General features: G+C 37.0%; 1 protein-coding gene across 3 annotated transcripts; it reads right to left on the reverse strand.

Moving 5' to 3' along the window:
- Positions 1–15,281: 15,281 nt before the first annotated feature.
- Positions 15,282–217,984, reverse strand: CBLB (Cbl proto-oncogene B). 3 transcript variants are annotated; one of them, XM_087439540.1, is made up of 19 exons: positions 217,876–217,984; positions 215,969–216,150; positions 202,992–203,242; positions 131,004–131,150; positions 113,931–114,087; positions 108,506–108,627; positions 104,962–105,099; positions 101,794–101,881; positions 98,809–98,940; positions 87,063–87,266; positions 70,001–70,186; positions 68,045–68,410; positions 59,379–59,473; positions 46,747–46,893; positions 43,596–43,693; positions 43,350–43,481; positions 40,641–40,781; positions 33,096–33,215; positions 15,282–19,026 (listed from the first exon to the last, which is right to left on the reverse strand). In XM_087439540.1, the coding sequence occupies exons 2-19, from the start codon at positions 216,134–216,136 to the stop codon at positions 18,767–18,769; spliced, it is 2,952 nt and encodes a 983-aa protein (XP_087295666.1). In that variant the 5' UTR covers positions 216,137–216,150; positions 217,876–217,984; the 3' UTR covers positions 15,282–18,766. The 3 variants fall into 3 exon arrangements, with proteins under 3 accessions (XP_087295666.1, XP_004436663.2, XP_014647763.2); XM_004436606.3 differs by lacking the exon at positions 217,876–217,984 and adding an exon at positions 217,515–217,606; XM_014792277.2 differs by lacking the exons at positions 43,350–43,481; positions 217,876–217,984 and adding an exon at positions 217,515–217,606.
- Positions 217,985–288,358: the final 70,374 nt, after the last annotated feature.

Genomic DNA, 288,358 nt, shown 5'->3' on the forward strand with positions numbered 1-288,358 from the left:
TCTAAATATGCAGGATTTTCAAAACTCAGCTCTTCAAATTTTCAAGGAGTACTTGTTTTCTATCTAGAGTTTAAGTCAAGACAGGTAAGCTTCCTTTTCAATTCCCTGTGTTTATATGCAGACTTTTATAATCTGCCTTTGCTGAGTTTTTAGCCCTTTGAGATCCTAGCTTTATGTAGGAGTCTCAGTTTTAGCTCTTACTTTACTTGGGCCCCCAGTCCTATCAACTTTCTTTGCACGAGCTTTATAAAACAAGCCCTTCCATGGCTCAGAACAACAGCCCCTTGGGAAGTGACAACATAAACTCACATGTTTATCATCTTAGTTTTCATTTTACTATTTGTTTCTTGCACCTTGAGATTTTCTTTCCTTTCTTGCAAGCTCTGTTATGAATTCAAAATTATTTTTATTTTATCGTGTTTAGCATCTCTACTTACTTTTGGGAGGAAATGTTTCAGTTCCATAAACAATCACGTTGCCTGACTAGAAATTCATATTGTTTTCTAAAGCATCAAAAATGAAAATTGTTTCTTATAAGAATCACATATAAATATGAGAGTCATAATGGTCAAGAAAGATTTCCTAACTCTTCTTCATCTTTAGAGTTATCTATTTAATTTTATTTTGGGAGAAATATATTCACCACACTTTTTGATTAGTAAAATATCTTACAGAAGTTGAACCTGTACATGTTTTCTGTGTACAGTTTTTGAATGTCACGGTGCAAATTAAGGAGTGATAAAATATAATTGCTGGTTTAAAACAGTGGTTTGTAAACCTGGCTCCATGTCAGAAATGTTTTTAGAGCTTGGTGAAAATAATTTGAGGATGTGATTCAGTAAATCTGGGGTGCAGCCATGTATAGATAGACTTAAGTCTTAATCCTACTTCAAATAACATATCCTGAAACCCTCACGGCCTCAAAAATCTTGTGCCCCGCCCAGTCTAAAATATTGCTAACCAGCATCCAACTAGCCCTAGAATTTGATAACAGGAAGAAAGGAAAAACAGAAAACTCTCATTTGAACCATAACATTTTTATTTAGGGCATGCAGACTAGTGTGTTCTGTCCTGCCGCCCTGTGTGGTAAAGTGCAAGTTGGTGCTATTTAGTTTTTAGAAGGTGCAGGAATTTAAAAATTTTATCCTGCTGATAATTGGAACTAACTATCCTGCTTTGTTACTCACTTCAGCCTATTTCAAATGGAGATAGGTTTAAGCTCAGCATGCTGAGTTCTACTTTGCACTTCTTTCAGAAATCTTACTATTGCCATTCTAAACTGCTATATAGAACTTGAATTTTTATTTACAATTTTCCACTTACTCTTTTTTTTCTCAAGAATACTATTAACTTCTTGGGGTCAAATACCCCAAAATATCTAGCATTCAGTTCTACTGCTGTGTCTAGTATAGCACTTAATACACAGGTACTTTTTAAATGTTTAATTGATATCATGGTCTTTATTTGACATGCATTTTCTACATAATTAGCAACTCCCTACTCCTTGCCCACTTCATTTACTCATCCTTTTTCTCACTGTACACTTTCCCAAAATCCTAGCTATGTGATTATCGAGAGGCTATTTCATGCATGTCTCACTATCTCTGGGGTCATATCCATCTATAACATTCCCAGAAGCACCAAGAATTTCTCTGAGGATTGTCATAGTACCAGAAATCCACACTCATTAACACTATTTGACCAAGGCAATCAAGTGAACCTGCTGTTAAACTTCAAATCAAATCTAGGGGGAATCACACTACTATATTAAAATCAGTAGCCCAGAAGTAAGTACCTGTTCTGTTCATGAAGAAGCAGCTGGTATTGGATCAACCTACTGGCCAATAAACAACAAATGAGAAATGAAAGGGGTGTGTGTGTGTGTGTGTGTGTGTGCGCTCACGTGTGTGTGTGTTTGATAATGCTGGAGAGCAACTAAGCAGGAGAATAGAGCACAAACCAAAAGCATTGATTTAAGTGGGTTGAGGATACAGACACTGGGGCTGCCAGAGGGTTAAATCCAGAGAGAATGGAGCCACAGAGGAGAGAGGATGAAAATCCAGGTACAATTTCCCCTTAAGTTATTGACTCCTAAACTGCACAAACATAGAGAAAGATTCCACAAAACCAAGAAGCTAGCAGCAGCTAGAGTCGACGAGCTGAGTAGAGATTTCAGTGCGATGTGGGGGGCATGCAGATGGATGTTCAAATCCTGTCTAATTAGGGGGGGCCTGGTAAATACTGAGGCATTCATTCCCTTGAGGCCCTGAAAGATCATATCCTAAGATTAAGAGCAAAGCCCAAATAGACCAGACCTGTCACAGACTATTCTTCAAAAGAGTAAGTGTTCCACCTGAACTTGAAATACCTTTAAAAAAACATTTTAGGGCCGGCCCCGTGGCTTGGTGGTTAAGTGCGCGCGCTCTGATGCTGGTGGCCTGGGTTCGGATCCCGGGTGCACACCGAGGCACCGCTTCTCTGTCCATCCTGAGGCCGAGTCCCACATGCAGCAACTAGAAGGATGTGCAGCTATGACATACAACTATCTACTGGGGCTTTGGGGGGGAAAATAAATAAAATAAAATCTTTAAAAAAAAAAAAAAAAAAAAACATTTTAATGCTTTTTGGAGAAAGAGAATATCATCAAGAGGCTCTACAATTCCTCATCCACAATGTCTGGTTTCCAATCAGAATTATACTGTAAGCCAAAAAAAAAAATACTAAGTGACTGGATATCAAGAAAAACAACAGATAATAGGAAGAGACATGTAGATGATTCAAATATTTATATTTTCAGGAAAGAATTTTAACATGAATGCAACTAATATGTTCAAGAAAATAGAGAAATATATTTGTAGTTTCAGAAGATACCTGGAATTTATAAAAGCAAGTCAAAGAGAAATTCAGTTTTAAAACAGAAAAACATGAATCTTAAGTATTCAATAGTTGTAAAAGATATGTATTGTAATCTCTAAGTTATTTTTGTTAACTTCCAAGAATATAATGAAAGATTATATCATTAAAAAGCTGATAATGGAAGAAAAAATGGAATAACTTTTAAAAGCTTGACTTATGCAAAGGAAGGCAGGAAAACAAGAACCACATAAACAAAAATATACGAAAACAAATAGCAAGACAGTAGACTGAAACCCAAGTATATGAGTGATTAATTGAAATTCACCTGGACTAAATGCTCCAATTAAAACACAAAGATGATCATTCTAGCTAACATGATAACTATATGTATTTAGATGAAATATTCTTTAAATATGTGGAGAAAGAAAAGTTGAAAGTAAAAGTATTGAAAAATGTACCATAAACACGTTAACTAGAAGAAAGTGAGTGTGGCTTTAATAATATAAGAAATGTTTTTAAGAGAAAGGTTTTAAGAGAAAAGGTTTTAAGAGAAAATATTACTAGAGATAGCAAGAGACATTTCATAATGATAAAACTCAATTCAATAGGAATATGTAGCAGCCCAAATTTACATGCATCTAATACCATAGTTTTCAAAATATATAAATAAGGTTAATAAAACAAAAAAGGAAATAGAAAAAGACATAATTAGCTGGAAACTCTAACAATTAAAAAATGGGTAAATATAAGATATGAAAAAACGTGACTAACCAAATTGACTTAATGGGTACCAATTACATTTATAGAACATTGTACTATGCAATTGCAGAATAGACATTATTTTCAAGGGCACATGGACTGTTATAAAAATAGTCCATACACTGGCATCAAAGCAAATATCAATAAATTGAAAGTATTGAAATTATTTAAAGTTTGTTTTCTAGCTACACTTGGATTAATCTAAAAATAAATAAGAAAAAGATGCCCAGAAAATTTTGTTTGTCAATTAAGCAATACACCTCTAAATAACCAATTCCACTCCAGAGAAATGAATGCATGTGTTCACTAAGAGATATGTATAAGAGTGTTCATAGCAGCTTTATTCATAATACCCCCAAACAGAAAATAACCCAAATGCCCTCCACTGGGTGATGAGCAAACAAATTATGGTGTATTCATACATAGCAATAAAAAAGAAGAAACTGCTACATGGAACCACATGGATGGAGTGTATAGGTATATATATCTATATATAGGTATATATATATATACCTATATTATATTATAGGTATAATACAATACACATTGTATTATTTCATTTATATGAAGTTCAAGGACAGGCAGAATTTGTCAAGATAGAAGTCAAAATAGCGGTTATTTCTGGAAGAGAAGAATCTATTGATTGGGACGGCACATTCTGGAGCATTTGGGGTGAAGGAAACATTTCTACAGCATCTTCTAGAAGGTAGTCACACAAGTGTGAGTCTGTGTTTATGTGTGTATAAATTTACTTTACTGTAAGCATGTTATACCCCCTGCTATGGACTGAATTGTGGCCCTCCCAAAATTCATGTGTTGAAGTCATAAGTTCCTGTACCTCAGAATATGACTGTATTTGGAGATGGGGCCTTTAAAGAGGTAATTATGGTTAAATGAGGTCGTATAGGTGGGCTGTGATCCAATCTGACTGATATCCTTGTCAGAAGAGGAAATTTGGACATACAGACCCCAGGGTCATCCGTGCACAGAAGGAAGACCCTGTGAAGAGGCAGCAAAAGGATGGCCATTTGTAAGCCAAGGAGACAGGCCTGAGGAGAAACCAACCCTGATGCCATCTTGATCTTGGACTTCCAGCCTCCAGAACTGGGAGAAAATAAATTTCTGTTGTTTAAGCCACCCAGTCTGTGGTATTTTGTTATCGCAGCCCTGGAAAACCAGTATAACCCCCCAAACAGAAAATAATAGCTAACATTTTAAGTATTTACTCTATGATCATTTAATCCTTTCAACAATACTATGAAGTAAATACAATTATTATCTTTATTTTACAGATAACACTTTGAGAGGATGAGTAACTCATCAAAGATCAGGAAGGTAGTAAGACACAGTCCAGTGTTTGGACTATATGTTCCTGACTCCAAAGTCCATGTGTTTAATCCCTAGATTATAATTCACAGTTTCTTTTATGCAGTTAGTTGGCAGACAGCAATGGTTCTGCAGAAATTTCTGGGAATATTCTTGGACATGGGCACTGAGAAAGAGAAAATTGCAGGGCATGGGACATTGTCAAAAAGAGTAGGGTTAAAATGACCTCTTCTGAGAGTGCGTGTGAGGTTAGGTACCTGAGAACACCCCCTCTGGGTTAAGTGTCAGCACTAGTGAAGAGGCTGTTCACACTTGTGAGTAGATTTCTGATTCATTCCCTTCCCACTAGTTATGAATGTTTCCCACCAAACCCGCAGACTCCGAACTCCTTGAGGTAAGGACTGTGTCTCATTTCTATTATCTTATATCGTATGGGTCACTGAGTAGACACTCAACAAATGTGTGCTGAAGTAAATGGAAAGGACTGACAGATCTTCCCGAATGACCTTGCCCTATATTACATTTTTTCCTTGAAACTACTCTCATCTCAAATCTCTAATGGTGGAAAATAAATTGCAGGCTCACATCCTACTTCCCGAGTTCTGTTAAGTTTTATTTATTAATGCTAATCAAATATGCTAAATCTGCCAAATGCGGCTGTTGAAAATAAAATGTGATCCAGCAGTGACTTTTTGGTGCCGTATTGTCTCTGTCCTTTTACTATCTTTATTCTCCTCTGGAGCTTTGCTTTATCTCTGTTTCTTGCATTTCCCTGCTCCCTTACTCTCTATGCAGTTGTCTCCTTGTCTGTTTCTTCAATTTCCTCTGATTTACTCCCTTTTTCGGGGACTGTCACTGCTTCTAGAGATGGATAATAATGTCTTGTTCCTGCACTGTAATTGCTTTGTCAAGACGGCAGGCGCAGCAGGCTGCCACAATTTGAACACTGACTAAAGAGCAGATTTGCTGTGTGCTGATTAATTTGAGGGTGGGCAGGGAGTGCCTCAAATGAGGATGCAACTACGTCTCAAAAAATGCCTCCTTTCCTCACTTGAAAGACAGAATCACTAACCATACACTAGCACACTCATTTGCAGTGGTCAACGCAATGTATCTTTTAATATATTATTAATTGCTTTTGAATAATCTTTTCAGAACTTTTCAAGATAATGCTTATTTAATTTTTCCCAAGTTCTTTTAAATGAGAGGCTGTACTACCATTTTTCCTTATAGAAAAGGAAAGTAGGTCATAAATAGTCCAATTATCTTTCTCACTGTCATGTGAAGAATTATTAATGATAACACAGCTAGAATTGCAGGGTATCTTTCCATTAAATTAATCTCAGACTATACATCCCCCCTCAACCCACACACATACACACATAAAGAGTTAATTGATGTAAAAATTAATAGAGATACAGATAATTTATAATGATTTGTCTCTAATAATAATATTAAAGTTTGTCAATAAAGATCCTTAGTGTGGAAAATTTTTTGGCCTAAGGCACACATTCTGTTCCATTAGAGCATCCCTAAAGTAGATATTTTTGGATGAAGCAATTCCCTTTGGGACCTTCAACAGTAGAATTCACATTTGCAAAAATGAAGCGTGGGATTGTAACTAGTACTGTGTTGTACTCATAGCTTGAGCTAAAGTTTGAGCAACGTTCACTGATAATATTTGAATTATAGTCAGCCAGAATATATATTTTAACCTAAGGGAAACTTAATCGTGTCTAAATACACATTAAAAATTTGCACACAACCAGAATGTTAGATAGTCTTGCAGTATGTCAAGAATATGTCTTTGCTTTCAATTTACATGACTGGAAAAATATTCTGAGTGCTTTGAACTCCCCTGTAGAGGTGGAAAGTATGTTATGAAATGACTAAGAACAGCAAACAGCTCTTAGTCAGAAACCCAGGCAGGCTGGAGTCGGGACTGCGCGCCGTATGCATATCTCTTAAGATAACAAGGACGAAGCGATGAGATCGGGAAGCTGAACAGGATGAGCTCTTGATGGCCCTTCCAGGTCTATCCATCTATGAAAACCGCTCATCAGTAATACCCCAAGTAAGTTCACATTTAGCGCGTGGGCTTTACAGGTTTCCTCAAGGCGGTAGGTTTTGTGGTGTGCGCTGCGGGTGTCTTAGGCTGACAGGGGAGAATGCAAAGCCCTCAGCAGCTGCTTATCTCTAGGTTCCCAGAATTTAACGCTTAGGGATTTATAGCAAACCCACTGCCCTCTGGAAGCAGAAGGTCACTCATCTTACTCTGAACTAAACCAGTAAGTGCTTAAAGTTAATGCCCCTAATAACGTACCAGACACAGCAGTGGAGTGAGCTGAAAGCTCGTGAGGGAGTCTCCCAGGAATTCTGCCTTGAATTGTGTCGGCTTCCAAATTCCTGCATTGCAGAAGTTCAACTGAAGGTATATCCTTGTCAAAAAGGCTTCCCACATATTGCTTCTGGAATTTTATTCATGGGTACCAACAATCAGATTTAGGCGTATGCGTCTCACATGTCATTAAGCTAGCTTTTTTTTTTTGTGAGGAAGATCAGCCCTGAGCTAACAACATCCAGTGCCAATCCTCCTCTTTTTGCTCAGGTAGACTGGCCCTGGGCTAACATCCATGCCCATCTTCCTCCACTTTATGTGGGACGCCGCCGCAGCATGGTCTGACAAGCGGTGCATCGGTGCGCACCTGGGATCCGAACCCCGGGCCGCCAGCAGCCCGGGTATAGCAGACTTAACTGCTACACCACGAGGCCCCTCCACCTGTCCCTTAATGGAAAGGAAATACAAGTCTTTAACCTCAAAGAAATGTAAGGTTTGACTGTCTTCACAGTCCTCTCAAAAGGTTAAGCTGTTTATATATGATATTTTTTCCAACGTAGAGTTACTTTTTCCTATCCATTTTTTATGCTTTATTGAGGTATAATCGGCAAATAAAATTATAATGTATTTAAAGGGTACCACACGATTATTTGATATACATAGACATTGTGAAAGAGTTCCCACAATTGAGTTAATTAACACATCCATACCTCACATATTTATCGGTTTTTTTTTTTTTTTTTTTTTTGGTGAGAACACAAGTTCTACTCTGTTAGCAAATTTCAATTATACAATACAGTGTTATCAACCACAGTTACCTTGTCATCCATTAGATCTTCTGACCTTATTCATCTTATAACTGAAAGTTTGTACCCTTTCACTAACCCCTTCACTCCTCAGGGAGAAGCTAGGAGTTGGGGTTCCCTCCAGATTGAACAGTGCTGTGCCGGCGTGGAGTTGATGGCAAGTGTGCGTCTTAGCCTTTCCTACCTGTTTCGATTGGGTATTTTCTCAGTTGCCCGATGTGTGAAAGTCACTTGACGAGTTTCTGGATTAATCTCAGGAAGAATTGATCCATGTGTAGCTCTATATTCAGTACATCTGTGGGAGGAGGGAAGTTCAGGAGCCTCATATGTCCCCGTCTTGGTGATGTCTTCCCCATACTATGAAAGAATCTATAGAAAAGAATCTATAGAAAAGAGTTCGTCCAAACTGGATATGTTGTAGATGAGGAAATAGGCATACATAGATGACATGACTTGCTTATGTGGTTCAAAAACAAAAATGGCAGTCAATGATCTGGTTTCAGTGAGTGCATAACACTTCTCCTGTGTCTGTATTGACGAGAAAGTTAATAATAGAATGAGATCATGGACTAATGACTTCTGAAGTTATGCGTGAGCACTCTTAGAGCCCAGAACTCTTTCTGGGGGCTTTCCAGATTTCCAATTTTCTAGAGTCTCCTTCTAAGAACTTAGGAGGGATGGAAGTATATGTGGATGCAGTGTATCAGGGCAGGTGGGAAACATTAGTCTGTAAACAATCAGTGAAAGAGAGTTCTGGTTCCTGATCTTTGTAAAAAATGTAAGAAATCTAAGAATACATTCTCTAAAAAATGTAGAGGGCATCACCAAAGCCATTTAAAGTCCTTAAACTTGCCTGTGGATTTTCACAATATCTTGTGGCACACTAACTCTTCTTTCCAGGTGAAGAAATTTGAGAAGGAAGTAAAATCTGAGGATGCTGGAGTTTAACGTAGCTAAAGAACACAAAATTCAATAAAGCAGGAGCATTGCTAAGTCTATGCTGTGATTTAGCATTTTATCTGTAATGTTTTATCAAATCCCTCACCATTCTCCTGAGGAAAGTGAAGCTTGACTTGATATCAGAACAGATTTTAATCAACAGTGGAGAGTTTGAATACTTGTGAATTTTCCAGGTGGAATGATCGTGTGTGCTCTCTAAGGGGAAGCAAGCGCTCTTGGTCCCATCCAGAACTCCAAGTGAGTTTAATTTGAGGAGTTAATGTCACAAAGAATTGACAAGTCACGCGCTGAAGTGGTGGTGGTCCTTTGAGAGGAGAGCAAGAACATTGGTCTTCTCAAGGCGCTGAAGTGATGATGAGAGGCATAAGTGTCCTTACATGCCATTAATGTGAAAAGCAAAGTATATTCAAGCTGAATTTGCAGTGTCCTTAATATGACAAGTTTATAGCCTCTCAGAGATTAATAGCGTGGCGGCCAAAAGTGCTCCTGTGTTACACATCGGAGCTTCACAAATGAGACAGATGCTTTTCGATTTAACCTGTGAGAATATTTATTTGTTCCCTTTCCCTATTTACTGGCTTTTCACTGAATCAAGCAATTAGCTGAGAAAAGCCACGCTGTAATGTAATATTTTCTTTTCCTCTTTTTAACATACACAGTAAATTCATAAGAAGATAGGTGTTTACACACATTGAAAATGGCTAGCTGGAATGACCCATAGTGCTAAGCCGCTTTGGAATGCAGACTGATTAACTCCTGCACCTTTTTGAGATGCTAATCACTCTGCAGAATTTGCAGTGTGTAGTTCAGCTTCAGCTGCATGATTCTGTTTACTTTGCGGGATAGTGTTGACCAGTTACCAAACTATTCTTAATAAAATGCAACTGGTCAATAAGTAAACATGTTTATCTTTCTGGCCCATATCTGCTGTAATTTGCAATAATGGTCATAGGTGAAGGTCACTGGCTCATTTTCAATGCCCTTTCTTGCCCACAAAAGGGTTGCTTAGATCTTGCCTGATTGTTTTTACATCTATTTTTAATACCTAATGTGTAGAGTGGGACTAATTGATGAATTATAATTCTAGCTCTTCTTGTGAATTGTTGAGTGACCCAGGGAAGTTATTTTTGTTCTCTGGCTTATAAATTCTCTTTATGTGCAAAGAGAAGATACCAAGTGTAATGTACCTATTTCAAAAGAGATTTGAGAAATATAACTTTGAAAACAAAGTATAAAACTTTCCCAAACCCCAAGAGCTATATAAATGTTTAATTACGTTAACACTGATTAAAAAGCCCGACAGAGATACATTAGTCTTGCTTTGACCATCTATTCTCCCTTATTTTGCAAGAAATTCCAGATAAATAACATTGCGCATCGCTCTTGATTAAACATTTATACAAACAAGTGCCTTGGTACTGCTGTTTTTGATTCATGTCTGAATAGCCTAGGGCCTAGGTACTTGTGGTTAAGTTTAATTTTCTGCAAAGATACTTTGCATCTTACATTGGAACATTTCTTCAGGGAAACGTGTAGTTCCTTTTGAGAGTAATTGCAGCACAGTCACTGATATTCTAGGTAAGTTGCTGCCAGATGTTCTATTTCATGCCCCACGTCTTTACTTCATAAACAAGCTAACAAATGAGGTTTGAATAGTTTACTGGGGGAGAAGGAGTGTGTGCAGCGAGGGGAGAGTTGGGGATGAGCCTGGACCCTGCACTGTGGAAGGCAAAGAGGAGAGGGCCTCTGCTGAAGAGACTTGGGAGGGTTAGCCAGAGTTGGCAGCTTGAGGGCTGGACAGAAATGAGCCTGCCAGGCAGGAAGTTTTTCCAGAGAAACAGAATAGATCAGCCCAGCTCACAGCATCTTCCTAGAGAGGGACCCTCTGGTGACGGCCATCTCACTTTGATTTTTTTTTTTTTTTTGACTAAGATTGGCCCCGAGCTAACATCTATTGCCAATCTTCCTCTTTTTTTTCCTTCTTCCTCCCCAAAGCCCCAGGACCTACTTGTATATCCTGGTTGTAGGTCCTTCTAAGTTCTTCTATGTGGGATGCCACCTCAGCATGGTTTGATGAGTGGTGCATAGGTCCACGCCCAGGATCCGAACCACTGAACCCTGGGTCACCGACATGGAATGCATGAGCTTAACCACTATGCCATCAGGCCAGCCCCCGAATTTTTTTTTTAAGCTCAGAAAACCACCGAAGTCCATTAGAAATGAAGTGATTTTTGTTTTCCTTTATTCTTAGTAACCAATTTATTAAATACTTTGAACCCAATGTATTGTAGCGTGTGATTTTTTTTTTCACTGATCATTCCTTTTGATTACTGAGTCTCTCTTTTCTTGTTTGGTCACCAACATTCTAATCCAGTCTAGCGTGTCCACTGTCTCCCAGCCCTGGCCAGGCTTCAACCTCAGGGGCTAGGAACAGAGAAACAGCAAGAGGTGCTCTGTTCTGCATTCCTCTTCACTCTGATGTTTCTGCTTCTTCAGGATTGGGACAGGGGAGGAAGAATTAAAGAAAGGGAGCAAAATTCTCTTCACATCACAGGTGCTATTGTAGTGCGTCTTGACTTGTAATTTCATCTGTGTGATGAGTCCCTAAACGTGGGCTCTGTCATGGAGTTCAGGTGCAACCTCTTCAGGAGTCACTCACTGACTTATTGTTTGACACACAAGCTCTCCACTGGCTGGACGTCCCCATACCTTGTCTGCTGGCAAACACCTCAAGTCCTTTGCTGCCTGGGTTATTGTGCCTGGCAGGCAGCCTTCTTGGGTCCTGTCAAGATGGTTCAAGCATGACAAGGGTCTGCTTGTCCTGTGGGAATGTGACGTACCTTTGCCCTCCCAATGGTGGGGCTGCTTGTCAGGTGATTCACTGCAGACTCCTCTCAATTGTCTAGTTTTCACTCTGTTCAAATACTTACAGATGGCAGATGAATAGGTTCACTGTGTAAGTAGACCTCCAATAAAATAAAACAACAGTTCCCTAATCTCCATCATTGGCTCTCTTCTGGAGATATAATTACTTGGATTGGAACAGGTGGATTCAGTCCACAACATTCTCACCTATCACTCATTTCTCCCAGGTCAACCCTCAAATCCCTCATCTTCTTCTGCTCATGTACTTTGGGGCTGTGGAAGAGAGTTCTGCCACCACCCTCTTAATGGGTCCTGCAGAGGTTTGCTAGGTGGGTTTTTAGAATACGGAGGCCCTTAGTTAGTGTCTGTTGTTTTCAGCTTTGGGACTTCAGCCTCATTCTAGGAAGAAAGGAAAAGTCCTCTTCAACATCTAGTTACATTTGGTATGAGGAACTAAAGGAACCCACCACGAGTTATATTACTTTTCTCTATACTCCAAAGATAAAAACTTTTTGTGCCTGAACTAGATTTTAAACTAAAAAAAATATCCTTTCATCTATTAATAGAGAGCTTCTGAATATTTTGTCTAGGCGATGGTCAATAAGGAAGAAAGCAGCTCCCGAGGAGCCCAGACTGGCCTTGGCGGTCCAGCCCACCATCTCTAATCTCTACTCTCATTGCGCTGGGCATTGAGTAGCAAGCATAGGAAGAGCGCATGACGGTAGTAAAGGTTTTATGTTGAAAACTCAACACTGAAATTTGTCGGCAGAGTGTGTAGCTCATTACCCTTTAAAGTTTCAAATTTCCTCAGTTTAGCCAGACCAATCTTCTTCCACTATTGTCTACCCTTGCTATGTGAAGTATTAGGACAAATCAGACATGTTTCTCTTTGCTGTCTACTCTGGGGATTCTGGGAGATGAAATGTGGCTGAAGTCCCCTGGGTAGGGTACATGGTAATGAGAGCCGCCCTTTATTGAACTTTCTATGGTACTAGGCACGTCCTAAGGTCTATCTGTATTCATTCATTGACTCTCCCTAGCCATCCTTTACTGTAAATGTGGTTGCTATTCCCATTTTACAGATGAGGCTAATGCACAGAGAGGTTAGGACACTTGCCTTAGGCCACAGAGCTTGGAGTGGCAGAGGTAGGAATTGATCCTAGGCAGTATGGCTCTGGAGCCTGCACTCTTTACACTTTTACATTGCCATGGGAAGTTGAGAGTAGTAATCTCTTGAATAGACATGTTTGTCCTAACTTCTTTAATTAAGAATTCTCTTAGCTTCTCAAGTTACTAAATAAAAAGGTTTGAGCTTTACCAAAATAAATTTTTAAATCTCCTAGCTTTTACTTTGTGAATCTGATTTTTTTGTTATTAAATCATTTTTGCTGCCCATCCAGACAGTGAACAAAAACCAAGGCATCTACTGCAATCACATTAGTGAGTAGACTTATATATCTTCTAGTCCACAGGTGAAGTAAGCAGGATCAACAAAAAGAGATGTCATTCCACACAGGTAGCTAGTGGCAGAGCTGAGACCTGAACTCAGGACTGTTCCCACTATTGGCTACTTAAGGGCACAATTTTTAGTTATTTGAAGCATTTTGTTGTGTACTGTGCTGGGCTCTATATTAGGATCTGGGGACACAGACATGAATTAGACACGCTGCTTCTACTAAAGGAGTTCCGTCTAGTTGGGACCACCTATGGAATGAAGTCATTGCCAAACCACATGGTAAGTATTATAATATTGGTGCCATGTGAGACATAAAATGTGGCACGCTCAGCTCAACCTGTGGGATACCCTAGGAAATGCTTCACAGAGGCCATGCTTGAGCTGGATTTTGAAGACTAAGGGTTGGCCAGGCTGGAAAAAGGGCAAGGACTATTCAGAAGGACTGGCATGTCCATGGAGCATGGAGCACATTTGGGCAATTGCAAGCTGAGGAGTGAAGAGCGGCTGGGGTGGGAGGTAAATATGAAGAGGAACGCAGACAAGGAATCCCCATCATGGAAAGCCAGAAAGGGTTTTACATCAAGAAGTAACATTGGATTTGAATTTCAGAAACTTCATTTTCATCTTGCACTAGAGCCATGGAGGTCAATTAGAGGCTATTTAAAATTCTAGGGGAGTCATAATTCAGACCCAAAAAAGCACAGTAGCAGTGGGGATGAAAAAGAAGCAAAAACAGATAAGAATACTGCCCACGTTTCCTTCGAAAATCAAACCAAAGAGGGACGTGAGAAGAGGCATGAAAATTCAATTTCCCTTAGCCTGTTGCCTGATTGTCATTTGGTGTGGCATTCCCGTTAGGCACACCCTTCCCTCTGGGTGTGTTCGTGGTTCCTGTCATCTCTGACACCAGCCAGTGACTCCTAACCCTGTGGACCTGGGTCTTGGAGTGGCTTGCATCGTCCTCCAGGCACCAGCAGATGCTCCCCAGTCTCTTCTGTTCCTCAGGTCTCGCTACTTCTCGCCTCTGCCTGGATAACAGTGTTTATCATGTGTGCTGATCCTAGTTGAAAAGCTTTACCTCTGGAGTTCTTTCTGAACAACAACAAAAACCTTGCTCCCTTTTAGGCTGACAAAATGCTATTCAGCCTTGTCACTTGTCCACTTTTCCAGAAGGAAAGTATCACACCCAATTTTCCTTCCACAGTCCTAGAAGAGGCATGATGGTTGTTGAAAGGATGAAATGTTTTAATACTACGTTCCTTGCATATAGTAAGGGTCCAATAAAAGTTCTTAAGCACTTACCCTAAGCACATAATTCCAGTACAAGGTGATTACTTATGTACAGCATTTACTGTATTGGAATTACTTGCTTATGTATCTCCCATCTAATTGTATGTGCTTTGAGGGTATAATTATTACTACTATGAATGGGATTTTGGATGTACCAAGTACTCGCACAACATTGTGGTATGGTTCTTGATAAATAAAAGCGATTATTAACATTGTTTTTATCTCCATTGTTCTCTCCCCACTATATACTGGCCAGTAACAAATGATTAGAAAAATCAAGAACTTAGAGAACAGATGTTCCTGGAGATTAGGAATGATCAACTACATGGTATGTCATCTGAGGACCTTCACACTTTCCCGGATCAGGTACTTCTCACTTGGAAACATAATGTAACTTTGACTTTCAGTTCTAAGACAAGAGGAGCAGCTTATCTATGCAGGTATCTTAAAACGATATGGTTTAGGTATGTAATAATGAAATCATCTGCGATGGGATCTTTGTACCACTTTGTCCAGTTAGCTTTTAAATTAGATGTCTTTTGCTTAAAATGAAGAAGAAAAATTACCACATAGAAACACTCTGAAAGAAACGTTTGTGTTCATTTGAAAAACAAAATACCAACTCTGCATTTTAACATTCATTTTATAAAATACCTTAAAAGAACAGATAAAGTACTTGAGTTTACATAATAACCAGAATTGAAAAAGGGTGAATAAAATATAAATTAATTGAACACGTAACTATTTTGCCACATTAGACAAGTTTAAAAAAGGCCTTTAAAAAAATAAAATAGTAATCGGGAAGAAAACCCTTCACTCTATTGCTGTCTTTTTCTGGAAACTTTTCCTAGAAGCACTACAATTCCAGGTCAACAGGCAGTACCTGTATTGTTGAAAACATACTGTAATTTGCTTCCAAATCTGTCAGCTTAAGAGAAGAAATTAAAATTTTAACCAGGTTAGATAATTCAGTGCAAATTAAAGCTTCAAGTTGAAAATCGGTGAGGAAAAGTAACATCCAAACTGTAGGAAATGCTTCTGTAACTGAAAAATAAAAAATTCACATTATGAAGAAATCTTTGCAAGTGTTCTTGTGTGTGAAACATCGAGTTAACAAATGGGCCCTTTGAAGTTGCCATTAGGGCTCTGTTATGAAGACTATTTGCAAAGTGGGTGACAGGAAATGGATAGGGAGGGGACAAAGGTCATCTCTGTGGAGGGAAGTTCAAGTTAACCATAAGCACTGCTCTGATTTTAGAAAATTTGGTCAGGATATTATATCAAGGGGAAAAACGAGATTATGGAGATTAATCTACTGGACTATCATTGAAGATAAGTACTTCTACCCCCAGAACATGTTAGGGGAGGGGGAGAGCAGGTTAATGTTGGCCATGGTAAGTTTTAATTATATGGATTATATGGCATATTGGCTTAAAAAATAATGTATTACCAAGTCTTGAGAAATGGGAGGAATGTCTAACTTTTTGGATCACAGTGAAACCAAGTCTAGTTCATTTCCAACCATTAATAGGTAGTCACTTTTATAATTAAAAAAAGTATTTTGGCTTAATTATTTCCTCAAAAATTTTTTTGAGTTTGATAAGTCACAGGTAATAGATAGCAACAGGTTTTCATGACAGTGTTGGATAGAAAGTTTCCCTCGTTCCATTCCGTTCCGTACAAGTTTTTGATTCATTCTTTTTAATGAGAAAACTAACGGTTGCTATTGAGTACAAGATGTAGAGAGATTTTGGTGGAGGCTAGTAAGTTTTCTTTGCAAAATAGATTTTTAAAAAAATTTCGGGTCTAAATTTACTATATTGTCTCCAGTCTTTTTCTAATTCTCACTGGAAATTTTCAATATTATTTGAAAGTTGTTTGCATGAGAATGCACTGTTTTCTAACATTCATAATTTTATATCATTCCCTATTCTATTAATATTGTAACAACGAAGTGGCAACTTTCAGCTTTTAGACTATACCCATAATCAGCAAGTCATAAAACAGCCAAAATATACAGTGCTATTCCAACGTGACATCAGAAACTGAGAAAACAAGTGAAAAATCATGATGACAGAACACAGATTCATAAAGCAATGGAGAATTAGCCGATCCAATTTTAAAAAGTGTAAACAGCTGCACTCAAATACCTACTCACAGGAGGAAGCAAGGCAAATGGAAAATTCCCCTCTAGGGACGTTAACCAGCTCAGAATCACCTGAAGAAATTAAAACACGAGCACAAACTATCCAAGGCCTATAACTTCTCAAGTCCTCCCATCATGACAGCCAAACTGTCAGGAAAGGACACTGTCATTTGGCAAAGGAACGCATTGGTCCCCTCCCCAGGTCAACCTGGCTGACTAGAGGCTTGAACAACATGAACTTCCACGGGGGCTGCCGGACGTTTGGTCGTGTCCTGTCAATTCCTGAAGAGGCTTGCTGACAGATGCGTCTCTTTGCATCACACTGTGTTTGAAAGCAAGAAAAGAGTGGTGGGAAGGCACCCAAACCCACAATTAGCTCATATTTAGAAAACTGACTGTTGGTTCAAGCATTTTACACAGACCTGGTTTTGTCTCATTCTCCACTAACTTCTCTTTGGAAAGAAAAAAAAAAGCAAATTGCCTGAAAATTCAGAAGCCCTGGTGGAAACCCTTCAGGCTTTATCCATCAGAAAGACTTTTACCATCGAAAATGCAGATAAGGATAACAAAACGTGATACCGGAATCAGCTTGCAACAGTTTGTGCTTTAAAAACACAGAGCCTAATAGCGCCGAGCACATCACAATGCTCAATAAATATTGTAGATTTATTAAAAGTAATAACACGGTTTCTGAAGAACCAACCTCCATTTTGCAAAAAAGGCAAAACTATATTAATTTCTTTCACCTGATTGGATGGAGCAATGTGGAGCAGTGAACGAGAGACTCTACAAGTCAAATATGACCTCTGATTTGATTGCAGAGAGAAGATGACTAAGGACTTTGCAAAAAACATTGCCACAGTAGCATCAGCACTTAACAGTGCATCAAAGAGTTAACATTTCCCCCGAAATAGGAACTGGTTCCTAAGCCTGTTAGGTACCCGAGCGTAATCACTCAAACAGGAAATGAACTCTAGTCCACTTTGGGAAAGGAATGGCCATAATTTTATCTGCAAATTATTAACATATTTCAGGGAGACGGCTCTCTTATTCAGCATGCCTCAAAGTAATGCAGGCATAAATATCACGGGCCTCATTACATAACTTCAATATGGCACTGTCACGGGCAAGCGTATTTCTCCCACATCTGCAGTAGTTGCTTTCTAATATTTCAGGTTTTTCCAGAGTCGTGACACCCCTGGGATGACAGAGATGAGAATATGGAAGATTAAAAATCACAAAACTTACACTAAAAAGGGAAGCTCCTTTATATTATACGAAAACCCCTTATAAAAGGCAGTTGATTGACAAAAAAAAGAATGCTTTATACATTCAGATTTTCTCCATCTCTCGACAGCGACTGTTTCCAAAGAAAAGACTCAGTAGTGAAGGCCACACACTTTTTTTTTTTTGCATTAGTTTGATGCACTGAAAATCAGAACCTTTAAAGCATCTTGTAAATGGGAGAAATGGAACTGGACCTGGTGGGGTGGGGCGTGCTGGGACAGATCAAAATGAACACGTGACTAGCTGCTGACGCGGACAGCGAGGGAGGTGGTGGGAAATGTTACAGCAGACCTGACCACGCTACAAAGGGTCCGTCAAGAACACAGTACAGGTATCAAAAAAAAAAAACCCAAAACAAAACTAAAAACGAGAACAAACTGCAACGTCGCCAACTTGTAAACAAGGAAAAGCATTTCACAGATTCAAAGTTCGAGGGAAGTAAACGTCTTTAAATTATTTTTGTCAGTTCAACCCTGATTTAAAAGTATGGCTAGCAAAAGTAGGGAAGCCGCAGCCGCTGGCATTCTGAGCACGCGGCTGTCTTCTGGGAAGCAGCACTTCCAAACCTCTCTCTTCTCAAGACGCCACGTGAGGAGGAGACATCTCTCTGGAATCCCTTCCGCGCTCCTGGAATATTCATCGACTGCTTTACATTTTGGTGTTGACAGTCCTGGCTGCTATAGATTTAAACGTGGGGAGACTGGAGGGGGGAAGGCAAATTCTCGGAGGATGCTACGGGCCACTTCGACATTATTCTGGGCTATCTCTAAGGCTCTCTTCACTTCTTCAAAGGCATAACCCTCTCCCATGAGTTTTGCAATTTTTGCATCGACATTTTCCATTGCCGCCTCAGGCCCGTGGGGTTTTCTGTGGTGAACTTCTGGTGCAGTCCTGCGGGGTCGTGGTTTAGGAGGTCTGGCTGGCGCTTGTGAACCATCTGTAGATTTTCAAAGAGAGAGACCATTTAAACAATGAGATAAAGTAAAGACATATTAATATTATCTCATTATTTTATATTAAAACACTATTTTTCATTACCTCTACAAATAAACTTTTTCCATTTTTACATCCTATTGTGGGGTAAGTTATATTGTCCCCCTATAGAACATTAGAGAGCTAAGGTAGAATCTGTTGGAAATTCAACTTAGAAATTAACACAAATTTATTCCCAATTTCACATCTTCTTCTTCAAGCCACATGAATTAAAGGGGATACAGAAGGAAAAAAATAAAAACAACTGTCTGAAGAAGAAAGGCTTTCACTTTGGTAATACAGCTCATCCTTCCCTACTATGGCAGAGGAACTTCCCTGGGTAGTTTCTACTAGAGGAAGAAACTATTACGAGCTCCTAGACACTCACGGAGAACATCCCCACCCGGCACTCCATCCCGCCCTCCTCACAACAGAACTGCTCTGAGAAACATGCTTTGTAGTGTCTCTGCCTGTCTGATTTTTCAGGTTCATAATGCTGTAAAGTGATGCCTCACTGATGTTGGGGGTGGAGAGCAATAGAGTAGATGTCTATAGTCCACTGTTAGTCAATAGGTTGAACAGAAGTAACCTAGTACTTCGTCCAAACACTTGACCCAGATTCCGACGTAGGAAGTTTTGCTAGAGAGAAAGCAAAGCCAGCAGCAACATTAGCAGTAGAGAATTTGGTTCCAGATCAGTCCCCTGATGACAACAGTTTCTTCAAGTTAAACCAAACGATATTGGTGCCCATGAATAGAGTAATCTTGTTAAGAGAAAGGAAAATTAATTACAGCCTACCACCCTAGACAGATCACCAGGGCACGGGCTGCTAACTTGAGAGGGTACTTTTTATTATGGATTACAGTATTTCAAGAGCCTCAATTTAAAAAAAGGTTAAAGTAAAAATTGTCAAATTTATGCCATGAAACACATTTATGGATTTAAGACTAGGCAGATATCAACATTTATTTAATATCTTTCTTCTTAGACCATGGACAAGTGATAAATCCAAGGACACAGGTAAGTAAATGAGGAAGTGAGGCTAGAACCCAACTGCCTGGGGACTCTTGCCTCCATCCTGTCTCTCCTGGTCTCTGTTGCCTTGCCAACTTTCTCAAAGGCTTCAGGAGATATTCTAAGCTGATATTTTCAATAATAATCAAATCTAAATCATAAAATATTATCTGATACAGTATTTCATATTTTCCTCATAAGTATGATATTTTTCTATGAGAAAGTAACTTGTAAAAAACATCATCCTATTCACAATTCTAGTAATATCAATATAACATACATAAAATTAAAGCCTCCAGGATGAAAATATTTGGTTTCATACCAAATTGGATGGTAGTCCTATTTTTAATTTTTCCTTTCATATAGGATAATGTCCAGTTTGAAAAATATTATAGCTGTAGATAAAGCTTATTAAATTATGCTCATGTACAAGAACACATTAATTTCTGGTTCCTGCTAAACTCAGTACTGTGTCTTGCATCTGTAACTAAACATTTCAAATTATTATGGTGTGCTAAATTTCATTTCTTACTGTTGTGAGGTTCCATTTATTTTTCTATTAAGTATTTCCATTATGTCATGCAGAGATGGACAATAAATTATATTTTCCTTCTAATCATTTCCAAAACACTATTAGAAATTCTAGAAAGCTTTCCTTTACTCTAATCAATTACCACAGAATTTATACATTGAAATCTTGTCTGTTCTGATTTGCTATTTGGTGAGAAAAATACCTAGACTTAAATACAACTCTAAATTCCTTGCATTCTAAGAGTTTTTCTAATATTGTTATTTTATTTCTGTCCAAAATACTGAGAAGGGCACATGGATGTCAAGCATCTTTGAAAAGACCAGCTATGTACACTGCTTCAGTGGGAAAGATACTATGGCAGCTAGAGGCACATCTAATAGCATAATTGGCAACGAAGTCTTAAGACGCAGAACTTTTAGATTTAATAAACATATGTATTTTTGATCTTGGTAGATGACGCTAAAAAAGATGGCACCTATCACCAGGAAGAAACCCCAAGAAACCTGTCCACTCTGTGAGGCTGCTATAATTAATGCTGGCCAAATGCAACGGAATTTATAGATGATTAATTTTAGTTAAGAGAAAGCTATTCTTTGCTTGGAAGAAATAGTTAGTAAACCTAATTCAGGAAACCTAAGTTAGCAGGGAAAACACACAGATAGACACAAAGATTAAATCAAAACTCTAGTTAAAGTAGTGATCCTGGAACTGGTATATTTGGCACACAAAATATATTTGAAATATCAACTAGAGAAAATGATTCAAACAACCTCTGGAAGGAATCATGACAGATTTTGAAGACATTTTCATTAAAAACAAAAAACTTCTTGAAAAAAAGATTTATCTTTCTGATAGATTTTCCCTTTAAATCCCAAACTCATATATCCCAACTCATTTAATGCTAGTCCTCATTGCCCTAACTCAAAATCTATTTCCCCCAAACAGTGCTGATATCTTTTCAGAATCTTAAAAATGCTCAGAAGTTGAACTGGCTCATGTGTTAGAGCCTACAAACACAAGTAAAATGGAATCAATGTTGCAACTTTTTGCCACCTGTTATATATAAATTTGCATTTATTGCTGAATATTTATTCAATTTGGAATATCTTAATTTTTTGTGCATCTGTTTTAATCAGATAGTATAGCTCTGCACCAGGTGACTGACAGCTACAACAGAGACTTCTCTGGATGAAGATGAGGAACATCACAGAGACTTGAGATTGGTCAGATGCATCTCTGTTTGGCCACTAAGATTTTGAGTGACCTTGAGCCAAGCAATTTACTTTTATAATTCTCACTCTCCAAATCTACTTCTGTATCTCCATTTCAGAGGGATTACTTATCACTCTCGACAGGTGGTGGGCAAATTAATTAACGTAATGTTCAGTATATGTGCTGAGAAGACCATTAAAACAAAGGACAACGGGGGCCAGCCCGGAGGCGTAGCAGTTAAGTTCGCATGCTCCGCTGCAGTGGTCCAGGGTTCACAGGTTCGGATCCCCGACGCACCGCTTATCAAGCCATGCTGTGGTGGCATCCCACATACAAAAGTAGAGGAAGATGGGCACAGATGCTAGCTCAGGGCTGATCTTCCTCACACTCTCTCTCTCACACACACACACACACACACACACACACACAAATATACATATATATATAGAGAGAGTTAAAATGCACTGTATTTGGGAAACATGAAGTCAGAAAACTGGAGCTCATTCTTTTCCCAGCACACTGTCTTCACCTTCATCATCCTCATTCTAATTCAATTTCTTTTTTTTCCCCCAAATCCAATTTCTCTCATTTTTCTTTCTAAATGCTTCTCAAATGCACAAATATTCATTGGAAAATGAACACACAGGCATACAACTTCAAAAGCAGATACAATTCTCAAGTTGTCTGTCTTGTTCCTTTCTATTAGCTAGCTCTGGAAAGGTTTTACCTTGTGATGGCCAAGCAGCTGAATGAGAGAAAAGATTTTCAACTACATATAAAGGTGTGTGCATGTGTACACACACCCACACACACACACGCACACATAAACACAGTGTGGGCTATTTTATCCCATTTTCCTAGAAAGGAGGACATAGAATTTGCTTATCAGAAAAGGAATTTGTCTGAAGAACTACAAAACATTTGTCAAATAGGAAGCAGCTACAGGGTGAAAATATTCCTGATACTGTGATGGGAAGGATTCGTAAGTGTAACAGGCAGATACAATAGCACATACTAGACCCAACAGTTGCAATGAAATTTGTATGAGTAAACCTAATTGTATAAACTTTATACTGTCAAGAAATAAATGAAAGCCTCAAAATCATAGAGGCTCAAAATAAATTATTAGATTCTTTGAGAACACTTCTTTTATCAAAGAGCAGAGTCTATGGTCTCCAAAGGTGCAATATTTGATAAAACATGCCTTTGGAAGCTGACAGCCACTCAATTTGGGCTATTTGTGAGATAAATAATCAAAATAAAATCTCAACCTTTTCTATAAATATTTTCTTTCTGATTCTATTTTCCCAAGTAGGACAACGAATTCACATCTATAATGACAACTGCTATACTCAAATGCTATAGAACAGCAATTACTGTAAATTAATAAAAACATCAGAAAAATGTGGAAAAGGAAAAAAAAACCATGGAATTTGTTGTATCTACTTTTTTTTTTTAATTTTTTGTTTATTGCAGTAACATTGGTTTATGACATGTATCTACTTCTATAGAAAGCTTGCAAGCAAGATATTAGCAAGCAAGATCTATTACAACCTGAACTAACAGTGGAAGCTGTTAAAAAAAAAAAAAAAAGGGCAGATCATTGTCATGCTGATCATTAGAACAAATCATTTAAAACCAATCCCTCTTTCTATACATCTCTTCCCAAAACTCACAGAGAGCCTTCACTTTCCCCACCTGTTCTTTTCCCTGCTTGTTCTAAAAGGAGACACCAGGCCCTTATTCGCTTTAGAAAGTGTAGGTAATGGAAGAGAGCAATGAAACAAAAGATAAAACCCTCTCATAGTTCCCCCAAAGTTATTATATTGTAGTTTTGGCATACAGTGGGCTGAGTCTGAATTTTACCAACTCTACGGGAATTTCTCTACCTGAATAAACATCATCTTTAAAAACAGTTATGGGCAGGACACGTGTTTGTTTAGTCTAGTGCTGATGTCCATGCTCACGGTATCTCTGAACTATAAGCAATGGCGACAGTATCAAAATACGTGCAAGAATACGTGCAGTCATAGGAAATAAATAGTACATCTTCCTGGAACACCAATTTTACTCAAGGATGTGAAACAACTAACATTTCTTAATATTGAAATACATACAGCTATATCAAGGAGTAAAATATAAAATTTGCATAAATTTCTGAGCTAAAACAGACTTTGAAGCCATTCCTGCATGTGGCTGTCCACGTTTACCTAAAGCCCCAGTCCCTGTGTTGTTCAGAGTTAACTGCTGCGTGGAGAGAAAGATTTAGGAAGCATTGGTTAAGGGGTAAATCTTCAGAAGCACTGGTTTAGGGGTAAATCTTCATTCAATTTTCATTTTCTGAGCATATGAAAAAGCAGATACATAGACAAAAGTCCTGGATGGCACGGGAATTAGCCTGATGAAAATATGGTTGGAATAATACCTTAAATGATTACTCAGGTCACATTCTAAATGGGGGCAGTATCACCCCCAAGAGGGCAAAAACTGGTCCTCTAGGGATGAAAAAAGATCTTAACTATGAACAATTGTATACCAACAAACTGGACAACCTAGAAGAAACGGATAAATTTCTAGAAACCTACAGTCTACCAAGACTGAATCACGAAGAAATAGAACACCTGAACAGACCCATTACTAATAAGGAGGTTGAATCGGTAATCAAAAACCTCCCAACAAACAAAAGTCCACAACCAGAGAGTTTCACTGGTGGATTCTACCAAACATTCAAAGAAGAATTAATACTAGTCCTCTTCAAACTCTTTCAATTTCATTTTACAAGGCCAGCATCACCCTGATAGTAAAACCAGACAAGGATGCAACAAGAAAAAAAAATTCAGCCAATATCCCTGATGAACACAGATCTAAAAATCTTCAACAAAATATTAGCAAACCAAATTCAACAGTACATGAAAAGGATCATATACCATGATCAAGTGGAAATTACTCCAGGGATCAAAATCCGTAAATCAGTCAATGTGATACACCACACTAACAAAATGAAGGATAAAAATCATATGATCATCTCAGTAGATGCAGAAAAAGCATTTGACAAAATTCCATATCGATTTATGATAAAACCTCAACAAAGCAGGTACAGGGGGAATGTACCTCAACATAATAAGCCATATAGGACAAGCCCACAGCTCAGTTCCTTTCCTCTAAGATCAGGAACAAGACAAGGATGTCTACTTGTGCTACTTTTATTCAACACAGTATTAGAAGTCCTAGTCAGAGTAATTAGGCAAGAAAAAGAAATAAAAGACATCCAAACTGGAAAAGAAGTAGCAAAACGCCACTATATTATATGTAGAAAACCCAAAAGACTCCATCAAAAAACTGTTAGAACTAACAAATTCAGTAATGTTGCAGGATACAAAATCAATACACAAAAATCTGTTGCATTTCTATACACTAATAATGAACTATCAGAGAAATTAAGAAAATAGTCTTATTTGCAATTGCATCAAATAGAATAAAATATCTAGGAATAAATTTAACCAAGAAGGTGAAAGTATACTGAAAACTATGAGACATTAAGGAAAGAAATTGAAGACGACACAAATAAATGGAAAGACATTCTGTGCTCATGAATTGGAAGAATACTGTTAAAATTTCCATATTACCCAAAGCAATCTACAGATTCAATGCAATCCCTATCAAAATTCCCATGGCATTTTTCACAGACATAGAACAGATAATCCTAAAATTTGTAGGAAACCACACAAGACCCCAAATAGCCAAAGCAATCTTGAGTAAGAATAACAAAGCTTGAGGCATCACGTGTCCTGATTTCAAACTCTATTATAAAGCTATATTAATTAAAACAGTATAGTATTGGCATAACAACAGACACAGAGATCAATGGAACAGAATAGAGAGCCCACAAATAAACCCACACATATATGGTCAATTAATTTACGACAAAGGAGCCAAGAGTATACAGCAGGGAAAGGACAGTCTCTTCAATAAACGATGCTGGGAAAACTGGACAGCCACACGCAAAAGAATGAAACTGGACCCCTATCTTACACTATACACAAAAATTAATTCAAAATGTATTAAAGACTTGAATGTAAGATCTGAAACCATAAAACTCCTAGAAGAGAACACAGGCAGTAAGCTCCCTGACATAGGTCTTGGAGATGAGTTTTTTGAATCTGATACCAAAAGTAAAAGCAACAAAAGCAAAAATAAACAAGTAGGAAGACATCAAACTAAAAAGCACCTGCACAGCAAAGGAAACTATCAACAAAATAAAAAGGCAACCTACTGAATGGGAGAAAATATTTGCAAATCATATATCTGATAAGGGGTTAATATCCAAAATATATAAAGAACTCATGCAACTCAATAGCAAAAAAAAAAAAAATCTGATTGAAAAATGGGCAGAAGATCTGAATAGACATTTTCCCAAAAAAGACATACAGATGGCCAACAGGTACGTGAAAAGATGCTCAATGTCATTAACCATTAGGGAAATGCAAATCAAAACCACAATGAGATATCACTTCACACCTGTTAGGATGGCTATTTTAAAAAGACAAGAAATGACAAATGTTGGCAAGGATTCAGAGAAAAGAGAACCCTCGTTCTCTGTTGGTGGGAATTTAAATTGGTAGAGCAACTATGGAAAACAGTATGGAGGTTCCTCAAAACATTAAAAATAGAACTACCATATGATCGAGCAATTCCACCTCTGGGTATTTATCTGAAGAAAAGGAAAACACTAACTCGAAAAGATATAGGCACCCCCACGTTCACTGCAACATGATTTACGACAAGATGTGCAAACAACCTAAGTGTCCATCAATGGATAAATGGATAAGAATTACGGTATGTATACACAATGGAATGTTAGCCATAAAAAAGAATGAAATCTTGCCATTTGCGACAACATGAATGGACCATGCTAAGGGCATTACGCTAAGTGACATAAGTCAGACAAAGAAAGACAAATACCATATGATATCTCTTATACGTGGAATCTAAAAAAAAAACCAAGCTCACAGAAACAGAGAACAGATTGGTGGTTCCTAGAGGTTGGGGATGGGGGTAGGCGTAAGAGAAATGGGTGAAGAGGGTCAAAATGTAAAAAACAAAAGAAGAAGTTGTTGGTTAGAACTGGAGTGCCATCTAAAGGCATTCAATTCACATTTGAATATATCTATACATGAATTTTGTGCCAACAAAAATAAGAGATCATAGAGTGGATCCTGTGGCACTGGATCTCCCGTTTGCATGCCCCGATCTAGCCTTGTAGGTTGCACTGAAGGTGATCAAATGCTAGCTCAATTCAATCACTGGTTTGTACGATAACAGCAATGCTTATACACTCTCCCTATGGGCCAGGCACTGCTCAAAGTGTTTTCTATTCATTAGCTCATCTAATCCTCACATCTGCTCTATGAGTAAGTGCTCTCTATTTCACGTAAGGAGCATTAAGGCTCAGGGAGGTTAAATAGCTTACCCAAGCTTGCACAGCTCAGAAAGAGTACAGCCAGGCTTTGACCCCAGGCAGCGTGGCTTCAGAGCCCATGCTCCTAACCACTCTTCTACACTGCCCCTTCTAGAGTAAGCAGCACAACCACGACCACCATAACAAAAATCTTAGCTGCTAAACGGGTTCATGGCTCTCCAAAGAGCCACAGTACTTACAGATATAAAGTGCATCTGTGGCATTAAACTTTCATTGTTGCAGGGGGCAGGGGTGACTAGTGAAAAAAAGGTCTAAAAAGGCCCTTAGGCAGACTATGATAAAAAAAAGGTGAACACATGCTGTACATCTCCATCTACAGGAATGAACGGTACTCCCACTTCAGTGGCTACCAATGATTTTACAAGAGGTCCTTGTTACTTCCTTCATCATCTAAACTTTGGTGGGTTTTTTCTTAATCCATGTTTTGAAAGATGTGGCTAATAAGCACATACTATCATATTGATGAATAAATTTTCCCATTTTCTCTTTCTGTTACATTAAGGCTTATTTAACAATAACTAGCACACTGAGTTTCTATATTTCTAGACAAAAAAAAGGGATTTAATGTGTCAGTTTCCTTGCATGTAAGTTAGAGTTCCTGTTAGACTTTTAAAATAGTGTTTGACAGCACATAAAAATGATGGACTATCATACAATAACTTAAAATGACATTTATTTAAAACTTTAATGATGTGATAAGATACTTACGATACTATGCTAAATCGAATTGAGACAGAATTGACATATTATGATCTCAACTATGTGATGATGTACATAGACAAAACATCAGAAGGAAGTACTCTGAAATGGCAATAATGTTCCTTTACTGATGATAGGGTTACAGGGGACTTCTTTTTCTTGTTTTTCCCTGTAATTCTATTTTATTCTCCAATGTACATACACTCCTTTCATAACTAGGAAAAAAAAATAGCCTCAGATCCCCTCGGAGGCTTTTTACAGTCTGAGTTTTACGGCTTTTATAGTTTTACAGGTCTGAGCTGCTCAAGGACCTAAGATGGAGAAACAGAGGTTGATTTTGCTGATATAAAAAGCACAGGGGCTGGCCTGGTAGTGTAGTGGTTAAGTTTGCGCACTCTGCTTTGGCGGCCTGGGGTTCGTGGGTTTGGATCCTGGGCACGGACCTTCGCACTGCTCATCAAGCCATGCAGTGGCAGGCGTCCCACGTATAAAGTAGAGGAAGATGGGCACAGATGTTAGCCCAGGCCCAATCTTCCTCAGCAAAAAGAGGAGGATTGGCAACAGATGTTAGGTCAGGGCTAATCTTCCTCACACATACACACAAAAAGCATAAAAACCATATAGTGAGTGGCTTCCTCAGGTCACGTGAACAATGATCAGAATCCAGGTTCTGAAATTTCTGGCACAACCCAGCTCTCTCTAACACCTCCTCCATCTCTTTGTCATCACCATATTCCTTTGCTACTCTCTCTGTTTGATTTTGCCACTGGGCATCTCCAGACTCAGTTTAGCAATCATTGGTATATACACATGTGACTGTTAAACTTAATTCTGACTTAGCTACTGGTGAGATAACAACATAAACTGTGCTAACAAAAAAACAAATATGTGCATAGCTTACTGATAAAAGATAGAAATAAGTCAAATCCTGACACCCTGATACTCACTAGCTGTGATACCGTGGTAAGTTACTAACCTTTATTGTCTTACTTTCTTCTATACATTGACATGAAATTACCTATCTCTGATTGGACGTGAGGAATAAAATTACATCTATATATTATATAGTAAATTTATATTTATATTTTATAATGTAATATATATTTATACAAAATATTCAATATATTGTCAATCTACAATATAAAATGTATTACATAAAATATACACAAATATATTTCATATGTCTAACTATGTAAATTATGTGTTATATATATTAAATTATCTTTCTCAGGGCTGGCCTGGTGGCATAGCAGTTAAGTTTGCACACTCTGCTTTGGCGGCCTGGGGTTCCTGGGTTCAAATCCTGGGCGTGGAGCTATTCACCGCTCATCAAGCCATGCTGAAGCGGCGTCCCACACAGAGCAACTAGAAGGATATACAGCTATGACATGCAACTATCTACTGGGGCGTTGAGGAGAAAAAAGGAAAAAGAGAGGAAGATTGGCAACAGATGTTAGCTCAGGGCCAATCTTCCTCAAAAAAAAATTATCTTTCGCTACATAATCTATATATCTATATATAAAATACTAGCATAGAATTTGGCCTATACTAAGTGCTTAGTAACAAATTTTAAAAATTATTATGTACAATCTGAGACATAGTCTCTAAAATTATTTAGTAATTCAGTGACTACTTGGGATGGACATCAAGACAGACTACTGATTTTCTCAACTATAACAATATCTGAGAATTAAAAGAAAAAATATATAAATTTAACTGATCAAGGCATAAAGGAAATCTCAAACACATCATCATTATGACTTTGTTAGTCTAGTATAAGTTGAATCAATTAATTCTGGGACCCATTTATGCCATAAACTTGAATTGCTGCTACTATAGATACACTGTCTAATTTTAGAAGGACACGTTTCAATGCACAGTTTTCACTAAACTACAAATGCATAAAAAATCTTCACATATACTGTGGTTGATAATTATAATTGTTAAGGCTAAGGTTATAACATACAATTTTTTGAATACATTCAGAAAATGGTTATAAGAGAACTACATTAGTATTAAATTTGAGGAAAAAAAGACTCTAGGTTCTGTGGTTTTAAAACTGAAGCTACATGTAAGGAAAAATACTTCAAGTTGTTGAATTGTGGTATAACTCTACAACACTGCAATTTCCTTTGAGACACAAAATAAAACAAAATCTTAAAAATACATAATTTATCTTAAAACGTCTTACCACTAATGACAATACACAATTCCAACCCTTGTATGAAGTGCAGCCATGATTTCCAATTGAGACATTCACGGAGATAACTACAGAATATTTGGTTTTAATATAAAGTTGATTCAACATTTGATCACTTTTCCTTTCAGTGAGTAAAGGAGAAGGAGTATTGGAATTAATTCCTTTTATAATGAGACCTCCTTTATTTTGTCGGTGTATTCGGCAATAAGATCTTTTACCTGCTATAAACACATTTAATACGAGTCATGTGATGAAATTCCAGCATTGTTTTCAAGTGTCACCTTGAACTGCCTTCTAAATACTAAGACTATGCAAGACCCTCTCAAGAGCTAATGCTGCCCTTCATCAACACGAGCACAAACACATCGTCATTACGACTTTGTTATTCGATTATAAGTTGGATTCCCTAGGTTTTTAAAGAACAGCATTCAAAGTGTAGTACATTATATCCAGAGAAAAGCAAACTGGAAAACTTGTAAAACTCACACATAGCTAGTATAGACGTGAACTCCATGTGAATAACATACCCATGTGAGGAAATAAGCCGATTATTAGCAAAGAGGTTTGCCCCTTACACAGGTATATGTGAATTTAACACAGTCTGGTAAAATCCACTTATTTCTAATTAACTATGATTAAATATCAATTGTTATATCTAAAAAACTTTAAAAAAATTATAGGATATTTTTGGGGAGAGGAATAAAACATTTGAAAGGCTCTTTGTATATGCAGACATACATATACATGCACACGCCTCTTGTAGATAACAGGATAAAGCAAGATATTTTAAATCAATGAAATTATATTTTTGAATTCTTTAGAAATATTCTATTTACAGAAAGATTATACATAAATAAGTTACTATCAATTATTCAGATTACCAGAAAAGATAACGGAAATTGAATTTCTTAGGTGCAGCAATTATACCAGAATCCTCAATGGTCATCTTAAAAAGGTCTTACTAAAAACACGTTACTGCCCAATAAGGATTATTAGAATCCTAAGGGCTCGAAGCACCCAGTCTCAGGCTTTTGATGGGGAGACCTAGCCTAGCAGGCAAGCCCCACCCCTCTGCTGGGATGAAATGAGCTAGTGGACAGCCTGGTAGCCCTGCGAACTGCACGAGAGCACGTATCTTCTCGGACAAAAGTGTCTTCTTTTCTGTGGTTTGACTGTGTTGGTAAAGAGAGTTCCCGGAGTAGGCTGAAATAGTCGATGTCACAGCCAGCTGAGGCTCTCAGAGTAATCATCAAGACGATTTTATCACTCAGGTAAAAGCCAGTTCAGGCTTCTAGTCAATGCATATTTGGCGCTATTTCAGCAAGGTTTGTGACTCCAAGGTCTTCCTTGAAATTTCCAGTGTAATGCTCATCAGAATTCCTACCACCTGAAACCATATACGTGAATGATGTTCCCTGGGCTCTACAACACCCACGTATTAATGGAGCAAACTGTAAAGAAGCTGTGAAAATAGTGTTTTGGTCACAATTCTTCCCATAACTTGAGTATATGTTTCTTTTAATCCCGAGTTGGTGGTATTGAATATGTTATTTTACATCAGTCGTGGTACTTTCCTCAAAGTTGTATCTTAACATTATTTCCTTAAGGGATTTGCTTCCTTTTCTTATATAGTGGCTGTCAGATATTGTCTCCCCTTCTTGACTTGCACATATTTTCATCAATCTGGAAATCTACCCTTTGGACTGGAACTACAGTGTTTCAATGGCTACACATGGCTATATCTGAAATCTTGAAATGACTATATGTATATAGGTAAGAGAGATGAAAATGTGGATCAAAATTTGAAAAGGTTAATAAAATTTTCTATGCTTTCCTGAGTTATATTCAAATGTCAGAACTCATAAAACTATAAAACCGTATCTCCCATGCATGTCATCATGTACATAAGAACTACCATGCTGATAATTCTCAAAGCAGCTCATTAATTATCTCGATTAAGAAATTACAGAAGGTAGGGCTATCACTATTAACAAATATTCTCTGACTGGGTTTGAGGTTAAAAACAAAAAATAAAAATCTTGAAATAGGACAAAAATCTACATAGGAAAAACTTCTGATATTCACAGTCATGAGACAAAGATATTGTTCATGTTGCTCGAAAAGTATGTGTGTGTTCAGCATAACACAGACATCAGCTACTCTTCCTTCTACCCACCCACCCATGACACATGTGTCAGGCACCCTTCTGGACACGTCAGGGATACAGCAGTGAACCAAACACACTCCTACCTTCAAAGGGTTAATATTCTATCGGAGGAGACAGACAAATAAACAACCGTCAAGCAAACAAAACGAGTGAAATTTCAGGCAGTGACAGGTGCTATGAAGAAAAATAAGGCAGAAGAAGGGGACAGAAAGTGACTGTGTAAGGCGGGGGCTATTTTAGATAAGGTGGTCTGGGAAGACCTCTCGAAGAAGCAGAGAGGCCGCATTTCATTATTAACGGTTATGAGCATGACCTGTATTTACTAAAATGGTATTTCCTTCTACTTAATGGCTGGCAGAGGAGGACTGCACAGGAGCCTTAAATAAGCTATGAAAATTAATAGTTTGGTGCTAATATTAATTCTAAAGAGACTTCTTATATCTAATAAGGCAAAACCCAAGTTAGAGAATGAATAGATTTTAAATCAGAGAATGTGCTTTACTAACTGATCAAAGATGATATTAAGGCCTGATTTTTTCTTTTCCATGAGGCAATTTTGTAGGCATTCCTCTCATAATACAAGCTTTATAAGTAAAATGCAAAGGCAATAAAAATACTTTCTTAGGCTGGCAGTGCTCGTTAAATTACATAATGAAGACGACGGTGCCCTGAAAAGCAAAAGGTACTATGCGAACGTGAGGCTGTACTGTGACCATTATCAGCCGGCTCACCTGAAGACGCCGGGAGCTGATCATAGTCTTGGGACGTTCTGTTGGACTTGACGTTCTCGCCCGGTAATCTCCTAGCAGGAGGCAAAGGAACTTGGCCACTTGCTGGATCAAAAAAGGGATCTTAAAACATAAAGATAATTTTCAAATTAAAACGATGATCTCTGCCAAGTGGCTGAAGAAAACATTCTAGAAATTCTCTACAAAGATCACATTTTTTGAAAATAAATTAGAAAACTGATTCCATGACTGATATGAACCATTCTCCAATCTCCATATTTTCTCATTTATTCATCACTTGCTCGAATACGCTCTTCCCATTTATTCCTAGATAATACAGACTCATGATTTTACATTTTTATTTTTCAGATCTTGTTATTTAATTGTAAAATTGTTGATAGAAACTGCTTCTGATTTTTACTTTCTCTCCCAATCTGTCCTGCACGACGAATAGAAACTGTTCCAAAGTAAAAGAAAAAGAAGAAAGTGTTTTGGATTTTGCGTGTAAGAGTATCATCAAATCACTCAAGCTCCCTCAGCCTTAGGCAGACACCTAAAGTGGACCCGACATTTGGGATTTGTAAGGTTAAAGGAGTGCATGTACGCGTCTCCTCTACATATGAGGTGCTTTTTAAAATACTGCTACATTCAGCATCCTATGCTAAATCACTGTTGCTAACTGGCTCACTGAAAAGTTAATTCACTTGTTAAAAATTGTGCTATTATTAGCATTAAGGTTTGAATATACAATAAAATGTGATTTTTTTTTTTTTTTACCATCTTGGCACTCAGAGAAGGGGCATCTAAAATAGTGAAAAATATGAATCGTAGACAAAAATTATTTTACTACTTCTAGTGATATTTAGTAACTGGAACTAAAGGCAGAAGAACGATTTTTGTCAGTACTATTATATTAAGTCGTTAGGACCGTAAACCTAACTGGTTTAAAATTAGTATAAAAAGTATATGAGTTTAAATCCATAGAACTGATTCCTTTTTTGAGTAGATGAACATTACCTCTGCAATCTTTGGTTCACTGATCATTTATGTAGCCACCCATTCCATCTCAGACTCCTCTGTTCTCCTCTCTCATATTACTATCTTATGTCTGCCAGTATCTCCAGAGGTACCCTACGTTCTTCTGAGGGCAGGGACTCTCTTTCTCATCACATTCAAATTATGTCTCCTAATACAACCCAGTACCAAGCACACTGCTTGGCAAATAACTTGCACTTAATATCTATGTTTTTTGTTATTATTATTACTTTTTTTGGTGAGGAACATTGACCCTGAGCTAACATCTGTGCCAATCTTCCTCTATTTTGTATGTGGGTCGCTGCCACAGCATGGCCAACAAGTAGTGTAGGTTAGTACCCAGGATCCAAATCCGTGAACCCAGGCCACTGAAGCGAAGCTCGCCAAACTCAACCACTAGGCCATGGGGCCAGCCCCCCTTAATATCTACCTTTAAATACCAAAAATAAACCCAGACAGATTCAGATTTTTTCATAAATTCAAAATCAGTGAAATCTGAATTGCTAACATAAAGGAAAAATTGTAAATATTAAAGAAGATCTGATTATATTTCATTGTTTTAACTTCCATTTAGTTTGATCCTAAGAATATATAAGAATTTGGTTACTTAAGAAGGAAATGCATGCCTATACTAATTTTTGACTAGATAGTATAAGGCAAGAGTTGAAGTCATTGATTCTTTTTTGCCCCTATTTGAGTACTAATTATCTTCAGCTTTGCTGGAGACTTTTTGACCTAAGGAAGGCTACTTAACTTGCTTTCATTAATTTCAAGATTAAAATGAGTCTTACATTTTGAGCTTTCAATATTTGAAGAGTCAATGGTTCAGCCTCATTAATTTTGCTGAAACATTTTAGGAAGGAAGGAGAAGATAAATCAAATTCCATGCAACAAATGTTAATCTTTTGATTTGGAAGAGTAACCAAAGGAACCAATTATGGTGATTTCTGCATAAATTTAGAAATTTCCCAAAGCTTTAGATTTAAATATTCAATAAAATTTACTTTCCGTTCTTGTGTATTCTAAAACATCACTGATACAACATTAGGTCAGAGAAAAGATTGTTGTTTATAGTACATACACTTTATTTCCTTAAGGGTAATTTATAGGTTTGTCACATATACTTATGCTATTTCTAATCATCTATTATTTAAGGCCAAACATTAGATTCTGGATACATCACAGAGTCATAAGTAGACTAGAAAATATACAGTTGTATGATATTTCTCCATTAAACAATTTCATTTAAACAGTTACCAATAAAAATATTACCATAAATGCAAAGTTACTAATTTATATTGGAGTTCTGTTCTGAATCACTACCGTGTTCTGTCTTGCTTTATGCTAGGTTTGCTACTGGTCAGATAGAGTGTAAACTGGGCTTCTGTAGCAAGTTGTCAAGTTGGAAGCATTCATGCTTCCATGGGGAAAGATATTATATACAACACAATTACTTCACAGAGTACAGTAATCACCAACTGACTCCTGATAAGGAAAATCTGAGAAGCATTAAAGTTTTTAAAAATAAATTCTTCAGAAACTAATTAAAGTAAAATTTTATATCCACACTAAGGATTAAAACATACAAATTGAAAACATCATAGCCAATGTACCAGTTATATAGTAATAAATATTTGAGAAATGAACGAATAAACGCGATGGGATTAATGTATTCTAAAAAGCAAAGTACTACTGCCTGTGATTTACAGTATGGTAATGCTAAATTGAAATTTTAATACATATTTCAGAGATTATAAAAAACTAAGGAAAGATTGGGAGGAAAAGGTTTGCTAACTATAAAAGAAGTGGGAACATATTCATCAATTAAAATGATGCTGTGTAAGAAGGAAACCTAGTAAATGGTTATCTCTGGAAGGAGGCATTACGGAATTTTTTTTCTTAATTCTTTTTTTTTTTTATTCACTATCTGAAACACTTCCAAATTTTTACTCAAGTGTAGAAAAAGAGGTAAATAAAATTGAACACTTAAAACAGCAGCATATTTCCTCTGGGGCTGTCCAAAAACCATCTAGAAGATTTATCAGTTGTCCTAAAGATTTTTTAAGAATATCAGTACAAGATCTAATTGCTAGAACGGGTTTGAAGAGTCATTTAGGTGAAACAAAATTCCCCCCTCTCCTGCCCTCACTCTTGAACTCACATTCATAAAGTCCCTACTGTGTAGCGATCTGGCCACTGATGAAATCCTCCAGTGTTAGAGAACTCATTCCTCCTCTGAGATACCAGAATTCCTAATAATTTACAAAGCTGCTTCTTATGATGAATGAAATTTCCATTCTTAATTCCTCTCATTGGTCTTACTTCTACCTTCTGAGGAGATGTGGAAGAAATCTAATGCTTCTTTCACAAACCCTGTAACTGAAGACAACTCTAATATATATATGAAGGTCTTCTCTTCTCTTGGTTAAACATCTTCAGTTCCTACAATCTACTGTAGTTTACGTGGTGTGGTTGAACTCCCTTTACCATCCTAGCCGCACTCCTCTAGGAATAACAGCCCAACCCAGCGTCTCTCAAAATTGAGCATGCATCAGAATCACCTGGAAGGCTTGTGAAGACATAGATTGTTGGGTCCTACTCCCAGAGTTTCTGATTTAGTTTAAGTTCAGTGTGGATCCTAAGAATTTGCATTTTAAACAAATCCCCAGGTGATGCTGCTGCTCTGAATTCAGACCACAATTTGAGAGGCGCTGCTCTAGCCCATCAGTCCTTCAATACCCCAACACACGGTGTCCACGCGGGCTGAGCACTGGGAAGGACCTCTCCTCACCCCTTCTCTGATTTGAACTCTGTAAGTGTAACCCTCAGATGGCATGAGCTCCCTTGGGTGCCACATCACGAGAGTTTTCATGAAGGTCGTAGTCAACAAAATCCCCTAACACCCCTCTTCAATAACTGTTGCTAATGATCCACATTTTCTTTGTATTTTACTTATGCAATTGCATTTCTGGATCCAAATGGAAAACTTTCATTTCCTTTTAATAAAGTCAATTTGGCTAGCTTTTAGAGTTGAATTGTGACTTTAAGATTGGATAAGGACTTCAAAAGAGATTCCAGGTTAGAAAAATAGTGAAAGAAAAGTTCAGGAAGGGCTGCCCGCTATGGTGTGTATTTTGTGGCCTACACAAAGGCTTGCAGTTACGCGGATGAGCAGCCTTAACTACCGCTTGGGCTTTGCTCCTAGAGCACTGGCTCTGGCACAAAGTGGAGGGAGGGAGGACTATTTCAAGCTGCCAGCACAAAAGAAGTGCCATTTTGTAATTTGGACAAAAGCACATATATGCTGGCAGTAGCACTGGGTTTGGAGACAGGAAAGTGTAAAGCTTCTTTCGAGGACTCTCCAGGTTTTGTTAAGACACGACTGGCCTGTGCAGAACAGATGGCTCACGCACAGCTGTGGGCATCACTATCTGCCAAAAGAAATCTTGCACAAAGCCCTAAAATAGAAAAGTGATAAAAGCAGCATGAGGGCTGTGCCCCTGCTTTGCTTCCCCCTTGATCCTACAGGAGTCCTAAGGACCCTTTGCAGAAACATGGGACCCTGCAGTTTGAAAATCGCTCCTATAGGAAGTCGTCAGCTGTAAGGCTGGAAAGGTGGACTTACTCAGGTATGCAGGGCTGAGTGCTGGAATCAAGAGGGAGGTTCGATTAGGTATGTGATACAACACCATGATAAAATCCAACCTCTGTTTCTAAGACTTCCATCCTTTGTCTTTCTTTAGGGAGAATGATTTCCTCAAGGAAACCAGATCTCGATTGTGTCAGGAAAGATTCATCATTACACTGGACTAAAATTTTACAGATTGACAAACAGTGAAAACAATAGTGGTAAAATGCTCGCACAGTCTGCTTTAATTGAGCAGTCACTTTTGTTCACCTGCTATGGTTCTGCAACTACTGAGTTAAACTTGCTGTTAGCATTTATGGAGTATTCATGAAGTTTGCGGTTTGCATTTATGGAGTATTCATGAAGTTTGCGGTTTGCATTTACGGAGTATTCATTTCATGAAGTTCAGTTCTCAGGGTGAGGAGCTGCTGTCCTGAATCTTCCATTATACTTCTTCAGTTAGTACAATGTACTAAATACTTTGCAAAATGATACTCAAATGTTTATTTATGAGCCAAAAGAAACCAGCATGTTATACGATATTACATAGTAAGAATTAAAATATTTCTTTTGAAAAGGAGGAGAGCTAATACATGTGGTTTAAAATTGAATAAAAATAGTTGTCTCAATGGATCTCATAAAGGATCTGGCAACGGACTAGAAATTTGTCATATTGATGACACGAAAGTGGAAAAGGAAACAAAAGTTGCCATTTTTTTCTTGGAAGTATTTATTATCAAGGAATATGAACATGATTGGGAATGGACTAGAAGACCTCCATGTATAAAAGGGGGTCAAGACGGGCCGGCCCCGTGCCCTGCTGGTTGAGTTCAGTGAGCCCCGCTTCCACAGCCAGGTTCATAGGCTCAGATCCTGGCGCGGATCTACACCACTCGTCAGCCATGCTGTAGTGGCGACCCACATATAATATAGAGGAAGACTGGCACAGATGTCAACTCAGAGCTAATCTTCCTAAAACAAAAAAAGAGGAAGATTGGCAACAGCTGTTAGCTCAGGGCTAATCTTCCTCTGCAAAAAAAAAAAAAAAAAAAAGAGTTTGAGAGAGTAATAATAGGTTCAAATGACACCGTTCCAGCCCCATGTTGGCCTCACACCATAGATTAAGGATAACTGCTGCTGAGCTTCCTGGCACCCAAGGAAAATCAAAACGAGCAAACTTATCCATCAAATAAAACAGTTTATACAACTTTCGTTTCATCTAGATAAAAGGGGGCATTTTCATTTTGAAGTAGTAATTTTTTTTAGTAATTAATCTTGAGAGGATTTTTTATGAAGATTTCTACATAAAGCACAATGAACAATAAAATTATGATAAAGTAAAGAATTAAAACATTTTATAATTAATTCTGTTGATAAAAACAGGTAAAAGTGTGTATTTGTGTAAAATGTTCTTTTCCAGCTCCTGGAAAGCTTCACTTAATTTTAAAAGAAGGCACTACATTAAGCTTCCGTTTAATGGGGTTTAAATCACATATATAAAAGGTGATAGGTACAGTGTAGGAATCTGACCACAAACTCTCCAGAACTTAACCTTGTCAAAGGTTAGTCAACTACGATTTAGAATGATTCATTTTTTAAAAATGGTAAAGTCCATGATAAGACAAAGACCTGAATAAGCGTAAGTGAAAAAGATAGCAAAATGTTAGCGTTCATATACAGCTATATAAATAAGAGCCTGAAAGTTACGCGCGCTGTCTGCTTGGAATAGAAGGCTTATGACCCTCGACTGATAGCATCCAATGAATTCATGTGCTCCAGGAGGGTAGGGAGGCATCTAACAGTGGGTGACACAGGGACAATTCAATCAATATTTACCGATGAAAAATTAAACTCAAAATTATTTCTTGAAAATAAACTGCTTTTAGAAACTGAAGCTATATATTCCAAGTTATATGTCTATAATTTGTGCATCTTCTCCACAAATCATTTTCCAAGTCATCAAAGCAAATGAAAAAAAATCTGAGAAAAACGAATGCTAAAGGTGAATGACAATGACAACGGTTAAGACGCCCAAGTTTTCGCTGAGGCAGACAGGTCGCCACAGGACAAACTGAGCACTCTGAACACTTCGTGATTTATCTCACACAGAAATGTAAAGAGTGGTTAACAAAGAAAATCTTCACCCTGTGTTTAACCAACCAAATCAAGGAGGCAAACGTTTCAGAGCACAGACCACAGTGTCACCAACAGGACTGACTGGCACAGTTAATATCAGTAATTCAACATAAGTGAATTCTTTCTTCCTGGTAATTCTGACTAACAGAGTGAATGGTTTACTAGTCTCTTTATTTTTATTTCTACTCCTCACTTGAGTTAAAAAAAGGTATGTAGTAATTTTTTCTTAAAGACCAATAATTTTAGTAGTTACCCTGAGACATTAAAAATGCAGATACTTCAAAAAAATTTATCTATTAATGTTAGAACAATGCAATTTACCAAAATATTATGTTGTTGAATAAAATTATGACCCTAAAGCATATCTACTAAAATTTTAAAAACTATTAGAAAACAAATATTGCACTCAGAATCGGGAGACAGTCTAAATTTTGTCCCCATCACTATTTGCTCAATCACAGAGCCCTTCTGGTTCTTGGGACACTTTTTGTAACACAAGGGTGTTATCTGAACTGGATGATCTCTACAGCACCATTTCTAAATTCTCTGATTCCTTACTGCTTTTGCCATTTTTGTGATCCTTTTGGCATTAAACCAACTGACAAACAACCTACCCATGCTGTTTTCCCCACCCAGGGATTTTTCTGCTAGGGAGCTCGAAACCAAGAATTACGAACGCTTATCTGACAGTGTGATCTTAGAGCTATTTTTGCTTTAAGTGAAAAGTTTTCCTTGGTTTTCCCTCCTACCTGAAGGAAGAAGGAAAAGATCTTGTCCTGAGGATGGCCGGCTACTGGAGCCAGAGGGTTTTGAATGTTCCACGAGACTGTGCCTTGCAGGAGGTGGGGGAGGTGGGAGGGACGGGGGGAGGGCATCAAACGCATCTTCACCTGCATTGGAAGAAGGCTCAGGGTCAACAGCAGAACTTCATTAATCAAAACACAGTACCAGCCAAAGTCATGATGAACTTCTCTTGCTGCTAATAAAGAACTTCCCCTGCAGGGTTCATCCAGCAGCTCACCGACTTTGATAACGGGAGCCAATTATTTTGTGGGAATGTTTGGAGAGAAACACAGACACGCAAACACAGACGTGCATGTGCAAACTTTTTCTATCTCCCAGGCCTTTCTATTAAAAAGCAGCATTGTAGGTTATGAAACAGCCTCTTATTCACTTGTAACCTTTATATTGAGACAATGGAAGTTTGAACTAAAAATTATACGTCACACCATCAAAACAGAATTCTTTGTGTAAGAGTTCACAGCCTCTAAATAGAAAATCACACTATGCACAAAAATTTAATGTCACAGAATAGTTCAGATTATCTTTTCAAGTTTATTCCACTGGATTTTAATTCATTTAAATTAACGTTCCATACATTTCATTGTCAAAATATATAGAAAATGCACCTACAGTAGAGGAATTTGCTATTTTTCTACTTATCAAATATCTCTGAAGAGGAACAGTTAAATATAGAACTACCTTTTGTGGTCCCAAAGCTAGTTACTTACATTTGCATATTTCCCAGATTTAGTAACTACAGAATACTGTAGCATGCTTTTATGTCTACTTATTTTTCCCCTGCCACATCTTACTATTCTACTCATATTTTCCCTTGATTCTTTAAAAAACTAAAATAAAACTGCAGCACATGTATTTTTGCAAGCAATGTCAAATACTCAGTGAATGAAACAGGGTATAAATAAACACCTACATATTCCAGTAATCAAAATTTACATGTATTTAAATTTATTGACTTAAACATAAAGGTATATTTTACAAAATTGGTTTTACCATTCATCCAGCTTGCCTTGCAAAAAATATTCAAAATATTTTCTCTAATGATCATAAATATTTTCTAACTTAAAATATTTGAAGGTATAGGAGGAGAGAGAGAGCTTTGTTATCATTCCAGCCTTCAGCTATCTGCTACAATATTTTATCCATTCAAATCCTTTTTCAGCCCCTAAATGTCAGGCACCATGCTAGGCACATGGGTAATATGAAGATCAAAATCCTAAGGCCCTGCCCCAAGGAGCTTAGATTCCACAAGGAGATCCAAGAAAAGTTCACAAATGATTCACAGATGAAAGTCCCACAGAGAGAGCTATGCACTGTATGAGGGGAGAAAAATGGAGAAAGTGGCATTCAGCAAGGTGTTACCAAGAACAAGAAGGTCTGGGATATCAAGGGCTCAAAACATTTTATCATCAAATGCAAGGATGGTGTCTTCCAGGGAGAGTGAATAGTATAAATAAAGCATGAGATGTACACAAAGAGCTAGAGGAAGGTGGAGATAAAACGACAGGTTGGAACATTTATCTGTATTGTCCAATATGGTAGTCACCATCCACATACTAAAATTCAGTTCCACAGTCGCACACGGAAATATACAAATCCTTTACATCACCACACAATGTTCTACTGGACAGTGCTGATCTAGTTCACGAAGCTTGGGTAACAGGTCAAAAAACAGCGTATGGGAAGAAGTGGAAGGAAGAAAAAGACTAGGTAAAGAAGGAAGTTAGGAGGCTCTTGTAATTCGTGTAGGTGAGAATAAAGCACTGAACTACAGAAGGAACAGGAGAAAAAGACGTTGCAGTTATATAGCTGGAAACACTGGTTGATGGTGTTTGTGGAAAAAATCGAAAGGTTCATTTCATACTTCTGGCAGCCTAATAACCAATTCAGATAAGCTTATAAACGGACCCTCATCATATATTATTTTAAGCTATGGTGACTTGTTATTGTGAAGCCTTAAGGTGGGTGGAAGTTCTAACTGTCTTCCTTTAAACATAAGGTGAGAAGCTTCCTATTTAAAATTAATGAAATAAACAGACACCAGCACCAGCCAACTTTAACACACATACACACCTCTGTGTACCTTCACACGTGTAAACACACAAATACACACTACTGTACTTCTTCATATTAAAATTTGAAACAAAGAAATTGAGATTCTTTGGATGTGTTGTAGTCGTAATGATTATAAGACAGAATTTATTCTCAGCTCTCTACAATAAAATATATAATTTTCCATAATGTAATTAGCTAAGTGGAACTGGGTCATTTTATGCTGAAAGAAAAGTAAGTACACATTCATTAAGAATTGTACTTAAAATCTCAGAGGAACACAGATGAATCTACTAGAACACAAGCACCTGGGAGAATGAACAATGCTCCCACAGGTTTTTTTAGCTGCGTTTAGTACATGAAGAATACGACTTGATAAAACCCTGACCAATGGCCAGCTATTTACGCCATTGCTTCAATCGTCCAAATGGAATAATGGGCACATAAACTTGAGAGCCACCATCACCCGGAGAATCCACTCTAATTCAGACAAATTCACAACCTCGTGGGTCTGCATTAAACTGAAATCTGAATTTTGATAATTCAGATATTAACTGAAAGCAGAGGCAGGGTGGCTTGTTTGAAAATTTTGTAAAAGTTTCAACCTAATGGAGGGATGAGAAGATCATAATCAGAGGGCGTCCTGTTGAGTGAAGAACCATGCTTGGGATTGTCCCGAGTTGGAGGCCTGGCAGGTGGCAATGGCACTGGATCAGAGGCTGACTCAAAAACATCTCCTAGAGGATAACACAAAATCTTAATGTAGTTTCAGTACAACACTGGCATGCAATTTTGCCTTTAAATTCTGACCACTAAGAAGTAGAACACAAAGACATGTGTTGTATACCCACCCTTTAAATACATGCCTAACTCAGGGATGTTTGATTTCTTCATCTCTGACGATGTACCATGTGTCCCATTCAATACACAATGACCATTGTCACAAGACCTAAAGCAGAGATCAAAGGAGAACAATCATAATAATGAATTAAATTATTCATTTAAAAGTCACGCGGGGGTGATGGGAACTAGCTACCCTGCTCATACAATAAAGGTTGAAAATAAATATAATTAATTTCCTTTTCTGGAAAAAGTACAAGTCATGTTATCTAGATACTCCTACTCAAATACTTTTACAGAAGTAAATATCCCATGGAAGACAAAGAGACAAAGAGTCTCTTTTTTTTTTTTTTTTAAGTGAAACCAAAAATTCCAAGGGCCACAAAAATTGTTGATATCCTAAACACATCTGTGAAATTCACATATCGTTTTGGAAGAGTTCACTAATAATTTGTCAAGTTTTTGAAGAAAAAAATGAAAGCAAAAAATACATAACAGTCCCAATGACTTTTTATTTGTATTTAACATTACATTTTTATTTCTGTAATTTAAGCTTTCCTTATAATAATCTAGAGCCCATCAAAGAAGGAGAATCATTAAACGTTCAGTAATTTATTAAAATTCTGACGGGCATATTCACAGACCTAGAGTCTAGGTATAATTTCACTGCTGCCATAAACAAAACTCTGGCACTTCTGACAACTGTAGAGAAATGACTTTAGCGAAGGCCTTGGGTACACGACACATATTTTAATCTGGTGTCTGTAAAGAATAATACTCACCAAAAGTATTTTTGTTGTTGGTATTAATCCTTTGGAATCACACTATGAACTACAATGAACAAAACTGGGGCATGGGAAGAGAGCAGCAGGAAGAAAAGATACAGAGCGTATTTTGTCTTCAGAACATAACTGTATAACAATGAACTCTGCTCGCCAAGTTATTCTGCTCACAAAGAGCTATAGAAAGCAGAGTTTATATTTTACTTTTCTCTGATTTACTCTGACTTCTTGGGGCAAAATAAAAGTACAGACATAATGGAGGAGATAGTGGATATTTGAATAGTTATTGCAAGAGTGCTTCATCTGAAATTCATTTCCATTCTCTCTGGTGGCCACATCTCTTTAAGAGGCCAGAGATGGTTCATTTAAAAAGAGTTATCATGTACTGAATTTTCATAATACTGATAGATTTTTACCGAAACTGAATTGAATTATTCATCTACTGTTTAACTTTTCCACATATTGACAATTTACTTCTGATATTCCAAAGGAAAAACAAAACAGCAGGAAAGGAAGTGTTTAACCTTAGAGAGTTCTCTGTAGAAGACATAAGAAGATACTTCATCCATCAGCTTTCAAGAACAAATTAGATAAAAAATTCACTCCAATTAAGTTTAGGGATTATCAACATTTATTACTTCTCTGTAACAGTAGAAAGATGGTAATGGTGGTCATAATTCAAATTTATTTTCAGGATTTGGGAGGCATGCCACCAAAAATCTCATCCAGTATGATATGACAATTAAAATTTAAAGTATTAAAATTATACCTCTCACTTCTCCAGCAATGAAAAAAATGAGATTCCCAAGGAGACCAAAAAAGCCCATCTTATTTCAGTTTTTAAAAATTACTACACATTTATAAGAGCCAAAGGAACTAAAGTTGTAACAATTTATATTTGATGTAATGGAATAACTTTTTTCTCTAATAAGAGTAGTAGGCATTTGGTTCTTCTGATACAACAAACTGCCTCTCAGTTATTTCTTTGTCTTCTCAATGATACCATTTTATCAACAAATGTCTTAAACATCAGCAACTAGCAAGAAATGCTTTGATTCTTGCTTTGACATATGAAGCCCTGGCCTGCAGAGTGTTAATAATCCTGGTTAATAATTCTGCAGAGTGTTGATAATTCTAACCAAGATCACTCATTAAGACAGATCTCTGGTTAAAATGAAGATTTGCTTCTCTTTTCCTAGTATTGCATTTTCTACCTCACTTTGATACTCGAAGAAAGGCATTAAAATATTTTTTAGATTTTTCATCTGAAAAGAACTTTCCACTCATAAAATGCTTTCCGTTGACAGACTTGATCTGAAAAGGAAATGGCACACTAAGTAGAGACGACATAGATGACTGAAATGCTCAATGGCTCTCCTATCCCTCAGTCAATCAAGAGACGCTGGGAGGCAGGAAGGCCAGGCCCCCAGCCGTAGTTGAGCACTATTCTACGTGCCTAGCATAGCTCCAGTGATGGTATTATACAAACGAAACAGGAGCTCAGAAAGTTCTGAAACTGAGATTTGACTTACTGAGTACTTCATATATGTCAGATAAAAAATAAACAGAAAAATATGAGATTATAATTTACTAATTCAATTATATAAATGCAGAATCATCCTTCTACTTAAAGACAAACTAATATTTCAATACACACCACCCACTTTTAATAAGTCTTATATACCTCAATCGGGCTGCCACTTCAAAGACCAAGGATGTGTCCATGATAGTGAGAATAAACAACTGACAGGAAGAAAAGAAAAGAAAACACTATTCCTCACATTCTTATCTGATCCAAGGAAGAGTAAAATAGTACCTGACAAGAAACAGTTAAGAGACACAATTTTTGGTTTTTCTTTTTACTTCTTCAAGATCTGAATAGGAGGAGGTAGCATACCAAGAAGGGAAATGAATATAAATTATACTAGTCTTTACATCATGAAGAAAAATCTAAGGAAGGTTGGCATAATACCTTGGTTTCTAAGGACTAATTTTTTTTCATGGGATATGTGTTTAGAATTGATAAAATGCATTGAAAATAGCTTATTGAAAATTCATGAATCAATCATCAGTCCATGTAACCTAGAGCACACTTTTATTAGTGTATACTTGTTTTTTGGGGGGGAGAAGGGCCACAAAATGTTCCATCAGACTTACTAGTCAACTAATTTAGTCAAATGACTTTCTGATTAATGAAAAATATGCATCTTGTAGTTTTCTCTGAAAGTAATGCAGAAAAGAGTATACAGGCAGAGGAGGCTTTGAGCAAGAAATCAAGGATTTTTAACTAAATAGATGCGATTCAATTGCTAAAAACAACCACCACAAATGATAATGCTTATGCAGATGTGAGGTGATAAAAAGCTGCCCATTTTCTTACCTAAGAGGAGGTTTTACGTTATGACAATGAGATGGTTGTGGGTTCAGAGAAACGGGGTGGGATGAAGGAATCTTGTATTCATCATCTTCTTCTTCTACTGTGTCTCTTGTTTTCTCTGAAAGGGAATTTGCTAATGGACCAGTACACCTACCAGACAAAAAAACAAATCCAGTCTAGTTTAAGCATTATAATTTAAAACAGGCAAGTCTGATGTCACGTAATCCAATCAAAGAAGCTACTTTGTCACTTGTGTTCATTTTTCAATTACAGGCTAACATCAGGAGGGCTGTTCTTAGACTAAATACAAATGAAAAGGATTTTCAATCTTTTGTGAAGACTCTATTGATGGAATAAAAGAATTTCATACTTATAATTTTAAATGGCACAGTAAGAAAAACTAGTAACCTGCTGAAAAAATTAAAAGATCTTGGAGCTGTAAGAGAATGCATAAAATTATTCAAACCAAAGCTATTAAAATAGTAACATTTTGTTCCAATCTAACTTAAATGGGTAAATTAGGATGATAAATATATATACATATATATATATCTGCATGCTAGTTTTATATAACAATGAGGTCTTTATAGAAAGGTGAAACTCTCAGTCTCTTGTGAATATTACCTATAGTTAGAAAAAAAATCCAGTTTAATTAAATGAATCGATCCTTTCTCCTGTGAAGTTACAATTAAACTTGTTAATTTTTTTTCCAACAACAACTAAGAACTAAAAATGACTGGAACAATTAGAAGATAATAAGAGAACTTGAGTCTTTAAGGTAGAGCATATTATTTTTATCGCTTAAATTCCCTGGCTAAAGAAAAAAGAATGAAAAGGAGTAAAACAATCAAGTAATACCGAAAGAAATTTTCAAGCATTTTACTAATCCATGAGAGTAAATAAACAAAATAAGACAAAGACAAACAAACAAGCAAACAAATCCTACTGTTTTCACAGTTGTTACTACTGAGTTGAACCTAACCCTTGCTGAGGCCAGTGAAAAACACCATAGTAGAAATGCAGCAACTTGCCCTGACCAACTTGAGGACAGCCAACCAGCGTGCAAGACCCCGGAGAAACACATGGATCCAAAGCTTTTTTGTTAATCATCATGAACCTCATGATAAATCTGTTTCATTAAAAAATTAAAAAAAAAATCTTTGTGACTGCAATTTTGAAGCACTTTCTGTAGAGGGAGCAAGAGGCCTTTGGTCTATGAGCCATCAAGACTGAAATAACTTTTCATTTTGATTTCTTCTCACTAGTTAGAATGAAAACACATTTAAGAGCTTTTCTTTGTGCCCATTACAAGAAGACCTTTTGAGAAAACTGAAAGGTTTTCAAGTTTCAACTACATATCTTAGTCTCTAGGAAGTTCAGAGATGAAAGAAAAATCTCTCCTAAGATTTATCAAAAGTGTATTTTTACCTGTCTTTGAAGACTTTTTCAATATCAATTGTTGAACTCTTGTTTGTTTGAGCGACCTCGGAATCCAAACGACAGTTTACGGTGAGACGAAAGCAGTGACGTGGTGACAGAAAGTCCACCGTCACTGCCCAGAGCACAAGCTCATAACCTTATCAATAACCTAAGGGTTACACCTACTACGGTGTGGCCTTGGAAGATGTGCATTCCACAGGAAGGCCGTGAGCACGTGGACTGCAAGATGGTGATCTGATGGGGATTAGAGCAAGAATTTCAAACATTACCTTTCCACAGATTCTTATAAATATGGACATCAATTTAGCTAACTCTAGAATGGGTTCTACTAGAAAATGAGAAAAATACGCATACTTTCTATGCCTAACATACTTTCATTCATAATGAATCTTTTTTCCTAGGCAATTCAAGCATGTACTGTATAAAAGAAAAAGACTTACTGAGCAAACATTCAACAACCACGTCAATGTCAGGAATGTTCTACTACCTGCCTGATGCAGGTTACTTCCAAAGACTGGAGAGTTTCCAAAGAAGCGCTGCATTACGAGACAAGTATGGACAGTTTTTGAAACCACATCTGCTGTGGCTGATTCTATATTTTCTCTTCAATGATAAAGAATTTTATCTGGGTAATTTCCCCCTAGTCTTTTGCTTTGCTGCAAATCAAAGGACGGAGTATTTCTGAAGGAAGTGAAAAGCAAAGCCCATCTAATACTTTATGGAATAATAAGGGCTTGCTGCTAAAACTTGTGAGTCATAGATTATTAGCTTAAATGGATTTTAGTGAATTATATCTAGAAATGAAAAAAGTTTTCAAGTGGCATTTGTATTTAAATCTGAAAAAAAAGTTTAGATATCCCATTTATCATCATTTTAATAAACTTCTAAAGAGTCAGATTTTATTTTTCATTATATTTTTTAATGCAAACCTCTTCTATCAGTATAATATTCTACTTAGATTAAAAATAAGCCAACTTATAAGAATATCATTCCAGTGCATTTTATTATTACATAAATTTTTATACAAAAATTGATCTTATCCAGTTCTGAAGGGAAAAATAAAAGTAGTTTCTATCGTAAAAAAATTGGAATATAACCTATGGATTTTGGATAATTATGTGTCAATGTAGATGCATCACTTTTAACAAATGTACCACTATGGTGGAGGATGCTGATTAACGGGGGAGGCTACACATGTGTGGGGACAGAGAGTATATGAGAAATCTCTGTACCTTCTCTTCAGCTTTGCTGTGAATCTAAAACTGCTCTAAAAAAATAAAGTCTTAATAAAAAATAAAAGAAGAGGAGGGTACAAATAAGATTACAAAGTTGTAAATAAATTACCAAAAAAGAAATCTCAATTCATGTAAATATTCCTAAGTACATGGGGGATTTTTTCTCTTCACAAACTCATTGAAAAAGTAGGTTTAATTTTACTTGCAACCTAATAAGTGGTAAAACAATTAGTTTAAGAATTTTCATTAGCTATCATGTATGTTTACTTTTGGCAGTGGAGAAAATACCTAACTTATGGGGCATGGGAAAATTTTCAGGCATTGATTTAGCTTATGGGAAATTTTTAGGATACCAGAGGAATAAAATAGAGCAAACTGTATTTGGCTGGTTCCAAGTTAAAGCTGCCAAGTAAACCATCCTACCATTTACACCCATGACTTCACTCCCTTTCTATTATCATCATCCACGCACAGAGTGCTCTGCACTGTGGCTGTTATTCCTGAGTTAATACACTGGTAATGCACAAGGATATACACCCTCAAAGATGTTCAGCCATCCTCCCCGTGACCTCTACACCTCTTGTTAAATTCACTGTGTGTTAGTTATTTGAGCCTTCAGTGAGAAATACATCCATTTTGTGCACATGCACACTTGAAACAAACCACGAATATATTTCTTTTTTTTTTTTTTTTTAAAGATTTTATTTATTTTATTTTTTCCCCCCAAAGCCCCAGTAGATAGTTGTATGTCATAGCTGCACATCCTTCTAGTTGCTGTATGTGGGACTCGGCCTCAGGATGGACGGAGAAGTGGTGCCTCGATGCGCACCCGGGATCCGAACCCGGGCCACCAGCATTGCAGCGCGCGCACTTAACCACCAAGCCACAGGGCCGGCCCCACGAATATATTTCTAATGCTGTTCTTAATTAGTGGTTTTTAAATTTCGAAACTGAAGGCTCACTGAGCCATTCCTCTACAGTATACACCCCTATTCCTGGTGCGAGAGGCATACAATCAGAGGGGTCACCTTCTGCACATCCCACTGGCTTTACCTATATAACTTATACCTCAAACATCACTCTTGCCGAGTCCTTTTCTTTCCTTCATTTGAGCAATTCCTGATACCTCAATTAGTCCATCAACTTTTCCAGAAAAAAAAGCAGAGATATCCATCTTTATTGTTTATATATGAACCTCCTGTGACACTGCCCCACAAAACAGTAATTTTCTTTCAACTTTAATCTTTTCTACTATGTACATTTAGTGTATGTTCATTCACTGACATCGTGTATAGAAAACACGATGAGTTGCAAAATGCTTAAGGGGAGACCCGGAGTCAACACAGGCCTGGCACGGTGTGTGTCCAAGGGAGCACTCACAAGCTTTCAGACAAAAATAATGAGTGGTTATTAGAGAAATACATGATCAAGCTGTTAAGGAAAAGAGACAAATCATTTTTAGGATCCTTTCATAATCTAGAAAAGCATTTTAAATGTGATATATTATTTTGCTTTCTACATGCAAAAATTTTTCTTTAATAATATGTGAAGGCAAGGTTTTAAAAAATATCTTTTATTAAAACCAAATTTTCAGAGCCTGCCATAGATATTAGTCTATATTTCTTGTATTAACTATCCCAATCCTAACCTAATACCTAAAATTTGGTTAGAAAACACCTAAATCACAGAAATGATAGCCCAGAGAAGTGGTAAAACAAACCATAGCTCTATTTGAGATGATGGTTGCACACGTGCCACACACAAGTCATTTCCTCAGTATATCAGAGTGAGCTTTATAATGTACATACTGATTTTCATGGTTCTTTCATGACATCAAGAAAAGTCAGTGTGGTATATTATTAGGTTTTTTTATTGTGGTATATTATTAGCTTATATTAATATAAACTTTAATTATAAGCATTTTCACTGACTTTTTTAAATTGGAGAAACAAATTTTAAGTTACATTTTTAAAATAACTTATTCAGGACCAATATTCATTTCTTTTTTTTTGTGAGGAAGATCAGCCCTGAGTTAACACCTGATGCCAATCCTCCTCTTTTTGCTGAGGAAGACTGGCCCTGGGCTAACATCCGTGCCCATCTTCCTCTACTTTATATGGGACACCGCCACAACATGGCTTAACAAGCGGTGCGTCGGTGTGTGCCTGGGATCCAAACTGGCAAACCCCGGGCTGCTGAAGCAGAGCGCGCACTTAACCGCTGTGCTACCGGGCTGGCCCCCCAATATTCATTTCTAACACTTTTTGGGGTCTGCTTTAGAAATCAAGAAGATAGATGTTGAGGAAACTAATACTTTTCTTGAGAATCTAATTTTCCGATACATGTTGAACAGTCATGACTTCACGATGATATTTGAATTGGCATTATTTGTAACTGCCAACAACTGGAAACAATCCAAATGTCCCTCAGTGGAGGCATAGACTAAAAAATCCATGGTGTGTTGTACAATAGAACATCTACTCTGACCAATACAAAGAAACAAATTATTGATCTACTTGGTAACATGGATGCATCTCAAATACATCATACTAAGTAGAAAGAAGCCAGTCTCAAAAGGCTACATACTATATGATTCTATTTATATAACCTTCTAGAAGAAGCAAAGCTATATGGACATGAATCAGATTGGTAATTTTCAGGGTTTGGGGTGAGGGGGGAAACTGACACAAGGCGAGGGGAGTTCAGAGTGATGGAATTCTTCTGTATCTTGATTGTGGTGGTGATTACATGACTATTCATTTGTCAAAATTCACAAAACTGTGCCTGTGTGTGAAACAGAGTGAATTTTGCTGTATATAAATTATGCTTTAACAACAACTGGAAAAATTTCATTTTAAGATTAAAAATTGATTTTAACTCATTTAAGATATTGCAGATAAGCATCTTTCACAAACAAATATGCTTAATATTCTTAGTGGCCTTCAAATCACTTACTTAATTCTATTTGAGCCTACAGAGAAATGTTAACAGAAACATAAGCAATGCTTAAACGTGGTAGAACAGGGGAAGATGCCCTCATTTAACACGAAAAGAAAATCTCATTTTAACCCTACACACTTTCTATCAATGGATCAAAATGTTCATGGAAAAATGGAGACTATGCGGTAGATTACGCCTCTAATATGACAAAAAAGAGAGTATAAGAAATATAATTTAGATTGTATATTTAAGTAGAATCTAATGGCTTACATTTCTGTTGAAGGCTACCTAATTATTTGTGATCATAGATCAGTTTTATGGTAAATTACAGGTAACAGATTTGTCAAACTACTGAGATTAATGTTAATATCAGTTCTCATCAGAGCTTTCAGCCAGAGAAAATGAAAGATTAGTGGAATTAGTGGCATTCCCTCACCCAGATTATAGCCATCCTCCAAATGTCATTTTCCCACAAAAGATGAGAGGGGGATTACAATTCTATCTGAATTCAGAAGTTATAATACTAAAATAATGGAGAAAAATAATGTCCATAATATTTATTTTGTACTCTTTCCACACATTACTGCTCTTTCTTTTGAGACTAGTTTAAAATGATACACTTGTAGCCCTCAATTCTTTTCAACAACGTGTCAACAAGTGGATTTTAGGGATTCACCACAGAATGCTAGAAAACCTGTGTGAGGATGGTCAAAGCTGCTTTGCAGGAGATTTGGACAAAACTTTATTTTTTTCTGCATAATTTCATTGATTTATAAATTAAGTCTGAGTTTCAAATACTAAGTCATATCAGTAGGTCAAACCAAATGCACATCGTTTCTACAAGATACATCAATGAGAGAAGAATGCCACAGCGATCACAGTGAACAAACTGAAGGACCCCTTCCACATCATCCCCTACATGTCCTCTCAACCGTTCTTTATAGGAGACTGCCATCTTCGATAACAGCGCACCTTTCCATCTACCCAAGGTCAAACAAACAAACAAACAAACAAACAAACAAACAAAAATAGTGCATCATCTTGGCAAGTTTTAAAAAGATTTTAAGGTCCTAGAGTGAAAGCTGGTGAAAAACTAATAAAAGAGCAACAATGTTCACTCACTAGAGTTAAGAAAATAGAGTAGCTCTTAATTGCAGATTTATCTTCCATTAAAAAAGTTGGTTACCATTTTTTCTTATATTTAAATCAACGATACTAATTTCTTATCATTGAACACAAACAGGATTAATGTAAAACTGAAGTATATACTGTCTACACAAATCCTCAGGTGAACAGTAACCAAACATGTTTTCCTGATCTTTTGACAGTGAGCACAGGTAATGAAGCCAGGTAGGCACCACATACATGATGAAAATTTGCATCAAGCTCATCGCCCTTAAGTTTTTTTAAATTACAATGTGATATTTGTTTTAACAGCTCCTGTGGCTTAGTAATTTTTTCTCTTCTTTCTCTGTCATTTTGCTTTCTAGTTAAAAACAAAGCAAAACGAAACAAAAACTTTCCCCTCTACCATGAGTTTGTCCATCATTTCAGTCAAACTGGTCTAGCTTCACAGTTTTACATTCATCTATCTATGGACCATTCCGGCCACTATTTATAGACAAGCAACTCACATGCCCACATGCACAGATGCCGATGCTGTTTGGAGGTGTGGACCTCTTAGATAACTCTCACTGGAAGGTGGCAGTAGTTGAAGGTGCATTCACAAATCCACATGTCTAGTTTATTTTCCCCAGCAATTTGGCATTTAAAGAGAGATTATGATAATAACCAATACCAGATAATGTTTACTAACATTTTACTACACAGAAATGTTCTAAATATGTTTTCTACAATATCAACATTTTAGGGGCAAATGGATAGTCTTCTTCAAGGTAATATTTTAATATAAGTTCCCATATTGCTAAAAATCTCACAGAATTACATTCATATGTCTAAGAATATAACGAATGTATTAAATTTGAGCACTGGGCATGTGGAAATGAATCTATCAGCTGTAGATAGTACCTAGTGAAATAATTACCTCAATACAACATAAAGTTTAAAGCTCAGACGGCATGTCCGACCGTCCCCTCAACCTCTCTATTTGGATGTGTGCGTGTAATACGCATCCCAAACTCAACAGATCCCTAAGTCTTACCTTCACCACCTCTGTCCCCTGCCCACACCTGCTGCTTCTCCCATCTCCCACACTTTGGTAAATGGCATCAACCATTTACCCTGTTTCTTTAGCCAAAAACCTATGTAAGGGTCATCCTTGATTGCCATACGTCACAGACACCCAATTTATTATCAGGTACTGTTGAACCAAAATGCAACCCAAAGCTGACCATGTAACTCCAGTCACAGCCCTGACTGCCTCTTACCGGCCTACCACGTCAGACGACCCACTCTCCATGGGCCTCCCTGCTGCCACTTCTGCTGCCCTAACGACAGTTCTCCACAGAGCAGTCAGTGAAACTCTTTAAAAACACAAACCAGCATCACGTCATAACGCTCATCAAAACCTTCCAGTGGCTCCTAAAACTAACCAAAGTTCTTATCATGGCTTTAAAGGCAGTACAGGACTTAGCCCTGCGCACCTTAGTCAGCTCCAGCCACCTTCCCTTCTTGCTGTTCTTTGGACACGCCCAAGGGATTCACCTGCCTCACTGTTTGGCACTTGAGTTCTGTCCAGATTTCATGCTCTTCACCCGATAACCCCATGGCTTGCTCCCTTCCTTCTTTCAGGTTTCTGTTCAAATATTACCTTTCCTGATGACCTCATCTATCACTATTTACCCCCTTTCCTGCTTTATTTTCCCTCCCAGCGCTTACTACCACCTGACAACATACAAGCTAGTTATCTGTTCACTTTCTGTTCTCCCTAAAGTGAGCCACAAATTCCAATGAGGATGGGATTTTATCTTGTTCATGCTGAATCTCCAGGCAGTACACGCAACTGAAGGAAAATAGGATGCTTGGGCAAAATCTGGATTCTCTATTCACTGAACCTGAAATATTAGCACCTTATCTGTTGAGAAAAATATATATAACAATGATCAACACCATCACTTCCAACAACAAAAACCCCTTTTTACAAAAATATGAACCAAGTAATTGGTTCACAGGTATTTGAAAGCTTAAAATTAATATGTCAAAAGTACAAAAGCTTCATTTCTTAATGACAAGACACAAAAAAATTTCTAAAAAAAAAAAAACCCGACATTCCTCAGCTTTCCAGAACATTATCTTACCTGGAAGTAATTACTCCATTATTACTTGCAATAATTCCTTTGCTTATTTGCCAATATCTTGTGTCAAGTAAAATAAATATTTTTAAATGTTTGGGGTTTCATTTAATTTAATTTACAAAGATCAAATTATTTCCACATGAATATAATGTAGTAAAAATTTACACTACAAAGTAAAAATAATCCACATAGTATTTTTTTCATTCTGCTCCTAAAAAATAATAATTACTTGTTTCAAGCTTTTATTTAAAAATTTATATTTATAGCTAAATGTCAATATTAAATAGAAACCATTTAGAAAAACAATTTCAGAAAAAAATAAGTAAATCTATATACATTAGTACAGTTTTAGCTTACTTTTACAATGGTGTATTTTTTAAAAACAAATTCTATATTCTAGGTCTCAAGACGAATTACATACTAAAAGTCACATAATTGCAAAGTTATAGTTTTGTATAAATACTATCACAGAGTAGCCTCTTACAAGTAAATGGAAATCAGAGCAACAATATCAAATAATTTAACAGTTATACTTTAGTTAATACTTATAACAACAGGACATACATTTAAAGGTAAATGCTAGCTTTGACATTACTGAATCTAACATTGGGGTTTTCAACATTTGTGAGAACTGCAGAAGCCTATGTTAGGTAATAATTTGTAATTCTGTTTGGCCTGATTTTGAAACATGCACTAAGAGTCTAACAGGCAAACAGGTACTTGAACATCAACATCCCTCTTTCAGTGAGTGACGTTTTGCTAAGACCTCTGTTCTGTGCCCCTCCAGGGCTGAGGGTCTATACTCATTGTACTCTGGTTATATACTCTAATGAGGCCAAAGGAGACAAAACATAAAAAACAAAAACCAAATGAATAAAAAGAACCGGGGCAGTAATCCAGCTCATACTGACTTCAGCAATGGGATGAAACCAGCCAACTACAAATGAACATTCAAGTTGCCAAATATTTCATAAATAATTAACATTATAGATGAGTACTCCTTAAAAAAGATTGCGTAGAATCTAAAAAGTTGAAGCTCAAAAGGATTTCTGAGATCATTTAAGATAAACAGATCCCCTCAATTATCAGATGGAGAAACTGAGGCCCAGAGAAGTTACTTTGTTCAAAGCCAGATAAATACTTAATGTTGGAGTCAGGTCTGCGACCAAGTCTGATTTTATTTTCATGTTGACTTCAGAATTCCATGCTGGTTTCATAATAAATACAGTGCATAAATGATTAAGAAAAATACCTATTAAAATATTAAGTGACAAAGGAGGGCATGAAATTATCTCTACAATATATTTAAATCACGTAAAAAAAGGTGTACAAAGAAAAAATGTCAGAACGTTAAAACTCTTGGCATTGATATTTGGAGTATATATATGCCTGTATTTATGTCTTTGTTTAATGTTTTTCTTTCTTTTATGTACTTTGCATATTTTCTACAACGAACAACTGCTACCTATATTGTCAGATTCAGAAATAAACTGGACAGATAAATGTGCCATTAAAAGCCAACACTTGGCTGTTAACCATGGTTAACAGTAAAATAGAAAACTAACTTGCTGTTAAGCATGCATTGCTAAAATATTTCTCTGGTTAAGTAAAGCAATTGCATTGTTTCTGGGGGAAAAAAATAAGAGTAAATGGAGAGAAAGTATACCCACATGCACTTACAAACTGAAATATTAGAAAACTATCAATAAAATACATTTTACTATGAATTTGTTATTCTCTATTTATAGAAGAAATAGCTACTTAATATTAAATACAAATGAAGCAAACAGCAACTCTGCCTCTTATCCTCCTTGTCAATATGAATTTAATAAACAGAATGTGAAAATTTCATCTCTAATTAGCAAGATTTCATTTTCTAATGTTCTCTGAATTATCAAAGGTAATTGAGCTTAGATGTTTTATTACATATACATATATCCAGAGTTCATTTGGGGCTACAATATCATATTTTCTTACTGATTTCGGGTCTACTACACAGAATATGTGTATTTGCTTCCAACTTCTATGTCTGCTACATATCTGGCAGTTCCAAGAAAAGTTCCCACTAGAGAATGGTCCAATTAGCTTAGCTTTCCACCGTTCCTTGAATGATGAAATTTCACACTCTTGCTTTTTTTAGTATACTATCTTTTCCAATTGTGCCCATCCTTTGTGACTCAGGAAATTTCTACCCTCTCTATGAAATATCCTTGACTTACAAAGTCTGTAACAGCCTCTCCTCCAAGCTTATACAAAAACTAACAAGTTAGAATCATACAATTCAGTGCATAATACTCTCTAGTGGTTTCATGTATGTTAATTTTATTTTCTAAAGTAGATTGTAAATTTCTTGGGAGCTGGGATCTGGCTTATCCTTCTTCTGTATTCACATGTATAGTGGGAGCCCAGTGACCAGAAGAGGAAGGAGTGAAGAAGCTCTAAGACTTTCAATCGGAAATGAGGATCTTAAGCAGATAAAATTAAAGACAATCAACCAAGCAACCAGGTATTCTCGGTGTACTCACTATACAGCAAAAACAGGATGCTGTTATCGGAGAATCAGAGAATACAAGGTTTTTGTCCACAAAACCTTGTAATCCTTTTAATGTGGAGAGGCACTTTAAAATTAGAACACAGTAGAGCAGAGTACATAATTAAACGTGTAGAAAATACACTCTGGAAGAGGAATGAGAATCAGTCTTACTACTTATTCTGACTGAAGAAGTCACAGAAATTTTCATAAAGATAAATAGAGCCTGAAACATGGACTTTTAGAATAAAGATTCTGAAAAGGTAACGTATAGGAGGTAATAGCATAAAAAACTCACAAAGCCAGAAAAAAATCAAGACAAGATTAGTGTGCAAGCATTCGGAGTTACTGAACAACATTTTAGTTGAATAAAATTCTGTGGATCTAACTGCTAGCAGAAGAGCACAGAATCCATTTAGAAGGAAAGAAAAAACAATGCTGGGTTTTGAGTAAGAAAGTGATCAGTGGAAAGCAGAATTTAAATTAAATCAGCTGCATGAATGAAATATATTGGAGGAAAGGCAGGCAGCCAGATTTAATATAAAGAGGAAGAAAATGGGAATCAGAACTGTTTTATCCCGGTTTGACTCGGGGAGACATATCACTTAACTGTCCGATGTGCCTCCTGTGCCCTTGATTTTCAAATGAGACACCCAGGTTAACTCCTTTTCTAGCTTTAAAATCCATTGATATTAATTCTGAGATCATCTCATATGATCAGATATAAAGGTATTCCAGTTGTCTGGCTATGAGGTGAAGCTAGGGCAAGGGGGAAGATCAGCTGAATATGAAAAACGTCCAAAGAACAATCAGCAGGACTTAGTGGATGAATGGATTTGAGAAACGAGAAAACTGGAGGAACCAAAGATTATTTTATGATGTCACACAGGGTAGTTGGCATAAACGTGACCCGTCTGAGGAAGAGGAGGTAAGCTGTAAAGGAGAGCTTGTGTGCTTGCTACTCTACGTCTTCCTGGATGTAGGAAGCCTTAGCTTGCTCTCCCTGTGGCTCTATGTGTAATCTTAGAGTTCAGGTAAGTGTCACAGATGCTGTGGTTACCAGCAAAGAATCAGGAAGGATCTTGATTACTGGTACTTTAGTTTCTAAATCTGGCTGGATCATTTTTATTGGTGCGTTTCTATACACCATGTACTTTCTGTACTGAGAACCTCAAAACCACTATTTACCATATCTTTATGCATGGACAAGTGATCTCCAAATCCAATAAAACTCACTTGATGCTAGGGATAAGGGTGGCAGCTGGAGGAGGAGGAGAAAGCCGGGGAGGAACATCATATTCTTCACTTCCCAGGTGGCCATTGGAAAAGACCTGAAAGGAAATCAAAGGATTAGTTTAGAATTTAACTTCTGGAGGACCTTGAAACAACAACAGCTCTTAGAAAATCTATAATTTTGAAAAGAATATATAATTTCAGTTTATTTAAACAAGTGAAAAATCATATAATTTACTTAGGAGTCAGGAGCACCATAGTGATTATTCACCACCACCCAAAGTGGTATCAAAGCAAATGGAAAAAATACACCACCACATGATTCTTACACATATTGAGATGGAGTGCTATCATTTCTATATACCAGATATAGATAGCCAGATAAACAAATGGTACAATTCCCCAAACATAATCAGTTTTTATTGACAAGCTAGCATTCTCTGTAAGGATTCAGTTAAAAAAAAAAAAAAAAAAAAGCAGTACTGATGTGATTCTTATTTCAATTCCTCCCAAATGAAAGTATCCTAAATTATCTCCGTCTGGGGTTAGCAGAACATTTTTAAACTTCTTCAGAAAACAGTACATGAGTATCATCAGAAATGCCTTTGTTCTTTCAAGGCCGAAGCTTTGGCACTACTGGTAACTAGAGACCTGTCTGGCTTTCCAAGTGCAGGCAATTTTAAACAACGTTTTCAGTGTGTGAACAACACAAACCAAAATTGTTACCTCGTTAATAAGGTACCATTGAAAGCCAGTGTTTGATTACTCAGAATGTGGAAACTCTGATTTCCAGGTTGCTCAGTTACATGACAGGGACTGTCTGAAAACTGCTCTTTACTAATCCAACACGTGGAAAGTAAAGCAACTTAAAAGAAGAAAAAAAGAGAATAACTTTGCAAAGACATATTCACAAGAAAAGATTAAACATATTTTAAGACCTTTAAGTAATCATTAGAGTTTTAACCTGGGGCTCTTTCCCAAACTCTTATTAATTCATATTTAAAAGATGTGGGCTGATGTAGGGGCAAAAAGGATGTAACAAAACTTGAATAGTCGTCGATAACCCAATCAGTGACTGCCAAGTTCTTTTCTTTCCCCTTCGTATTTCTAAAATGGTGCTGAAGCTTTAGAATGCAAAACTGAAAAGGCCATATCCCTCTCTATCAACTTAAAATAAGAAAAGGAACACGTTTAAAGAACACATTTGAAATATATCAATGTTCGCATTTCACAGCTACACAATCTAAATTTTACAGCATTCAAGTTTCACTCTAAAAACTAGGTCCTGTGCTGTAGTGTCGATTTCTCTTTTTCATGTCTCCCTTCATTAGATTCAATATACTATAGTTACACTATGACAAAATACATCTTTAAATGAAATGATTTTATCATAGGCTTCTGACCATAGACCAAATAACAGAACAAGGCAGTTTTTTGAAATTTGCTAGAGAGAAGAAATTTCTAAGAAGATATTAATCATTGCAAAGTTCAGTGAAAACCTTTAACATAAAAAAGCCTTTTAACCAACAAATACATGTATCAAACCACAAATGCTCATTGTGATAATCAGCATTTAAAGTCATCCTTAATTGGAGTCCTGTGCATGCTGCCAGGATGGATACAATGTAAGATTTCTGCAATCAAATCTCCTTGAGGTTTCTGTCACAACACATTTAAAATTTATTCTGGAAAATAGAGTACGGATTTTATATGTAATAATTTGTTTTATTAGGAGAAAGTATCTAATGTACTGTTAATACCTAATAAAAGTTCAGCAATTATAAAATAAAAGGGGGGTTTGGGAATAACAGTTTCTGTTGTATTGGCTCTAATTTAACAATAAGCCAACCATAATTTCATACTCAGAACATTGTGAACGTATCTGAAAAGGAGTGTCAATACAGTCGAACATTTATTGATACTGAAAATGCTTCCATCTTGCACATTAGGTAAATGGGAGAATAAATATAATAATAACAGAGCTTGCATTTTTGTGTACTACCATAAAATTCAACAAGTCATGCAGGTAATGATGTCTTTCATGGGTAAAAACCACGAAGCACAGTTAACGATGCAATTTATTCTCTAGGAGAGCAATAATCTAAGTTAAGTGACTTACTCCTAATTTTGTGAAACAATCTATTAATATGGTTTAAAATGCAAATAGCACTTTCTCTAACTGCTTTAGAACACACTGTTATTGACACACAGCAACTCCAGGATTTCTCTTGCCTTTGAAATGCCATGGTGTGTCTTTTCTGAACCATTCATTTGGTGCTTAGCAACTGCTGTTTATTTTGCTTATGTTCTGTGTAGTTATGTTCCGTAGAAGAGCATTCATGCCACACTGAATCTCTTTCAGGACAAAGACTGTCTGATTTCCTCATTTCATAGGACACTCCTTCAGTGCTTTACACACAGTAGGGCTTAAAGGAATACTGACTGCTGATTGGCTTAGATAATCTTATTGATGGAGGCACTAACCAATGAAGTGACTTTCCTTTGGTACAGTTGGAACAAACTCATCAGTTTAGCGCAATTCTCTCGGCAAATACATCCAATCTGTTTAATGGCTGATTTTGTATACTGTTCTAAAATGTATACTGAGAATTAATAATATGCCTAATACCAAACAAGTAATTCTTCATAATTCTTTCCTAATCGATAGACTGAGATTACACATATGTGCAAACAGCAAAGGACCTAAATTTACAGGTAGTCCTAAAGTGATGTTCATATTTCTGTTCATCTAAAGCGCTCGTTTTTATTATTTGATAGTGGCTGGATGACAAGATTTATTATTTCATTCCGAATTCCATGTTCCCACCTGCACCTGTTTCATTTGATTGAAAATCACTTTAGCTGCCACTAATTGAGGGAGTGCAGTAAGTCACAACCTTTTGAGCTAAGAATAAATATTTTACGTTCTCTGGAAATCTGAGAAGCCTGTTTGCTAACGGGAAAACAATAGGTCCTCAAATGTGAAGACTGATAGTATCAACTGAAGAAGTTCACACTGAAATCTCCCTAGGTCAGCCCCCTTAACCGTCAGCTAAGGAAACATCTTTTTCTTCTGCCTTCTTAGCTCACTGTCCCAAATCTACCACAATTCCACTGGAAATGCCACCAACTTAAATATTCTGATCCTGTCACTCCTCTGCCAAAAAACTTTAAAAGCTCTCTCCTGTCTCTCAAAATAAAGATAACTTAGTGTAGAGGAGAAGACACTCCATAACTGGTTTCCATCTACACTGCCATAGTTTGACCTGCCCCACTTGCTCTCTCCAGGCCCTACACTCTATCCAAAATTGCATATTGTCCCACCTCCATGCTCTCCCTTCTTCTCATGTTTACAAAAAGAAGACTTACCAATCTTTTAATGTCTATAGCCAGTGACCCTCTTGCATGAAGCTTTCTTTATTCCTTCTTTCACTCTGCATCTCAATTAGAAAGTTTCCTTCTTCTTGGGGATCCCACACTATATTTTCCAGATACTTCTCCTATGCCTTATCTATTAGTTAATCGTATACCTGTCTCCTCCTCACTAGACTGTGTTACTCCCCACCGTGTCCTGAACATCCTAAGTACTCAAACAGCTGAAACAGGCTGCAGGAATAAGAACACATTAGGGCAAGTTTAGACTCGTGGAAGAAGTATAATCTGAGTTATCACATAATTTATTATGAATTCTAGGTTACCCTAGATTAATATTTTTCTACATGCCTCAAGATAGCATTTAATCCTAATCTTGAAGTTTAAAATGTTTTCTTATGATTCAGATATTGTCTAAAAATTAAGGTTAAAACATTTGGAATCCTTGAGATATAGGGAAAACAGATACTTTCATGATAATCTTAGCATAATTAAGAAAAACCTCTTTATTTGTACAAAACCCCAAGCACAACCCTTTTCCCCATCCCACACATATAAACCCACACATACACGACCCCAAAAATATTGCTATAATTTGTCCTTCAACAGCATCAGATTGGAAATGAAACCAGTGTACACAGAGAACTTATTTTCTGAAAAACAGTCCTTGAGATTTATAGATAAGTTTAAAGTCATTCATATAAACATGTGCCTTTCCACCAAAAGAGCAAAAGCCACAATCTCAAAAGGGGAATCATTCGACGTATTTATCTAGCGACATCTAACAGATTACTGCATATGGGGTCATTTTAGAATGTCACTTGAAGTAACATGACAAGTCGGAGATAGTTTTTATCACATAAGAAACAGCAGTATTCTTAATCTTTCAAGAGGAACGAATAAAGATAATTGGACACAATGCTAGTATCTAGATATGAGGAGATAAATTTCAAGTTTCCAGTGACATTTTAAAACATTTTGGTGCAAATATCTTCACCTCGGATAATTAAAACAAACAAACCAACAACAACAATAAATAAATATCTAGCCAACAAAATATTTATTAAGGAACAGGTTTCTAATGTAGCTACAACCTGAATTTCAGAGAATGGAAACAGAACCATAGGAAAGAAATCTCTTACATACAAAACAAGATAAATAAACCTAAGGGAGTAAATGAAAGTCACAGAAAATTCTCACCCTTCATTTTAGTTATGACTTAGAGGGCTTTTTCTCTCAGAGCTCTTCACAATTACCAAATAGAGTAATTAGAACTTAATTTATTCTTGCTCTCCTTACCATTTATCTAGTGAAGATGCACATAAAAAGGGCAATGGTTCTAATGGACGTTGGGAACCGGCGCATTGATGGAGGACAAATAACGAAGGGGAGTGAATTGTCACTCTATTTATGAGGGGTTTTGGTTTATGAATTCCCCTTAGGTATTCCATATGTATATTTAATTTTAATTTAAACTTTTAGTAATTATCCAAGTTTACTTATCTTTAAAATGAGAAGATAATATTTAATTTTAAGCATTACCTCTAATGAAAATAAGTCTAAATGATAGTTGTTACTATTCGACACAAAAACGTATTTGCTTACATTTGGAGATTGATGGGTTATGTGAAAATAATACATCAACCTCCAAATATCTAAGTCCCCAAACCCTTTACTCCCATGATAAAATTTTTAAAAAACTGCACACTAGGTATCAAAGGTGAAAATACATTGTAACATTTACCATTTTCATTAAGAATATAAATCTTTTTTTAATCAAAATCATTTCCCTTTCCTCTTCACTCCCTCTCCCTTTGTCTACTCTCTTACTGTGAGTATGTTATCTACCTACAGAAAACTACTACTCTTCTAAAGAGGAAAAAAACATCCTATTTTAAATAAGAAAACTACAGTCTACCTTTGGTTGAAGGCCAGTGCTGGAAAAAGACATTAAAAAACTGTCTGCACGTCCTTGTGTATCACGGACGTCGTCCTCTTCCTCCAAGCCCCTTCCTGCCCTACCTGTGACCATCTCCAACCCCAGCGTGCACACACCCTTTCCCTCTACCATCCGTTTAAGCACCGTAATACCTCAGCAACCAAGTCACTCAGAGCGTACCAAGTATTCATTAGGAACCATGCTGAAGAAAAGGAGAGAAGAAGGGGGAATGAGATGATTTTGGTTTTAAATTCTAAAAAAAAAAGGACAACCATTTTGAATGAAAATGTCAACTGTTACAACTTTTTCTGATACTCCATGTCTAGCTGTTATTTTTGCTTTTATTCCAGAACCAAGGGGTATGGGGATTTAGATATCTGGAGGGTACCTATTCTAGATACTAGGTACTATTACTATTTCATTTTGTAAATTAAGGAAAATAAATGAAGTTGGGGGTGAGGGGATGTAGTAAGTTGCTCGTATCCACAAAGCCAGTAAATTCTAGAGCAGGAAGTAAAATTCAGGTCTGATTCCAGAGCCTGATTGATCTATGATGATAAGATTTTTAGTTCTGTTAAAATGCAGTTATCAGCTTTGCCTTATCATTTTTACTTCTGCCTGAAGGAGTTGAATGGTTCCTCTTCTATGAAAACACTCTTAAATCTGAAAGAGGAGAAAACACTGAGACTCTGGTTATCCCGAACACCAGGGGAGTCTCACATATAGAACGTGCTTAAAAATGTGTAATTAAGTCAGTCTGGATTGAGGAACTACAAAGAGGTAAGGTGAGAAATAAACTCCAGCCCAGGATCACAGAAACTAGAACTACAGGATCTGAGATGGACTCAGTCTTCTGTCAGTTGTTAGCTGAAGCCAGCCTCTTAAGTCTCCTACCAGTGAAATGAGAAGAGAAATGAAGCTTTTTCTTCTTTATGTAAATTGTGATATACTCTGTGGTCTACTGAAGTGGAATCATTTTTCCTTCATAAAGATAATAAAAGAGAAGAAAAAGAAGAGACATGGTCTTTTTTATAGCATTTAATACATTAACTATATATAAATCCTTCTTTATAATCTACCTTAGAAGTCAAACAACTAGATTAAATTAGAAATCTTAGAAGTCTAATTTTGTTTTAAATGCTAAGTCCAGTTGTAACATGAAATTAACTTTGAGAATATAAGCACTGCAATATTACTTCATACAACATATATTAGACCTTAAAGAACATTAATAAGGATTATTTTGTTCCATAGAACAAAACAAGATTAAAATCCACTTTTCAAGTAAGAGATAAATTTTGCAATTCACTCAGTGTTCCTTGGGATATTGATATATATCAATGATCAGGACATAAAGTTCACATAGAAAACAAGTAAAGGCATATTCATAACTGAAGTCACTAATAATATTTCATACCTATAGTTAATATAATAAAAATAAATTTTCATACCTGTAACCTAAGAAATTATAACCCTAATTTTCAAAACTCTAACTTTCCATACAAAAATTAACAGCCAGTGTTCTAAGGCTTAGAAGAGCAAGCCTATTATTAGTGCTAGAAGTATATAACACATTATGTAAAAGAACCCTGAAACAGGAGGTCTTCAATGAATTGACTAAGATAATTATTATAAATATTTCTGAAGTCCACTTGGAAAATAAATTGTAACATGCTGCTGAGATATAACCAGCCAATTCATGTCAGAGCCCCTTCCAACACTCTTCTCAAGACAAGTATGATCACATGTGAATGAAAACTAATAGAGGCTAAAGGAAAAAAAAATCACAGAAAAAAAAAATAAAAGAACCAGGGCCGGTGGTGCAGGCGGTTAAGTGCACGTGCATAGCTGCGAAGGCCCGGGCTTCGCCAGTTAGGATCCTGGGTGCACACCAACACACTGCTTGTCGAGCCATGCTGTGGCAGCGTCCCATATAAAGTAGAGGAAGATGGGCATGGTTGTTAGCCCGGGGCGATTCTTCCTCAGAAAAAAGAGGAGGATTGGCATCAGATGTTAGCTCAGGGCTCATCTTCCTCACAAAAATAAATAAATAAAAGAACCATAGGTCCCTCCAATCAGGATTCTAAGCTGTGGAAACATTCTTTTGAGGCTGAAAAGCTCTCCGTTTTCAGAGAACATTATAAAAATGCCTTTATAAGTGCTTTGTCTTCCATTTACATCATATTTAGATGACCTTGGAGGAAACCTTTAGAGATCTTCATGTATATAATAGATGAGGAGACTGAAAGTACCAAAGAGAGTCATTGACAAAGAGCCATGGCAAACCACTCCTCGCCTGTTTTGAATGTCATACTAGACAGTTTAGACTCTGCCTATCCTGGCTGCCCCAGAATATCACTGAGGTTAAATACAATTATACAAAGTTTTCATTATTACTTTACCTTCAAACATATATGCAGATGCATACAGGGACACATACATACAGGAGTTGTGTATGTCACACTTCACACTTATTCTTTGTTTCTTGAACATATTAAAGGATTAACTCACCAACTGCAAGCCATTATTTTGAAGGGATAGATTACTCCCTAAAATAACAATTTAAGATCAACAGAGATGAGTTCACTTTAATATTTACAGTCTTCAAAAGGGGCAAAGCCTCCTTCAGCTGAGGCAAGATGGGAACAATCTGGTCTCAGAGTCAAAAATGTCATGGAAGAGAATATTAGAAAATATTACGACTCTGCTAAGGGCCTACAAAGACTCACAAATGCAATGATTTCTGCTGCTGCCCCTTTGGTTCCCTGTACACGTAAATTCTTTCCTGGACCTATAAATGAGAGTGGTGATATCCTTCAAGTTAGAACTCAACATGTGTAAGAGTCTCTTTCCGTTTTATGGAAGAAGACTTGCTTGGTAAGAGTGAAGTGGACTTGGCGTTTTTAGGTATGTGAGAAGCTCATTTTACCTGCCTGCCTCTGGTGTACTATCCTAGGCACTAACAATTCCAATGAGTGCTTTATGATATGCTATAATTATACAACTTCTTTTCAAGCTGGATAGAACTAGGAGAGTTAAGAAAAACAGTGCTGATTCTCCCCCCAACAAGTTGTTAATAGGAAAAATTTTTGGCAGATGAAATAAGAGAAGGTGAAATAAATCTCTGGCAAACTGTCTAGTGTCTTCACATTAAAATTAAATCATTATTTAGAACCTTCTTCCTGACAACTTCTTTTGAGTTCAAGTTGTAATGAGCTGCTGATTATTTATAACTTGGAGATAATTGAAGACCTGCAGGGAAGTGCCACACTAGGCCAAAAAAACCCAATCTTTCACACTACCTCCCATCAGAAGAGTTTAAGCAGACTGTTTATCTTCTGCTTTGCATATTTCTTACCTTGGCTCCTTCTAAAGGCAAATCATGGCGTCTGTGTTTCCGCATAAGCACTGGGTCAGAGCCCATTCTACTGTGCCTTCCATTTACATTTGAACTGGCTGTGATTCCTGGCTTTGGAGAGCCATCCCCTAGGAGGCGACATCCCACGGATTGATTAGTCCCAAACACATCCCGAGGGCACCAGGCTTCTAGAGGCATTGGCTGGTCTCTGGAAGGCACACTTTCCACGTGATGGAAGTGACGACTCAGTCTATTGTCCGGTGGGATGGGGGGAGGTCTCTCCGGAGGAGGGGGAGGAGGATCTCTTAAGGGAGGAGGTGGTGCTGGGAGTGGTTTATCTTGTTTTCTCACCATGCAAGGAGAAGACTAAAGAGACACAAGAGGAAAAAAACCCAAAAGTTGTACCATGCACTGAAATGATTTCCAGACTGGTACATTATTGCTTTTGTTTTCTAAGCTATAATGGAGATTAGATTTCTATGCCATCTTTACATAAGTTTCTTTTCATCAGCAGTTAATGAAATTTTAAAAATTTAATGAACGATTCATTTAAATATATTTCATAAGGAGTTTTTTTGGTAGAAAATGAGTGCATAAACTCAAATATTAGGATTATAAAAACTATACAGGAAAAAGTAGAATATCAAAATTATATGATGATTTTGACTAGTTGACATTAAAATAATATTGAGTCATTAATTAATTTATTTGCACATTTCCATGATTTAGGAGAGAGAGAAGCAGCCAATGAAAGTTGTTGTTTTTCTGCTTTTTGAAAGAGCAACCTAATTTGTAAAGTCTCTGGAGGACTTAGCGCTGGTTTTGTCCTTTTTGTGTCTGCCACTGAAATACAGAGCAAATGGCAAGGAGCAAATGTGCTCTGATTCTTGGTTTTATCAGTTATTACCAGAATAGTGAAAAATCATAAATAATAGAGCAGCATTATTTATAGACCTTACTTGAATTTTATGAATCCTTAAAATGAAAAAAAGAAAAAACACATCAGTCTGATTCTTATGTGGAAATATGAAGGTATATGTTCCTGAACTGAATCTATGTGACTTTTATAACTTTTATTTTTATTTATATGGTTCATCTGATGAATGACTTGTACCTTTACTGTTAGAAAACACTAGAGAAAAAAGGAATGTGTTGTGTGTTTACATAATTCTGACTAAATAACATTCCAAAGAGTCTTAACATAATCTTAAAACCACGTTAACTGTGATGTAGAAAAATCAAATACTACTAAAATATTGTACTTCCAATTAATTTTAGACTATAAAGCATAATACCAAATGGAATTAATTTTTAAAATCTTGTATTTAATAAAGCAAAATGATGTGCCCTTACTGAATCTGGAAAAAAATCCACACAGAACTAAAACCAACTTTGGGCTTAAATTCACGGAATTAGAATTATGTCTTTAATACTAACCAGTAATGTAATTACTTTGCAAATATTGTAATTCTTTGTAATTAATTCCTTCAGGTATTAAAAGTACATATAATCTCCTCTTCTGAGTCACCTTGAAACAGGGGTGATAATTTACCACACTTTAAGCTCTTATGCAAATATACTCCCATCATATTTTTCTTGTCCTGACACTATGAAAATGAGCATAAAATATCATTTGATAAGAGCATGCAGTTTATTTTAATACATATAATGATCTTTTAAATCCATTTTACAGAATAACTGTACTTACTCTGCTATTTATTTTAGCCAATCAGAGGGCTGTTACAGACGTGCTCTCTCTGAATACTTATGTAACTTTTACAGTAATACAGCAAGACATGATCTTGGGCTCACCATAAACAAAATAAGAAACGCATCAAAGTTGTTCATAAACAATTAAGAGCACAAAAAATATGAGTAATGCAATTTAAAAGAAACCAAGCAGTTGACAACTGTCACATAAAATTATCATGTGTGTTTCTAATAAAATTGATTTACCTTTGGGGAACCAGTTGGGCTGCTACAGGGAGACCGAACTATGCCTTTCTGGATGAGATCCAGGCGAGGAGGCACTGGTGGCAGGCTTAGATGTGGGATCTGGAGAGGGTCTGGATGTGGCTTTCTTCTCTGTGCAAGGGGAGAGGATCCTGGTGATGTGACTGGTGAATTCTGCCTGTCAGTGCACTGAAAGAGAAAAACAATGTTTATTTAATGTGTAAAGTGTATGCCTTGCAGTTCTTAAAGAAGACATTTAGTTTTGAGAAGGTGCCTGCCATGAACAGCTGTTAAAATAAACTCAGTTTACTTTGATTAATAGACAGAAAGAGCTCACATTGTCCCTCAAGAGCAGTAGTATATAAAAAATAAATGGCTAAGTTTCTCCTACATATTGCAGAGAGGGCTTAGGAAAAAAGAACAGCAATATCATAGTTTAAAAACAATCAAATCCAGACATTCTTCTAGAAACCCATCTACATTTTATGAGGAAACCCAGAAACACACAATGCAGTAATGCACATTGCTCTTGGTTACCTAGAGCAATGTGCATTACTCTGTACTGTACTGGTTGTACAGTTTTCTTAGGTCTTCGATTTGTAGTACATTCTAGCATTGTAGAACTTAGAAATCATTTTGTTCCATACAAAATATATATCCATTGCATAGCCTTTCCTACAAACCAATTAAATCAGGCAGGGTTTAAAAAAAAAATTGTGTAATTAAACGGGTTTGGGGCCAGCCTGGGGGTGCAGTGGTAGAGTTTGCATGCTCCGCTTCAGTGGCCTGGGGTTCACAGGTTCAGATCCTGGGCGCGGACCTACACACCACTCATCAAGCCATGCTGTGGTGGTGTCCCATATACAAAGTAGAGGAAGGCTGGCACAGATGTTAGCTCAGGTACCACCTTCCTCAAGCAAAAAGAGGAAGATTGGCAGCAGGTGTTAGCTCAGGGCCATTCTTCCTCACCAAAAATAAATAAATAAAACAAAATAAAATAGACAGGTTTAAGCTCCACTATTTTTTCCCCAAGCCTTCACATGGAAAAGAAATCCTCAAGTTAAATGTTTTTCTTTAAAAACAACTAAATCTAGGGAAGTTTCTATTTCTGCTAAAAACTGATATATTTCTATGCTACTACACATTTTCCATCTTGTCTGGCAGATAAAATAGCATCAAAAAAGCCAATAAAAAGTACTTTGATTTGTACATATGTAACCCTTTCTATTTTGGAAGTGTTTTTTTTTAATGTGACATAATCTGATTGCTATTTGGTATAAGAACCATGCTATTGAATCAAATAGCCTCACTAGGATAAACAATAATCTGTTCTGAAATATCAGGCAGTGTCCTTTCCAAGCCTAAGTTACTAGCTCTTTGGAGATCTAGACTTAATTTTTAAACCTACTACATTAATCTATCATGCTTTGATATTCATCTGTCTCCTAATACTAGTATTTGTAAAGAGTTTTAAGCCTGTTGTTAAGCCATTTTCCCCTGAACACTACTCACCTTTATAAGAGTAGTCGATGTCAACAACTGACAGTTTAATTTGAACAGTGAGAAAGATTTAGCCATTCTGTCTTTATCTAACTGAGATGGGAAAATAGGTTTGTGTGCACATCCACACTTAGTTACACGGTGTAAGGTTTTGTTTCTAATTAACTGAAATTGGAGTCTGCCTGATGTTTTTCTCATGATTAGACTAGGGTTATGGGTTTTTGGAAGGAAGACCTTGGAGGTAAAGTAACATTTAACCACATCACACCACAGGTCCTCACTACCAATATGCTTCATCACTGTTGATGCTGGCCATAAGAGGTATGACTATCCACTTCTTCTCTGTAAAAGAAACTTCTTTTTTTCCCTTTTTCCAAACTGTACTCTTTGTAAAGAAGTTACTATGCGCACCATGAACTTAAGGAGTGGGGAGTTATGCTCTCCCTTGTAAAGGCTTTTTAAAAATAAATTTGACGGGGCCAGCCCCATGGCCTAGTGGTTAAGTTTGGCATGCTCCGCTTCAGCAGCCCAGGTTCGGATACCAGGCATGGACCTACACCACCCAGCGGTGGCCGTGCTGTGGTGGTGACCCACACACAAAATAAAGGAAGGCTGGCACAGATGCTGGCTCAGGGTGAATCTCCCTCAGCTAGCTAACTAACTAACTAACTAAATAAATAAATAAATAAATTTGAGTAGTTAAACAGAAGCTTCTAGACCATTCCTCAGATATGCCTGAATATCATCATGACATTGCTAAACTGTCAAGTCTTTCTCTCTCTCAATCAGTGCCAAGTAACTTAAAATAGGTCAATAAATTTAGACATAATTTTACATGACAATTTTAAGAACCTTTCTTTTAGTAATTTCATGATTCTTTTTTATATCTCTTACTTGTGAAAAGGCAAAAAAAAAATTTCTATTGTTACTAAACTGAAGAACAAAAAGTAGAAACTCTCTAGTCATAAACTGATTTCAACGCAGTCGGTGATTTTGAAGACAATTCTATCCCAAAAATCATGGGGCCCCACATGGTCATAAATTTGAAACTTATGGAGTAAAACTGATCCCAGAATGATCACAGACAGAATGGAAAGATGCCCTGATGTAAAGCTATGTGCATCATAGAATCCTAGCAGTTCAGATCAGGAGATGTCACAGGACATCTAATTCCCCACAATTCCCATTAGCATAAATCGCATTCTCTGAGAACTAGCAAAACTGTTATCTGATAAAAATGCTTTGTTGATCTGGTTATTATCCCTTACAAAAAACACTCAAGAAGCAAAGGTATGCACAAGTTCCTGTCCCAAACAATGTTTTTTTATATACAGAGAATACATAGCACTTCATTGACTTAGTTACTTGCAGAGAAATCATTCCACACTAGATGCACACAATGCAGAGACTGCTAAACAAGACCTATGCTCCTCCAAGCACTTTTATTCCACAGCTATCTTCCTGCTTCCCTCATTACCTGAAACAGGAAAGAGAATTCTGACAGAGTCAACAGCCCACCTTTATTAGAACTTGACTTCCGCTTTAGACCACATTAATTATTAATATTTAAGCAGTTACTAAGTTCCTAGTTTGTTTAAATAATAGGATGGATTTGATTTGAAATGGGTGAAGGGCTTGTTAGATCTTGAAAGGGTATACCGAAAATCCTCAGGACAGACATCCAAACCAATGTGTATGGTGCAGCAATAACCTTGAACTTCTAGATACTTCCAGACAAGCTCCCTCTCTGCAGCTTTATGAACGTAAATGGAAACAGATCTTGCTTAGCACAATTCATATTGTGTTCTCAAGGTGGCTATATACTGTCCTCCTGAAGAACTAATTCATTTTGAAGCATTACAGTATCTGTAAGTTGGCTTAGTTAGAAGGATTTTAGGGAGGTTATATTAGTATGTGAAGCAACAAAAAATGTTTTATCTTTATTGATTATGTGGACTAAATTCACCATAACCTTTTCGTTTTCCTGAGTTCTCCTAAATTATAGTAAAATTCCCATGTAAGAGTAGATAATTTAAGAATGCTCTTTAGATAATAATGCATTATTTTTTGCTGAACTTTTTGCCATCTCTATGAACAATTCTGCAATTAGAGTACTGAAACTTTGCATTAACTTTTATTGCTGGTAAAATTCAATGCTAACTATGAACATCTGTAAAAATTTTTAGTAGACGGTTTTAGTAGACAGTCCCATAAAAGGTCACTTTTAATTTATTTGAATAATCGCCGTTTTTCTTTCCTTCCTATTTGAAAGTCTGAGATGAAAAGAAGCCTAACACAATGCTTCACACTCCAGCTCATAATTCATTTCTCAGATAAAACACTGAAAATTCATGACATCAAAATTTATCAGCTCAACTTCAAGAATAGAAAGTTTGCCCTTTTTTCCCTTCTGAAAATAAAAAGCAAAATAGATTGATTTAATGTAGCTCTAAATTATTTTTCCTTTAAACTATACCTCTGTCTCCATCTGTAATATTTAAATATTTAATTGCCTTTTAAAGGACTTTGATTTCTAAAGAATCAGAATTTCCGTAGTTATCAGGTACAACAAATACCTTAAAGCCGAGATGTGACACAGAGATGTGGCCAGTCATCTTTAGTCTACTGATTTATACTATTCCCTACACAGATTCCACAATCACACATTTCCCTCAGCCTTTTTCTCGGCCTTCCTCCACAGATCTAATCCCTGCCCCAGGACCACGCAGGCCATCTATCTTTCACTGCTTTTGATAGGTGATAAAGAGAGTTGTTGGGGAAAAACAACAACAAATAACAAAACTGGACCCAACCCTCTGGTTCAGGTTTAAATTCTAAGATTGTGAACCGTGCTAACTTAATCACCTCTTACTGATTTACCCAATATTCCTCATAATCACTAATATCCATTCTGTATACAAACGCAGATTTAATATATATACATGAAACATCTTAAGTAGAAGAGTAGGAAAGCATTTATTTAAATCCTGAATAATAACAGGTAAGTGTTTTGTTGATAGGGGCACACTTGATTGGAATATGTGAATTATAAGTGTGGCTGTCAAACTATAATGCCGACTGATTACAAAGAACAAGGATTTTTTTTTAAATAACCATGTAATTAACATATAATCTGACTTCATATACAAATATTTCCTATAATATTTAAGTTTCAGCTAGAATTTTAAAATGACATGTAGTCTTGCACCAGTCACCACCTGTTGATATTGTTACCTGCAGATTATAGAATAAGGTTAATCCATTCTGTGGAGACTTTATGGGTTAATAAAATTAAATGAAGGATGGTAAAATAGAAGCTGCTATAAAGCATTTAATTTTTATTTGGATGATATAGTTAGGAACACTGACTATTTTGACAGCGAAGGGACAGAATGCCATCTGTAACATCTCCCAAGTTCCCAAGCTTGCTCATCTTCACGACCAAAACATAACTCTACTGGACATCTCTTTAAACAAAATGTCCCCACCCTTCTTATTTCGGATGTTGTCCTAGACAATTCCTCTCACTATCAGGCCTAAACAAAGCAAGAGTAACAAAATCAAATATCTAAACAAATAATTAGACTAAAATCTCGCAAGGCATTCAAAAGTCAAATAGAAATGCCATTTGGATTATCTGCTGTTATTAACACTGACCATTAGCACAAAAATCTAAAATTGAGTTTAATGCAAATTTTTATATGTTTTCATCTTGGTCTAGAGAGTGTCTTAAATACAGAAATAACAAACAGTAAGAGGAAGAGTAGTTGAAGAGTGAGAGTAGGCTCCTGAGTTTAGGGGTCTGCATGTTGTGAGACTGTTCACCACAATAAGTGAGTTGTACTGGTTTGGGCACTCCCCTCCTTGAGTCTTTTCAATTCTGTTTTCATTTCACTTTTCTTCCCCTTATTATCAGGAACACAATTTCACTGCATAAAATTTTGGAATTATAGGAAAATATAAAGATGTTTTGAAAACGTCTACACAGCCATATGTGGTTCCTAATCACATACACAATTTTTAATCTGCTCTATGTTGGTTAACATTATACCAAAAGAATTTTAGCTGCCATTAAACATTCTTCATGAATATAATTTTAAAGGGTGAATTATATGGATATACCAATATTTACACAACTATTCCCTTGCTATGAACACTTGTGCTGTTCTCAATTTATCTCTATTATAAAGTAACAATATAAAGAAGTCTTTGACCATATACATTTTAATTTTTAAGAACAAAAATCACAGATCTTTTTGAGCATAGGATAATAGACATAACTAGGTCAAAGTTCATGAATATTCCTAAGACCCTTTTGCTGTAAAACCAAGTTATTTCTCTACCAGTCATGTGTGATGGTTACCACTGCACAAACTTCAAAAGCATAGAGTATTTTTAGTTTTGAATTTCTGTTTGATACTTGATTGGTGTCGCAATGGCCCAAGCTGATATGTAAATTTGAACTTCTTTGACAAATAATTAGCAAAAAAATTGCAATATTGATTTCCATTGTATATTTCTTTTTTTTTTTTATAATTTTATTTATTTATTTTATTTTTCCCCCAAAGCCCCAGTAGATAGTTGCAAGTCATAGTTCCACATCCTTCTAGTTGCTGTATGTGGGACGCAGCCTCAGCATGGCCAGCAAAGCGGTGTGTCGGTGCGCGCCCGGGATCCGAACCCGGGCCGCCAGCAGCGGATGTGCACACACTTAACCGCTAAGCCACGGGGCCAGCCCCCATTGTGTATTTCTTCTTTGGGTTACTGGCTTTTTCTGTTCTTTGTTCCATTATCTATCATATTCTTTTATTTACCCCTCAATGATTTGAATGAGCTCTTTATATATTAGGATAGTGAACCTCCATGTTACCATTGTTGTAAATACTTTTTCTCAATTTATCTTCTAATTATTTTATGGTAGAGATTTTATCTCTGCTCTTGTTGTTTTAATTTCCTAATGAATAAATAAAATCTAATTAGTATAATAAAGGCATATTAATCAAGGGATTCTTAAAAGGATCATGTTTTTTTTGCCACTGCCTTAAATGAATTTCTTCCTTTGTCACTCCATCTTTACCTGTCCACTCTATTAGGTTAGGATAAAGAAATGGAAAGCTTCGGAAAAATTAACTAGTAAAGTATAGGAAGTAGGATGTGGACAAAGAATTAACTGTACAGAATTTATTGCACAATATTAAAAAAATCATTTATATAGAGATAACTGCAAGAGTTGGGAAGGATGGAACCATCTTTCAAGTTACAGGACAGCTGATTTGTATAATTCCATTCCCTTATCTTGATTTTAGGTAATTCTCACTCTTTTCTAGCATTATACTTGCTTTTAAAACTTGAGAATAAATTATCTTTTTTCGTTTCAGCTCCTTTCACAACACAAAAGCTGGGCACCTTAATTCCCGCCTGTATTATCATCAAACCAGCATATTTGTCTAACTAACAATTTCTCTCAAGTTCTTTAATACTGGTAGCTGATGAGTATGTCTTAAATTGGAATCCTGGTGCTCTAGAAATTTGAAGACCACATTTGATTCTTTTATGTCTACCTATTCACCAATTTTTCCCAGCCCTTTGCTTTATGAAATGAATAAATGCTATTCTTTATTTCTCTGACAAAATTTACAGAATTCTTTAGTACTTAAAACAGGATGTTAATGACTACCATAATGAATAGAGAAATATGAATTGGCAATTTTGACAGAAAATCCTGAGAGAAAAGGCCCAAGAAGTAAAGTAGTCAAAAGCCCATCTCAGCACGCTCAGCAATTACCAATAATAATCGGGGACTCATCCTATTTTTAGTCACTCTTCATTTTATCCACACCTTTTAAAGAGTGATTTTGTAAAAGCTTTAATAAGATCCATTATTATGGAAATGGCAAAACATTTGGTAAGAAACTTCAAACCCAGTCAGGCTATTATTAAAAACCAGATAAGAGAAAACCTCTCCAATTACTAATAAGATGAGAGTTCTGACAATCCCAGAGATAATCAAAGTCAACTTTATAATATTTCTAACAAGATTTTCACTTAATGAATTTTCATATCTGAACAAGGTAGATACACGTATTATAAGGATGATGAGAAGGACTCTTAAAGGGTCAACATTTTTCTCTAAATGCATGAAAATTAATGAAGGACATTGATAAAACTTATCACATAAAATATAATTTTCTAAGTTTATTTCCCTTGTGACTAACTATCCTCTTGGTTCTTTTTTTCTCATATTAATTTGTGAACATAAAATCTAACACTTTTAAAGTAACAGCCTATACAGAATATTATTCAGAAGGTATCTATTAGAGAAACATTTACACACACACACATATATATCCATATGTAATTTACAGTATGAGTGACTTATGTTGTCTATTTTGGAGTACCTGTATCTTTGTTCCCTTTTTGATAATAAACAGAAGCTTATATGAGGAATGTGGTGTAAGAGCAATACAATCCTTTCCTGCTATCCACAATCACACTTCCAGAAGCCTTAATCTGTAGGAATTTAGGGAAAAATTCTTGAGTGAAAAAGAAAAGTCCTCCCAACTTGATCTATAGATTCAGTGCAATCCCAGTCAAAATCTCAGGAAGTTATTTTGTAGATATTGTCAAACTGATTCCAAAGTTTATACGAAGACAAAAGACCTGGAATAGCCAACACAACAATGAAGGAGAAGAACAAAGTTGAAGGACTGACTCTACCTGACTTCAAGACCCACTATACACCTACAGTAATCAAGACTGTGTGGTACTGGCAAAAAAAATACCCAAATACATCAATGGAACACAATAGAGAGCTCAGAAACAGACCCATATAAAAATAGTCAACTGATCTTTGACGACTCAACAATAAGAAAATTAACAATCAGATTAAAAAACGGGCCAAGACCTTAACAGATATCTCACCAAAGATATACAGATGGCAAATAAACACATGAAAAAACGCTACACATCATCTGTGATCAGGGAAATGCAAATTCAAATGAGACACCACTATACAGTAGTCCCCCCATCCATGGTTTCGCTTTCTGCCCTTTCATCAAATGCTGGCAAGGATGTGGACCAACAAGAACTCTGATTCATTGCTGACGGGAATATAAAATGGTACAACCACTTTGGAAGACAGTTTGGCGGTTTCTTATAAAACTAAACAGGGGCCGGCCTGGCAGCTTAGTGGTTAAGTTCACATGCTCCGTCCGCTTCGGCGGCCTGGGCGCAGACCTACGCACTGCTTATGAAGCCATGCCGTGGAAGGGGTCCCACATATAAAGTAGAGGAAGATGGGCAACAGATGTTAGCTCAGGGCTAATCTTCCTCAAAAAACAACAACAACAACAAAACACTAAACATATTCTTACCATATGATCCAGCAACCACGCTCCTTGGTATTTACCCAAAGGAGTTGAAAACTTATGTCCACACAAAAACCTGCACACAGATGTTTCTAACTGCTTTATTCTTAATTACCAAAACTTGGAAGCAACCGAGATGTCTTTCAGTAGGTGAATGGATAAATAAACCACAGTTTTTTATTTATTTATTTTTAATTTATATTTATTTTTTATTTATTTATCTGGACAATGGAATATCATTTAGTACTAAAAAGAAATGAGCCATGTCAAGCCATGAAAAGACAGGAAGGAAACTTAAATGCATATTACTAAGTGAAAGAAGCCAATCTGAGAAGGCGACATACTATATGAGTCCAACTATATGACATTCTGGAAAAGGTAAAATTAGGGAGATAGTAAAAAAGATGAATGGTTGCCAGGGGTTGGGGGAGGGGCACAGAGAAATTTTAGGGCAGTGAAATACTCTGCATAATAGTATAATGGTGGATACATGTCACTACACATTTGTTCAAACCCACAGAATGTACAACACCAAAAGTGAACTCTAATGTAAACTATGGACTTTAGATGATAATGACGTGTCCATGTAGGTTCATCAGTTGTAACAAATGTACTACCTGGTTGCAGAAGTTGATAATGGAGGAGGCTATGCATGTATGGGGGTGGGAGGTACATGAGAAATCTCTGTACATTTCCTTCAATTTTGCTGTGAACCTAAAACTGTTCTACAAGTCTTAAAATTAAAAAATAAATAAATAAATAAATAAATGAACAACCAACCAAAAAAAGGGAAAGCCCTCTAAATAGGGGGAAAAATCCTGCTGCATCTCTCCCTGTAGGAACGGAATGTAGGCATCCAGCTACCTTACTATGAATATGGATATTTGATTTGTGTGTAAAATGAGGTTCACTATTTTAAATTATTACTATTTTTTACATTCCACTAATAACTTCTAGAAATTTTTAGATACTACAAATTAGAAGGAATGAAGAACACGAAAACGGTTAGAAACTAATACTTGGAGAAATACCGACTGGAGTAAGAGTTGACTACTCTTTGAGGTCTGATAGGGATGTGGTCAATAAAATTGCCAATAGGGGCTACTTTAAAGAAGTGCACACAGCCTCACAGGTGGAATAAACCCAAGAGCAGTGCTCCATTAAAAAGTTAAACATTGTTAACTACACAGAACTGTACTGCTTCCCCTTGAAGTACCTTTTATGAGGACAAAACCTCCTAGCTTGTGACTAGCCTTCATAACCCTGAAATTTCTTTGAAGTTTCATATTTCGCTTTAAACACTTATAGGAATTTTCCATCCTGATCCAAATATATATTTGATTTTAATTTAACTTTATGGTTCCCTTCTCTTCGTGCAACTTTCCCTTAAATCTTGTAGCAAAACGTAAGCTTCAAGAAGTATGTCATGTTGATTGTAGTGGCTTCTTATGACCTTTGGTTCACTCAGCTGCATAGCCAATTTTGAGAAGTCAGGGAAGGGTGACATATAATTCAGAAATATTTCCATAAAAATGGCTGAGAAACCAGAACATTCTGGGAATTAAAGGAATATACTTCAGTCACTGCAAAATGCTCTCATGTGAAACCCCTATCGCTTCCAAAATACCAGGTACAGCGAGTCTGAACAACAAGCAATTACTATTTACTGTAGTTCTTCATCCTACTTTAGACAATACTTATTTCAATTTACTTATGTAGAAAATAAGACTGCTGTAAGCGTACCTAAATTATTTAGTCCTTAAAATAGTATTTCAGATGACATGTTGGCAATTTTGCATCTTCTCTGAGTTTTAAACCCTAACGTTGGTTTTACAGTAAATTATTTTAATGTGACCATGCAATAACTATGCAGATATTAATATATTAAAAAAATAAAACCAAGTGCTTGCGAACCCAATACAGTTTTGGTGTCTAATTCTTCCTAAAGAATGATAGGTAACAGTATCAAAGGAAAAAACTTTCATAGACATCTCAAAAATACTGATATTTAATTCTCAGAAGTACAGCAATATTTCAAGAGTTTTAAATAACACTATATATAAAAAATAATGTTAATAACTAATAACATTCACTAGGTACCAGCACTGTTCCAATGACTTCACATATATTACCTCATTTACTCTCAACCCTAGGAGCTACGGTTTCACAGACAAGGTCACTGAGGCACAGGGGGTTAAAAAACCAACACAAGGGGCTGACTGTGTGTCAGGCACCATGCGAGGCTCCGAGGATAAAGAGTAAGGCCGGCCTCTGCCCTCCAGAGCTCCCAGTCTACCACGGGAGGCTGACCCCAAACTGAGAAGCAGAGTTCAAGTGTTTGCTTCTCTAAACTACTACATATTCAAACCACTTTTGGGGAACATGTAACAATGTTTTCAGGGTCCCCTGTAACATCATATAGCACTCGGATGAGGCAGTTTTTTCCTTGGTTAATCACATACTAATAAAGAAAATGGCACAATTTTGCATGGAGAGCTTTAAGAACATCAGTGAACAGAATGCAGTTAAATGGCAAACGATGAAACCTGTGCCTCTGGATTGCTTACTGTCACCCATGACTCTACCATCCATGACTCACCCACGCACGGCACAGAGGTGAGGACTACTGTCATCGGGACCGGAATCATTCTTCTTGGGTGGGACTGTCCCGCGGGCTGCAGGATGTTTCACATCTCTGGCCCTGCCCACTAAATGCCAGTGGTTCCCTTCCCATTCAGCCATCGTAAAAACCACAAACGTCCCTACACACTCCTGAAGACTCTCAAGAGGTAGAGCTGCCTGTAGTTGAGAACCATGTTCTACAATCTGACGTCTACCTTTATTTTTCTATTTCACTTTTGTTGTCATTTTTGTCCTTACTGCCTCAGCATGGACTCTAGCCCTGTGGCTGAAATCTAAGTCACATTAAAAAGGCAACACTCTCCTCAAAACACTGTGACCTGTACACATGAACTCCTTCCTCAGGATCAGGGATACTAGGGATCCTTTCTTCACCCTTATTATTAGGAAAAGCAAGAATGAGATGCTATATTAAGTTTTTAATTAGCCACATGTATCTTAATTGATGACAGCAACATTAGGAGAATGAATAAAAAAAGACAAAAGAAGAATAAGTCTCTTGACCTCTGGTCACACCTGTTTTTGTTCTTATATGGCCACTTATGAACAATTAAAGTATTGTTTTAAGAAAACATACGTTTGAAACCAAAAGACTTAATCTCAGTTCATACACTAGGTCAGTCTGTCAACTTATTTATTTTGTATGCAAATCTTTACTTGTTTGTAATTTTGTGTATTTGGTGAATAATATGTTCTATCAGCATAACTGCTAAGGAACTGTTAAGACTCCCATTACATCTTTGGCCCAATGAACAAAGCTCTGACTAGCAACAGACATCTTTTCTCTGATCTGACTGAAGTCAGAGAGAAGGATGTGATCTTACCAATCACACCCTGGACTGCTGCTGGGCTCACATCAGATCCAAGTATCCTAGAAATTCTGACAGCTCGAGAACTCAGGCAATGGCAAAGCTTAAAGCAAAAGCTAAAGCATCTTCTAGTTAAATCTCATAAAAGAGCCTATATGTAGAAAGGCAACCAATACACTGTACTATGGATTTTTAGGTTCTATTTGCTTCTGTAAAGATAACCATTATTAAACATACCTAACTTACAAAAGAAATAATAAAAATGCATTCCATATGTTCAGTATGCTACTATTTATAAACTCCAGCTGCAGGATATCACCATGGTAACAAGAATACACAAACAGCTCAGTCCTCTAGGCTATGATAGAAGCATTACTAATTTAAAGAATGCAATATGCTTAAGACAGGCAGAAACGGTTTCACAATATAGTTATCAACCTGCTCACAAAAGAGGAGAAAGATGAGATGAGTATTTCAAATGGCAGATAAAAGAAAATCGAATCATTCTGCTGGACAATGACTGACAGTCACTCTTGGAGTTGAGAGAACAAAATGTTTTAAAAATGAATGAATGAATGAGGCAACAAAATGATTTAAAAAACAAAGAGGAAGAAAATTCAGGTAGAAGAGCTATTATGTCAAAACGACCATGTGATATTTGCTTATAACCTCATCTGTAAGACAGAACTGAATAAAACTGGTAATTTGAAGTACTGTGCATATGCACTCAGTCCTCAGATTGGAACAAAGATAAAAAGGTGCATAAGATCAGGTCACTGCCCTCAAAGGACATGTGAGCATGCAAGTGCATGTATTATTTCATTTACTAAACATTGACTGAGTGTGTTTAGGTGCCAGGAAACACAAAGATAAATAAGACATTGGCCCTGGCCTTAAGAATTAATAGTCTAACAGAGAAGACAGTCCTTTAAAGAAAACATTAACAATTTAGTGTTACTCCTGAAACAGAAGTAAATATAAAGTGTTATGAGAACATAATGTCATAGCAATATTTTTCCCAATTACTCAGAAAGAACTGATGCTTTATCTACACTAAAATTTAGGTTTTACTGAAAGTTAAGTGGCAGAGATTTATGAAATATTATGAAGTTCACAATCTGTTTAATTGACTAGAGGCAGATCAGTGCACATAAAAACATTTAAATGAAATATGATTCCTCAACTTAAAAACAAATAATTACAAGTTCTTTACATTTCTCCAATATCTCACTGCCATAGGAAGGTACAGAAATGATACTGACTGTAGTGAAAGCTTTAGGAGACAACACTGCTGAGCGCCAAACAAGCCTCTCAAGTGGGACTTCTGGGACAACGATGTCTGAGAGCACCATTCTTCTCTTTTTCGGGTGAACTAAAGAGAAGATCACTGTGAAAATCTTTCAGTTTCCTTGATAGAAAGCTCACCGGTGTGCCAGAGAGAAGAAAACATGCATGGTCTTGAGAGTGGGTGAAAAGAGCAGGGAAAACCACAGGTCACCTGTGCACACCTGCTGCTCATGTCACGTGGAGTCCTTTCCAGCGTCAGTGCCACTACTGAAACGAGGCTCAGCTTCGACTGCAATCAATGGAAAACAGGTGGAGCCTGCAACCTTCCCCAAACTCAGAGAAGGCAAATACTGTTTCCCCTAGGCGGTAAGGAATACAAAGTTCTTGGAAGAATTACTCTTAAGGCCCCACTCCCCTCCCCTGACATGAATCACTGCAAGAAGAAAAGCCATTTAGTCAAGAAAACTGAAATGCCTTTTCCTAGCTGGAAAACATTACCACCGAGGTCACTTGAACTACTTGAGCTGTTGTATGTTTCTCAAATACTTTTCTGTCATTCCCTATTATCCACGCATTCAATAAACATTCTTTAAATGCTTACTGCGCCCTAGACGGGGGATTGCAAACTTTTTCTTAAAGGGCCAGCTAGTAAATATTTTAGGTTTTGCAAGCCAAGATGCAAAATCAAGGAAATTACATAAGTACTTATAAAATTATTTAAATGTATAACCATTTAAAATGTAAAATCATTCTTAATTCACAGAAAAACAAACAAAAACAGGCTGCGGTTTGCTGATTCCAGTGCTAGATTAAGTCAAATATCCAGACCAAGCTAAGACCATTAGGTTATTAAATTAAAAGGGAAGGTCTTTTGCATCAAGACCTAGCTTATTCCAATAACAACCTGCAAGAATGATCTAATAAAGCTCTGTCCAATAGAATTCTCTCCTGGACAATAGATATTTCTATTATATCTATCTATAATAGATTTCAATACCTACAGAAGCTGTTCTATATCTATACAGTTCAATAAGGCAGCCACTAGACATAAGTGGCTATTGAGCATTTAAAATATGTTGAGTGTGACTGAGGAACAAAATTTTTAAATTTTAAATTTACATTTAAATAGCCACATATGGCTATTTGTATTGGAGAACAGATTTAACAGTCACTTAAATATCAATTAGCAGTACCTAACTGAATGTGCTTGGGTTTTTGGTGACTCATTTGTTAGGTGTATGGCATAAATATTTTTATAGGTTAATACCAACAGATCACAATTCAAATTATTTTTAACTTCTAGTTAAAAATAGGGAGTTACATTGTGTACATGATGTACATTATATTACAGAACTGAAAAGACTTTCAGATGACAAGTAGTTACGCTTTCTCTATCACGTACAATGTGTGTGACATATTCCAAAGAGGGCAAAAAAGGCAGTAAGTATTGCACGATGGCTCACAACTCGAATTCTGAAGTTAGGAAGACCTGGAATAAAGTATCAGTTCTGCTACAGATTAGTACTGGGATCTTAGGAAAGTTATTTCACCTCTTTCTTCCTCAGTTTCCTCTTCTGTAAAAGAGGACAATAACAGTAGCTTCTCCAGTGGGTCGGCGTGATGATCAAATGAGATCAAGGATTTAAGGACCTAGAACAGTGCCAGGTCACTGAAACCATACATGTTACTATTTTATTACCAATACTAATTAAAATTAATAATACAACATAATAAATATTCTAGGATATACTCCATAATCTGATTTAGGAGAAATCATTTCATCCCTCTGCATGTGAGAGAGCTGCATATGGGGTGTGGATATATCGCTGTATTGTCATCCAGATGACATAACTTTGAATCCTGGCTCTACAACCTACTAATGCTGCCATGTCACCTGACTAGTCTGAGCTTCATTTCCTTATCTGAAAAATAAGAATAATAATATTTCCCTCTCCAAGTTGTTAAGAGAATAAAATATGTGAAAAAGCTTTTGCTCATATAGAAGATATTAATATTGGTTTACTGATTGAGTTCATCTTAAAAATCAAGTCTCAATTCCCTGTTTTGAAATTTTTTCTCGTTCATCCTTTAGGATTACTGAGGAATAACTATTTCCTTTCTTCTATCTCTTGGGTCAAAGAGATCACACAACTTCAAAACTAAAAACTAGATGTAGTTGTCGGGATTAAAGGATGGAATCAAGAGTAGTTTCTCTGAGAGTTAAATTATGACATTTACGAAAAACCACTGAGGTAAAGAATAAAAATCACAGACCAAAACAAAATTTGAGAGTAGCCATGGTGGTGATGTTAACGTATTTCCATATGTAAAATTTGTATGTAAAAAATCCTAAGAGTATGCCTTTGGTGAGCATGGAACATTGGAACATAGAAAATGCAGGAGGCCAAGAGACAAACTTTGACGCAGCCCTAAAGAAGGGGTAACCCAAGGAAATGCCTCATCTGTTCTCTTCACCAAGTGTTCCCCTACCACAGAGAGAAGCATATGGCAAATACAATCTGATGCAATTATACATTATCATCACTCCACCTAGATGGCAAACAGGGTTCATGTAATCTGCCAAATTCTAATGAATTGCAGTAGAGGTTCTGTAGGGCTGCGTAGGCCAAGTGTGAACTCAGCAGGGATGAGTCCATGATTGATTAGCCACGTCTGCCATGAGTCAGGAGGAAGTGGGGCACCTTCACACAGCACTTGCATACCCTTTCATACCACTCTGCCATTTCTCTGATTTCTGAAAGCACAAAACTTCTGGGTATAATCTGAATTTCATGTATCTTTCTATACAGAGAATAGCCTGATATCGAAGAGTCCAGCTCTCTTGATCATTATATTTCTGGTTTGTACATTACTTAGTTGGCATTCTGGTTCATTGACTAGTCTCTTGCAAACTTGGTTATATAAACCCCAAATGGGCAGTAGCATCCATTCTCAGTGAACTAAGAAGGTCAATTTTATGAGTCAGCAATATTGATAAACAAACGCCAGACTATGATAAATTCACAAAGTAAATCTTACATGACCTCTTATTAGGCTGGATTCCTGGTAAGAAAATAACTCTATCAGATACTTCTTTTAGACTTTAACAAAGACTATTTTTAATCAGTTTCATCATTTCCATTTTAATAATTTCCTTTCTTAAATTTTTCTTCTTAGATGTGCTATTGCCAGTCTTAGATGATGTTTAATTCTATACAAAAGCTCTCACCATCTCTCATTTTGAAGTTTAAAATCAGTGAGAGCACTCTGAGTAGAGTCTAGTTCTTTCTCAGTCTATGATTTCATCAGCCTGTCAACATTACTTGTTTTCACCTTTCTTTTGATTCCTGAATCTTTCTTTCCCAAACCCAAACACACTCAGTCATACTCCATTTGCAACAGCATCATTTCTTTTTCATGTCCACACACCGATCTATTTAAATCTGTATTTCCTAGTGTTACCTTTCGAACATTTGCCAACCGATTCATCATCAAGGACTCCTCTCGGTCGTCGTCGTCATCCAAGTCCAGCATTGGCATTCCAAAGGGGTCAATGATGCTGCAGCACCTGGAGCCTTCATCTCTCGGATCAAAGGGGTCCACGATTATGGGCTCCGTTCCTTTTATTTCGCAGCGACAGAAGGGGCAGCCCTGGCCATCTGACTCCTGAACAAACACAAACAATGTGGTGACTGGTCTTTGTTCAAATAATACAGTACTCAGAAGGGACACTGTTCTACAACTATAGAGAAAAGTTGCAAAACGGAGGTTTTAGGGTAGGTGGTGGAGGTCGGGGGAAGACAGGTCTCAAAGAGATAGTGAGGTAGAATAGGGAGCCAACAAAATATACCATAAACGTTCAGTATTTCAAATTTTCAAAGAAGAAAATTTTCTTTTAAACAAAACACTTCGATTTTCCAAAGAAAATGAATCTAACTTTATTTTCCTGAATGCTCACTTACAATTTTAATGTATCAGAACTTCAGAGTCCTACAGAAAACTAGAAAATGAATCATGGCTCTGTTTACCAAAAGGCTGCAGTGCTAAGTAAACAGTCTACAAAAAGGACATTTTAACAAAAATCCATAATAAATAAAGTAGTAGTATCGTTAAGAACAATCCATTTCAAAATCCATTCTGGAAAAGTTCCTGTGCCTATAACTATGGCTAAATATTTCCATTTTAATTGCCTTGGTCTTTCAAAATCTTGATTTACAATCAATCAAGTAAGGAAACAAACTATGTAAGATGTTAAGTTTTGCCCCTCAACTTGCTTTCAAACTAGATACTGCAAAAAGATTTGTGCAAATATTTTTGGGCCAGAAATTCATTTACTGGTAATTATTGAAGGTTTTGTTTAAAGTCTCCCAACTCCATTTCTCAAAACTAACTGCATTAAGAATTCGCAGTTGGCAGAGAAAGAGGAAAAGACTGTTTTCTCGCCCTGCAGACAACGCTGCCTTCTCGAGATAGACAGTATACAATATTCACCACCGTATTTTTGTTTTTGTGTTATATTCTGACTTTAGTAACGTGTTACTTAAAAAAAAAGTAAAAATAAAAATCATTTTAAGGCAGAAATGAGATGAATTAGTACCATTTTAGAGATGAGACAACGGATATAAAGGAAACTGACATCTTCAAAGAAACCATTCAGTACTTAACTCAGGAGTGTCCCACCCACTTGGTATCATGGGAAACTGGTGATCTACCTGCCCTACAGTGACACTTTGAGCAGCAGGGGAATAACATTCTTGCTCTCCTCTCACTGGACAATTACTGATCATCCATTCTGTGGCAGATCCTGTGGCAGGTAGCTGATTCTTTCCCAAGCATCACTCAGATTAACAAATTGAACATCTCCTTTGCCACACAAAAATTGTCAAAAAAAGAAAAACAAACTCTTTGAATTGGTTAACGAAAAGAAATTGCAACATTCCCTCATTCATCTACTATTACATAATTTGGGAAAGAAACTTGGAATGGCAAAACGGTTGAACTAAGGTGACGTGAAGAAACACAGACAGGCTAGTACAAAATCCTTTGATGTTTACTGCCACACATGCTCGGGTGTGGTGGGCTTCAAGCCAACTTAAATATTACTTGCTCCATCATTTTACAGACAATAAGCCTGAGAGTTAATTCTTCTATTTTGAAAAACGTTCTCACATTGATATATTTTAACACAGGAGTAAATACTTAATTGATATTTTCTAACACAGGAGTAAATACTTAAGGAAAGCTAATCCTTTCTCCTATCTTTCAATAACAAGAACATTAAATTTAAGTGCATATTCAATATATGTTGTCATACAGGTAAAATTTCCTTATTATAAAAGTCAAAAGCTATCCATATTGTGTGCCTGTAGTGAAATTTTCTTACAAATCTACACATAATAATATCAAAAAGATAGTTCTCATCTATAAGAATGGAACGCGCGGGGCCAGCCTCGTGGCTTAGCGGTTAAGTGCGCGCACTCCGCTATTGGCGGCCCGGGGTTCGGATCCCGGGCACGCACTGACGCACCGCTTCTCCGGCCATGCTGAGGCCGCGTCCCACATACAGCAACTAGAAGGATGTGCAGCTATGACATACAACTATCTACTGGGGCTTTGGGGAAAAAAAAAAGGGAGGAGGATTGGCAATAGATGTTAGCTCAGAGCCGGTCTTCCTCAGCAAAAAGAGGAGGATTAGCACAGATGTTAGCTCAGGGCTGATCTTCCTCACAAAAAAAAAAAAAAAGAAGAATGGAACGTGAAACAGTTGATGTTCCCTGTGTCTTTAATGCACGACAGATGGAAATCAGTACTCTGGGGCCTACGTAGACATTTCATTCCCTCGTATATTTTAAAAAAATTATTACAGAAAATTTCAAACATGTATAAAAGCAGAGAAAATAGTGTAATGAATCTCTTTGTACCTATCACCCAACTTTAACAATTATCAATTCATGCCAATTTGTTTCATCTATACCTTCACTTGCTCCCTCCACCCTTGGATTATTTCGAAGCCCATAGTACACATTACATAAACTCACCTGTAAATGTTTTAGTATGTGTATGTAAAAATAGAAATTCTTTTAAGACCTAACTACGATATAATTATCACGACTAAAAATTAATCCACTCAATCTAAATCAGTACAGTGATATTATTTTTGAGTGCAGTGCCTAGAATGTGTAAGCCACTGTATTCAGCTACAAAGGCTTCTCTTTGAATCTCCAAGGTCAACCTGCATGTTGTTTTGGTTAAGGATGACTTCCAATTGATGTGATCTATTTCCTGATAAAGGGTAACTGAAAAGATTGAGTTTGGAAAGGGGATGAGGTGAAAGGCAATAATAGCATCTTGACAGCACAAGAGAAAGACTGGGAACAGTTCGTCTAAAACTGAATTTAGGTTTTTCTGCATCTCTCCTACCTGAAAGTTTAATGCTATACAAATTATTGATGTGTGTCAGAGTAGCTGTTTTATAAGTATATATTGCAAAAGATATTTTTTGTTCAGCTGTATCTTTGTTGAGAGTTTACATTACTCATCGGATCAAAAACCAGCTGCAATGTACATCTATTTTGATTTGCAAACACAGACCACACTGAATGTGTCTCCTTAATGGTATTTACTCTAATATGACTCCACCCATCACCCTTTCTCTGTAAAGTGACTACTGTCATATGCAAATTAAGTTTAACCATAAATTCTCAAATGCCACTTTGGTACTCTGCCCTAGTTTCTGTCAGATGGTTGACTGAATACACAAGAAGAACATGTTTGACAGACATATAACTCATCAGGATTGTGCCTGAATAATTAAAATAATGTTTCTGTCAGCATATACTTAATGCAAGATCAAGGAGGATATGTTAATGAAGAAGAAAGACCAATATATAACTCCTTTTCTAGTCCCCAACACCGTCACATTCTGAGAATATTAAGAAGAAGTACTTGGGACTCCATCTGTTCTAATTGACTCAGTAGATTTCACTTCCTCAAATCAGAAATACTTCAAAACCAAAAGATAGAGAAGTTATCAGTGAGTACTACACTCACCTGCAACTTCATTATGTAATATGCTCATGATAAAGTAATTCAGACTCATTAGCCAACCATTAAAACTGTAAGTTAATACTACTAAATATAAATATAACTTCAGGTAACCTGAGAACAAATTAACATTGGCAGGAAAATAGAAAAAAAAATTTTTTTTTGGAAGTCAAAAAAAATTTCTCATTCCCCAATAAAACTCTATGTAAAAATCCAAATAAATATTATCAGTATCATCTCATCATCATCACCATTATGTATCAGTTACCTTCCACATTCTTTCTGTTTAAATATTATTCAGATGGATAGTATCTCTTAAATAAATACTTTCTTCTAATTCTTTAAACATAAACATTATATATAGTACAATTTATTTGCTCTCAGCATGCTTAATTATGAGAGGGCAAATTTTGATTTAAGGTTAATCATTTCATGCCTTCAAACAAACACAATTACACGGAGGGCCCTGGAGAACACACAGGACTCTATGAGTCATTCTGGAGTGCATTTTATATTTGTACTGTGCATGTTTTCTGTATCAGTATCTTCTAATTTACATATTTTGCTATACTTCATGTAGATTTGAAGTTACCACAAATCTTTTTTTAAAACATGGAACAACTATAAATAAACAGATAGATAAATAAAAACATATACCCTGAGAGTAGATTGGGCCCATACTAAGCATTTTCAGAGCACAAAATTTCCCACAGAAACTCAAAACTTCTTGTTAAAAGAATGACTAAGGACAGTTAATAATAACCTTAGAGTAAACAACGTGGAGTGGGAGAGATCTTTGGTTGTGGTGCTCTTCTACGATGGGCAAGGGAAGATGACATGGGTGAATCTAGACTCTTCCAGCGGTAATATGGGATGCCCATAAAGACATGCAACTGAACCAGAAAAGAAGCACAGACATTCCGAATCAGGACACTTGGATTGGAATTCTACAACCACCACTTACAGCTGTGTGACACTGTATAAGCCATTCCATCTTATTTGTAGGGTATAATGAGAAATGCACATATTAAGGGACATCTTAAAGTGAGATAAATTAATTCTAAACTTTCCAAAGTGCTATGCAAATTCCAGTTGGTATAATTACTATAAAAATAGTCTTAAGAACAAAGAAACATTGTAAGATAACTGGGGAAATATATCCTAGCATCTGAAAAATATTCATATATCCATAATACTTTCATATTCTAATGAAATGAACATAATTTAAAAACTGCAGAATTTTCAGTGTACATAGATTAACAATAATCAGAAATAAGAGATACATTCCTAAGAGATGCCATCAGTTACTATGTTAGGAACCATAATAATAACTAAAATTCCAGGCACTGTTGTAAGCGCTATCCATATATTAACTCATTTAGTCCTACAAGGTAGGTAAAATTATCATCTCCATTTTACCAATAAGACAATTGAGAGTTTACATAATTTGACAGAGCTCACACAGGTAAGCAGCACCGAGTAGGGCATCATGTCCAGGAGATCTGTTTCTAGAGCTTAAGCTTTTCATCAGCCAACTCTCACTATACTACACCACAGGATCAGGATGAGGCAGAGTGCCTTCATCTCAGATTCACAGCCTAGGTTAAAATAAGGGGGCTTGAAAATCGCTGTCTACTATTGATCATTCAAAAATGGAAAAAAAATTTTAACTATTTTGTTCAAATTGCAAGTTTCAAAATAAAAGAAACTACTATAGTCAATTAATATTCTGTTTGCTCTAACTGAAAAATTTCAGCTTGAATAGGAAGATGCAAAACTTGTCCTAGTAATTGTAGTTTTCCTGAGGATATATGTTTTACATAGGAAGAGCTTTTGTTTTTAAATATTTGTTGCTAGAATCCAATTTAAAAATTTAACGCATGAAGTCTGTGAGTTTGCTTCTGAAGACATTTTATTTAATGGAGTCAACTTTTAAAAAACCCATTGAAGGCCCTCGTTAGAGCCAAAGGAAAATGTTTCCAAAATGCCACTACCTGCTGTCGCCCAGATGCACGGTAACACAGCGAGCGCCCACTGAATTCAGCCACGAGACGCAGACGCAAGCGTCTGCTCTGCCAGATCCTGCTTTCTCAGACCTGTCTCCTCCTTTCCATGCCTACTGTCATCGCTGTAGGTCATGACATTGTTGTGGCACTTCTGGACAACCCTAGCAGTCCTGACATAACTCTCAAAGTGAAAGAGGAGCTCCAACGCTTTATTTTATCACATTTACACAAACAGATACAACACGTAATCAAAGACAGAAATACCAATTTATGACATTCTTAAAGGCAAACATTATTTCCTTATTTGTAGTACTAAGGCTACAAAATTTCACTGAGTCTAGAAATTTGAAGGTTGGTTGCTTTTGAAGGAAGATACAGTAAAAGATTATTTCTTAATGCCTTAAATGTGATCGTTTGAGCTTGCTTCTCACCACTCAGACAATCACACCTTTTTCTCCCCCAACTATGCTCTCTGAATATGGGACATCCATAAATCTCTTCAGTCACATGTCATATTAAAATCAGGGTTTACTGATTTTCATCTATTGACTTTTTCGTGAATTACTGTTTTCAACACTCCAATATTTTTTCTTTAAATTAGTCTGAAAAATATGCAGAAGGAATAATCACAGGAAAAAATTAATTTTACTTTTAATTGAATTAAAGTCCTTGGCAGCAATTCAAACAAGGCAGTATATATAATTGACATGTGTATCCTTCTTCATTTTGAAAGGAAGATTTGAAAACCACAGTTAGCATTTGTGCCATTCATGAGCTCAGAAGCCATTTTCTAGATTCCTGGAAAAAACAGAGAATGAAAACAACTCCTTACTTTACACCTTATGTAATAAGGCAACCCTGCAACATCACTGCTGCATAATACGCTACTTAAAAAGGGAAGATGTGGAGGAGTTCCGGGTGAAAAAGACAATGTTTTGTTAATATCCATGGAACAGCATGGCGATGAAAGAAAACTCTCCAAGAGTCATTGCCAAGGGTAGAACAGAAGTGCTGCACCCAGTGATACTGCTTCAAAAAATGCCTCTACAGAGGAGATTATTCAACTTATTTAGTATTCTGTGCAAACTCTGGCTTGCTTATTCAATTTATTAAATAACACAGATGTTTCAGAAGGAGAAAAAAGTGTGTGACACCTCTTTGGAGGCATGACTAATGGGCCATTATGACAGCAATTAAAGAGGAGCCACTTGCAGCCTGTAACAACTAACTGACACTGCTATCACGCATTTCTTAGGGTTTGTGTTAATTACATAAAATTTTAGTCTCCAGTGAAATTCAATTAAATCAAAGTAGGGCATCAAATGGAAGGAAAAGTTGGTGAAGAATGACTTGCTAAAAATGCACACATAATGTTTTATGGTCAGGGTTTAATATTTCCTATTGGACTCTGACTGATTTATCAGAGCTTCTTGGCAGACACGCAGCCTTTAAAATCCTTTTCATATCAGCATGCCCAACCAAAGCAGGAGAAAGTAACAAAAAATGTCCCTCATCCATAATTAAATTTGAAGGATAACAGGATGCTCATTTCAAGTAATTATTAATATCATGCCCCTTTATAAAACTTTCAAAGTTAATTTTAAGTTCTTAAGGGTGGGGACTGTGTCTTGGTGTTAAGATTAGTACAGAACCTGGGACCCAGCAGCTGCTTAAGGAATGTTTCCTAAATCAGTAAATGAATGAATGGATTTGAGATCTTGGAGGACAATAGATGAAACAATTCATGTCTGCTTCTACCAAACCAGTTAGGGGAAACAAAACAACAAATTATCCCTGTGCATAATTAAGTTTGAAAACTTAACTTTTTCTCCATAGAAAACAAAACCAAGCATATAAAACAGAAACACTGGCTTTAAAGTAAGAAAATATGGGCTCTAGCCCTGTACCATTTTGAGTATGGAACAAGTTGAAAGAGACAGACATATCTTATTACACGTACTAATATCCAGAGACTTAATACTCATCCATTTCCCATTACATCTGCAAATTTAGACACAACGTTTCACAATACACTGCAGAAATATGGAAATGTTCAGTAACTGTTTTGTTCTCATATTCTCCATCAATTAAGTCTAAGGAGCAGCTCACTGAGGCTACAAAGTGAGGTTTTCAACATATCTCATGTTTGTCAACTGTGTTTCAACTGGATTAACTTTATAAGCCTTTATTTTTATTAAATAACAGGGGCATTTTGCACTAACACGTTTAAATAAACTGCTGCTCATATAACAATATGAAGCTGCCGGAACAGAGCAGTTGGTTGGCAGGAAGCACCACTGTGTGGGATCCACACATAAATGTAGAAATATTCAGGTTACCCAAAAGTGGCAATGTTGAAAGGTGAAGCTTCCTTTAACCACTAAGATCCCACCGAAATATAGAGACTGTGGCATATCACTTTGAAACTCTCAAACCTCGTTCTAAAAACAGTTTTCTTCAGGGTAGAGAAACTTGGACCAGGGATCATCACGCACGTTTCTTGGCGTAAAAAAGCAAATATATAGAAACTCAGTCTTACTGCCTTTAGGTGAGTGCCAGTATTACTGTAGGCAATAAAAGTATAATAATATGGCTCAAAAATAAGTGGAAAAAATCAAAATGTGAAAAGTTGAAGAGAATCACTCAGCAGCTAGTGCATGGAACAAACAATTTGAAATTTAAAATTCTCAGGATTCATTCTCACATCAAGCATGATGAACAGTCTGAAAAGCTCATCAATACTTCTCAGAAGAGAAACGGATGGAACTAAGACATGACACGGGCTTTTCACAATTGATCTACAATATCAATGTCTTTTTTTTGTTTTTTTTTTGAGGAAGATCAGCCCTGAGCTAACATCCATGCTAATCTTCCTCTTTTTGCTGAGGAAGACCGGCTCTGAGCTAACATCTATTGCCAATCCTCTTCCTTCCCTCCCCCCCAAAGTCCCAGTAGATAGCTGTATGTCATAGCTGCACATCCTTCTAGTTGCTGTATGTGGGACGCGGCCTCAGCATGGCCAGAGAAGCGGTGCGTCAGTGCGCGCCCAGGATCCAAACCTGGGCCGCCAGTAGCGGAGCGCGCGCACTTAACCGCTAAGCCACGGGCCGGCCCTCAATGTCTTTTTATTTATTGTAATCTTAGTCCTCCTCTTCTTTTTCCTTTGCATTATCTAGGATACAGTCTATCAGTATTTCCTAAGTAACTGCTAATGTGTAGGCGGGCAGCATGCTAGAGGAGAGGGATTATAAACAGGTAAAGCAATCCACCTCCTAGAGGAGGAACAGGTAAATATGTAAATGGTTATGATATGAATACGATGAGGTAAGAGCTTCCAGGGACATATACGAGTGTATCAGAAGAATCTTTATTAATCATGAACTATCCTGTGTGGGAAGAACTCAAAAATAATGCTGAAATAATGCCTTTGTATATTTTTCATTAACTTATATGCCAAATTCTATGATCATGTTAGGATAATAACATTATTCATTAGTGACACGAGTGTGATTTAATTTGATTATTATTTCGACCTTCTGAGTACTTTTGAATTTATCATTTTTGTCACTACTTTACTTAGTAAACTACTTTATTACTACCCTCTCATATACCTTCTAAAATTTCACACAAAGACTGTTTTTAGTACTTGGCAATTTACACACTTCCTCAACTCCTAGAAGTAAAACTGAGTAGTACTTCAAAGTTAAAAAAAAACAAAAAATAGCAAATGTTAGCAATTTACAAACATGACCGGATATATCTTCATATAGTACATAGTACTATAGTACTATAGTAATTAGATCACTATGAAAAATCATGAAGTGAATAAAGGAATTGATAAGCTACCAGCAAGAGGAACCACACCATTCGGAGAATGCATAGCAAAACATAGAAAAGTCGTGGTAACGTAAAGGGCAAAGGATTAATAACATAATCATGACAACTGGGAAATAATGCTGTGTCTTTTGCACATAACCACCTATTGCAAATAGTTCATAAACTACAAAATAAAATATATAGCGTTGGCCCTGAAATTTTAAAAGATAAATTTCTTTCAAGAAGTATACAGAAAGTAAAATAAATAAAATCGTCTTTTGTTTGTTTTATATTCAGCCATTCTCTTTTACTTATCCTGGGCCACAAGGTAAACAGCTATTTTGTACAACTTAAACAATAATCTTTAATAATCAAAGGTTTCTGCCAAACTAACGGGAGTTTCTGACACTTAACCCACTTAACTTCCAAATCCTAGGCAAGTTGAAAATTCCAAGCCCTGCAACATGTACGTGTGTGTTTGCTCCAAGACCGGGGCCCCAAGAGAAGAGGCTGAAATACACAGGCCACGCGTGGAGGCAGAGAGGACTGGGAGTTTGTACCAGCCTAAAATTCTGGTTCTCTTTAGGGAGAAATGCAAAGCTTTTAGTTTCTTGGTACGTGTGAGACCCACACTACCACTCTGAAGGCATAAATCAATCCAAAGGGTTGACAAACACAATTGGCCTCTTCGTCAGTTTAATACTTGCCCTGTAATGCTGAATGGGTACCAGGTAAAGCAAATCATCCTCAAGTAGTCCCACCTCGGTCAGCCAAGCACTTAGTTCAGCACATCTCTATAATACTTCCTACTGACAGCTTTGCAACACACTCGCAGACAGTACTGTCTTCTCCTAACGCAACTAAATTTATTCAAAGTTATTTATAAAAAGACACTGCTAAGTCTGCAGAACTATGATTGTTAACATAACGTAAATAGCAGTCAAGTGCCCTGTATGTTGAGAACAAGCTTGCTGGTGCCATATTGAGCATCCCTCTTCCTCCAACTTCTCCCTGTACTACAAAAAATTCACCAATGCCATGAAGGGATAAAGGGAAATCAGAGAAAGCATATCAAGGACAACCTACAGTAAAATATACACCAAATGCATACTGAAAGAGAGAAATGCAGGGATGCTGAACAACTTTTACTGAGGTCGTAAAGAAATCTGGGAGTTAGAAATGGCTCTGAAAATGTAAATCAATTGTAATTCAATTCCTAGCTCTTCCTCTTTTTCTTCATCCATTTTTTAAATCTCCCCAAAGGAAGAAGGGGGACCCTTTTTATAAGATTGTGATTATTATATTTTATTACCAAATAATGAGCTCAACAGGCATCAACGCTCCTCCGAGTCTGCAGCCCCTCCTGACCCTCTAAGGCTACCCTCCCTCAAGCAGGCAGAGGTCCTGGGACGGAGCGAAGACAAGGACGGAGTGGGTTCAGGAATAGGGTAGGGATGTCGATTATAAAAATCAACTGCAAATTTTTTTTAAAAGGCTTGAAAATTTTTGTTTTCTAAACCCCATCAAAAATACTGACTTCAATACTGACTGTGTTCAACAGTAGTTAAGAAATGGCTTGATCAAAATATTCTGTGAATCCTCAAAATATTCAAAACTGGAAATCTGTCCAAAGATCCATTTAAAATCCCTATCCTTTATTACAGATAAAGAAATATAAGAAAGCCCTTGGGGAAACCAGTTATTTTCCAAGTCTTATTCTAAAACATCAAATCAATTTATATTCACTGAATGTCTGCCTACAGAGTGGAAGGCAGTTTGTCTTAGATTCTGTTTCTGTAAATTTGAAAATTTAATGCCTGTTTCAGTGGGAACCACAAGTATTTGGGAGACTTTTCCTGTCTGATTCTCCTATTTTAGCCTGACAGAGCAATTGTAGACATACATGAGACAGGGGCCACACCTCCCCAGGAGATTGGGGGGCGCTGAAACATCAACATAAGATTTATCTACTGGGTTTACTTTTCTTCAGAATCTGACCTACTATAAACAGAATCTGACCTACAATAAATCGTATAAATGTGGTTAGTTGGTAATATTAATAAGTGACATTCTGAAATCAATACTGTTATAGAAGCAGAACTATTGATGACTAATATCATAAAATTAAGTCATCCATGCAAAAGAAACGAAATATAAAACACAGCAAAAAAAATTATATAAATAAAAGAAACTCAAACACTTAAGATTTTTTTAACAACCACTCAAACAAAGCACTTACCAGTATTACTGCCTGAATCCTTAAGATGAAGAAAACTGAAAAGGGAACCATTAATAGGGACTATAAGGAACACATCAAAGTTGCCACTTAATCTTGACCATACCTGCCACGCTGTCAGGCAAGACGTGCACATCAGATGCCCACAAGGCTCGATCTTGACATCTTTGTCGTTCTCGGCACAAATTTTACAGAGCTGAAAAGTGGAGCCCATTTCACAATATAATTCATACTGTTCCTGGAATTTGGGGGGGAAAGGCAATGTTACTGTATTTCTAGCATGAACTGTTAACATTGAATTTTCTCAAGTACAATCACTTACAGTAAATTCCTCACACTTGATCCTGTCAGGATTATGTCACCATTTAAGATATGTTTTAAATTGATGAACACAATTTGGTCTACAAAACCATTTTTTAAAAGATTCGAGCTTTGATCAGCAATTCTATAAACTTCGGATTATTTAATGTTTTGTATCCATTCCTTTAGGAAGAAACTTGCTTCAACAGTCACAGTGATTCGAAAGATAAAACTTACCTTTATTTATTTATTTTTTTAATTAATTTTTGTGTGTGTGTGTGAGAAAGCTTGGCCATGAGCTAACATCTGTTGCCAATCTTCCTCTTTTTGCTGAGGAAGATTGGCCCTGAGACAACATCTGTGCCCACCTTCCTCTGTTTTGTACATGGGATGCCTCCACAGCACGGCTTGATGAGTGGCGAGTAGGTCCACGTCCAGGATCTGAAACTGCGAACCCCGGGCCGCCGAAGCAGAGTATGTGAACTTAATCACTATGCCACGGAGCCAGCCCCAAAAACTTATCTTTTAAAAGGTAATATAAGTAATTTTATTTTCTTTGTAAATGTCACATACTCATCTAATTTTACTGTCAAATTGCAAATATATATATATATATATATATATGAGATTCTGGCTGAACATTAAATTTTATTTCTGAAATATCTGTAGAAATTCTAGAATGGAAGAAAAGCAGCATTTGCCAAGCCCTTCCTACATGCTAGGTACTGTGATCCACATTCACTACGTTACATAATCTCCAAAGCATAATAAGATATATTGAATTAAAAAAATACCTGAGGCTCAACAAGTTTAAATTGTTTTCTTTAAATTCTACATTAAATCTCTAACCCTAAATTGCATACTCCTTTTCTAATCTAACAGTGTCAAGAAAACCAATCACTTCAGCAACCAACAACTGTTTTATTAAACATCTATTCTTTTGATTTACTAGTTTAGAACCTTTTGGCATGGTAAAATTCTCAGTGCTCAGATATTGAAAAGATCTATGTCACAAAGAAAATAAAAATATACTGGTAAATGTAAAGAAAATAAGAAAAAAAGTGTTATTTAACAGGGATACAAAGAAAAGGAATTACAGAAATAAAAATTTGTTTAAATAAAGCAATGTTTTAGTCTAGTAAGTGCCTACTATGTACCTGGCTCTGGGCAGGATAAATAAACAACGATACTTAATCCCTAACCTACTAAAAGATTTTACAATCTTGGTGATAAAAAATATATACACATATACACACACAGATACACATGCATGCACATACACACACATTCATATATAAATTGTGTCTACCATGATGCATGTAAATGTGTAAATTATAAATCACTGAAGTCCCTAAAATAACAGATAAGTATTTACATTGGTTATGACATCCAAAGGATCAATTTGCAATTATAAAAAAATTACAATAAACTAAAATCACAGATGCAGAACTCAATGCAACCTAAAGGGTAAGCTATTCAAATTTTTATGAGTAACTTAAGGGAATGCCACTACTCCTATGTATTTTTAAACAATAGCTTTATAAAGAGGAATTGAGTGTTCTTTTACATGTATTAGAAAATACAGAATCACTACATAATTTAGAAAATGGCAATCATATATTAAATTTAAAAAACTGCCCACAAACTGTACATATGTTAACAAGTGTTTCACATAATAATATTAAGACCACTGGGACTGAGATCTGGACTACTAGAAATAAAATAAAAAATTACTCATTATCTTTCCCAAAATCTACAACTTCTGTTTTTTATTATGTTTTCATTATTTATTATACAAAGCAAAAAAAATCAAAATTATAAAATATTTTAAAACTGGATTATATGTAAAATAAAATATTCAAGTTCTCCCTCTCACTCCTCCCTGATTTCCCAAACCTTCTCACTTTCTCAGTTAAACACTGTTACCAGTTTGGGGTTTTTTTAATCCTTGTTTTTTAAAACTATATTCATATGCTCATATACGGTCAATTCTTATTTATGTATTTATTTACAGAAATTGAACTTACATAATGTAACTTTACAAAATGAAATGTTACACAATTGACCTTCTACATAAATGGAACTTTTTTACATAACAAGACGCAGAAGTTCCCATGGAATATGTGAGCTCCCTTCCTCCTGTTTTTGACTTTACAGTACAATAGAGTAGCAGTATATTATGGTTTATTTCATCTATGATTGAATATTTTGGTATGTAATTTTCACTTTTATGAAAAATGCTAAAGTGAACACTGGTATATAGATCTTTGTGTGGATATGTGAGTGATATATATATGGAAGCTAGAGTCAAAAGATGTTTTTATTTAGATTTTGATAATTGCTGAATATCACCCTCAAGAAAGACTTTACCAAGGTACACTCCCACTCATAATCTGTGAGGTTGCCAACAAGGGATTTATAAGAATATAATTATTATCTTCAATTACTCATTCAACTCTCAAAGCTAATGCATACAATTATTCTAATTTTCTTTGGAGTTTTCTAAACCTATGGCTCTCTCCTCACATCTATCCACCTACCTATGGATTTATCTATCTCCCCACATAAATGCCAATATTACATTAGAAGCAAGAATATTAATAGCAGAAATTTTTATCCAAAAAATGGAGAAAGTAATATAATTTCTGTTTAAACACTCTTAGAATTCCTTAAATATCTTTTGCAATAAATACCTGTAGATGATTTCAGCTATAAGTAGAGAATCTTATTTATTTCAAAGGGATTATAGATACTTATTAATTACAAATATGTTTCAAGAAACTGTTCTTACCTGTGTAACTTTTATATGATCATGGGGTGTAGGTTCACATAATCCAGTTAAGTCAGGATTATAACTCCTCCCATCGGGATAAAGATAGCTGGATTATAAACAGAAACCTTATTACCATAAATATAAAAGTTTTAATTGTATTTAAAGTTAGTTAATCAGATTCTTCTCTATTCAAACACACATTTTGATGTTTCCTTTTTACGTAACTTATATCAAGAACCTATTGTATGACTGTTTCCATAACATTACAAGTTATTTTTAGGACATTTAAAATCTAGAAATCACTTTTGTATAAGAAATAATGAATATGGACTCAGCCACTCAGCAACCATTTTCAATTAAATACCTTTACTACATGTCCTTCAGGTAAGTTAAAAATTTATTTTTCTGGATACTCATGTTTCATTCCAAAATACTTTGACTATACACCTATTTGCAATTGTTATGTCTTTCCCCTGAAGCACGGTTAATGTTAACTGTATCGTTTTACACCACGCTTAATATCAGCAGGAGAGAAAAACGGAATTAGAGCCCACAAGCTTCCCAAGTCACTGACACACGTCTGCAGTGTTCCTGTTTCTCCAGTTTCCCATCCTCTTTCTCTCCATCTCACCTTCCACTCACCCCACCACATATACACGTGCACGTACACACGCCCAAAGAAGCCAGAAAATGTTACAATTCTATACTTCATTTCCTTCAAATCAAGCTACAAAGACAGGGTGGTTTACACACATAATGTTTCATTATTAGAGAGAATTGAAATAAGAACTAAAAGTTACAGTAATAACGCCATCTTGCTGTGCTAAAACAGTTTTCACTCATTCAAAAATTCATTAAAAACTGAACTTTATTGTGTTGGTAAATACCTATTTTAGATTAAAATGGTAATATTACTGCTGGATTTTGTCATTTCATTAAGTCACAGTTAATTTTAATATCTTTCTGTTCTAGATGGCTTGAATGAAAAATTAAGAGCATAATACTACAGTGGTGAATATTTTAAAGGGCAAAACTATACTAAAAGTATTCTGTGAAGTAAAAAATGTTTATCCTTAAATAAAGAGTCTATAAATATGTTAGTAAGTGCTAAAATTTACCCAGGAAAACCAGAATAAATGAACTTAGAGGACAGACAATTCTCATACGGTAAGAAACACATCAATGAGATAATTTTTTTTTTTTTAAGATTTAAGAAAAGGAGTTGACTACAGCTGAATATGATACAACTTCAGAGTGTCATTATGGGGGTGGGATAAAACTCTACAAATATTAAGTGAGGAGTGGTAAGCAAAAGTTGACAAATCACGTTCTTTTTATATGCTAAAATGGTCAATTTTTAAAACTATTATATAACATTTTGTTGATCACGCTTCAAAAACATGTAGAATTCTAGCAAGAATTCAGAAATGAAAGATTACAAATATGACAACACAGTTGTTGGAGGGAAGGTGAAACCTTCTCTATATTAAATGTATAAGGGGCAGTTCAACCACTCTTGTCCTCAGTAAACAAGGGGGCTATTCTTGAGCTCGTTCCAATGGCAGTGAAGAAATGAAGAATCTCGGCTGGTTATCCAAGTGAACTTCTTCATCACATATTGGATTCACTATCAGGAAAGAACAGGTGACCCTGATCTGGACCAGAGGATATCCTTCCCGTGTTTTTACTCATCTTTAAGGAAAGAAAAAAGCTATCTAACATAATAATATCTACTTTATTCTAAAAATCTGATCTATTTAAAAATCAGCTTAAAATTTTAATCTGATCTATTTTTAATGTAATCTATCGCTAAAACTCAAATTCAACTCGCCAAACCCCTCTGAAGATGTGTGTGCGTAAATATTAACAGCTAATTTGCATAATTCAGAGGCTAGACTCTTGATTACAAATTATAATTTGTTATTGTTTTACTGACTTTTGAAAATAGATGGGAGGCATTATAACCATATAAATAAGCTCTATCAAATTACTCCATTTACAGATTTGCCCACTCCTAACCTCTATTTATAAATTAAAACTTAAAAGCACATTTTCTTATAAACAAAAATCCTGCAATCATAGTAAATCAAAAGCTACACATATGAATCTTTGATGCACTAGAGGTAAGGTAAAAATAACTGAGAATAGCAAATTTATGATAATTAAAAGAAAAAGAAATACACACTTGATACCAGAGCTTGCCATACAACTCTTACACAGCTATTTCCTGGAAGCCCACAACTTTAAAAAATGCATTCCTTTTCTTCACATAGATCCTATCACTTTTTTTTCTTGGTGTTTTTGCAATTACTTTTGAAAAGGTAAAACTTAAATCATTTGCTCTTTGCTAATTCTTGTAGACTTTCTCCTGCTAGGTTTCTATCACAATCCATGCCGTAGCAAGTCAGATCACATACGTCTCCTAGCTACTCAGCAAGGCAAAGAGCGATAAAAGTCAGTGTGACGAAGTGACACTGGAAATACAACAAACGGATGGAGGGAATGGCATGTGACTAAAATGAATGACAGACATGTTTACTATGAAGGGGCCTATCAGATTGTCTACACTTTCTGTGGGGAGAAAAGTTATTATCAATCCAAAAAGCAAAGGAGAACTTATTTTTACATTTTAAAAAAGAACAGCTTAAGATAAATTGAACTTTATAATCAAAATAATTCAGGAACACAAATTTATTATTAATGTGAATAAAAGAAGGGAGGTACAAAGAAAAAAGGAAGAGAAATGGTGAGAAAAAGATAAGAAGAAGAAAAAGAAAATCTGGCCTACTGGTGGAAATAAAGTCAAAATAGTAATTTGAGGGTTGCACGGACAACAGAGGTCAACTATTTTTAAAGAATTATCTCTTAATATATATACAGTTTTACATCTATTTTAAAACTACTTTTAAGTTCCAACTCCTTTTCCCTACGAAAGACATAAACTCGTAATTTGATGTTGGAATTTATTTACTATAACATATAGTTAAATTCAAATAATCAGGTTACCCTAAAATGACTATTTTAAGAGATGAACAATAAAAACTAAGGAGCATCCAGTTCTTAGTCTTGAAATAAAAAACAGCAGCCACATCATCAGCCTCCCTGTCCAGCGCCTCCATCTCAGAGCAGTCTCTATTTTTCAAGTTTGTGAATAGAAGCACCCCGACTCCCGTTTCTCATACTCACAAGCCTTCCCTGCTGCCATCAATCAGGGCTTGAAATAAGGGCTTGTTATGAGGTATGGTCTGCAAGATATTGCCATCCCCCGTCACGTAGCCGATGGCCCACTGTCCCAACCTAGTGCAGCTTAACCGGAAAATGTAGCTGTAAAACACGGGAAAACTGTGTTTCATCACATCCAAAATGCAAGCCAACTGCTACACAATGTGTTGGGTTTTTTAAGCAAAAACATAAACAGAATCATTTAGAATTCCTGATATAAATTTCTATCTTCTAACTTATTTTAACACCATTGCACTTCTCCATTTATTGATCTATAAAAGAAGCACTAATGATTTCATTTAAATATCTCCAGAGTTATAAGAGAAGGTAATTGAAGTTGTAAACTATCAAGTGACTTACCGCCATCACCATCAGGGGGTGCTCTGTATGAAAGTGCTGGTGCTAAGAAACAGCTATGACATACATCATTTTTGGAAAGCAAAAATAAAATAAGTAAAAATTTAATTTGTCCACCTCAGACAGAAATTGAGCCAATTTCTACTGCGGAATTCAATATATTACTTTGTCATTTAAAAATTATGCATTTTTAGTTGTTAATAACTTGTTTAAAAATAATACTTTTTCGGGGTGCCCAGTGGCGTAAGCGGTTAAGTGTGCGCGCTCCGCTGTGGCGGCCCAGGGTTTGCCGGTTCAGATCCCAGGCGCGCACCCACGCACCGCTTGTCAGGCCATGCTGTGGCGGCGTCCCATATAAAGTGGAGGAAGATGGGCATGGATGTTAGCCCAGGGCCAGTCTTCCTCAGCAAAAAGAGGATTGACAGATGTTAGCTCAGGGCCGATCTTCCTCACCCAAAAAAATAAATAAATAAATAAATAATAATACTTTTTCTTCCAAGCATTCCAGCCATTCATCTTTAAATAAAAGCTCAAAAGGGTTGAACTATATTAACAAGAAGGCAAACTAGATAAGTTCATGGCTGCCATCTAACTCTGTCAAGTTCAATGTCTTGCAACAAGAAGTCAAAATAGTTCAAATATAAATCAAATTAATGACAATTCCATTAAAATTAATCTCCAATGACAGGAGACACTGACTTGGCTTTAAATTCATCATTATCATTTATTTATTAATTTAGCTATCTAGCTATTTACTTATTTCATTTTAGATCATTTCTCTTTATTTAAACGTATTGCACTCGATCTTGCCATCATGATATCCTTATCTGGATTTTATAACCCATTATGCAGACCAAAAACAGGTCAATGTGATCTGTTGGCTATATATCTGAATACCCTGGCTGCTATATGTATATGGCAGAAATAAGTATTTCTTAATATACGTCAGTTATTGATGAACCAAGTACTGTAAAAGTAACTTTACAGGATAATTTAGCATAAAAAACAGCTATACAGTCATTGGATTTAATTAACTTGTATATTTAGTACTGCAATGTGATGTCATCTTTGAAGAAAACTGAAGATTTTTAAAGAAAGGAAGAAGTTGTGATTTTTAAATATTAAGAACTTCATATTAGTTATAAAACCTTTGGAAAGGACTTTTCAAGAAAGTTTAAAACATTCTCCTCAAGAGCCTGAAAACAGAGTATCAATTATTGGCATCCTTAATCAGACAAAATAATTCACACAGACTTATGGCTGTCAGTTGGATCCCAAACAAAGCACGACCTGTGGAATCCACACGCCCTTGGGACAGGCCCAACTATTTTCTTTACCATAAAGCCAAAGAGAGGAAATAGTCTCCAACAGAAAGGACCAGTTAAGCGCAGATATTCTGTAAAGCAAATATTTATCCAAGTAATTTGATTTTTTCACTAAGAGAGTTTTCCTAAACACATTTTAAATACCCTATCATACTTTACATATTATAAGTTACCATAGACTAATCATTTCATCTTTAAATACCTAAAACTTAGAATAAATTGCTACAGGGGAAGTTGGGAAGAAAAGGGAGAACTCCTTTTAGAGGGCACTATCCTTTCATTGACAGAACTATTCCAATAGCAATGAGACCCGGCTTTTGTTTCCAACACTGTCATTAATTATCTCCATGATTTTGAACAAGAGAACACAAAAGGGACTCAGTTTCCTTATTATATTTATAGAATTGGACAAGATAATTTCCCAAATAACTTCTGTATTAAATCTGTATGACTGAATGATTCCAACCATATCACATCTTTCAAATCATACTCCAGGAATAAGATACTTTGATACCAATCTAGAGGCTAAAAACTATGGAAAAATCTGGTTATGAGAGACCCTTGAATGAAACAAAATGACTCATCTAAGCCACTGTCAATGGGGAAAATATCCGACCTGCTCTCATGGTCACAGTGACAACAACTCTCCTTAATCTAAACAGGAGACTTCAACAAGAGACAAACTGCTTTCTGCACCCACTATCTTTTTATATGCCATATAAATTCTTAAAAATAAAAAAGTAGAAATTATCATTATGGCAGAGAAGAAATGAGTCAACAATATTGGCTTGTACATTAAAAGACAAACACCATTTGCACTACAAATCAAATAAAAATGATATTAGAAGAAAAGGATAGATTTAAAAACACAATCCAATTCATTCTTAAAATGAAATGAGCCCTATGTGAATATTGGTGTCCTCATGGACACTGGAATGGTGTCTCCTACTAAAATGTGAGTGCTCAAGGGCAGGTCTCCACTGTCATTACTGTCGTTACCCAGCAGGCCACTTGCCATAGCATAAATGCCTACTATGCGCCTAACGCATTTCTAGATGGGATGTAGGGAAAATGCATGAACCAGGGAAGAGAAAGATTTTCTGATCCCCGATTTGCCATTAATAAGGTGTGATTTCTTGGCCAAAGCCAGAGGGGCTGACCGAACAGCCAAACTCTGTGAGTCCCACTCGGTTTCATCATCTGGAAAATAAAATATAAGTTCTGAGGATGTAAAGAAGCTTGAGGTTATGGAGGAAGTTTTCACAGACATGAAACAGGTTTGGATTGTCACAATGGGCTTATATATGTTTATGTACTTACATGTGTTTATCACGTAAATATATGTATACTTACATGCAATTATATGTGTTTATGTGTACTTATATGTACTTATGTTTATCATAGAGCCAAATCAAGTGTCTTAAACAATACTCTAAAATAAACATGAAACTGATTTATTTTGTCTTTAGCGCAACATTCAAGTATTCAAATATACATATACAATTTTATACACAAACACAGGTGTCACGAAAACAGTTGATATGCTAATATCCTACTCCAATTTGAAAATCAGAACTCTGAGACCTAATGAACCTCTCAGCTCATCTAATTACATAGTACCATATCCTCTCTTACTTTATGAACACTAGGGTTTCAGAACAAGCACAAAGTATCAATTTAAAGGATTCAATTAAGAAGCACCATTCTGGTCTATTAGCATTTCCCTCTCCCACCCCCATGGGTGCTACTGATTTACCTGGGAATGAACCATAGAGGACTTTTCATCTGTCCATATATCACGTAATATTACTGCTAGAAAGTCTTACCTTCCGGGTTTGGTGCTGTACTTCTGTAGTCGTGCTTTCACTTCATCATATGTGAGAAACGCCATGTAACCCGGATGTGTTACAGCTAAGAAATTCCAATTCCGTAAAATAGAGCCCCACGGCTAAAAATATAAACAAATTAAAAGATATTATCTAGAGAATATCAACTATCAATTATATACCACCCCATCATTTAATACACTTCCTGAAATTCTGGATATTTTTACAGTGAATATGAGCCTATGTGGCTTAGGTCAACCTATGTTATCTAACAGCAAACATGTAACACCTTATTCTCTTTTTGGCAAAATATGATTAAGCAGAAAATAGATTTCTCAGGAATAGAATACAGAGAGCAAAAAGGCAACCACGTAATCACTTCTCTACAAATTCTATTCCCAATACAGCACTCATGACACAAACCACATCACTCTTCAGTTCAAAACCCTCTAACTTTGATTAAAAGCCAAAGTTCTTATAAATGGCCTAGAGGACCTTCCAGGGTTGATCCTCAGGTCCCTTTCTGCCCCCCCCCCCCCGCTGTGACTCTCCCTCTTTCTGCCTCTTCTCCAGGCACGCTGGCCTCTCTGCTGTTGGCTTAAACACAGTTGCGCTCTCTCACCTCAGAGCCTTGGCATCTGCTGATTCCTCTTCCAGAATCTCTTTCCCCCAAAACCCATGCAATTCTTCTCCCAAACGCCACTTCCTCAGTGAGGCCTTCTCAGACCACCCTATTTAAAACTGTTACCTCTCATCCCATTCCTTATCTCCCTGTACGTCTATCTGTCCACTGCTGTGCTTTTAGGCATCTCACTTTATAGGACAAGAAACCATATCATAGAATGTAAGTGATTTGGCAAAGTTTGCACATTAACCAGAAGCTACACAAGAGCAAGGAACACGCCTGTCTTGCTCACCAAACGGATGCCAGCACCAATGCACTGTGTCAGAAACACAGGGATCAGGCAGGGACAACTGTTGTTGAACAGTTCCTCTAATTAGTGACTTGTCTAAAAGGCCTCAACTCCAGCCTAGTGGTTCTCGGTAACATACTACTGTGCTCACATTAGGTTAATCCTTGCACAATTACAAAATGAGAAAAGGTTTATGGTTTAGACGTGAGTTATGTAAAAATCTTTCACAGAAATAGACACACACACACACACACACACACACACACACACGGCTTGAATCATTTTCTCTTCAGATCAGTTGTTCCTCCAATTACTACAGCAGGAGAAGAAAGGCAGTCACTGACAGACAGCTTTGCTTGAGGGCGTGAAGGAATGTTTTCTTCCGCCATGTTTTTAAGGCTGAAGCTACATTTATTCCAAGGAATGGCAGCATACTCTATCTGATGTGTTAGATTATTAACTCAAATCTTCTACATAAAAGAAAAAAAAAGGTATTTTATGTTGCCAAGTGACAGTTGTTGAAAGACTCGTCCTAGACACGATTATTGGTAGAGAGCTCCTGTTTTTGTTTGTTTTCAGACTTGTTCTTCATTATTGTTAAGCAAGTTTCAAATTTATGAGAATTCTTCAAGGATTATATCCCTTGAGGTGAGGATAATGAGGGAAAGAATGATTTAGTAATGGAGAGTTTTTTAACCTTTTCTGACATAATAAGAAAAATCTTCAGGGTATTTCTCCATCACACTAAAATATCTAATTGGGCAAAAAGGAGCTCTGGAGAACATTATTATGAGAGGTTCTGTCTACGTACTTGGAAAAAAATACATGTTTTTAATTTTTTTCTTAAGGTATGACTAAAAATTGCATAAACAATACTTGGAAGAATATCAGCATATGTTTTAAAAACTGAGAAATAATTGCTATTATAGGCATTGGGTTTTGGTTTGTTTTGTTCTGCTTCCCCATCTACAAAGCACAAGGATGGAAAGAATAAAATATTTGGGTGATTTCCATTAAAGATTACACAGATTAATGGAAGAGCTGTTAAAAAAAAAGTTGAACTTTATAGCATAGGGAGCCACTGCACAGACCAAAATACAAGTGAAAAAAAGATGAAATTGGAGTTTTGAGTCAAGTGCTGCAGAATTTAGCAACTATTTCTTAGTACATAATCCAGAGGGCCAGCTTCTCACTGCAAAAATATTTATGTAATAGAAAGAGTCTGCATACTGTTTTTCTTGTGAATGCAACCCACAGTCAGAAACACGTGGTAGTTATGTTTTTTGTTTTGGGTGTTTTTTTTTTTAAGTATTTTGCCCACTAATGACTTAAAGAAGGCAAAACAAAGTGCTTTGGAGAATAAGAACTATTTCTGCCATTTGTTTTTAGATTAAAGGAAATCTTTTCACACACACCAACATAAAATTACTTGGAGATTCTTAAATGACCACAGAAACTAATGAAGTGAATTAAGGACAGTAGTCCTTCCATTCTCCCAAAATGCTATTATTTTCAAGAAGAGCCACTGACTGACTGACACCTTATGTCAGCATAAGGGGCCTCGCTGGTCTGCCCAGATACTCCCTCTTGTTCCTTGCCACAATGGATGACTTTCCTCCTCTTGTTTTTCTCCCTATCCCATTGACACTATATATTCTGTAGTCACTATTATAATCCCCCAAATTACTCATTCCTTAACCTGCCACCCCCCAAATTTACTACTCCATTTCTCAACAACCCAGTCTTCTCCAGTAGTGGGGAAAATGGAAGAAAGGGAGCAGCAGCCCCAGGGACAGGGAAGAGAAAAGCAAAATCCTGTGTTTCCATTCCAGGACTTCAGCACCTGCCAACCCCAGCATCTCTGCGCTACCTGGAGAGGAGAAAGAGGCGGTTAAAGGCAGAAGAAAGACGAGGAAGTGCAGAAGGTAGCCATGGCAAGATCTTTCCAATGACTCCCTGGCAACTGCTCCAGCTCTGGCATAGCATCAGGATGAGGGGAGAGAGGAAGAAAGGGTAACTAGCGTCCAGCTTTCTTACCTCTTTCACTTCCCACGCAATTCTCCACTTCCTCTGCTAGCCCCCACTGACACCTTCTCCAAACCCTTTTGCTAGTTCCCTACGTCAAACCCTAGTCCTGAGGGTGTACCTACCCACTTTCAGACACCACTCTGCTACACGCCCCACTCCCAACAGTTTAGAGCCAGAAAGATTCACTGCCAATCAACCACCAATATCACGGCTGCAGCAGAATATATGTTCATGCAGTTACAGTATTCACAAACTTGCATTTTTCATATAGAATATATAATTATAACTTACGAAAACTATTACTCAATTATTAAAGTTACGAAAAACTAAAAGATCAGTAAAAGTTAATACATCTACTTTTCTAAGCATAGAACCAATTCTATCTTATTTCAAATCACATGTATGATTATAGTCAAAGTCTTTGAATAATGAACCAAAAGAAGTGAAGAATCTCAGAAAGATATAGGGGCTGATGAGAGTTCTCTAGCTACTTCTGTAATGTGTTTTAAAGAGTCTAGGCATTCTTTGGTCTGGAGGTAAGATTTTGGTTGTCTAACACTCTTCACAGTAGCTCTACTTAAAAGATTCTTTTCCCCTTCCATCCCAGCGAGCATAAATAAAATATACAGACCTTAGAGTGTTAAGATTACTTGGGCTGTTTTAAAGTGAAACAGGTTATAAGAAAATATGTGTACGTATAAAGCAGCAGTTCGAGTGAGCGTTTAACACACATTAAGTTGCGCTCATACCTTTTAACAGATAACTTGGAGGCATTCTAGCATTTAACATCCACACTAAAATGCCGTCCAGGTTGCTCACAAAAAATACACTCTTTCTAGAATGAACAGTTAGGTTTAATGTACGAGAATAACCTTAGTGCTCTTCCTTCACAAGGGGAAGAAGCAAAGCGCCTACTACTTAGAATGTCTTTGTATCATGTTAAATAAAAGAAGTATAACAGAAACCTTTAAAAAAAGGAGAAGTTCCATTATAAAATGGTCAGTATTGGATAACACAACCTTTTTCTAAAATGTATTTTAAAATCATTGAAAAAACATAAGCTGACAACCTATGTATCCCAAGGGAATCATGAAACTACCGTGAATTGAAAATAAGCAAAAGCACACTTCCCACAGTCGCTTATCTAATCTCTTATCCTATATGCCTAGGTAGAATTATGATCTTAAAGTTATAATAAAGTAAAATGTATTCTATAAGTATTGTGGACAAGAGTTAATCTGCCTTCTGTTAACAGGTTCTTTTATAAATTAAAAGTTAATCCTATGCAATCTTGCTTTCTTACATAAATCAGTCACCCAATCCTTGCAGGCTAATGCCAAGCAGAGTTATAAATTAGAGAAGCAAAATTCTTATAACAAGGGAAACATGAAAGCTAATATTATACTCTAACATTTGTTGAGAGCATGTTTCAAACAGAATAAATCTTACTACAGACTAAAATAATAAAAAATTGGGTCAGCATATAAAGAAGCCTGGTTTCTGATCCATTTACCTCACTTACTATACAAGTTATATTACTAGAATCATAAAGATTTTAAGTAGGACTCTTTCATTTTGTGACTACTTGAATTGAATCTCATAGATGATATACAATTTAGTGGCATAGCCAAATTCAAAACACAAATGTCAAGTCTTCATGTTTAGGGTAATTCCATCAAGATATACCAAAAAACAAAATGACAGCAACCATCTTTCATCAAATTATGAGTCCTTCTTTGGAACAGCTTTGTGAAGACAATTATAAGGACTGATTAAAAACAAAAACAATAAACAAGACAAGGAGGTTATTCTCAAAGTCATTAGGGAGAAAACAGGGAAAAAAAAAATCTAAATTTTCCAAAGGAGAGATTTGTTAAATTAACGACATACTATTTTCATGGAATATTATGTAGCAGCTGAAAATTGAGAATTATGTGAATGAAAAATATTTATTGACATGGATAAATGTTTACAACGCATGGTTGAATGAACAAAGCAAGCTGTACAACAGTACACACCACGGTACCCTCCTACACAGAACAGGGTGAAGTTGCTGTTCATTTCCAAGTTCACTATCTCCCTTCTCGCCTAATAAACGTAGGAGGCAAAGGGACGCTGGGATACAACCCCAGCAAATGCCCACCTGTAGAAGCTGCATTCTATCAGTTACTGAGCTAAAAAGACAAAGTGAGAAACTAAATAGGGAATTTAAAACAAAGCTCCTTTGCACGAATGTTGTCAAAGCTGACAAGCAACCACCAGGCTCACGCAACCTAATCCTCCCAATTTCAACCTTAAACTGACAGCAAGGATCAAAGACTGACACCAATGACTTGCTTCACAATTACAGACCACCAAAAATGAGACTATTTCCCATACATTTGTGAGTGTGTGTGCACGTGTATGTGCATGAAAGACAGAGACACACACACACACACACACGGAAGGGAAGGAGGGAAGGATTAAGCAAATAGAAAGCTTACCTGAAATAGCCTCGTAAAAATATCAAATTCAAAAACTGAAATGTAATCGTTACAAGTTAAATCGATTGTTGACTTCAGGGCCATTGCTTCCAGGCCAGAGCTAATTTGATGGACCTCATGAAGGCACTGTCTGAATACTTTCCATGGTACGATAGTTCTGTGCAAGAAAAAAAATGAGTAATTGAGTTAAGTGTCATTTAAGACATACCTTCCACTGAAACAGCACAATTCAATCATAACATTAATATAATTGCATTTGTACTAAAAGACAAATACTTAAGAACATTATTCATAATTCAGAACACATGTAAAGGGTTTTGCTAATTGGATTATTTTCCATTTGCTAAGAATGTGACAAAACTCTGAATCAATTTTTCTCTCAAACATTTGTTGGCTATCAAGATATTTTTAAAAATACATCTGAAAGAAGCTATTAGGTAAACGTCCTGTGTGTCTGACCTCTTCATTTGTGTATACAAGATTATCTAACTTTGAATCAAGTTAAATTCTCCCTCTCTATTTATTTTCTTAAAATAATTACAAGATTATGGGTTCTTTGAACAAAGCATTCTTTGTTCATGGCACAAAAGAGTAATTTGTATCCACCACTTCACGAAAGTTCAGGTGGAAAGCCATCAAGACATTTCGGTCACCACCCCCATGTCTTCTGCAGAGAAGAAAAGCACGTGTTATCCAACCTTTCACATTAATGCACGGGCAATTTTAATACTTGTTAACCAACCACACTGGCTATCATATGGAAATTTATTCAACATTTATTCATTAATTTATTTTTATTAAATATCATGTATCAGAATTTTTATTAGGTAATGCATTTACATAGTTCAAAAACTTAGAACAGCACAGAATGGTATCCAGGAAAAGTCACCCAACCAATCCCTGTCCTGACCAGGTCCCAGCATTCACCCACTTTCTCCCAACCATGAAAATAAGTAACGTTCATCGTTCATTCCTTAGCTAACTTGCCTCCTTTTGGAATGTTAAATGCCTATTTCTGAACAGGCCGAAGAAAGCAATCATTCATATTTTTAAAATTTTAAGCTGCAGTTTTCACAATAGGACAGCCTTAATAAGAGCTATCCACAACCTCTCAGAAGATCGCAAATATTTGTCTTAGGTTTTTCTTTACCATTATTTCTTAAGAAATAAAAGACTCAGGCAGAATGGACAAAATTGGCCCCACCCTATACCAACCCTCCCAGTGAAGCATCACGGTAAGCGTATAACTTTCACATTCGTTCAATAAGTATCTATTGCCATGGTTATCAAACTTGAGCACACATCAGAACCACAGAAGGGCTTCTTAACACAGAAACTGCTGACCCCAACCCATGATATTCCAACTCAGTCTGACTGGGGTGGGCCCTGAGTGATGCTGATGGTCTGGGGACAACACTTTGAGCCACTGATCTATTGTATCTATTAATGGCCAAGGCAAGGCACTGTGGAGAATTATAATTACGGCAATACAAGAGACTATCTCTGTCCTTGAAGAACACACACTTTCGGGGTAGAAATAAGATTTGTAATGCTCAAGAATAGAGAGGGGGAATATTTAAGGAAGTGCTAGGAATTCCAGAGGAGCAGTGGTCTGTGGCAAGATGAATAAATGAATGGTGAGACAGGCTGTATTTATAAGAAAGTTTAGGTTTGATATACCATTAAAAGAAAAAAAAATATGAGGCTGAATACATCAAAAGGTTTTTCTCTATGTATGAAAAAAACAGGAAACCACAGAGAACCGAAGAGAGACACCACATCAGACATCATTTAGAAGAAACACACGTCAGGCTCTGATTAAAGTTAACAAAATGCTGCTGTTTTAAAAGAACAAGGAAAACTTTTGATAACATTAGAAGGCTATTGCTTTATGGTGAAGTGTAAATACGTAATTATATCCAGCTTCATTACAGTCACCGAGGACGCAGTGCCTAAGAAGCACATTTTTCTTTTCCAAATTAAAGTCTCAAATATTCAACACACACAAAAGACATGAACCATAACATTCAAAGTAAAAAAAAAAAAATTAAACAAAAAACTACTGATTTAAGAATGGTATATGTTTTATCTTTTGTTTGGAAATGTTAAGAGACATTTGTCTTGTGTACAGAGTATAAAAAGTAAACAAACTGGGCCAATAGATACCTTCAATATTTGTTACCATAAAAAAAAATCCTCATCCCAATATTTAAGGTGCATGCAGATCATAACTCCTTTGAATACTTAATGATTCCCCAGAGCAAATTATAAAAAAATGTACAAACTTCTAAAGTAGCCTAACATACCACTTTGAAAGAACAACTTAAAGAGGCAAGCTGCATTTCCACAGTGCTCGCGTAAGTGAGACGTCCTCATAGATCACTTGTGATAAACCTAAGGTCTAAACAAGCACTCACCGGAACCTTAATTAAGGGTGGTAACGAGGAGAAGAAAGGGCATTATCTGGTAAACTTACTATCTACAAAATTTGTACACAGACTCCCCTCCTTTGATTAGCTGAGCCAAACACGCACCACAGGGAGAAGCTGGGAAGAATGGTGGGGAGAAGGGGGGTTTCATGAGTGAAGAACAGAATAGAGTAGAACGACTTAAAAAAAAAAGAGGGGGGCCGGCCCGGTGGCGTAGTGGTTAAGTGCGGCATGCTCTGCTTCGGCAGCCCAGGTTCTCGGATTTGCATCCTGGGCACGGACGCATGCCACTCATCAGCCATGCTGTGGCGGCGACCCACATGCAAAATAGAGGAAGACTGGCACAGATGTTAGCTCAGGGCCAATCTTCCTCAGCAAAAAAACGGGAAGATTGGCGACAGATGTTGGCTTGGGGCTAGTCTTCATCAGCAAAAAAAGAGGAAAAAAAAAGACTGTTCTAAAACTGTTGCACTAAAGCTCTAAACATTCCAAAGAGGATTTCAAGTTGCTACCACATTCTTTCCTGATGTGTGTGGGGGGAGAGGATGACTTTTCACACCTTAAATTAAACTGCAGCAACAAGACAGAGCGGTGGTTTCTACTACCTCGTCCCCTAGAGATGAAGCAAGGGAGAGAAAATATTCGTACAAATTGTTTTACAAATATGTAGAAACTTCAGTGTGCTGGCAGAGACCTGGGAAAAGGAAAGAACAAGAAAAACAAAAGAACAGAACAGAAAAGGGCCAGCTAAGCTTCTAGCTCTCACCAATCCAGAAATATTTTAATCTGTCCTTTTGCCACTTATAATTATGAATCACTTTAATTACAAGCTGAATTAACTTTAAAATCCACTGAAAAGCACAAGTAACTGTCAATCCACAAAGAATGGAACATAAGAGCACTGGGTGGCCTGACACTTGTAATAACAGGATTTCAGGATCTTCAGACTTCCAATAGGAGTAAGAGTAAGAGGTGCCACTTACTGGTGGTTTGCTATCTGCCAACCACCAAGTTAAGTTACATCTATTACCTGAGTTTGTCACAGTAACCCTGACAGGCAGATAATATATTTATCCTCATGATACAGATGGTGAAACTGAGGCTTAAAGAGGTTAAGTGATTTGCCCAAGGAAGACCTTTTATGTACCAGACACTGTGCTAGGTTCAGACAGAAACATAAATAAATCAAACCACAATCTAATAAGTGGGAAGAGGTGTACATAAATATGTTATGCCATGTGCTAAGGTTATTATAGAAAAAGGTACATGTGCCATGGGGACCCCACGGGACGGAGCTCCTTGAGAACAGAAATTACATCTTATTCACCTTTGCCCAAGACAAACAAGGTATGCAACTAAAATCTGTGTAATTAAATTAAACTGTGTCTGAAGAAGGCAAGGGAGTGTTTCATGGAGGAGGAGCCCAGATATTTGACTGCACTACCACTCACTTACTACACAGAAATCTTTAGATGACAAAAAAAAGTGATAGTTGTTCATATAATGTCGGGAGAGATAAGAACTTGATAAATATAAGGCTATATTATAATTTTGTTATTAGATAATAGGTCCTGATCCGTCTACCAAAAAAGCAAGAGTAATTATCTTTTTTTTTTCTTGGTGAGGAAGCTTAGCCCTGAGCTAACATCTGTTGCCAATCCTCCTCTTTTTGCTGAGGAAGATTGGCCCTGGGCTAACATCCGTGCCCATCTTCCTCTACTTTATTTGTGGGACACGGCCATAGCATGGCTTGATAAGCAGCATGTAGGTCCGCGCCCGGGATCCGAACCTGTGAACCCCGGGCCGCTGAAGTGGAGCGTGCGAACCCAACCATTACGCCACCGGGCCGGCCCCAAAATTATCTCTTTTAAAGTCTTGAAAATAGAGTGCCCTTTCAGAGAAGATAGGATCAACAGATACGGGGAAACAGAACTGAAAAGGTGTCAGCAGATCAGCAACTGACAAATCACTCAATCTTCCTCTGTAGGAGTGGAGGAGAGTATTAGTCTTATTTTAAAATCCTGCAGTTTCAAGATAAAAGTAAAACGAATAGAAGACAAACAACATTAGGAGATTGTTACCAAAAAACAGGCAAAACATTTTCATGAAACCACAAATTCATAAAAGGCTACAGGCTTTATTTTTAACTCATATTTAAAAAAATCCATATAACAAAGGTGTGAATCTCAACAAAGGCTGGGGTGTTTGGAAACAGGAACTTTCGTATGCTTCTGGGGTGAATGAGAATTTACACAGCATTTCTAGAAGGCAGTTGGGCAGTAAATTTCAAAAGCCTATAAATTTTGACCCAGAATGCCTACTTCTAGGGATTTTGCCTAAGGAAATTATGTGAAAGAAAAAAAATGTGCAGCAGTGAAAAGACTCATCCGTAAGTCTCTTCAATACAGTGTTGTTCATAATAGTAAAAAATTAAAAGCAAATATATTCAAGAGTAATAACAGACAAACTATATCCATAGATTAGAATATTTTACAGCAATTAACAATTGTGTGGAAAAATATTTATTGTCATGGAAAAGTGTCCATGGCATAATAAATGGGAATAGCATTTTTTAAATTGTACATACTTTATGATCCAATGCTAAAAACTATCTAGAATGTCTGGAGAGATCAACACAAATTTTAATTGATGATAACTGGATCGTGATAGCATTATATGTGATTATTTTATTTTTTTCTATATTTTTAATATGCTCTAACGCTTAAAAGAGCAAAAGATATACTAAAACTGTTTTAAAATATATCACATAATCACAGAAAGAATCAATTAAAAACCAAAATTAGAATGCTATTTGCCTATGGTTTTATACCTAGGAAATACAAAATCATTTATAGATTAAACTATGAGGAGTAATAGGAGAATTCAACATGGTTGCTAAATATAAGACCAATATACAAAAATCAGTTGTATTTCTAGATATAAGCAATACATAATTAGAAAATAAAACTTAAAAATACTTGAATTTTACAATAGCATCTGAAAATATCAAATAAATAGGAAAAAAGCTAACATAAGATGAGCAAAGCCACAACATAAACACACACACATACACAATCAGAAATATAAAAGACACAAAGGCTCATAACACTTCAAATGATTGGCAGATTTAATATTATAAAGATATCAATTCTCCCCAATTTGATTCTTAGATTTAATATAATCCCAATCAAAAATTCCAGGAGACATTTTTGTGGTAGGAATTGACAAGCTGATTCTCACTTTACAGGGAAATGTCAAGAGCCAAGAATCATCAAGCCAGTCTTCAACCAGAACAACACTGACAAGCTTATACTCCTTACATTAATCAAAACAGCGTAGCACTGGCACAAGGAGGAACAAATTCACAGATGGAACAAAACAGAAATTTTAGAAACAAATGTAACCATAACTGGACACTGGATATGTAACGTATATTATATATAAACAGTGGTGGGGAATGGATGATGTTTTCAACAAATGCTGCTGGGTCAACTGAATATATATATGGAAGAAAGTGAATCTTGACCCTTAACTAATACCACATAAAAATCAATTTTAGACTAATCTTAGACCTAAATGTGAAAGATATAACAATAAAGTTTTTTGGAAGAAACTTAACAGACTATCTTATGCATGCATTACTTTGGAGCAGGCAAAAAATTTAAGCAGAATCCAAAATGATCAGAGGATAAAGGAAAAGATAAATTAAAAACTTGTGTTCTTGAAAAGATAACATTAACAAAGCAAAAAAGAAAGCCACATATTGGGAGAAACTATTTATATACATAAAATCAACAAAAGATTCACACCTATAATATATAAAGACAAAAAAGCAACTATCCTTCAGTATATTTTCTCTGAAAGTTCAGTGATACTCGGTAAGTTCATAATAGACACGAGATACGACAGCTCACGTGTCACAGCAAGATGCCTTTGATCTGCTGAGGTCAGATTAAACAAAATTAAGAAATTATATACCATAAAATTATAAAGTCCCACCACAGAAGTGCTTAAGTAAGGCTTTAAAATGATCTTCCCTTTAGCATTAAGAGCCCAGCTTATCTTAGAAACAAAAAAGTCAGTAATAGGGCTGGCCCCGTGGCCTAGCGGTTAAGTGCGCACTCCGCTACTGGCGGCCCGGGGTTCGGATCCCCAGCGCGCACTGACACCCGCTTCTCCGGCCATGCTGAGTCTGAGTCCCACATACAGCAACTAGAAGGATGTGCAACTATGACATACAACTATCTACTGGGACTTTGGGGGGAAAATAAATAAATAAATAAATAAACTATTAATTTAAAAAAGTCAGTAATAAAACAAAATTCCTAATAAATCTCTCTACATAGGTCAATTAATAAGCAATGGGTGAAGTCTGCTAGATACATAAGTTAAATTGAGGCAAAAGAAATACACAACTTCCAAGAACACTTTTAAAACCCTCACAGAGGAAACTATATATACTATTGCGCATAATTAGATCCCCCTCAAAATTCCTTTTAATGGGAGAAACTACTGATGACTGCAGAATAACAAGGTTATAGAGGAAAAACGGTTATTGTCTCCTCCTGATAATCAACATTCAGAATAAGGAAGAACAGAAAGACGAATCATTAGCAGTCTATTAATGAAAAATAAATCCCTACATGTTGATTTTTAAAAGCTTTATTTACTTTGCTATTTTTCACCAACAACTTCTCCACCAGCAGAACATGGTTCCGAAGAACCACAAAGACTCTGAGATTCTACCCAACTGCAAGCTAACCAGTTAGCAGATCAGTTTCCGGGATGCTAGCAGAAGACACAGGGTTTCTGGCTCAGAGCCAAAGGACTGTTCTCCCAGGAAGAGCAGTGGTCAGACTGTCAGCACTTTCTGGACTTGCCCCCTGGGCTCTAACTCCCACAGGATGACGCAGAGAGGGCCAGGTGACATCTGCACACGCAGTGGGTTTTGTAACTGGAGAGGAACCTAGAGCTTAGGGAGTCCAAATATTTGACAATGGTTGGTAAGTATGTCTGTTCTTTGATCTGGAGAGAATACTACCTCTATCTTACAAGGCAGGAAGCAAGCGTACTCTTTGCTCCAGAAGGAGAAACTGTCTCTCTTTACCTACCAAGGTAGAAATAGCTAGCAGACAAGGGAACAAACGTTCAGAGGGATTAAGAACCAGGACCTTTTTGAATCCAGGGGCACATTACTAAATACTTTATAAGAAAATAATTCTTGCTGTGAATACAGTATAAGAACTTTTCAGAACAAGAATATAAGTGGCTTAAAAATTTTGTTTTAATGAATTAAACTGATGGGCTGATAAGAACTAAGAAACAGAGAAATGTGAAGTCTGCTTTTTTAAAAAACAGGGCCCTACACAGGAGAGCTTTTTAAATGACACTTTAGAAACACGATTTCTGGAAGTTTTAGTGATTGGCTTAATAGTCAGCATTATTCAGGAAACATTAATGGTCTCAGTAAATGGCACGAACACATTTTCCTCATTTGGCAGGACAAAAAAAAAAAAAAAAGCTAACTATTTCTCAAGATGAGGAAGTAAAATAAGTAGCCAAAATCTGGATAAAAAAGGCTAGACTCTGGAGGACAAGGTTATAATTTTATCATTAGGAAGCTTAGAAACTTCAAAATAAGAAAAGACATTTTCGGACTCTACCTCCTAGGGGGGGTCAGTGTAATTCACCAGCAGTCTTGGTAGAGAGCCCGACGCATTAACCTACCTACTCAGTGCACAGCAAAAACCCAACATACCTACACAGTACTCACCAAAAACCCAACATACCTACTCAGTGTGACCCAAAAACCCAACATACCTACTCAGTGCACAGCAAAAAACCCAACATACCTACACAGTGCGCACCAAAAACCCAACATACCTACTCAGTGCGACCCAAAAACCCAACATACCTACTCAGTGCGACCCAAAAACCCAACATACCTACTCAGTGCGACCCAAAACCCAACATACCTACACAGTGTGACCCAAAAACCCAACATACCTACTCAGTGTGACCCAAAAACCCAACATACCTACTCAGTGTGACCCAAAAACCCAACATACCTACTCAGTGGGCAGCAAAAATCCAACATACCTACTCAGTGTGCACCAAAAACCCAATATAACTACTCAGCGTGCACCAAAAAACCAACACACCTACTCAATGTAACACGTGGAGCCTATTAAAGCTTTGGTTATAAACGAGACTTGCAGAATTTTTTAAAAAGAGAAAATAAATTAGGTTATAGATGCCTTGTTCTTACCACGTCTAATGAAAACAAATTTTAAGTCCTGTATCGAGTTGATCTTTCAGTACTATCATCTGGTTCATCTCCTTCTTTCTTTAAATCCTCTCTTCCTTTAGCATCTATAATACCACACTCCTCAGGTCTCCCCCCTACTTTTCTGGCAACTCCACCATCTCCTTCAATTTCCTCTGTGCATACTCCATTCATCAGAATTCTTTAAGGATCTCTCCTCTTCATTCTCCCTGCATGTTCTCCATGGTCTACATCAATTAGTCCAATGGCTTCACATAGCTTTCAGAGATTACAAACTCAAATATTTGGGGAGCAGGCAGATAACGTACATGAGGAAAGAGGTCCAGGTAAGGGCTGCAATGAACTGGGAGGGAGCACCTCTAACCTGGGCAGCTGGCACCCAGGGCTAGCCAATTGGCACCCTGTCAGAATTCACATCTAGTGTCGCCATCACGCCTAACTTTTCAATGAAATTCAATATAATATTTTTGTGTAAAATCAATAATTTTTACAAGTTAACAACTAATTTTTTAAAGAATTTAAATACTGCATGAGGCCAAGGAAAACATTCCACAGGCTGTTGATCTGCAAACTCTCATAAATGTACCATCAAATCTGAAATCTATCTCTATTCTATATTCTTTCCACACCCTCAAGGCTGTATATCCAACCTACTAACAGATGTCACCACATGGATTTATCTAGATGCACAAGACTGAACACACGCCAAATGGAACTTATCTGGTTGCCAAATCTCTTCCTGTTTTTCCCGCCTCAGTGAATGGTACCCAGTTATTCAAACCAGAGATTGAGGCGTCACATTTGACTCTTTTCTTTCACTTCATACATCTGAGTAATCAAATACAATTAGTTTTACCTTCATATCATTCTCAAATTCATGCACTTCTCTAATGAACTAATTAATTTATGTGTACGTATATATAATTTTAAGTATATTATTATGATCTCTATCTAGTTTCCTACAACAGCCTCCTACCTCTTTCCTATTTCTCTCCTCATTTATCAGTTCCTAAAGTATGGGGGGGCGGTGGGACGGAAGAGGGCAGTCACAGATCCCAAGGGGTACACAAGATGATCCTTTTCAGGATGAGAATAAAATACTGAGATTCTATTTGCATTTTTACATAATTTAAAAAATTTATATTATAATCTTTTATTTGTATTATATAGGAGAATACACATTATTTATATAGTAGTAGCTACGTATTTTTATATATATATGTATCTATGCAGATGACAGATATTATATGCTCAAAAAGTATTTAGTAATAAGTTAGTAACAAGGAATACAATCAACCAGCTTTGGAAACCACTGCTCAAACTCATTATCTGTACTTCAGCAAGACTGACCCGCCTAAAATGCAAGTGTGACCATTTCTCTACTTAAAACCCATCAATGGGTCCCCATTGTTCTTAGGGCTCCAAAGAACAAAGTTTTAAAAGTGCAACTTTGCATATGGAACAAGCAAGTCCAAAAGGCCAGAAATCGACAGAGCTTTCAAAGCATAGTCCAAGAAAGAGACTAACAATTTTAAACACTTTGGTCCTTGAGGCAGGAGAGTTCCTACGGTGGATCATAAAACACTACCCCTTATGAGGAGTCCATGTTCACCAAGGAATGTTCTGCATATGATACGGCTCCATATATAATTTACCTACAGTGACACAAACATCCCCCTCTGCACCTGACAGTAGCATTAATCGTTGTAAATTAATACAACCAATATTCTGGGTTATAGATCAGTTTGTGAGCTCACTTAAATTGTGTCCATTCTCTAAACATACTCTTGATTCTGAGGAAATCAAGTGTCAAGGATGAGAATCAGAACCTAAATCATGGTGATTTCACTAAAGTACATGTCATTTATTGAGGAGTTCAGGGAAGAAAAGATGGAAAAAGAACAATCAACAACAAAAAGAAGTAAAAAACAAAATGCCATTTATGGAACCTTAAAGTTACTCTGTACCTTTGTTTGGAATGACAGCAGACACCATAACAGTCCAATCTCACTCACAGCATTCTCCATTGAGCAGACTGCACTCTTCTTATTAACACATGTGCAACTCACACAAAATACCAGTCCTCCATACTGCTCTAATAATTAATTAACTTACTACAGTCATGCGTTGCTTAATAACAGGGACACATTCTGAGAAATGCATCACTAGGCAACTGCATTGTTGTGCGAACATCATAGAGTGTTACTTACACAAACCTAGATGGTACTACACACCTAGGCAACATGGCACTAATCTTATGGGACCGCCGTCATCCATGCAGTCAGTCGTTGACGGAAATGTCATTATGCAGTGCATGACTGTATCTGTGACATTTCTTAGGCATTTTTCTAATGGGACAGAACTGATTTTAAATTTTTATCATCTTTGTATAAACTGTCTTCCTCAAATTGAATACACACTGCTTAAAGGTAGAAAATTATAATTTCACATCTTATTTGCTTTTTGTATCTAGGATCGTGTTACGAGTTGAAGAAAATAGCCCTGCAATTTTATTTTCCTTATTGATATCAAGACACTTTGATTTTTTTAAAACAGGCAATAATAGGAGTTGACTAAATAATAGAAATATTAAATAGCAATTCCTTGAGTTCCATTTCAACTCCTTTCTCTCTCCCTAGAGCTCCTGCTGCACAGTTTCCTTGTAAAAGTCCTTAATTTCTCTCGTGCACCCCTCCTTTAATTAAATATGACTAAGTTGCCTTTTCTTTCATTAGAGGGAAAACTGATCTAGTTAATATGCTAGAAAAACACGTATCTCACTCATTGGAAAGGTCAAGAAACCATGGTCCTTTGTTTCTTACTAAAAGTGAAAGGAAAATACAGGAAACCAAAGAGGGTCCATACCACTTCCCCAGGAAATCAGGGGTAGAGGCAGTGAACAGAGCTATAAATAGATCATCTTGTTTCCATGGTAAGCAGGACAGTTTCTTATATTCTACCCTACTTTTACACAAGGATACACAAAATTCTAGAAAGTTGCAATCTTAACTTTTTTTGGATTCTGCTTTTAAATTTTTAGGGACTATGGAACCTCCATCATACAAAGTTGAATATTAATTATATTAGCTGTAGAATTAATAATTAATAAATATACTAATAGGGTTCTGAGCAAGATTAAAGGTTTAAATTGGTTAATTATTCCACAACACAGAGCGCTATGTGCCAGACACTGCTCTACCTGCCTTATAGGTAGATGTCAGCTCTTTTAGCCTTTGCAACAACCCTAAACATTAGGTATGATTGTTATTATCAACCACATTCTATAGAGGAAGAAACTGATGCACGGAGAAACCAAGTAGCTTGCCCAAAGTCACAAAGCTAGTAAATGCGCAGTCAGAACCTGAACACAGACAACGTGCCTGCATGCCGAACCCTACGCACGCTGCCTCCCCATCCAGCGAGCGAGCACTCTCTCTCTCTCTCTCACACGTGCACAGGCTCACACACATTCCTCTACTGCTCAGCTCATTTGAATTAAATGAACAATAGTTCCTAGAAGTCTAAATATGAGACATTATGCTGAGGTACTTCAGGAAACACAGAGATGAAAAAATAAGCCTGATTTCACGGAGTTTATAGTTTAATGGAAAGCAAGATAATTAGACAAATAGTCTTAATAAATGAATGAAAATAATAAATAGAGAGGATAAGCAAGATCTTAGAGGAGTTTAAGAAGTAAAAGATCTGGTAATAACAATAAGGGATAGAATCATGACCAAGATGAACTGTGAGGGATGAGTGAGAACTTCTAGGCCCGAGATGATAAAATCTTCAAGGGGAAGGAGCAGTATCAGCAAAGACAGAAATCTGTCAACTGTTGATGTGTCAGGGAAGAGCCAAATGATCCAACTTGACTGAAGAACAGGACATAAGCAAAGGAGGAGAGAACTTAAATGGTAGAAAAATGCATCATGAGCTCAACCCACAATTACTGAGTGTCTGTTATGAATACAGTACCCAAAGGACTCACTCAATAGCCATTCAAAGAAAAATGTTCAAATCTTACACTGAAAATGGAGCTAGCATATGTGAAAGCATTGATCACAGAGTTTGATACACAATAACTCTAATAAATGTATCTGTTTTTAATAATTTTTGGATAAAAAATCAACAAGGAGCTTCATAGTCGAGCAGGAAAACCCACATTGTAAACATACATTCAATAGTATAAATGTATCTAAAATACAACAGGAACACAAAGCATGGAGTGATTAAAGGTGAATGGGTGGGAGGGTGTATATTAGTGTGAACAATCCAAAAAAAGGACTTCTGAACTAGACTTGAAGGGGGTCATAATTCTAGGATGGTAGAAAATAAAGAGGGAAGAGAGGCATTCCAGGGAGCAGAACTGTAAGAACCGATGATAAAAAAAAATCAATTTGTAGATAATAAAGTCACTGAAAATTCTGAGCCGAGAGTAAACATCATCCATCCATCCACTCATCCACACAGTCTGTTAACAGTGATGAGCGGCTACACATTCCAGGAGACATGCCAGGCTCTGAGAAAGAAAAATCAGCAAGGAACGGTGCCTGCCTCCAAGGAATATTTCTAGTCTGTTGGGAAAGTCGAACACGTCAGCAGTTCACTGCAGTGCAGTCTGATAGACGTGAGCACAGGTACCCGGGAGCACAAAGCAGGGATGTCACCTTAGACTGGGGCGTCAAGGAAAGCTTCTACAGTGGCAACGCGAGGTAGGGCATGGGTGACTGGCTTCCGCCGCAGCAACGCGAGAGAGAGAAACAGACACTGAGGTGTGAAAGCAGCAGCACATTAGGAAATCAGTATGGAGTGCTGAGTAGCTGACTTGTCTCTTTGAGGATGAGCTGAGTACAAAGAGAAGAAGCTAGATAAAACAGTTCCTACAGCTTGTCATGTTAATGGGATTTTAGACTTTAATCCAGAATCAAGAATGATTCATAGAAGCATTTTGGCCAAAAAAAATGACAATGATTAGTTCTGCTTTTTAAAGCGCTCACTGGTTTCACTACCAAAAACAACCGGAGAAGATGTTACTGAAGACAGAGAGACCAGTCAGAAAGCTGCCGCAGGAATCCAGGGAAGAATTTGAACTTGAACTTAAAATTGAAGAAGAGAACCTGAAGTAAAGTAAGGATGGCGAGGAGAAGACGCATACCAAGATTCAGGAGTTAGAATCCACGGATCGTGCTGAATTATAACTTGCTTGGAAATGCATGTCTAAATCTCCTCGACGTCAAGACGTGCTCAGCAGACGTAACCCAGGACCTGCTAGCTGACTTGCTTAGAAAAATGACTGTCAACCAGAGTCTAATCACATTAATGGGTCTTATTTTTTTTTTAACAGCTAATAATACATTTGAGCCTCATCTTTAAGGTTTCTGAATTATAAACTTATATATAAATATATATAAATAATTATAAACTTATATATAAACTTAAATTATAATTATAAAATTATATCCAGAGTGCGAAGATTCAGCTTAGTTTGGTCTAATGTTACAGAATTTACTTAGACACATTTATTCAATAATGTCACTTCTCTTTTCCTACGTATTTCTACTGTCTCATGGTCAACAGACCAAGAAAGCAAAAGCAAGACAACTATTAAAACATTCAATAAATTTGCATTAAAATCTAACAAATGCAGAACTTCCCAACCAGTTTCCCATGACACATGATGTGTTACTGATCCCTAGGGACTCCAGGCAGGCAGAGCCTCTTGGCAGCAGGGAGGGTCCTGAGCAGACGGGGGCCCTGCCATGACTTCAAGAAGGTTGAGAAGCACAGAAATGAAGCATTAGGCATATGACACCTAAAGATGTTTGCTGAGAAACAAACCTGTTCAGACCTGTTTTTACCAGGTCTGAATCCTAAAATTGCCTTTAGGAGTTTTACAAAGTCTTCTGAATAATAGCTTTTTCTCAATTTTAACTCAATCTTAATATTCTGTTCTTGCTGACAGTTCTTTTTGGGAAAAGAGTCACAATAACACTCATTAAGCTAAAAGCTACTTTATAATAATCATAATCTGTCTGGCTATATTTAGAATTAACCTCTCAAAGGTTCTGTTTTTGGAAACAATACTGCCTTCAAGTTTAAAGGCAATGGTTAGATCAATGAAAGCATTCTTACATGTTCTCAATATGTAATGAGAGAAATAACAGGAATGAGAACTAAGTTATGCAAAAACACAAACTAGTATTAGAGCTTAAGGAAGATAAAGGAATTTAAAGTTTTGAAAGGCTACATCATTCATTTATTGGTTCATTCATTCAATAAAATTTTATGGAACTATAAGGTGAAAACCCTCAGAGAATATAAAGACGGTTTCTCCAAAGATCTAATAAAAGTATCGTTAACTTTGATGACTACAGAAATATGTCTGAGGTCCAGAAGAAGCTTTAAATTTGGCTCTCACCCAAAAATAAAAATGTGTGAGGCAAATCAAGCAATTTTCTAAAGTAAGTGAAGACAGGAGACAAAGGCACAAGGTTTGGGAAGAAGGGGGAATATTTAATCTGTATTTCAAGAATCCCCCATTTGATTCAGCAGTGGTTTCACTCATGCAGCAGCTGGACAGAAATTTCAGCCCCCTGATGTCTGTGGTTATAAATAAAGGGAAATAAAGATGTCTCAAACGCATCATTCTCTGTGGCCTGAGGTGTCAGCAAAACAAAAACGTTCTCCTCTTTTGAAAAAGTGTGAGTAATCTTTCTATTTTTTTACTGACCTTTTGACAAGCAATTTTATAACTCACTGAATTTTCAGTTTTCAAAAAGAAATACCATAAACAATTTGTCAGATAGTTTTTCTTAAAATTTTAAGATAAACTTTATTTTGAAAGTCACCAACTGTTTCCCTTAGCTCACAGTGTTAATATATGGGCTGTAACTTCAAGAAATCCTCTCAGTTCCTCTCTCCAGAAGGCAGTCCCTTTCTGCCTTCTACCAGTCACAGAGATTTAATTCATGTACTCTTGACTGTTATTCTAATTCGGATGAGAATGAACCTTTTCTCTTTTCAATTCCTCATTTGTGAATGGATATAGGAGCATTACAAACAGCTAGATTTCTGGAACACAGCATGTCTGCGTTAATGGCAGTAACTGCACTTCCTCTTCTAGTGCCTAAAAATAATTCAGAATACAGTTTATTTAAGAAGTGGGTTAAAGGTTTTAATATTTTCAAAGCCAAAAAATTATGCATCTAATAAAATGTGCATTGCTCTATGTAAGTGTATTCTAATCATGGCGGTAGGTACAGATAAACAGAGCACTTCATAAAGAGAAAAGAAAGGAAACCCAGTGTTACGGTTAACTCACTGGTGTCAGAGGACTGAAAAGTGTATATCAACATTTTCCCATCAAAAGTCTATATCGACATTTTATATGTCTCATTTCATCAGCTAATGTACAAATACAGACTTTTAACTACAAGATGAAAAGAAAAATCTGTGTGTAAGCAATCACTCTTCCTCCTTAATACTCAGCCAGGGTTCTGCCTACATTCAAGGACATTCTGAGGGTGCTCTCTCATCAAAGGGACCCTTAAAAGGTTACTGAGAAGCCATTTGCCTCTTGACGTTCAATTCTTGATCATCTTACTGAGAGATTCCCAACAGAAGCTATATAAGTTTTATTTAAATTATGCTGACTTCAGACATTCAGTCCCTATTATTTTACCAAACTCACCTGAGTTAGTGCCTGGGTAGGAAGGACCTAAAGGAAACATCTTTAGCTACTTTCTGATATAATAAAACTTTGTGATAACATTATCCTTATTTCTCTATGTTGTTTACACATGTATACTTTCTGTGCAATGATACAAAGAAAGCCTGAATCCAAGACTTTTCCCACCTCAATTTCAGATGTTAACCAAGTTTAGACCCCATCTCTTCTAGGAAGCAGTGCTGATCCTGAAATCCTGAAGCAACTGTTCCCCTCTCTGAAACTTCAGAGCAATTTATTTATGCCGTTTTTAAAGTATCTATCCCTTTCTGCCTTTTAGTGTGTCTTACGTGTGTACTGTTACAAGAAGTTACAAGCTTCCCATGTACAGAGACTCCATCTTATATACCTCTGCGTCTTAGAGCAAAATATTTAACTTAATGAATGCTTATCAAATAAATAAATGTCACTTAACTGATATTTACATGGTAATATCATAAAACTATCCAGCTACTGAGGTATACTTTTGGTGGCTAACTAAACAGAAAAATCAGCAATCAAAACTCTTATCACAAACACTCAAGCACGTTCTCAAAATACTCAAGTAAAATCTATACCATATGGAACTGGAGGCAGAACTAGCTCCTTCTTCAAAGATGGATCCAAACTATAAAATGATTTGTACTTACTTGTCTCCAAAAAACTTTCTCCAGAATTCAGCAGCATCTGCTTTCGTGATACGAAAGGTGTCTCCCTGGAATTGCCCAGTGGGAAAGATTGCCTTGATTTCTGCCAGCATGTGACTGAAGATAAGGGACAGTTTTGTGAGATTTCGTCTGTAGACAGAAGGGGGCAAAAAAACGAAGGGAAAAAATAAATATATATACGCATGTAAGTTTTAATGGGAATATATATCATGAAAAATAAAATTATGTACCGTATCAACCTAGGTCTTGGTGGTTGGTCACGAACCTCAGCATAATAACGTCCTTAAAAACAATGTTCATAAAAACTGTACATTTAAATTCCTAACAGACTTTCACTTTACCAGTGATCCATGTATTCATTTAATATAAACATGAACAAGATAAATTACATGAGTTTAATGAGAGAAAGGGACACCAAAAGAAAATCATAATCAGATATAAATGCTAAATACAAAAGACAGAACGACTATTTCTACCAGGGGGAGTGAGGAAAGATTTGTCATTAGTGGAGAATCTAGGAAGATAAGTAGTTGACAGATGACAGACCTGGAGTGGAGGGAAGGGGAGGGAGGGAAGGGAAGGAGAAGGTATTCTGAGCAGCACAACATGTTCAAAAGTACAGACGTATGGAATAGAAGAGTTTGTATGATATCTAGGCTCAGCATGGCTGGAGAAGAGCAGAAGGTGACTGGAGGAAATGGCATGAGATAGGATGAAAAAGCTTGGTTCAGACATGACATAAAGAGGCATCTGAGGGGCCGGCCTGGAGTAGTAGTTAAGGTCACACGCTCCGCTTTGGCGGCCCGGGGTTTGCAGATTTGGATCCCGGGCATGGACCGACACACCACTTGTCAAGCCATGCTGTGGCGGCGTCCCACACAAAGTAGAGGAAGATGGGCACGGATGTTAGCTCATAAAAGAATTTGGGGAAAAAAGGGGGGGTGGGCTGGCCTGGTGGCATGGCGGTTGGGTTCAAGCATTCCGCTTCAGTGACCCAGGGTTCGCCAGTTCAGATCCTGGGTGCAGACCTACTTACTGCTCATCAAGCCATGCTGTGGCAGCGTCCCATATAAAGAGCTACAACTGCACAACTATGACACACAACTATGTACTGGGGCTTTGGGGAGAAAAAAGAAAAAAAGAGGAAGACTGGCAACAGATGTTAGCACAGGGCCAATCTTCCTCAAAAAAAAAAAATGGCATCTGAAACAATGAACACAGTTTTTGTCAAATACCCTTGCCACTCCTACCTAAAAATTAAGAGTTTCCGATGACAGGTTCCAGATATGTGCATATTTTAGAAGCTCTCTGGGCAATTCTAATATACTCCCCTCCTTAGGAGCTACTGCTATAAGGAACTGGGAGCCAAATGGATTAAAAAGATTAAGGAACTTATCAAATCTCTGTACACTCATGTACCTGTGTCTAATGACTCAAATAAGCAAAGAAAACATGTTAGGTAACAAAGAGATCATACGATATGTACCTGTCTATAAAGTCAATGGGTGTCACTCTTTCTAAAACATTTAAAAAGAAACATGTAACTTCCTATAGAAGAGGAACACAGAATAAATGAAAGTACTCATGATAAAAAGTGGGAAAAGCAGGAATGAAGAGCAAGCAAAAAGTATAAAGTAATCTACATCTCAATAAATTCATCTCTACTGGAAAACCTAAAATGTCTCAATTTCCATCAGTTTTATTATCTACGAGAAGATTTATGAAAAAGAAGGGTCAGAACTCAGGCCTTATTGTAGTGCTGGACTGGAACAATAAACAATCTGCAAAATAACGATGGTTATACAGAATGCTCCATCATTTTCTTAGACTCAGCCACACTTAAGCACAACTCAGCCTTGTTCAAATGTAAAACTTTTTTAATTAGTTGAATCTTTCATCTTCTCGTTTATGTCAACACACCCTCATTTAGATGATGGAAGATATAAGAAATTCATTCTTAGGAAATGAAAAACAGTAAACTGCTAAACTATATCAAAGGAAATAATTGTGGCCAATACAAACTGCAACTGACTTTTGAAACCTGAGTTTAAGGAAAAACATAAAGTCACTTTAGAAAATATGCAAGAAATTTATTTCTATAATTAGGCAAAAGGGTTAATTTTCCACCAAACTTCCAATTGATACACACAGAAGAAAGAAGAGGAGTCAAGATGGCTATAATTAGGTTAAACCAACTGTTCCTTATTTTCTGAACTGGTTGCTCTCCATCCCCTTGTTTTCTTTGTTCTTTAATCACAGCCAAATGTTTTTCATTTTTATTTGTTAGATCTAAGGTCTGAAGCACAATGCCAACGATTATCCATCTCGGATATTTGATCCACTGGCTATGGAGACACTAAAATTTACAACAGAAATAATAACATCTTATCTTTATAATTTACAGTCTAGAAGCTCTAGCGATCACTGGTACCTATAGCTAATCACTGCTTAATTATAAAATGTGTGTATAGTTCAATTTTCTTGTTCCTGAAAGTGGATCACCACATATTTATTTGAATTTTGCATAAACTAAGGCAATGAAAAGATATATTTTGCTTTTAGTCTTTAAAGAAACTCAAATACAGGTTATTAAAAATATGTGAATGCAACAGTTTAGTGCTACCTTATTTTTCACATATACCAGAACATATATTTATATTTTTATACCTAATTTTTAAATACACACACACCATACATATGTAAATGATCACTCTGGAAATCCATTATTTACAAGATTGATTTACAGAGGTTGCAATCCACACCAAGATATGAAAAGAACTGACAGCTAATTCTACTATGTGATGTCATTTAAATTTATTATCACAGCAAATAGGCTTTGTCTTATGTGTCGGGGGGGGGGGGGGTGTTGGCTATATTTTGCTATACACTACATGCTTTCTTTAATTCCCTACCCTATCCTGCACCCTTAGATATCCATTTCAAAAAAATAGGGCCGGCCCTGTGGCTTGGTGGTTAAGTGCGCGCGCTGCGATGCTGGTGGCCCGGGTTTGGATCCCGGGTGCGCATCGAGGCACCACTTCTCCGTTCATCCTGAGGCCGAGTCCCACATGCAGCAACTAGAAGGATGTGCAGCTACAACATACAACTATCCACTGGGGCTTTGGGGGGAAAAAATAAAATAAATAAAAATCTTTAAAAAATAAAAAAAATTTTTAAAAAAATAAATAAATAAAGAGGGGCCGGCCCCATGGCGTAGTGGTTAAGTTCACGTGCTCCGCTTCAGTGGCCCGGCTTCCCAGGTTCGGATCCCAGGCATAGATCTACACCATGCATCAGCCATGCTGTGGCACCACCCACATATAAAGTAGAGTAAGACTGGCACAGGTGTTAACTCAGGGCTAATCTTCCTCAAGCAAAAAATGAGGAAGATTGGCAACAAATATTAGCTCAGGGCTAATCTTCCTCAGAAAAATATAAAAAATAAAAATAAATAACCTCCAATTTTGAAAACAAAATCCAAGAATACAGTTATCTCTAATCACGCAGATATGGAGGAAGAAAGGCAACAACTAACATCATCTTTGTAGATGAAATGCTTTTATCTATTATGAATTTTCTCCATATTTAGCAAATTTCCCTAAGTCTACCTGATTGTCCCTCATCATAAGACCAAAACTGATAAATGCGTAATAAAGGATTTGATGCTCACTAATTAAAAATATGTTTCTATCACAAAAACTACCCTACTCCAAACAACTAAAGAAATAAAAGTTTATCCGCAAAGACCTCACGATCTTATAAATATACCTTTAATTACAGTAGTCTTCCTTTATCTGCAGTTTCAGTAACCCACAATCAACCAAGGTCCAAAAGTATTAAACGGAAAATTCCAGAAATAAACAATTCATAAGTTTTAAATTATGCACCATTCTGAGTAGCATGATGAAATCTCAAGCGGTCGAGCTCCCTCTCGCCTGGGACCTGACTCATCCCTTGGTCCAGCAGATCCATGCTGTATGTATACCACCTGCCTGTTAGTCACTAAGTAGCCTCACAGTTATAAGATCGACTGTCGCAGTATCACAGTGCCTGTGTTGAAGTCACCCTTATTTTACTTAATAATGGCCTCAAAGCGCAAGAGCAGTGATGCTGGCAATGCGGATATGCCAAAGAGAAGCCGTACAGTGCTTCCTTTAAGTGAAAAGGTGAAAGTTCTACACTTAATAATGAAAGAAAAAAATTATATGCTGGAGTTGCTAAGATCTACAGTAACTTTTATTACAGCATATTGTTATAATTATTTTATTATTAGTTGTTGTCAATCTCTTACTGTGTCTAATTTACAAATTAAACTTTATATAGGTATGTATATATAGGAAAAAACATAGTATATACAGGGTTTGGTACTATCCATGGTTTTAGGCATCTACTGGGGGTCATGGAACATATTCCCTCTAGGTAAGGGGGAACTACTGTAATTTTACAAGGAATTTTGCAACATTTTATTTCACATATAAGAGTTATTTTGACTAATTACTACCACATATCTCCCATTAATCATTACAAGCTAAGCCATCTTTTAAATTTGTTTTGTGTGAGATTTTTTTATAAGAAATAATTTCAGAATAATAGTATTTTGAAATACCAGGTAATCAAAAAGTAGCTTCTAGATGTCAATACTGCGCAAACTAGTTAAGATGTTAATATTAGAGGAGCCTTGAAGAAAGGGGCGGGGGGAGAGGAGTAAAAGCAAAGGAGGGGGGAAGAAGAGAAGGAAAGCTAGCTACATTTAAAAAGAAGTATGATAAATGTATCAGCAATGTCAAGAATATCACCAAAGAAGCAAGGTACCTCACCTCTTTTACCCTGGATTTAATCACCTAATATTGTATTTCTTCAAAATGGTATGAATCCATTTCTACAAAAGCCAAATTACATTGCTGCCCAGAATGTGAGGCTGAGCCAGAGTGAAGGAGCATGACTGCTGGAATGGTGGAGCCTCACCGTTTATGAATAAGCCTTAGTAGCCTATGCTGGCTATAGCCAACATCATAAGGAGACTGGGGGTATACAAGGTTTGATGGAGGATGACACAATCCTACCCTTAATAAATTTATCACATAGTTTGGGAGAAAAAGACAGGAATAGATTATTATGATACAGTATGGTGGGGGCAATGCACCAACTATAGCCATCTTGATGTGATGAATTAAATTTGAAAAATGAATATAAAATATATCAAGATTTGATTAGTAGCCTCCACTGAACATGGGAGACACACAAAGAATGTAATCTAATTAGATTTCATGTAGTCCTTGCATTTTTTCCATTCAAGAAACAGCTGTGTCATAAACCAAGGAAGAAATTAAAAGCTTTAAATGCTAAATTAGTGGAAACCTTTCAATGACACTTTATATCAGTGAGGTCCAAAGTTTGTGAGATGGGAGACCTTTTTTTAATCCAAAAACTATTAATAATTCAATTCTCACATTTAAAGTTAGAACATGTTCTTCTTAATCTTTACAAAGTGAAACAAATTCAACATAAAAAGAAAGGCAAGAAGAAAAGAATGTAAACAGTACACTAAAAATGAGCCTCACGTCCAGTTAAAGAGCAGTTTCCATTCACTGTATTTCTGATGTAGTGCCTCCAAGATGGGCTTAGAGAGTTACTTCACACTGTTTTAGACCTTGGGACCATTTTGATTCCTAAGAAATTGAGGAGACTAGGCTAATGTAAGCCCTGCCTTTCATTTCTCCCTCTTGGGAACAGAGACTATTTTATATATATATATATATATATAAGTATATATATATATGAGAGTCTTAAATAAAACTGGACCTTACCCATCCCTGCCCAAATGATTTAAAGTTTTCAATACTTCTAAGGGGAGTATGAAGCAGATCTTAAAAGTCCAAATGCTAATGAAGATGCAGAGTCCGCCCCCAGTCACAGGAGAAGTCAAGAGTGTGTGCAGAAACAATCTCACCTGAGATATAGGCAGTGGGACAATTTTTCAAGCTGCTTTATATTACTTCTTAGAAACTGAACTGCTCACTTAAAAAGGAATTTAGCAAACTATGTCAGTCCAAAAACTGCACTCAAATAGGCAACCAAGGAAGGTCTGTTTCCTTTGTTAAAGAATACATCATCCACCACTAACATGGCTAGGGAGGCCAAGCCTGAAACTGCAGCTGGAAAAGATGAAACCTGGGCCTCACTTATCTCTCTGTAGTAAACTCTTTTTTCTTTTTTCTCAGAAAGATTGGCCCTGTGCTAACATTTGTTGCCAATCTTCCTCTTTTTTTTTTTTTTTTTCCTTTTTTCTCCCCAAAGCCCCAGTACATAGTTGTGTATCATAGTTGTAGAGTTGTAGCTCTTCTGTATGGGACGCCAACTCAGCATGGCTTGATGAGTGGTGAGTAGGTCCGCACCCAGGATCTGAACCAGTGAACACCGGGCCACCAAAGTGTAATGCGTGAACTTAACCACTATGCCACTAGGCTGGCCTCGGTAGCAAACTCTTGAATGTGTTGCCTACAAAGGTCTACTAAGAGCAAGACGATATCCCTAAAATAAAGTTGCTGCCCTCAGGGTAAACAGATTTGCTTTCTAAAATAAACAGTTTTAAATGGTCAATTTACAAATGCCTTACTTAAACATAACTCATACGTGAAATATGTCTATCATGTTCAAATGTAAAATCCTTTGACAAGTTCCTGGGAAATATTCAAGATATTCTGCTTAATTTTTCAAACATCCCATGTTAAAGAGTTTGGCCCTGAAGTCTGATAGCACTGGGTTCACATCCTTACTCTGCTGGTAGTTTTGAACAAGTTACTTAACCTCTCTCTCATTATCAGTTTTCTCATCTCTATAGCTTTTAAATAAAAATGCCTGTCTCAGGCCGGCCCGGTGGCACAGTGGTTAAGTTCATGGGCTCCACTTCGGCTGCCCAGGGTTCACAGGTTCCAGGGGCGCAGATCTACACACCGCTCATCAAGCCATGCTGTGGCAGCGTCCCACATACAAAATAGAGGAATTAGCACAAATGTTAGCTCAGGGCCAATCTTCCTCACCAAAAAAAAAAGAAAAATGCCTGTCTCACTGAGTTGCTGTGAGGAGTAAATAAGGCATGTAGGTAAGAGCCTAATCTTAGCCACATCTAATATTAAAAACACTCAATAAATAAGAGTTTGTTATTATTAATTCTACCTATCACTTCTGTTTAAAAGTATAAATATTTATCATAGCAGTCTTTCTTCTTTTTCCCATATAATATGATGGTCCATCAAGCTGATGGCCATCTTAGTAAGGTAAAAATGACCATTCTAACCTATTAAGATCATTAATTGTCATGGAGGCCTTTTATAATTCCACAGCAAACACCTGGCATATTTGATTCAGCCATTCAGTCATTTATTCCACAAACCCTGACTGAGTGTCTATTATGTATTAGGCTTGGTCTAGGCACTGATGATACGCAGATGAAGATGACACAATCCTACTCTTAACGAATCTAAGGAGCTTAGAGATCTCCAAAGACGCAGAACAACGTAGCGAGAGTAGAGCTGAGACAGAACCGGAATAAAGGAGGTCATCAGGGAGAGGGACCGAGGAACTGATGACTCCTGGGTTGATGTAGTTCTGACCAGAAATGTGGCCCTGTAATCAGCAGGTCCGGTAGACTGAAGGTGTATTAGGCTAGGAATTAGGTAACTCCGAGGCTGAATGCGGTCATTCATGCGGATTTTTAAATTTCCTATGATTATGACAGCAGTTTGCATGAAGAAAAGGACTATAATAAACCTTATCTCAATATAGTCAATAAAGCTTCTCAAATAATTTTTTTAAATGTCAGTTATTTTAACTTTGCGGCAATGCCAAAGAAGGATTAACGACATCCTTTTGATGATTTCAACAAAGAGTTTTTATGGAAAATTTATCATGAGAACCTGCTACAGTATGATATGATCACTCGTACTTTCATCTGGTTTTAAAGCTTAACAATATCTACTTCAATAAAGAAAACTCTTTTGTCTTTAGTTTTGGACTTCTTTTGATTAAACCTAATCTGTAACAAGTATCCTTTTGTAAAATAAATATTAAAAATGTAGGCTAGTCTACTACTTGAGAAAGAAAAGAAAAAATCCATTCCTACATTCCTTTTTATTTAAGATAAAATACAATGAAAGTTCTATGAGCTAAGTGGAAAGTCATCATTGCTATGAGACTCATATAGAAGCAACCAGAACATAGAACTTTGTTTTCTTTGTTTGATTTTCTTTGTTAGGTTCGTTTTCAAAAGAAAAAGAAACATTAGAAGTTCAAACTATACTTTTATGACCTGGGGTGATATGATAAAAGAAAAGTCTCATCAACAAATGAAACAAACTTGACCTTGAAGCAACATTTTTTTTTAATTTAGATTTATTTTTTGTTCTTTGCAACTCCCAGTAGACCATAAAAACTATATATATATAGTGAAGTCAATCTGAATTATTTCAATAAGTATTTATTGCTTCTAATGGAAAATTCTTAATTATCTTTTACTTGTTACATTCCCTATTTTTATTTTTTATCACATTTGACACTTCAAGGATGTCTTTTGTTTTGTTTTTACTCAATAGAATATAGCTAAAAACTCTCTAAAATAATATTTTCTTCACGGATTTCTACCGTTCGTGGGAGCAAGCTACCTTTCTACCATTTCTCACACCACTTCTCTGTGCTCTCCTCAAGCTATGTGAATGGTCTCCTGCCTTTCCTGATCCACACCGTGGGTTAATCCATCTCTTCCTCCTCTCTGATACAAAGTTCCTACGCTTCAGCCTGGTGAACTTTCACCTGCATCAGTTTTATGTCAAAGTACTCTCATGGTATCTTTTCCATACCTCTTCCCAGAGGTGATATATCAGGCTATTAAATGCCACACCACTTCATGTTACCTGTCACAGCACAACGGTTTCTCTGAAGAGCACCATGGTTATTTTATATACATATTGCATTTCACTTCTATCAGAGCAAAAGTCTTTGTTTGAAAAAAAAAATCCTGCTATACCTGTAACAGCTTCTTACACAGAATAGATATCCAATAAAGGTTAATTTCAAGGGCCATGAAAATATTTAAAGAACTATAAATAAGAAAGACTTTCCTGACCCCAAAACAAGCGCTAATGAACAGGTAGATAGGAGCAGTATATAAAAACAGGTCACAGAAACACTACACAGTAAGGCATCAACTTTCCAAACCTCGATGAAAAGGAATTTTACCAAAAGCCGCTTTAATAAAGAATTAAAAGTCTGGAGTTTGACTCTAAATTAGAAAAAATCTTTGTTTTGTGAGCTTTAAGATCTTTCCTCTCCTTTTCAGTTTTCTTTTAAATTTTCTTTGTGAATGGCAAAATATAATATCAGCAAGCTAAAGGAAATTAATGCTACATCCCCTACGCATAGTTTCCAGAAACTCAAGTAAACTGAACACATTTGTCACACTTTCTGAGGAAGCGTAAACGTAGTTTCCCATCACACTCCCTGTTCCCTGACTGTTACTTCCTCATTTTGGCTCTGGAAATTTTCCTTATTGATACCTTTGTCCCTCTTCAAACCTGCTCTCTTGGAAAGACAAATGAACCACAGAAAGAGGAAACAGCTCATCTCTCTGGTGCTCACATTGTGTGTCACTAACAGAAGAAAACTGAAATCATGAGATTATTCCATCTCTTCCCCTGGGGTTAAAATTATCTTTATTCAAATGGTTGGGGAAAATATAAAAATAAACACAATTTTGTCAAGCAATTCTCATTTATTTTTGGTATAATTTGATATGGATACTAGATTATAACATTGTGAATGTACGTGTGTGTGCGCGCGTGCGCGTGTTCCTGCACTTAACATGAAAGTGCGAAGTGAAAAAAGCAGGATAATAAACAGTATGTCCAGTGCAGTCTTAGTTCTATTAAAAAGCTAAATATCACATTATAGATAAATAGAAAAAAATATAGGATATATACAAAAAGACATAAATGGTTTTTGTCTTTATTTTTTCATTAAATTTTCCTATTTTCAACAAGAAACAAAAATGTCATTGAGAGGCCAGTACACAGATTTTCTCAGGCAGACCTGCAATGTGCCTGTGGGAGACTGAATAGGTCTCCATACCCTCTGACAGGCCCACTGGCATCCAGGCTGCTCTGGTCTTCAAGTCAAGAAGGCATCTCCGGTGCAGTCACCCCAAACCACTGACTTGACCGTGGATTCCCAATTTTCTAAAAAGTACCAACCCTTCCACCACAGTACATCTACCAGTGGCACACTAGAATTTTTCCACATCCCTCCTTAAAAGAATGACTCAATCATAATTCACATTTTTAGAATATAAAGCCGGGAATACAAAGGTCCAACAGTCCAGTAACTGCTCAAACAGAAGGAGGAGTCGTCAAATTCTGTTTAAGTCTCATTATCCTTAAATCTAGTTGGTGACTTCCATCTCCTACCTTTATAAAAGTCTCCTACAGAACGCTGAACTTCAAGCTGAATTAATTTTAGAAGCAAGAAAGTCCCTGATAGTTATACAGATAAATTAGCAATCACATATAGTCTCTGTCACACAACAGCATTAAAGAAATTTACAGTTACATACGACCAGAGGACTTCACTACCAGCATTTTTCCTCCACCTTACCAGATATATGATATGTGTGTGATAATGGTTCAAGAGAAGGGGACTAATTTAGATGTCTACAGCCTCACAGAGAAATACCGGGCTTTATTTTAAGTAGTGAGACTATGTTGGGACTGTTTTTCTTTCAAAATGAAAAACAAAAGGTAAAGCAATCATAGAAAAACATGGCTGTAATAGCTGTTAGCAGTACAATTACCCTAGACCACATAAAACTTCTTAAGCTTTCTATATACGGCAACAACAGAGACATATGTTAAAAAAATTTTTTAAAGGCCTAAGATTTTCATAAACTGGCAAAAGTTAAACTGGATGTAGCTTATTCTGTAGCTGAGTGGTGGTGACAGGACCTTCTAGACACGTGGTTTCTACATTTCCAATCACCTATTAAGGAAACACTGGATACAGTGGAGGAAACACTGGATACAGTGGAGGAAAACACGGGCCAGGCAGCATAGGGTTCTAGACACATCTCTCCCCATCTCATTACTCCATGATATGAAAAAGAGCCGAGAGCTTCTCTTATACAAAGTGTTTTCCACTATAAAATGAGGTGACTGTGGCACATAATTTCTGAGGTCCCATAACATTCTATGGGCTTATCATCACTTTTATTCCAGCCAGTAAGAGGTGACTAGACAACTCTGGCACTTAAAAAGCCCATGTGCTTTTGGCAAAAATCGTGACTCCATTTCACAAGTAATATGAAAGTACACCATCCTAGCTAACATTTTCAATTTACAGATTTTCCTCAACAGGCCTCGGTCTGAGACGGCAGAAATCTTGAACTTAGGACACAAAGCTCCAACGTGGAAAGTTGAAATTACATTAGTATAAAAATTCATTAGTATATTTGGAAGCCTTGATTTTTATTTTGTTCTTTACCCTAACAGGCATCTCTGACATTTCCTTTTTTTCTTTTTTCAACAAAGAAAAACCTTTGAATAACATTAGCTCTCAAAACAAAGAAAACCACAAAGCAGCCGAAATTTAAAAAAAATAATGAAAACAATTTAAAAACTCTGTGTTTCATGCTAACAAATAGTAAACACTAGAATATTGAAACCATATGAAAAGGGCAGACTAGTAGAACAGAGCATGCCCACTGGGAAAGTTATAGTTTAAAAAGTAGATTTTATTTATTTGTTCTTGGTAAGGACATGTGCTAATATATGTAGTAGGCATAGGCTAATATCATGTCTAAGAATTTTAACTTTTACCTCAACCAAGAGTTTAGAAATATCCAAATGTAGAGAGACCATTATGTTTACCACAGGATGGCTGATCAATAACATGAATCAGATCCCTTTACTATTTCAGTCTGATTACAACTGGAATAACCCCTACATCAACAAAACCATCCTCAGATACTCACTTTGGGGTAGAAAGACAAATATATCTAATCTGCCTACCCTCGGAAGGCAGTATGTTACAACGGTTAAAAACTCCAGCTCTAGAGTCAAATTTACCTAAACTGGAGCTTAACCACTTAGTAACTGTATGGCCTTGGGCCCTAAGTTCACCTCTCTAAGCTATAGTTTCCTTATCTCTAAAATATGAATTATAACAGTACTTATCTTCATAGGATTTGTGGAGGATTAAAATGGCCAAAAATTCTTTGCCACTGTTCCCATCATGGAGTGGAGTCTATTTCCCCTCTCCTTTCACCTGAGCTAGGCTGTGCCTTTGCTTTGATCAATAGGATGTGGTAGAAATGATGCCGTGTAAATTCTGAGGCTGGGCCGTAAGAGATGTGTAGCTTCTGCCTACACGTCTTGGAAATCACTCCTGGAATTTAGCCACCATGCTGTCAGGAAGCCCAAGCAGTCATGCAGAAAGCCCCTAGTGAGTCCCCAGCTGCACGGCAGCAACAAATACTAGGCTATGAGTGAGGCCACTGGACCTTCCAGCTGAACCGACACCCCAGCCAACACCACATGAAGTAGGGGTCAACCAACAAAATCATAATAAATAATAATTATTGTTGAATTAAGCCCCTAATTTTTGTGGTGGTTTAACACATAGCAGTAGATAATTGCCTTAGGTAGCTGACACATGGCAAGCATTTGACAAATGTTAATCACTACTACTAGTACTATTAGTGCTACCAATAGTAGCACTAATTATCATGAACGATAGTAGGAGTAGAGGATAGGACCCTCTTCTGTCAATATGAATAAGTAAATAACTCATGGATAAAGGATCAAACACATTACTTATAAGTTGTACTCCTACCTAACAAAGTATTTTTACATCCGAAATTATAAATTTTACATCCTCTATATTTTCTCTGATGCCAAAACAAATCACCCCAGAGAGGTTTTTAGAAGAAATCTGGACTAAAAGCAGCCTGCTCAGATTTAGATCTGAAGGACTTTCTATAGCTAATTCCCAAAACATATTTAAGAACTATACAATGAACTGAACTGTGAAAATACCATTAAGCTAATCCATTGATTTATACTGACAACAGACTTGATTTCTATAAGTCTTAAATGCTCAAAGGTAGAGAATCCCCTTAACATTATATGTATGCAAAATATAAGCAAAGATATGGAATGTTTATAGACTGCATAGCAGAGTCTTTTAATTGAGCTGCCATTTAAACCACGTTTTCTGAAGACAATTTAACATAACTAGATTTGACTTTATGTCTAGATAAGAAATCATCCTGGATGTTGGCTTGTCTAGTTCTATTCACTGGGGTCTCTGTGTAAAAGTCAAGCACTATTAATAGTCCCTTACTTATCAACACTGAAGTATACACACTGATTTTTTTTTTAGCATAATTCTCTGGCTCCCAGCTATACTAAACCATCACTATAATAATCTTGAGAAGATATTTAAAAATACTGCTGAACAGATCATTGTATCTGTCTACCCACGTAAATGCTTTTAGTGAAACGGTTATTCAATAGAGGCATTGCTATAGTCAAAACCTGCAGGATTTAATTTACGCACTAAGCAGGAGAATCGAGCATTATTCCTCTCTTGGAGATACCTTTCATTTAAAAGGTAACGGAAATAAGAAAATCCAAACATTTAAAAAGAAGAAACCATTTTTAATATTTCAGTAAAACATTCGAATGATAGGAGGATTGCATATGAACTTATAAAAATTTTATTACCTGCTCAATCAAGTATTTCTTATAGAATCAAATATTAAGAGAAAGAAAAGCTACCAACAATCCACAAAGAATAGGCTGTAAAAGCAGCACCAGGCATCTTTTCGCCTTCCAGTACAGCACACTCGGGCGCAGCTCGCTGCTTCTCATGCTAAAAGTCTAGCTTGTTTGCACAAATCTCAGTTCTCCCTGTTTTTTAGAATAATTTTATATGCACAGAAATTGTGATCTACATGTACGGAAGTCCAGTGACTTTAAATATAGTTTATTCACTCAATAAATATTTTTTTAGGCTCTGCTATGATCTGACACCATGCCAGGCAACAGGAATAAAAAGATGAAAACCAGTTACATCTCTGCCTTCCAGGAGTCCATAATCTAATTATAATCTAGGTGGGTAATTAGATACAAAACACACAATTACAATACAGTGTGTAACTGTATAACTGAGGTACATTCAAGGTGCTTCAGGAACACAGCAGCTAAAGGGAGAAAGTGCTCAACTCTGGGCCTCTTAGAAAGGATTAAGAGAAGCAGGGGAAAGCAGAACTTCTGGATGAAAGCAGGAAGCCTGGGGGACAAAGGCCTGTGCGCAGGGTCAGGAGTGATTTATATTCAGGGAAGAGGCTGATGGGGGAGCAAGCCCACGCGGTTGATATTAAGCTGCCTCCCTACCAGGCCTGCCTGTCTTACCAGCACAGGCCCATCATCTACGCAGGCTGCTCAAGGGTGCAGAGGTCTACATGTCCAACCATAATTCCACCAGGGAGGACTACCACCCCAGCGAGGAGGAATTTGGAAAAGAAAACCACTTTCAATAAAATGTATCACAAGGTATAATTTAATAAGTAGGAATTCCTAGATCTTTATCCAAATTTAAAAGCTTTTGTTAAAGATTTCTCTGTTGTAAGATAATAATTGAATTTTGAGGGTTTCTTCCCTGCGTCCTTGATGGAATATAGTCTAGATTTAACAAATTGAGAAAACAAGCAAAAGAAAACAATAGTGCACAGAGAGGAACACAGCAGAAGCCTGTGTCTTAGAGGCAGATGTTCTGCTTCAGCAGACTCTCAGCCCCTGGTGTATTACCATTTGAAATGGACTCAGAGATCATACTGCTGATGCACATCTGAAAAGATGTGTTTCCATTTCAAAATACCACAGTAATTCCCTCACTTCCAGAAATGATTCACCAGATAAATATTTCATGTAGTAAAGAAATGTATCCTTTTTCCATGATCTAAAATAGAATACTGAGCTGAAAATGGCCAACCCAAACACAACATTATCAATAACCAATCAAATACCAGGCCACCAGGTGACATTCTTATAGATAATTCCCTAGGGAGGGAGATTCTGCCACAGCGCTCAAGAATAACAGCCGTTTGATTCCACTGAATGCACTGCAATCTGTTCTTTAAAAATGGACTGTAGTTAAGCAATACATTTTTCCATTAAGTTTTATGGAGCCTGATGTATTTCCTGTGTCAAAATCTGTCACAAAAATCTGTTTCTCAGACATCTGTTTGGCATAGCACACGTGTGAATATGGTACTGCTTGGAGGTGTCTGCAAATAGCAATGTGTAGCCTAGCATTTGGTTTCTGATTAGAAAGTATTTCCAGTATGTTGGTTGGTGGATTTAATCTGGATCTGTTCTTTCCATAATACACCTATAATATATATATACCACAAGGAATAATAAAATATACCTTTCTCATTGTGAATAGCATTTTCATAGTCAAGTGTAAGGAAAGACTAAATCTGAAGAAGAACAAGTGATAATACTTATTTTGTGGGCCTTAGATTTCGGGTAGGCATTCAAGCTCTAGGACAAGAACAAAAATAAATGTGTCACAATTATACTCAAAATTCAGTCCTTGGACCAGCAGCATAGACATTCCCTGACAGCTTGTTAAAAATGCAAACTCTCGGCGCCACCCCCCAGAACTAGTGAATCAGAATCTGTATTTTATTAGGACCCCCGGGCGCTTCATATGCATGTTGAATGTCCGGTTTAGCAGGGACCTCACAAGATCTTTTATTTTTCATTGCTCTGCCTCCAGATAAAACTGCATCTAAAGCGGCCCCAAGATCTGAGTACCTATTTAAAGGTTTGTGAGAGAGTCCACTCTTGTCTCAAACCACCTGTCTACCAGTCCCTCTTATGACATTGCCAATGTGCTGCAACACCATTGTTTTAGAGTGATTTAGCTTCTCTTCCAGGACAGACCTCAAGGGCAACTACTGATGGGCCTTTCACTTGTCATCCCTCTTGCTCAACAACTCTAAGGAACTCACCCCAAGTCCTTGATGCCCAGTCCTGGGACAGTCTGTACTTGCCACATTTGTAAATATCAACATCAGACTGATAATAACTTCATCACCACACCCCAGTTCACCCCCACATCTCTGCCCTGGGAGAAGAATTAAATTCTTAAATTCATTGGTTAACATAATGCCAGAGGTCAGAGACAGGGCTTGCTTCCTCCTACTACAGGAAATAGAAGACAACCACACACATCACTAGTTCAGTGTAAGTGTGGTTCACCTATGCCTAATTTGAGAAAGGAGCAAATTAGTTCTCCCTTTAATAATCTCTCTCCAACACCATGAACCTTCAAGATCCCTTAATGCAAACAATCCATCTGCTACGTTTGATTTCATCCTGCAGAACAGCAAAAGGGAAAGAAAAGTAAGACCTGCCAGCTGAAAAATAAAAAACATCTCCTCCAAATGCCATTAGGTGTTTTCTCCACCTAGAACTGATTTTTCCCACTGCTATTTATCTCCTTGTAACTTAAGAATTAAAGAGCACTCAGGCCTCCCTGCCTACCCACCAGCATAAATATCCTTGGAAAATGTCAATCAAGCACAGCTAACTAATTTTATCACGAAAACCTCTCACCTGAGAGAGAAAGATCCTGGCACTGGCTGCGGTAGAGTGATGAAGGCACCACCACAGGCTGGACCAAGGCCAGGGAGTGTCAAAGTCTGAAAGGAGCAGCTGCAAACCCCAAGGGGGATGCTGCTCCATTCCGGCAACCGAGAGAAGGAAAGGAAAGGCAGAAAGAGACTCTCTTGGCAGAGCACATAAGCAGGCCCAGCACTCTCTGAGAGGCCGGCTTAGTGTAATAAATCAAGGGTGAATTAACCAAGGGGCTCCGAAAAACTGCGATGCAGAGGAGCCAGCCTTTTCAGTATAAAAAGACTGATGGAGGATGGTGTTCTGTTAACCACTGGTTCCCAGCTGCTTTTATTTAAAAGACCTTGAAATGTTTAACAACAAAATTAGGAGAAGCCAACATAGGATTCCTATTTATTTCACCAAAAGGGTATTAACACAAAACCTATCATCTATTTGTCATTAAATAATATTTTCACACCACAAGAATAAGGACATAATTTCAGAAAAAAAAAATATTCCTTTAAATTGAATAAATTTAACTTCATGAAAGACTCGCTAAAATGCCTGCTATCACTTTCAGTTCCAGGCCACAAATAGGTCTGAGGAACCGTCCGGAGCAATTCAGAGAACCAGGCTGTGATGTGAAGTTCCACCCTGAAGTACACCTCCACAGGCCGCTAAGCACAGCTAAGAAGTCAGCGAGGACACACTACCAGCTTTGATAAAGAAATGAAACAAAAAGTGACAAGGAAACTTCTCACAAAAATGAATTAAATATGGCCTGCTAATAACTAGTTATTATTCACCTATGAAATATTAGCCCTTTTTTCCTCCCCAACTCTGAAACTGACTTGCAAATACAGATTATACACAGGAAAAGACTATGAAGAAAAAGAAGATATTAAAATACACCCAGCCAAGACTCACAATCAGACTGAACACAATGGCTCCCATTTAATTCATTTAATTCAACTGAAAGTTTAACACAAAATCTTAAGATTTCTTTGGACATAAAATTTCATGTTATCAAATTATTTGGATAGCAAAATTTAGTGCTATAAGTTAATTTCAAATATTATGTTAAACTTTCCTGACGACTGTTACCACGAAAAGGAAGAAAAATCATTATTTTAACATGGGCCTTACGTGAATAAGCCTATTACTAAAAGTCATGCCTGCTTACTGAAAAACCCAAATAGATTTCTGCATATCTCAATACTACTGAATTGTGCAAATGATATGATCAGACATTGACCTTACTAGGTAGTTTTGTTCCCCCTGAGTTAGCAGATATCACAAAAGCACACATATGCAACATTGCTTTAGGGCATTTCAAAATAGTCACAGAAATGTAGAGATGAAGACCCTAGAAATCATATAATTATTTCCATCTTCTTGTTTATAGAAGGGGAACCGCAAACTCAAAAAGGTTGTGACAGGTCCAATGTCTCAGATCACCGAGGGGCTAGAAATGAGTCTTTGAACTACTAGTTATACTGAAACCACACATACATTTTGCTCCCAACATAAATAGGCAATACTTTCTTGTGGGCTAACCAATTAGTCAGCCATAACTCATTTTTAAATAACCAAAAACGTCAATAACAGATACCACATAAATATATTAAAATATGTTAAAAATACATATATATATATATATATATAGTACTAAAACACATGCATACCCTATGACCCAGCAACTTCACTCTTTGGTATATATCCATCAGAAACGCATGCATGTGTGCAGCAAAAATGCTCTAGAATCTTCATAGCAACATTATTCAAACCAAAACCACTCAAATGCCCATCAATAGCAGAATGGATAAACTGTGAAATATTCACAAGATGGAATACTAACCACTAGTGAAAATGAAAAAACTGCAACAACGTGCAGCAATAGGATGAATCTCACAATCATAATTTTGAGCAAAAGAAACCACACTCAAAAGTGTATACCATAGGATTTTGGTTCTTAAGTAATGTTTACTTACTTAACTATATACGGGTATATTGTCTATTAGGATATAGATATCCATAAATATGTGGATAGATATGTGTTCGGCAAGTGTGTGTGTAAAATATAGATATTTCCCCCCGTTCTCTGGGTAAAAAAGGAGGAAGAGACTTCTACTCTTTTCTTCACAATCACTCCTTGAAACACAAGCTCATGACTTCAAGAGAGTGACCTCCCCACTGGCTACTTTTCCATCTAAGCAAAACGTGCAAGTCCATGATTGAGCCTAACATCAGAAAGAAAGCTGTCTCATCATTGTTTCAACCTGCCATTGTGGATATCATAATACTATGCTTGTTTATTTTTAATTCATCTTCCTTGAGCTGAGAAATCCAACTACCAACTTCATATAATAAACTCAGGATTTCAAGAAAAACTCAGTTTTCCAATACAATACTTTTGAATTTCTGATATAAACGTGCAAAACAATGTAGGTAAAACTAGGCCTAATTTAAGTTTGTAATTTGTAAGTTCAGACATCAGGACAACTGGATTTTCTTGGGTATGAATTCCTCTTCCTCAGGAATCCCCTAATTCTACACAGTAAAGCAGAAAGAAGAACGGCAAGTGGAAGCTCCGTCCTTTCTGTTACCTTACTCAAGCTTAAGCAAGGCAGTGCCCCTGGCTGCACCCACCCCAACGGCAGAAGCAGACAAGGGTTAATTCCTGCGCTGCCTCAGGGGGCGTCTAAAGAGCACATCCAGACCGCCTCATTTTGGTCATTTCAGATTTTAAGGTGATAGCCATACCAGAAGCAGGTACACATTAGTTTATTTAAGAGATGAGCTGATGTACAGAATAACTGCAGCAAATTACAAAACATATTTCTTTTTCAAAGACACTACCTTAACCGTTACTGAACAAAGAGATGTGAAGCACTAGTTAAAGTAGAGTTTTACAAATACACAGACATCCCACAGCACTGTCTGAATTCTGCCCATGGGAATTTATTATCTATACAAAATAAATTAAAATATAAAAATAAAATAAATTAAAATATAAAATAAAATAAAACAGCATCAGTAGATGAATTAAATGTGTCTGTTTTTTGTCTCTAAAACAAGACAGAAACACATGAGGTTCAACAATAATTTCTTTCCTTCAAGGTCTCCTTGAAGGATGATTCAATTTAACCCTATCCAGAGATCTGAAACGTTGGCATGTTACATTAGAACCACTCAGAGAAATACAAGGCGTTAGGCACAACCTCCAGAGCTCCCATGACAAGCCATTAACCCAACATCTGACTCTAATGGCCCACAATAAAAACAGAAATATTATCAGAAATCAAACTGTTGGGGGGAAGAACAGGCTGAATGAGGATTAAAGTCTGTTTTTTACCCCATCTGTAGTCAGCACCAGATGTTAGAGACTGAGATTAGGGGCTGGGAAGGAACTTCCTCTTTTAAAACCCGAGAACTACCCCTTTTCCCCTTACTGCTTGAGTGACATGAGTTTATGCAAACATACAAGGTTTCAAATGAAAAGTTGCAGCCTAGACGTCAGACTCTCCTAACTGCCAGTGAGTGTGTGTGAGCAGGTCAGGAATGCAGAGGTGTTTATGTTTGGGTTTGGTTTTGCTTGGGGATGGGAGGGCACCACAGAGAAAGTCAAAAGGTGATTAAGTTGGATTCCTCAGAAGAGACCACAGAGGGGCTGGGCTAAGCAGCAAGGAAGGACCCAGTTCCTTTTACAAGAAATGTCAATACTTCTAAATGGAAGAAATCGCGAACAGTAAAATGAGATCTCCAGGGTAATAATTCACAATCTCTCAAGATCTAATAAACGACATGTCTAGATGGAATAATGAAATACATAAAAATGACCAGAGTCATAAAGATGAAAATGCAGGAAAGAAGAAATAGCAGTGAGAGAGAACACATGAGAAATAATGAGACAGAACAAAGAAAGAAAGAACAAGTCCCCTGCAATTGAGAAAATGAAGGAAAAATACCAAGAGGGAATTAACAAAATAAATTAACAAATAAAGGGTAAGAAAAACAAGGATTTTACTGTAGAAGTTATAAGAGAGAACATTTAAGCGTGGAAAAGCTACCTTTTGGCAGTCTTTACATTTTTATTAACTACATATAATGGGAATAATTGGTAACACATTTGTTAAATAGATGAGGCAATCACTGCATCACGAAGTTTGTTTTAGTACCTTATATATACAGACTGGTCCCATCCACAAGTAAAATACTTGCATAATAAGCAAAACAAAAAGGCATTGTAGCATTTGATTCAGAAATAACGTTTGTGCTATGTTATCTCTGGGTCGTAGGATTATATACATGTGATGTTTATTTTACTGTTTTGTTTATACTCATATATTTCCAAATTTTCTATAATGAGTATGTATTCACCCTATAATGCAAACAAGAATAAAATATATTTTTAAACATTCAGTTTTGAGGTCTGAGGTAGACACAGCATGAAAGAATGTTCTCCTAGCAACTGGGATTTTACTACATACCTTAAATTCGTGTCTACACCAATCACCCACCCCCCTACACACACACACACACACACACACACACACACACACAACCTAGAATCAGGTGTGTAGACTTAAGGCTAGTGTTATGACTGATAAACCTACTCCAAGGAAGACCCCCATCAAGACTCCAAAATAAACATCCATAAAATCATATTTTTAAAAGAGAAGAAAAACTATGCTACACTGAAATATCTCAAAATTTGAATCTGTCACTTAATTTTTGTTATAGATCCACATTTAAAAAAAAGATGTCCTGGGGCCAGCCCAGTGGCATAGTGGTTAAGTTTTGTGTGCTCCAGTTCAGGGGTCCAGAGCTCGCAGGTTCAGATCCTGGGCGTGGACCTATGCACCACTTATGAAGCCATGCTGTGGTACGCGTCCCACATATAAAGTAGAAGAAGATGGGCACGGATGTTAGCCCAGAGCCAATCTTCCCTAGCAAAACAAAAAATGATGTCCCCCCAAAATCTTATTTCTGCAGAAGGCAGGAATAAAATAGTTCTCCATGATAAAAAGAGCAAGATGTTAACATAACACCACAAAGGTAATTCTCGTCAAACATCCCTTTTGTTTTCAAAAGACATCTATCTTGCACCTTTAGGCCATTAAGATGCTATGAAGAATAAACAAGTTATAAGCCAGCCACAAACCTTTAGTGAATTAATGACAAGGCAACTACAAATCCCTCCCATCCCTGTATGCCCGCACCTTTGCAATGTGACTGTTCCCTCCATCAAGAGGTTTAATCTCTTGCTCCACCCCCTTAATCAAGGCTTGGTCATGTGACTTGCTTAGGCCAATGAGCTATCAGTAAATGCAACAGAGGCAAAGTCTTGCACAGCTCCTGTGCATTGGTGGCCCCCTTCTCTTGCTGCTGGGAACCATTATGCTATCATGTGAACATGGCCAGGCTACCCTCCTTGAGGAGGAAAGACACATGGAGAGAAGCTCCAGCCATCCAGCTGAGGCCCCAGACACACAAAGTGAGGCCATCCAGCCACAGCTGTGGGGATCAGATCACAGGAACAACCCCACCCCCACCCCTGCCAACCCAAAGAATCATAAGAAATAATAAACAATTGTTCTCTTAAGTCACTAGGCTCACCGTGCAGCAAAAGGAAACTGACATATGTACTAAGTTCTAAACACTGTAACAATATCTGTAAAGCACCTAGCACAGTACCCGGCACCTATGATTACCTTATAAGTGATAGCATTTTATTCTTTATACTAGGTCCTTCAGAGAATGCAAAAAGGTATGGTAATCCTCACCTTATGACAGCATCAGAAAATCTGGAGGGTTCTTAAAACACTGATGACTGAGCTTCACCTCCAGAGTTTCTGATTCAGGAAGTCTGGGGTGGAGACTGAGAATCTGCCTTTCCAGCAAGTTTCCCAGGAGTTGTTGCTGCTGCGGATTCTACGGGTCTACAGATCACATTCTGCAAACCCCCAGAGTTTACAGTCTACTTCACTCGTTCAACAATACTTCTTAAACACACCTATGTTCATGAAGATGCTAGGTTAAAGACTACAGAAGGACAACAGTGTAAAAAGTAAAGCAAGGCACAGGTGTTGCTGGGGCCAGAGGCACGCCTAGATGAAGGCTTCTGCCTGTGCGTGTTGGGGAAGGAAGCAGCTGTGGCTCAAGGATGACACCGCCTCACTCTCCCTCTGCCCCAAGACTACCACGTACACATTTGTGTCCCAAACATATGAGGCTACACAGTTAGCCTATAATATTTTCTCAATATTTGCCCCTTTTCTGACATTCTGAAAACTGTATTAGAGAAGGCCAGTGCAACCCTCTCCTAGAGAATGGCCCATGTTTTAAACACAAGCATTTATAATTCCTGCTATAGAAATAACGGCATAGAGTTAACCTGGCCTAATGCATTTCTGTTGGGTTCTGTTTTTTACCTAATTTGCTTCCAGAGAATGTGCGAAAGTTCTGGAATACATGAATATGTCTAACTCCTAGCTCCTAATTCCTATTATGTCATAACTAAGGTTAACGACTGAATCTTAGCTATGCACTTGCACATTTCCAGCGTTAAAACAGAGAAAATATTTGTCATCTTCTGGACTAACAGACAAGAAACATAATCTTGTGGGTACTTTTGACATGCCAAAACCTACACTTTCTAAAAATATGTGATGTCCTGGTAAAATCATTTGACTACAAGTCCAAAGATCAGAATTCTGGATCTGCTCTGTGGATCTTGGACAAATCACGTAATCTCTTCTGTTTGGGCCTCAGATTCCTCATCTGAAAAAAGGAAGTTGGTGACCAGTGGGTTCTCAACTTTGCCTTTTTGTTACAATCACCTGGCTGTTTTATAAAATCCTCATGCCAGGCAATATCCTAGAACAATTAACTCAAAACCTCTGGGGGTGGTACTCAGATATCAGAGTTGCTTAAGCTCCCCAAGTGATTCCAGTTGCAGCGAACGTGGAAAACCACTGAGTAAGAGGATCTCCAGGTGCCTTCTAACATTCACTGACTCCCAAGATGAGCTGCACATCAGAATCACCTGAGGAGCTTACAGACCCTATCACTGCCAGGGGCCACACCCGCCTAATCAATCCGAGCCTCAGAGGGTATCAAGGAACTGGTGTTGCTGTAAAAGCTCTCCAGATGATTCTGATGGATCGCCACTGATTGGGAATCAAAGTTAAAACTCACATGTTTAATGTACAGAAAAATTAGAATTCTTTAAACGGCAAGTTCTTGTCTGTTTACAATAGGTTTGTTGACAAAAACTTGGAATTACATACAAATTTCTAGGAAAACAAAATATATACTAAACCGCTAACCCCAATCCTGTGAGCCAAAGCAACATCCCAAGAATTATCCTACTGATATTTCTGGAATAAATCCCTGACATGATCTGACTTACTGGGAAATTACAATTATAGTATATTACCATAGAAATAAAAAGAACACATGCAAAGACACATAATTTGAGTCTTAACAAACCACAGCACAAATCAAATTTAGTAAATAAATATAAAAACAAATTGTCAAAGACAGTATAATGCATACTTTACTAAGAAGGAATGTCAACCCGTTTGGCTTATTCAATCACTTGAAGAGAGAGAGAGAGAGAAAGAGAAAAATGCTACATGTTAAAAAAAAAAAAAAATTCCTGAGAAGAGATTTAAATATTTACACTTCTTGAATCTTGAACGTTTGACTGACGAGTTTTCATTAAAAAAAATTTTTTAATCACTCATGACTTGAGCAGGTTGAAAGCCAAATTTTAGAAAGGATTTACCCTCTCTTTGGTGCTGAAATACTAGCTTATTAATAAAAATAATCTTTAAAGCACCCAGGAAAATAATATTAAAAAAGCAGCAGCCATTATTAACACATTACAGTCTATAACTTTAATTGCTGGCAAAACCTAGGTACAGGAGACTAAAATAATACTTAATCACTGTGTTAAATACCATACTTACAAAAGTGGGAAAAGATGGTATGTTTAATGAGAAAGCATATCATATTTTTAATATTTCAATATAATATAGATTACTCACAATATGTTTAGCCACTTAAAAGATAATGAACTCAGAGGTTAAAATGAGTAATTCTCTAACAAACGGCTGGTCACATTACTCATTTAGCCTTTTAAGTAAGCATTAAGACAGGTCTGAACAATTTTAATTTTCATTTTATAAAGATCTTTGTTGTGCTTAACCACATCACTGAATTCATTTACATGAAATCGTCTTCCTCCTTCACCCCGTGTGGTATGGGGAACAGCAGGGGGACTTCCTAAAACTCGCTGGGCCTGCCCAGTGCCCATCTTGAAGGCACCTTTATAGTCTTGTTGTTGTTTTGACACGCGCGAGACAACTCTAAGCTAACCTACAGCTAACAACTACAGCAAAAAAAGTTTGTTAAAACTCCTAAGGGTTAAGAATTAAGAATAACAGGATTTCCTCAAAAACATGCTTCAGAAATGGCAACAAGCTCAGGACTCCACCTCTGTCAGCAGGACACTCTGAGCTGCTGCCTAGAACAGAATCCCACAAAATCCCAGGATGTTTGGGGGAAGATGAGGAGGTTGCCTGGATTGTAAGAAAAAGGAGAAACAGATTTCTTCAAATATATAAAGGAAAATATACTTATCTGAATCAGAGATGATAAGGAATATCAATTTGTCAAAAATAATTAACTGAATCATATCGACAATTTTGAAGATAATCTTGTAAGCAAACCACTAATGTGACATAAATCTAAAATAGCTCAAGGAGAAACTCACATGCCCACATACGCCCACATCAGGCTGGAGGTCAGATTCCTGCCCTTCTTCATTCCTTGGCCCCTGCCTCCAGCCGCATTCCTTGCTGCACCTTCACACACCATCCGCAGTCACCTAAATAAGGTGCTTCTGTTTCAGGCACCCGTGTCCCTTCTCAAATCCAGTCCTCTCCAGCTGCAACAGTTCCCAGTCTGCTTCTTACCCTCACTAATTCCTCCTTGGCCTTATGCAAAATTGTTCATGTGCTTACGTACATCTTTCTGAAAAAAGAATCCACAGTCTCTACTAGACTCTTAAAGGTGTCTATGAGCCAAAAGAGGTTAGGGACCAGTGCTCTCCAGAGTTGCCAACTAAAAACTTAAGTGAAAGCTCTACGCTGGGTAGGTGCCAAATGCCAAAGCCCCATATGTAAATGCTCGCTACCAATGCAGGTCCCACGCTTTCCAAGGGACTCATAGCCTGGAAGCAAAAGATGGAAAAAAAAAACGTTCAAATCCCAAAAGAGTCTACCCATAAAAATCACTGCCTTGTCCCTATGTTTTGGGAGGGAAGGTCAGAAGAAGGAAAGAGGAGGATGTTTAGCTGGCTCTATCTAGACACACTTTCAATCTACACTTCAGGATGCAACTAGCTCAGCCAAAGCAGCTCAGACGTTTACAGTATCAGTGAATTCTACTATCAAATTAATTGCTCCCTAAAACATTTAGAAGATAGTGAAATTTTCACCTAATGATGAAAAAAAATTTTAATGAAGTTAGCCAGTAGATTAACACATGAATGAAGAAGTCAATATTTTCTTGGCATTTATAAATATATATATATTTTAATAGAGTATTCAATTTCACCAGTTTAATTTAACTGCTTTATTCTAAGAACAGGACAACTCTGTCTCAGATACTGAGGCAGGTAACATTTAAACCTGTAGTGCTGCAGGAAATTAAATTAGAGAAATCAGCGAAGCCTTCACACCAGCCAATGCTAACAGACACTCCATTATACACAGATCTCATGCATAGTCATGTTATGTACAAATTTTGGTTACTTGAGAGAGATTCACTGAGCAAGCAATTCCAGGTAATTTGCTAGTTGTGATTATTGTAATGTGTAATTTTTAGTTGTGATAATGACCCAAGAGATTTAGAACACACAATTGTAGAATAGCTATGGGACCTCTATTTATTTCTTTAGGCTCAGTATTTGAGGACAGAGACTGAATTTATGAGGGCTGAGATTTATTTTTCTAGCCCTACTGTAGGGCAGTTTGTGCGTCTCCGATTCCCTGCCATAACTGCTATTTGCTAGTAAATACGGCTCCTTTCCCAGTCTCAAGGGCACCATAAAGACATTCAGAGTGTATTTTCATGGAGTGAACCACCTCCTCACGACTCTCAAAGCTCAGTAAAAAGGAGCCCACCTCAGAGCCCTCTGTTCCTGCCTTCCAGCTTCCTCAGGGTGGGCACAGTGCAGCTGTAGCTCTACTGTGCCCCTCAGCTGTGTCCTAGAATTCTGTGAAGTGGTAGTTTTCACTGTTTGCTCCATTACTCTCATAGGTGGGGTGGTAGTGCGGGGGGGGGGGGGCGGGCAGTGCATTCTTAGTGGAAAATCAAATTAAAATCATCTTGAAGTTAATACAACAAAGTTAATAAAGCTGGGTTATATTCTTTATGATAATGGAATAAACTTAAATTTATAACGTTATACGTCTTGAAGTGGCTTCTTGTTTTTTCATTATACTCGTTTTTAAGTTACATTTTCCCCTTAAAAATGTACTGCTGGCTTAAAAATATTTGAAACTAGGAACAGTTACTGGAACTCGCAAGACACCCCATTACAAAAGTGCTTTTTAGGGTAATGGTGAGAGGAAGTTTCTCCCATTCATCCAAAAACCTCTGGTTTTTTTCTCTTAAGCTACAAGTTTATTCCATGAAATTAGCAGTTCTCATATGGCACTCTGATTGCACACTTAAACTCCCTGACTCCGACTTTTCTAATATGTATGAATTGTAAATGACTTAAAAAAAACGACTTCCTAACCCTGCACTGCCCTGTGTGGGTGGTCACTGGGCACACGTGCCGGTCAGCACATCAAATGTGGCTGGTCCACACAGGTCTGCGGTAAGCACAGACACACGCTGGACTTGCAAGACTTCGTATGAAAAAAGTGTAAATATTAAGAATTTGTTACATTGATTACATGTTGAAATGATAATATTTTATATATTTTATTTTAGGTTAAACAAAATATATTATTAAAATTAATTTCATCTACTTTTTACTTTTTTAATATTGCTACTAGATCATTTAAAATTACACGTGCCTTGCATTGTATTTCTATTGGACAGCAATGTCCTTTGAGCTTATCTGCTCCCACCTTCTGTTTTACCTGTTGCTTTGTTTCTATTTTTCTTTAGTTTTTGTCTTCTCTTTAAGGATCCTTGAATCCACTTAGATATTTCCCTATGGAACAGCTGTCCCTCTATCCTCACTCCATAGCGAGAGAGCGTTCCACCTCTAATACCCTTCACTACCAACTATCTCAAAAAAACAAGCAACACTATATTCATCAGCTCCTCTTCCTCACCGCACAGAAAATTCCACATCCACGACCATAACAATTGTTCCTCAGAGGTCAGGCCCTCACCATCTCTCATCCAAACAGCAGCCACGGGCACCTATCGGTTCCCCTGCCTCCAATCTATCCCCTCTGATACATCTCCATGCTTTCCCCACGATCATCTTTCTCAAGTTAGATCACTTCATCCACCTCCTGAAATAAATGTCAGTGGTACCCTAATTTTAATAAAGTCCACATTCCTGCGTATGGCATTCATTCTCTCCAGCCTGAACTGACAATCTCAACCATATTTTTCATTACATCTCTTAGAAAACATCTGACCCAACTTCTTATACTATTACTTGGAATTCTCCAGAATGCTAGGTGCACGCAGAAGCCCCTCTCATTATACCTGCTATGGTTCAGACTGCAAGACTCCTCCCTCACCTGGTGCTTATCCAAACCCTACTCATCCCTCAGTGAAGCCATCTCCAGTCTCAAAGCTGCAATGAATCCCTCTGCTCCCTGAAGCCCCTCACCACTCTGCCCGTATCAGTAGTGCAGTAATTATATTTTTTCTTCACCTGAATTATATTCACATATCTGTCTCCTCAACTGTGATTTTTTTAAAAAAAGAACAAAACAAGGAAAGAGGGAGGGAGAAAGTAAGGAAAAGGACAAAAAAAAAAAAAACAGAAAAAAAAGATTCTTAAGGATAGGAAGCAGGTCACGTTAACCGCCTTGTTACCACAGCACCTAATCCCATGATCTGCACATAACAGGCACTCTACAGGGTGAATGTTTGCTAAATGAGAACAGTACAAGTGAAATTTGCTCTGGTTTTAAAAACTCAGAATTCAAAGAGATTTTTAATTCTCACTTTAATGTGGCATTACATATAACATGTGTTGAGTTAATGAATAAATGAATTAACGTCTATATACACTCAGTTACACACCTTGTGCCTAGAAAGGTCTCAACAAACATAACCATCTTTACCAAACAAATGAAATTTCAGGAGAATGAACATAGTGCTCCAAGGGAAGCTGTCTCTATTCTCAAATATTCACCAAACTCCACTTCAAAGCAAAAGTAGAACTTGTTATTTTATTTATATGGTCTAATGAACTGACTCATTAAAACTTCTCAACAAAGGCAGAGTAAGTATGAGATCCCTGTCTGCTATCAGCAAGCGGATATTCTTCTGAAAAGGTCACAAAGCTATGAGGAGCCTTAGCCCTCACTAAGCTTTGCCAATAGCTGGCTGAAAAGCAACTCAAAGAAAAGAGACATGCCACAGGAAACAGCACATGTTCTACCAGCTTCTATTTTTATTTTTAAGTTAAAAATTAATGGGTAGAAATTTCAAAAAAAGAGACGGCAAAAAATAATCTGAAAACTGTTAAAATATAGATCAGAAATGTTTAGAAACTAAATCTTAATTTACCAGAATTAAAGAAACTTAAATGAGGCCAATTCCAGCTATGGATTTGTGTAAAACATTCACTGTTGCTTCCAAAAATTCTCAAAAAAAATTTTTTAAAGCAACTCATTTTCATTACAAACCTAAAAATGGAACCACGGGAATTACTAAGCTACTGTTATTAAGCCCTTCAGAGACACGAATCAAGACTCTTTTAGGCTTACTCCCTAACTATGGCAATGGGTTAGTTTTAACTGAAACAAATACCGAACTAAATATTTAAGTCAATTAGTACACAGGGCAGTACATCATACCTATAGCTAGCAGAGTACCATTATACAAAGGGAAACTTCAACTTTTCTAAGTAAATTTCTATTGATAATCCAAATTTCACTGAAACAAATTTTACCAGATAAAATTTTGCAGAAAGATTAATCACTTACTTTCCTAAAGATTCTAGTTTTCATCAAAAAATCATGATAGGTAGCGATATCTTCCATTATTGACAATTCGATTGTTGTACTAACTAGCAACGTAATCTTGTAAAGAATCCTGAGAATTTAGTATGTGTCCTGTAAGCATTTTCAGTAGTTTAGTATATAGTTTTATTTTTGAAATTACATCACAAAATTCAGAGAAACACATACAATTAACGGAGAAATACATATATATTTATATAAAATAATATTATATTAAAAATTTGTAAATAAAATATTTGTATAAATATATTTATATATTTATTTATATGTATATCTTACAAAGAATGAGAATTTACAATCAAAACAAAAAACCTTATTTGCTTTAAAGAAAAAAAAATCAACTGCAATCCTCCTCAAGATTATGCTGTTAGTACAAAGATTATTCAGAATTACTGCTTTTGAAGTAGAATCTAACCTATCAATACAGAGCTAGAAAGAATTTGGAGATCATGTGGTGTAATTCCATGAATTCAGAGAGAAGTAAAAAGACCCAGGAAACTTGCCTGACATCACACAACTGATTGGGAGGAGGACCAGCGCCAGAACTGGAATCTCAAGATATCATAATCAGTACTCCTTCATTATACTGTCCTTGTGTATGCAGTAAATGCCACTGCTTTATGTCATGAAATCAGAAGACAAGCCACCAAGAAGGAACCTAAGATGACAGAACTTTTCCCCAAAGATATTGCTGATCCTGGGTCTGTTTGACAAGCGTGGCTATATAGGTTGCTGTACTACCATTTTTCTTCTACTGAGCCTTCTAAAACAGGTAGGAAAAGGATTTTCCATATAAATTTAAAAACAAAAAAAATTTCTCATCCTTCTACAAAAATGATTCAATATTTCATCTAAAATGGTGTTTTTGTTAAAATACTTAAGAACCCTACATTTTAAACATTCTTAGAGTACAAGGATAAAACTATAACATTAAGATAAATTACTGATTTTATTCTCCCCCCCTCAACTTCATGTCCCGCCTAATCCCTGTCTCATACTCCTTAGCAATACTTATTGCTCTAAGGACCTGTATGTGCATTTGTTTTGCCATCTATTTTAGTGGTTCAAATAATCATTCCCTAGAGATCCCATTAAGGCAAATTCTGTGTTTTCATAATATAAACTACATCAGTTTCACCCTATATCAAAGACTTTCTTACGTCATTGTACAGTATTTATCCAACTATATTCAAGTTTCAAAACGCAGGAGTCATAATTTCTATTTCCTTTGTTTTGTCCCACATGCTTTGTACACAGTGAATACTTAACTTAGTTAAAGATAACAAAATCTGTGACTTAGATCTCACTCTTTGAGGCACCAGCAATAACATACATTCAGGACAAAGTACTTTAAAGATGAGACTAGCAGATACTATTCACTGCCAATATTTCCAAAAATTAAGTTACATGTTATTGTTTATTTGGTTGGTTTTATTTTGTTTACAAAAACTAGTATCTATTGATGTACATACTTTCATGTGACAATTTAGAAATCATTTTAGGGCAAATCCAAGACTAAACTATATCCAAACACTAGGAGCACTGAAAGTAAACTGAGACAAATTCCTAAAACAAAGTAATGTGTTAGCTAGCTTCTTTGTAGCTTTTAGATTATAAGATCAGAATCAATGCTCTGCCAGCTGCTTAAATGAAAACACAAAATAACCCACCATTTAAGTAGACTCATCCATTCATTCATTCACTCAACAAATACTTATTGAGTTCGGCTAACATGCACAATTCTGGGCAACGGTGATACAGCTGTGAATGTACAGGAAGACACTTGGATAAACGAATGAATGGAGAGTCAGATGAAAATAGACACATACACAAAACATATTTTTAAAAAATATCTTTGGTTTCATTACTCTACTTTATTACAATAAAATCAGAGGTAGCTAAAAAAAAAAGAAATATATAAGCAACACATTCCATCTACGAAGACCTCAGGAAAGAAATATACCCAACACCCAAGTTTAATCACAGGAGATTATTAATATAGTCCAACTGAATGACACAAGTGGAATAGCATTACTTGGAAATTGTGTCAATAATCATTTGACTTCTTTGTGGAAGCCTAAAAGCTGATGGAGGGTTAGCAGGAGAACATACAACCAGCTCAGTATGTTGCATCTGCCACATAGCCACTCATGAGCCTACAAACAGCACCTCTGACTTTTTCTTATTTTTAAGTATAGACACAGTCTATCAAGAATAACAAACAAAAGAATAACCTAAGGCAAAACTATGGAGACAGGAAAAAGGATCAGTCTTTGCTAGGAGTTGGGTAGGGGGAAGGAATAGGCAGAGAACAGAAGATTTTTAGGGCAGTGAAAATACTCGGCATGATACCATAATGATGGATACATGTCACACATTTGTCCAAACCCATAGAATGTACAACACCAAGAGTGAACGCTTGCGTAATCTACGGACTGGGTGGTTATGACATGTCAATGCAGGTTTATCAATTATAACAAATGTGCCACTCTGGTGGGAATGATGATAACAGGAGAGGTTGCACATGAGTAAGGGCAGCGAGTATACAGGAAATCTCTGTACCTTCCCCTTAATTTTGCTGTGAACCTAAAACTTCACTAAAAAAGTACAGTCAATAATAAAAAAATTAATAACCTCACACGTCTTGTATTTTTTTTAATTCCAACATATCCAATAAAAGGTCTGCTTTATGCTCACTCTTGTTTATGGTTATTAGAGTCATAAAATCAAGGACTGGGAGATAGGAATGTGTACAAATCCCAGGCAGACTCAGCAAACTGCCCAACACTGTTCTTATTGTTTTCCTTTGCAAATCCTGGTTGGTTAACTGCTTTCCCAAACAGATGAGAGCTCGGATGGGACAAAGGTCACGTACGCTGTTTAGTGGTATGTAGCAAAACAATGAAGCAATGGTAACCTACACATGTGGTTTTAATGTCCCATTATCACCTCCTGAAATGAAGAGATTCAGTGAAAAATGAAGATGGAACATTCAGAAACAGAGAATCAGTACTCCCTGATAACTAAGTATAAACTAGCACAGAAAAAACAGCGTGTCTAAAATTCCTAAAGAAACACATTTGCAGGCATTAGAAGAAATAAAAAGAAACTTTAAAACTCTCCACTGACTTCAAGAGGAAATATAAGCTAATGCTCCATCAAGTACAGAAAGCATACACCCAGAAACATGCTTTAAGTCTTGCTAGGAGCTCTACAAATTAAGTGAAACTGGTTTTGCGTGGATTTATGCCCGTTTAAAATCAGTGATGCCTGGAAATAATGCCAATTCAAAGCGATTTCTTATCAGGAAATGTTTTTCCCTCATTTTTTATTCAATAAAATTAATGATATAGTTTTCATTTCTAATTATATTCACCATAGCATTCTCTATTTTATTACTAAAATAGAAGTTTCTTGGCTTAAAATCTTAAAAAATATTTTCTCGCAAAAAATTAAAACATTCAATTAAAATACCCAGAATTAATTTTTGTGAATCAGATTTACATAAAGTGGTTTAAAATTTTTATTCTAAATTCATAAAAATCACACATTTAAAAAGACAAGTTTATATTCCATAGTCCACCAACTAGCCTATTCGACTGAAATCACAAAAACCAATTAGGTGTAACTTGAACTTAGGGGAGAAATAGCCAATCCTGGAAAACTTTATTTTTAAACCTCAAAATTAAAAATCAGAGGAAACCTAAACACTGTGCTAGTGATGTCAAATGCTAGAAAACTTAACTACCTCAATCAAAGATAATTCCACAGTTTGAGAAAATAATCCATAATTATAAACCATTTTTTCTACAATCATAAAATGTGGAAAAGATTAAATAGAATTGCTTGCAACACAGGAAGAAATTTTATTTTTTATCAGATTCCAACACCAAATCAAACTCTTATATTAATTTCTTTATACTTCTTGTTAGGCATAAAGGCCAGCTACTTCCAGGAAATACTGAGGTTGCCCACTGATCAATTAGAAACCTTAAGTACTTCATAGGTATAAGTTTAAAACACTGCTCAATGCATTAAGCACACATACATATTCTTTAACATATATAGTTCACAAACCACATGTTTAAAATCCATTAAGTCTCTACTTTTATTACTACTCTTTATTATCAAAGCAATTAGTTACCAGAAGAAAAGCATTAGCAGATATGTATGTGATTAAAACATTTCTTTTTTATTCTAATCCAAGTGATTAAAGAGTAGTTTCAGGAAATCTTAATTAGGCCTTTCTCTGAATATTAGAGGACTCCTGCTGGGCAGAAACAAAAGTAGGGCTTTAATTCCAATTTCTGACACAGATCCAAGTTGATAAAACTAAACTTTTTGAGTCTGTAGGAACATAGTTGGCTAGGAGGCACAGTTAATATCTTTCAACATAGGAAGATGAGTCAAATTCTGGCATTAATGCTAGTGAACAGTCCCTGACACTTGCAGAATTCTATGCTAGAATTCCACAGCAACATGGAGTTTAAGAATTGATTATTTTGTCTCCTTTGGTGACCCTGAGCAAGTCACTTAAGTCTATAAACTTCTATTTTCTCATCTTAAAAATGAGTGGCATACAGACACACACTCACTCACTCAAATGAGTGCAGGCATAACACAGGAATATGAATGAGCTCTGTGGATGATGCCAATGTCGATTTCCTACTATTGGTATTGTGCTACAGTTACACAAGATGTTAACACTGGGGGAGACTGCATGAAATTTCAAAATAAAAAGTTGGGAAAAAAAAAAAGATTTGCCTAGATAAATTCCAATATTCCATCCAGCTCCAAAATTCTGTAAATTTTTTTTTCTAGTTTCCCTCCCTTTCTTTCATTCCCCCTTCTTAAACTTGTTTATTTGTTTGCTTGTTGTTTTGATTTACCCTCCAATTACTGAGGTCTACCAGTGATATCTGCATTACTGTTTGGTGGTTAGTGGCACACAGTGTAAAGAGGACAATAGGAAAATGCAGACACTGACAAAGATGACTGGCTGATTATAAATGCTAAGAGACGATGGTGGAAAGACAGTTTCATAAACATATCTACTCATCCAACACATATTTACTGAGCATGCGTATGTCTCAATGTTCACGCTAGTCACTGCAGGCACAACAGTGAATAACAACAGACCTAGACATACCACAGTCATCCAGTACAACAGTGAATAACAACAGACCTAGACATACCACAGTCATCGCAGAATTTACAGGGCAGTGTGAGAAAGGCAGGAATCAAACTAACATGCAAATAAAAGTCACAATGCCACTGTACCAAACACAGAGATTCCAAGGGACTGGGAGAAAGAGTTGGTGTGGACACAGCAAAGAAACAAGGTACATCTGGAGAGAGATGCAGCTAGCGGAGTGATAAGGGACAGACGCGGAGGACTTCCCAGGTGATGTTTGAGATTGGAGACCTACCAAAGATTTGAGACTCTTCTTCTTTGTTCTTCCTATTTCTATAAAAATTTTATGTAGGATAACTGCTAAGCATCTCCTTGACTACTGTTCTAAACAAAATCAATAGCTTAATTTCAGTCTTAATTTCCTATTTCAACTTAGTCGTCTTAGGCAGGTCACTTAAACTGACAGTCCATCAATTTTCTTATCTATAAAATGTAAATAAAATCATTAAAGCTCATTTACGTCTCAGAGCTATTTGAGCGAATTAAATGGCAAATTGCATTTTAAAGGATGAGGCCAAGAAGAAAGTAGTATATGAATTCAAAAATGATATTTCAAATACTATTAAAACTAATCCACCACAACAGTATTGTTCAATGTGTAAAATTCAGCTAATTCAGCAAACACAAGACGGAAACAATGGTAGGCCATTTTCTCTGGAGGGAAGAAGAGTGATAAAATGATTATGAAAAAACTCTAGACAATACTTCACTATACAATAACACATACTTTCTTTCTACATGACAAATACAAACATAAAACAGGAAGAAGTCAAATTAACTACATCAAACCAAATCTCTAACATGGGTTATCTTGGGGCTTATCTCTGTTGGCTGGTTTCATAGAGGAAAATATTTTAAAAGATTGGTAATAACAGACATGGGAATAAAAGAAAATCCACTTTACAGACAACAGTCATTGATAACTCTAAGTTATTACTAAATACAAAGTGGTTGCTCCTTAACCACTTTATGTACAACGTAATTTTTATGCAGAGGTTTTCTGAGTAAAGTTATAAAAAACCATCATTTCTCTTCCTCCCAAACATCAGCACTTTTTGACTATGAAAATATTTGTCCAAATTATAATTACAAATTTCTTTTACAGAATTACAAATCTGTCTTCCAAGGTCTATAAGGTTATGTCCCCAAGGGCCAAAAACAATTTTGCACTTATAATTTATCACAGAAATATTAGAGAATATACAATTTTCTGAAGAAAAACTCACATCTGAGACACAAGCAGCTACACAGACAGAACCAATATTAGGAGATAATTCGTAAGCCTATACCAAAAAAATTCAATAATAAGAACTCCAAGTTGAGTATTACCCAACTAGTCTTAGAAAACTGCCTGCTTGTCGTCCCCACTCCTGGGAAATCTGCTTTTCTCCTCCTTCTCATCAATGGCAGCATTTCAGTGAAGAAAATCTGTCTCATATGCTGCCTGCGAAGCCTGTTAGACTCTCCCAGGAAGAAAGGTCCTAGGACAGGCAAAGTTGACTGATGGTACCGAAACTTAAAATGCAGTTTGGCTTAAAAAGCAGTTCAATTAAGAAATTTTGATTTTTTTTTAATTCTCTCTAATGAAAATAAAAAGAAAGATCATCTAGCTTTTATGCTCAAACACTCATGCCCCAGAATGTGCGAAATCAAGGAGCAAGACTCAAAATCTGAATAGGATTTTAGACAGAATTAAATTCTCCCAACAAAAGCTCTTATGTGCTTTATGTTTATTTGTTCATCAAAGATAATAAGAAAAAATACAATTTGATGAGAAATAAAATTTACAAGATAGAATGCAGATACGAGGCTATACCTCATACACCTCGCACATACCTAAATCAATTAACAAGCATCACTGAGGCTAAGTAAACTGTTGATTTCATTTTTTGTTTTATGCAAAGTAGTATATTTAAGTTGATTTAAATTCTGTAACAAATTTGATCTAAGTTATTTGTCATGAGAATAAACAGACTTTGATGCTACAAGTAAAACCTTTTAATCAATTAAGGATCTTCTACCACTGACCATATTTGAGGAGAATAGTATGTGTGTGTAATATATGCTGAAAAAAATGACTAAATAGATTCATGGAAGCATAAAGAGATGTGGCACCAAGTTGGGCTGATTCTTCTGAAATCACTCTTGTGCCCATTCTTTTTTTACCATTCCCATTGCCACTATCATAAATTTACGCTTCAATTAGTTCTTATTTATACTACCATAAGTCTCTACAGAACTGTTCCAATTACCAACTCCAATTTCTCCTGCACAGTGGTGTCAAATCTTCATAAATACACCTCTGCTAATGTCACTGCTCTTCAATCATTCCTTATGTCCTAAGGAACGTGAGACATATTCCTTAGTCTAAGATTCACGTACCTCCAAGATCTGGTATCATCCACCTCCACAGCCCAATTTTCTACCCCTTCCCCCCACCACCACAGACCTTGTATCTGCTGCCCCCAGGCCTCACACAGTACAGTCCCTCCTCTCACATCCTCTGCTCACCAATATCCCACCTGTTTCTGAAGATGGAGTAAAATGTTCTCCATAAAACTCACCATGATCAGGCCAGCCTGGCATAAGAAATCTCTCCCTCTTCAGGTCTTTCTTTATACTTCTTTCAAAGCACTTTCTAGCACTCTTCTGTGCAAAATCATAATGTCTTTTGTGTACCTACATTATTTCCCTAATTTGGTAACTCCTTCAGGGCGGACTGAGCTTTAAATCTAGGAAGAGTGCCTTATACACCTGTAGGTAACTATGTCTTTAGTGCGTGAATGATAGAAACATCTTTATTCCCTTTGAGTGTGGTAGTGAAAAGGGAGAGAAATAAAAGCATCCATTCAAGGATGACAGCAAAAACCACAGGAAGAAAGGCTATTAATGGATTTATATTACAACGGAATATCAATGATAACTTTTACCAGTTCCACTGAAACATACAAAGATTAAATGGCATCATTTGATTTAATTTTGTTTTCTACTTTGCTAAACTATGAAATTAATAAGAACAAGCTGACTTCCCTAGAGCCACTTGCAGCAAATCTGTCAATTAATTTCATCTAAACCATTTAGACAACTACTAAGCAGGTTTGCCCAATCTTCATATTAGTACTTAAGCTTCTCTTTCTTCAAAAGCTTGATTTTGCTATGTTAAGCTCTTGGGTACACCTAAGGTTCCAGGTGCATTAATGGAACTCTTACAAATACTATTCATTATTCCCTATGCTAAAAAATACATTTTTAAAAAATAAAAGCATTCCAGAAAGTAGACTACAAAAAAAGAGAAGCGAAAAGTATCTTCTAGAATTAACAACAGGAGTAAATTGTGCATATACTGAATTCTAATTTATGTCTTTATATACATGGGTTCTCCATCTAATGCCAAGCTAAGTGCTTTTAAGAAACAAAGTCTGTATTTGAAAGTTGAATTATCTCCTCCTTAATCAATTCAATCAAGTCTACTGAGCACCAAAATATGGGCCCAGCACCCCTGCAGTGGATACCAAAAAATAAATGTTCTCTGCCAAAGGAATCTGAATTTCAACTGAAGTGACACATCTGCCACAATTATAAGCAACGTAAAACAAAGTATACCTTGGCATAAGTTAACATCCAGCTCTTAAGAGCTAAGACAGGTTCAGGAAAAGGAGAAATCAACAAGATTCCAATTGGGTGGGAGGGGAAATCACGACCAAAGGCATAGAGACAAGAATTAGCATGACAAGCTTCTAGGATTATGAGGGAATGAAAAAGAGATGAAGACAAGTCCGGAGTAGTGAGAAATGAGATGGGATATGCAAAGTAAACCAAATTACAAAGACGACGTTTAATCTTTTGTAACAAACACAAATGCCCACGAGGGGAATTAAGGTGTTCAAGACTTCCCTAGCTTTAGCACAATGGAGGAGCAAGATACCGGAAGGCCAGCCATTAACAGTAATCTAGCCATGAGTAAGGGAAGGAAGGCTGAAATAACACAGCTGCAAGAAGAGGGAACAAGAAGTAGCAACAAATATTATTTTTAAGGGAGAAGACATTCAATAGAATTTGGGACTAAATGAGGAGGAGAAATAGATGAAAGGAATGAGTAGTCATAGATGACCTGAAGCTTGCTGACAGAGAAGCAAGGATGTTGGGGAGTAAGAGGAGTTCAGGTTCATTAATATGAGATGATGTTCTGATTTCCAAGCATACTCGTTCATAGCAATATGGAACTAGAGCTAAGCTGGACAGAAAGAATCAGAGACAAGAGAACCATAAGCCTGACAATGATAATCGAGAGTTAAATGAAATCAGGAAGAGAGTAGAGTTGGGTCAGAGACAGGCTTGGGGAATACTGGCATTTAGGAGGAAGAGAACCCAACCCAGAACCCAGAATGTAGATGGAATAGTTTAAAGGTAAGAAAAGAACTGAAATAGACAATGTTACTGAAAACCAAAGAAGTGAATATTTCAGAAACCAGGGGGAGGTCAAAGGAAATCTTAGGGCAAGTTTTGAAAACTGGAATCTACTGAAGCCCAAATCCAAGAAATAACAGAAGGCACTGTTTAGAAAATTAAAGAGTTGTGGTCACCACTAGTTTGGCAACAAAGGCAGGCAGAAAAGTGACTAGCGCAAGTTTTCAGGTTGATGTAAGAAAGAAGCTGGTATTTAATATGCAGTTTGAATGTCCAAGATACTATATACACATATACATAAAGCAAGACACACTGTTACAGCCAATAAAATCTAATTTGCATTAAGTTTTATGTCTATCAATTTATCATTTTAAATCATTATGATGAAACTTGTTTTCAGGAATAAAAATACACTTGTGAAAATAAACAATTACTATTTCAAGAGGTTTAATTATATTACCTCTTGTTTAAATATTATGGTTTCCAGAAATCCATGTGCTTTCATTTAAATATGTCACAATATTACTAAAGTGGCTTTTCAAAAACACCACAAACTTCGTCAGAATTAGTGAAAACTTATCCTGAAAAAACTTCAGATGATAATTATTCGAAAGAATGGAAACTAATAAATTGATAATAATAAAATGTATTCACGGGCATAATCTTGTAAAATCAGATTCTAGACTTAAACAAACACCCTTCATTCCATAATTAATTCAATATAGTAAATAAGCCATTAATTTTAATGGTCCATCATCATCAACAATCAACCTTTACTGAGATTATATTCCTGATAAAAGGCAGGCTTGAGACATAAAATCTCCAGGTATTTACAACGCAGTTCGGGAACCTGGAAAGACATTAAAAAGGTAACAAAATGGGTTCATGTTAATAGTATTCCCTACTGAAAGTAAGAGAGCGATTTAAAGTAAAGCACAATGACTACACAGTTTTTTCACATCAATAAAAATGCTAAGAAACAGCAGTGACATTTTTGAAATTAAGGCAACACACTAAAACTCAAAATTAAATTAAAAGCAAAAAAACTAATGTATAGTTTTGATTACTTTTGATAATAAATATGCCACAAACACAATTGCGTATTACCACTGAATTTAATGCAAATACTGTTTAGGTAATTCTAAATACAACAAAAACTGTAAGAATTCTTCAACCAATAAATTAAAACGTGAAAAGCCTACATAAATTTAGAAAAATGGATAATTGTGAAGGGTAGTTGTATTTAAACAATTATAAACAATAGCGTATACAGCTATTTTTTTAAGCTACTCTTATCACTTCAAGACCTTTAGTGGTTTATAAAGTATGCGGTTTAGAAAAATTAGAGTCTAGAGACTTAGAATTAGAAAAGTGAGGATTTGCCCCATGCTATGGACTTGTAAAAAAATCCTCAGAGAAACTGGCTATGGCAGTGAGCGAAAGGAAAGCGAAAAAAAGTCTGTTTCAACTCAACTCTCTCTGACTCAAATGCACAACTGCACCTGTCAGCCTGCAAAACAGAAACCCTTCCACTCACAGACAGTAACTTCATTACGCTCCAAGCATACTTGGCAAAATGTTAGATCTAACTTGACTAAGTCTAGACTCATTCAGCTAAATATAGTCAACTATTGTGAAAACCACTTTAGAAATATAAATATTTAAGTTGGAGCATGAAGTTTCTCTGAAAGTCAAATTAATAAGATTTGTCAAAATACATAATGAGGCAAAAGTAAGTAATAGAACTTAGTTTCTACACTCAGTGGTTCTACAACTCAGTTTCTGGTCAAAAGTAATCAACAGTATATTTTTTTTGCTGTTGTGTTTCTTGTGTCTTTGCTTCCCTGCTCCTGAAAAGTTTCAATTCTCATTTCTAGAAATACAATATCATCAGAACTTTGTGCTAATTGCTATAGAGCAAAATTCTTTAAATGGATGTCATGTTTCCTTTCAGTTTTACTCACTCTACATACAGAATATCAAACAATTCCACAATTCCATTGATACACTATTTTCCTATTATTACATAGAAAGAAATTCCTAAAATGAAAATGTTATCTTTATTTGTGAAATCCACTTATCCTAACTATATTAGGGTTCAGAAAGAAGAAGCTAGCAGAAAGAGTTTAATGTAGCAGAAGCTAGATGAGGGGGGAGGGGGAATTACATTTCATTTGATTCTAGGAAAAAATTTCTCATATATAAATGAATGGTCAAGATATCAAAGTTTATGCTCATCACTGAGCAGTTCTCTCCCCTTACCCACTCATCCCCTTCTTGTTCTTATAGTGATTAAGGAAAACAACATGTTCCAGCTTAGAGAGAGAGCATCAACTCACCTGTTTTAAACCCATCACCATAATTAAGTTGTATGAATTTCACATACACACAAAACTAAAAACGTGAAACCTCAAAGAGTATAGAAAAAACTTCTTTAGGATAATCTTTAAGAATTTTTTACAAGATAATACATACAGAAAAACTAGACTTGGCCCCACTGTAAGGAAATCAACAGAACTGATAACCTCAAAATTCATTTGTCTTAAATTAAAAGTCCTAGAAAGTTTGTTTTCCATCTTTGTTACTCCCCACTCCGTTTTGCTCTTTACTGGGGAAGGTGCAATTTTAATTTTAGAAAAATTAATAATTCAACAATTTTAATGGAGATTCATAAAATCTAGTTTAAAGAAAATATTTACCTATATCCTTAAAGGTAGGATATAAAGTGATGGTTGTGAGGTACGATAAGATGCCATGATCTCTAACACTTAAATTTTTATGTAAGTGCCAAAAAAGAATTAAATATTCCATTGTTTCTTTTCTCCTAACTTAATAGGATTCAGAAAATTAATCGAGGTACTCATTCTGTCCCTTACATCCAAACACAAGATAATTTAGGTACCTGGCTAAGATTGTTCAATAATCCTAGTCTCTTAAAGATCAGACACACATAATCCATATTCAAATGGTGAACATCTGCCTAAAGACCCATCGATATTTCAGCGCCAAACAGTTCAAAGGTTTACACATTCAGCCTCCTAAAAGTCGAGTGCCAGAGCAAACAATCTAACTAGTAAGTCCTTTCTGGTTCTACCAGTAGGTAATATCCTATCACAAAAATCAGTCTGTAGACAGATTGTTAAAATTTCACAATAAGAGTACAGATTCACACAAACGTTACTGCCAAAAAAAGAAAAAAATTACTACAAAGCAGACAGAAAAAGACCCTGATTACAAAGGTCAGTGGCACTTCAGCACCAGTGCCAAGTACGCATTTCTACTCTCCTCCCGAACATAGGAGAAGGCACTGCAATCATCCAGCCCATGACCCTGCTTTCTCAAGAGTCCCAGGCCCTGAAATGTGCATTTAAAACTATATAAAGGATTGGTGTTCACTGGCTCCTCTTTTTTCTTCCTCAATTAATTTTTCATCATTTCAATATTTCTCTATATCTTGAACCAACTTCTTCTTTCCTCGTATCTCAGAGGAAGAAACAGAGCTTCGCATTTCCAAGGTCGTGACTCCATTCCTTCTCACGGTCCAAACATAAACACGCATAGATGTGGATGTGTGTGCCTGTATATGCCCCTGTTCACATCATGTTACCATACTAAGCACATGTGTCTGCATCTTGTTTTACTTTCTTTTTGTTTCTAAAAACCTTGAAAATTGTTCCACACCAGCACACACAGATACAACTCATTTTCACAAATGGAAATATTACATTTTATGTATAAAATGTTTACACATTTTAGGTATAATTTCTTTGCTTTTCTGTCATTTGCTACTATAAGTTACAATTATAATTTTTATTTATAATTATTTTTATTTATATGCATTTATATACGAATTCATATGGTGTGCGTGCATGCACACACACACACACACAGTATTTAACCTATTCAACAACAAATTACACTTTTGAATGGGATAACATGTTAAATATCTCTAAATGTGAGGGGCACAGGAAAGCTGCTCAAAAGGCTGGTGAATGTGAAAGAAAGAAAATGCCTTAACAGTTCTCAGGCCTACTAATTCTTTATGGACTCCAACACCTCAGGTCCTATTCTTAGGATGAGCATGTTAACAGGCAGAGACTCCAAGTCTTTCCATGGCTGGTTAATTCTGGAATGAACTAGTACTCTCTATTTTGGGTACTGTGAATGAGATGTCCTCCCTCCGTGAGTGAACTAAAGTAATGTTCTCACTCGGTGACATTTGCCGAGTTAGTATCTCTTCATGGACACTCAGAGCCAAAGTAAACAAACCATTCAACCTAAAATACTAGAGTGAGGCTAAGAGTAGGACCCTTTCATGGGTGGGAAATAAACCTCCCATGTGATAGGATTTAAAATGTTCTTCAAAGTCTCCTCTGCTATTCTTGGTACCCAAACAATTCTCTCCGTTTTGTTTTGCCTTTCCATCCTGTGGTTTCTTTAAAAAGCAAGATGTGTTTAATCAACATATAATTTTATTCACATATCACCCGGTAGCACTGTCTAGAGAACTGAATAATGGTGGGGAGGTACATCAGCATTTTCTGATTTATAACTCCATTGCTCCTTAAATCAAAGACAAGAGAGCTGCTTCCCCAGACTGGAGCAGAGAGAGCTCTCCAGCCTTGTCGCTCTCATCATATCCCATCTTGCTGACATGCTATCTTTGTGCTGCTTGTGTTCCTGTTTATGGCTCAGAGAAGTACTTGTTTATAGAAGCCGTTCAATGCCCTATTCATCCCCAAAAGTTAAGTGTGTTGAAATTAAAAGGCTGTGCTTGAATTTGATAAGTGAAATGACAGAGGACAGGAGGTCTAAACAGCTTTATCTTAGGCCCTTCTAAAAGGCCCTAAAATTCAAACATCGCCTCTGACATTCTTCCTGCTTCTACCAAAAATAGATGACAAGTTTGAACTTCATTGAAACAGCTGTTTCTGGCTATGGTCAGTGTTACTGACAAACAAAACCACCCCGAACAGAAGGCTCCCTGGCCTGATCTCATCTCTGCTGCCCTTGGAGACCTTCCATCCCCACCACTGAGGGGAAATGACGAGAAGGACAGCTCCTGCTCCAGACTCCACCACTAGGATCTGCATTTCTCTCACTCCACCAAATTCCTCTGGAACCACAGCAGGTCAGCAGAGACATTTTCAGATCCACAAACTCTTTTTATGTTACGAGAAAATCTTGAGTTCAAAGTAATCACTTTAGGAAACAAATAAGAGGTTTCATGTAACTGGATTAGCTTATATCCTACCTCCAAATCACATGTAACTGGATTAGCTTATATCCTACCTCCAAATCAATCAGTCTATTCTGAATCCCTGCGATTCAGTCACCTGCACACTGATAAACAGGCTATCTATCGCCTTTCCTTCTGGGTTAGTCTTCCTACTGCAGACCCTGGACAGAGCCACGCACCTCAGCAATGGCGACCTTTGAAAAGGAAAACGCTTTCCTATCTTGGTCACGATTACTCTTTGTTTCAAGTTGCACCTAATCTACTCTCGTGCTGAGCTCTAACGTGCCAAGGTCCCCTAAACTCCACGCCCAGAAATCCTCCCCTGCCCAGGGTAAAGCATCCTACAGGGCTCTGGGAGCTTCCCTTCTTATCATTTCTCCATTACTCTCCTTCCTCAATGACCACCCTCCCAAACTCTCACCCTACTACTAACTCTAACCAGCTGACTCAAGATAGCCCACTATGCTTCATTTCCTTCTTTAAACAAGCCAAATCAGCTTCTTTCTCCCCACACTGTCACTGTTCCCACTTTACCTTCCAGACTCCGAGGTTCTCTAAAACTCCCCCCTTCATAACTCTGCTCCCCATCATCAGTCCTCCTGAGGAGCAGGCAGGTAACTGGGAATCTTAAACTTAAGCCTACTGGCATTTCCTTCCTGTAGCCTCAGAATTGCCCAAACTCCAGATTTACATGTTGTCAAATCCTCCAGAACTCCCTCCGCAGCCCTGCTCACTCTTCACTGATGAATGTGCGTGGCCACACTCTCTTTTCTTTAAGGGGCAATTGTATGCATAAGGGGTCTTGGAAAGGGTACTATTTGGGGAGACTGTTACCACGCCTGGAATTCAAATGTCAAAGACCTCCCTGCTTATGCATGTAAAGTAGACTACAGACTGGTTTTCTGCTGTCCGAGGAAGACTACTTGAGTTAACAAACAAGTACCGAGAACCAAAACCAAATGCCACATATTTCTGTCACCTTAAGAGGGTTGAATACCACAAACACAGCCCTGGCTCAAGGAAACTGTGACGTTCAGGCTGTCTTTGGTGAAATTCCGCCCTCCCCTCTCTGGGCCCCTTTCTTCTTTGTACCCTTCCCTGGTGCCCATCACATAGCCCATTCTTACTCACAATTGGCTTAAGACAATAACAACTTAAAAGAGGATTTTGATATCAACTGTGGAATTCCAGGTGGTGGAAACGCAGGAGAAGGCTGACAGCTCAGCCTGACACAGTAACGCCGACAACGTAGAGGGCACTGAGAGCGGGGGGAGGCTCCCACATCCTCCCCCTTCACAGCAGCCACTGCGAGGGAGATTGCACTGTTCCATCTTCTCCCTCTCAGACTTAGGAGGAGCTGGGATGGAAAGGGGAAGGAGAAGAAGAGGACAAAGGGGAGAAGGAAAAAGACATTTGAAGCAAAATGTGCAAACAGTCTAGTTTTCCTGATATTTTCCATCTCCTCTCTAATCCACATGAAAGAGGAAGCAGGGTCAATAACTCATAATTATCCTGTGTGACTAAAACAGGGCCAGGATAGAGTAGGAGCTCAACAATCATGTTGAAGGAACCAATGAATAAATAAATGAATTAATAAACATTTGAGAGTAAGGTAAATTAACAATAGATTTTACTGCCATGTATCTCTTGCCTGTTTTCAGATTAAAAACACTTCCTCGCTAAACTGTTTTAAAGGTACAAAGTGCTTTGCCATTAGTTGAAATTATTACCTGCTTTTGACTGACTGTTCCTGATGACAAGATGTGAAGATAGTAATTTAAGAAGCGTTATGTCACCATCCTAGGTTGATGTTAAGCATTCACTTTCTGGTATAATAAACAATGCACCACATCATGAAGTGAACCCCAATCTTCCCACTCATATTTCATTTCAAATCTGAAACGTATCTTTGAGAGTATTTTGATAACATATAAATTAATGGAAATTAGACAAAATCAATTTAATAATATTTAAATTCTTGAGAATATTGCTTTAATTAAGCACCTAAACAACAAATCCAAATGCTTTTGAAATTTAAAACCCAGCACTTTAGGTTTCTACATGGCTCCAGCATGACATGTCCCCAATTTTGTTTACAGAGATTCAAGTTCACTATACAACTCAACGAGGGCAACAAGATAGTAGATACTTGAAAAGAAACCCATTGTCTCCCTGAGCAGAGAAATGAACTTACGTTTACTATGTACATAAAATGGTCTCTACTAACTTATTCATAAAGAAGTAATAAAACTGTGTGTTACAAAATGTAACAATACAGTATAAAACATGATCTCTATTAAAAAGAGATGAAATATTAAACAAGACATGCTAACCTGGAAACACCATGGCTTCAGGATTTAATCCAACAAATTTCCTACCCCATTCTCTAGTCTTTAGCACCATCACATAAGCTGTATTCGAGTCACCTTTCACATGCATCTTAAATGGTGCCACTTCACTGCTAAAGAACCTACAATGGTCCTCCACGGCTCTTATAAGATCAAATCCATATTCCTTAACCCTCCATTATTTTGCCCCCAACTTCATTCACCTTTTCATCTTTTATCATTCTCCCAAATAATATTAAAGATAAAAGCAGCTCACATTAATTTAATAACCACTAAGTGCCTGGAATTACATTAGGCAGTTACCTAATATTTATCTAAATCCTCTCAACCACTCCACCTGATGGATATTATAATACCCTTCTTAGAAGTAAGGACATTGAGACACAGAGAAATTAAATAAGTTACCTGAGTTACACAGTTAGTTAACTTGGAGAGCTAGAGTTTGAACTCAGATCTATCTGGCTAATGATTAATGGGATGATCCAAATTGGGCATGGAAATGAGTAAAGCCTGAAGAGAATTAAGAAACCAGAAGAATGGAGTAGGAACAACCGAGAATACTAATGGAGTTTAAGAGTAGATTTCATGGGTACAAGGAAATAAGAGAGGTAGAAAGCCTGGGGGTATTTCTGCAGATTGAGATTTTGGAATTAAGGATTCTGAAGGGTAGCATGACGAATCCAGGGACACACGTGCCTGAGGGGAACAAGGGTAAGAGGCTCTTAGAGTGAAGTCAATGAGATGGGAATCACAGTTGCCTGGAATGAAGCTAACACCTGGAGTGGGAAAAGACTGTGGGGAAAAGTTCCCTTCCAATGCTGAGGTACACTGTGAAGACTAACACTGACATCTACAAGGATGTGCCTGCTACTGGAGTCAGAAGATTGTGGAAGCCTGTTTTTGAAAGCAAACAGAAGAATGATGGTACACAAGCAGCTCCAGTGAAACAAGAGACTTCCAACATTGCTCCAAGGATCAAGATATAGACTGTGGTGCTAGAAGGTTTTCTGTATTGGTATGGAAGGAAATGTCCCTCTATTTTCCCATCATATATAAAATGAATTTTAAAAAGTGAATGAATCACAGGCAAGGAAGATGACATGTGGCCATTTCCTAGTTTTCTTTAAAATGCAAGATGCCTGGTATTTGCATGCAGTTATAGCTACACATATAAAATGTGATGGAATTTGGCAGAGCCACAAATATGGAGCTTGGAAAGGACAACAATAGAAGGACAGCATTGTTGTTGTAAAGGAGTACTGCCCTTCTTTCAACTTTCCTCATCTAGAGCTTCACATGTAATTCAGGATGATTCTGCAAGAGCAGAGTACTTTAATATAATATACCTAAGTAACTTGGGACCATAGCATACTATTCAGTGAAGCTACGTCCCATCCCCAGTGTGATGATATAAGTTGCCTTTTGGACTGAAAATGATAATCTAAACAATGCTTTCTGAAAATATCTTACTCATCATTATGAAACTTCTTTTTTCCTAGTACTCATCTCCCACACAGAAGCTGGTTCCCATAACATTCACAATTTCTTGTAAGTGGTATCACCTAGTCTAAAAGGTTGCAAAGCACAGGGCATTTTTCCATCCATTATAATATAAGCCCACAAACTCCCTGAGCAAGTAACTGAATTGCACCAGCGTGTGTGTTCAGGAATAACGCCAGGCACCTGGTGTCTATTAAGGTCCTAGAGTTCTGGTGAGCTGGCCAGGCAAAGCGGCACCAGAGCTTCCCCAGACACTGGCCAAATGTAGAAGAGGAAGAGAAAGACCTGGGAGAGAAAAAAAAGTAAGACAGGTACAGCAGGACAGACACAAAGACCAAAAACACAGGAAATCTGGACTGTCAACAGACAATATCCTGTTTAACCCTCGATGGGTCATAAAATCCAGCAGAGTGGGGGATAGTCACAAAATGGTTTAATAGAGAATGACTGTGTAAAATAAATCACAACAATATAATACTAAAGAGCCTCATTAGTATGAATTCAGTGCTTGCTTTTAGCTAAGGGAGGCATAGTTAATAAAGCTTTATTCTCACGGCCATGCCTTCACTTACTACTATTAAACAAATTTGCAACTTAAATCTGAAAACAATGCAGCAAAAATGGTGAAGCCTTTCAGCACGGTGGTGGATTTAAGCATAGAGCTTTGGCTGTGTGTGACAGAGATCCAGAACAATAGTGGCTTTCCCTGATGTTTATTTTCCTCTCACCTAAAATATAGCAGCTCTAGGGTCCGAGGTGGTCAATGACCAAGGCTGCTTCTCCCTTGAAGTTCTGCCATCCCTAAGCCATCACCTCCTCCATGTGGCCCAAGATGACTCATAACTACCTTCACATTCTAGCCAGCAAGGAACAGGAAAAGGGGGAGACAGGGGCATGTGGCCTCCCTTTAAGGGCATGATCCAGAAGCTGCATCCCTCACTTCTATTCACATCCAATTAGTCAGCACTTACTCACAGGGCCGCATCAGCTCCATGCGAGCCCAGGAAATTCTGTCTTCACTGTGGGTAAATAAAATGAGGGAATATATTATGATAAGAAAGGAGCAAAATGAATTTTGGGGGAAATTAGCAATATTTAATACAGATGACAATGGAAACTACCAACTGATTTTCATTAGCTATTAAATGAAATTTCACTGCATGAATTAAACCAAATTAGAAGTAATATTTTTAATTTTCGTCTTTCCTTAAAGGAGAAAATATTTAGATGCCAAGATACATTAAAGGTAGGATCATATGAAAGACTAAACATTTTTAAAAAGCAACAGCAAAATGAATATTTTTCCCATTTTAGTCTCAAAATGTTTTTTAGCATAGAATAGAAAATAAATAAATATGCATCAACAAATTCAAGTAACATTACTCTTGACCCTGGGGCAAACACTTTCTACCTTTCTTTGAGTGATAAATTGACGAGAGAGATGATTATATATAAAATATAAATTGAAGTATTTTAATAAACTTATTTATCTGAACACAATCTACTTGATTTTTAAAATAATCGGCAGGTCTAAGGTATCTTAGACCTCAGTCCAGAAAAGGTCAAAGGAGGTTTTACACAACTTTCTCTGGGCACACTCAAGATATCACCTACATCAGCAGTAATGAGGTAGTTCAAAAATGTGAGAAAACATGTCAACCACAATGGAACAGAAGCTTCTAGGGAAATTCTCTGCCACATTTCTAGACCAGAAAATTTAACATGTACAACTTGCTGCAATTCTTTTTAAGTTGTAGTCTTCCTAAAAATAAAAAACAATTTAAGTAACAATCATTTTTTTATCTTCTATATCCCTATGTAGTAACTGCTAAAGATATACTGTAATATTCTCTAATGCAATGATAAAATATTATCTTAAAATACCATTTTTATAAAGTTCATGAAATATGCCTACTTCAGAAAATACAAGTTACTTTTCCAATCTGCTTTTGTAGCTTATGACAAAATAAACACTTTAGTATTGAAAACACAGGTGAACTAATTGTGATGAATATTGTTAATCTATACAGTTGTTTTCTCACAGTGAAGGCAGGAGATCACTACAGCTATCTTTATGATATAGAAGATGTCCTTCTAAAATCAAACTTTTCTACCTTTTTCTTCTCCAATTCTATTGGAATAAGACCCGATATTATTCCTAGCCCTGTGTCACTTCACAATCTCCTAAGTATTTTTAGGATGAACCAAAATTCTAAAAAGAAAATCCTTTCAAAGTTAATTAGCATTTACCTTAAGATTTCCTATCACTTAGTCTAGCATATCACAGAAAATTTTTTGAAGATACATTATTATAATTTTGGAAACATTTCTTCACATTTCTAATTGATTATTCATCTGCAGGAGAAATTCCTGCTACTGAAAGCCATTACAAGAAGTGCAAATCATTTATTATGCTGAAAATTTAACTCAACACAGCCCTAACAACAGAATTTGAAGTGTTATCTTCAAATACTGCTTTAACTTAAAGAGATCATTTTATATGTAATTAGTCAGCACACCAGTAAACCCAAGAACCCCAATGATCAAGCATATTTGACATGCCTCCATTTTCACTGGAACACTTACTTGGGAATTCTACCACTTTAGATGTTAAGAAACAACTAAGAGGGGCTGGCCATGGCTTAGTGGTTTAAGCATGCAAGCTCCGCTACTGGCGGCCCAGGTTCGGATCCCGGGCACACACCGACACACCGCTTCTCCCGCCATGCTGAGGCAGCGTCCCACATACAGCAACTAGAAGGATGTGCAACTATGACATACAACTATCTACTGGGGCTTTGGGGAGAAAAAGGGAAAAACAAAAAAAAAAGGAGGAGAATTGGCAATAGATGTTAGCTCAGGGCTGGTCTTCCTCAGCAAAAAGAGGAGGACTGGCATGGATGTTAGCTCTGGGCTGATCTTCCTCACCAGAAAAAAAAAAAAGTTAGAAAAAAAGAAACAAGAAAGCAATAATGTACAGTTATAATCTGTACTTTCTACCCACACCCCCCCCCCGATAATGCACTGCTGTCAACATCCAAACAACTTCTGCAGCATAATCACCTTATAAATCCTTTAGAATCATGATGGGAAAAGCCTCCTAATAAAGCCACTGAATAGGTGTTCAAAATCTCCTAATAAGGTTTGTCCTTGTTTACATGACGGACATTTAGATCTTTGTACTTCATTTCCTAGAGGAAGCAACACTTCCTATCAAAGGCTTTCTTCTCTACGTAATACTTTCCCCTGAGTCAGCAATACAAGGATCTGAACATTTTTTTTCTGTTGGGGGAGTGTTGGTAACCTCAATACTGGATCAATCTTATGAAGCATCAAATAATAACAAGAAAGATCAATCAGATTGTGTTGTGAGACAGGAGATAGAGGAGAATCACATATTTTTTTTCTTTTAAAGAACCATCTCTGTCTCTAAAAGTTTGTTTCAGAAAAAAAAACAAACCTGCAGTCTAAGATTAAATTTTAAAGCTGAAGTTATAAGATAGGAAAATATCTGATTACATAATTTCAGAGACAAAGCCATTTCAGGGTATCAAGTCAGCACACACCTGCATAAAGCAAAGGCTTATCTCAGGACAAGCCTAATGGGAAGCTCAATGTCCACTGCAACTTCAATCAGGGCACAATGAGGAAAAATCACCGAACTTCAGTCAGAGTCTGTTCTCAAAGCTTGGCTGATCCTTTCAGGCTAACTGAGCACCCACTGTGCATACGGTGTATGGTCTAGCACAAAGCCAAAGCAACTGAGGCATAGAAAATATGCATCAGCAGCACCAAACTTCAAAATGACCAGCTAACACATGAAATACCCAAAATGCAAAACTTCATCATTTAAATATGAAATTGTGTGGTACACTGTCAGAGTAACTTCCTTTCTTGTTTTATCCCAGATATATACTCCCCCACCTCCCATCAGATACATAACCATGCTCATAGTGAAAAGTCAGAAAAGCAGAAGAGAAAAAGTATGAATAGGAAACCCAAATCCCCAAATTCCCACCCTAAGATACCCCAAACCGCAGAACCCCAACATAATACATTTTCATATATTCCTAAACTAGCTGTGTGCTTCCCACTCCTTTAAAATGTCTTCCGTGACACACTCGCCCTGCCTATATCTAACTGTTCCTCAACCCTCAAGCATCAGCTCACACATAATTCCCCACTGGAGGTCTTCCCTGACCCCCAGGTGGGCTCAAGTGTCCTCATTTGTGAGTGCTGAGGACCCTGAGTGTCCCTCAACTAGATATAGAACATCTGAAGAACCAAGACAGAACTCTGTTTCTACACTACCAACTACAGTGTTTTGACAAATAGTAAAAGCTCAAAAAACTCAAGTTCTAGCATTCGAGTATTCAGAAAATGCTTTAAGAATAAGAACTTCAATTATACCTTGACAGATAGGTAACATAAATGGGAAAAAGAAGAAAGCATCAGCAAGCATTCCAAATTCTAACAGGGTCACCTATTTTAGAGAGGGAGGTCAAAGAAGACCCATCTAGGGAGGTGATACGTACACTGAGGTCTCTGTCCCTACCCTAAAAATGTAGAATCAGGGCAAGAGCCTTTCAGAAAGGGGAAGCAATCTGAAGAGGCAACAAGGTGGAAAAAATCTTGGCGCAATCCAGGAATGGAAATTAGGCAAGTGAGGCTGAAGTTTAAATGTTAACCAAGAGGAAGCCAGACAGTTCCATAGTACTTTAATTATTTCAAATTAAGGGAATCAAATGAACAAAGCTATACGGAGGGAATACTGTAGTATGGGATACTAAGTAACGGACGGAGGCAGAGAATATGGCTCAGAAGAGAAGAGCAGAGCCAAAAAGCTGGTCAAAGCAGTTTTAGATTGATACTACTGGAAACTGTCATTAAAAAAATTGTTATAAAGATAATCTGGCATGAAATAATTATTAAAAGAAAGGAGGGAAATTCTTTCACAAAGGTGTAAAGTAATGCCTGAATACTATTCACCTGTTTCATGAAGCGAGATGTGTATCAAAGACCCCCATATATGAAATATGCATAATATTATATTCATTAACTTAAGAGTTAAGACCAAGAAACTACTCAATAGCACCTTCGTTACAGGGATTTTGAAATTTTACTTTAATTTGCATTAACAAGAAATATAACACGGATGTGTCGGGTTCCAATTTCATGCTTCTCAGTAAAACTTTTAAATAGGGTAATTTTAAGTACAACAAATAACTAAATATGTGGAAATTGCTTTCACTTGTAAGTCTGATGTTTCTATGCTATTCAGTTCTATGTGAAAACAGATTCTAGACACTGGTTCTAATTAGGGATCAGCAGGCAAAAGAGTGATGCACGCTGCTGCCAGGCCCTTTTCATCCTTCCTAAAATGTCACATGAAAATATAACCCTCAGCTGATTAAAAGAAATCTCTCTGGACCATACGAGATTAACAAGCCCAATTTAATTAAATTTCTCTGGCTTAATAACTACTAAACTTCTCCTTCCATTCCCAGAAAGAAAACAAAACTGAACAAAAACACAAACAAACCAACAACAGCTCCTACCCATATACAGGTTTAATAACGCCTGCCAGGTTTTATGATGCTCCGGAAACAGCATGTAGCCTGAGATTAGTGCACATTCATCCCTCACTCCTTCAATACATCTCTGTTGAGTCCCTGCTGTGAGTAGGAACTGGAGTAGGCACTGCAGAGGGAGTGGTGAGGAAAAGAAAGAACCTTATCTAGATTATGACAGGATCCAGAAAGAAGAGAACGGAGGACCAGGAGAGAAAATAATGTGCAGTGTAATTCAGAGTGACTGGTCCAGGAAGGCCTCTCTGAGGAACTGACATTTAAGCTGTGATCTGGAGGATGAGCAGGAGTTAGATAGCCGAAACAATTTCAGGCAGATGAAGCTGTGGGTTGAAGGTTCTGAAGGCCTAAACCCAGTGAGTGGCCAGAGCAGAAAGACCTGAGGGAGATTGTCTTGAGATGGGGCTAGAAAGGCAGATAATGAGAAATACAAATAACAAACCAGTGCTTCTGTTGTGTTATTACTCAAGGTTATAGCCATCACAGTTTCCATTCGTTTCAACCATATGGTCTTGTATAAAGAGAATAGACTTTGTGGCCAGCAAATAAAAACAACTCATTCAGCATGATGGTTCTGGAGAGCATTCCAGAGTCCTGCTTCAAGAACAGTGAAAGCAAACCAGATCCTTTCTCTGGGACAAACAGGCTTATTAATTTCCAAGACCAGTTAAAACTAAAGACAAAATTAAAAACTTTAATGTAAGATAAAAATTAGTGATTTTTACAACTCATCTGGCTTTCAAACACTCAGTAGGATATTTTATTTCTGTTTGTAATCCATTTCGTTTTCTGAATAAGAAATGCTGTTAAGATTTGTTTTCAGTATCCAGCGGCATTGAAAGTATAAATGTTTGAGTTTAATTCTGATTTGAAAAAAGTAAGATTCACATTCCTAGGCATTTTCCTTATAATTCAAACAATTTTATTATTCATGGAAATTTCCAAAATCAAATATGCTTCTCTTTTAAATCTATGGACATCAATAATGAATAATTTAGAGATAAGACTTTTTTCTTTATAATCTTGGAGTAGCATAAATTTTAAGACGAAATTCTAAGCCTTATATAACAGTTCCTCTCAAACAGTTAAACAATCACTAAAGACTAGTATCCCAAAGGAACTAGAACTTGATAATTAAGTAAACTTTAAAGTTTAAAAGTCAACTTTAATTTTTTTTAAAAATCTGAAAGTTACTATTTTTCTAGATCTTAACCTTGCCAGGTCCAGAATAAACTGGCCTTCTCAAATCATCCACTAAATAGCCCTTCTATTTTACCACTAAATTTTTTTTTCACTGCAAATGAGATCCTTAACTCTGCATCCTTAAAAACTATATTAATCAAAATGTCCTCATTGTACATTAAAATGAGCTCAAAAATTTGTAAATAAAATGTTAGGGACTGAGTTAAACTCTGTCAATAAACGAACAGATTACATGGGGAAAATTCAGCCTAAATAAGAACATCAGAACTCTGCACTTCTTTTACCTTATTGACTTCATCTGGACAAATAGTTCTTAAAACTCCACAACATACAGTGGTACAGCATACTTCCTGGTGGTAATTTTCTAGGGCTTTCCCTCAGAATCCAAGAAACTACTTCTTACACAGTTGTAGACAACAGGTGGTACTGTCCCAATAAAACAATGCTCAGAGCTACTTAAACCAACAAAAGAGCTGAAGGAAATAGAAACATATTTCTAGCAATTGAAGAGAAACCATAAGATTTATATAACAGGTGGAAAAAAACTACATATTATTGATATCATGTTGATTTACAACAAATTTTAGCACAAAATTCACTATATAAGTTTGTTACAAACCCTAAACGAGAAGAAAACAAAAAGGACTCACTCAAGTTATAAAAACAAAACACACAATGTGTGCAGGTCTTCTTCAAAATTCTATTATCTTCTCTAAGTTTATACCACTTAAAGACAGTTACTTTTCAATTTTAACTTTACTACTACATATCATGAGAGACTCTATAGTCTTCAGAAATGTTGTAATCTTGAGGAGAAAAAGTCATCTATTGGACCTTTCATTGGAAGCTTTTCTTATTCACTAATTAAACTATGAATACATACTATCCCCAGAGCCAGTGAGTTGTACAAACTATGCAACATTTTGCAACTGAAGGACAGTCTGCCTTTTGCATATCACTTGTTAACCTCCATGAACTATCAACACCAGTCATTTTTCAAGGCTCTTTATTTTTATTTTAACGATGAAAAGCAAATGTTTTTCCAAGATCTTCATATTTGCACAAATAAAAAGAAATATATAAATCTACAAAGAATAACCTGAGAAGGGTTCAGGTTTATCTGCCTATGCCATGAATAGTTCTAAAACTAGCTTCAATCCGAAAACTAGGTTCAACCTGAAAAAAAATTTTTTTTCTTTTTCTTTTTTTTTTTTTGTGAAGAAGACCAGCCCTGAGCTAATATCCGATACCAATCCTCCTCTTTTTTGCTGAGGAAGATTGGCCCTGGGCTAACATCCGTGCCCATCTTCCTCTACTTTATATGGGACACCATCACAGCATGGCTTGACAGGCGGTGCATTGGTGCGTGCCCAGGATCTGAACCTGCGAATCCTTGGGCCACCAGCAGTGGAACGCGTGCACTTAACTGCTGCACCACCGGGCCGGCCCCAGGAAAAAAAAAATTTTTGAAGTCATTTTTCACAGAAATTCTTTGTGAAAACTGAAGAACTGAATTTTGAATTATGTGTAACAACTACTATCTCACAGTGAAGAAAATCTCCAGCAGAGCTGCGGGAAACTAAAAGTAATCATCATGAAGAAAAATGAACATGAGCTTACTAAAAAGGAGAGATAAGATATTAAGAAATTTTTAAATGTTTAAACCAACTTGATTCTGAACTCCAACTAGAAATTTAAAATGGTATTATGCAAAATTAAGGAGAAAAGTGATTTTACTCTAAGGCACACTGGGACCCATAAAATTTTTACACTCTTAAAAATATAACCTACTAGTGCCAGATGAACTTTCAACCACATGCAGTAGATTGTTGATATATTAAAATACTTGGTGTCCATTCTGCTTCTGTCCAAGCTTCAATGACCTGCAGTGAATTGGAAACTTCCTAAAATAACATCTCATTAAAGTTCTTTACAGTAGTTTGAGATTATAATACAGCAAATAAAGTCCTGCTCTCATGTTATTTACTTGCCATCTCTCTCTCTCTTAAATATCCAGTACTGAAAATGCTAAAGGAATTCTAGTTATTTTAATCCCACATATGACAGTTTACAATAAATACATAAAAAGAAGAATTTAACTTGCTGCTGGAATAATGCCACATATATAGTAGAGGAAGTAAATAAAGAGCAGTTACATAATGGAAAGTTATCAGGGAGACAAGATATCTACATGATCTTGAAATATATTGGTTACCTTGGGTGACTAAAGGAAAACATTGTTTGCCTTTTGTGTCTCATCTATAAAGCTTTATTTCCTAGTCTTAAAGTCATGTCAAAGATGTACCAGGACCACCATGTCGCATAACTCCCTGGAGTGCTACTTCCTTAGGAAAAAGTAAAAGGGTCAAGACAAAATCTGCCTAGACCACTTTCTCTTCATAAATGGTTTCTGAAATCAGAAGATCCATTCCATTAATTCTAGGAGCCCCATTCTCTCTTTTAAACAGAGGTCTCAAATTCTTCATCCCTGATCAAAACAATCTATCATAGTTATCTGTGTCTAAAACCACTTCCCAGGAAATGAAATGTCGATCTGGGAGTGTCCCCAATCTTGCCATAATAAATAAAATTAAATTTTATTATGTAAGAAGAACTACCAAGATAAATTGAAAAGAACAACTCAAGGAGATTGCCAAATTAGTTTGGGGAAATACCATGAATACATCACAAAGGCAATACGAAACAAAAAAGAGTATATATCTTAAGGATCAGGTTTTGACCTCCAGGGTTATAGGAATCGAAAAACTATTCGGCAAATATTTTTAGGGCAAGTTTCAGTCCTAAAATATGGCCTAAGAAATGGATGGATCATGGCCAATCAAAATGGTCAAGTTGAGATTACTGACATCCCACATTAGTTAACTTACAAAAACACACAAAACCACCCCCACCTTAGTACAGTGAGTCAAAACAAACTGCTGACAAATTCTAACAGCTATGTGAGGGGGTGCAACAATAACACACAGCGAAAACACACATGCCTCTGTTTTCCTTTAAAGTCTGTTTCTAAGTCTGCATGGTTGATGTAAGAGAACAGCAATTCCTTTCTTTAAAAGCCCTGTCTACATGTTCAAAATGTCTCAGATGTCCCTCAGAGCTGGTATACTTAGGCCAAAAAAAAAAGCAGCATATATGGCAAGAACACCAGATCCAACTGTCCAACCCTGCCTTTTAAAAGGAAAGAAAAAGAGATGGCAGTTAAATAAATACACAGATACAAAAAAATCTTAGCTAAAATCTGAAAACTAATTTTCAAGTTAGAAAATCCCTCTTTGTAACAGGGAACTCCACCAATAAGAACACAAGATGATTACCATAATAAGACTTTTTTTATTTGTGCACGTGTGTTCATGCACTCCCTGAAGAGTCGTAAGCGATCTAATGACCATCTGCTACACAGTAAGCTATAAAGAGGATGAAGCACTTCTGTCAATAATATATACCAAACGAAACTGGACTATTCATGTCGAAAGCATAGATTTTGGAGGATTCCCCAGTTGCTGAAAAGTCCTGTGTGTTTAGAGTCATAAATACAACATAGCACAGAAACAAAAACTGTCTTTGAAGAAATGTTAAAATAAGAATAAGAGGAAGTGAAAACACTCATAAGAGCTCAGATGGAGAACTAATAAGTCAGTAGGAAAGCCGTGAAACAGGCTCACTGCCATGTGTGGTTTGTGGGAAGAGGCAGAATGGGTTTTCCGGGATTCATTTTATAGGTGCAAAGGGTAGTGACTAGGACACTCCATTCAAGAAGTGCTTCTAAACCATAGAAATGTCACCAACTTTATCCAAAAAGCGTCACTACATTAAAGAGATTTTATATACACACAGAATTAAAAACTGTGTTAAAATATAATTACTCTATACTAAATAATAATTCATTACAATGCTTATGGACATTTCTTCCTTCTAAAATCAATGGCACTCTGCCAGATCTAGAGGAGCTGACATTCAGAGTTTATCCACGATTCTAAAAGCGAGTCTTTAGACACCTCACCAGACACTTCCTAATGCAACATTTTCACTTCCTCCTGTTTCCAGGTCCCTGTAGCTCATAATCAAGGAATAAATCAGAATTTTCAAATAATCCTATAGTAATTCTACAGAAAGAATCATATATTTTTATGAGTGTTTCCCAACTATGAAGCACTGTTCTGGATACTGTGGGAGATATACAGAAGTGATTTTTGCCTTTAAAGAACTTATAACAAGACATTTAAGATGACCTATCTTGCCAGCATTTTAAAAAGAGAACACTATTTGACAATATATAGTTAAGTGCCACACAAAAGGCCTTGATAAATGCTACAGTCAGAGGAAAAAGACACATTTTGGCTAGAGTGAACAGAAAATGCTGAACAAGATGGGGGTAGAATGGAGCTTTAGCTCTATCAATAATAAGAAAAAGACTCCATATAAATGGGGGAGATAGGAAGAGAAGGGGAAACGGCAGGATTTAAGGATGGCACGCAAAGGTAAACTCTAAGGGTAGTGATTACACCAATCTAAAAAGAATATAAAAAGATAATTTCAATCCTCCTTTTCCAACAAAATTCCTTCAAAGGCCTTACATAAACTATCTTTCTTGGGGATCCTTTAAAATGACTTACAACTGGGAGTGGATCCTTACAGTGGTGATGAAGGAAGAACAGTGAAGTGGAGAGTTCTAAGCAGATGCACGATTCTAGTCGCGCTTGTGCCATCTCAATGGTCCCTGGTAACTGTACATAGAAAGTGAGACGATTTGAATTGTGGGGATTTTAAGAGCAGGCAGGGTATCAGAAATAGAGCCATTTTTAAAAATGTGAATACTCAGATCCCAACTGGTAAAGACAGATGTACTAAGTGAAGTCAGGGATCTGTACTTAATCACTTCAGAGAACAGAATGCAACAACTGGCCCACGGACTATGAAGGGAAACCCCTAGATGAAATGACTGTCGAAGACATCAGTGACATATCTGGTGCTAAAAAAAAACAAAAAAAACTACAGAAAAGTGTAAATTTATTGCACTTCAAAATGATCATACACATGAGAATACTGACACAAGAGAGGAAACGGGGGTCTAATGAGGCTTTAGCTCTCAATCACGGACCACCTGTCATTACCATTTTACTGCCCTTAGAAGATCACCAGGATCAGTGATTCACCGAGCACCACTGGCAGATATGGGAGAAAAGAAAATGAAAATGAAGAAAATGTTTCAGTTTAAAAATGCCAACTTTCTAAGACTACCATAGGAGATGGTACCAACAGTGCAGGGGTTGGTAAACTTTCTCAACGAAGGCCCAGACACTAAATGTTTTCAGTTTTGTGAGCCATATACTCTGTGGCAATATTCCCTCCTGCCTCTGTAGCCATAGGACAGGCACGTCCACGTGCCACTGATATTTTATTTACAGAAAGATTTGGCCGGCTGGATTTGGCCCACAGGCTGCAGTTGACCAAATATTGATAAAGTTGAAAAAAGCATTGTGACCTATTACCAACTTCAACACTTCCGTTACTTTATAAAAAGATAATTTTTACATATCCAATTGTGGGGAGGACAAACTAAAATTGGAATCATACAGGAAAAAAAAAAAATCACAAAAAATTTGGAAAGGAGAATTTGCTGTTTCTTAGGTCTTGAATCCATGCAAACCCATTTTAATTCAGATAAATGAGACTTAGCTAACCAGAATGGAGATCTTTAGTCAAAGTAAAGTTTTCTGAAATGTCTGGAAAAAGAATGAACTTGACAATTCCACATGCTGTTAAATCACAGAAAATCAACATACCCCATAAAACCTGTAGAACAAAAACTGAAGTGCTTGCAGCACTTACAATGTTACAAATGAGTAAACATTTTATTTTCATTAATATATTTCACAAGAAATATTTAGGTAACTTTTCCTATTTCCTTAAAGGAAAAAACAAAAAAAAAGAGACTTTGTTCTTCTAGAGAAATTAAAAGCTTAAAAAGTCACAGGCAACATTTCTTACACACAAACACACACAGAGAGAAATATATACACAAAAAGGCAGGCTTGACAAATGAAGCTTTAAATAAACTGTCCTAAATTTAACTAATAAATATAAGCTGTCTTGTAAAAAAAAGAAAGAAAGCTGCATTTACCGACCATTTGACATACAATATTAATACTGGTTTAATGAAGATGAGAAAACACCTCATTTTCACAAGTGTAAAATGTGCTAATTGTTGAAATGAGTCCTCCTGAAACAAGGTTGAAAAAGGGTTCACAATGCTCATAGCCGTCAGATGCCAACAGCTGCGGGCTCACGCGTGCCAACTGGTGAAATACATCACACATGAATAAAGACCACTCCTGTCAAGTCATGGAACCTCTAGCCAATCTAGCTTCTCCAGAAAGAAAACGGAATTGGAATATTTTGCATTCATTTCTGGGGTACAGACATTGACAACAAAGATAAATAATATATTTCTTGAAAAATATAATTTCACTCTTCCTTACCTACTGAAACTAATTATTTGCTTTCAATTAGTTGGGTCTAAACAAACGTTTACAGTAGTCAAAGTTTAAAAGAGAATGAGGTATTACTCAAGGAAAAAAGACCACAATTGTTTTCTCTTTTAAAGGACGAGTTGGAGATAAAATTGTCTTAGTATTTGTATTCCTTCTTTTATCTTTAAATATTTTTTGCCTAGAAAGCCAACAAGAATAGAAAAAATTTACACCAAAAAGTTCTCGCTGTTGCTCTGCATGTCACATTTTTTCAGGACTAGAAAGACCTAAGAGAAACCTGCTGGAGGGAGCAAGTTGGGTGGAAAGGTTCCAGGACAGCTTTTTGATCAATAATAGAAAGAGGACAGAAACACGTAGTGCTGCCCTTCCTTCCTCAGTCTTGTAGCCTGAAGAAAGATGGAGCTGCAACAGGAATTCTACAACTATGAGGCGCCCAAAGGAGGACAAACCCAACATACTAAGGAAGGAGACTGCAACGCCAGAAAGAGCTTGCGTCTCTAACAGCACGTTGAGAAACGTATATCCCTATATATGTAAACCACTGTTGATAGGGTACTGTCACTTTCAGCCAATACATTCCTAGTTGATGCAACTTGTATACTCAATCTATGTTGATAAAACACTTTTAAAATTTTACTGTCCAAAATTTAGATTAATACTTTAAGCCAGGACTTGGCAAACTAGAGCCCACAGGCCAAATTTAGCCTACCACATGTTTTTGTATATAAAGTTTTATCAGAACACAGTCATTTCAATTCATTGACATATTGTCTATGTCTGCGTTCCTGCTATAAAGGCAGAGTTGAGGAGTTGCCAGACACCATCTGGCAAAGTCTAAAATATTTACTATCTAGCACTTTACAGTTTGCTGACCCCTGGTTTAAGCCACTCAACATGCCATTTTTAGAAACAATTATTACTCTTGTTTAAACTAAAATCCTTGAATTGATTCCCTAAAATCTTAACTTGAAATCACACTTATAATACCTTCTATATTAATATTAAAGACACAAAGTGAATGTGAAGGGTAGCCTTCTCTATGCCACCAACATGGAAAATACCTCTCACCTCTTTTTTTATTTGCAATACAGAAAACTTTGTAAACAGATTTAATGATGATGATGTAAGTCATAATTAACGATTTTAATTAATCGTCCAGAGTTTATCTCAAAAATAAAAGAATAAAACAGGAATTCTTAATCAAAGGTAATCAGGGCTATTAATACTATAAGTTTTAATTAAATATACATATATACAGTATTAATAATTTCTAAAGAAAGATGGCATTTTATACTTTGAAATCAGTTAAGAACGTCTGTTATAACAAGGTACTTATAAATTCACTTATGTCAATATATATGAAAATTTTATTACTGATCAAAGTTGAATTCACTATGCTTTTCAATAGTCATATGCCACATAACAACACTTTGGTCAACAACAGACTGCTTATACAATGGTGGTCCCATAAGATTAGTACCATACAGCCTAGGTGTGTAGTAGGCTACACCATCTAGGTTTGTGTAAATATACTCTACGATGTTCACGCAATGAAAAAATTGCCTAACAACGCATTTCTTAGAACGTACTCCCATCCCTAAGTGATGCATGACCGTATATGCATAAAAATTAATCAATAAATTAATTCACTGTGCTTTTTATTATAAACCTAAAACAACTACAAAAATTGAGCTACAGGCCCTTAAAAAAGTAATTTTAAGTAATTTTGCTCAGCATTTTCTTCTATCGAGCAGTTTTTCACACTTTTATGACATACACTCTAATGAGTTCAATTGTCTTCCCCTCCTTAGTATAAATTTTACACTGCCATATTTGGTCACTGTTATGGGTTGAATTGTGTCCCCTAAAAATATACGTTGAAATCCTAACCTCAACCCTGCCTGTGAATGCGATCTTATTTGGAAATAGAGTCTTTGTAGACGTAATCAAGTTAAGATAGGGTCATTAGGCTAGGCCCTGCCTGATCCAATGTGACTGATGCTCCTGTAAGAAGAGGGAAACCTGGATACACACACATAGAGAAGGACACCAAGTGATGACAGAAGCAGAGACTAAAGTTATGCTGCCACGAGCCAAGGAATGCCTGGGGCTACCAAAAGCTGAAAGAGTCATGGAAGCATCCTGCCCTAGAGGATTTGAGGGAGCATGGCCCTGCTGACACCTTGATTTAAGACTGCTAGGCTCCAGAACTGTGAGAAAATCAACTTAACATAAACTGTCGTTTATGCCACTCAGTTTGTGGTATTTTGTTACAGCAGCCCTAGAAAACTAATACAGTCATGCAACTGTGATGACGTGTGATTACATGAGCACATAATCAAATGATCAAAGTAATACATTTCAACAAGTGTAATTTATCTTTCAGTTTAATCTGTTCCTCAATGGCTCAACCAAAACACAGAGGCAGCCTCAATCTCTCTTTAATACCTGAATCTATAAATGGGTACCTTCTGCAATGACCTTATATGTGTATCCTGCTATAATTAGCACATCAATAAACAACTGATATATAAACGCGAACTCTAACAAGAACTCGTGCTCTAACAATAACGAGCTTAAAGAGACAAAAGATTAATATTAAAAATGGATTTAGAAAACTGAGTATATCTGAAGCACTTTATTTCAAAACAGACATGAGTACTACTTTATGAACTACCCAATTAGTGCTGGATGCTAATCTGTTTAGATTCCCAGAAACTAGACTTCTTTGTTAAATCACTGAAAAAAAGAAGCTTCTGGGGCTAGATTTCCAAGGATTCCACAGGCTATAGGATTATCACTGCAGCTTGTCTGTTTTATAAACAGACTTCAATTTAGTTTTGTAAGAAACTGCCAAAGGAGCTTTCTTTAACTAAATAACAAATCTGCCACTTGAAAGACATCATTCATCAACCTTCTTTGTGGGAGTATTGTTATTATGAAACTAAAAACAGGCATTCTTTCTTGAGTGCTTCTGGATTTTAATTATCAAATTTGAATGTCACCAGATATCTACTGAAAGGAAAACATCAATTTTAATAAGCTGCCTTATGACTGAAAACATAAAAGGTATTCAACCATAAAGCCAAGTTCACTTGAGTCTTGTGAGTTGGCTTATTGTCTTATAATACAATAGTTATCACTCTCAGGAATTTATAAACATTTAATAAACTCTAAACTGCAGGGGAAAAAAAACCTCTCCAATTTTACAATCAAAATACCATGGGTGTATAGTATACAGTTTGACTTGGAAGGAATTTAAATAAATTGCAATAAAAAATTTAATAGCTAATAAACCAGGAGTTAGGGGCTGAATGGTATTAACACAGGGCTGGAAAAAAAAGTAAATAAAATAAATAGCAAATAAATACATTAAATGTAAACATTTTATTTAAAATTTTAAAACAGTGAATTGAGTTTTAAATTATATCTGAATAATTTTTTTCTTTTGTATTTTGAAAATGTACCCCAATGAGGAAACTGCTAGAGAAACCCCTTTCACTTTTCACTTACGTGAAAATCAACAAGAAAATTACTTTGTATCTAGTTAGCAAAGCAGCATGGATTTAGTTAGCCACAAAGTCCTTAACAGAGATTCAGCAAGCTCTCATCTGCCCACTCTAACAGACTCCCTTTGTTTAACTTTGAAAACATTTGTCTAAATAACTTTCTTGTGGCCTCTACTTTCATAGCATGTTAAAGAAATAAGCCCCTTCATTTCCAAAGTTGAGAAAAGTATACACACATCTCTAGGATGCTTGAAATACAAGTGAAAGCACTCTTATCAAGACTAAATAAACTTTTTATTCATTTACGAGTCAGTCGCAAGAAGATGTTCAAGTTTTCTAAAGAAAATCCCATTTCCTACCAGGCAGACACAGTTCTACTTAAAAGGATGGATGCCTAGTATTTGTCCTCTGAAGCCAAGTTACATATTATCACTGTAAAATATCAAAAACTAATCTTTTAATTCCTATAGACATCCAATGAAAAGGAAAAAAATGCAGACAAATATACAAAAAAATTAAATAGCAACTGAGTACATTTATAATGCTTGTGTTCCAAAAAGATCAGTAACCTATTTTGATTTACCTAGAAATCATATTTTTCCACTTGCAACTTCTCCCTTGTCCTTATCAAATGCTAAATAAAGAAGTGGAATTTTTACCATTAAATAAAAAAGAAAAATATAAAGACTAGATTAATTTTATAAATGTAAAATTATTTCTAAAAAGAGTATACACCATTCCCTCTCGTGCATCATTAAACAATAGACATTTCATGGAATAAATGGAAGGCATTCAATACAGTACAAATTATTTGTAAAAGACATAACTTCCCTAAGATGAATTCTCCTGCAAATGATCATTATAATAGCAAAAACAGTTATGTTTATTAGAAACTACTACTGGATTTGAAAAATGATTTAATAGACTGATGGAGCAGTAGCATTTAGTCTAAAACAAACTACATCTTCCTTTTATGATGTTGAAATGTCTGAGCCAAAAAATATTGTGAATATCTAGAAGGTAACTTAAAGACTGAAAAAACATAGATTGGAGTCAGGAAACCAAGGTTACAGAGAACATTTGCAGCAGAAATGGCATCAGACCATGAGATCCTTACTCAGTCAAACAGCACTCTTCCCTCATTTCCTTCTAACAATGTACAAGAGCTGCCTATGAGAAAATGCGGAACTTACTGTGGCATTATAAACAAGGCCATTAACCTGTGAAGCCCAGTAATAATTAAAACTATTCCATAAAGCCCAAACTTTGCATACAGGTCAATCTCTTTTATATGGTTAAACTGAAAACCCATAAGGAATTTTAAAATCACTTCCATCACCATGTAATCAACATGTACTGGTGTTTATACAATGTAAACATTTACATTAATACCTTATTCTTTGGCCAAAGCAATGCTATCACACGGGGGGTTGAGGAAAGCAAGTAGGTTTGCTGGCAGCATTGTGTTTTGTTGTTGCTCATTCTTGTTACTGATGTGGCTGATGCTGCTTTGGTTCAACTTTTAAATCAACCATGTATATTTAATCTATCAGTTCCAAAATGTTCTTGGTACGCTATCTCATAAATTACAACACAGGTATGAAAAGCCAGCAGAGTGATTTGCGGTGCTTTAGGGGCAAAGGCATTGTATTAATGTAGCAGGTTCTACATTTTTCTTTGTTGAGCCAAACGGTCAATGGAGAAAAAGATTTTTGCCTGATGCTCCCAATGGATTTCAAATAAAGGCTAGCATCTTCTAGGACTAATTTTTTCATATCAAAATATTTTTTTAAAATCTTAATTGGAATGAATGTTATTACACAAACTATACAAACTCTGATTTGTTTTCTACAACGCATATGCATAAGGGGTGGTCCAGGGGCTTGGAAATGGCATTATTAATAAGACAACATCAATGTATTACTCTCCGGCATGAATTTTTTAAAAGCCTTTATTTTCTTCACAGCTAGGTTATCAAACGCACAGCTATTTTTCCACCTCAGTTGACTCGGGTTTTGTTTCAGCGGTGGTAAACCAGAGTGTGGGAGGGAAAATCGGGTCACAGCACTCTGGTTCACTGAAGCAGTTCTCAAACATGGAAAATCTGAATATCCTTGGGCCATCACCTCTGCGTGTTCTCAAAAAAGACAGTGTCCAACCCCAGGCCTGGCAGAGCAGGTGATTAATACATACCTTCTTATATGAAAGAGTCAATTTTACTATTAAAATGGTTCACTGAGAAAACTGCCTGTCAAACCACCGAAGAAAGGGCACCTGCTTCACACCCATTTTGACTAACATCTGTGCCCGTCTTCCTCCACTTTATGTGGGACGCCGCCACAGCATGGCTTGACAAGCGGTACGTCGGTGCGCGCCCGGGATCTGAACCTGCGAGCCCCAGGCCACCGCAGCGGAGCGCGCACACCCAACTGCTTGTGCCACCGGGCCGGCCCCACACCCATTTTGACTTTTGTCACGAAAACTTTAATATGATAAAAAGTTTCTCCTCTTCTCTGGGCTTGAAACTATAAATTCTCCCTTCTCTACATGATCCCCAACCCCTACTCCACACATACACATGAAAACTTTATGTGTGCCAGAAATCACTGAATTATTTTTCCCAGAAATACCAGCTCCGAATGGTCAAGACACTCGGCTGGAGAAGCACCAAGTCAGTGTGAGGTTCAATTGTTTGTAGGGAAAAAAACCAAAAGCTCGGGACAAGTGATACTAGAGAAGGAAGAGGTTTACTGTAAAAGGCAAGTGGGGCATGTGGCTTGCCTCTCCCAGAAATCGTTATTCCACCCATTCTCAAAATAAGAGGCTTGCACTATGCCCGTAACATCTATTTCAGCAGCAAATACATTTATCTAACTATAATTTCTACCCCTCACCTTCTACACAGGAACAACATTGTATGCTATTTGCTATATTTACTTTTTTTCTACTTGTTATTATATTTGTCACATTTATGTGAAATTGCTTTAAAAATTCAGGCTACTCATATTTTAGCAATCAATTAAAACAGAGCTAGTTTAAAACTGACACCAGAATTTTTCCCATTTGCCCTTACATTTAAAACAAATTCACAAAGAAGTTTATTTTTGACACAACAGGAACGTTAAAATAAACATTTTGATTCATGAACTCATCCAGCACAATTTTCTTCAATAACGTATATAATCACTCTGGGCAATGCTGGTTTAGTCAACGAACTTCAAACTACTATTTCTACTATTCCTGTCCCCTTCACTTTCAGCTTAATTATACTAATGTCCCTAGTGACATTATCTGCACAAACACTGTTCAGAGAATTTATAATATTCCCAATAATCAGGTGTCATACATATTAGATAAGTCATTCTACTACACAGACTACTCTGTTGCCTAACAACCACGAGAACATTCTAAGAAGTTTCTTTTATATTCTGTTCAGCAAAATGTCCCAGAGTTCCACGTACAACGGCACACATTAGCCTCGGTTTGCATTTGAAACTCAAAGGGAACCTGGAAATGAACGTGTAAAAATATAATACTACCAAAAGAAACTTAAATCAAAAATCTATGTCCTTGTTACGGTGTATCAAGGATGGTACATTATCATGAATTATGACTAAACATGTATCAAACGTAAGTTTTGCATAAATACAGCTGGCCACGGGACACTATCAGAAAATGGAACATGGATGACAGTAAAATTCAATAAGGAATATGCTATACCAGCACAGAAACTAATGAACTTTGTCTAAGGATTGAATTTAGGAGAGTGAAAAAATTTACCTGAACACTTAAAACACAGAATTTACAGACTTGTCTCAACGTGATCAGTCAGCATTATTATGCAATCTATCATTACCTATGGAAATCTACAGGCAATCAACCAAAATTTACAGAGATTTCTCCATGATATGCTCCCATATAAAAAGCCAAAAAATATCAAAATTTATAAATGAAATGGTAATTATAAGACATCTACTGAGTTAGAAAATGTTTCAAGTTTCTAAAGAAGATGTAAAAGTGGGATACAAGTTTACCACGTCACATACTACTACAGCCAATTCAAACACTGTATCCACTCAAATTCCTAGACCTACAAGTCACACACCTTCTCATGGTTCTCATACCCTAAAAATTAAAATTTAAAGGATTATTTTGCTGAATCAGGAAGAATTTCAGGGCTACTAAATTTCAATAGGAAGTATAAAGATATTTGTAAAACAACTTAGTTTTATCAGAGCAATGGTAGAACTACAAAGTGAAAATAGAGTTTTAAACATCAACATCTGACTTCTCATAACCTTGGCCATTCGTGAAAGGTCTGTAAGAATAAACAATCACTATGCTATTTCTCTACCTTACTTCTGGTACCTTGTGGCTATTCAAATTCCCCTTGGTATTCCTGGAGACAGTCTCAGAGTTTTAAAGCTAAAAAGCAACTGGACGATTCACCACCCTCAAGATGTGTAAACTGTGGTCCAAGAATATGAAGTGACAAGCCCACAGTTACATAACTGGTTAGACTCCTATGATTATGTGAGGGTCATCACTAATTTAGAGAGCAAATAATAAATAAGTAAATATTTATGTCATTTTACATTTGGCAGAGGGTTTTTCTATGTTTGAATTTGATGGTCTTACTCACTCTATTTGTTTGGCTGGTATTTACAGACAACTTCAGAGTCTACATACCTACATAACTGAATTTTCTATTATACTACCCTAGTTTTATTAGACTAAACAAGGCTAGTTTTTCCGACCTGAAAGAAACATTAGAGGTTTCTTAGAGGTTTTCCTATATGTAAGGAAACCAAAATCCAGAGACGTTAAGTGTCTTAAACTAAAATTCAACTGAACTATGTTAAGACATTATGTATTTTAATTAATATTTGTTTTCCAATTTGGAAATCTAAATAGACTATCACTATCAGTGAATATTCTAGATATATTTAATATATCCAAGATATGGAAAACTCTATTATTTTCTTTTTTTGGTTTAAGATAGATTATGAAATTTAACATTGAAATAGCCAAACAACAAACTTTAATGATGAGTCTCTAAGTCAAGAATCCAGGCTATAAAATGAGGATTCAGTTGATGTCACTTCAGTCTTTGCCACCCCAGTCCAGTTCTCACTTAGCAGTCAAAGTATGAGAATTGAAGCTACATCTCCCACCCACAACGACCACACATACACCCATCCAGTTGAGACTGTGTCTTAAAGACACTGTCTCCAGTGCCATATGCTGGTGGATATGGAGCACCAAGAACTCTCATTCATTGCTGACGGGAATGCAAAACCGTACAGCCACTTTGGAAGACAGTCTGCGAGTTTCTTACAAAGCTAAACATAGGCTTACCAAAAGATCCAGCATTCATGCTCCTAAGTACTTATACAAAAGAGCTCAAAGCTCATGTCCACACAAAAACCTGCTTATGCATATTTACAGCAGCTTTATACATAATTGCCAAAAACTGGAAGCAACCAAGATATCCTTCAATAGGTGAATGGACAAAAAAACTACATGTAATGGAGTATTATTCAGTGATAAAAAGAAATGAGCTATCAAGCTATGAAAAGACAAGAGGGAACCTTAAATGCATATTAAGTGAAAGACGCCAGTCTGAAAAAAGTTACATATTATATGATTTCTACCATATGATACTCTGAAGAAGGCAAAACTACAAAGAGAGTAAAAAGATCAGCGGTTACCAGGGGTTCAGGAGCTGTGTGGTGAGGGTGGGGGGTCGGGAGGCAATGAATGGGTGGAGCACAGGGCATTTTCAGGGCAGTGAAACTATTCTACATGACACTGTAATGGCAGATACACGACATTACACATTTGTCCAAACTCATAGAACTGTGTAACACAAAGTGAACCCTGATATAAACTATGAATGCTAGTTAATACTATCTCAATACCTGGCTCATCAATTGTAACACACGTACCACACTATGCAAGATATTAATAAGAGGAGAAACTGCATGGGGGCCGGGGGGGATAAATGGGAACTCTGTACTTTCTGAGTAATTTTTCTATAAACCTAAAATTGCTCTAAAAAATAAAGTCTATTAAAAAAAAAGAAGACTGGCGCCAGCCCAGATGGCCTAGTGGTTGAAGTTTGGTGCTCTCACCACTTTGGCGGCCTGGGTTTGTTTCCCCGTCAAGGAACCACACCACCTGTCTGTCAGTTGCCATGCCGTGGCCGCGGCTCAGGTAGAAGAACTAGAACGACTTGCAACTAGAATATACAACCATGCACCGGGGCTTTGGGGAGGGAAAAAAAAAAAAAGAGGAAGATTGGCAACAGATGTTAGCTCAGGGTGAATCTTTCCCTGCCCAAAAAAAAAAAAAAAAAAACACTGTCTCATGAACTAGCTATTATCATAAAGAAATTTATATAAAACTACAAAGTTTAAATAATGTGAAAAGCAAATACACAAATGTAATGACATCTCCCCCAAAACAAATACACGGTGACATTTACGCAAACTATGAAGGAAAAAAGCAACATAAATGACTTTAACACTAAGAAAAATAAAATCTGAAACATTCTTACCTGTCTTGTGACTGCTCCTCGTACATCCTCTCCTTGCCTTCTTTAAAGAGTCTTATTGCGCGTTTTGACTTCTTCATTAGACTATCAATGTAGATTTTAAAATACTCATTCTCACTGAGTTGGGCAAGTTTCTGGTTGTCATCATATTTACTCAATATAAGTCGCAAATGCTGATATGTATCAGGTAAAATATCAAGTATATATGGTGGGCTATTTTTCAACTGAAGTTTGGGGTTTTGGCACAGTCTGACCTAAAAACAAAGACAAAAAACATTTTCATATGAACCACAATAATTTCTTTCATAGAAAAATGGGAAATTTATCCAACTATGTACTATTTCTTCATTTTCCATAATATAAATTTTGATGTTAAAATTACTATCTCCCATCTACAAAGAAGTGGCAAATATTTGCATCTGTCTTAATATAATTAAATCCTATTTTCTTCTCCTGCCATTTAGTTTTTTCTGTGTCATACCTTTACTTTCAACTCCTAAAGTTTTCAATCTCTCTTTTACAATGTTCCATTGTTCGTAGCTTAATACAACTCCAGTGTGCTAATTACTGTATACAAATAACAGTCTCTTTTTAAAATAAAAATGAGGAAATAGGCCTCTTCTGCTGGCAACCAATGTCTCATATTTAGTTATTATTTTATTACACTGAACTCCCAGCTAAAGCTCTTTCATAGATTTTAATCAATGTTTTGGTGTATTATTCCTGAACCCTGAGAATAAAACAAAGAGGTGCAATTTTAATAACTAAGTTATTAAGCAGTAAATGGGTGTCAGGCCAGAACAAGTCTTTTCCACCTCCCCACATCATCTCCCATGCCCTCTAAACACGTGCTACGTAACGGTTCAGTCATCCCATCAGGTGCCACCCAGCCACTGGGGCGTTCAGGGCTGCCTGCAGAACTGAAAATACCTTCTGCTCACAGAAAAAGGTAGTAATTCAACTACTATATTCACTTGTACATGTTCACGTGATTTGGTCAGAAGTAAGTTAACCCATCTCATTCTTACCCCTCAAACCAGGGCATAAGGAACCAACCAATTGAATAATTTTTTTTAATGAAATCATTAGGAATTGCATAAGGGCATCCATAGCGTAAAGGTGCTCACACTTACAAAAAGCAAACGTACATAGAAAGGCAGATTCACAGAGAAGCTAGTGAAGCCTAAGCTTCTCAGCCCTCTTCTAAGGGTTTCACCATAAATTTTTTTGCAAAATTTTCAAGAACAAGATATTTTAGACACACTTGGTTAAGATTTCTGTCTTTTTCCAGTATGACTTCCCTTCACCCCACTAAACCTCCTACTACATGGCACTGGAGTGGCCATGGGCATTTTCAGAATCTGGCCAATGGGAATCTGAGTTGGAGATACATTTAGTTTGGCTTTAGTGGGGGTACATGTGAGATGCACGGTCACTTCTATAACTAGTGAAATTACTGTCAGCTGTTGTGATAAAAGAATGGCTTCAGGAATGCTTCAGGCGCCCACAGTGCTGACTAGCCCAGCAGCGGAGCAGGAAGGTCCAGTTCAAATTTTGGTACGCAGGACTGGAAGCATAGGTGGCCAACGGAAGAGAATCAAAGTATGAGATGTACAGAGTTGAGATTATTTCTCGGATGTTTATGGATTTAACATTTTTTTAATTTATAACTTCTTGTGACTTTTTCATCGTTCTATAAAAAATTCACTTCCATATCTAATTTTGTAACTGTACTTCTGTATTCTTTTTCTTTTTAGAATTTTAAACCTGAAATCCCTCCAAATTTCAGGTCCCACAAACATGGATCCACTCCTGGGTCCTCATAAAAGTGCTTGGGCCAAATAGAAAACAGTTGAACAATAATAATTTGAAGAACCACAAACACAACAAACAAGGAAACAGCAAACGAGAAAAGTATTCTTAAACTTACTATCTCACTTGCTTTCTTTAAGAAATAATCATATCATTTGTTTGTGGGGAGAAAAATCTGGCTCAAACTATCAAGCATCAGCCCCTAATTTAAGAGAACTATTTCTCACATTAACCAAGGGCATTATCATATCTTCCTGTTCTTTGTATACAGTGCCTAAAACAGAATTGTCTAGCATATGGTACAAAAGTAATAAATGGATATATAGATGGTTTGGTTGATTCTGGAATACTTCACACATATTTTTTACACATAAAGAGTATGGTTCTATTACTTCCTTATTTTCATGATGGAACTACACTAGTATTCAAATCAATAACCCAAAGGTATAAGCATTGTTTAAATGCAAGAATATTATTTTGATCTCCTAAAGAAATTCTTGGAAAGGTAAGAGGGCATCTAATTTATTAAATAATGCCAAATCTTTACTGAAGTATAGTTAAAAGGGCTGATAAAGCTTTTTCACCCTCTTCATTTTTGTGACACTTTGATATCATCAGAGAAACTCATTCTGCCCTAGAGACTAATGACGTCCCAAATATGTCAATGATTTAACAAATCCTGGTTGAAATAGGACATAATTTTTTAATTCTTAAAACTAAAAGACAGTATCACAAGTATACCCAAATTCCAAAAATAGCACCACCAACATCCTACAGCAGGCTACAGTTTAACTTCAGCAACATAAAACTTGGTACAACATGTCACAGATTGACAAATTATTAACTTGTAGTTAGGGAACTAGGCAGTTTCAAATTCATTTCCTCCACTGGTGAATTTTTTAACTGATAAAAAATTTCTCAGATATTATTTTCAGACATTCCAAATAAGTATCCTTTAATAGATTTTTTTAAGCATTATAGATTTTTAATTTACTATTCTCTACCTGACCTTTTTCTCACTTGCTTTATTTAAATGGTAATTCTATCTGAGAATGTATTGCTTTATTCGGTAAAATTGTTTGAATAACTACTATATACCAGGCACTGAGCTTAGTGCCAGGAAACTACAGATGACTAAAACACACTTCCTGCCTCGAGGAGTCTGGCAGAAGAGACCTAGTTCTGTATAATTAACTTAGGAGCAATGTAATTCTTGCTCTAAGGGATCTTTGTAAAGATCCTGTCCAATCCATTCATTTTCAGATAAAGAAACTAAGAACTACAAAGATTAAGGACTATTAAAAAATCATTAATCCAACAAGAGCCTGCATCTTCTGAATCTCAGGCTGATCTTATTTTTAAGTGTATCACAATTTAATTAGAATTAGGCATATAATTAATGATTCCTGGCAAAACTCATTTACATTTTTATTTTATTCCATTTGCAAATTTACATGAACTTCAGGACCCATTTGTTAATTCTACAAACGTTTATGTGTCAGGCATTGTTTCACGCCGTAGGGAATACAGGATGGGATAAATCACAGACCTGTCCTCAAGGAGTTTTCTAGTGAAAAAGACTGGTGGTTTAACAAAGAATTACAAGGGACTTAATGGAAGGGAGTACAAAGTGCTAGAGGAAAAAACAGCAGCTCACTCACAGCTTGACATGGGAGCATAGGGAAAGGCATGCCTAAATTTGCAAAAGCAATATTCTAGGCAAAGGGGTGTGCTACAGCTTGAGAGGCACCAGAGAGCAGGGTAAATTGAGAGAGGAGTCAGTGCAGTCATTCTAAAAGGTGGGGACACAGGAAGCCCATGGGTGGGTGGTCCAAGCAGGTCTGAAATAGGCGAGGGTCAGTTCATCAAGCCCTTCTAGGCCACATAGTTGTCTACATTGGCAGCCGGGAAAGTGCAACATACAATGCTGAACCATAGTATGCCGCTGAGTGTGCAGTTCATCAGTTGGATTAGTATTAAACTCTGTGATTTATGACAGCTCCTGCTGAAAATGAATAACCCTATACCAGGACTATGACTTCTAAGCAGGTCAAATTCAATTCTATTCAATAAATATCTACTGAGTGCCTGCTATGTGCAAGGAACTGTGAAAGCCAAGGAAAGAAAAATTGCTTTTCTAAAAACAATATATTAAGGAGAAAAATCAGGCTCACCACAAGGCTCAAGTTCAGATTCAAACACCTACCTCTTCTAGAAATATCTAAGTCTCTCCCTGAATGAAAGCAGGTCCCAACAGAGAAGATCTTTCAAAAAAGAACAAATCTGCAGTCACATTATACAATCGAGAACTTTCTGGGGCACCAACTGGTGCATAAAAGGATTGGTTCATTAGCAATGTTACTCTTTGCTTCTAAACTAAAAGGCAAAACATTTGGTATTGGAATTAGACTAAAAATTCCATCATAGTCATTGACTGAAAGGATTTTAGAGCTAAAGAGGACCTTGCAGATCACAAAGACCAGCTCCCTCCTTTTGGCGTGACAATAGGAAAACACAGAAATGGAACCTAGCTGAGTCTACTGTTCAGAACCCCGATGCCTGGACTTAAGAGCCAGGCCCTCTCTCCATAACAGCATACAACTGCCTGTCGTATCTGCTTAAACGTATGTAAAGATTTTTAAGCAGACCTCTCTGTACACATCCTCATTGTTTCACATAAATAAAAACATATGTCTAATCTATACATACTATATATGTATTTCAATAAATACATGAATATATGCCCACATACACAAAATATATATTCAACCATATCAAAGCAAAGGCACAAATATAAACACAGGATTTACTAGTGCTATAAAAATTTTCAAAGCCATTAATTATTCTTGGAACACTCTTGCATTTAAAGAGTTTCCTGACCACGCCTTAATTAAAATTTCTAGCCAAAAGGTAACAAAGAGGTATTAGGTCAGCTAACATATTTCTTGCACACAAGGTTCAAACCAGCCCCTGAAACATATGAAAGAAACTCTACTGAAGCAAACAGAAACTTCAACAGTAAGGAATTGTGCCATACTACAGGAGACTTTCATTATAAAACACACCTCACTTCAGGGAGCATTCAGTTACAGTAAATCAAGTAATGTACCCATGAAGTGAAATATCCCATTTTTAAAGACAGTATGGAAGGCCTGAAAGAATCCCTTGTCTGTGCTCCTCACATAAATGTTATAAGACGTTCCTTATTGCAATTACATAAAGGTATGTCATGATAAAGAGCATCTATGAGTTCTTTGGGTTCTTTCCATTTTAATTCAGCAAATCATCACTAACTATATAGAAGTATAAAAATGAATACAGTATAATATGTAAAAAGTATAAAAATAATTCAAAACTCTTTCTACATAGAATTTTAATTGGGCCAAACAAGAAGGTTAGCATATAAAATTGGTTACGAGTCTAGTATATTAATTATAGTAGGATTTGGGGGAAACTACCAATTCCTTTAAAGTTTTTGATGAAAGTTTCTATAGAAGATTGATATATGAAAATATCGATTGTGTATTCATTTGTTCACTATCTTTGTTCTAAATGAGAACAGAACCTCCTTAAGGGTAGAGAACATATCTATCTCACTGGTCTATCTTCCATCACCTAATGTAGAATCTTGCATATAATCTGTTGTTAGTGCCTTCAAGTCCGACTCCTAGCGCCCCTGTGGACAGCAGAGGGAACCCTGCCCGGTCTTTTCACACCATCCTCTCCCCTTCCAGCGCTCTATCAGACAAGGTTCCGTTGCTATTCACAGGGTTTTCATGGCAAACTTTTTTGGAAGTGGGTGGCCAGGTTCTTTTTCCTAGTCTGTCTGAGTCTGGAAGCTCTGCTGAAACCTGTCCACCATGGGTGACCCTGCTGGTGTTTGAAATCCCAGTGGCATAGCTTTCAGCAGCACAGCATCACGCAGCCGCCACAGTATGATAACCAACAGACAGTGGCACGGTTCCCTGACCAGGAAACGAACCCAGGCCTCAGCAGTGCCAAATCTTAACCACCAGACTACCCCAGGGTGACCGCCTTGCATACAGTAGATATGCAATAAATATTTAATGGAGGGAAGGAGGAATAAAAGGAGGCAAGGAACACGGTAAGGAAGAACCTCTCAGAAGAAGTAAGGTAATATTACAAATAGGATATCCAAATCTATATTCTATAAACATGTCTAAAAATGAGTGCAAAGTCTGGAGAATAATTTGGTCATATCAAGGGGTAAAGATCCTTCTGATTTACTTCTCATGGAAAGAGGAAGAAGCGTATCATTTCATGGAGCAGTGTGCTGGAATCTTGCTACTATGAACAAGATTCTATCACCTTAGAATAAATCAAACCTAGGATCTGGCCCTGCCATCTGCTAGCTTTACAACCTTGGACCAGTTTCCTCTTCTGGAAATCTCTTAGGATGTTACAATTCCTAGAAGAGAAATGCAGAGTGCTCTGCACAGTACCTGGCACACAGTTGGCACTCACTCCTTTTACTATTTCTTCTCCTTCCATGTTTTATATTGTACCACAAGATGGCAAGATCCCTGCAGGTTTTGCAGAAGTATGAGAATTAGACCAAGGGCACTGACCACTTGGTGGGGATCATTAAGAATTCTTTTAGCTCCCAAAGTTCTTCATACTACCTGCAACCCTTAAAAAGTTTCCTGTTTCGTGCAGGAAAGCAGCAAATAAGGCAAAGAAGGTCAGTACTTCTGATGTGGAATCAGTACATCAGTACTCAGCTGATGTGGAATCTTTTAACTGGCAGACATTTAATCTAATAACTTTTGTTATTGCTCTTGAAAGATAGTGTGAGTGAGCTTAACAATTATTTAAATATAGTATGTTAAAGTGCTAAAAATATAGTTGGATATTTTTAAAATGCTTTTTTCATTACTAGGAAAAAATCAGCAACTTACAAATATTAAAGAAACAAATACAAATTTTAAAAAAATTTGTATGCCCAAGCAGAGTAGATAAAAATAGCACTGTGGCATCATTTAAGTCACAGCATGTTTTTAAGATGATCTTAAGACAAAGGATAAGAACTGATTTCCATTTCAATTTTTTACTTATTTACCTTCTTGTTAGAAAACTAGTTAAAATATATATTGTTTGTTCTACAATACACAATTCTAAAACATGGTTTAAACATTACAAATGTGATGCCTTAAATCACTTCCTGACAACCCAACAAAAAATTTACAAATTTCCTCCAAACCCGTCTGTGTATTTCCTTACTTCTCTCTTGTCTAAGTGGAAGTCACAGTTATCTACCAAGGTTTATTCTTCCACATGCTTTTCACCTTTCTCTCCCACACTGTAATCTAAGATGCCCTTTATCAGTACTTCTTCCCTTACACCTTAAATCACTCTCTACCTACGTCCCTTCCCCTTCTCCACAGCACCCACACACACATAAAGTTATGCTCTGCTGAAACCCTCAAGTTATCTATCAGAACTTTCTTCCTTTTCACTAGTTGTCGTAGTTCTAGAACAATTTTAAATAATCCATACACTTTTAATCTAGCCCCATCACATAAGTGAAACTACTCTGAAAGATCAACAATGGCCTCTACTCCAGCAATTCAATGACTTCTTAAATTTTCACCCTGCTTGGTTTTCTCCACTTGAACTTGAACTTGGTCTTCTCAGAATTTGAAACTCTCTTCTTATTGAAGCTGTGTCTACCCAGGAAATCAATATGCTCTAATTCTTCTCCTACCTCTCTCATCACTGCTCTTCGCAGGATTCTCTTTCCTTCATTGCCATCTAATTATAGATACAACCCCCCCACGCAGCCAAAAATTCCAATCTCCGACTTCATCTCTGACTCTCACCTTCTGCTCTGCCTGGCAAATCTCTTGCTGTTCTACATCTTGAAATGCTACCTTTACGGCCATATCTACCAACCAGATGTCTCTAGTTTCAACTGCTCTCTTGAACTGAACATTCATTTTTCTAACTTCAAAATGGATTTCACTCTGGCATGTCGAACTCAACACAGCCAAAAACAAACTTATTATGCACCAACTCCCTTGCTTCCTCTTTTTCTTCTTATGTTCTTTACCTCATTAAGGGCATCACTGCTTTCAGAGTCAACTAGGCTGAAAACCTCAAGAGTCACTTTCACTTCACCTTCTCTTTCATCCTCTCTCTCTGAAGGGTCACCAGGACCTGTAGATTTTACCTCCAAAATGCCTGCCACATTTGAACCAACATTTGCTATCCCTACTGTCAAGTCTCCAGCTCAACCCTTCATTATTTCTTGCCCAGTCTATTTTAATTCCTCTTGATCATTATTCCTACTTTTAAGTTTCTTTTCTCTTAATCCATCCTTTGTAGAGTCAAGAGAGTAATCTATCATAGCATGGCCTTGACATTTTCCCACTCTGCTCAAAGATTTTAACTGTTCTCTGTCTACCAAATAAATAAAGTCCTAATTCCTTGACAGAACAGTCAGAGTCTCTTCACCTTTCTCTAACTTTCCTTCTCTCACGCAACATCTCCCTTTACCCATCATTCCTTCAGCCTGACGCATCCTTCACCTCGCTGGAATCCAAAACATCCTCTCAAGAATAGCCAGATGGTACTGCCACCATGCTGCATTCTACACCAGCCTTTCATCACTAGCAAGCAACATTCACCTCTGCCGTGTGCTAAGTCACAGCACTTTATTAATATCATATTACAGCACTTACTACATTCTACAGGATGACAGGGTTATTTATAAATCTCTACCTTTCCATAGTTGAGATATGATAAATGAATGATGATATCAATAGATAGCATATAAAGCAACTTTAAAAGAAAGGAAGAAGTTGATTCAAAATCTGAACGGTTAAAATTTTATAAGAGTTAAAAGATTATTAACTGATTAAGCCTTCCGTTAAGTGTACGCCCTATTTCACAAGGATGAACCAAGTTAACTCTTGATAGAATGCCTTTACATCTTTTACTTCTATCAAAAGCTTTTCCTAGAAGTGGCAAGTAGCAAACTTTGGGAACACTTCATTTATCTAAGCACAAATTCAAAACCTAACTCAGTACTAAACAAAACTGCCCAGACATTTACTGTGTCATCATCCACCCAAGTCTACTGGCGCCCATGATCCTGTTAACACGGAATAACTCCACTGAGGAAAAGCAAATAGGTGAAGAATAATTCAAATAAGTGATATTCCCTGTTCCAAGGGCCCAAGGAAGGTGACATTCTCAAACCCAACAGACACAAACAATAGGCCTCCAAAACCTCAGTTTTACTCCTCATGCAATATTTTTCAGAGGTATGAGAAATTCTTCTTAGAAAAGAATACTTACTCTTATTTTTTAAAATAGCTGTATATAATAATCCAAGCATCTTTGATTGACAAACTTTAAAATATATTATGGTTGCACTGAAATTATGAAGACAGAGAATGAATTATATTCCAAGCTTGACAAATGAACTAAATGTACTGAGGGTAAAAGGCAGGAAAAGCTGTTTGGCATCATCACTTTTTAAATGCTTTTAAAATTCTTGCAGTAATGTAATTTCAAATAAATGACAAGGACAGCAAGACAAAACGTAGGCAGGTACTCAATTGGCTTTGCTCTTTGGCATCAATTAACTATTTTTTAATTTCCTGAATATCTATGTATGTTCAGTACATTTAGTCTCTATTAGATGGAAAATTGTTTCTTCCATTTTCCATCACCTGGCTAAGACGTCTGTGAAAACCATGCTCAGGAACTTCACATTAATAAATGATCATTCCTACCATACTGATTAGCAATCATTTCCTTACCCCCACCCTCAGCATTTCCAACAGAGTACAATAATGCTGTTCCTAAAGGCAGTGGCCAGTGGAATCCCGACAGACAACTGTCTGAACAGTGGCCAGAAAAACAAGGTGGATGTTCTCTACTTTGCTCCCACTGTACTTCGTACGGGTCTGTATTATAGCCCTTTCCATACTATGTGGCAATTATCCATTTCTATGCCTGGCTCTCATGCTGGTCTCTGGGTTCCTGGATGGATCATGGGCAGAGTGATGTCTTGTCTAGCTTTGCATCCCCAGTAATAGTAGGAGCATAGTAGGCCCTCCATAAATGTTTATGAAATGTTTAAGAAACTCCATCTCTGTAACAGCATTGGAACAGACTCCACATTTCAGGGGTATCTGAACCTAGATGTGTATTCATGAGTCACAATCCCGTCACTGTATCACATAGGCATCCACTGACTTGAAGAGTGTGGGGTCAGCTATTGACATAACACTGACACACAGAGCTAAGGCCAGAAAATACATCTAAATTGGATGCTTTGGGGCAGGCTACTATTCTTTTTCTCAATAAAGGTACTACGCTAACTCTGTGCCCCTGATGTTTTGGTACAAAACACTTTACATCTTACAAGGAACACAACTGAGTGATTACTCCCTCCTACTCTGCGACCTTGTGTAGGAAGCCTGCCCTCTGAAAACATAACAGTTAGCTGAAATTGAAATTTCAGTTGACCGTTTTAAATTCTGGAGGCCTGGGAATGGTGAAACTACTCACTTACTAGATATTTCCCCTACAGTCTAGGACTGCTTCAGATTCCCTGTAAAATAACATTCTACTTTGTAGGTGGCTGAGACACACGGAACTTGAAGCTTCTTTTCATATTTATACTTCTAAGATCTGCTCTTGTCGAAGAGGCTTCATAATGAAAAAAATGCTAATTAAACACTTAACCCTGTCTTTTACATAACTACTTAGACTTGAAAGTTACTATTTTCTATTATGCACAAGCTAAACTCATGCTATGGCAGTTATTTCACAAAACAGTTAGGTAATGTGTCAAAGAATTAACTTTTGGACTAATAATAAAGTTCCTGATGTAATCACCAGGACAGTGTTGATATTATGAACCACTTCCTTCACCACTGATAAAGAAGAAAAGATACACACGTGTGGGGGATGCTTCTGCATGACACAATTAAATAAAATGTTTCCAATTAGCAATTATCAATGCCTTTTCTTGCTGTGTGATAGAGTAGCAATAAACATACTGACCTCTTTCACAATGATTTATGTGATTTCTCTCCACAAAGCCCATGAATGCGTTCATAAATGAACACAACAATTCTCACCCTTGACAAATAATGAAGACAAATGGGAAGGCCACACAATGCACCTTTCTAACACCTGCACCCACACTCCACTAAGGAGAGACTGTAGATAACGGATTTCCTTATAAGTCAAGCTTCTCAACTGGAGAGGCTAAACCCAAACCCACAGAAGTGTTAATAAAATAAACAATGGCAGAAGCTTAACTATCAAATAACCATCTATTTTACCATAACCCATGGTGAAATAATTAAAAGTGGATAAAACCTATGTTAACAATCAGTTACAGACCAAAATTATGCACATTTTAATGTTTCAAAAATGACTTTATATTAACTACAGCTTGCCACTTCCTTATATAAATCTCTCTCACTTGATGCTCTAACACACACTCACAAATGTACAAATGTTGACCACTCAGCGAAGGCGAGGAGGGAGGAGCAGCTCCCTGATAGAATCTGACCCATTTCTTGCCCACTCATATGACAGAAAGTTAGAGAAAACCTCAAATTCCTTCTCTTATGCCCAACTAATGATTTAGGTGATGAGAGTGACCTTCAATTGCATATTCTTTAGAAAAGCAAAGACAGATAGAATTGGGCCTGCCAGATATATGCAATTTTTCCAACTGCATTCTCCTCATTCTTAAGTATCCCATGCAATCAAAACCCGACCTCAAGCAGCAAGTTGCAATGTTCTGACACTATGACATCATTCTGTCTGGAGCACTTTAATATCACAATTTGAATAAATTGGCAGAAGCTTAAATAGGTCACACTGAAGCCCAAAACTAAGGATGTTTATCTGGCAAAAACATTCTGGCTCTGCATTTAGCACAACCGGTCATAGAATGACAGGGCTGTCAGTCATCTCTCCATCTGTACTTTCCATAAGGATAAATGAAAATAAAGTAAATCTTATCACTTTCCTGTATTGCTAATACCACTGCCAGCGGCTTTTTGTGGCAAACGTTTGCACACAGATACAAACCAAAGTAAAGGTGACAGCCACCATATGAGTTCATGAAGGCTTCAGCACATCCCTACTAAGGAATATTTTTTTACACCTCCATTTCTGCAGTTACAAAAATATCAAGAGCCCTGCATTATAAATTGCTAATTATCCCCAAATATCTATGAAATAAAACAATAAGGTGCTACAAACATTCACCAATATATAAGGGCGGTACTATTGCTTCAAAAGCAAGAACTATTAATTTTGCACAGTAGCAAGCTACATCTTAACCATATTTATTACATAATCCTACTTAGTAAGATAAGACACTGACAGCTAGTTGTCTCAGTAGACCCCTGTAAAATATTCAGGTTGCCTAGACTTCTCTGGGTACTGATATCCAGCCTGATTTCTTCTTGTGAAATTGTAGATCATCTGAAAGCAACATGCAGAAACCACAGAGGTTTCTGATACTCTCAGTCCCACCACCTCCATCATAAATTTTCCTTTCACAATAAACAATGTGCAATCGAAAAGGTTTCCTGTTTCAAAATGGAATAGATGAAAGAAACTGTAACTCTACCATTAACAGAAAAAAAAAGTTTCTTAATGAAGATGAATTCTCAAAGACGAAAATGGAAACTCTCTCAAATACTGCTTCCTCACTTAAGGACTAATCTGGTTCTTTCCCCAGTAAATATTCTCAGCATCATACATTGTGGTTGTCATGAGTGGTCCATCAGAGACTTTTCTTAAATTACTTGCTTGTATTATTTTGTTATCCAACAGCAACACAACCTCACATAAGACAGAACAAACACATCCAAACTATTCTATGCCATGCACCAACAAAGAGCAGCCAACAGTAAAAACTTTGCATATCTGAGTCATATAGAGGAACTTTGGACCTTGAAGAGTAGGACAAAAGGTGAAAAAACAAGTCTTTGCTCTGAATCTAACTTTTCCAATCACACGGAATGGATGTAGGAAAAATGGTCAATCCGAATCAAAACATTGTTGCCATAACAATAATTATTATTAATTAATAGTACAAATAGAACTGGAGAAACCACATCCAGGGTGAACAGGGCTATGCACAGGCACAGGAAGACAGAACTTACCACTTTGTCCATGAGTTTCCAAGTTTTCTCCACAGTCCTGCGATCTGCTGCTGCTTGCTTAGGGGGCCCAACTGCATCTTGAATGGCATCAATAATACCCAAAATTCGTCCTTTTCGGGGGTTTCCTCCTCGACCACCAGGGTTTCTGCCGTTCATAGAATTTGCCATCTGGAATCTTAGTTCTTTGAAAGGCAGATTAAAGAAAAAGAAAAGTTAGTTGGTCATGAAAATATCTACGCCAAAGAAAACTGAACAAATTAACTTGTACCCACTACATCCTCCTCCATTGTTGAGCACAAAAGCCAGGGTCCCAGATTCAACTTTTCAATAGCATGTGAATTTGCACTCTCAATCTTTACACACACCAAACAGGTTTAGGAGCGATGACCTTTTGCTTTTGGATTTGCTTTTGGAACACTAAGAGTTAAAGATGCATCCTTCTCACATTTCACATAGAGAAGGCTTGATTAATACCCAACTCATAGCAAAAAAAAAAAAAAAAAAAAACCTCACAGGTTTCCTCCAACTAGATAAGAACACAATGTTCTCTCCCTCACTGCCTTAACTCCCAATTCAAAATACTAGAACTGAAGCCCTTAAAAAACAGATTGGGAGCCTCACTCAAAAACCGCACTTTCACTGTTAGATTTTGCCAAGTTACATAAACGTACAGCTTATTCTACACGAGCATAAGGGACACGTCTGTTGTCAACAAAGGCTTAGGACTTGGATTTTCCCCGCTGAAACCACCAAGTGCAGACACATGAAGAGGGACACGCGAACACACAGTTCTCGAAACCAACGCGCTGAGGAGTTATCCCCAAGTTACGAGTCCAATAACCCAACAAACCACCCGTTTTAAAGAGAGAGAGAAACTGACAAGAGCGAGCGGGCTCAGAAAGGAGCAGAGAGTTCACTTTTCTCGCTCCTGGCCTCTCGTCTCACCCAGGGCGGTGGGGTGGGGTGGGTGGTCCGAAGCTTTGTTTCGGGACGTCTGTGTCCCCTCCCTGCTCAGTCCCACCCCTGCCCCTCTCGGACCCCAGCCGGGGGAGGCGGCTGGACGAGAAAGGACAAAGTAGCCCCCGGCGCCGCCGGCGCCCGCAGCCCCGTCCGTCCCGGGCGCGCGGCACTGGGCTCCCGGTGGGCACCTCCCGGGCGTCTGCAACCCCAGCCGCCCGGCTCCCTCGCTCCCCTTCCTCCTCCCGGCCCTGGCCGGTTCCGGTCTTTAAATACCCCTCTTCAGCCGTGACGGCGGCGGCGGCGGCAGCTGGAAGCCGGGGCTGTCCCCTCTCGCTCCGTGGCCCGCGCCTGGATGCCCCGGCGCCCCTGGCCGGAAAGCAGCGTGGAGCCCCCCGGCGGCCCCTGCCCGCCCGACCCCCCGGCGCCGCGGCCGTGCAGACACGCGTGTGCGCGGGTCCCGCTCCACGCCCGAGCCCGGGGTGCGTGCGAGCCCGGGCAGGGAGTGTGGAGCCGCCGCGAAGCACGCTCCCCAAGGAGCGCCCCGGAGCGCAGGCCCCGGAGACGGGGAACGCAACAATTCAATTACCGTCAAGACCACTCCACGCCCGCGCTCCCCGCCCGCCCGACTCGGGGAGGCCGCGGGACGCCGCAGCGGCACCGGCTGGAGGAGGAGACCACTCGCTGGACACCCCACCCCTGGAGGATACACACACAGAGCCCGGCAGCGGGGCGGGGCCGGGGGCGGGGCCGCGCGCGGCCGGGCCAATCCCGCGCGCCCGGGCGCTGCCCGACGGCTGGCGGCGCCAATGGGCGGGAGGCGCCCGTCCTCCTCGCGCGGCCGCCCCGTCCACGTCTGCCACAGTACACAATGGCCCCGAAGGAAGGCCCTCTCGCCGCACGTCCCAAAGGGAAAGGGACGCGGAGGGGAGTAGGGGGGCTCGACTCACCCGAGAACGAGAGAGGAAAAGAGAAAGACAATGGAAGAGAGGATGCAAGGCACTAGGGAGGTGACCAATAAGGAGTGGGCGGGTGGGCGTGAGCGGTGGGAGCGGGAGCCGAAGCCGACTGGGGCCAAGAGGCGGGACTTCCTGCCTCGCTCGCCTTCCTCGTCTTTTGTTTCATAGCAACAGAGTAGTGAGTGGCTGAGGGTGTTACTTCTCTACTCTGGGCGGGTCCGAGGCTGAGGAATTTCGTCTCCCTAGGGCTGCCAAACTCTTCTGCCCAGGACAGCAGCCAAACAGGTCTACGGCGTTGCTGCTTCTTGGCTTTCAGAAAAAGAGCAAGAGTCACCAAGCTTCTAAGATGAAGCGTAAACCTCATGAAGAGTGGGGTTAAGACCTGATTACCAACCAAAGCTTCCTAAATTTCTGAGTGTTTCCCTTTGACTGTTAGTTCTAGAGGGATTGCAGATCAAACATCAGGCTGATGAAAAAGCAAATAGTTGACACCGCTGGCCAAATAGTCTCTGCTCATCATGCCAGGGCAGTGAAAGAACCAGACCTTGGGAATTGATAAAATATGCGTTGCACCTTGTTATTTAGTACAAGTTTCTGCATAAATGATTGAAGAAGAAACAGCTTTCATGTTTTGTCTGAGTCACGTTTACTCTATGTAGATTTCTCTCCGTCTTAAAAACATCCTTATTGTACCTGCCACTCTCCCACCATTTTAAATCTCTCTTTCTGTGGCTCCATCTGTATACTCTTAGAAAGGCCCACGTCTGGCTAGTCTTACAAGGAAAAAGCGACTGTGCTGGGACCATTCTTTCAACAAGATCATAGATTAAACAAAAGCCTTCTATTTCTTTCTATGTAACTTCAGTCCTTTCACAGGTGCTACTAACAATTGCTCTGGATTGTCATGCTTTGGAATTTTCTTTCCACTACAGCTGATGGTATTGAATACACTTTATACTTTGGGCTTTTCAGATGGTGTGATATATTGTGTCTTTAAAAAAAAAAATTATTTGTATTCTTTCTATAACCAATTAACCTGATAAAATGTTTCTCAATGGTTCTCACCACTTTCTAGCTAAATAACCATTTTAGTACTGTGATTATTACTGTCAAGGATCCTGTGTTGTTATAAGCATACTTTACTCTACAGCCCTAAGTTCAGATGGTTAAGATTTGCATTTGATTAAAACAGGCAAAACATGCTCTTTGCAACTAGTCAGATAAAATGTGGTTCAGGAAGTAATTTTGTTTCTTTGCCATTATTTCTATGCCAATAATTAAAGAGTAGTTCCTTGTTTTCACATTGTGTTTATCTACATAAGTTCTGGCCTCTGGGTATCTCCTCCACCCATGCATATCTCCTTTACTCATAGTAACAGTAGCTACATTTACTAAGGGGAGACTGTAAAAGGGAAAAGCTTGTTGGGTCACCTTTTAAATGAATCCAAAAAGAATATAAACTATATATAGAAAGTTTTTCAGCATGTAGGAAAACAGTGCCTTAAGGGTACTTTATAACTAAGTATATTACTCATTCATATCTGCATAAATGTAGAATAAGGAAAATATGTGTTATAGCATGTGGCATTCCTTTTTTATTAGTTTTGCAACTGAAAGACATGACTTAATGAGAAAGGGGCACTGCCTATGGTATCAAGCATATCATGTTGATACAGATTACAATTTGGGGGGATACATATATGTATATACACACATACATACACATACATATAATAGCAAGAAATTACAGCTTCATCCTCAACTAGCTATTTTATCAAAGCCATCTGAGTCCAAGTTAAGTTCTGGTGTAGCAGGGTTGCCATTTGAGCCCAAACTAGCATTCAGGGTTTGTTATATCTGATGAACTGATAAGGCAGTAGCCCTCCCTGCAAACTATTAGCATGAGGTGATGAACATGGGAGAATAAAGACCTGTTGGGATAAAACATCATACCCTAGGTGTCTCCAATGGAGACACAAGAGATAGAGCATAATAAAGGACTGCATACTGAGGGGCTGTAAATAAGAGTGCCAAGAAATGTTTCCATAGGAAACTTTGGGATACTCAGAACATAAGCAGTAGTATATCAAGGTGACAGAGTTGGCTAGAGAAATACACTGCTCATTTCTACATGGAATAAGTCAATCTCCCACCTGGCACCGTTGGACATGAATGCAGCATCCTTTGGCAGTGTGGTGCTCTGTAACCCAGAGAGAACCTGGATGTGGCGTCTTTACAGGTGAGGGGTGTTCTCCTGAAAGATCCTGACATGAGGCAGGATGGTGAGACTCCTATGTAAGGGTCTTGCAAGCACCATAGCAACCAGTAGGTGAGTAATATGAACAAACTGATCATAAGCACATGTGAGACCCTTCCCCCAGGATGCCCAGAAAAGATTGGGAGACTTTGAGGCAGGGGTACTGAGAAATTTTGTAATGGCAGTGATGAACCCCTGTAATTTGAGCATTAATATTTGACATTAATATTTATACTCATAGGTTGGTGCCATCTTGAAAAATGCAGATTATAGTCCTCTCTTTAAACACAAGAAAATTATTTTTTAAAGAAAAGAAAACTTTGGGGCAAATATTTAAACTTTTTTCATTCAGTTCAATTTTTCTTCTTTTCTTTTTTCTACTTTCTCCAAATTCACAAGTGACCCATGTGATATTGGACATGAGGAAATAACAAAGCCTTCCTGTAATTTATTTGACCCATAATAGCTACTCAAAAAAATACTTGTTGAATGAATGAATGGACTGTTTAAGGGTATTGCATAGGAAGTATAAGGCTATCCCTGTTTCTGTGCAATGGGGACTCCACTTTATGCACAATTCCAAGCAAGATGTCACTTTTCCTACAAGGTGGATTTACAATGCCCCTCCTAACACAGAAACAGGGAATGACACAACACAAAAAACTAATCTCCTGGAGAAAACATGGGTATAAATTCACCCATGAATAATAGTATTATTACCTAGTCATATTTGAGTTTAACAACTCATTCCTTGTTAAGAGGACTAGATTTCCATCTATCCTTAACAACACATACTAATAGCTAGCAGTGAGGGATGCTGAACTATGGATCCATCAGACTCTGAGTACTAGTTTGGCCTCAGCTGGAATTCTTGCTTAACAACAACAGCAACAACAAAAATAACAATGACTTAAACAAGATAGAACCTTATTTCTCTCATACTTACAAAAAGTCTGAAAGTAGGAATTATAGGTAGGAATGGTGGCTCCACAATTTCTCAGGAATCCAAGATTGTTTCTTTCTTCTGTATCATCCCAGCACCTGGCTTCCCACCCTCAGAGTAACCTTATGTTACAAGATGGCTGTTGGTGCTCCAGCTATCACTGCTGATCTTCAGGCTAAAAACTAAGAGGAAAGGTGGAAGGGTATATCGAACTTCCAGCTGAATCAATTCCCTTTCAGCAATTTTCAGAGCATTCCCACAAATATTTCACTTTAATAGCTCAAAGCCAGAACTCAGTCCTATGGCCAAATTTAGGTGCAAAAATGTCTGGAAAGCAATGTGCTTTTTGTTATAGGAAGTAATATAACCAGGTAAAAATTTGAGTTTTGTTTTGAAAGAGTAAGAGGTGAATAGATATTTGGCAAGAAACCATCAAATACTACCACAAAGATCTTGTTCTGAGAATTAAACTTATGATTAATCAGTTATTGAAGAAAAAAATAGAGATTCCAAGGCAGATGGTCTGAGATAATGAAAATTTGGGATACCCAGATTAAATCTAGAACATATATATATATAATCTGCAGGAGAGTTCTGGACCCAATCCCCCGTGGATACCAAGGGATGACTGTATGTATATTATATGTATCATATGTAATATGATATGTATATCATATGTAAATTTATGTATGTTATATATAAACATATATAAAACATACATATGTTATAATGTTATCAATTCCTTAGCAGAAACTAGTGTCTGCTTTTCTGGACACAAATATCCTTTTTTTTTTTTTTTAATTTTTTGTTTATTGTAGTAACATTGGTTTACAACATTGTATAAATTTCAGGTGTACATCATTATACTTCTATTTCTGCATAGATTACATCATGTTCACCACCCAAATACTAATTACAACCCATCACCACACACATGTGCTGAATTATCCCTTTCGCCCTCCTCCCTCCCTTCTTCCCCTCTGGTAACCACCAATCCAATCTCTGTCTCTATGTGTTTGTTTATTGTTGTTATTATCTACTACTTAATGAAGGAAATCATACGGTATTTGACCTTCTCCCTCTGACTTATTTCCCTTTGCATAATACCCTTTCATGTTGTCACAAATGGCTGGATTTCATCGTTTCTTATGGCTGAGTAGTATTCCATTGTGTATATATACCACATCTTCTTTATCCATTCGTCCCTTGATGGGCACTTAGGTTGCTTCCAAGTCTTGGCTATTGTGAATAACGCTGCAATGAACACAGGGGTGCATGTATCTTTACACATTGGTGTTTTCAAGTTCTTTGGATAAATACCCAGCAGTGGAATAGCAGGATCATATGGTAGTTCTATCCTTGATTTTTTGAGAAATCTCCATACTGTTTTCCATGGTGGCTGCACCAGTTTGCACTCCCACTAGCAGTGTATGAGAGTTCCCTTCTCTCCACATCCTCTCCAACACTTGTTGTTTCCTGTCTTGTTAATGATAGCCATTCTGACGGGCGTGAGGTGATATCTCATTGTAGTTTTGATTTGCATTTCCCTGATAGTTAATGATTTTGAACATCTTTTCATGTGTCTGTTGGCCATCTGTATATCTTCTTTGGAGAAATGTCTGTTCAGGTCTTTTGCCCATTTTTTAATTGGGTTGTTAGTTTTTTTGTTGTTGAGATGCATGAGTTCTTTATATATTTTGGAGGTTAACCCCTTATCAGAGGTATGGTTTGCAAAATCTTCTCCCAATTGTTAGGTTGTCTTTTCGTTTTGTTGATGGTTTCCTTTGCTGTGCAGAAGCTTTTTAGTTTGATGTAGTCCCATTTGTTTATTTTTTCTATTGTTTCTCTTGCGTGGTCAGACATGGTGCTTGAAAATATGTTGCTAAGACCGATGTCAAAGAGCGTACTGCCTATGTTTTCTTCTAGAAGTTTCATAGTTTCAGGTCTTACATTCAAGTCTTTAATCCATTTGGAGTTAATTTTTGTGTATGGTGTAAGGTAAGGGTCTACTTTCATTTTTTTGCATGTGGCTATCCAGTTTTCCCAACACCATGGACACAAATGTCCTTAAAGTTGACTATATATAAGTATATTTAGTAAATTATATACAATTCTCATTACAGCATGTGGGCTCAGTAATCCTCAACAATTCAGTATCACAGGTACAGAATGGGCAAAATTAAGTAAGCAACTTCCTTAATACATTTCCCCCTAAAGTTTATATAAGATTAAAATGACATATCTGAAGAGAAAAGTAACATCTTCAAAATTCCTTCTTTGTGATTTTCTTTCCCAGACAATTGATTCCCAGATCAGTTCTTTTCCAGAAAATGATTTATTTAGCAGTTGTTCTTTGTAGTAAAAAGAATTTATATCAAAGTGTTAAATACAGGTACTTCAAAACTTGGAATAAACCTACTACTTTGTCTCAGTTTTGTAGTTCTTCGTACTCCCATTGCATTCTTCATATTTCATAGTGCTGTTTCCATGTTCCCCCAACATGCCTTGATTCAGAAAAATATGGATAATTTTCTTTTCCCTAAAGAGTTTGTGTGAAGAATGTAAAATTTGATAGAATTTGTCACAATAATTTGCCTTCAGTCCCTATGCATTTGATTTATACCACATTAATACAAGATTGAATTTTATTTTTATCTTTCAGTTAAACAAAATATAACTTCGAAATTTCAAGGCTGAAGGGGATCTTGGTACTGATCACAGCACTCAGTCTGGAAGATCTGGAAATTGGCAAATTCATCCAGGGTGATTGGATCTTAAAAAATATAGATAATAAATCCAAATTCGCAGGAGATTAATGTGTAGTGTAAAAACTACATAATTGTGTGAGTAATATAACTGCTAATCAGACCAATATTAATATAGACTAGTTATATATTCACTTTTCTACTCAAGAAGCCAAATTAAGACCAGAAAGTTCCAAAATGAATGTATAAATCAGAAGTAAATTACCTACTGGAGTAACTTTAAAATGTCAATAGATATCTAATATATTCTAAATCTACAGAAAGTCTTCTCTATCGGTTTCCAAGTTCCTCATTCTCAATGTACAAACTTCATCCTTTTCTGTTTTAAATCTCTTGATTGTTTCAGGACAAAACCTCTCTTAGGCATTCATCTTCAGTTTATCAGCTCTGACTTCTAAGTGCTCATTCACTCATTTATTCAACAAACCTTTTTTGAGCATCTAATATGTGCCAAGTGCTATGCTAGACACCAGGGAATACAAAGATGATTAAGCACCAGGCATTTTGCAAAGAGAAAGCCGGCGCATAAAAAGACCATTATAAACTCAAGCAGTAAAAACAGTAATTTCTTTAGGCTGAGATCGCTATGAGAAACTGAGGAAAGGCATCTAACCCAAGCTTGGAAAAAGTGATAACACAGCCGAGACATGTAAGATAAACAGGATTAACAGTTAATCATGAAAGGGTCATTTCAGTCAGAGGAGACCTCATGAGCAAGGGCACAAAAGAAAGAAAACAATTATGTATGCACAGGGAGTAAATGGGTCCATTTTGTGGGAAGTGGAGAAAGGTAAATAAAAGGCAAAAAGTGGCAAGTGACGAGTAAATTAAAATAAGGCCTCAGATGCCCAATTAAAGAACTTGGATTTGATCTTTTTTTGGATGGGGAGCCACTGAAGGGTTTGAAGCCAGGGGAGAGTATATTGGATTAGAAGAGCAAGAGAGATGACACTGTAACATTTATATTTCAGGATGTCCACTGTGGTGCTCAGATTGATAACAGATTGGAGAGGGATGGGAATGAAGGCAGGGTGACCAGTTAGGACAGATGCAATAAAAGACGATGAGAACCTAAAATGGGGCAGTGGTAGTGAAGGTAAAAAACAAGTAATATATTTGAAAAATACTGAGAAGAGTGGTTTCCAATCCTCTCTGCCCTTTCCAATACAAATTTCCAGGCCCCACTCCCAGAGATGCTGCTTTGATTGATCTAGGATATTGTTAAAGCTCCCCAGGTGATCCTCAGTAGCAACTGAGGCTGAGAAACAGATTAGTGAATTTAGTAGTCACTGATAATTACAAGAATATGAAACATGCAGAAAATGGAGACGTCAAGAATTATGGCCAATATTCCAGTTTCCATGACTTGGTAAAAGATTGCCTCAACAACTAGCATAGAGAATATCAAAGGACACTCTATTTAGTGGAAAGGGAGAAAGAATTTGGCTTTGAAAACAAAAAATTTAAGGCACCTATGGAGTAAGCAGAAAGACATTTTAGTTGGGTGATTGGATACATACAATCATAGTTTTGGGAATATTCACAAGTGAGTAATACCTGAGAGTTATGAAGTCAGAAAGGGATATTATATAGGATAAGAAGAGCATTGAGTTGAGAGTTGAACCCTAAGAATCAACATTCAAAGAAAGGCAGAGAAAAAAGAAATCACAAAAAGAGAACAGAATAGAGGATTAAGGGGGAAAAAAAGACCCAACTGAATGTATATTCTGGAAACCAGGGGAGTACAGTATTTCCATGGAGCAAACAACAGTTTCAAATGCAGAAGAGGGGTCCAATTAAGAAAAAAAAAGATTGCAAAACATCTATTGGAGTTAACAATTCAGAGATCATTTGTGACCTTAGTAAGAACCATGTCAATTGAAGAATGAGTTGGAAAGAACAGGAGATGAAGAACTAGAGAGATTAGTCTTTAAGAAATCTGTATAAGGATGGAGAAGAGAATTTAGACAGTATCTGTAGATAAACACAGAATTAGGTGAGTTAGGAAAGGCAAATTTTTAGAATAAGGGAAATTTAAGCATGAGTGTCTGTGTTAAGAGAGAAATTAGAAAAAAAGAGATGAAAGAGCATCTAATCCTATGAGCACGGAAAAAAGGAGACTTCTGAGAATAAAAAGGGGGAGACGTGTAAATAAATTTCTAGAGGTGGTAAGAGGTTGAAGGCAATCGTGCTTAATGGCTTCCAACTCTACTTGAGGAAGTAATAGACAATTGTCTTCTCCAATTGAAGGAAACTTGAGTAGAGTGGTGAAGGTGTTGAGTTGAAGGAAAAGGGTAAGTAAGAGAAAGACTGAAAATCTATTCTTGAGGGCGCAGTGGAGTTTGGAGACCGTGAATTGGATAGTGATACCAACCTGGAAGAACTTGTAAATTTCTTGAGCAGGGTGTTGTGGAAGTAAGATAGGAGCTTCAAAATAGGTTTGTGCCTCAATTGAGCAGATGTTGCAGAAATACAAGAACAAAAGAAATCAAGGTTTTTGGTGAGAGAGTATTTCAGATGACAAACTATGGGGTTCAAGATGGGTCAGGAAGGAAGAGATGGTCCATACAAAAGAAAAGAGGGTTATCTTTTTAACATGGAGTGTTAATGTGCCTCAGCCTACTAGAAAAGCCATGTCGTAATAATCCAACCCCCGCAAGAAATTCTTCCACTTGGTAATATGTGTGTGCATGTGCATGTATAAAATTTTACATAGTTATGTATCATATTTTATATCGTTAAATATACTTTTATGTACAGTCTATGTGTAGTTAGATGTATTTAAATACTATATTTCTTTTAAAGCAAATTTTCTTTCCAGTAACTAACTTGAAATAGAAAATAAAATACTTTGTCATATTAATGAAATATTGATTTAAAATGTTCATGGTAATATATATTTTACAAAATAATGAAACATTCAAAAACAATACGATTAAATTCACTTTACTATTTGTAAAGGTATGGGTTGCCCCAGATTACAAAGGAAATTAAAAGACCCAAGGGGGTTATTTGCTTTTTATCCATTTGTATACTCTACCACTAACTTTGTATGTGCCTTTCATGGTAAGTGAAGCGGTAATTATCTAGAAAAGAAAGTGGCTTTATAAGATGACATGCAGAAACATAGGACACACCAAGGACAACTTTCTGGGCTACCATATGCCTAACTATGTGCCATAGTTGGCATTTAATTTCTTGATCTATGAGTAAAGGGTATATATTCATTAGTGGGATTCATTTCCATTATTAACTGGGCGCTGCATGTTGTACACACACACGCACACACGCACACACGCACCTTAAGCGGCCCATCTGACCAAGGCTGCTTTACTTAACCATTCTCAGGTTTCTAGAACTCAGCTGTCTGTGCTCTTTCATGTCAGAGCTTAGCCACGTTGTACACATTGTATTCAGGTTTTTCAGGCCAGCTCTTGTTGTCTCTCTTCCCCCTTCTCTCTCTCTTCCCCCGCCCCCCATCCCATCCAACTGCCTGGTTGAAAAATCATGACAAATTTTCTCACATAGTAGATATATGAGCTCAGTGTGTTACTTTTTCCAAATAGTTACATTTATTCCAGGATACTAGGATGTCTTCACAGCGTGGTGGTTTATGAAGTGTCAGGCCTGGTGATGATTTTGATTTTGTGGACTCCACCGCCAACCCCACCACATCAAACACCTCCCCAGAGGGAAGTCACTTGGTCACTTATATATTGTTGTTTTTTTCCTGTCACATCTTGTTTTTGTTTCGCTTGTCGACTAGAAGAAAGGGTCTATTTCCAATATTAAAAGGGAAGATTAAGAAGGCTTCATGTTGCTATTTAATCTTTGATATTAATGAAAAAACAGATGTGCTTTTAAAATATGATTTCACGACCAGCAAGCAAGGACGAGAGGCAGAGACCTCAGTCAGGAGATATGTGCAGATTATATTTTCTATAGTAATGAAAAGGAATATTCACATGAATAATACTTACCTATGAAATATAGATCAGAGGCTTTCTTACCAGCTACAGTTGCATCTAAATATGAAGAAAAATGAATTTGAAAATAAAAGGAGACATGCTGGAAGGCATCCTCTGGGAAGAGACTGAGGTGATGAACACAATTGATTTCCCAGTCTTCTTCCCCCATGCCTGCTCTCTAAATGACCTCTTTTCAATTTCCATCTTACTCTCACAGGTCACCAGAAGATTGCTCAGAAGGCAATCAAAATTGTGAACGTTGATTTTTTTTAATGTACATAAAAGGATAAATGAGGGGACTGTTTGAGTTGAATGTCAACAGTAGAGAGAGAGACCTAACTACCACTTGCTAAATTTAGTCACTTTGCTAAAGGAGCATTAGAAAAAAAGTTCATAAAAATTCTTGGGGGAAATAACCACTTCAATTCTTCCCAGTTGCTAAATCTCTTGACAGTCTTTTTCTTTTCCAGTTACAAATAAGTCTGCCAAAAGAAAAGAAAGAAAGTAAAACTATTCATAACCTACAAATCTCTTCTCTTTTTCTCATGTTCTTCCCTACTTGGATTTTAAAGCATTAAACAATTCTACTGTTGCATCAATGTATATAAAGAATAGCCAGAGAGGCTTTGCTCTGGGTCAGGTGCAAGGTAATTCTTGCATGAAATTAGCTATTTCTTGGCAGAGCTAAAAATAACAAACTCTTTGAGATGCTACCATGGCTCATCCAGCTTTGAAGCAAGTTTCTTTTCTTGCTTCAAATCTAAATTCTGATGTAGATAGCTTATCCTCTGCCTCTTAGCCATAAGGCACCTGATAGAAGCATTTCCTCCCACTGGTGGATATTGACAGAGAATTGCCACATGTTTTTTTAGAGTCTAATGTAGGAAATAAATGTTAGTGTGGAATTGAGATTACATATGCACAATTAAGCCATATTGTTGGTAGAATATGAACAGAATCACATTGTATATCTGGAGTTTCTCTCATACACACTGTAAATTGACTGCCACTAGTTTATTCAACAAGTATTTGATATAAATACATAATTACAGTGCCTACTATAAAAGTAAAAAAAGTGGATGTTTAGCTTGGGCAAAAGAGGTAAGGGATGCCCCATGGACAAAGTAAGCTAGACTTTTGAGGATGCTAAAGGGAGTTAAAGGTTGGGGAATGTAGGGTACAGAGGAAGCATGACAAATACTCAAGTCTCTATGCCCAAGGGAAAGGACAGTATCAGACCCTATGCCGGAAAGGTCACATTGAAAATGACAAAATTCAACAGATGATAAAAACCAAATTATAGGAAGTTTTCAATGATATAATTGGGAGTTTGTTCTAATTCTGTAGTCAAAAGGGAATTCTAAAGGTTATTGAAGAGGGTAAAGATAAAATAAAATCAGTATTTGAGGGACATTATTATTAGTGTAGTGGACTATCTGAGAAAATATGGAAATGAGGAGACGAGTAGCAAGGGCTCTTGGTAGGAGCCTGTTGACCTGTTTGGGTTTGAGCAGTTTAGGGTCTGGTATGATGTGGTATCTCTGGCAGTGGGAAGAAATTAAAAGGGTGGATGTTAGACACACTTTAAAGAAGAAGAATCATGATTTTGACTCTAATTGAATATGATTTTAAAAAGAAGCAAAAAATAACATATTTATCTTCACATATATGTATTTGATGAAAATAGAGAAGTCAAGAAGGGGAATAGACCTGGGCTTAGAATGAGCTCATTTTTATACACCTGGGCTAGAGGCTATATTAGGTCATAAAGAGGTCTTTTTCATGAAGGTTCATTGTCTTCTTCTATATCTTAATATCTGGCTAAATAATCATCAGTTTGATAGATGGAGAAACATGTTGGGATAGAGGAAATCTCTGGGCCAAGAAGAGCCAGTGCTTCAATTCCAAATACACGACCCCACTTGGTGATATGATAGCCTTTGGGTGGGCACACTAAGAGGGGATTCCATTCGCACTGAGGTGCTTCTAGATGTGAGAGGAAAGCTCTTCCTTACAACAGAACCAAAATCTATGTCCTCGGAGATACCTCAGTGACCTCAGTTCTGCCACTTGGGACCATAGAGAAAAACGCAATCTTCTTTTTGGTTGAAAGCTCTTCACAGTATATTAATATGACAACATATAGACCCCTGAACCTTCTATTCTTTAGGGTGAATGACCTTAGTTTCTTAAACTGGTCCTCAAGTTATTTGGTTTCTGTCCTTTTATCTTTTGGTGTTTCTTCTCTGGCCATACTTCAATTTATTTGTATCTCTTAAAATATGATGTTCACCTGTGGTAAATGATGGACTTTGGGTGATTATGATGTGTCAATGTAGGTTTATCAATGATAACAAATGTACCACTCTGGTAGGGGATGTTGGTAATGGAGGAGGCTATCCATGTGTGGGGGCAGGGGGTATATGGGTGATCTCTATACCTTCCTCTCAATCTTTTTGTGAAACTAAAACTGCTTTAAAAGGATAAAATCTTAAAAAAAAAGGATGTTCAGATATGAATACTGTTGCAGAAATAGTCTCATTACAGAGTATAGTTGAACTTGTTCGTTCTACAGACTGTAAGTTTAAGGCAGCCTTCTATACCATTAGTTGTGGTCTATCGGCTCATTTACTAAAGCTCGAGTATATTTCATCCAGAATGCTACTCAGCTATTTTTTACCTATCTTGTTGATTGCTTAAATAAAGTTATTAATTGTACCTTTCTCACCATCCATCAGTTAAAACATGTACATACACACGCACACACCCCCAAACTCTACTGATGGATGGGACAGTTTCCCACACAGCAGGCCCAAATCCAAGAAAGTTTTGCAAGTGTACTTTAAAGGACCTCTTTACCAGGGTCAAAGGAAGAGGCTTCAAATCTGCTTCAGATAACTTCTCTTACTGATTAAATTCCACAATTATGTAACACAAGACATCAGATGACATTTAGCTAATGCCTGAAATGGGTAAGCCTATTAGGAATGCCTCAACATTTTTCTTGAGGTATCATCAAATGTTAAGCTTTAATAAGAAATAGAAATTGAAGAGAAGAAAAAATTTTGTAATAACTTCATATATAACAGATAATTAAAGAGATGTGCTGAATCAGGATTTGAGGAGAATATTTTTATTCTGTATATTTTAGATTTGTGTTTCTTCATACATAGCGGCTTCTAATACATAATAATTAACTAGTTAAGGAACCTTATTACTGTGGAAACAAAAATGTTTACTAGAAGTCTGAAATGGAATGGGTGGGATTCATTCCAAAGAGGCCTTAATGATGCTTGTATCATAAAATCCACATTAAAAATAGAAAAGGAGTTAAGCAGAGTCATTAAAGCACAATGTGGGAAAACAAGCATTTAATAAACGCTAGCCTGTCCAAATAGTGAAGAAATTGGGGAGGGGTGCCGAGAGTGAAGGAAACTGCTTTACATCAGTGCAAATTTAATTACTAACCTGACATGTGAAAAAACAAAGGTGGATCAGATCAGGCCAGAAAAAGTGCAAATAGAACTTGGATTCATAACTTTTGATGGAACAAAAAAGATAGCAGTGGAGGGAACGAGGTACGCAGGGACTGAAGTTAACTGTAGAGGTTGGTGGTTCTTGGACGTCACCGGAGCCCACCCTGTTCACAGCCAGAAACCAGATTCATTTATAGTTTCTGATGTAAAGACATTGGAAGGTTGAGACTGCGGTAGGTAGAATCAGAAGATTAATAGGCCCTGGAGGTGGGCGCTAACAAATCAAGGTCTCATAGCGTGCCACAATTTCACTACCTCTGTCCTTTAGATCATCCCAGAAAACAGTGGATTGCTTTCCCTCTGGTAATAAAAAAGGAAGTAGTGTCTGTCATTTCAGAAGGGAAGACAATGGCACCAAGATGATGGCCACTATATTAACAGTTGGATACAGAAGTCAGGTTTTTCATTCTGATCCCAACGAAATGAGGAGTAGTTGAAAATCCTATTCCATTTCCCACACAGTGGAGGACCCATAGTTCTAATCATCTTCACTCACAAAATATATCAATACAGGCTTACAGAAGCAGAATTTTCAGGAGAAAAACTGGGTATAATAATAATGGTAACTGATTATAGCAATAGTCATAATAACTTGAAGTTATATTTTCTTTCATGAGTTTAAAAGTTTATTTGCAATTTAGGGATACAAAAGGCATTATACTAAACACTCCTGGTGAAGGCCCGTCAAGGGGCAGCAAGGGTAAGAAAGAAGATAAATGTGATAGCACTTTAAAGACTAGACAGAAAGTCAAATGAAACCATCTGGAGAACATTTCCTCGAAATATTTATTTGTCTATCCACCAAACTGTGAAAACAAAGAGGAGAGGGGAAAAAAGAGAGTGATCTTAAATTAAAAAAAAAACTACTAAATTATTCTTTTCTCAAAGTGTTGAAATTTGGAATAGAGCAACAATTTTGGTTGAAGCTATTTTTCTCATATAATTGAGTGTTTTTGAGTAGTAATGGGAAGAAAAGCTTTTAAAATCCTTTAATTTGTCTATGTTAAATAGCTAAGCTGATTGCTTCATTTCAAGATGTTATCATTAAACACTGACATTTCAATTTTTTTCAATGAATATTTATTGAGCATCTTTTATGTACAAATGAAGGTATGCTGGTATACAAAGTAAACAAGAAAAAGTATTGAACTAGAAATTTTTTGGTTTCAAGTGGGAAAAACCCAACTCAAAGCAGTTTAAGTACAAGAACAAGGGGTGGAGGTAAGTGGAGTGGTGCTTTTGGCTCAGGCCCAGCTGGGTTTCCAGGGGCTCAAACACCCATCTGTTGCCTCTGCTTTGGTCTTATTGTAAGCAGGCTCTCCCTAGGTGGTAGCAAGTTAGCCACTAGCAGTTCTAACCTTTCCTCATTCTCACAGCTTATTATCCCTCTGAAAAGGCTCTCTCTTTCCCAATAGTTGGAGGAAAACTCCCAGGGAAGGCTCTGATTTGCTTGGCTTGTACATTAATGCATCCCCAAAACAGTTACAGGAGCCAGAAGACTAAAGGGCTGAATTGGGGCTCTCACTCCAGCCAGACGGAGTGAGAATGGAGTGGGGAGGTCTAGATGCTGACTAGACAAAGACCACGTGCCCACCTCAGGTATCTCGTGGTTACAAGAGCTCTATATATAAGATGAGCACGATCTGAGTTTAGTCCTCACTCTACTGATTACTGCCTTCTAACTAGTCACCCAGTCACACTAACCTTCAGTCTCTTGTAAAGTGGAAACATGAATAGTTGGTCTCACAAGATGATGGAATGTTCTATTCATTGAATGACAATTCCAAGACAACTTTCCTAGCTTTATTTCTACTTTACCAGCCACTCCCTGTCTTCTGCTGCATCCTCCTCTTGTAGTTGATCTCTAAATGTGGAACTGACTAGTGCTCTATCCTATATCTACCTCCTGCCCTTCTCCATCTACAACATCTCTTTAAATGACCTCGTCCACTCTCATGGCCTTAAATTCCATCTGTATATCCATTCTGAATACCTATCTCCAACTCTCACCTCTCCCTGCAACATCAAACTCCTATTTCTAGATATGTATTTGATATTTCCACATGAATGTTTCATAGACCCAAAGCAGAGCTTCTGATATCATAGACTCTCAAGCCCACTTCCTCCCTTGTGCCCCCCATATTGTAAACAGCATTGCAACTCATGCAAATACCTAAGACAAAAATCTAGAAATTATTCTTGATGTTTCTGCATCCTTCAAATCCACATTATTGGCAAGTCACGTAAATTCTTTCAAAACATATCCCAAATTTATCCACTCTCTCTATTTCTAATATTAACAGCTCAGCCAAGAAACCATTGTCTCTTGGCTTGACTATGAGCATCCTAATTGATCTCTCTTGACTTCCTATATCCTATTCTCAGCAGAACAGCCAGAGTATCCTATTAAATTGTAACTTAGCTCACATCACACAAAATGCTCACATCTCACTAAGCTTCCCACCTTACTCAGAGTAAAAGCCCTCATCTCTAGTATTACCTATAAGGCCCTACTTGACCCAGCCCCCATTATCTTTCAGATCTCATCTCTGACCATTCCTGTCCCTCACCCATGCTAGCTCATTCTTGCCTTATGGGTTTTCTTCCAGCCTCTCCTTTTGCCTACTCTTCCCCTTCATCTCCTCAAGACCGATTCCTTCTAGTCAGCTATCAGTTTAAATGTCATCTGTGCAGAATGTTGTTGTCCAGGAAAAACTCTCCTGTTATTTCTCTACTATTCACTCAATACTGTTGCACTCTAATTGTATGGGAATTTTTCCCCACATCAAGCAATTTTCCAACCCTGAGGGACACCAACTGGGTCTCCTAAATTCAAGTCAGTTCTGACACTATATACCTGTAGTTAGCATCAGATCCCACAGGTTAGAGGCTCAGTCCCATAAGACTGTCCCACCTTGCCCCCACTTCAGATACCAGTCGCAATTCTAGATTGTCACCTGTGCTTCTGACTGACTGGCTAGAAATCAGAGGTTCCCACAATCCCCTCTTTGGGTTTGATTAATTAGCTAGAGCAGCTCACAGAACCCAGGAAAACAGTTTACTTACTAGATTACCCACTTATTAATACAAAGGATATTAAAGGATATGAATGAATAGTCAGGTACATAGGATGGGCGAGGTCAGGAAGGGTTCTGAGCACAAGAGCTTCTGTCCCTGGAGCTCTGGGTGTGCAAAACTTGTTCACCAACCTGTAGCTCTCTGAACTCCATCCTTTTTGGGTTTTTAATGGAGGCTTCATTACATAAGCGTGATTGATTATATCATTCGCCATTGGTGATTAAGTCACTCTCCAGCCCCTCTCCCCATCTTGGAGGTGAGAGGGAGTGTAGGTGGGGCTGAAAGTTCCAACCTTCTGATCACCTGGTTGGTTCCCCCTGGCAACCTGCCCCCATCAGCAGGGGCTTTCCAAACCTCTCCTCATTAACATAAATATGGTGCGGTTGAAAGGGACTTGTTATGAATGACAAAAGACACCTTGATTGCTCTTGTCACTTAGGAAATTCCAAGAGTTTTAGGAGCTGTGTGCCAGGATAGGGTGAAGACCAAATATGTATTTATTATAAATATTAATATCACAACTGTTCTCCAATTATTCAATCAAAAATGACCCTCCAATCTCACTCTATTGCAGGAGTCTGCAAATTTTTTTCTGTCCAGGAGCAGATAGGAAATATTTTAGGCTTTGCTGGCCGTATGTTCTCTGTTACAGCTGATTGACTGGTGTTGCAACAGGAAAGCTGCCATAGACAACATGTGAATTAATGAGTGTGACTGTGTTCCAATAAAACTTTATTTGCAAAGACAGGCCAACATAGTTTGCCATGCCTGCTCAATGACATCTGACTGTTTTAATTCTCTGCTTAACAGCATCTTATTTGTGCACTGTGTTTTGCCTCATTCACATTTAGACTTGGTGAGTACAGCAGCCACCTTGCCCGTCTCACTCATTGTTTTTTTCCTGACACCTAGTGATTGGAGCATAGAGGGAGCTCAGTAAACACTTATTGAATGAATGAATGGATGGATGAGTGAACGAATGAAATTGGTATGTAAAATTCAAAACACTACAGAAAAAACAAAATGCCACCTCAGAGTGTTTATCTAATTTTTCATTAGGACAAGAAAGATTAAGAAATTATTACTATAAATAAATGATTTTACTATTTAAAAGTTTCTATTTATTCTTTGGGTACAATTATACCATGTATTGACAGAAAGACAAAGGGAAATTTAAATCATGTTTCCACAGTATATATTTTACAAATTCTATTCATTTTTACTTTACATTAATGCATTTCTCTCTAGGCCAGTTGTTCTCAACCTGGGATGATTTTTGCCCCCCTTCTGGCAATGTCTGGAGATCGTTTTGATTATCACAACTTGGGGGAGGGGTATCACTGACATCTAGAGGACAGAAGCCAGGGATGTTGCTCAATGTCCTACAATGCACAGGACAAACCCCCACAACAAAGAATGATCTGCTCCAAAATGCAACAGTGCTGCGGTTAAGAAACCCTGCCTTAGGCTTATTTCCCAAGAAAATAGGTCTTTGCTTTTAGGGAAATTCTTATGGAATTTCAGAATGCTACCTAAATCCGTAGACCAGTTTTGAAAACTTGTGAGAACAGATTGTATTTCTTAGAAGCCACCACTTTCGTATGAGAAGGAAAGCAGTTCTGAAGGGTGTTTTCACTTGGGGAAAAACGAAAAACCTCACTGTCACATTCGTATTCCACGAACATTCAGCCAATCTGATAACCTCCTTAGAGGAGTCAGGCTTCAATTCAGACTGCTCTGCTCGCGGACTCACACAAGGTTAAGTGCCTACCACATTTCATGATATTCATTGGCCAAATGACAACAATGACAGTAAATCTGAGCTGACATCCTATGGCAGCAACAAAACAGGAAAGGAAGGAAGGAGCATTCCAAGGGCAAGAACAACGCAGCAAGTATCCTTTTATAGTTTTCAAGTAAGCCCTAACTTTGTTGTCCCAGGCTGACACTGGCCATTGTCGAGTTCATCTGGCCCTATGCCACAATATCTCAACAAGTTAAGCTCAGACAAACAATAGCTATGGTTTCTTGATACTTAATGCTGGAGATAATTTTTCACTTACTTCTAATTTTTTTTTTAGATCTCAATAGAATTATAACAAGAATCTGTTGGTCTAAATGCAGACCTGTTATTGACGAATATAAAGAGTAACTTTCATAACCACTTACTCGTACTTACCTAACCTACCAAGGGAGCAGGGTGTGTGTGTGTGTGTGTGTGGTGGGGAAAGAGTATCCAGAAGACAACCAAAGGCAATGTTTGCACATTTTGATGCTCTTCCTATCATTAAATAAATAACGGGGATTCTACGTGAACAAGGTGGGCAATTATGCCTTCATGAAACTCTATGGTGGTTTCATTCCTCAGATTCTACTCTTATCTTTTTGATTACTTCTTCCCTGCCACTTTCCCAAGGACATCTTTCTTCTGTTTTCTCATGAGGATATTTCTTAAAGTTCTGTCTTTGGTCTCCCTCATCTCATTCTGTATTGTACTTTAGGATTTCTTCTACTCTAGTGGCTTCAACTATCGCTTCCCTGCCAGTGACTTTCAAGTCTTTACCTCCATTTTCACCTACCTCAGTCTTAATAGCTATGGATATATCTCTTTGGAAATCCTCTTGGTGCCTTAAACTGCCTATGTCTAAAACTCAGCTCATAGTTTCCTCTTCTTACGTGGACCTTTCCCACTGATCCCCATTTCATTCATCCTGTTGGGTAACACAGAAATATAGAAGTCAACCTGAAAGGGTTCTTAAACGTGTTCACTTCTTCCCTGTCTCCTACCACCACACTCGTCTATGTTACTACCCCATATTTTGATTATGGTACTTTCATACTTAAACATTTTCAATGTCATCTTATTGATCTTAGGATAAAAGACCCTCTAACATAAACTACAAGGATCTGCATGGTTTAACTCTTTCTTGCCCTTCATGTCCAAGATCATGCCTCCCATTCTGTCACTGTGTCTACTTCAGTGACGTGGCCATCCTTCCATTTCTCACACACGCCATCCTTCTGCTCTCCATAAGGTGCTGTAACAGTGATGGTGGTTGTGTTTACCACACTCCCACACCCACACCCACACTCACACACTGTGCTTTGGAAGGCACTTTGCTGCCCTCTTCTATCTGACTCCCAGGACCTGGCCTTCAGATTTCAGATGGAGTCATTTCAGTGGGAGAAGCGCTCCCCAGAAGCACTGACAGCACTCCTCTTACTGTGGCCCAAGTGTAGCTAGGCATCTCCCCTTCACAGTGCTTGTCACATTTGTTGCACTTTTAAGTTTATATACATCTGTATTAGCAAACAGCCCAGCTGTCTTCTCAGGAGGCTATAATCAATCTGTTTTTGCGCAGAGTTTTATCTCCAGCACTTAGCTTTGTTTCTGGCACATAATAGGATATCAATAAATATTTGTTAAAAGTATGAATAATAATTAAACTCATCATTTAAACACATCAATTAACCCCCAAATGCCTACATTCCAGAGTTCTCTAATTCTGTTGGTGTTACCATCATCTCCTATACCCCAGGCCCAAATTTTCAGACTTCCTTGGCTTTTCTCTTTCTCTCTTGATATCTACATCTAATTGTTTGCCACGTATCCTTGATTCTACCTCGAGAGCACACTTCCCATAAACTTTCTCAGAGTCATTACTTACTGCTCTTTCCTGGTGCAGGTCCACCCAATCCTGTCCCTGGGCTATTGCAAAATCACCCAACTGGGGTCTGCGTCTAATCTCTTCTTCCCTCAATCTTTCTTCTAGTCTTCCAAAAACACTGTTCATGTTGCTCCTATGATCAAAACGATTTTTGGATTCCCGACTGTCTATTCAATATGGTATCTTGCAGGCAGGTTCTCACTGATCTTGACTCAATGAACATTTTCTCAATTAACTCTACACCTTCTCTTTTTCACATCTTATATTCCAACCAAACTGAAATATTCTGTGTGCCCAGTACGTGCCTTGCGTTTACGACCCCCAGGACTTTGTAATACTTTCCCCCTTTTAGCTTCTTGTCCTTCAAGCACAAATTCTACTTTCTTTTTCTAGACTGTTGTTTTATATTCAGACTCTTTCTTATTTATCATTGTATAAGACTACAGGGATTAACACTGGGGCTTTGGACACAAAGGATGATCAATAGATATATTTAATGAATTTGCTCTATTTCTTCTCTTTTTTTCTATGTAGCTTTAGTCTATGAAGGGTAAATATTTTTTTATGTATTTTATATATTCTTTCAGAGTTTTTCCATATTTTTTTTGAAAAGGCAGCCAAAAAATAAGATTTTATGAGGTCTTCCTCCTTTGCCTTTTAAGAGTACTTCGTTTTTTTCAAAACTGACAAAGTGGTAAGAGCAGGATTTTAAAATTATGATCTAGGAACAATGAGCACAAACACTTGTTAAAAATTGTGCTTTTCTATACTTGAAGATGACATGCAATTCACAAACTGGTTAAAGACTGGGGAAAGATGAAGTTTATCTGAATTAATAATACATAGTGTAAGTACTAAAATAGTAGCCCTAGAAAACTTTAAGTTGGCTTTTACTGCAATAGTTATCTTTCATCTCAGGAAATATCTCAACTGTTTCTTGAGGTTAAACACGGGTGTTCTTGACACTTTAAGCTAAGACAACTTACCATAGTATTGATTGTAGTTATTTCCATAGTAGTCAACCTAGAAACTATAATTTTGAATTGCTAACACCACAGATGTTTTTTTCTTTTCTGCAAAAACACTAAAGTTTTTTAATAGTATTTTTAATAATTATATATGTACTCTACCAAGTGCTTTGCACATATTTTCTAGCAAGACTCTTCTATATTTTAAAGCAATTTTTATCTTCCATCTTAAATATTCTTTCTACATAAACCATGTTAAGTGTTGAGATTTTTTACTAAGCAGATATTCACCTATTTTTTTACCTTAAATGTCTTTTATATAGTTCACTGCTCCAAGCCATATATTCGCACACACACAGCTCAGTATGGTTAATAAAGTGCATACAGTATAAAATATTTATAGATTAAAATGAAAATATGCAAGTATATAGTATAAAGTTTAATTACCATCTTTAAAGAATCTTCCACGTAAAAATCATGGTGGTAAAACCACAAACCAAACACTGCATGGAAATCTTTCCTTTTAAATTTCAAGGCTTTTCCAAACAGAATTTAAAGCCATTGAAGGCCTTTCTGAGGAGTAAACTTAATGTATGCTTGAAAGTGTCTAAAAATAAAATAATTCCAACTTTCACCATTTCAAAATTTAACTCTTGTGGTCATGAAACCTAGAGTGAACGTCATCTTTCAAAGTTGAGATGTGGTAGGGAAACATCTGTTAGGATGCCTTAGTATATGGCAAAAAGAAAGTTTATTTACTTAAAAGTCAAATTACAGCAAAGAAATCCTACTCTATTGAGTTTATTTTAACGTCAACTTAACGGTTATTTATTAATTTATTTTCACTTAGGTAAGGGTAATTTATGAAATAAAAAGCACTATTTAAAACGTTGATGATCAGTAAAATGTTGAGGAAAAAAACCTCTTATTTTAGTAACAGCCAAATTGAATGAATGAAATATCTCACTCAATAATGGTAGTCACAATTATTACCATTATCGTCACTTATGTATTTGGCAGCATTTTATAGTTTTTATATTTTGGTTTATAGAATTTATGGAAGTTATTTCATAGCATACAAATTTGTCTTGGGCGTGGTAGGTAATCAACATTTTGAACACTTATTATTTGCATTTTTTGAATATTTAATGGGTACCATGCACTATACAAAGTACTATACTTGTACTTTTTCAGATAATTCTTACAACAACCCTATGAGGTAGGTGCTATTATCCTGACTTAAAGGAACTGACGTTTAGAAAATTAAATAGTTTGACCAAATCACCCAGTGAGTAAGCAGCAGAATCTAGATTCAAACTCAGGCCTTTCTGATTCCAGAGCCCATGCATCGAACTCCGTCACAATACTGCCTCCCCTAAACTGGGCTTTCCTAAGACACAACATTTAATCCCAACAACAATGACAAGAAGTAGAAAATATTATCAATATATTAAAAATCAAAATTGGGCCTCAGATAAATAAATTAGCTTGCAAGTGTTATAGCTGAAGATGTAAACTGAGGTTTGTCCAAATTTAGAGCCCATCCTGTTTTCACTATCCCAGTCCAATTGGACTTTCAGCAGGGATGGAAATGATCTCTCTTGGCTGTTCAGCAAAGTAGCCACTAGCTACATGTACCTATTGAACACTTGAAAGGTGGTTAGTGCTACTGAGGAACTGCTTTTTAAATTTTACTTAATATAATTTATTTTTTTTGACCCACTTCACCCATTTCTCCTACTTCCCACACCCTGCCTCTGGCAACTACCACTCTGTTCTCTGTATCTATGATATGACCTTTTTTTTTTTTTTGATAGATTCTATGTATAAGAGAGGTCATAAAGTATTTGTCTTTCTCTGTCTGATTTATTTCACTTAGCATAATGCCCTTGAGTTCCATCCACGTTGTTGCAAATGACAGATTTCTTTCTGTTTTTAGGGCTAAATAATATTCCATTGTATATATATACCACAATTTCTTTATCCATTCATCCATTGATGGATACTTAGATTGTGTCTGAGTCTTGGCTACTGTAAATAATGCTGCAATGAACATGGGGGTGCATATATCTTTTCAAGTTAATGTTTTTGTTTTCTTTGGCTAAATACCCAGAAGTGGAGTTGCTGGATCATATGGTAATTCTGTTTTTAATTTTTTGAGGAACCTCCATACTGTTTTCCATAATGGCTGCACCAATTTACATTCCCACCAACAGTGTACAAGGGTTCCCTTTTCTCCACTTCCTCACCAACATTTGTTATTTCTTGTCTTTTTGATAATAACCATTCTAACAGGTGTTAATTGATATCTCATTGTGGTGTTTCTTTTTTTTTTTGTGAGGAAGATCAGCCCTGAGCTAACATCCATGCCAATCCTCATCTTTATTTTTGCTGAGGAAGACTGGCCCTGGGCTAACATCCATGCCCATCTTCCTCTACTTTATATGGGATGCTGCCATAGCATGGCTTGCTGAGCAGTGCGTCTGTGCACGCCCGGGATCCAAACACTGGCCTCCAGCAGTGGAGTGCGTGCACTTAACCACTATGCCACGGGGCCAGCCCCTCATTGTGGTTTTTATTTGCATTTTTCTGATGATTATTGACCATATGACGTTGACCATATTTTCATTAATTTTAATCTTTTCATTAATTTTTCAAATTAATTAAATTTAATTAATTAAAATTCAAATTTAAATGCTATATATGGCTAATGGCTACCATATTGTACAGTGCAACTGCAATTAAACTCGATTATCCTGACTTCCTAAGCAATAAATAAAGAGAACAGTATGAAAAAATTTTAAATGAACTTAATTATTAAATGAACTCAATTTTAAATAAATTCCGTTTTTCCTCATTAGTTCATTCTTTAACTCAATATAAACTAGAATTTCCAAGTAAAGTCACCCAGGCATATCCAACGTAGAACTCAAAAAATTTTTCCTTCTCGATTCTTGCTCCAAGGTCACTTTTTTTTCTAGTTGCTTTATTCCTGTTTACTTTAACTTCTTTTCAAATTGCTTAAGAGTGAAAAAAAAATATTACACGTTTTAAATCATGTTGGAAAAATAATAGTATTTTACCGTGCATCTTTGGTAGTATCTTCCTTCATTTTTCTACATCTAGAAAATGTGAACTCAGTCTTCAGGTTTCCTGCAGTAAATTGGTTTTGTATTTTACTGGTCATGCTGTGGCATTCACAGATCAGTAAATCCCAATTTAGAGGAATAGGAGTCAGAGATGAGGCAGTTAAGTCAAAAGGGGATTGAGTTTAATGTCACAGTTCCTAGTTTGGGCAAACAACCCAAGGCACGAAGCTTTCAGTTTTTCACCCTTTCAGTAACATGGGAAAACAACCCAAAGGCTTACAAAATTAAATGCTCCCCCAGGCTAAGGCCTGAGACAAAAGTAATTGGCAGATGAGCTGCCTCAGTACCAGTTTAAGCTGCTTGTTTAAGATGGTGGGCTCTGAAGCAGTCCCTTGTCCTCCTACTGTACACCAAGATGTTATTTACGACTTAGAACTAGTCCTATGATCTGGCAGGATAATATCTGGACGTCTGAGAATCAGCAAATAGAACAACTTCTCTTTAGCTTATAGAATTGCTGCAAATCCTCCCTCTGCTACCTCCTTCTTTTCTTAGCTTACTCTACCTCTAGAATCCAGAGAGTACTCCCAAAGTCACCTGATTAGGAAAATGTATTGAATGTCAGCCATCGGAACATGGCAGGTTCTTCAAACATGTAGCCTAAGGTATATAACATACCAACCATTTCAATAAAAATTGAAAATACTATTCAAAGCAATAAAACTCATTTCAAGACTGACATAATAACCTATTCAGAAATCAAAATTAAGTTTTCATGAAATCTAAGTGCTGAGTTAAATTAGCTTTTTCACAAAAGTTTAGAAAATGGCAATAAAATGATTTCTGAAAGCCATATGATATATTAAAAGACAAATTTGCAATATATTTGCAAATATCTAGAAGATATCGAGACAATAAATTATTCTCACTCAGGAAGATTTTGCTGCATGCCTTTGTCTTAACTTTGAATATAAAGTTTAAGAAGAAATTGTCAAAATGTTAAATGTGGTTCTTGAAAAACAGAATACACCACTGCTAGTTGAACCCTTCTTTCCTAGGGAAATCAGATTTTTGTTTAAGTTAATGTGTCTAGCTAAAAACAGACTCCTTTGCAGCTAGAAGTGGCTATGTGATCCAGTCCTAGACAGTGAGATGTTGGAGAAGACCCTGGGGAAGGTGTTCCTTCCTGAATCAAAAGGCAAACTCATGTTAAGATAAAGCACTTTTCGCATTTGCATTTTTCACTGTGTTCTGCCTGGAACACAGATAGGAGGACTAGCGGTCTAAGATCAATCTTGCAATCACGAGGATAAAAGACTGTATTTCTACGATGATGGGGACAGAAAGGTAGCCTGAGGACTTGATGATGTCATGACGCTGCTACATCAGCCTGGACTGCTACCCTCAGACAAGTTGTTATGTGAGAAAAATGAACAACCTATCTGATTAAGCCCCTATAGGTTGTGTTCTCTGTGGAACATACACATTCTCTGAAAATTTTAAAAATGAGATTGGTTGTAAAAGAAGCATGAGGTGTTGCTTCATGATACATCCAATATTAATTTTCTTTTCTTTTATTTATTTATTTTTTTGGTGAGGAAGATTGGCCCTGAGCTAACATCTGTGCCAGTCTTCCTCTATTTTGTATGTGGGCTGTCGCCACAGCATGGCTTGATAAGCAGTGTGTAGGTCCGTGCCCAGGATGCGAACCTGTGAACCCCGGGCCACCGAAGCAGAGCACGTGAACTTAACCGCTACGCCACTGGGCTGGCCCCTTCTTTTATTTTTTAATAAAATCTTGATTCTTTGATCTATCTTTATATACTCATCCCATTTTGATATAATGTATAAGTGAAATTTACTATTTCTTATGAAAAATTAGAGTAGGACTCAATTTCTATAATAAGGAAGTCTTTTGTAGAAAATACTCTGGAGCACCCTGTGTGCCTGCTTCCTCGTGTGTAGAATAGGTACAAGAATATTTCTTGTTCCATGGGGTTTTTAAGTGGTATATATATGTTAAGATCATCAAACATGTCTGGCACAAAGTAAGTCAATATTAATAAAATATTGTTATTGTTGCTAGCGAGGTAGATAATGACGTGTTCACCAAAATTTGTGCTTTCCGTCTGCAGTGTTGAGTTTTGGCTGGAAGGTAGCTCCCCAGCTAGGGTCTACACTTTCTAGCTCTTCTCGCAGCTCAGTGGGCTGTGTGGCTAGTTCTTGCCCGTGGAATGTGAGTGCAGTGGCATATATCACTCCTAGGCCAAGGTATTTGCAAAGTAGGTGTGTTTCCCTATGCTCTTTTCTCCCCGTTTGCCAAGTATATATAGACGAACTCTGCCCTTACGAGGTGAAGAGACATCAAGTGGAAGAACCCTGGGGCCTTGAATCACCAGGTGGAGGCAAGTTGCCTATGTGGGAATGACAAATCCTAGAATCAGACCATTACAAGAGCAAGAAACACACTGCTACGATGTTAAGAGACTAAAACTCGGGAGTTAATTTGTTATTTGTTAGTCAGTTGTCAAATGTTTTAGGAAAGTGATTTAATAAAATTCCTGTTTACTACGTAGCTAAAAGTAAAATTCTGATTTTTCTGTGGATTGATTATGATATTCTGATCTTCATGTATTTTCTAATTAAATCTCAAAGACAAATTTTAACATCATTACATTATTTCTTCTGTAAGTTTTAAAGACGTTAATTTCTATAATGTTCCCTTATAAAACCCAATTAATTTTTGTGGATTTGAAATTTAATTATTGAAGCCAGAGAATGCATTACAGAAGCTATTATAATTCAAGATTTTTTTTTTTTGCAAATGAATGGTCATAAAAGAAATTTAACAATTTAAAAACTAATTAAAAGGAAGGATGTTCTAGTAATTGATGTTCTAGTAATTTTGCTGGTGAGCAAAATTCTGTTAATAGAAGTCGGACTATCTTTCAGTTGACATTTGCCTGAAATGATATTATCTGTGATTTTAGTTATGATATTATGACCAAAGCCAATAGCTATTTCTTTTATATAAATAATTAGAATTTTATTTTAAATCTTCTATAACTCAATTTTTAAAAGTAAAATGGGAACAATGTGAAAATTATGGTAGTACTGAAAATCTCAGTGACCTTAAAATTTTTTAATAAAAGTAGAGCAATATTTATTCTGATATATTTTATTCTATATTTAGATCCTTGAAGGCAAAGATCTATCTTATTATCTATCTGTCTATCCACATATGCATACAAATATGCTCACAGGTACAGTGTTTGGTCTTCCATCTAACCCCTCCTCGGAGCATGAGTATGGAACTTTTATAGTTTATTTGCTCAACTAAACCCCACTTATATACTCTCTCTTTTTTCAAAATGAGCCCTAGAGTCATCTATGACATTAACAGTATGTTTGGCTGTGTTCTGTGTTTATGACTGTGTATATACTACTGTGCATTTCTATATGGAAAAGGATAGATGAGGACTCCTATTCAGCACGCTTGGGGGCCCCACCTTCTTGGAGACACTTGTTATAGAGAAGCGAGAAAGTGCAGGTCTCTGCCTGCAAGTATCTTAAAGTATTAATTTTTTTTTTTGTAATGATAATTAGTGCTCTTCTTAAGGATGTAATGATATGTTTGGTTTTGGCATTAACGATTCTTTTAACATGGAGTTTCTCTGCCTTATTGTCTTGAAAAGAGTCAATGGCTAAGTTATGTTTACTCAAGGAAAGAGATTTGCAACCTGGCCAGTTGCTATGGGAACTACATTCTTTTGTTCACTAAATCAATCCATGCAAGAAAAGCATAGAAACTTTGTAAACAATTAAGGCAATATATACTTATTAAATACAATTTTGGAAAATATTAAATAGTATTAAAAACGTCACCCATAATTCTTTCACCAAACATAACTGTTAATATTTTGAGATGTTTCCCTCATACTTCACTGAACACATTTTTTGTTGTGATCATGGTATTTGAATCATTTCCACATTTTTGCATCATTGTTTCCAGTTAACATTATATCATACTTTTTAAATTAAAGTTATAGTTCAAAAAGAAACACACATATACCTGGTGTGTACAAGGCACATAGGATTATATCTTCTTTAAATGTCTTTTTGCCATCTTGCATGTTAATGCCTTTAAAACAGTCTGTGACAAAGTGCATTTATATTTCTTCTCCAACTGTTCTTTATAACACATTTTCTCTCAAAAATTATCTCATTCTCTGGTTCAAAATCCCTCTCACTCCATCACCACTTATCATATTGCCATATGTGGGCAGATCTACACAAGGCTTACTCATGGTTATGTGTCAGGCTAACTTCTAACACAAACATATTTTCGGCAAAATTATCTGTGGTGGTTATGCCACATCAATATTCCTCTCTGTTTGTTCACACATTCCTCTCTATGATTGTTCTTTCTCTTTTGGATCCAACTTTCATTCACTTACTCATCTGGCGAATATTTACAGAGCACTTTTACATGTCAAGCAACTTGCTAGACACTGGGCTATAAGGGTGAAAAGGACACAGTTTTTGACAGTCATTTTCAATATCATGTGATAAGTGCCGATTGGCATAAATAGAAGGTATTACGGCAGAAATAGTTAAGGTAGTCAGTACCGTCTTAGGGGATTGAGAACAGTTTTCTTGAGAACGTGGCCTTGTCAACTGGAATACTGCCGGTCCAGGATATGACTGATGGCCAGAAAAGGAAGATTTAGTTGTTACAAAGAATTTCCTCAAATATAAATTTGGTAACTCAGATAGATGCAGGAATGAGACATTCTGCAACGGGGATAATGCAAGGTGTTAGGAAAGGAGTAACCAAGCTCGAGTCAAAGATTAAGGCAGGGAAAGAGCTGGACAAACTCACTTAGCTACCGATACTGCCTCAGAAAACCGCCCCACGCGCAGGCCACACAACGCCTCGTGCCTAATGGACACAGCAAGCTCTCATGAACATAATGTGATCATTGATATCAAGTGGTTTAGCTTAGTGGGTGGGATAGTAGAGCAGAGAATTCTAGATGAAGTGCTAGACATTATGAGAACTTCCTATATGTAGGAGAACTGTGGACAGGAAAATGGAGGCAGGATCCAGACTTGGGAAAGAGCCACAGCCCTCAGTTTTTAATTTAGTAGGCTTCACTGCCAGATAGGAAAGCACTGGAGTCTAGAACAATTAACATACAGTAGACTCTTAGCGGAGCAAACTCAGGCTAAGTCTTGTCTGATAGCCTGGATCAACATGGAGTATATGGAAGGCTGTATTATTGGGAAGGGGACACGTTTCAGGCACCAGCTACACTGAATCCACGATCTGATTAGGGATATTCTTTCCTTCCAAAATGAAGTTTGATTGCAGATACACTAAGCTCATTTTCTCTGTCTGTATTCCTTCAAAGCAGAGTGCCACACTGTCAAGTTTTAGTAATATTTTCAGTAAAATGCTGTTAAATGATTAACTTTCTGAGAGTCAAGAGGGAAACTTCAAGTAGATAAGTATTGTCAGAGAAACACACAGTCCCACAAAGATCCCCAGTTTTATTAAATTAGAGGAGTGGGCTGGCTCCTACTCCAAGCTGCCCTATAGGAGCCAGGGTCTTTGGAAGGAAGTGGCCGGGGACTCTACACTCTGCTGTTTACACTGGTTTGTGAGCTCTGAGAGTAGGTGTTGACTTTGCAGATTCATGACATACAAGCATAGGAAATGAGTAAACTTTTGAGATCAATTGTCTCCCTAAGTTCCATTATGGTAAATAATTTTTGCTGATGGTCTTCAAAAAAGAATCTGAGAAGGACACAAGAAATTCCCACAGAGTATTTATCTCAGGAATTCACTTCCTGACTCAAGAATCCCAGTCTATTAAGCAACAGGCAGAAGCCTACGGATGGTATCTATGACTTCTGTGAGCAATCAGATGCACGAACTTCCTTTGACCAACAATTTTCCTTGACCTTGCAATCCTCTTAAAGTTCTTTATGTTATTATTAAGTTTTTAAAAACTAATTTTCTAATTAATATATATTCAATATAACACATTTTGAAGGTGCGGCTTAAGTGTATAGAGGGAGAAAATATCTATAATTACACTGACTTTTTCAATTTAACGTGTCAAAGATCTAAGTGTTTTGAGAGTCTGTATTCTTAAGATTAAAACTCCTCAAAGTGGAATGGAGTATCGGAGACCCCTACATTTATTTTTGGGATGGGAGGACTCTTTCACCTATAAAATTATTCAGAGAAGTGAAATGGAATTGAGACTGACTTGAACAGCAAGTGGATTTTCTACTCTTGAGCCTTCAAAGGCCAGTATAGTTTCTCACCAAACCTATATAAGGTTTAGGAAAAGCTGTTTCTAAAATTATGTCTCATTCATACAATGGAACACCATACTTACACTATGAAAAAGAAAAAAAGTAGTTCTTTATTTATTAATATGAAACAGTATTCAAGATATATTCATTGAAAATAAATTACAAAGCATGATAGGTTATGATGTGTTCATATTTGTGCTAAAAAGGAGATAGATTGGAGCTGGCCGGTGGCTTATTGGTTAAGTTTGCGTGCTCAGTTTTGGCGGCCTGTGGTTGACGGTTTTGGATCCCAGGTGCGGACCTCCACACTGCTCATCAAGCCATGTTGTGGTAATGTCCCACATACAAAAATAGAGGAAGTTTGGCACAGATGTTAGCACAGGGACAATCTTTCTCTGGCAAAAAGAGGAAGATCAGGGCCAGCCCCGTGGCTTGGCGGTTAAGTGCACGCACTCTGCTGTTGGCGGCCCCGGTTCGGATCCCGGGCACGCACCCACGCACCGCTTCTCCTGCCACGCTGAGGCCGTGTCCCACATACAGCAACTAGAAGGATGTGCAGCTATGACATGCAACTATCTACTGGGGCTTTGGGGGTGAAAAAATAAATAAATAAAATCTTTAAAAAAAAAAAAAAGAGGAAGATCAGTGACAGATGTTAGCTCAGTTTTTTTTCTTCACCAAAGGAAAAAAAAAGGAGATAGATAGATCTATGGATGGATAACATATATACTGTATATCCAGAGGATTTTTGCAGTAGAATATACAAAAAACTATTAATTGATAATAGTAGTTCCTTATCAATAGGTTGGGAGAGGGGAAGATAGGGAGGCTGCAGAAGGTAAGTCCTGGGTTGCTGGGACAGGAGGAAGACTTATTTCTTATTTAATTGCCTTTCTTCTGTTGGATATTTTTACTTCATAAATGTATTGTTATTTTTATTAAAAATTAATATAATTCCATATGCCTTATGGAATAGTATATATGTTAATCTAAAACATACTCCTTTAGCAAATGATTGTTATGAGATACCCAAATAATTATTTAACATTGAACTTATAAATTAAGACTGTGTTACTTGCCCATTTCCAATATACCAAATATTTGTAAAAATTGGATCTATAGGAGACTACAATGCAGTCTTAGGGAATAACATAGTAAATTCTATCTATACTTTCAGGGCAAAAGTTTCTATAGTCTTAAAAATTATTATTTAGGAATTTAAAACTTTGCTAGAATTCTATACTATATAGCCTTCCTGTGTTTATTCTCCATTTCTTAGACTATTGGGCATTTAGATAAATTTCAATTCATCCCTCACTTGTGCTGTCAAAACAGAGGCCTCCTGGGACTATCATCCATTGCCGAATCTGAAAAAACTGTAAGATACAATCCTATTCCTTTTGGAAATGCAATATTTACTGTATGTGGATCGCTTCCCTACAGTAATTAATGACCTCGGCTACGTGATCAAGAGAGATGTAGAGCACATTCATTTGCTTATTTTTAATCCCCTGGAGAAAAATATAGCGTTTAAAGACCTCATCATTAGTCATATAGATAATTGCAATTTAATATTCTGAGTAATTCTCAGATAATTCTTGATGATAGCCCATGAAAGTAAGCTATTCATAAAATCTTAAGAGATTGGCCATTTTCTGGATTTATATATTTAAGAATACATTTCTCTTCTATTATTTAAAGTCTTCTTATTTTAGAGTCTGCAAAAAGGAGATGAATCTTAACTCAGGAAATTTCATCTCATTGTGGAAGATATGTTGAAGCGTCAAGAAACAATGTTTCATTGGAAACATTACCTGAGACTTGACAGAATAAAAATATCTCCTGGCACTGAGTAAGCAGATGAGAGGGAAGTGGAAGAGATTTGACTGATACGGTCTATCTTTCCACTAAGAATTTTTTCCTTTATTCTCTGACTCTACTTTTTAAATCTTATTTCTGATTGCCTAAGCAGACCCATCTGTCATGGGTCTTTAGTCTATGCCAAGGTGCCTCAACTTGGGCTAAAAAGTAAGTTGCATTATAGTAAGGTTATAGAAAATCATATACGTAACTAATTTGGAATCACACTCCTTGAAAACAAAAACAAAAGAGCATTTCACAGCAAATACACTTTATATGGCAATTCTATTTCTAAGGTAATTTTGTCAGTTTTTGAAAAATTGAATCTACTCCTATAGGACCTTTTACTAACTTTGAAAATATTCCAAAAGAATTGTAATCTGATTGGCCCATAGAAGTCTCAAGCTAAAAATGTCCAAAATCAAATTTAGTATTTCTCCCCACTCACTGTCCCATAAACTCCCTTTCCTGCTGTGTTTCTAATCTCAGCAAAGGGCTTCACCCTTCTCTACCCTTAATTACTCCATCTCCTCTACCTCATCCTGTTGAACTGACCTCCTAAACATTTCCTAGGTCCACCCCTTTCTTCTCTCCTTTAACCTCATCCTAGCTAAAGTTTCAATAATAGTTTATTCCCATGAATACTACAGCACTTTAATATAGTCGCCCTTCACGTCTTTAGTCTTTCCACTTAAGTCCATTCACCACACATTTTTTTAAGAAACAGATATGATCATGTTACTTCCTTCAAATGACTTCTTTATGAAGAGTTCAAGGCTCTTAATCAGCTGGCACTTGCCTAATTTTCCATGATCAAATTTTGTCCTGTTTTTCAGATGTGTTCTGAAGTTTCACACATAGTACACTCACGACCTCTGCTTTCCTGAATAAGACATTTTCTCTTATGATTTCATGGAGTTTAAAGTGTAGTTGGGCAAACAAGAGTCCTAGGAACAAACTTCTGAAAATATCCCCAGAAATAGACACGACAGTAAATAAAATTAAAAAAAATGTGTGGGAAAAATTGGGCTTACTCTCTAAACAAAACAAAGTATAAATATAAGAATTTTTTTTCCCCCAAAGATAGATATTAAGGAAATACTACCAAGAAATAAACCACGGTCTTGATAGAAGTTACTCTTCTTTTTGTGAAAGTAGGGAAAAATCATTAAAGAATAATATGGCTCCCTTTTTGTTATTGTCTTGACCTTGGCAGGGAAAGAGGGTCTAATAAGTAATTTGCATAAAAGTGTGAAGTGATGTCCTAGGAAGGAAGTGGCACAATGGTAGTGGGGGCAGATGAAGAAATCCACCTTTCCCGTGTCCCTTGAATTCCAGGCAAACCGCACTCATTACCTGAAGCTCCCTGAGGTAGTATTGCTTTCCACACCTTGGGCATGATGCTCTCTCTGCCTAGGATGCTTTCCCTTCTCTTGCCTCCAGTTTAACTCCAATTCATCTTTCCAATTTCTATTTCAGTGTCACCATCTCTGTGAAGCTTTCCCATCACTCTCCTCTGCTCTAACGCTTTCCTCTATATATGGAAGTTGTTTATTCAGTTGTTTATCTCCTCAAGTATATCATGCTTTCTTCAAGGGCACTATGGTGTCCCTAGTATCTGCCACAAAGTAAGGACTCTACATTTGCTGAGCAAATAAAGGAATGACTCTACCACAAGCTCTGAAGAAAGAAACAAATAGCAGCAATATTAAAATTGTTAGATAGAGTCTGGGTTTTATAATCACTAATTTGAAAAAATGAACCTTAATAAGTTCATAGTATAAATTCAGGTTAATCTGCTGAAAGTTATTAGTCTCATTACCATTGTGAGGGAAGCCACCCACTTCCTTTTCCCATGTTCTACTTTAGTTCATAAATAAGGAACTTCCATTCTCTCAAAAATATTACGACAAGACCATTTACCTTTCTCTGATCTCTCACTTGTTCCTTTTCTTGGAAAGAGGAATGATTTATACAATGGGTGAGATGGTGGAAGTCTGACTTACATGATCTATATCTCTTTTTTCTAGTGCTCCATGTCAATATGCTCAAGATTGCTCAGCATATGTGACCTTTCCTCTCGAGCTCTCTGTGTATAGCTTGATGCGAGGCAGCTAATAAAGTGTGTGCCACTCTGCAGACCCAACTTGCTCCAGTATAAGTCCCAGTGCCTAGACATGTGAAGAAACCCATTTTGTTTTCAGGGGCAAGAGAAGTTTTCTAATCGGGCTTCATCAAATATAAGTCAGTAATACATTTTATCTCTATCTGACCCTTCTGTTTATTTCTCATTAGGTACAGAATTCATCTGTTCGGAGTGAGAATACCACACTCAAAACCAAACAACGCTTAATAATCCTCACCAGTGCACATATTTATATGTGGTAAAGCAATCTTTTGGCTTCCCAGATGGCAGAGGCACTAAATGTTGGAACCAGAGTGTAACTAGGGGTTACTTTGATGAACTAGTGGCAGATATTCTATGGAAATAGGATAATTAGACTCTACTCCCAAGAAACCTATTCAACAAACAGAAATCAGAGCTGGTGAAATTTGGGCACAATTCTTCTGCCTCACCACCAGACCACTGGAAATCTCTTAGACATTCCAGCAAAGTTACTTTCTGTGGTTGATATTGCAATCCAGACTTGGCTCTTGCTTATATGATGGTTCAGTTGGCTCGTGCATTTTACTGCTAACGTTGGATTTTACTGATCTCTTCTTTCTCTGACCTACTTTCATATAGCATCTCCTTCCTCCACAAGGCCAGACACCTCCAAATACCAGGATAGTGAAAAAAGTCAGGATAATATCTCTTAATCTAAACATGATCTTCACTTCGTTTTTCTGATTTAGGACAAAGACAAGGACTTGGACATGGCTCATTTGTCTTTCTCCTCTATTCTAAGGAAGGGTTTTTCGGGCAGTTAGTTGGTTCCTGTCTCTTTATTACATGGTCAAAATCCTTCCCCTTCAAGAATGCAGGCTGTATAATTCAGACATGGGAAAATGCACCGTAGAGGAATATATCCAGGGAATAGGTAGTGCTAACATTTCCTGAAAAAGATGGGTGAAGATTAGCCAACAGCAGTTTTGAAAAGGAAACACTAGAAGAGATGGCTGTTAGTTTTATTATGAGGTGGGGGGTAAATTAGAAAGTATGAGGGAGATGTCTATGAGTGGACGTGCTTGTGCAGAACTCAACTTTTGCGTTTTCACTTTGGAAATTGAAAATATGCTATTTACCATAAAGCTTTAGTTTTTCTCTTTTGTTTAGTTATCATCTTAAATTGCACCAACATTTCAGTAAAGAAAATCATATATAGCTGCATGTACAGCATGATGGTCTTGGGGAGGCTAAAGGGATGAGCAGTAAAGAGGTAGGAAGATCTGATTTACCCGCCGAGAGAGTGCAGCCTCCCATGCAGAAAGTGGCCATCCTCTCAGGAAGAGTGTGACCTCAGTCCTTTCTATTTCGATCCTTGAGTTAGATGCAGCTTTTCTCTGAGGGACAGGGCATGATGCATCCTGTTTGTCTCATGGATAAAAAAAAAATGCAAGTCAGAAAGTCTAATGATGAATTCTAGAAAATAAAACTGTGGTTCATTTTTGGGTGAAATGTTGACTTGAATGAACAAGAAAACACAAGAAAAGCACAGTCTTCCTTCCCAATTGAGAGAGAGCTAAAGATAGTACAACATGGAATCACAGAATTTAGAGCCAGAGAAAGCATTAGAAATTATTCAGTCCTCACTCCTGGTCTTGAACCTGAGGTTTAAAGAGGTTAAAATCTTGTCCCAAGACCACCCAGTGTGTGATGGGCAGTAGGGATGTGGTGAAGCCTGGAAGCCAAGACCCCTGTCTATAATCTATGTCCCTTACATGCCATCCTGTACCTATTCTCAAATAGCCCCTATTAGCTGTGATGAAAACCAATCCATGTCTCAAATTAGCAAAGTCCAAGAATGATCAGTTTTCTAGTCAACTGCGCCTGATGAGCTCTATGACCTGGATTTCTCCTGCAATGTCTCAATTTTCCCTTGTCCAGTTATTTTTATGACCTATTTAATGTCATAAAATTATATGCTAAATTAAAAAGACTATAACTTGTAAGACTATATTATGAGGCTAATGTCATTGGTAAGGAATCTTAAGTAGACTACTCCTTTTTTAATTTCACAGATAGCTATAAGTTCTGCTTGGGGAAGCTAGTTTGAAGTAGATACAAAGAAATTAGCCATATAACAATTTATCTGTTTGGCAAACCCATTTTGTTAGTTCTTCAAAATGACTCCTGCTTTAGAAATGAACCCATGTCCAAAGCCAGTGTACAAACCTAATGGTCATTGCAATAATATTGCAAAATATCATCTGACCTGCCCAAATACATATTTTTAGACAGTTCTATAAATGGCTCCTTCCCATGGGATACATATTTCTATTCCTTTTTTGTGAATGAATGTGTTCCCTACTCCCGCACCCTCCATTTACAGGAAGAGGAAGAAACATTGGAATTACTAAATGGAGCATGACTTTTTTTCCAGACAGCAGGCCCAACCATGAGAATTAGAACGTCACTTGGCAACTGGATCCCTTTTCTATCCTCAGAGACGATGACCCCTTAGGAAAGAGCTTACCTCCGCACGCTTCCTGAAGCCTAATAAGGTCAGGAGTGTTTGCTGAGAAACATTTATTTCCCTCTGCCCAATTTAAAGGCATCAACCTTTTTCAGTGAGGTTTCAGTTCTACAAAATAATTCAGTAACCAGACTTTGGATCTAAAATTTGTCATATTAAAAACCACTAAAATCAGTTCGTTGTAATTTGCTCCTATTTAAAATAATTATCATGAGAGTATGGCTCTTGTCTTGTGTGTGTGTTTAAATCATCCTCTTTTTAATCCTTTTAATATTGTTTTATCTTAATTATATTAAGGTTAATCAAATGCATGGTTGTTTTTTAGCTTAACTGGCAAAAATGCAGAAGAAAAGTACAAATTTTAAAATGTAATCAATATTTAGAGTAAACTTTTACAGTAAAATGTTAAAGTCCTCTCATAAGTAAACTGTTATTTGCTTACGTGCTTTCAGAAATCCACCAGGAAACACTGTCCGTTAATCTGACTTGATGGTGTCTTTAGGATCCCTCCTGGTAACTCTGCCTGCCTAGTTCTTTCGTAATAAAAGCCAAATCCCACTACTAACTCTTGATAGCAGAAGAAAGTCAACTGGGGAGCAGAAAGGGAAAATAGGCATCCTAAAGATACTTTACTTGGAAAGACAAAAACCAATTAGCGGTTGATAAATATTGAGAGGTCTTCAGTGACTCAAGTCTCGGGTACTTAAGTGGTATACAGCAGAGGCAAGCTGCCAGAAAGCCAGTTGCTGGGAGGATGTGTTCAACTCCTATCATACGTCATGAAAGCCTTTGGAAACATTAAAACGTAAAAGTCACCACCCCACTTCCTTCTGAGAGAGATTCTAAATGCCACCGAAAGTTCAAGGGACTAAAAGTCTCTGATCTCTTAAAGATCTCCACTCTTGGAATAAGGATCCGGGACATTTTAAATGTTACCTGGTTAGACTGACAAAAATAATCCTTAAGTCTTAGAATGCTCTTGATCTTAAACTTTTGTCTTAAACTCTGTCAAGTTACAGAAAGTGTTATTATAAAACCATGTACCAACTAATTGCATCCTGACAAATAATAACAGTTGAACTTAATGACTGAAGCTTTGATAAAATTTAATTCATCTTCCCTACTTTTTTTTTGTTATTTTATTATATTTGACATATATTAATGAATTTATAGGTGGCTTTCCATTTTAAAGCAAAAGTTAAAATGGAATCTCAGAGTTTCTTTTTTGAGATATGTTAAGGCAAAAGGTAATTTCTATTTCTTTAGACAACACAGTATCTTAATTTTTTGAAATAATGTGAATCTGTGGTTACTGCCTGGTGTTGTTTTGCTGGTGCTGCTAGAGACAGTCTTACTGGAATGGGAATTGAAAGTTTGGATGACCTCACTCCAGCTGCTAAATTCAAGTAATAGAGTTTCATTGATTTGGCATCTCTTGACATCACTCAAAGTACATAATTTATCTTTAAATTCAGGTCCTGCCCCCATCGACCATTATTCATAAGGGGACTTTCTTGGCTAGTGAAGCCTTTGTTTTACAGGATAAGAGATATCCAAGGTTTTGTCATTGAAATGAACTGCCCAGTTTCTACCCATATTATCTCAGTAGCAGGATATTCTCCTACTGCACATCTAATATATATACAATATGTATAATCTTGGAGAGATTATTTGTAAATTGTTTTCCATGTTTCTGATTCTTTGCTTCTCCTTATTCTCTCTATAACAGTCTATATGCCATCAACCCGTAAAGCAGGGAAACTTAAGGAAGTTGAAAATAAAAATCAGAAATTTTATCTTGGGTAAGAAGTTGGGTACGAAAGAATCTATAATAGGCTAATAATAAACTTTTAGGTTATCTGTGTCTTTTTATCACATGTTATTTCACTTAAAACAGAATTTTATCGCTATCATAATTTTTTTCATTATCAAAAAAAGTTTATAATTTTTAATTATTTTATAGCATAATTTTATATCTCCAGATATTATGACAAGGAACTTTCCTGGAACAAAAGCATAAAGATTCAACATTAATTTATTAAAATTAACCTTTATGATCATTAGTGGGAGAGAGTCAAATAATGATAGCTCTCTCAAAAATACATAGTGGTAGCTGGGTTTAGAGTAAGATATTCATAAAGGAGTTTTTAGGTTAAATTTGGTACATGAGCATTTTTTTGGTAGAATACATTTACTTGTTCATTCACTTTTTACAAATATTTATTAAGGGTCTATTATGCATCATGTTAGGTAATGAAAAGCTATGGCCATTGCTCTCAAGTAGGACCTGATCCAATGAGGAGATAGGCACAGCAAAGTAAGCACAGTGATTGACTGCTTGTGAGTAGACTCTAACCTGGATTCAGGATCATGGGGAATAGAGGGGGGGATTCTTCCTACAGAAAGTTTCTTAATTGATGACTAGGTCAGATAAAGGTGGATAGGCATTTGAAACCAGAAATAGACAGTCAGCAAAGATAGAGAGGCTTAAAACAGGTGGTATCTAGGGAACTCCACTAATGTGGCTAAAGCATAAAGTAGAAGATCAATAGTGGCAATGGATGACTAGATGATGGATAGAAGCCAGATTGTGGAGGATGTTCTATGTCATGTTTGGGATCTTGGTTCTTTTTCTTATAAGCAATGGAGAGGCATAGAAGGATTATAAGCAGGAGTAGACAAATGGAGAATGAATTTGAGAGGGTTAGCTTGGAGACAATTGGGATGCTGCTAAAATAATCCATTTTAAAGATAATGCAGTAACAGTAGGAACAAAAAGCACTGGGTATATTTGAGAAATATTTTGGTGGTAAAATCAGTGGGATATTTATTGAATGGGAAAGGCAAGGGTGAAGGAATAATTAAGAATATATATTTATAGTGTGAGTGACTAGGTAGATGGTAAAGCCTCTAATTTGTATAAAAGATCCTAGAGAAGTAGGTTTAGAGAGGAAGAGGATGGGCCGATGTTGAGACATTTTAATTTTAGAGAGGGCTTCAGGCCACTCAAATGGAGGTATCTGGCAGATATTGGTGTATACAAGGTCAAAATTTAAAGGAGATTTTTAACCGGAAATATCAATTCAGAAATCATTTTTATATAGCTGGTAGTTAAAATAATAAGTGTAGGCTGAGAGGTCCCAGTGAAAGAGTATGGAATGAGACCGGTGCCCAACAACATAGCCTTTGGAAAGTTTTAACTGATCAGAGAAGAAAAAGTCCAGTAGGGAGACAGAATAGAATTGGCTACAAGGTATTAGGAAATTTAAACTGAAGAATAAAGTGTCAATAAAGCCTACGAAGTGGAAAGTTTTATGTGTTTCTATCTGTTTCTAGAGAGATGGGCAGAACAATGATCAATTTTGTTTGCAACAGAAAAGTCCAGAACAGTAAGGAATAATATTCACCTATAGATACCATGATAAGGAAGTCATTAGTATTTTAGTGAGAGATTTCCAGGGTTTTGATGGGGAAGAATCCTATTACTAGGCATTAGGAATGATTGCGTGGATGACAAAGTAGAGATAGAAATATAAACTAATCTTTTGAGAAGTTTGGATGAGAAAGGACTGAGAAAGGTTAGTGGTTCTTAGAAGAAACTGTTGCATTAAAGGGAAGTTTGTTTGTTTATAATGGGGAAGTCCTGAGCGTATTTACAGGCTCAGAGCTAGGAGCAAGTTGAGAAGCAGAGGTTGAAAACACAGAGGTAAGAGGTAAGATAATCCTTACTAGCAGAGCAAGGTTCCAGAGGAATCAGGACTTCACAGGCTTAGTGGTTTAAGCCATAGATGGGAAGCCATTAAATTCTTAGATACTGGGGAAAAGAAAATGAGCTTGAGTTTGTATATAAACAGATTTGTAGATTTGGAGCCTTGAAGTAGAGATAGATTGTATCTGAAGGCTTCAGTAGTATCAGTACCATTGGAGACAAGGTCTTCTGCTGGGAAAGAAGGTGGTGGGAGTTGATCAGGGAATTTAAGAAAAGAGTTTTGGATCTGGAATAATCATTGATGGAAGTAGAAGAAGGAATTGGCCAAGGACAAATAAACACGTTAACTATTGGTGCAGAGGAGCCAGCTGAGATTTGAAACTACTACAGATGATCACAATCTGCCTGGTTTGGTCATTTTCTGCACAGGTGCTCAGTGCCTAGGGTATAGAAGCATAGATGGCATATTTTAGCATTAACGCAAGTTTGGAGGTTTTTTGAGTGAAGGCAACAGAGAAAGAAGAATGTAAGGAAATAGAGGATGACCTAAGAGTCATTTAGATAATGAGATATAGAGTTGGAGATAAGCAAAGAAGTCAGAGATTATAGTAGAGATCTGATAGCTTGAAAGAAAACAGAGGGAAATAAGAAACTAGGGGAATGAAAATTGTTAAGGACAGATGGAAATAAAGAAAAGAGGGGCCTAAAATGACAGGAAGTGTGGCTAGGGATTAGAACTGAAGGGAAATTATTGAACAGACTGACTAAGATGTAATTCGGCCAAGACTGTAGTACTACCTAGAATTTATAATAATCTTCATGTCTCTAGGGTGCTTTGTTCTCATTAGTTACTTCTCACTTAATTTCCGTTCTATTAAAAAAAAAAGATTAAGTATTACTCTACAAATAAAAAGATTGAGGTAGTGTGTACTGCTAAGAGGCTACTGAAGATAACAGGGAGTTAGTAAAGAAGGAAAAATATAAATCGTGGTCTTTTTTGGGAAATTAGGTTAAAGGTGCCACTCAAACACTTGAATAAAGTCTTATAATTTTTTCTTCTTCATTTAAGACATGCATTTTTTTCACAAAACATTGCTGTAGAATTTTGTACATAACTAAGGAAGTTTGAAATAGTAGCACAGACAAAGATGTCCACATTCTGCTTGGTGAGGCATTCAGAAGAAATACCAGCACCAGCTCAATGTCAGGAAGAAAGAAAGAGAGAGAAAGAGAGAAAGGCAGAGTGAGAAATAAGAAACAAAGGCAATTTAATTGTCTAATGAAGTCTATCAAAATATAACAAAATAGGGAGTTGAGGTACACTGCAGGATTTCTTTTATATCACAGACCAAAACAGCTTAGAATTCTCGGCCTCTCTCTATCTTAATATCTTATAAATCCTCTTCTGTCTCTCTTCTCCCTCTCTCTGAACCTAAAACAAACAAACAAAAAAACTCTGCCCCCAAATCAAACTATACTGGCTAGCAGTACCTTTCTCTTCCTTCCCCACTCATTCACCTTCCATTCTCTTCTCTACGGGCAACCCTGAGCCTTCCCCTCCACTAACATCCATCTTATTGAATCACAGAGAAGCGAGGGAGAAAGTAGAGGAGCTGAAAAACCTAATAGTACATTAATATTTATTTTTCCTGTTGGCTAAACTGTTGCTAAGATATTACTAGGAACTAGAGATATGATATAACTAGTATATAGTTGTATCACTATATAGTTAGTACTAACTATATGTTAACTAACTATATAACTATATGATATAACTTAGATATCATATAACTGTGATATCCAAATGTTGCTATTCTGTGTTTGCAGACTCATCTAGGGAATAAAGTAGTAGATGAAGAGAAATGCTGTTACAGTCTTTTTTAAAGAAAGTCTTGTCTTTTTCTTTCACATCTGTGGTATCGTGTAGTAGTGGAAGATTGGGCTCCGAAGTCAGGCTGCTGGAGTTTAAATCCTGGCTCTTCCTCTTATGAGCTGTGTGCCTCTAAGCAAGTTATGTAGCCTCTCTCTACCTGCATTTCCTCCTCTATAACCTGAAGGAGATGATAATGGCGTGGAACTCACAGTTATTACGAGGATTAAAGGAGATAATGTTGATAATATACAGTAAGTCCTCAATAAATGTTAACCATTATTACTTTGACCACTAATACAGAGAAAAGAAGAAAAAGGAGGTCAGAGAGAAGAGAATTTAAACCTGTGTCAGTTTAGTTTAGGAACAGTGTGTAAAATAGGATGTTATTAGAATTTTCCCTATATTGAAGTAGTCAAAGCTAGGAGGTCAGCAAACCTTCAAAGGGTTTTGATGGCAGGTTTTCTGGAAACAAGATAGCTCTTTAGTGGTCCTAAGTAAGATTTAATTACACAACTGAATTCAGGGTGAAGTGAATTAGAAAGATGATTTCAATTAATAGATGACTCAATAGTTATGTACAGTATGGGAGTTAGACACTGATATGGAAAAATAAAAAGATTTTTGAGAAAGACATTAACAGGAATCTTAACCATTTATTACATTATAAGTCTTGTTTTATAAAGAATATTTGATTCAGCAAATGTTACTTATGTTTAGTTTCATCGAGTTTTCATGTAGTGGAGCACATGTGGTCCTACAGTGAATGTCAGAGCTAACCCACGCTTTACATTTGGATTGGGTGACTGCTATTCCTACTATCAACTGTTGGTAGTATAGCTATTTTAGATTTTTAAGTAGTAAATAAAATTCTCAAAATTTGAATTTGCAACCTAAAGCTATAGAACAGCACTAAATTTTATTTACATGACGAAACTCTCTTACAACTCTACGGCCAGTAACAAGCAAGAATTTCTACTTCTCTGAATTAATCCATTAATACTCCAGGCCATTTACTGCTTACCCTATAACATCTTGTATTATTCATAAATTTTCTTTGGTATATCCTCAACTGATATATAAGTTCCTTGAAAGTGGTATTATTTGACTCCGGGTGTGACCTAACATGCCACCTTATACCTCTGGCAGATTTGAATCATAAAGAAAACAAATAAACAAAAACCTTTACCTACAACTTTTATTTGTCTGCCTGTATACTCTCTGAGGATAGGGACTTCATCCCCATGGGTTCAGCTTTCAAGCCTGGTATAGTGCATACACAAAATAAATGTATGAGGGGCGTAGCAATAAATGATAACCATTGAAAGGTCATAATTTGAACAGAGTAGCCTTGGGCAAAATCAGGAAGTGGATGAAATTGGTCTTCGATATTTCCAGGCTCCACTTGTCATAGTCTCTCCCATTTCAGAGACATCTCTTTCCTCCCTTGAAAGTGAAATAAGGCGGCACAGACACTGAGAAAGTGGCTCCAGTGTCCAGTAAGTAAGTGTTCTTGGCCACCAGGCTGTCACACACTAGGAAAAGGAGAGGGGACAATCCCAGAGACGGGAGCCCTGGAGCCTCAGCATCTCTTGCTTGAGCCACGTAAGTGCAGGCACTTGCACAAGAGGAAACTTGGGTTTTTTTCTTTTCAGATCTGTTTCATTGAGGGGGGTTGCTCTGGATTTTGATTTCCAGAAGGGGTGGAAGAAAGGTATTTTTAAATTTTTTATTAAACAGGTAGAATGTCATAGAGTTCTAGGCCCTCCAGAATCTGCTAGGTCTGCTGCTTGAACTTCAGAAGGATGTGTGGTCAGTGTTGCAGCCAGCTTGTCCCTTTGGGAAATGGTGGATATTTGGAAACAAAAACGAGAAATTCTAGCACTTGAACTAATGAAGAAGCTATCATTCTCCCAGCCTTCACGGTCCAAGTCCAGCCACGCAGCCAAAACAGCATGGACTTTGGAATAAGGTGTGAATTCAAATTTGCCTTCAATTCTTGGTACATGTGTTAAATTTGGACAACTCTCAACCTCTCTGAACTTGAGTTTCAATGAGCACAATTCAGAGATAATAATACCTATCTCCTGAAGTTGTAAGAACTAAATGAGATAAAATGTGCAAAGTATTGAGACAGTGTCTAATGCAGCTGTAAAGCGCTTAATGCAGAAGAGGAACACAATGCCTGTTCACTTCTATAGCGGGCTCAGCTTGCACATGCTGAGCAGTACCAAATTCCCTTGGGGAGTTGCTTCTCTTGCCTTCCAACCTTCTAGAAACAGCCAACCACAGAGCCTGGGCCTCAGAGTGTAGGATGGAAACACGGTTGGGGCTAGGCCAGTCCTAGTATCCCACTTCCCTGCCATCATGATTATTCTGGAAAGACCAATCAGAGTTCTTCCCCAGCATGTTACCAGCTAGAGCTTGTGGGGCAGCATCTCTCTTCTCAAGCCGGCAGTACACAAAATCGGGGGCAACACAGAGGCAGGAAAGACGAAGAGAGAGTCCTAAGGTGGACTGAAGCTGGCTCTAATTTTAACCCAGGACTGCTTCCCCTCTGCCTTTCTTCCTTTCACGAGCTGGATTGCATTGGGTTCCTGGTATTTACATCCGAAAGTAAAGCTGACTCATACAGATTTCTCTCTTTTTCCTCCCAATCTGGAAGGCATATTCTATTTGCTTAAGGACCTGCCTATTTTGAATTGGAAATGCCTAAATAAAATCCTTCTGCTCCTTTTCCTTCACTTAAAACTGGTTATTGCCGATCCCTTTCCTCTTTACATCTGTGTTCCATGACCTAAGTGTTGGGAAACCAGATGCTTCACTTCTGTGACTCTACCAATGACTATGGAAAGAACAGCGACACCATAAGTCAATACGAAAACTGAGACTGGAAAAGATTGAATACAGCTATTAATACTTATGAAAATCTAATGAAAATCTCTTGGGAAAAATGCAAATTGGCAGATGTTGAGTTCAATATGGGGACAATATTTTCTCCATTTCCATATTTCTTGTTGAGCATATAACCACTGACATTGAAGACAGTTGAGCTATAGGACATAATTAAGGGTGTCAAACACAAAAAATATAAACATCAAAAGTATTTTCTGATATCTTTTTTAGGTAAAATTCATATAACATACTATTAATCATCTTAAAGTGAGTAATTCAGTGTCATTTAGTACATTCACAATGCTGTGTAACTATCATCTCTATTTAGTTTCAAAATATGTTCATTATTCCAAAAGGAAACATACTGCTTAAGCAGTTACTCCTGATATACTTTTAATATCATAGTCCTTATGAATTGAGACCACACTCTCAAAAATCAATGATAAGGCTTTATTTTTATTTTCAATGATTCATAAGATCCATCAGACATGAAAAAAAAATATTTCCCTTTCACTGTTTTTTTTTTTGTATTGATCCTAGTCTCTCATCCCAGAAGTCTGGAAATTATAGGTCTGGATCTTTTCAAAATACGTTAAACTGTAGAGGTGCATTTCATAAAATATTATCACAGAAATATGTGAAGAAATATTACACAAGCACTCATGGCACTTCCTTCCATTCATTAAGTGGAAAAAAAGTGTATTAATTCAAAGACAGTCACCATTATAACAAATGACCTGCTTGGCTCCTTGCCTCTTCCTCCAGCCTCACCGCACAATTACAGGCACTCGGCCTATACTTATTGGTTAGCTTGCTCCAGGCTCTGAACCCTATTCAGGGTGGGTGAGGCAAGGAGGAGGGTAATTCGAGTTCAGAAGTTCAACAAGCTGGCATCCTGAGTCCCAATCCCAGTTACAGAGGCTCTGTGTTATATTTCTCTATGTCCGAGTTCCTGCTTTGATAACCTGTCCCAGTTTCTCTAAGACAGGGATCTTGCATGTTCTCACTAGTCCTTGAAGCCAGGACCTCTGTATGACTTCCTGCTAGAGCTTGAAATCTTTGTGGAAATGGAAAGGGGCAAAGAAAGGAAGACATGTTCTATTTCTCTCTTCTCAGAAATCACGTCGTGGGCCGCCCCCCGTGGCGTAGCGGTTAAGTGCACGCGCTCCGCTGCTGGCGGCCCAGGTTCGACCCGGGCGCGCACGGACGCATCGCCTCTCCGGCCATGCTGTGGCCTGGTCCCACGTACAGCAACTAGAAGGATGTGCATCTATGACATACAACTATCTACTGGGGCCTTGGGGGGAAAAATAAATAAATAAAAAATTTAAAAAAATGTAATTAATTAAAAAAAAAAAGAAAGAAATCACGTCGCAAGTGGCTCATCTAGCAGCCTGGGGACTTGATTTTTAGTCCCTGAGCTGGGGTATGGCAGGGCATGAAAATGGAGCTTTCTGCATAGAAAAAGGCAAGAACTGGTAATGGGCTTCCCCAATTGTGAATGAGGACAGGAGAATTGTCCCCTGGCCCAAAGCTCTCTGTCCCAAAGCATGGAAAGAGTCATTCAAGAAAAATTGTTAACTCAGAACCTATGTTGCATACTAGTGAAAGGCATAAGCTAATTTAAAATCTTGTTTGGTACTGGTGATCTTTGTAAGCTCCTAGCAGAGGCGACTTTGTAGTGATGCCATAGAGGAGCTTTTGAGAACCATGCACAAGCATCTGTTAGAACATAACTCTCTCTGAAGATAAATGCACAGATAATAATTAGAAAACATATGAAGAAGTATGACCCCTCAAGTCCACAGATGAGACAAAGAGAGAAATCTGAAAGGGACTTTAAAATAAGTATGTTTAAATTCTTCTAAGAGATAGAGGAAGGACTAGAACTCACAAAATAAGAATGGGAATATGTACTTGAAAAAGAGTTACTTGGAAAACAGAAATTAAACCAAACTATTGAAATTAACATTATTATTATTATTGTTTAACTGATTAAAGCACAGGTTAGAACAGCTGAAGAGAACTACTGAACAGGAATATAAAGTTGAGGATGACTCAGATCAAATTGCCAAGATATAAGGAGATAGGAAGTATGAGAAAGAAAGAAGTAGAAGGTTGAATGGGAAGCTCCAGCATATGTCTGAGTTCCAGAAGAAGAGAATTGGGGAAAAGCAATATCTGAAAGTGCGTACTGAATGTAAAATGCATATCTCGATACATCGAAATGGACTTAAATAATAACACAGTCAAAGAGAAGGTCATAAAATCTATCAAGAGAACTCTCGCCTATTTCTTTTGGAACAAGTTGCTCAAGAGGAAGCAGAACTCAAAGACCCAAACTACTCTTCTGTCCTAGGTTAGAACATCCTGGAGGAAATTTCCTTCACCAGTTTATCTAGTCCCAGTTAGTTAAGCACCATCCTCATTTCATTTTATGGAGTAGAAAGGTCTTTTCTTTCTAAACTCCTCTTACTGCTTGATCTCATTCTTTCCATCTCTTAACCTCCGTTGGGAGAGGGCTTCATGGTGAAGTGGACCACTGGCGACGATGTCACAGGAGCACCCTGGCATGTGAGACACTTAAGAGTAATGGAGGTTGTGCACATGGTTGCCCATGTTCACCACCCTGGACTGATGGAGAGTGTGCACACAGACCGGGAGGGTCGTGTGTAGCTGCCCACACTCATCACGTGAAGAAGCCTTATAATCCAGGAAAGTCAGGCCATACCATTCCTTTGGTGACTGCCTTTCCAGAGACAAGCAGGAGTGAAGAGGAAGTTGGAACACAAGCCAGAAGACACAATATTATTGTACAGAAAAGGTAAATGGGGAGACTGGAAATATAAATGAAACAGAAGACTTTTGGAAGGAAACCTCTGCATCTACTTGCACAAACCTTGATTATGGTCATTTAATTGTGAGAGGAAAAAAGTGAAAGAATGGAATTCACTGATGCAGGGAGGGAAGAGGCTGTGTGTAATGCAAAGCACCACGGCATTCAAGACAGTTCACGAGAAGCTCTGAGAAGGCAGAGAGGCTCTGGCCTGAACAAATGAGAGGAGACTTCTGACAAGCCACGAAGCATTGTAAAAGCATCAGTGCTTAGGATAAAATAGATGTCACCACTTCAGTGGCATGATATGCAGTCATCTTCTTCAGAAGTTTGTTGAGGGTGTTGCCACAGCAAAGGGTAAACAAAGTGCATATGTGTGCTGATCAAAGCATGGATCTGAAGAGCATTCTCCCCTCCGCCTTTCCTGTAAGCAGACTTACAAAAATACCACCTGTGTCCTGACACCTCGGGTTTCTTTGAGCAAGATAACTGAAGCCTAGAAGCAGGCAATAATTCTATGGAAACTGTTTTATCTATTTTCTGGTTTTGGTAGGAACATTTGAAAGAGATTATTAAATGCTTAGCACATCTTAACAAAAATCTCCTCTCTGGGATTTTCTGTCTATCTGTCTGTCTGTCTATCTATCTATCTATCCTGCTTATTGATTTTTAACTCCTCTCATATTTCTGTGCTTCGGAATTTAGAATATTTAGAGTATTTTAATTTAAAAAAATTTGGTAAGATTATTATTTACTAAAGATATATATTATTAAATATTACATTCAACCATGTTAAATAGCCAATATTCAAATTGTTTTGGGTCTACAAAAGAAAAAAAAAGACAATTCTGTTAGATTCAACCTAAGTATAAAATATATAGAGTGAGTTTTCATGGGTCTCCAGTTCCTGCTTTGAAAGGAACTGGTAAAATCCTTGCCAATTAGAATGGAGAGAATAGCACTGATCCAGCTCCGAGTCTTCCTCTGGGCTTGTTCTCTTCACTTTGTATTACAGTGGTTGTTTTCTTTAAGAGCTGTATTGCTGAGTTTCTTGTTTTTCACTGACAGGTTTGCTTAAAGTTTGCTGGTGTGTTTGGCTCATTTTCTCCTCCCCCAACACATTTTCTCCTTCTCTACACCAGTGTCACCTCCCCTTCTCTCCACCCCTGACTCTTGCAAGTATCTATCGTTAGCCTGGTGTGTACCTGTCCGTACATTTCTCTATGCTCATATAATCATATTTAAATATATGTGCACGTACACACATAGGGTTTGCCCTTTGTCTTTCTTTAAAAAAATAAGGCGGTACGCTCCATACACTTCTCTGCATCCTCTTCATCTCATTTAAAAGCATATTGTGGAAGTCTCTTCAAAGCAGTTGGAAGAGTTTTAATTCACACTGCTTAATAGCCGTATAGTACCCCATAGTGTGGACGAAGTAAAGTTTACTCAGTGTGCCCTGTGCTGTGTTGGAGCCAGCTTGTGTTGGCTCATGAGAGCCAATGTGTTCCCAACTCTACATTCAGTAATATCACATTCAGAGCTTGAAATCCGCCATGGTGGGAATAGGAAAAACAGCAAAGGCAACAAATTGGGGCCTTTTATTTATTTATTTTTTCAGAGAACCAGCTTACTAGCACGCCATGGTCCATGCCACTGCTAGTGTGTGTGTGTGTTAATTTCCAGATTTATATTCCATGTGTGATGAATCCTTTGTGTATCTATCCTTACCTATGGTGCTTTTATTTCTATGAGACAAATCTCAGGAATTGGATTGTTGAAATTGGATTGTTGAAGGGCATGTACATTTTGAATTTCAGCAGATGTTGGGATTACTTTCCAAAATTGTGGCAGTGAGGTATTAGATTACCTCTCTCATTTCTGATTCCCTTCAATATTAGGTGTTATCTTTTTTACTTAATTCATGTTTTCCTGACATCCATGAAGACTGTGTTTTCATAGGTTTATCAGCCACTTGGATTTGCTCCTTTGTGCCTTGTCTATTCATTTCTTTTTCATTTGTGTCTTTCAGGTTCTTAAGTATTTTATAACCATTTTGCAAAATTTCTTTATGCATTACAGATATTTAGTCTTTTAGCTGTCATCTGCATTGCAATTTTTTCTAAATTGGTATTTATCTTTCAATCTTAACATATTTTTTCTTAAAAATATTTTTTATAACATCTGTACTTCTCTTCTTGGTTTGGGAAGATCTTTTCAATCTCCAGGTTGTAAATAGTCTCCTAAATTTTCTTTTATGATTTTTTTATCGGGTCTAAATTTGTTGGACATTTAAGTAGTTTCCATTTTGTTTGCTTTTATAAACAGCACTGTGTCCTTAAATAAGTCACAGTGCACATCTGTGATTATCAACTCCCAAACCATTAAAATGGCTAGTTACTAAACAACAACAACAAAAACCACCCTCAATCATAGCAACTTCTCAAGTTAATGTATTCAAATGTTTTTTAATAGCCTATTTTGATCAAGTCAATGCTAGGAGATGCTCTAGTCATTATTGCATAAGTAGAATACTCATGAAATTTCATGATACATAATTACCTCAAAAGGTTACACAGCCTATCCCTCCATAGCTATGTGTGTCTCCATCTAAATTGACAATTTAGTTTCATTACTTATAATCCTACATAAAAATAAAATAAATAAGTCTGCACTGCTGCAAAAGACGCTAAAGTAGTAAATTAAGAACAAAACTTGAAAATTTAGATTATTGTATTATTTCAAGGATTTAAAAAATTCAAACTTCACAGTGAATTAGGGCTAGATGGTGATGATGATGTTGAATATGATTATGATGATGGTGCTTTTGAAGAAGAAGAAAAAGAATAAGGAGGAGGAAGAGGAGTAGGTGGTAATAATTTTCATTACTGCTCAACTGTAGCCCATAGTGAACAATCATTACTAAATTTTCAGTAATACACATCATAGAAAATAATATTTCGTAATATTTTCTTTCCTAGTGTTGACCATCAGCAGCATACATGAAACATGCATATTTCTGGAAGAGGGAGCATTGCTTATCATACAGAGACCTTCTGTCTTACTTGATGACATAGTAGCCTATAGTATTCATAACACGACAGGTTTAATGCTGATTGTGAAGATAATCGTTTTCCACTGTAAAGTTGCTAGTTATAAATTTAAATGATGATATAAGTGATTAACACTTGTTAGCAGATGATGATGAACTTAATTGCAAATACATATAGTAAATATCTTTGGAAAACTTGTAAGAAATGTACTGTATCCTTTCAAATGATAATTTGATTTTTAGATGTGACTAATAATAGTGGCTGACATTTATTTTATGGCAGTATTCTAAGATCTTTTAATATGGTAATTAGTTTCATACTCCCAACAACTGGAGAGGCAGGCCCTATTTTTCTCATTTTATAGATGAAGAAACTGAGGCAGTGTTAAGTAAATGTCACATATTAGTAAGTCGTGTAGTGAAACCCAACCAACTCTATATTACCTCTCAAAAATACCAAACATAGCCCATTATCTAGGTTTTTCAATAACATACAAATTAAATCTTACTTTAATAAGGACTAGAATAAACTTCTAATAGTTCAGCTCAAAAAACATTAAAAAAATTCATAGTGGGTGTTTCTATGTACTTACTGTAATTATATTTGCAATCCAGGACTTCATCATTTGCATTTACCATTCAATAGAAGTTAATTTTCAAAGCACTGCTTAAAAGAATGGTCATTTAAAAATCTAACTTTGAAAAAAATAAAATATAATTGACAGAAATTTACTGTTCTAAACAGTACTAGCCTTGGGCAGTATCACAACACACTCTTAACTTAAGAAGTTAATTTAGGCTTTAAGGGAAAAATAAAATGACCATTGTTCATGATTATTAATTTGATTAAAAGTTTTGAGAAATTGGTTTCATCATGAGCCAGAGGACAAATTGGTTTATAGAAATATATTGGCTTCACTTAATATATAACAAATAAAACCATGTGGTTGGTTTTGTTTTTGTTTTTTCTAAACCACAATCTTTTAGAAGGCTCGAATTTATAGAGAAGCCCTGATCAGTAGCATGTGTTGAATTTACAAAGCAGGGCTTGGAAAATTCTAGTACATACACAAATTCTTTTATACGAAGCAGGATCTGTGTATACTTATCTTTGATATTATTTTCATGAAAAGACACAGAAGCATGCTTATATTAATCTTTTGTCCTCCAAGGTTGCTAAATGTTGGAAAAGAGACTATTATAGACTATTACAGAGGTAGAGAATACAAGAAAAGAGGAAACAATTTTACAGGTTCAGTATTTTAATAAAGAAAATGGTTCCTCAATGTCTATAGGATAAACTCTTAGCTTCTTACTGTACACGAAGCTTCTGGGACATGGGCCTTCTCTACACATCCTCCCTGTCTGCCGCCAGCTACTCCCCAATTGCAGGAATAATACACTTCAGTAAATAGTTCCTCGTACCTGTAATGTGCTTCATGGAAAGTCTGTATCTTTCACAAACTCCTGGTAAAATCGTGGTTTAAGGTCTGGTTCAAGAGGCTTCTTCTTTTAAAACTTTCTTTCAGTTGTTTAAGCAGGGTGGGTTTTTGTTTCTTGAGTCAGTTTTATAAAGTCTATGCCACTATTATTATATTTTTCACAGCCATTCTTAGTTATATATATATCTAAGTTATATATATATCTAACATATGTTAGAGATGACATATATCATATATCTTCTAGTTGATTGTGAATTTCTTGATGTCAAAACTATGTTTTACTTGTCCTTGATATCAAAACTAACTTTTCTTTGTCTTTGAGTCCTAAGTAGAACATATGAGACAAAGCAATTTGCCTTTGTTGAATGGGTTATTAAAGATATTTCCTTCAGAATTAGACTAATTAGGAAATTTTAGCCATCGATTTCGGGTCGTTCTCGGAGGAAATGTGATAGAGGAGAAAGACCACTGGGTCAGGGTCAGAAACCCTGGATTCTTGTCTTGGCTCTCCCTCTAACTCTCCGTGGCCTTGGGTATTGACATGAAATCTTCTTGAACCAAAATGAAGACATCTATAAAATAAGGATACAATTCGCAACTTTAAATGTATACAGTTCTTGGAGTCAATGAACAACAAAATAAATATAGGAATTAATTAATTCAATAATGACCAACCAGTTTCCTGGAAGGATTACTTGTGAATTAAAACTTAAAAAGCATGTAATAAGGATTTATACAATTTAAGAATTTTAAAAGTTTAAAGGAATTAAATGCTTTAAATGTTTACCATAATAATTACATATGAAATTTCTTAAAAATTTTCTCAATTTATGTATTCTCTTAAAAGTCTTATATCATGAAATGTCATAAATTCTGTTGTATTAGTCTCCTTCTTAGGTAAATTTTGATTGATATGAGTTGATAAGGCATAGTAATATAGGTTAAGACCCTTGACCTCAAATAAAGCACTTTGTATAAATATTTCTACTTACTGTTGATTTTAACAAGCTCCCTTAAATATAGCACTCGTCTTCTCTGCTTGTATTCTGAACTAATTGAGTTAGAGTAAGGCAGATAAGTAACAAAATATCAGTTTTATTACTACCAATAATAATTTTTTGACAATGTGGCTTTAGGTCTGTTAGGCAAGTAGATTCAGCTATTCAGAATTAGTCAAACATACCAACCAAGGTATAGACAATACTGGGAATCTGCAGGCCTCCTATTAAAGAGGAAGGGAGAAAGAAAGGTGAGCCATTTCATGCCCTGTTTCTCCTCCCAAAGACACAGCGCTTTTTATTCCACGGGGAAGAGTGAATAAGAGGGTGGAGAGAAGCCAAGAGTGTCATGTTCGCTGATACATCTTCACATGGAAGAAAATGTCAGTGGTTGGGAATGAGTGTTGGCCCAAACACCATCACCTATGATCACGAGGTATGTGCAGAAAGGGTTTGCAATAATTGTTGAAAGAGACGACTCCGAGAACTTTTAAAAATGCTTTACATGAAAATAGGGTACCGTGAAGTGTTTGGGACTGGATCAGAGCCATTAGAGGCAAGTTTTGGTTCGGCTGTTTCTGATACATTTTCTCTGTCTGTTGCTCTTCATTATGTTGCTTACCCCTCGCACAAAACCCTCTGAAGCTGCCTCAGCAGATGATACAGCAGCAGCAGCAGCGATGAAAACTTAGTGCTCATAAGCCATTGCCTCTAAACCCTTCTACCAGCCAATTTTCTTCAAAATTCTCCAATTTTCTGACTACATTCATGGGCAGCTTCTAGAGGAGAAGATGTAAGTAAGGATTTTCAAACCAGTGGCTCACAGATCAAATTCAGCTACTAAAGTATTTTTGTTCATTTGGATCTTTACTGTGTATTTTATGTTATATTATTCATTTACTTTTGGATCTTATGTACAGAAAGTTGGATAATCACACTTCTTAATCCATAGCATGTTATTATATGATCATGTAGGACTCTTCTTGATTTTTTAAAAAAATTTCATATTTCCCTCTCATTTCTCATAGTCAGAGTTTTGTCCCCCATAATCAAAGCAGGACTCTAACCTGTTTGATTTATGTTAGTTAATGTACATTAAATCCTATAGAATATTTTGTGTTGTTTTTTATGTGAATGTATTTTTAATTTATATAAATGATATTATGCCATAAATCTCATTCTTTTTTTCCCTCAATTCTATGTTTTATAAATCCATGTCACTATGCGCCACAAACTATTTTTATAAAAGTTGAATCAGTTTCCAACATTTACAAATTAGAAGATTTTACGTACAAATGCAGATTGTTGGCTTCTCCTTTGAGTCAATTTCTGGATGGCAAACAATCATGGGAGCTGTGTTGACTGCTGCCTTTAGAAGGGGAATATGCTTTCTATTTTTCCATTAGGCCCCAGTCACTCATTACCTGTCTCCTGCAGGCACTTCAATTTGCAGCCCCTAGAAGCTATAGAACGTGAGCAGGCTCATGGGATATTGTGGCCTGTTCAAGTCTTATGCTTTCCTTCCCTTCTCCCCTTCCTCGTCCCTATCACTAATTCTCCAGTTTAACTCCTAACTACCAGTATCTTTCTCTTGGTTATTAACAACTTTTTCTCCAAGGACAAAAAGTGACTCCAATTCCTTTCCATTTTCACATTTGTATATAATTCAGTCCTTCCTTTTTACTAGGCCCTTCCACCATCTGCTATGTCAACACGTTTTCCTTTATCTTTATATTAACTCAGATGTGTGTACTTTGTCCTCATTTCTGAGAGGCGACTTCCCTCTGTAGATATCATTTCTCATATTTCCATCAGAGCCCTGTCTTTTCTCACTCTTCTCTACCCTCGCATAGTACTCCCTGTTCTATCGCTGCTTCTAAGACCGGAATCCTCTACACCCTAACACATATCTCCTCTTTTGAAGTACTACATATGTTCTGCTTTTACTATTCACTCATTCCTTCAGTCAGTCAGTCAACAAATATTTATTGAGCTACTACTAGGTGCTAGAAACACTATTCTAGTTTCTGGGAATACAGAAATAAATAAAAAACAAAACAAATAAAAATATCTTCTTATTTTCATCCTCATGACTTATAGAAGACATCAGTAGTCGAGAATTAGTGTTGGCCCAAACACCGTCACTTTCCCACACTCTTAAGTGGTTTTAACTCTTAAGTGGTTCAAAAATGAAAGCACTTATTGACTTTTATAATTTTCATCTAACACTTAAAAAAATGAGTTGAAAATACACTTAAGTCTCCACATTTATTAGAATCCTTAATTGGTTTGGAGAATGGTAGGTTTAGATTTAGTTCCGGGTGGATTTCACTCCAGTTTACTACTAAGCCAGCAAAAAGCAGTGGAAATAACATACTCAAACTAAGGATGGGTGTAGAAACTTCTCCCTAATGTCTCCTTATTTCTTCGTGCGGCCAGACTCTAAGTTTGGTGGTCATTGCAGCCAACATGTATTGAAGGATCTACCAGGTCAGAGCATCTAAGGACTTGGCCTGGTATACTTTCAAATATCAGGCTGGGGAAGGCAGTTCCTTGCTGTGGCCAGTTGTCTACCTTTCTGTTCTATTTCCAGTGTGTCACTAGACTCACAGGAGGCCTAGCGAGCAAGAAATTTCCAATCATCAGAGCCTTCCATTCTCTCTAGGTGAGAGGAAATTTGACTTGAAAGTGTTCGAGCTGAGAAGAGAAGGGCACTGAGAAGGATTTTGGAGAAGAGTGTATTAAATGGTAGCTCTCTTCCCTGAAGTGGGTAGAAAGAAACAGACATGAGAGTTCTCAGACAATTTGCTCTATGCATCTGGCAGTGCGGTCCCTGGCCTTAGCCATGGAAGACCGGAAGCAGAGTATTTTCCTTTAAAGCCCTTGGCATGAAATAATTTCCTTTCTTCATCTAACTCAAGATCTGGTTTGTAAAAGACCAAGGCAACTTTCAAGATAAAAATTTTTATATACTTATAGAAAAATTTTATACCTCATATAATTTTTACCTAATAATTTTATAGCTAATGAAAATTTTTAGATACCAATTTTAGGTTGGATTTTGATGATTTATTTCATTACTACTACAGCTTTAATTGACATGTTTTTGTAATACACATAATGTATTTCTGATATTTTAAAGTTAATTTGTTTTTTGTGAGCATTGCTTAAAGTAAAAAAGTCAATAAATCAATATAACAATACCACATGTCTACCAAATGTGTTTGTTTTCAGTTTGCAGTTGAATCATATTTATGTATTTTATTTATAAACATAAGGTTTTGTTCATGCTAGTTTCAAAGAGGGTGCATAAATGAAGTTGCCTTTTATTCAATGAAAGGATCTAATATTTATTGATGACCTACTATGTGTCAGACACTGTTTATTGTCTGTGAGGTTGATCATCCTCAGATCTAAAACAGAAATAAAAATCCCATCCTCGATTTAACTTGAATTAATTTAAATAGAATATATCTAGCAACATGTATAGTGTCTGACACATTGAAGTTAAATCGAGGCTGGGATTTTTATTTCTGTTTTAGATCTGAGGATGATCAACCTCACAGACAATAAACAATCTGAAGGAGATTATACAGATAGTATGTGGCAGAACTATAATTAAATAATCATATTAAGTAAAGCCCACACACACACACACACACACACACACTCACACACACACACACAGACACTTTGAAGACTAAGCCAACTAATCAGAACTTGGCAATGAACCGATCTGATTCCAGATTTCATACTTCCCACTTTAATAATGATAGTGTTACAAGAAACAGGCAATCTGCTTTGACTCTCTTCCCCGGGACTGGTGTGGCAGGGAGGGCTTAGCTGGTTTGATTTGAGGGCACAAGGAAGGAAGATTTACTCAGACCCAGACTAGCTCCTGTCCAAATCCCCATCTGAAATGCCACAATTTAAGCTATATTCCTTCAGGTCTTTCTGGAGGGCTTCTAGGTCTTTTCAAGTCCCTTAGTAAAGTATCAATATTCCTAGAGTATTATGCTCTGAATCAATGTCAATAAAACCTCCGGTGATTTGTTGATCCAAACCATTTCCAGTGGTGGCAGACAACAGAGAGCACAGTCCCCAATGATTAAGACAAAGGATGCAGTATAGGTTTTCTCATGGGAAGGCAAGCAATAGGTAATGCTGAGAGAGCCATACGATGGGTGCGAGGTAGCAAATAATAAACTACACTTGTTTACAGTTTTCTTATCTACTCAGTACATAGACAGGCATCAATTCTGACCTTTAGAAAAATATTAGTTTTTGACATGATATTGTCAATTTGTCATAGAAATCATTAAAGAAAGTAAACATTATACCCTACAATGTCTTAAGCTTGCTTTCTTTTTTTGTAATAAAGCATACCTGCTTCAGATGTGTCAGCTGTGTTTTCTTCTGGTAATGTGTGTTATCTCAAGGTCAAACGAATCCCAGCAGGGAGACTACAAATACACAGCATTATAAATGACCTCAGGAGGACAGAAAAGGGAATATTCATCAAGTTTAAGCACTCCAAGACAGCAGGGTACTATTTCCGGCTAGGTTGCGTGCGTGACGATTTTAATGGCGTGACTATTTGACAGCTCTTTCATTCCAGGAAAAAAAGTTGGACAAAGCGTCAGGGAGGTCATGAGTCACATCAAAATCTCAAAGGAGACATCAAACCCCGCAAGTACCCTCTTTAAAAAGATGGCCAGTGTCTCCAGTGGACAGGCATGTTACAGCATCTCATATTTGATTTTAAAGTGCTGTACCACTAGTCATTGAGCATCAGTAATTTCGATTGAATGACGCCTGTGAAGATTTGGAAAAAGAAAGACAAAACTAGAAAGACTGCTCAAAGCTTCCAGTTCATCAGAGGCAATAAAACAAAGAAGAATAATTATAGTTTTTATTTTTATTTCCTCACCACTAGGCAATACAATGATTGGTATCCTCTGTTGATAGCAAAATCCAAGTTCCAATTTATAATATTCATTCATCCATTTATTTCTTCAACAAGTGTTAAAAAAAAAAGCTCTGCTATATGCAAAGGACTGTCAAAGTCATTGGGGTTATAAAAATACCAGAAGACAGGAGAGATGAGATTGAAAGCCAAATAAGAAATGGAAAGTTTAGTGCCTGGAGAAGGAGGCAATGTGTAGATAGAGAGAAGGGAAGTAACTGAGTGTCAGGGGACAAGGTTGGAAACCAAGGAATAAACAGGTGGAATGGTGAGGTTCAGAGCTTCCTCCGTGAAAACTCAGCATCTGTCTGGTTCCACTTTTGAGGTCTTGCCTGCTGTGGCTGCTGGGCTTCCCTGCTTGTGGAGTTGTACAATATTCTGCACCCAGGCAGGATAAGTTAAAGTTTCTTGATTCCAGCTGTCACATATACACTCTGTGTGTTAAGTCTAGTAATCATCAAATGCTGATCAGACATACTGATCACTTTAATAACGTAAATTGGATCATATTAACACCCCTGCTGAAAAATGCTTCAAATGCTTCCCATTGCACTTGGAATGCAATTCAAAGTCTTCAGCATTGCCCAAAAGGCCTCTGTGATTGGGTCCCTGACTACCTCTCCAATCTCGTTCTCTATCACTCACCCTGACTGTCCATTCCCCACCTGCACTGGCCTCCCTTCAGAGCCTCCAACATGCCAAGGCCTCTGTGCTGTTCCCTTTGGCAAGGTGTCCCACTCCCACCGCTCTCCATCTGACTAAGCTCTATTATCTTTGTGATCTGAGTTCAAATGTCCCTTCCTTCAGAAAGCCTCTCTGACTCTCATGTCTAAAATAAATTACTAGTTCCTCCTTATTGCCTCTCATTGCACGCTGTTCTTTTTCTTTGTGGCACTTATTACACATTGAAATTGTATGATAGTATATGATGCAATTATATTGTATAATACCTAGAGTGTTTTAAGTTCCACGAAGACAGAGACCATGTTGTTTTTTATTTACAATACAATGCCTGACTTATAATAAGTACTAGACAAATGTTTGTGAAAAGAATGAATAAAGGACAATTATGTATAATCTTGAAGATTGTGGGTAATAATTATTACATGATCCATGCAGGACTTTGGAGTCAAGATATTATTTTGAGCTTAAGGTCTCTAGAGAAATAGAATAAATACAGCCCTTGGTGGAAAATGCCTGAGCTACATGACCTCCAACTGTCCTTGGCACATTTGTCACCTTAGGAGTGCAAGACAGCTGTGTCTAGTCCTGGCTGTGTGGCCCTGCACCTTTACTTCTTTGCATCTCAGTTTCCAAAAATGTTAAATGAGTGGTTGAATTGGATGGCCTTTGTGATTTCTGTATTAAAAATTAAAGAAAATCATATCTTTATGTAGGAATTTTAGAAAAAATTCCTATGAAGTGCTAAGAATTTTAATGGTTAGCAGCCTCTCACTGTGTTAAGTTGCTGGCATGACATCTGAAGGTTAAAGACTCAGGTCCACTTACTCACTTTTCACCCATTCCTTTCACCTGAAGAGTACGTCTGATTTCTCCAAGCAGAGACTAGAAACATGTATGGGCAAGTACTCAAAAAAAGCAAGCATTTAACTTTCTAAACACTCTTATCACTACAAGATCTAGGTTTGGCACAGAATCACAGAACTCTACACAACAGCTGCCTTCACTATCATGTGTGCAGATTGAATAAGAGATATCTCCTTTACAAGAGGCTATTTCAGAAAGTCAAACATACAGCTGTTCTATCTTCATATGTCACTGCCTTAAGAAAGTCATTTTATAGATTATTTTCGCCTTTTTCTTTTTTTGGTGTGTACTCACAAAGTACAAGTGGATAAAATTCCAAATATATAATCCCATACTTACCAAATGTGTTTGTTAATGCTACAGTAAGTCTTTTGACTCTAAAAGTACCAATCTGCCAAGGGACAGCGCCATCTTTTCTCCAAGTGCCAGTGTTGTAGAGAAGATACCAGATTGTTTGGCATGGTTATGCAACTACTGTTGATAAAGTTCAGTTCATAGCCAGGAAATCACAGCCTTTAACTAAGACTTCAAATAACTCACTTCACGAATGTGAGTCTGATACTGAATCCATTGCGGAGCTCACCTGTAATTTAACGTAAAGAAACTTTCTCAGTTGAAACACGACTTGCAGTGAGAACCACAAGATGTCACAGACTCGTTTTATAATCTAGGAGAGGGAATTTTATTCCTAGTTTTTCCTTTCTTGAGAAAGAGAGACAATCACATCAGATAACATGTCCTGGACTCAGATGTATTCATTGTATTTGTCAATTGATGGGATAAGCTCTGATCTGACAGATAGATACTTTATGAATATAGAGCTGAAAAAGTGTTATGGACATGCTAATGGCTGTCTAATGATTGGAGTGAGACAGTGTCACAAATTACTATATTAGTTAGGAGTTGAAATTGAATGAGAGCACGGGAGGTACAATGGGACCCCAGTAAGACCCATGACTTTGGCTTACACTGCTTTTCCTTTGGTCTAGAAAACCCTTTGCTCTTTCTCTTCCCAACACGAACACCAAACAGCAACATGAACATCATCTGCTCTATAAAGACTCTCTCAGCTTTGCCTCCCCCAGCAAATTGACCACTTGCACCTACTCTTTTTCCTGTGTTCCCTGTGTACCCAGCGCACATGCCTGTTAGAAACTTTAACTACTTTGTTTAATTGATTCCTTTTTGGCAGTAAGTTTCATGAAAGAAGTTATCATCTTATTCATTTTTGCTTATCTTTGCCTTATCTCACTACCAAATGCCAGGGCTAAAAAAGATGAATAAAATATAGGCCCTGCTTGCTAGGATTCTTCAGTGTGATCAGACCCCTAATAAATGTGCTAGCTTGACACCTGGTATTAATAGCTCTCCAAAGGTTAAAGACTATTTTCAGTGGAAAACTGGCCTTGGGCTCTAGGAAAAAATTAAAAAGTGAAATGAGTTTTGTTTGCCTTCTGCTTCCCATTCTATAGCTTCTTCCACTCCTCAGAGTCCCAGAGTCTTCATGTTGCCTTTAGGGATCAAAATCCTCACGTGACGTACCTAGACTGGATCTGCCCTTCCCAGAAAAGTCTCCTGTCCCCCCATTTTCTTTCTCATCCTCTTCTCACTCCAACCTCTCCCCAGTGAAGACTTCCTTTTGCAAACATTATGCTGGGTATTTTTTTGATGATCTGAACAAAGCAATGTATGTTACACAGCAAGGTATAAATTATTGATGCCTTACAGGGTGTCGATCAGAAGACCTTCTAATTAAGAGAATGTGTGAGCTCATAGGGAGATGTTATTCTTCACTTTGACCTTGAACTGCTAAACAAAAACCTATCTACTTCACCCTCGAATTTTGGTTCCAGGGTAGGGTAATGAATCCCTTGGATGAGATTCTCATCCCTCTTACGTCCAGTTTTCTGAAGGGGGAAGAAAATACTATCTGAGATTTGGCTAGACAAGGTGACCAGAGATGACAATTTAAAAATTAGTGTTGTCTATATTCTTTCTCACATCCTTGATATTTTTATGTATTCTAATGACCCTATTTATTTTTTTAATAAGCATGTTTAATTTATAAGTTTCATTAGAGTAGTTTGTGTGGGTTGCAAAGTATCTTGTGGATTAAATTGAAAATTTTAAGGACTAATTTACCTCCCTAGGCTACTTGTTTATTTTGGCCAATTCATGAAGTATACTTTCCACCAGGTGTGTAGAAGAGGAAAAAAGACTGATTTATTAAGGTGTTATGGACAGACAAGTAAAAAGATAGAAAAGTCATATGTCATCCGTATTTGAATTTTGATCTTAGGTTCCAGTGCAGTGACAGGCATTGGGTCAGTTACTCATGTGGGATTGTCATAATTTACTACTGCTGGATCCTCAAATAATTGGTAACTTGTTCCATGAAGTCATGAAGGCTTGGCTGCCTGCAGTACTATTTGACCAAACTAGTTGTGGTTCATAACCTTATAGTGGTTCCCCTTCTCCTCCATGTGTACCCTTTAATGCTCCCTGTGCTTCAGCCATCCTTAAATACCTGTCCATCAAAAGTAGATTTTCCCCCCTTAATCCAACGCCCCAGTTTTGTTCCTCCATTCCCTCCTAAGAGCCATTTCAAGAGATGCTTTTCTAAAATCATTATTGAAATCTACTATTTGTTCTCAGTCAGGAAGACAGACAAATATCAGAACAGTTTATACTGGATTGATTTGGGTTTCTTTTACTTAATATTATATCACACACATTTTCCTGTCGTATGTAATATTCCTGAAAATTGACGCCCTTGGTTGCCCAATATCCCATAGTATAAAATAGTATGCTTTATTTCACCAATCTCATAGTGTTGGACATTTAGTTTTTTCTAAACGTTCACTGTTACAACTAATGGTCAGCAAAAATTTAAATATTAAAACCCACTATCATCTGACTTTTGTTCCTTGCTAATTTTATTGATGACTTCAATGTAGTTTACTCACAAGGCACTAATTGGAACACTAATCAAAAATGACCTTGGTTAGGAGCTGGGGATACTCTTGTCCAATTATGAATTTGCCACCATCTTGGGAACTAAAAAGACATTCTGAAGCCAAAAGAAAATTGCTTTGATTTACTTAATCTTTTCAGTTCCCTTTACCAGCATTCTTATTGCCTTAACAGTGTTCATTCAAAGTTTCTCTTAGCAGACGGAAGTTGTGATAAACCTAGGAGCAAAGCTTTCATTTTAATTATCTGTGTGACTCCAAGAGAATATTGGGATGTCCACTACATATTAGTGAAAAACAAAGGAAAGATTAATCACAAATAGGAAAAAAATTGATAACCATACATAAGAAGGGAGTAAACCATTTGTCTCTGTGTATCCATTTATCAACATCATCTATTGCCTGACAGCTATTCAGAGAGGACTCTTCTCCCCTTGAAAAAGACCAGATGTTTTAACATACAAACTTCCAGAAGGTCAGAAAACACAGCATTTTTGTGGAGTACTGCTGTGCATAGGGCTACTTGTGCTGGAGCCACAGAGCCTACTTTTACGGACCCAAGGGGACTATGGGCCTTTTCTGCTGGATCAAGCTTCTGGTGTCACTTCCGCTATGTTTCTGGCTTGAGCAGACTCTGGAGCAGACTGCAGGCTGGAGCGTGTTGGCACGTGAACGCATCTCTACCATCTGTTTTGCTTCTTCCATTCATCAATTTCCTCCTCTTACAATCTAGCCGATCACTTGGCACTGTTATGAAAAATATGCACTCTGAGTATTTTGTCTTTAATTACTTTTATAGATCTTTTCAAAGGAAATTGTGCTGTAGTATGTGAGTAATGATAAAGCAAAATGTAATTGTGAAAAAAGCAGTAAATCATTAAAATTAAATATTTAAGCCTCATCTAATTAACAAGTCAATGGAAGTTGTGGTCTTGGCATCCTAATGAACAGTTAAGAAAAGGAAGCTGGGTATCTCTGTCTTTTTTTTTTGTTTGTTTGTGAGGAAGATCAGCCCTCAGCTAATATACGTGCTAATGCTCCTTTTTTTGCTGAGGAAGACCAGCTCTGAGCTAACATCTATTGTCAATCCTCCTCTTTTTTGTTCCCCCCAAATCCCCAGTAGACAGTTGTGTGTCATAGTTGCACATCCTTCTAGTTGCTGTATGTGGGACTCGGCCTCAGCATGGCCGGAGAAGCGGTGCGTCGGTGCGCACCCGGGATCCGAACCCGGGCCGCCAGTAGCGGGGAGCGCGCACTTAACCGCTAAGCCACGGGGCCGGCCATGGGTATCTCTGTCTTTGACAAAGGCAAGGTCTGCTACCGTTCTGCTGCAAACTTATTTTTTGTTAACTACTTTAGATTTATGTTAAAAACTTATGAAGCTAATTCCTCTACAAGTATTATTGGAAATATTTAAACACTAATATGGACTCTATCTATGTCTTATGGAAACTGGAAAATGATAGCTCCCTTGAGAGAAGAACCCCCATCATTTATAATATTTAAAATAATTGGTGAAGCCTGAAAACATTTTGATGTTTCAGAAAGGATATATTTATGTTAACATAGTAATTATATTTCTGTCATAGATGACACAAATGTAAGTGCCACTCTGCCAGGGAACTTTCCCAAACCTCTTCAATTCGTTGCGAACAACTGCCAGATGGGTAGCATTTATCATTCTTTTACAGGAAAAAATAATCTGGGACAAAGAAGAAAGCTAGAAGAATCAAAAAGAGTGAAAGAGAACAACTTTAAAGATAAAAGAAGGGATACATGAATATATTCTGGATCCAGTAAGTGCCCACAGGAGTTCTCCTGTCAGAGTAAAAAAGTATTTTAGAAGAATATTAACATGCTACCCACAGAACTGCCTGACAAAGAAACAGCACCGTGTTGAACATAACGTCATCTAACGAGGCTGTGGCAGAATTAGAAATACAACCTAAAATTCCTGACAAAAATTATCCATTACCAGAAGGTGCTCTCCTTCACATCGTTTTAGTTTTATTACGAAGAATGCCTTGTGGCCACAAAAACTTAAATTAAATTACAAGGTGATGAAAATTCTGAAGGCAGTTAAATTTGTATTTTTCCATTCCTCATGGAACTAAGAAAAGAAGTGAGAATAATTGCATTTAAAACCCTTAACTCGGGCCGGCCCCGTGGCTTGGTGGTTAAGTGAGCGCGCTCCACTGCTGGCGACCCGGGTTCGGATCCCGGGCGCGCACCGACGCGCTGCCTCTCTGGCCATGCTGAGGCCGCGTCCCACATACAGCAACTAGAAGGATGTGCAGCTATGACACACAACTATCTACTGGGGCTTTGGGGGGAAAAAATAAATAAATAAAATCTTTAAAAAAAAAAAAAAAAAAAACCCTTAACTCTCTGACCATTCAATAGTAATTTTAAATAAGCGTTTACAATTTGGCTTTAAACCTGAAGGCAACTACATAATATAAATGCAAATTTCCTGGCCCCTTCTAACAAACAACAAACACTTTCTCTACCTGTTAACATCCGTTGCAATAACTTACATAAAATTGTTCTTTTGTCTAACGAGGTGAAGTTTATTAGATTCATACTCTACTCCCCTCCAGTCTGCCTACCATGTTTTTCCTTTGTTTTGCATCAGTCTGCAGAAGATGAAAGAGAAGGAGGACGGCGCAAGAGATGTTTTAAATGGGTCAGGCCTGGCAGTGTGCCCATCGTTTCCACTCACCTTCCATTGACCAGAACTCAATTAGATGACCAGACGTAACTGCAAGTGGTGGCAAAATTAGTTTAGCTGCATGCACAGGAAGAAAGGAAAAAGTCTCTCCCATAGATGAAATTGATGCACTCCTCCAAAGCCTGGAGAATCCCCATTCTGAGGTGGAGAGAAAACACCAGTAACCAGAGCTGGATTGGAAACTTAGGCAGTGATAAATTAACATATCAGACTGGAGGGGAGGGTCAACAGAAGACTAAATAAGGTGGAATAGACAGTAGCCTTCAGTGAGGAGGTCAGAGCACAGCTTCAGGATCCATATAATAAAATGCTTGTGATCTGCTGGGGATTTCTCATTTAGGCCCAAGCTGTAACGCAATGTCTTGAGCACAGATGTTTAAGGGGTCGGGAATAGGCATTGAATAAGGCCCATTTGAGTTTGGATCCCTTCTTGCCTTGACTGCTTTTCTCAGAGAAGGTACCTGTGCAGCGACTGTACTGTTCTCTGCATTGACATTAGATGTTTACAGATCTGTCTCCTCCCCTGGACTGAAAATTGCACGAGAGCCAGGAGCGTTATCTTATTCATCTCTGTATTCTTGGAATCTGGCATCTCAAGAAATGAAACACAGTAGGCCTTTGTAAACTAAATTGAACTGCTTCTATAGGTGTATCTTAAACATGTCATGTGGCCTCTGATAGGCATGAAATAGGTTCTTGCTCATGAGATTACAGACTTTTCAGCTTGCAGAATTGTTTAGAGACTTGGGATCTTCAATATTAAAGAAGTTTCAGATTTATTATAATATTTTAACACATCTAATAAGGAATATGTTATTTCTATCCTGCTCTATTAAGCATCATAAATATCCTAAGTAAACATAATAGATACACAAATAAATCCTTAAAATAGGGGAAGGGAAGAAAATAGAATTTCCAGATGGAGCAATAACAAAGAGGATATCTCAGAATCTAACATTATGGTGAAGAAATGCAAAATGTTAAAAATGACCTAGAAGCATACTTGCATTGACCATCTAATATCTTTTTTACTAAAATATTTTAATTCTGAACTTTTACTTGGAAGCCTAGTTCTAATTTTATTATAGAAGAGATTTTACAGAAATTCCCTTTATAACCAATTTTATTGCAACCTGTAGCCTGGAAGGGCCTGAAACCCTATATGAAATCCTATTAAGGTGTCCTGATTTTGTAGGCGAATTGACGGTGGATGTTGACAAAGCACTTTAGTTTATGTTCACGTAACAAGCACCTAAGCTATGTATCTGTGTCCCATTTTTAGATGGAGTCACTTTGTGGTGGTACAATCTACACTCAATCCAGTGTCATGCTTTTTCTCGATCTGGGGAACTTTCCATTGAGTCTTAGGAAGTCTATTACACATCTTTGAATTTGTCAATTGACGGTTTCACTCTCTCCTAAGTATCTCATTTGATTTCTATCTAGCCAATTATCTCTTTATTTTCTTTCTCATCCCTCAAAAGTACAAAAAATGTGGAGTCTTCCGCCTAAGGCACTAAAAAAGGATTGGGAATCCTTATAAATCCCAACTTTATTTCTTCTCTTCTGCCCAAAACTGACTTTTCATCTCTACTTTCCTCCTAAATCCATAAAGACCTGGATCATCTGTAAATATGTTCTAAGAATTCTCAAGAAACTTATGACAGCTTTTCAAGGTTCCTGGATAACTTTGTGAAGATCACTTAGTACGTAAGCAAAATGGGTATCAACAAACCTCTTGTTTCCTCACTGTCTGTCTTCCTTCTTTCTCCTATTTTCCCTACTTCTTATTTATCTTGCTATTATTTGGTTCGAATTTCAACAAAAATTATTTATTCATTTACTTATATTTTTAAATAAATAAATTTTTAATGGTCTAAATAAATTTTAAAAGATTAAAAAAATGCAGTGAAAAGTCTCCCTTATACTTCTGTTCCTCATCCAAGAGTTCCCAGTCCTGCTGTCATTCTGTACTTTTTATTATTTTACCTTTTATTTCTTAGTATAAACCTGACCTGCAGATTTTGGCATATGAAAAGACTTTACTTCTCTGCCCTTCAACTTTAATTTTAGTAAAGTGGCACTAAGATTTACTCGGATATATGTAACATTTTCATAAAGAAAAGGAAATTGGAAGGATTCATCGTGTATGTGACAGTAGATATACTAGTAATAAATTTAAGATATACTAAATCCTTGGGAAGAACTTTAATTTACTATAAAAAGTTATTCTTAATATAGGTTATTTCAACATTGGGTCATCATGGAAGGGACTGTCTAAGAGTAACAGCAGAACTGATATCAAATCCATTCAAGCCACCTCAAACCGGAGCTGATATCTAACCCATCATTTCCTGGAAACAGAACCATGATTGGAACACATACATGAATCAAATGATGGAAGGGATCATCACTGTGATATTTAAATACCTTCTGGGTTCATGGAAAAGCATAAAAATCCTCAGTGAGCAATACAACATGGAAGGACAGAATTTCGCTCTTAAAGAGCTTATGGGTTTAAGGAAGAGTATTATTATTATAAAAATATTTTATTATCTCTACCAGAGAAAGATTTGCAACTCAGTAGAAGAATAAAAAGGAGGAAGAGGAGGAGGGAGGAGAATTTCTATTTTCACTGCACTTGTTTGGAATCAGGCAGACCTGCCTGGGTTGGAAAACCTGAAACTACCATTTACTAATCAATGATATTTAAACGGGTCCTCATTAGCCTGATCTATAAAATGAGAATAATCATAATACCTATTTTAAAGATGGAAAAGTGCTTTGCAAACTATAAATAGTGTTAAAATAGTTGTTACTTTGAAACTGCTATTTTATTCTTTCCTGCTTATTTTAGTAAGTTACTCGATTCAATCAGAGAAACCTAACATTGGAATCACTGATATGCTAACTAGTACACATGACCTCTTTGTACAAATTCTAGAAAGGTGCTCCTCTTAGTAGATATTAACTCTGTGGGCGAGTAGCTTGGCAAATGTAGGGCATCTTTGTCTGATCTAGGTGCCTTATGCCCAGAGAGCTCTGAATTATCTTGTAGGTTGACAATGGCCCAAATTTCAGTGTCTACTCACTTCCTTGGCTACGCTTTTGTGCAGGACAAAACCTGCAGAATTGTGGGCTGGACTTTGGTTGGAAGACTTTCTAGAGGGCATCTAGTCTAGTTCTTTCCCTCTAGATGACACACATAGAGTGAGCGACTCATTCATTATGCTTGCCGTACATCTACGTTTAACTTCCAAACATTAATCTTAGATTCCCTCCTCTCAAGCCATAGTATATATTTCCATATGTAACTCCTAAATAATTGAAAACTTCTATCAAGTTTTCCCTAGGACATCATGCGGTGGACTTGATTGGTGTCTTCTTTATTTCTAACAGAACTCTCAATTTTGCTGAAATACCTTCTCTCTCCCTCATATATCATTATGTCTCAGAGGAACATGACCTCTCCCTTGTTCTGGGGTGTCCTGGTTAGTGTAGCACTAATCCAATTCCTTTGCAAGCGATGAGTCAGGAATAGTGATGAGACACAATTCTAACCAATTCAGTCACAAGAGAAGTCTTCTGGAAAACATTTTCTTTCTTTCTCTTAGTAATGAGCCATAGGGAGAGGCATCGCTGTTGGATGTAGTTTCTGCGTTTGAGGCCTTGACGTGTCATTATCATGTGAAGGCTACTCTAATTCTGGACCTCCTATTATGTAAGAAAATACAGTTTCTTATTTTTTACACCAATCTGAGTTGGAGCTGCTGTTACTTGCACTCAAGGGCATTATAACTGATGAGCACACACTTCTCTGCAGGCAAAGCAGCCTCAGAGTTTTTTCCCTTAAGGCTTTCTTCATATGCTTTTTCCTGAGCCTAGATTATCCTGGTCACTCCCTTCTGGACACTTTTATACTTGTTGGAGCCCAGGATTGAATACAATAGTTCCTTTTGGGATGTCCAGTTCAGAGCATTCTGCTGACTCATGTTGAATTCATGTCAACTCCAAGTCCCAAGACATTTTTGTGCTTGCTCTGAGGATACCACATCTCCTCACCCTGTAACAGTGTAGTTGTTTGTTTAACCAAAGTGCATAATTTTACAATTTGTCCTTATTAAATTATTATCTGTTAGGTTCAGTCCGTTATCCTATGCTGTTGAAATACTATGGAAATCCATCCTGGAAAACTACACATTTGCTACCTCTTCCCACTTTAATCATTCTTAAATATGTTAAATAGGTCTTCTATAACTTTACTGATAAAAACTTTGATCCAGAAAGGGCTGAGAGGAAATCTCTGAATCAAGTCATTAAAAAACTTTCTTCTGATTGACGTTGCTCTACTAGTAAAGT

Source organism: Ceratotherium simum, chromosome 15 (genome assembly GCF_057802395.1).
Source record: "Ceratotherium simum simum isolate JZ-2026a chromosome 15, ASM5780239v1, whole genome shotgun sequence".
NCBI lineage: Eukaryota > Metazoa > Chordata > Mammalia > Perissodactyla > Rhinocerotidae > Ceratotherium > Ceratotherium simum.

Coding starts and splice junctions, on each gene's coding strand:
- CBLB (XM_087439540.1), bottom strand. CDS start 216,136: ATGGCAAATTCTATGAACGGCAGAAACCCTGGTGGTCGAGGAGGAAAC. Junction 114,088..131,003: donor AGAAAGTTTTTTGGAGACAA/GTAAGTACAAAT, acceptor TTTCTTGCACAG/AACTATCGTACCATGGAAAG. Junction 105,100..108,505: donor TACAGCACCAAACCCGGAAG/GTAAGACTTTCT, acceptor CGTGTTTTACAG/CTACATTTTCCGGTTAAGCT.